The following is a 208126-nucleotide window of genomic DNA, read 5'->3' as shown; positions in this document are numbered from 1 at the left end:
TGGGGGAGCGGAGGCTGGGAGGTTTGAGGGTGGGAGCATCCCAGAGGTGTGAGGAAGATGGTCCCGTTGCTGTGTATAGAATCACAGAATTGCCTAGGTTGGAAGGGACCTTTCAGATCATCTAGTCCAACCATCAAACTAACACTGACAAAAACCATCCCTATCTCTAAGCACAGCGGAGGCCAGCACCGGTGCCTGCGGGCTCTTGACAGTTGCTCGATGGGGAAGAGTTCAACCAGGAGCACGGGGAACCACCGCGGGTGGAGGCAACCTGCCTTGCCACACAATACTGACGTCTGCACCATCTGCTCAGCAGAGGACAAGGGAAGAAGAGGTGATTTGATTATGGCGTGTAAGCACCTAGGCAGGAGGATTTGTCATAGCGGAGTGCTTTTTAATCTACCAAAGACATAAGAAGAACCAAAGGGCTGAAGCAGAAGCTAGACAAATTCAGTCTGGGGACAGCAAAACGCCTTTTGTGTTACCATAAAGGTAGTGAAACACTGAAACGGTTTATGTAAAGCACTACTGGATCTTGGATCTCTTGAAATTTTAGCTCTATAATGGATGACTTCTTCATATAAACTGCATATAAATAATCTCTAAATCTGTTTGGTTGGGGTTATGAAGAAAATTCTGTGGCCTTTGTTACTGTGGAAATCAGTTTAGATGATCACAGAGCAGGTGATCAGAACAGTAACTCCAGGTTTTCAAACCTGTGAATATTAATTACTTAGTTTCTAGTGCACTCCAAATTGTGAATATCCCTTCAGCCTTATTCTCCCCTTCTTGTGCATCCACCCTGGGCGCTGAACCAGGCAAGACTCTTGAAACAAAAGTAGTATGTACTAAATGTAATTCAAAGATGATTGTAATGCACCCATTAACTTGTATGAGGAAAGGTTGCAAACAAAAATGTGCTCTGTGTTTTTCTGACTCGGAATGATTTATAATAATGACTTTCTCTAATGAACCATTTCATTTTATAGATAACATTCAAATTAGTGAAACTTAGAAACAAAGAGAAGTCACAGCACAGGGAATCTTTCGAGTTCACCAGGAAGTATTTGGGGACTGTGGATAGGTTGGAAGTAAGTAGTGCCACAAAGATGCAACTTAAATATTTGATACACATTAAAAGGTTGTACCTGCAAGTAACTATTCACTCACTGTACCCTTTTGAAATAAGGTGGGCACTGTAAATTGTATTTCATTTTTTCTCGGAAGAATTAATTGGAAATCCTCATTGACAGAATTTTAACTCAGTTTGTGGTTTGCTGTAGTCTCCAACCCCTTCTGTCTGCCTGTTCTTGACAATATCAGACTTGTGAGAAAAGTGTGTTCAGTTATTGGTGATGAATCAGAATACAGAGATTCTGTAAACATACAGGAGTTGATGTAGATAGTTAAAATAGATTTATTTTTTTAGTGGCTAATACTGCTATGTAGATATTTTTTTTGCTGATTCTACATATGGCTTTATATCCCAAATCCTCAAGCTTGTTGTTTTCATTAATGTCACTATTTTACTCTCTATAAATTCTTTCTATACCTCCTGTGTTTCTCAGCTCATGTCAATTAGAGCTCCAAAATGTGTGTCCTTCACTTGCTAACTTGGTCTCATACTCTATGCTGCTATCTACGCTGTTTACAGCTCTGCTCCATCAGTGGAGCAGAGGTGGAAGGTTTCACTTCTAGCAGGTTTAATGCTGCTGTCTTATTTTTTGTAGTTAGTGATCCCCTTTTCATATTTGTTCCTAAAATTCGTTATTTCTCTCTAGCATTCCTTAACATCTTTACTTGCTAATTCTATACTTGTATTTATTTCCATAATACATTTGATCGCAAAAAGATTAAAAAATCTGAAGTAGCTGCACTCTAACAATTCTGCTATAATTCGAAGTGCTTGTTCCCAAAAACATATGAATTGTCTTACTAGATTAAAAATTGATCTGACATATTCATTATTTTTTTCCCTGCGAGAATTTAAACTTTCCATGAAACAAAAATTCTGAAAAGTCTGGTTTACAATTTCTAAAAGGACATATCAAAATGTTTGAAATAAAACATATACTTTAGGAATTTTGTTTCAGTATTTCTTTGCTTTATTCTGTTGTTTGACTTTCCTTTTCTTACATTGTGTTCTAGTGTAATTCAGTAATCAACAGAATAACATATGTGTTTTGATTATATTCTGTCAACAAATTTCTACAAAAACAATATTTTTCCTTGAAACTTTTAGATTTTTTTGTAATCGGCATTTTCTAGCAGAAAGCTACCCATCAGAAAGTTTTAGATCATTCCAAGGAATGAAAATTTAGCCCACTATTTTCACCATGCTAAGTATGAAAGCAAAGCTTTTCAGGATAAGGTATTTGGTCGCACATAGTGGACAAGTGAGGCATAAGCTGTTGGAAAGGAGAAATTAATTCCTAATCCTATTAGTTAATAGACGGCTTATTCCCAGCTGTATCATCATATGTTCTTTTTACCGTATCCAATTGATTTAATACAAGTCTGTTTTTTCACGTTCTTAGATTTGTGGCTTGTAGTCCTCACTGGGATGTATACAAATCAGCAAACCTCAGCATGTCAGAAAAGCCAGGATAGTGAGCTTGGAATAGAAGACGACCAGTGTAAGAGGTGTGATTATGGGTAAAGAATTTGAGAAGGAGCTACTGCCTTTTGAAGTCAGAGCTTTGCCTGCAGAGGAAATCCTTGGGAAAGGATTGGAATAAGCTCTGTGGAGTGAAGAGTTACAGTCCGTATAAACATAGTCTTCATCAAAATGCACTTTGAGTATTGTCAGAAGAGTTCACTGACTCTAAAATGGATCAGGTGATTACGATGAAGTGTCAGGAGAATATAGGAGCTCTCAGATGTCTTGAGCATATCATGTTCTAATACATAAAAGCATCCAGTTCCACCTAGAGAATCAAGCGTTCATAATTTAACACAATCTGTAGGCAGAACTCCAGAGAAGAGGCAAAAGAAGACTCTGGTGACACAACTGAGTTGCATTTGGTAGCCTGAAACAATCTGCATTTGTGAGGCTGGTGCTCTATAGCATCCATTGCCATTATGAGCCCCAGATTGTGTGAGACTTAGTTTTGATAATTTTGAAACATACAGATTTTTTTTTCCAATGTAGAAAGCAGGTCTGAGAACAGAAAGGCACTATGAACTACTAACATCAGCGAGGTTCTCACTGCAGCCTCAGAAAGAGCACTTACAATTGCAATAACATCATAAATGCACAGCATTTGTACTGCTGGTATAATCTAGTTGATATATCTAGTATATCTAGGAGATATATAACCTAAGAAAAGCAGCAAAATTTAAATGTCAGTTTTTTTAATCTCTTCATCAGTTGGTCTCTATCGTGGACAATACTTACACATACTTAATCAAAACCAATACTTACATGTGTTTTATAATTCGCTTTCCTTAACTAAGTGATAATATATTTCAAAGTTAAAAATTAAATTATATAAATATGTGCCTTCCTAAAATTCCCATCAGCTGTCCATGTGTATTAGTTAAGAATATATGGAACAATTTTTCCTATACTGTTTCAGTACAAACTATGGTGGTTTGAAGTTCGTTCATCTGCCATTAGTTGATTGTCAGGTGTCATTTTTGCCTTCCAAGCCAACCTGAATCAGTATGAAAAAGATACTGGAGCACTTAGCCATACCATTAATTTTCATGGAAAAAGGCACTTTGCAGGAAAAAAAAAAGGTGCAGCTTCAAGGTAACAGCAAGACATCAATTTTCCGCTTTTGAAATTAACATAATGTTTTACATAATGATCCTCTCCACTGATCATTAAAATAACATAGTTACCTCGGCAACTGGAACAGTCTGCAAATGTTATCTAGTGATACATAACACATTCTAAAAATACATACAACAAATAAGGTATGAAACATTATCATTTGGGGAAAAATATTTTTTTCAATAAAAATACCTTCTGGTCTAAGCAGATTTTTGTGAGAAAATTTCAGTTTAATGCAACTTTGGTTTTAATCAAAACTGATTTTATACACTCAGAACCTGAAGACCTGATGTTGTTTTATTTCCCGACAATGGAAAACAGTAGCTGCTTTTCAATTACAACTTGCACTCTTCTTTAAACATTTCAGTGGCAAATGTGCAGGAAATAAAATTTGTTTCTAAAGCAAGGGGTTCACGCTTAAAAGGCTGCTGGAAGATATGACACACCAAATAATTGATGAATTGGATCTAGGGAGTTTATGGCTTTAGATCTGAATCACGGAATCATAGAATGGTTCAGGTTAGAAGGAACCTTAAAGATCATCTAGTTCCAACCCCCTGTCCTGGGCAGGGGCACCTCCCACCAGACCAGGCTGCTCAAAGCCCCATCCAGCCTGGCCTTGAACACTTCCAGGGATGGGACATCCGCAGCTTCTCTGGGCAACCTGTTCCAATGCCTTGCCACCCTCACCCTAAAGAATTTCTTCCTAATATCTAATCTAAATCTCCCCTCTTTCAGTTTAAAACCATTACCCCTCATCCTGTCAATGACAGTATCCACTGTCATTGCAGCCCTCTCATTCTCTTCTTGTTGGTACCCTGGTGAGTCCAGCCTGAACAACTGAGACCTAATGAGACTGAAATGAACGGGCATTGACACTCTTCGCCTTTTTTCTTTTTTCAAGCAAAACTCAATTAACTGTGTTGACAGATGGTTTTGGCTGTCTTAAAATGAATTTTTTTGTATAAACGATGTACTGAAAAATTTTGCCAGGACCCAGTTACCAGTGCATCTCCCATTAGAACAGAAAATCGCTCCCAGCTAGGTAAGCTGGTTCATATCCTGTAAATTCTCTTTCATTCTTGAAACGTAGCTACAGTCTTGAAATACCCTCTTCCCTCCACCCTTGCCACTCACTGCCTGCCCTTCTCTCTCCTGGGAGTGTACAAAGAAATACTCCCCACTTTTGCAGGATACCCTAAAATTTTCCAGTGAAGTAGGGTTAAAACAATTCCTTAGAATTCAGATTAATTTTAAATACCAAATTCAAATAAATGTAAATATGATTTGCTTTTGAATTTGCTCATGCCATTTGGCTAATATCTACAATTTTTTTCAGTTAATGCCATATGAAATATCAAACACATTGATCTTTTTTGTCCTTTTTAAAGGTACTTTTCTGTACACCCCCATCAATGTTTATGAAGTGAATCAAAGCACTTTTTCAGTGTATTTTGAAAGCCACTGATGTAGATGCAATTTCAGTGCAAATGTGTCTGAAGACAGCTAGGAAATTTGTAATTCTTAATGTATTTGAGCATTTTGCCATCGCCCTTGTTTTATTTAAGCACTTATTTTGCTGCTGAAAATCTGGTGACAAGATCACTCTGAGAGAGGGTCTTGGTACATGTGAGTGGTCCTTTTATAGATATTGCTCCAACAGAGATAACGGGATCTTTGCTGTTGGAAGCAGGAGCAGACCCTTTGTTTACAAATCACTTTACAAATCCATAGCAAATAATCTCACATTAGGATTTATTTTCATTGGAAAATACAGAACAGTAATGGCCAGGCTGTGACTATCTTTGATTTAGGACAATGACAGCAGGAGACTGAAAGTACCTTTGCATATTTCTTACAGGCTTCAGTTTCAATCACCATCCCTATATTTGATTGCAAGTGTTTTCTAGGGGTAAGCAACCTTAAAAGATTGGTTGTCCATAGTTGCTGTTGTAGTGTCGCTCCCCACATTCCCAGCCCAACTCAATGCCGTGCTACAACTGCATGTCAGGATGACATCCAAGCACACATCTTTCCCTTCTTTTACCCTCCTTTGCAGAGTAAGCCTGAGTGTATGAACTGGGAGACCACTGCAAGGTATTCGTTTGGTCCCCTGAACTGGAGAATGGATGGAGCAGGATATAAGTCCATCACGGACCATGCCTGCCCTACGACACAGGCATAGTTATCCTAGTGTGTCTGAAGTGGGATTCACCACTCTAAAAGGATTCATATCATTCTCCCTGAGCAAGGGAGAGGCTGGAACATGGGCCTGCACCTTAAAATCGTGGCTTCATACTAAAAGGTTTAAAGCCAATAATAAAAGGTATTAATTACTTCATCAAATTTTATAACTATTCCTAAGACCTTTATCCTCTCTGACATCTAATAAGAGAGTGCATGCTGTCTGGGGCTGTGATTAGCTCACAAAAAGGAGAGATTAGGGTATTAGCCATTACCGAGCAGATGGATCATTACACAGGATCTTAAGCCAAGAAATAAATATTCTCAGTAAGTCACATTTGGAAGATACAAAATATTTAAATAAAGCTTTAAATACCTGTGGAGATTAACAAGGATCTAACTTTATGCTGTGACAACATACATGTCCGATGAGGGAATGAAGAATGTGTAAAACTTTCACACCTTTTCTCCGTTTTACAAAGCTCACTCGGTCACGATGGGTATTTCTAGCCAAGAGTCTGTGGGCCGTAGGAATCTTCTGCATGAATATTCAACGTAGGAGACTGCAGTCAGGTGATTCATCTACCCATTGCTGGTGATCTAGTATTATTCATACTGTGTTTTGTGTATTTATTGGTGCAGCAGTGGTTGGTATTTTTAGGAATACAGAAATAATGAGTATTGTCGGGTTTTGTTTTGCTTGCTTTTTTAAGTGGATACAAAAGAGCTGGAAATGTTTACAGAGCGGGAAAAATGACAGGCTTAGTTTGAATAACTAACTCTTTACTTCACTGGGAAATTATAAGTATTTAAATCTATATTTTTATGAAAATGCCAACTAAAAATCATTACACTGTCTGTGTATCAAACTATTCCATATGGTTGGCTTTACATGTTTGAGTTAGTTCATTGGTCCCAGAACAACTTTATGAATTGGTTTACACTTTGACGTTTCATTGAAGGCAGTGCTATTAGCCCAGGAACCATGCTTAGTCTCCAGCAAACATGCATTTCACTCATGTTCTTTGTTACACGTAATACACTTCACCATTTGGAACAACAATGAATGCAGAGTCATTTAGAGAGAGGGCTGACTTGAGGACAACTATAATCTCTCTCAGTAGGTGGTGGGAAATGATGAAAAAGGAGTTTCTTGCCTCTGAAAAAGAAAAGCTTAAAATGACTCTATGGTATTATTAAAGTATGGCATTTGTGTACTGTTCCATTGATTTCTCTACTGAACATTTCCAACTTTTAACCTTCTTCCCTGCAAACTCTGCCTGGAAGTGGATAAAGTCTCCATCTGCTTGTAATGTTTTCTAGACTGTCTACAACCCCCCAGACACCTGCGCAAACTCGTGACTACTAGACTGTATCACAAGGGGTTAAATAACTTAATGGCAAGCCCACACCAACTAGATTAGACAATATTCCTATGCCTGGTTGAGTCAGAGAGCAAAGAATTCTGAAAATCCTGGGAGAGGAGCTGCAGGCATAACATCACAGGTTGTGGTGGAACTATGGATGTTGGGACCATCTTTCCTAGAGTCATACATACAGCAGCAGAAAAACAGATTGCAGCATACTAATGGCAGAGATTGTGGCATACAAATGGCATACAGGTGTCATGTCGTGAGACTCCAGTGCTGCAAGTTCAGTCCGCAGATTTTTTGTTCTTTCACTGATCTTGTCCATTTCTGTCTTCTCATTTCTTGCTTTCATTGTGCCTTTTTTTCAAACACGTGTCCCTGTTGCTGTTTTTCTCTGTTTTCCTTCTGCTCTCTGTAGCGGTCTTTTCTTGTCTTTGGCAAGTCTGTTGTGAAACATACACCGCACCCTTCTTTTCCTCCAACAGCTCTTCTTTCCCACCTGTGTCTTCACTGTTATCAATTAGTCACGTGCAAATTGCTCAAGTGGGTCACTTTATTATTGTTCCAGAAACAGACAGGTTTGTCATATTCAAAAGTACTGGTTTGGTGTATCAGGTAGAAATCACACAGTATTAGGTATTAGCTCTGAAAGCTTCTAACCATACATATATAGCCCACACATATATAGCTCATATTGCTTACATGATAAATATTTATTTGTGTAACATGAACTTTGTCTGCACTTTAAAGATTTTGTGCAATATTTATCATTACAGCTCAACATAAAAGCGATGGAAAAATAATAACAAATAATGTTGAAATTGTCTCACTATTCCAAATCAGAAGCTAATGCAAAAAGCTAATGATTCTTTAATAGCTGGACTAAGGCTTTTAATCCTCAATAGAGTTCTTGCTGTGATGATTTTTCTAGCACTGGCCTAGTTGTGCATGCGTGGGAGAAATACGGGGACTAAAGCACTCTTCATATTGTTCTGAAGGTATCTCTTGCTGGTGATTTAAGATTTTAAATAGAAAACAAAAATCGAAAACGTCAAGACTAGACAACAGAGCTACTATAAGCTGCAGCGGGGCTGACATGAGTAGAGGAAAATCCTGTCAGGTTAAAAATAGAAACTTGTTCCACCCGTGGATTAACTTTATATCTAATCCACTCATGTTCTGCCACATGGCACACTACCTACACACACTAACTGCGTGAGGATGAGGACAGAGGTATGAATTTACATTAGATGGTACTTCCTTCCCATACATTTTTATAGTTCAGAACTGAAACAAATCTGGAAAAAATGTGCAAATGGTTTTCAAACTCATAATACCAGTCATTTATCTGTATGCTAATGTTTATGGAGATACAAATCCGTCAAACTAAAGATGATCCATGGTTCAGACCAGTGATTGGTGCAGGACTGTTAATTCACCTCTGGAGTTATCTCTGCTGACTTCAGTACCCAGCATATTATGCTGAACAACTTGTAAAGTCTATGTCTATTCAATGCTATGGATTTACATACCTGGTTTGTCTCTAAAATGACTTATGTATCTGTCATTCCTGAGAGACAAGCTCATTTTTTTGGGAGTCTTCTGAAACGTGCTTCTCACCGTATAGGTACTTTCAGTATTGAAACTTAATTAAAAATTGTAAAACTTGCAATAAGTTTTAAGATGTTTGATTAGATCAACAGAGGGCAGATTCTTCAGACGCAGATTCTTCATCTGTTGAGTAGGATTAAGGCAAATGCAATATTTAGCATTCCTGTGCAAACAGCAAACCAGTCTTGCTCTTCTAAGCAAACTGCAGTTGAAATCCGATCACTAGCATCTTATTTAAGATGAAGTTGCCTTCTAGCAATTTTGCTGTCACAACTTTAATATGGTTAAAGAGATAAAGAGTTACTTGAAGCTACTGCTGTGGTCTGTTTGCTGTTTTTTAATTACCACTACCCATAGACTCGCACTTCGGCATTGGCCATGTGAAGCTGAGGGAGGGAGAAAGGGATATGTAAAAAAAATGGCTGGCTGTAGCATTTGCCTTTCCTCTTCCAGCACAGCCAGACCGCAAGTGGATCATTAGCGAAAGAGAGAACAGCCTGAAGCTATTTGTGGAAAGCATTTGTCTGTAGCATCCCTGGAAGCAAGGGGGTCAACCAAACACTGGGGATTGTACGTCTTCCTCCTGTTGCCTTGGGCGGCTTCTAGGTGAAAGTTTTAAGATGGGAAGAGATGCAGAGCTATGTGCTGCTCACAGATCCTTCTTTGCCAGGCATTTGCCAGGAAGGACTTCTTTAAACCTTCAGGGGTTGATGCCAGATAGAGTGACTTTAAAGTTTTGCAACGCTTGTGAGAGGTGAGCCCAAATTAGAGTCAGCATTTCAGAAAATGCAACAGAGAACAAGCACTCCGAAAAACATTAAATTCAAATCTGTTTTTTCCTTTTCCTTGCAGGATTTTGTAAGAATGTTGCATCATTGCTCTTATCCTTCTTATGGTTTATTTCTTTTTTAAAAAGAGACAGTAGGTCTAATTATTTGCTTACTGGAAAATGTACATACGAAACCTAAAAGTTATTACATACAACAGCTAAAAGTGATGACATTGACATTGCAAATGTAAGATACAAGAGGTCTGGCAAGCTAAATATTAGCCTTAGAATTAGACAATTGCAAGCTTCATTTTAATTACATTGTTAATGAAACAATGGAATTCATATAAATATAAAGGCAAGTTCTAATTTTCCTTTTCAAAAATCATCCAGAATCGGGTAAATGAAGTTGTCTTTGAACAAGCAGTATGCCAAAATCTGTCCTCCACAAATCATTGAAATTACTCCAGATCCTGAAAGAAAATATATGGCTGTTTTACATTAATTTTTATAGTGGAATACAAATGTTATGATAAAATTTTAACCAGACATTGCTTTTATCTTCAATTTTTTAAAAGTAGTCTGCCCACTTAAACATTTTGCCCAAGGCTTTAACTACCTACAAGGATATCAGGTCCAGCAGCTGCTGATGCAAAACCAGTTGCAGGACAGGGAATTTATTTGCCCATCCCCATCGTTTAGGAATTTACTGCAGCTGTCGATCCTTGTTATCACACAAGAAAGAACAGAAGCCAGTCACTTTCTATTAACTATTTTTCAAGATAATATGATCGAGTACAAAGCTATGCTTTTAATTTTACAGAAAATTAAACATTCAGAAGTGTAAGTTTGCCGTTCACTCTAAGGAAATGCGATGACTGGGATTTATCTCATCTATCATAAGTGCCTATGCATGGTGTTTATAAAAATTGCCTCTGAAGGTGCCTGTTTCTTTCCATTGATTATAAAGGATACCAAGGAAGACTAGTGTGGACAACTGTCTTTGTGACACCTGAATTAAGTGAGATAGTTTGATTAGTCAGGACTTAATCATGGTTTATTTCAAGAACATGAGTGTATCTGCTGTTAGAAAGATTAACATAAGCTGAGTACATTCTGGTCTTAAAAAAGATTTTTTTAAGGCAAGGCAAATGTTAGCCCAGTGTTACTTGTCTGTGTCATTAAAGAAGTATAAATGAAAAGCAGATATTTCTTCTTCAAATGTTGACATTTCTCAAATTAGTAAAATAACAGATATTTAATAGAAACAATTCATGCTGTAAATACCAATTTTCTACAGAGAGTATAACAATTTAAACTTTAAAGAATGTAAGTATACCTAATGCCAGCCACCAGTGTAACATCAGGGGGAATTCAGACATAACTGCAAGGAATAGAAAAGGAGAAATGTAAATTTTTAAACAATAAGGATGGGGATAGTTATGTTTCATACATTATGTATTTTACATTTATTGAAATTGAAAATGCATATTTAGGTCCTGTCATTCAGACACTTAGCCATACCATTAACCTTAGCCTGCTGAGTGATCCCACTGGAAGGCAACTCTTAAACCTAGTAAGTGTGTGCTAAATGGAGTTCTTAGACTCTCTGCGGAAGAACTGCCTTTTTTATTACTTACCTGTACGTGGTTTAGCACAACAGAGACACTGATCCCCTGGTAGAGTGCCTACATACTGCTGCAATCCAAATAAATCAAGCTGCCTGACATTTTCAGTTTAATGGGTGGTACAGCACACGACAGACGGGCTGGGGCCACAGGCTGCAAGTTTGCACTGATGCACAGCACCCTCTCTCCTGCTTCAGGTACTCGCCCTTGCCCTCATGCAAGCCAACCCACATCCCCACTGTAGGATCAACTGCAGGGCAATTATATGACCCAATATGGCCCCCCACCCCAAAAAAAAATAACAAACCAAAAAGGCTGACAGGACTGTAGAGGTAGTAAAGTGAGCTGTGAGGCACACTGAATATGCTGGTAGCTCAGAGCCTGCCAGCAGAGCTTTGGTTGGCCATCTGAAGGAAACAATAACAAATCTGGGGTTGTTTGGACATCAAAATGCATCATCTCAGCACAAGGACACAGACCTGTTGGAACAGGTCCAGCGGAGGGCCACGAAGATGATCAGAGGCTGGAGCACCTCTCCTATGAAGACAGGCTGAGAGAGTTGGGGTTCTTCAGCCTGGAGAACAGAAGGTTGTGGGGAGACCTTATAGTGGCCTTCCAGTACCTAAAGGGGGCCTACAAGAAGGATGGGGAGGAACTCTTTATTAGGGAGTGTAATGATAGGACGAGGGGTAGTGGTTTCAAACTGAAGGAGAGTAGATTTAGATTGGATATTAGGAAGAAATTCATTACTGTGAGGGTGGCGAGGCACTGGAACAGGTTGCCCAGAGAAGCTGTGGATGCCCCATCCCTGGAGGTGTTCAAGGCCAGGCTGGATGGGGCTTTGAGCAGCCTGGTCTGGTGGGAGGTGTCCCTGCCCAGGGCAGGGGACTTGGAACTAGATGATCTTTAAGGTCCCTGCGAACCTGAATCATTCTATGATTCTATGATATAAATTATATACGAAGTAAGTTTTGTTGTAGCTTTTGTAAATTCCTTGATTTAAATGCAAACATCATTCATAAGGAATAACAGTAGTTTAAATCCCAGGAAATCAAATTCAGTAGATGAGAAATTATGCTTAATTTTTTAAGATGAAGTCTCTATTGGTCTCTGGCTTAACTTTTTGTGGGAACTGGGGAATCCCCGTCTATATACAGTGCTAAAAGACAAATGGACAAAGCATTGGAAAATGGAAGGTGAATTATTATATACTAGGGAGGGAGTCCTAATTTTTCAGTTCTATTTTTCCTATTTCTAAATTCTAAAATTAAAAAAAAACCCTAAGTTCATTGTTATAGGAGAAAAGAATCCCCAAATGGGCTCTGGCAAGGGTGAGGTTAAAACATATTTCCTAATCAGCCGTAGCAGCATTCTGCTAAACAGCATGAGAAGAGGGAGCAGGTTACCAGGTGCTGGCAAAAAGTGATGATGAGTCTCATTTACAACAGCCAGTTCTTTTCCTTTTCTTTCCTTTGAGGGGAAGAGTTTCAGGGAAAAAAGGAGGCTTCGATGGCAAAAATGCTTTATTTTCCTCAAGGAGATTTAGTTCAAATGATCTAATCTAAAAACTTTGAATTGGCTTTGCTGAAGCAAGCCTTATTTTTACTCTGAACTAGGGTTGAAGTGTTAATGAGTAGATCTTAAAGTGTCAGGACATGGACAACTATTAATTTCTTGTTTTAGAGAAAAACACACCTCCCAGATGCTGAAATTGTATCTAGGCTGGATCTGTTTGATATGAACTGTAAAACTCTGATTTTTTTATAAGAAAATACAATTTTAAAATTCTGCAACAAAAACAGAATTGAATTTTCAATAGCAGGATTTAAATACGTGCATGAATCAAATGGATGGAAATTAGAGATACGTATTTATTTAGCTTTAAATTGGTTAAATGATAAAGTTGATCCAGTGATACAGTTCATGAATCACAGTTGATTGGTCCTTCAATTTGTGATACTATGTATATACTTAGCAGTAAACCTACTTACCGACTGAAGTTATGGCAATATGAATAATAGTAACTGTTACAGCATAATCCCAAACCCACTCTTCCACAACCAGGGCAAACAGCAGACCACAAATGAAGAAAGTAATTTCCAATGATATCACAAGAACTGTAAATGGAAATAGGATACTTACAGCAAACACAGTTTCAAAAGGCATTTTTCTTACATTCAAAATAATAGCAATTGGAAATTAAAAAGCCTGAGATAGTTATTAAAACTATGTTTTACAAGATTAAATATTATACTAATGTTTTGTTATAAAGTTAAATTCTAATTTTGCCACAGACATCTGCATGGGTTGTCCTGATTTACCTATAGACTTTAAAATGTTGTGTATTTTATGGAAAAACATGAGGATTAGCCAGATTTTGGCCAGTTCATATAGCCTGGAGGGGAATGTGAAAATTTTACTTACGGACCACCTGCATTTTTTGCATATAGTGCCAAATAGATTTGGTTGGTACTGACACTGATCAAGTTTTTCCCATCCAAAATAGAATTGGGTGGTTAAGGGGTTATGTTTAGTGAGAAACTTCATAGCTTTCTCCCTCTGCACTTCATTGCATTAAATGAAAAATATATATGAAAATACATATATGTTTATATATCTGTTAGTGTGTGTGTGTATATATACATATCAGAACAGTTTAAAGACAAGACTTGCAAGGTGAGATAGAGCAGGGACCCTACCAGGTGAGCAGAGGCCATCCATCTGTATGGATCTCACGATCCGTACAACCAGGAGCCTGGCTTTTCTCAGCGCTGATAGCAAGGCTGACACAGCTACCGTGCTGTCACTCCGCCTGACGCTCAGCAGCTAGCTTTGTGCTGCGTTAAACCAGGAATGGGGATTACTGGCAAAGTGATAATAACTAAACTATGCTGCCAAAAGAGGCTATGAAAGTTGTCTGATCAAGAAAATTCCTTCTCTCAGTGATGAAATGGTGCATTTCTGTTCCCTGGTGCTTTCTCTGGAGCGTGCCGAGCCGTGCTGTGCCACCAGCCTGTGCTGGCCACCTCCCCTGACAGGGGGGTCTGCAAAAGCAATGGCAGGGGCAAGCCATGACCCCCTTGTGGGCCGGAAAGTCGCTTGGGAGGCACAGGTCAGCTACCCTGGGAAGAAGCGTGAGGAAACTCATCGCGACATTTGATGTGATATATTCTTCAACACAGCAATGGGGTGGTGCTTAGCTGTCTGCTTCTTTACTTGCTATTAGGGGTAACGGGATCAAAAATAGTCGCTTTTAGGTCAAAGTTTGACTTTATGCTTGGTGGATACCTGGGATAGCAGGGGGCTGAACGGAAAATGCATGACGTGTTTTCTAGCTGTAGTCCTGAGTTCCCAAACAACAGGAATTGTATTTCTGCACACAAATGAATGTACAGAAAATGAATGTACAGGAATACACAACAGTGCATTTGTAATTCATATATTTTTCCCTCTAAATGCATTTTGCTCTTCTTTTTAAGTACATGGGCATATAAAAGTCACATTTTTAATGGAATTATTTATTTTTTTACTGTTGCAGTAATGTAATATCTGTAGCTGAGAGTAGAGAGACCGTCACTATTTTTTCCACTGTATTTAATAAATACATTTGGTAGCATTTTGTGCCTTTCAATTTTATTCTTTTCTTTATAGGGTCAATCATTTCCTACTGTGATATGGATCTTTCACCCAACAGCTTAAAAAAATGTAAAAAATAAGAAAAATGTAACTGGAAAACCACATGTAGTTAGACAAGGGGTAAATAACACTTCAAAAAATTTAATGTTTGATAATGCATTTTAGTATTTTTAGTTTATTATATTTCATGATGATAGCATCCCTTTAAATTATGCCAATCATTTTATAATTTAGAAAGCATGCTTAATGTAGACAGATGCTCTGTAAATTTTTTTACAAAACTGGGCCAGTAATGATACTTCAGTTCTGAGCTGACTTCCATTTTTATTTTGAGGTTATCTTTTAAAGACATAATTCTGTTTTTAACAGGCACGAGTGTGACTCCCAAGTAAACTAATTCTCATTTGCAACGTCATTCAGAGACCTTTGTTCTGCCTCAGTGCCCACAGACTTTAAAAAGATCCTGTTACGTTTTGCTCTGCCATGTTATTTCATTGGGTGGACAGAAAAGAGGGTGGACCACTAACCAGTTGCATGATAGGGTTCTGTCTTTGGCATATAAACATGTTGCATCAAACTAGCTGATATAATTTTTTGGGAGAAAAAATCATATTGAGATACAGGGACCAGAAAAGTAATTCTAATGGAATATGATTTAATTTTCTTTTCCATTGCTGCAACTGAAATGCTCTTTTTTTCATCTGAAATCAGTATTGACACTGTACAAGTATCCAGGCATTTTTATTACTCTTTTTAACCTGATGAACTAACCAGTTTACTTTTGAGCTTTACTTACTTTAGTGACAGATTATGTGGTTTGCTTTTGCAAAAGAGATTATAAATCCAGTAAAATTCCATCTATTCATGTAGGAATGACAGTTTAGGAAAAAGAAGACATTTTGAGACATTCAGACAAAAATGCAGGAGTTTGTATTAGAATTGAGCTACAATCAAACCCTGAAATTTTAATGCACACTGTCTTCGGGCATTACTAAAGCAAGATTTCCATTAGTCAAATGTGACTTATTATTCAGATCTGGATCCAATATGGTTCATGAGAAATTTGATGCAGTACGAAAATTCAACAACTTTGTGGAGGAACTTTGCAGAGAATAGGTAATTGTTCTGCAGTGAAAATGAAGCACCCTACCAAAGCAGCACGTTCGCTTCAGATGTTGCAAGATCAGAAGAACAACTCAAGGAAAAGCCTAACAATTACTTGAATGATAAGTAGCAATACATAAATGAGAAGTGCAGGGAAGATGAATAAGCATTTAAATGCAGGCTGGTTAAAATACAGAAATCTTTGATATTACTAAAACACTTTTTAAAATACTGTCCATAAGGAAGACAAGATTTACAAGCAGATTTCTTGGCTGGGAAAAAAGGAGAGAAACAAACTTCGGTTACCTAAATAATATGGGTTAATCCATGAGGGATTTGTCTTAAAATCAAAAGGTGCCAAACCATCCAACATTTTAATCCTGTGGAAATAGAAGGAATACATTTAACCAGAGCTTTTCAATAAAGCCTTAGTGATTATATGACACATTACTGCTGTTTTTAAATACAATTTCAAATGGAATGCTCAGCTTTTACAAACTCTCTGCCTTCCATTGTGTGTTGTGATCTTGCACTTGCACACAGTGTCCATGATCTCCACTTTTATTTGAGACATATCTGGCACTATACATGCTAATCACCTTCCTAAGGGAATATAATTTGGCTTTTTTATCAACTCTAAAATCTTTCTATTCCTTTTTTAATGTCATCTTTGCTCTTATGTTCACTTATTTGCATGGTGCAAGTGCAAGGAAGCAGATTAGAACCAACATTTTATATTAGTTTTGGTCTCCGTTTGCCAATTTGTGCACTTGAACGAAGGTTCAGTCACAACAATTCAACTGAATTTTAAAAATGTGTTCACAGGATAACTGGGTAACTGGGACTGGATGCCAGTCTGGATGCCTCCTCTACAGGGTCATGGCTCTACCCATTGTATCCCGTTGTAGTATGATGTCATATTAGACTAAAGGCAAGGAAAACTTACTTGAATGCTGCGAAACACACAGACAGGACCACATAGTACACAGTGTAGAAAACCACCATGCATATCAACAGGTTCACCAGAACAACCTGCAATAGGGAAGAAGACAGTAAAACCTAATGCCAATTAGGTACATAATTGTCAGAAAATAATTCCAGCTTTCTATCAGTCACAAAGTGAAAAAAATAACAATTTAGAAAACAAAGCATTTAGACATAATTCTTGCTGTTGCCAATTACGTAAGAGTTGCTAAAGGCTCTTTGGTATATTTCAGCTCCTAATGTGTGGTTATAATGCATGGTTCTTTAGTTTTATCATACACTTTTTATTGAATTTATAAGTGTTCAGCAAATGAGAAGCACATTTCTTGACAGTTATTACACAGGAGACCTTGAGAGTTTAAGATCATCCAGATGCTTAACTAGTTTTTAACCTACTTTTAGCCTAGTTTTTAACTTAAAAGAAATTCCATCCTTGTAAGTATGTTCAAACTGTATACAAATAAAATGTAAAAAATTGCAAAGCAGCAACTGTTAAGTTTCCCAGTCTCTAGAAAACATCACTCTAGTGCTTACTTCCAAAGGTAAGGATGTAGACAACCTAAATGTGTAATGAGGCATACCCGTTAAATATTTTTCAAAGTTCAAGTGGTTATGAATTAATTCTAAATAAAATCCAACTCCAAATTGAAAAAATACCCCTAAACATATGAGTTTCATAAAACAACCACTATTTTATGATCAAATACTGTGTCTTTAAGCAAAGAGAAACACTACAGAATTATACAAGGAATGTATATTTCCTAAGATACTTCGGTTTCATTATTTCTTTCATTCCATTTCAGTGTCTTCATTTCTAAACTGAAGCTTCAGAAGCACTGCAACAAGAGAAAAACCTGTGAGCTTTCACCTAATAAAGTTCATAAAATGCCTTGAAATCCTTTCAAGGGAACATATCTCTGATCACTTATCTCCAGTCTTCTAAACTGGTTTCCTGAATTATGCAGACCCTAGGACTTGTATTCATTCCTACAGGTATAATGCAAAATTATGTTTTGAAGGTGAATATGTTTTCATAATCATAATAGTCTTGCTAATGCAGAATACTTTACTTTCTGTTTTTCTATGACGATATAATGGCATTCCAGGTGTTTATCTGGGCTTTTATTTTTTTAAAGGGAAACATGGGACATCAGGACTAGTCATCTCTACGCATCGAAGTTGAGCAACTGCTTTGGCAGTATTGTGTGCTTGCTTAAGAACATGAAACTGGAGATGTTTACTACAGTCAGTAGATTGGCCAGTAAAATCAGTTTTTTCTTTTCCATAGATTCCAGATTGTCTTGTATTTTCTCCCTGTAGCTAGTGCTTTATCATGTCATATTTCTCCTTTCCTCCTTAACTTCTTTGTATCTTTCCCCTTTCAATGGCCATTTTTTTTAATCCAGACTCTTTCTTAATTGTTTTGTTTTCTTCTCTGCCTATCCTCTCCATCCTGCATCTTCTACTCTTTACTTTCCTCTGAAAAAATATAGCTGGAAAGCAGTCATGAGAAAAACAGGGACTGTAGAGAGAATTGCTACTGGTTCCGTATCGTCCATCTTTACTATTGTGCTACATGATGCTTTACAACGGAAGGATCTGTGGCTACATTTTGCTTTTTGCTGTTGAAGCATTCTAGTTTCTGTTTTAGTAGACTATTGCATGAATTCTTAGTCCAAGTGCAGCACAAGTAATGAGTTAAAATTTTCTTGCCCTTTCTTCAGCTTGGCTATCAAGTATTTGAAACTAGAAATGTGTGTTTACCTGACTCCTCTGGTCAGGTAACCTCTGTAGATCTCCAAGCTATGATCCATCATGCAATAATGATCTAAGGGGAACATAATTACTATAGTGATTCTATTATTACGCAAATACACTTGGACATGTAGATATGGGACCTAAGCCTGCACATTTTTGTGTGCCCTACAAGATCCCATGCTGAATTTCCCCTGAGACCAATGGAATTGAGCTGACAGCAAGTGAGTTTTGAAGTTTTGATGTTTTACAGGACTTCTTGTCTATGTTGATCAAAAATAAATTTAAAATGGAAAAATGAAGACTAAGATGATTAAATATTCCATATACAGGCATTCATTCAGAAGTAAATCCATGAAAAGTGGCCCTGTAAAAATGGAGTAGTAAAATATAGGGGACTGGATGCAATTTTTCAGTGTATCAGAATGGCAAGCAGAGAGTATGGACTGCATATAGTGAAGCATTACAGCAATGCAAAAGAAGCCAATGTTTATCTCTTTGAATGGTGACACCATATTTACTGTGGGAATGAATTTTAGAAGAAATAGGTAATGACTAATAGAGGAAGAGGACTCAATTCTGAAGAAAGGTAAAAGGAATCGTGTGTGTGTAGGCTGGTTACAGAGACTGAGGCAGGGGAAATAATAACTGCATATTCATAACTAAAAAGGAAGTGGAATTATTTGGAGAACAACTAAGATTAAAGGAATGAAAGAAAACCCCAAATGTATAAAATACTGCCAATTTCAAAAAAACATTTCCATTTTGCAAAGTTTGAAAGAAACTTGCTCTCTTTATTTATTTGCTTTTATTCAAGAATTTTTATCAAAACTGGTTATTGAGTGCCCTTATAATTGCTGTGGATTTTAAGGATAAAGTTGGATAATGTTCTTGGCAAGTGATTCAAAATTAATAAAGAAAAAAATAAAATAAAAGTATATAATATTTTTTTAAGTCCTCATTTTTAAAGTAAACTCATTTGGCAGGTGAGATTGCAGTGAAAAATGTCAAACATAACCCAGCACTAAAGTACAATTTCCATTTTGATTTAGTTTGCTACATACTGGCAAAAGGAGCCATTATTCAAGGAGGCAGTGATTCTGAGAAGGGCTGTAGATGAGCATTAGCTCTTTTTTATGAGCTTCTCTTGCAATATTGTGACACAAAACAAGCCCTTAAAGCTTTGAATTTTAAGGTGGGAGAACATGAATAGAAATAAGAAAGAAGTATCACCTCAAAACACAGCACTGGGAAGACAAAGTGGCATCCAATTTGCTGCCAGCAATTTTGAAAGTAAATTAAGAAATTAAGAAGGTGCAGAGAAGAGCCACAAAAGGGAGCTAATGGCTAGAAATGGCGTTTGGTTTTTTTTATTCATTAGGACTACAGCCCTAAAGAGGTCAATCTGTTTAGCTCTGAGGGATGATTTGATTATGATGGATAAGTACCTTCGCAGGCAGAAAATACCGGGTACTTAAGGGCTCTTTAATCTATCAGAAAAGCCACAAGATGTAAACAGCTGCAAGTTACAGCTAGACAAATTCGAAAGATGTGTGAAGGGCATTTTTAACTTTAAAGGCAATTAGCCAATGGAACAAACCGCCTTTGGAAATAATAGATCCTTCAAAGCAAAACTAGGTACCTCTCTGGATGAAGCTTCACTCAAACGTTCAAACATTCACTTCTGGCCTTAGTTCTTTGAATGGTTGTGTGGTAGATAACATATTTATGGAACCATCTGACACTGACAGAAGTATGGATACTTTGAATTTAGCAAACTACTTATTTTTATATTGCTAAGTATTGTAAAGTGCTAAATATTGAAGAGTGCATCTATCTCCCACAAGGAGAGAGATCAAGGAGCTTTAGTTTCTAATGTAACAGGAGAGAAATCCATCATGCCTGTACAAACTGATATTTGTCAACAAGTAAATGTCCAGGACAGTCTTACTCTTTTCTTCTTTCCCTACATCAAAAAAAAGCCAAGCAAAAACTGAGAATAATTAATCTCTTCAGCCAGGTTGGTCTGAGAGATAAATACAACCTTCTCATTTCCACTGCCTTTAATCTTATTCTAAATGAAAATTGGCCAAATAACCCGTTTGATCTATTCTTTTCCACAGCGTACACCATGGCCATTGTACTGTTAATTGACTACAATGTCACATGCATTTTTGGCAGCTGTGCTACCTCCATCCCTCCTCAAAGTATCTCTAAACATTGGAATTTTAATCTTTGGCACATTCTGGGGGGGAATCATTTTCATTCCATTGCTCTGAGCAGATGCACATTTCCTGTAATTCTCCTTAATCTGCTGCCCCTCCTCTACCAACTGCCTCCTTGATGCCTTATCTGCTCTAGATGTAGATTTGTACTGTAATAAAAGTGGTGAGACAGGACTGAAGTGAAAACCACAGAGCTGAAGGACGGCTGTGAGCTGATGACCCATTGACCTCTAATTACAGTAGGTGAATTCCTGGCCTCTCAGTGACAAACCTTCATTGGCACCAAAGGTCCAGGACTTTTCTCTTTGTACCCAGAATATTCTTAGCCCCTGTGTTAGGGATGTAGTGATATAGTAGGTATAGCATGCTTTGCTCAGTCGAGTAAGCTAAGGAAATGCTTGTAACGTGAAAATGAAAACCCTTTCAAAATTTTCCAGTTGTATCACATTTTGCTTCATTTTTTTTATTTGACCTTTCCACTGAAATATAAATGTGTATTTTTTAAATCTCAGAATACTTCTTGGTTTTGGAACTATTTTTTCCCTTTCTAAATCCTCAGGTATTCATAAGCAAAAAACACTAGTTAAAAACTACAGGGTCATTTATTATATGTTAAAGCGACTTAGAGAAAGAATCTTAGGAAATCACTGGTGTTACCAAATGTAGGATTTTATTAGAACCTTCCAAGAATTATAGCTCATAAATGGAACTATATCACATATTTTGAAATCCTTTTTATAAGATGTACTTTGCAGTACTTCCTACCAGCACTATAGTATAAAGCGTCCCTTTAATTTTGTTTTTTAGGAAGCGAACATTGAAGAACAATCTGTAAGAATGAAAGCAACAGCTCTTTCAAGCCCCACAGTAGCTGTCTAATTCTCTAAATACTATCCAGTGACATACAACACTAAACAAACTCAATTCCCTTTACCTTGGTTTCAGCAGTTTTGACCTTGAGAGCCATGGACACATGATGAGTGGAAGGAAGTGCTGTTGCTATATTCCGTATGCCAACATCAGCAGGAAGAAGCAGCTGTTTTTCACCCAAAAAAACATTCTTATAGGTGAGTATAGGACAGAGTGAGGTGAGTTGATTGGATTAAACTGAATTGAGACAGAAGCCATCTGCGAGCTAACTGTAAGCTGCTGAAGAGCAAAGAGAAAATCCTACTAGCTCATTTAATGTTCGTACTTTCGTAGCTACAGTCAGCCAAATCATATCTATGATATGACTTGGTTATTAAAAGACAATATTATTAATATTATTGTCTGCCTTCTATTTGCTTTTTTCAGCACTCATTTGATCACAGTTCCTTGGGGTTATTATACCTTCCTACTTTTAATTAGTTTTACAATTTCTAACATTAATTCTATTGACTATAGATGTGGAGTCACTACGTTCTTTGCTAACATTTCTCTTTTGACTATCACTTTATTACTTCAAGTATAATTGACATTAAATTAGGTACAATTAGGTTAAGAAATGCTAGACTGATGTTATGACTTTTCTCTTTTTTCCTATACTGTATTTTGTTCCTTCAGCAGAATGAAATTTAGTGTGCTTTAGAGAAGATCCAACTTCTACCAAGCAGTTCCTTAATGAATTCAGATTTGACTTTTTACAGACACATTATGATTCAGTATGCTGTGTTATTTGGAGAAAGCAGATCATACAAAGGAACACTTCTGAAATTGAACAGAGAATGAACTTGTTTTCTTTTTTGCTATCACAAACATACTATGTGCAAGTTTCATTAGGTTTTTTATGCTGTTTTAATTGTACAAAATAAATGATATCTGCTTTAAAACCTAGTCTACACTCAGCAAACAAGAGCTTTCGCTCAAGGATTTGATAGCTCCAGATTGTGAGTACTGTCAGGGAAATTACTGGTAGCGTTGTGTGAAATTCCTTCCTGTGCAAAATGCTAGCACAGAAATCTGTACATCAGTTAAGTTCTATTTTGAGGGCTGAAGTGATGTCAAAGAGCAGACTGAAGCAACATAAAAAACCTAAAATAATTTGCTTAAAGGTTTGCAATAGTCACAAGTACCAAATTAATACAGAAATATTGGCTTTAGTAATTAAAAAGTATTTGAAAAGGAACAAAAGGTTTAATTCAAAGAGCATCCTATCTACTCCGAAGTATCAGCTGAAACAGCTATGCCCTAAAATTAATTTGCATAAACTTTTGCAGTAACTCTAAGTAGCAAGATAATTGAAAGAGTAGTGGATTGCATTAATCTAAGACCATTCTTAAACGTAACAAGAGTTTACATTCACTGACTGACTTCTTCACAGAGTCACTTTAAGCAGACAAAGACTGAAGATAGAACCAAAGTCACCGAGTTTGACTGAAATGTAATGGAAGCTGCAGGCATGGATTTGTTGAGGAGACCAAGAGGTTCCTCCCATTCCTGTTGCACAGTTGGAAACTTTAAATACTCTAAGAGAAAGGATAATATTTTTGTTGCATCCTTGTGTCAAGTTTGGAAGCGCGAGAAATTTGGTAGCCCAGTGAACAGGAGCAAACCAAAATTGGGAGCGTCAGAAACTGTGTGTCACCTAAAATACTGATGAAATCACTCAATACTGAATATTAACATAAGAGATGTGTTGCTGTTAGCAAAGTGCATATATGGAATAATCACTTTTTGTGATTATTATTCCATATATGGAATAATCACTTTTTGTATTTCTTACGTTCTTCAAATTCTTTTTTTACTGGGTCAGTTACAGGAAATATGACAAGTCCTATTCAGCAGAGGGAGACAGAAGACAAGTCGTAATAGAGGTTAAAATAAATGATCTATTTTTGTTTCAACAAGCCCAACTTCTAAATACAGACTATTTTCTGAAGCATTATGCTACAGATTTTTATTAAGGCTATGAGGAAAAATAGTACTCCCTTACTTTTGAACCCCTGGAGTTTGTTCTGGTTTGCCTTACGGAAACACCCAGGAAACAGCTACTTTGGTAGGATATCAATACCTTACCCTCATGTGTTTGAGAATAGTTAATAAATATTGTTATTTGGCATTTGGCTGTACCCATGTACTTTCTTTGTAGTAATATGTAGCTAACAAGATGTGACAGTGGCAAAAGCGTAAGGGCAGACAATTGCAGAATGGAGAATAATTAAAGACGTCTTTTGAAAATGAAATTAAGGATACTTCTATGGGGCAGTATATCTTTTAAGAAACTGATAATGACACTTAATACTACCTAGACAATACCTAGTTCCTATTTGCTACCTGGGCCAAAAGAAAAAGTCAATTTATAATAATGAACTGTGAAAAAATTTTATAAAAGCTTCCTGCTAAGTTTGCTGTCTAAGCTTGTTACTTATGGGGTCATTTTAGAATGTTCCCATTTAAGCCCACAATTTATGATGCTGTTAAATAGCATTGCAAAAATAGTTAACAACAATTTGAAATAACTATATCATAGAGCAACTTACATGAATCTCTCTCATGGAAGTTAACAGGTGATATGTGTTGCTGTTATACCGATTGTTTGCTCTGCAGCACGCTGTGCCGTAAGAAGTAGAATTAGAGCCAGAATCACATTTCTTAGGTAATTACAAAACCTGAAAAAAGTCTTAAAATCGGGGAAATGACTAAACCCCAAGGTATGTTGATTCCTTATCCTGGTATCTTTAAGAAAATACAAAGATCAACCAAATGGATGCTGTCTAGGTTGAGTGGTGAGAAATTCCTAATTAACTGAGGGATGATGACATCAAAACCTGTGTACTCTGTCTCCATCTGCTGATAGGGAGGAACTATACTTACATTGTGTATGAGGATAGAAGAGCTTGGAAAAATAAACAGCAGCCACTATTTTTATTCTTTTACTGCAGTGACTGGAAGACTGTCAATGCAGTTGAAGGGACCCTGATGAAAGTGCATCTTTAAAAGCAAAAAGCACTAAAATTTATTGACTTACAATGTGTTACAACTTTAGCAAATGTAGCTCAATTGTATCCTATGAAAGACAGCCCATACAGTTTGGTGTTCATTGTATATGCATTATGCAGCCTTAATATGACCCCTTGGCTCACGTATGGAAGGAGCTAGAATTGTGTGAGGTCTAGGCCCTACCTCCATGAGGACTAAAGCAATTGGGTTCTTTCCTTCTTTAACCTCGGTTGCAGATGGATAAATTTTGAGGGATGGGAAATCTGAGAATTAAGTGGAAGCAGAAATATGCTTTCAATGTATCGGTCTATTGTTAGTTCCAGAGTTTGTTGGACTGCTTTTAACAAAGCCCTCATTCCTGATAACATCATCTAAAAGAGCTTTCAATATAATTGATTAAATAGGAGGTGAATTTCAGGGACGTCTAGCTCCTGACAAGTTGTCTCCTTGAATTTCAGTGTAAAAGCTCATGAACTCTAAAACATTCATAGTACTAATAAAATTCAATTAAAAAAATTGGTATAATTCTTTCTCATTTGCAAACTGCAAATGAACTGGATTCTTTTAGAGATAATTAACCCCAATGAGCTACTTGTATCTAAGGAGCTGGGTTAATTAACAGTAAAAATAGTAAACAACATCTTTTGTTTTGTTAACTGACACTGTTGGCTTTGTGAACAAGTTCAATATAAAGCTTGAAAGTATTGGCAAAGGAACCAATTTAGTTGTCTTTATTTATTCAAACTAGAAATTAATTTTATTGTTTGTGAGTGGTGTGGGATTGATAGAGCTGAAAATGAAGTCTTCTGTTTATCCAGAGAGAAGCTATAACAGAATTGCAGCAATGTAAACTTTCCACCCTGGCTCCACTGTATGTCTAAGCACCAAGTTTAATTGTCTGTATTTAAAAAAAATCAATATTTGGCATTTCTGCTGGGAAGCTTAATGTGATGATTACCACAAGCCTACATTTTGAAGATATTCTGGCTTCTCCGCTACTGTTAGTGGGAATTTTTCAGGAATACACTGAAGCACGGAAAAATCTCTGTAGGACTAGGCCCAGAAAAACTGAGGAGTGGGCTGCAAAATTGCCGCTACTGTTCAAGGAAAATATCTCATGCTGGGTCAAACAGTCCGAGAGAGGCAAGGCTGCTGCAGCTCCATGCCCCCAGCTCCAAACAGTGCCAAGGCTGAAATGTATTCCCAGTAAGCACACACACACAGAGCACACATACACATCACATATACGCGTATATATACATATATACATGTGTGCCACACAGAGCACAGACAGGCACACGGAGTACTCACAAGAACACAGACAATATCAATGCTCTCATCCTGTTCCTACAATAGTGGGTTAGAGGCCCGCTAGTGAGAAGATATATTTATACACATCTGAAAAGTAGATCCCACCAGGAGCTGGGTCAAATGCTTAGTCTGCCCAGTGGCTGGCCTCTGGATCCCAGTCTCCCCAGTTGTGGAGGACATGGCCAGACTCTGGTCACACCCTCACAGACAGGGTGGCTGCCTGGCAGCCGTGACCCAGGCCTCTGCCAGCCTCCCCACTTGTGCTAGCCGGCGTGGGCAAGAACCTTTCCCATTGCCCTTTAATTTAATGTGCCATCCCATTTCTGTGCCCAAGAACATTCACAATCGCTGTTTAAATTTACTGGGGTAGACGTAACTGCAAAGTCTCTATGAAATGACCCAACGCTCTTGTTTTCGTTTGTTGCAGGCAGGTGCCCCCAGCGCAGTAATACATGGCACTAATTAACCATCCCTTTCTGGTGCTCTGAGGAGAGACACCAGGATTGACTGGGCATGGAAACTAAACTCCTTTTGCATTTGCAGAAGGGTACTTTGTGATTGAAGGGCTGATGCGAGCGCTGGCAAGGTAGTAGAAAGAAATTTGCAGTGCCAATAGCTATCATAAATGTGTTAATATACAGCTGGGGGATTGCTAGGGAAGGACTATTGGGGCACTTCCATGTTCACACGTTTCACTTTGCTCTCTGAAGAGAGAGTTTAAATAAACGTGCCTCAGTGCTTTTACACCAGATTCTTAGGATTATAGTAAATTATTGTGCATGCATTTTGTCCTGCTCATGGAGTATGCTTTTGCTGTTTATCGGTATTTGAGGGAAGTGATTGTTTTAAAAGCAGCAAGCTTGTGAGCAAGAGATGTCTGTATAGAGTAGTCAGGATAAATTATGTCTTTTATTATTAGATTGAAAAGTGCTACAAAGTAAGGATTTTTGTTATCTGGTATCTTTCGTTTGAACACATCGCTTTAGTATGAGAAAACACAGAAATTCTAAAACTGATCTGATGTAGAATAAATCACATCCAGGATGAATCTCCATCTACAAAATTTTCTCATTTATCTTTATTTTTCTGCAGTCATAGATACACCGCATTTGCCTAGAACTTAAAAATGTGTGCTGTGGAAACAATCGTGTTATTCACGTTCTTGAGTTCAGCATGTTTGAAAATGAGAGCAAAGAGAGCTGGGACATTGTCTTTTTCCAGACCTGTGATTTCTAGAGAAAAATTTCTTCCATTGACAAGTAAAAAGGTATTTTTCCTAAGTTTTCTCTCCAAAAGCAATTTTGAGTCTTCAAGTCAAGCATTCTAATACAGCAGACAGCTTCTGCTCTCAGTTACACCTGTTGAACTCCATTATCTTCCATTCTGCCCTAATTACATATAGACAAACTCATTCACTTGACCTTGTTGACCCTGCCATTAGAACTTTAATTAACTCTTGTGACCATGATTCATGGCCCAGAACAGAACACAAGTCACTTTATCGCAGCTAGGTTGGCAATTGGGGCTAAAGTATATTTTTAATGAATTGAGCATTTGTCTGTGATCACTGAAGAGGAGGTTGAATACAGATGCATTCAGTAACGCAATGAAACGTCTATGTATAATTATATTTTTGACTACTACAGTGTTAGCAGACGTATTATTAAGCTCATAAGAAACCTGATAAATTCTCTCATCTAAAGAATCTGTACTCAATTTTACTGCTCCTCTGACATTAGATCCAGATGATATTTGTCAGAAAACAAACCAAAAAATTGTGTTATGACATCTCCAAAATGTATTTCAACAGCTTTTTAGTACAGCTAGCTCCAGTTTAATAGAATTCATTATTAAATGGTTTTCTGCGGGATAATAGCTAATGACATCCTAATACGAATTTCAGCAGCCTAAATCTTCTTTAAATCAAATTTTTCACATCATATTGCTCAAGTTTTCAGTGTCTGGGGGATTCCTCTGTCAATTCAGGATACTCTAAAATTGGAGGACCTGTGTTCGTCTTTGACCTTTTGTGACCCTTTGGGTTCTGTCATTCACTGAGGTTAGCTACTGCTAGGTATTTCATGTCTTCTACAATGACTGTCGTCAGTTGGCTCTCAAGTATTTCATCTCCATGATTATGGAATTGGCTTCTAGTAGGATTTAGACATGCAGGACTCGTATCTTTTTACTATTTTAAAATCAGGCCTAGGGACACTGTATTCTGACACTGTTTGTAATGGTTTTTAAGCTTCTTATGAAATTTATGGAATTACTTATGCAGAAAGAAGGGCAGAAGTCTTTACCATTTGGAGTCTGAAGCAACACAACATTTATCTGTATAATAAGGTAAGAGCATTTCCCTATGTCAGATGCATTTCCTGTGTCACGATGCATATGGTAATAACAGTACAGCAATGAATGGTATAGTAACAAAGATCATTTAAGCCCTACAAGCAGATAAATGTCCAGTTACTCTTAAGAATAGCCAAATTAGCATTAAAAGCAGGGAAAATAAACCCACTTATGTAAGTGCCTAAGTGTTACCAGGCCATCCACCACCAAAAAGTACATCTTTTTTGCATTTCCCGAGCAGATTCTGGTAGCTGCTTTGGGTTAGGAGGTATGGCATGTGGTCGCTAGCTGTGACTAGTCTTTCTATTAGTAACTCATAACTTTAATACAAACAATCTGACCAGGCCACGTCTTTGCTTTTCCCACATGAGCAGCTGCCATTCCAGCCATTGAGACTGCTCAGGTAGGGCCACAGTTTGGCTATGTAAAAATTTTCAGTAATAGCGTTTGTTACGAGCCCGGGGAGACCTAGCAGGAAGAGGAGATATCCGAATGAGAAGGTGTCTAATCGCCAATATTTTGTTCCACCTTCTTTCATGGAAAATGCTACAGGTGATATATATATCCAGACACATTGCACAGAAAGTATTAGCACAATCGGAAATATTTTTGTGTTGGATGGTCAGCTTGAGACAGGAAATTTTTCCTGTCTGTACAATGCTGGGTATACATGCAGTTGCCCTTTGAGACTTCATAATAATTTTTACCTGATAAAGTGTGTTTTCATACACCTCAGATGATTTAATACACCCCGGTATTTAAAAGAACATCCACTGTTTTAAATTAGTGTCTGTGTTCAAAATAGTTGCCACTAGATGGCAAACTGATTGTATGCAGACTTCCACACAAAGGGAACGTCTCTGCTGTGTGCTAAGTGACCAGGTGAACGTATTGCATCAAATTTATCCTGCCCTGATTCCGTTGAAACCACTGGAATTATACCAGAGAAAACAGATGGCTCTTTAATCTTAGGTACTGAAAGCGCCTACAGTAAGTAAATATCATATTTGTTTCTGTTTGCTTGTCTAAATCAAGTCTGTTGTTCTAAGCCTTTTAACTTCACATCACACAGCAAAAATGCAAGAGTTCAGGCCCTTCGTTCAATTTTAGGTACCAGCTATGTTCCATGGTACTTAAGAGCTAGAGAGTGGCACACACTGACAGAGACAAAAGGGACTTGAAAATCAAAATCCCCATTTATGTGTGCCCGCTTGTACAGGACCCATGTAAATGCTCACATTTTACAGCGCCCAATCCTTCAAGTGCTACAAATCTCTGATTTAGAGAGTTTTGCATCCATCAGTTCACACAGAGCCTCAGCTAGAGTCAGGACCTCTTACGATGTTATCCTTTCCTTTTTCCTCATAATATTGCAGTAATGGATGGCTTTTCTAAGTAGATGCTGCACATTTCCATTCACAAGTGCTATTTGCGGTCACTTATAAAAACACATTAACCTACTCAAGATCTTGTTTTTATCAGTTTCACACCAGTGCTGCTTTACTGTTGCTCTCATAAAGCAAGAAAATATTTTATGATCCTATGTTAAAAACAATTGGCGTAGGCCTTACGTCTGATAGTATGGTTTTCTATTGTGCATTGATCTGACACCACCAGTCAGAAACAGAGATCCTTTTTAAAAGCAGGAGTTAGACAAAAACTATCTTGCTTGCTGTATTTTACTCTCTTATATAAGCAGATGTGTATATATATATATGTAAAAAAATATAAATGTTATGTCTTTGCTGTGCCATTAACTGATGTTGATATCCATCTTTGATTAGTTTCTATTTGAAATCTGTGTTTTCATCCATGTTATTTTGTGAACTAGCTTGTTTGAGATTTAACAGTTCTTAAAGGCAAAGCATCAGCAGTTGTACTGTCATTTTCTTATGGAAATAGGCTGGCAATTCTGACTTGGGATTTATTTTTCACTCTAGTTTAGCTTACTGGCGCTATGCTATCAAAAATAAAATTGGGGTTCCGGTGCTGATTTAATTTCTATTGGTGCTGCAAATTGACAGTATTTAAAAATATGCAGAGGGTTTTGGACATATGTCCGAATCTCAAGCAAGATTCACTCTAAATAGATTTCCTTTAATCCATTTCCTGAAAAAAAATGTAGTAGGTCCACTGGAGTGACTGAATAGGTGTGCAGTTCCCTCTGGTTTTACTGAGCCTGTGTCCAGTGAAGTGATGTTTATCTCCATCCCTCACAGGCCTCAGGGATATCGTAGGCAGTGCCCTTGGCAAGCTTGTTAAATTACAGCTGTGCAGTAAAACAGTCATTACATGCATAGGGCCATTAGTTATTCACCAGCAAGGATCAGTACAGCATTTTTCTGCCTCATGAACAATTAGCAACACATAAGCAAGTTATCCCGAGTCTTTTGATATTCCTCTTAACTATCAGAGATCAGACACACCTGGACATGGGACCTCACACAGAATGAATTCATGCTTTAAGGCTGTGCTGAGGATCTTTGCTTTTAGAGTCCTGCTTAATGTGTCCTCCTCATATATTCAGATTTTCACTCATTACCCAGATTTGGAGGTGGAAAGGAACAACCTCCACATCAGATTTGCCAAGTACTCGAGAGGACTTTTCCTTCCTCCTTAGTGTGAAGTGTGGTTCACCTTCTGAGATCACATCACCTATCAGGCCTTCGGCTCTTGCCGCGACCTTGGGCACGAGCGTCACCTTATGTGTCCTGTTTTCTGATTGCGGCTAAAAAATCTCTTACTCTTCTGTTGGTTGAAACCTTATTCATTTAACTTAATAGCTTAATGTTGAATGTCATACAGTAACAGATCTGGCTGAAACACGATAGTTTGTATTATATAGGAGGTAAGACTACAGGGTCTAACGGCTCCTTCTGGCTGTAGGCGGTGAAAACAAAAGATCATACCTGATGGAACTTGTAAGGTCACCTTATTGCAATGACGAAAACAACATTTTCAGATTTTTTTTTTGCCAAAACGCTGGACCATTGACCTGAATATACAGTTATGACTTCTTCCTTGCAAAATGAACTACTCTTGAAAATTCAGCCCTTTCATAGGTTTTTCTTTCATGTAGAAAGTAAGGGAATCCAGTTCTTACATTAAATCATCTCTTTCATGGTTTCAAGGGGCTCTTTTAAATAAAATTAAATTAGTGTTTTAAAAGTATTAGATCAGTCTCAGATTATAATCTCATGAACTTGTTTTCAATACAAGCCATTGTCTCTCTCAAAGGAAAATTGCTTAGAGAAAACTCCTGCAATATTTTAGATCTGTAATCCAAATGCAATTACACTCTTACAGCCTAGAAGGCTGAAGTCATTTTTCTGTAACAGATTGTTAATGCTGCCAGTGAAAAAAGACATTTTTTTGAGAAAGTGTCCTTGTATTTGTTTAAAATAGCAAAAAACATTCCTTATTTTTGAGAGACATTTTTAGAAGGAAAGGATTGTCTCTGTTGTGTTAAAGGTTGTGTTAAGAAACAGAACAGGGTCTCAGGAGTTTGCTTGTTTCTCCCATAGACTTCATCTGTGGAATTTAGGAGGCCTGAGCCTTCCTGTGCATCTGCCGGCTGTCCACAGTTATGTGGGAGAACAATATTTCCTCTACTATAAAGTTATTTGGATGTTTGGTTCACAGGGAGGTGGTATTAGACCTGCTAATGCAAGGTGCCACAGTACACATGTCCAAAAGAGAAAAAAGAAAAAAAAATTAAAAACATTAGCACATACTTAGCAAATTATAGGTTCTAGTTTAAGTTTTCACCATTTAATACTCTGAGGAAAAAACACATTTAAATTTTTCTGTGCTATCTCCAGTTCTGATATTAATGAATTTGGAGGTTTTTTTCTGATTACAAGATCACGAGCTGTAAACATTACTCCAGGATGACGAGTGTGCCGAGTTTGAGTTCAGCTGAACCAAGCATACTTATGTTTTCCCTTGTGCAACCCTTTGCTTTCAGTCCTCTAGCCTGAGAAGTTATACAGCAAGCTGTTCTGCTGTTAGGCGCTCAGATGAGTATGTAATACCTGAGTCACTAAAAGATATAAAACACTTTTCTGAGCTTCATCCTCCCACACTACTACAAAAAATGTTCCTTTTCTACCCTAGTTTTTTGCCTCTGTATCTTCCTACATTAGCTGTCATTTAATAAACTCTTCTTGGGTATGAAAGAATCACAGTCTGGGTTTCCTGAGTTTGAAAATAAAATGAATGCAACACTTCAGACTATTGTTCCACTGAAATTAATTTGTCTACACGGTATTTTACTGTAACTCCAAACTGTTCTCTGGTTTCTATCCAAAAGTGGAGGTTCTATTTTAGTTACAAAGCTTAACCACATAGGTTTTTATTCAGTAGATGCAAGCTACAATGGTTTTCTCCTTCCAGAACTGTTTTTTTTTCTCCTTATGTAGTTAATTCAAGGACCTAGTTGAGTATGAGATGAATTACAAGCTAACCCAAAAAGTGCCAAAAGCCCTGTAAGATTGAACTAAATGTTCAAGTTGAAACAAACAAACCCATGTAGTTTTGCATAAATAAGAGAGTTGTTTACTGAGGTGTTCGACTTGAAATGAACTGTGGAATAACCAAATAAAATTACGTTCCTCTATTTGGAGGGACATTTGGACCCAAGGAACAGTTTGCAGTGAGAAGCATTAACTGTCATAGAATGGGAAAGCGAGAATGGGAAAGCGAGAAAGTCAAACTGTTTTGTAATATTCAGTGTCCAAGGTGCCGAGGACCTGACTTTTCAATCCTTACGGCTGAAGTGTCGTTTCAGCAGAATTCAGCTATGACTAGCCAACTCTATTTCAAGCTAGATCTCAGATCGCCGGGTGGCTCCCTGAAAATGTGTAACTAGTGACCATCTGGGAAAGTTAGACTACAATTACTTCTTTAGTATCATATCAGAACTGTCAGAGGCAAAGAAGGAACCTAATTTTCAGCATCTCCATTCAGGTGGCTTTCCTTCTAGCAATCCACTGCCTAATGCCTTTCACACCTTCTGACTGCCAGAGCCAATGAAGCAGGAGTTTTGTAATCTTCAATTTATAACCTTATGGAAACCCAGAGGAGATTTCTAATAATGGGGTTCCTGAGTAAGGCTGGATTTCTGTAGAATAAATAGTCTATCATCATGCCATAATAGTGTATCATCATGCTTGTGCCCAAGGGTTCAAATTAAAATTTCAAAAGCAGTATCAATGTTGTAATTTCCTATGTGTTAAAAGCTTGCATTTAGCCTTGCATTGCACCTTCAAAATGTTGTTTTAATATTTTGTTTGACTCTCATTCACAGTCTTCTTTATGCCTTTTACATTCCTGTCTTCTTACCTACCCAAATAATTTAGTTTAACCACTGACCAGCTCCCAAACTACCGGTTAGCCCTCTTGCACTATCTGATCCCTGTTTTAGCTGGCGTTCAGTTTTGACCCCATTCCCTGAAATCCTCATCTAATTCTCTTCACGTGTTTGTCCTGGTCCCTTTGCTCAGCTAACTTCAGTTTCCTCCTTCGTCCACCTTGGTTGCTTGTCATCCTCTAAACCTCATCTTCCAGACAAACTCCCAGTCCCCATCTTCTGCGTATACACATGGCAATTTATGGTCCCACTCTCTCACTCATCATACTCCTTACATTTCTTTCTCCCTGTATATAATCACTAAGTCCTAAATTCCACTTTTGTCTACACTGCATTCAAATTAATTTGTTTTCTCCTCTGCACTCTGTCAACGGAAAGGTCCCTGAGAGGCACACATTTTGTGGTGTTTGACTGTAATTATAGGAGGAATTATGTCTGTGCAGCCCTGAGTATTTTCACAGCAGAAAGACTCTTCAGAGTTTCCAGATAAAACTCTAGCAAGTCTTTCCTGAACACCTGCAAAATGGAATTTTTCAAATGTGGATAGATTTTCAAAAGAAAAGAAAAGCCCCTCCATTCATGTCAAATTTCATATCTTTATGCCCAAAACAGGATGGATGGAGTAAAAGTTTTAAGATAAAAACCCACAAAAACCCACAACATTTTCAACATGGGCAACATAACACACTTTTTGCCTAGCCTTGTTCTCGGAAAAACTTACATTCTTTTATCTGAGAAACAAGCAAGAAAATAATCGAGCTAAAGAAAAGCATCTGGTAATACATTTTTCAGTCCAAAACCCATTTGGCAAAGTTATAAGTAACTAAAAGAGGTGTCTTGAAGTGAGAAATATTGGGACACCTTCACTACAGATTGTGCTATCAGATGCAATCATAATATATAGTGTTACAAACACTGTGTATTAATTGTCTCCAGTGGAATAACTTCCAAGGTGCCAAACCTCGAAGCAACTTCAAGGTTTGTTTATAAAGACGAAGAACATTCAAACAAAAATTTATACATAAAAAATTTTCTTCCAAATGCATATTACTATCTTAACAGAATTACTTAAGCCTAAGGCCCGCCTTTCCAACAGTCTGCAAAATTACGTTGTGTATGGTATAAAGGAAAACTATGTTATATAATCTTACATACGTAGTACTTATATACATAATAATTATAAGGTTGTACTCCTATCTGTTTTAATTAAAACTGCTCCTCACTCACCTAGCTACAGGTTCCTTAGTAGCTACTCAATTCCAGACAGGTCAAACCTGAGGGGTTTTTTCAGTTCAGCTTCTGTACATAGGAATGAAAAATTATCATTTACCATATTGAAAAAGTGAAATATTTTCTCACCTTGAAGATCAGAACTGCCAACTTTTAAGCTACATGGTAACACTCAGTAGGACTATTATTTTTTAACTCAAGATACCTGAACAATATAATCCAAATTTTCAAAGAAGCTAATGACTCCCAGGTCCAGTGGACATTATTGCAAAATGTCCTCCATGACTCCTTTGATGCCTTTTCCTATGGTAGCAGTGGAGAGCTGGCTGGAGGCTCACCAGGAACAGCTCGCTGCTCAGGCTCTGCTGAGTCCAAAAGCACCAAGACTCTACTTTGGATCTGTGGACATTAAGACTTCATTCTTTTTTCTTTCTGATAGAAGACCACGTGATTCCTATCCTCACAGCCAACGCAGCACGAGTTTGGATTGCCAGAGGGACAAGGGAGATGCTGAGTTTTGTCAGGAAGCAGTGATTCTTGTCAACCGGTTTATCAAAAACTACTTTCTTCTCTGTGATGCTGCTTGGTGAGGTTAGTTACTCAGCAGATGAACCGCAGTCAAAAGCTAGATTCAGAAGTCAAAAAGGGAAATCTTTGAACAAGTTCCTTATTTCCCCATCCCCAATGAGCTACTTGTGGCCCACAGAGGCTTTTATGATGACAGAGACAGATGACAGTCTTAAATTTGCCATCTAAGTCTATGGGATCTCTTCAATTATGTTGGAATCGGAGTGACTGGGGTGGATGAGTGGGGACAGGAACTGTTGCTGGAGCTGGGGAAATCTCCCAGCTGTGCATTCCAGACCCGGGTGAACCTCAGCTGCTCGGAAATGCTGCACAGTTGTGCAAAGTCACCACAAGTTCAGTTCCCTGGGCTGGCAAAACGCTGTATCACACGGGGTGTGCTTTTAGGGATGACAAGCAAAGGAACATTTGAGCTGATGTGGAGCCCCAGAACATTTGGAAGCTGAGAAAAGATATGGCCAAGGAAATTAATTTTTTGTTATGTGACCTGCACCTCAATACCCCTGCTGTTAAATGGCCATCTTTACAAAAAAAAAACCCCAAACTTTGCAAACATCTATTTGAGACTTTGATTAAGGTTTGAACAATTGAATTCCTCTCCTGCAACTTGAAAGCTATACTTTAAAACAAAATTTCCTATGTTTTCCACTGGCCAGGTATGGGATTAATTGCAGGTAAATTTTGAATCAGCGCAGTGAACGGTATACCCTCGTAAGATGAATGTGTCAATAGAATTCTTACTTTGCTTACAGGTCAGTTTTTGAAATGTTTCCTTTTAGAAAGTTGTAAGTTAAGACTTCTGAAAGCCATTGAGTCCAACAGGAAAGATGTATATAAGATCAGATGAATCTGTACTGTTCGCTGCCATCCATAGAGAGGGCTACACTCAACATTGTGATATAATTACTGCTATCAGTTTAGTTGCTTTAATTTATATAGCTTACTTTTGGTCACGTAGATCAGTCTTTCTTGATGTCAAGCATATGTAAAACACAATGATTTAATTTTTTTCTTAACATTCGTAATGTTAGAAGTATTTTCACATCCTGAAGTTCCAATGTATAAACGCAAGATCCACTAAACCCGTGAGGTTTTGGCTCCAGAAATATGAGATTGTGTTTAGACACAGGCAAAATTTTCAAAATTCTCTAACGGTTTTTGAGCCCAGTTCCCACTGGTAATTAATGTCCTATTGATTTCTGTGGGCTTTTGGCTGATCAGTCACTGAGTGGATTTAGAAGTACATTTTATCTTTTCATTTTTTATTTTGCCGCATTTGAAAAACATAGATAACGACCATGCTGTTGCAATCTCACATGGATGCATAGAGAGTAAGGCAGTTACATTGTTTGAGGGATCAGTGCCCACTTGTCTATTTCCCTTCTTTCTTCTCTTATGTCTTCCCTTATTTCAAAACATCAGCATTGCTATCTGACACACTAAGCACCTGAAATCTTGGCATAATTTCCTGGGATATAGGGACTATCTGATCATATGTGCTAGTTGGAGAAATCATCAGTTATTATGCAGATTTGATCTTTCCGATCTACTGAAAATTTCTGCTGTAGGTTTCTTTTTGAATTCGGTCCATGTTGGAATAGAAGCAAGAAAAAAAAAAGATTTTGATGGTTCTTCAATAACCAGTGCAAGATGATCTTGTAGTCTTGATTAGTTTTCAGAGAACTGGGCTCTGTATCATCGAGAATGCTTAGTTTTTGCTCTTATTGACAGGGTCAGCTGAGATACATTTGAGTCAATGTGTGCTGAAATGGAGCTATCTTTCAGTTAAGCTCAAGTGGCAACTGGAGCCTAAGTTTGCCTCAGGTGGCTACTTTTACATCGTGTTAAGGCAGAGTCACTAACCAGTTTCTGCCCTTTCTATGCTGCACTTGCTCGGTTAGGTTTATATCTTGTTGGTTAAGCAACCAGATCTATGCTTCAGAAACCATCCCCTCCATCTATTATAAAATCTACATCAGAGCTAAAAGGAGGCAAATGCAGCAAGGTTAGTAAATCAGTTTCATTCTAATACCCTATTTTCAGTCATTCGTTACTTAAAGAAGTATTTTAGGCTGAAATTTTCCATGCTTAGCTTCTACCACCATTTATTTCTCACCCATTAGAATACTAGGGAGAAAAACAGTCTCTGTTATGAAAGAATTCTTGCCGCATTAAAAAATAAAATAAAAAAAGCTATAGATGATAAAATTAAGGATTTAAAATAGAAATTGGCATGGAAATGTTCATTACTTTGGAGTACATCATGCTATTACTGTGAGGAAAATTAATTCTGAGTTAACTAAGCTTTAAGGACTCGTAAGCTGGCTTTGAGCACCAGCAATGGTAGCTATAGTTAAAGAAAGGTGTTCTTATTGCACGTATTCTATTGCTTTAAGAACACATTTTGCTTGGTAAGACTAGTCCGTGACTATTGCGAAGTATTAAATATTCACAATTACTATGTTATACTTCCGCCTTTTAGCTTTGAAGAGAACTACAACTTAAATTATTTGGAATATGCCGTGGCAGCTTGTGAATTTGCAAGCTGTGCAAGAGAGGGGTGGCGACAGTAGTTGTAAATACACATTGGTTTGAATTCCAGCTGAGCACCTACCTTGTCTGCGATGCGCATATGCACGTCTGTTTCCGTAAGCGTGTCTTGACATATTAGCTATTACAGCAGGAGAAGCAGCATGTGCAATAAGTTTATATAATGTTTCCTATCCTATTCAAATCTGCAGCTGCAGATTCCCTGATGTGTGCAGAATTGTGCTCACTAAAGCCCTATTCTGATCCGTTGTAATAACATAAACAAAACCGTATAGTACTGTGGCCTATTCCAGGAAATTTTTAAAAAACATAATTTTACCTAATATTTTTGTATGCTGCTACTTCTTCACAGACCATGTCATCTTACATCAGTCTTCTGATACAAATGCAGATCGGGATACTCAGAACTGGATATCCATCTTCCCTGCACAATGGCATTGCACCAGGAAGCCAAACTGTTCATGTTTTGGTTCACATGCATGTAAACCATCATATCGTAGAGCCCCATGGATGCCTAATATAGACCAAATACTACAAGGCTTTCCTTGTATAAGTCCATTTACATAGGTGCTTTCTGACTTCAGGAAATTATACAACAAATACCATTTTATTATAATGTGATCCTGTTGTTATAGATGTGGGTCAGTCTATTTTTATGTGTGCTTATATAACTCAATTATTTGTTCCCAGCTGAAACTTGGCTTACATTCCATTGAGAAGAGCAACCCTGCTACTTGCAAAAAGATTAAGTATTTTAATGTAAATAAATATATAAATATATATATATAGTGTGTGTATATATATATAATTATACCACTATAATTTTAGGTTCTTCTTTCTTGTTCAGATATATTTAGGTAATATCTCTTTTTCACTGGATGGATGATCAGAGCTACCTCATCTAAGACAGATGAAGTCAGGAATATTATGAATGGAAAGACATCATCATCATCATCATCATCATCATGTAGGACAGGTTTTGCCAAAAGTTTCTGGACTGAGAACTGCAATTCAGATATTCATGCAGTCTATAATGTTAGGTGTGTATCTGAATTCGCTGTATAGTTAATTAGAAGCAATAAACTCTTAATGTGTATGTTTGAATCCCATTCTAAGGAGCATTCTCCGCTCCATTAACTTTATAGAAAGCCTTAGCTCCAAACTCAGCACGTAAGAGAGATGCCAGAAGTTAGCGGTTAAGAGCAGCCCCTAGGTGAGGTCTGTGCACTAACAGTACCCTTGAACACCACCATCGCTGTGATTACTTCTGTGACTAAAGTGAAGAATATGCATGGTGCTTTCAGGGTGATCAAATATTTATGAAATTACTAGTTACATCCATGCTTGCCCAGATGAGTGATGAGAGGGAAAGACACTTTCTCTTTGGAGCCAGGAAAGTCCATCGTTGTTTTTTAGCCAACTATCTCAAAGTTTACAAATTTAAAATGTTCCCTGGGAACTTGCCAACGCCCTCGAATGCAGTATTTGTGCACTGCAAATCAAAAAGTCCTTCAGTTTTAACTTCATTTTTCCAGATTAAATATTTGGAGGTTAGGTAAAATAGGGTAGATATGCTTCCCAGTACAGTGCTATAATGATTATAATGATTATACGGTTTGTGTTCCCATGCCACATCATCTTCTTTCTAAAATTTAAGCCACAGAGGATTTTCGTTTTGCAAAGAATTCCCTGGAGGGAAGGAAGCTAAGAGGACTCAATGTAAAGTGTTATATGAAGCTTGCCTTAGAACATGTGAAAATGAACTAGTTTCAGCAAAAGTATCTTTTCGGAAGTTCAGTTCCTCTTGAATGCTTAAGTGCATGCATCGGTTCTGTTATCAGTGGATACTGAAATCAAATCATGTTGTGGCAAACTGTAAATATAAACCAACATGAGTAGATTCTTCCACAAGCAGGCATCAGCCTGCACAGACTACTAACGCGTACAGTTCTGTACTCAAAGCAAAAAGAATATCCTGCCTGCTTTGTTGTGGTAGCCAGGAGACCGAGTTCTCCATTAAAATGTGTTTGTCGAACCTTGAAATCTATAGCAAGCAGGTGCTCTCACCTCTTACTATTGTGTGTAATTTTTTTCCTAAGAATGCTAGTTCACACTTGTCATTATTTTCTAGATAATAAATGAGATTTTGACAAACTGATTTCCTAGCATGAGGGGTTAGCACATAAATTAAGAGTCCAGAATGAAAACTCCCTTCTACTTAGTGAAGCCACTGTTTACATTTACGTATATCAATCCATGACAGCAGGTATACAGCCATAGAGCCCACTATTGCAGCCCAGGAGCTGTACGAGTTGCCTCCACAAAGCCTGATGACTCAGGATCGGCAGCAATGGAATATGAATTTCTCTGATTCTGAAGAATCCATTTGTTGTCAGTCTCAGAAACAGGCCCCATTAATATTATGTCTTGCTTGTCAAAGAGGGGAATGCTATTGCAGCGTGTCCACATGACATGATGTCATTGGAAAAACGTTATAAAGGACACACTTCTTGTTGTTCTACGGGGACATTGGGCCTAACAGCAAACAGGAGATGCTTTGTCTATTGCTTTAATTGCAGTCATGTTCGGTAGGCCTAGCGGATACCTGTTCTGCTGCAATCCAAATTCTGAATTCTCAGGTAAGGAAAATCTCTTATCAGTGTCCAAAAAAGCTTTCCTCAATTTTTGCTACAGCCTAGCTGCATTTCTGCTTTCCTTCTATTGCCTTTAGCCATTGGTGTCAGGCTCTTGCAACAGCCACTCCAAAGAGAAATCTGTTTGCTCAGAGTAAAGCTCTGCATTATCCCACAAACATCAAGCATTTCTTGCCTGTTAAGTGCAATCTGTCTTACATCATCAATACCTTTTTAAAACAAAGTATTAGAACACACCATTAAGTAAAAAAGGACTGAAATGAAAGAAAGAAGAGTCTTCATGCATGCTTTGAGTCATCACATCTTATGTCTAGTAGAAGCAATATTTGGGATTCTTTCCTCTTCATCTGCTCATGGACCAATTTATATTTCACTAGGAATGTCCACATGTGGTTGTGAGTCACCAAGTCTGACACATGTTGCTCTAAAAACTGTTCTCTTGCTCTCCAGGGAGAGCAAGTTCTCGCCCTGCCATTGTGTCTTAAGGGACTCGGATGGCACTTCCTCCTCCTTTCTCCATGCTGCCACGATTTGCCGTCCAACCAGACTCACAGGATGAGCTATTTATTCACTTACAGATATTTTTCAGCAACAGTTATAGATCTAGAAATTCTATCAACAATTATTAAAATAAACCCTTCATTTGTTGCCTTATTTCAACAGACTGGTTTGCCACATAAGGAGCGCAGGCTGCAACCCTTTCTCATTCAGCTTCTGTTCCCAAGAGTGATGTTTGTTCCTGTGCTGCCTCATCAACTTGCCTTCTTTGTGCATATTTAAGAATACAGCCTTGGCTCTCAGAGTGACTACTAGCTTTTGGATGACAGGCCTGGAGCATCCAGCTCGAACAGGCTTTCCAATGTAATGCTCTGCTGCAAGGTTGTTGCCATCTTACATGTGGTAGGAGCCAAAGCCTTTTGCTAAGGGAAATGATAGCAGCCCTTATACACAGCGGGTGCCCACACACCTTAGAGAAGAGGGAAGGAATAGAGCTCTTTGTCAAAAAGAGCCCTGTGGTGGTTGCCCTCTTCCTCACCTGTAAGTAAGACATTGCTCACTACTACCCCTTCAAACTTCTTCTAGTAAACTCCATTTTTAAAGACCCAAATCTCCTGCTGTTCTAGCTTTGCCTGACACAGGTTCCCTCCCTTCTTCCCCCATTCTTTCCTTGCCCCCTCACACTCTGTTTCCAGGGATGGCACATCTATCACCTCTCTATTTGCCCCTTTCCACACCACTTTTCCACCTCTGCAGTAAGTCTCTCTTTTACTACTCCCCCCTCTTTCCCCTCCCAGAACACCTTTATTCTTACCAATTTCTTTTGGCCCATCATCCATTCCAGGTCGCACAGTCTCTGCTATGCCTTTGTACCCCTTCTCCCTTCCACTCAAGGTGGTGCCCTCTCCTGCTTCCTTCTACCGATTCAAGCTTTTGCCAGTGCTCCAAGCTCTTCCCTAACACCCAACCCACATGTCCAAGCTTCTAACTTCAGTCTGCTCCTGTCTCAAGAGTCCTCATCAATATTCCCAATATTGGAATTCCTAATTTGCATTTGAACCACTCTTACAAATGCCTTTTCTGCTCTTACACCTCATTGTTCTGGTCCAATGCTCCCCAAACTTTTCGTAGGTAATATTGTTCTGGATTCACTTCTGCACCGACAATCCCATAACTTCCATATCTGCCTTTGAATTTCTTCAGGATGAAGAGCACCTCTGGAAATTTTTGTAGTCTTGCAACTTTGATGAAATCTTTGAAATACCTACTTTAGAATGTCTCAAAACTCCTAGTCTCTAGAAACAAGCTCTCCAAGGATGCACCTAGAGCAGATCCCTGTGCATATTGGGCTGAAACCCAGCTGGAGAATGCTGCAGTTTCTTTCAAGTACTCATGCTCAAGTTTCCCTCCCAGGAAATAAAGACTGGGCACATGCTCAGATTTGGAAGCTAGGAATTATGTCAGGTTCTCCAGTTTAACGTGACATTTGAATCAACTTTGATAATTATTCTGAGAATAGTGGCAAAAAAACAGCCACAGGGAACTTCCACAGGGAAGATTCTATTGATAGTGAGTCAGTCATCATTTCTTCACATCTGTGGGGACATGAAGCTCCCGGGAGAGAGAGAGACCACTGTTGAGGGGAACTGGAATCACCATGGACTGCAGTTTGCATGTCTTTCTTGCCAGACAGGCACAAGCACCATCTCTCCTCATCTCCAACTTCTTACAACTTTCACACTTCCATTTTCCTGGCTTAGAGTTTTACGTAGTTTCATATACAACATTCTTTTGCCAGTGATTGCCCTCGAGCACTCTTTCCTGTCCTCCTGGTTTGGCTTGGGGAAGAATCACGTGGCAGAGTGGTGACTGTCGCTGGTGGGAAAGGTCACACAATGAGCTGCACAGGTTGCTATAAGAAGGGTGGTAAAATGTCACACGCAGGCTATTTTCTAGAAATAAGGCCATCTTTAAGGCATCTTAGCCTGTATTTCAAGAATCAAGTCCCCAGAAGTGCTAAGCGATTTGGTAAAATGTAAATAGTGGTTCTCTTTTTCTCAGTTTATTTTTAGATATCTGCTGAGGAGCCATGAGATCACATGATGGTATAAACCCAATATGCAAACAGAATCAATAATGTACGTTTCTTTCCTCTCACCACCTTAAATGGTATTCAAGATTTGGGATTTGGAAGCCATGTATATGGATGTTCATGCGCATGCTCTTAGAAAAATAATAAGTATTTGGCTACAGCACAAACACCTATTCAACGAGTCACAAGAATACTCAGAGAAAGACCAAATTTAGCTACTCCAAAATCTGTCATTAAACATACTGCCAAAATCATATTAAACGCCATACTTACATATAGAAAACAAGTGTTCAAAATTCTCTGTCTTCAGAATACAGATGGAAGACTAGTGTTAAATAAAATGGCAACAGAACTAATGTTTAAAGGGAATATTTGAATAATGTTTAATCTATTTTTACTCAATAAATTTTTATCGACAAATTAATGGGTTTATTATACACCATGAGCTGCCACAATACAGTTAGGGCAAGGATCAAAGAAGAGACAGAACAGAAGGTACCTTTATTAATGTCCCAGGTCCTTTTACTTTAATCAGAGCTATCTATCTGAAACTACTGATTCAATAAAACAGCTATGCTCTGGTTCAAATACTTGGTTTCACTTCTGGCTTCCAATATATATCCTTCAAGGAGCTTTTCCACCTGTGTAGTCATTTTCTGTAAGGGGCTACACTCCTATGACTTCTGCAAGAAGATTAGATGGATTAGAATATAACAGGGTTTTACAAGTTCTGTGTTTCCCTTTAAAGATTTTCAAAGGAAAAAGGACAAAGTCTTTCAAGCATAAATGAAATAACTGCAGATAACTTGTCATTTGTATTCTTAGAAATGCATCTTCATAACAGGGTATGGTACATCCTCCCCCAGAACCTTGATGTCATCTGGAAAAATAATCAGTACAGGTCCAGTGTCCTAAAGAGTTTGAAATAGTAGCAAATTGTATTATTTTTTAAGCGTCTTCTGCAGAGCCCAGCTAATTTAATGCTACAATAGAATAATCTAGTTATTTGGCAACTATCTGCATAAAAACATTTCAATAACATTGGGAAATAATTTTCAGAAAAGCACTGAATTACTTCACTTACAGTTTATTCTTTGTTTCTAACCCATAAATTTCTTCAACTAGGAGTTCACTGGTGGAAAGTAGGAATTTTCTCATCCTTTACTACTTTTTGCATCTGTGTTTTAGAAGAGTTTAAATATATGTTATCACTAATTATTACAATTAGGTTAATACTGTTTTCTGTAATTAGTTTCTAATGAACATATGTTCATTGATGAAAACTGCAGTCTATATGCAATGCCATTTGAGCTGAAGGGGCGTGAGAAATGCTCATCATAAAATAGCTACCATGTATTGCGCTTGGGCACCAATCCTGCAAACACTTCGGCGTGAGCCCCATTTTGCTGCTGTGAGAAGAATTAATTTAAATAAATAGAAGCTCTCAAGGTATTATAGTAAAATCTAACTAAACTCACATCTAAATTGATTGAGCAGGGGCATAGTTTAAAGGAGAAGAGTTGTCAAGTTTGATTCTTTCTTATTTAAATACACATTGTTAATCAAATACTCTGCTGAACAGAAGCTCAGACTGAGGAGTCCTGTCAGAGAAGGGCCACGTCTATCCTATGTCCGGTGCAATGCTGTCCCTGTCACGGGGGTACGAGTAATACAGTATATATCCACAACAGCAAAAAGGTTGTATTTGGTCTTGTATAAACCACTTTATTAGTTACTCTGATTTTGTAGGTGAGCATTTTTGCCATGTGTTTATTTCTATTGATATTTAATGCTGATATTTATCAGTATTTATTAGTATTTCCATTCCAGTAATCTGGGCTAAAGTTGTCAGTGTAATTGTAGAAGGGAGCATGTATAAAATCAAGAGAGTTTGGACACAGATCGTTACTGGGATTAACAAAAGATATATCTAGATTTGAGAGTTATTTTAAGAGCTATATAATAATATGCCAAACTATTAAAAATTCAAAATTCACTTTGCCAGTTTTTGCCTCAAGGACAGAGTCATCTTAGGGAGATACGCTGTGGTCTGAAAAAATATTTAGGGTTAGTATAATCGAGATTATGGTTCGTGTTGTTTTATACTCTGCCTGAAACTATATATATATATATATATATATATTCACACACACACTTTTTGAAGTATCATATATACAACTGCTTGCAATCCTCCATCCTCCCTTTTCCCCAGCCTAGTTAGGCCTCGTGTAGGTCTATTTTGCTTAATGTTCTTTTGCATAACACATCTCCTTGTAGGCAAAGGAAGCCTGCCCTGGCCAATCCCATAAAATAATGAGGGCCTTCGGTTTTTTAGAGTTTTCTGAACAACAAGAATAAGTGACAGAAAATAAATGCTGAAGACAGGATTTTTCTTTGTGAATACAAGGTGACGATGGAGAGGATTCAGGCAGGTGGCACACGTGAAACTACTTTTGATTTGTAAGCTGGCTAGGTTTTAAATGAGTTGAGGCCCATTATATGGAACATTTCCACACTGAAGAAACCTCACATTTCTGGGGTGCAGGAGGCTCCGGGCTGACCCTGACCTTCCCACTGGGTGCCCCCTCCCTGGAAGAGATGCCCAATATTGGCGCCTGCCTAGAGCACCTGGAGGGCTGCCCCTCTCCCGCAGCCTACGGGACCCCCACTTCCATTCCTGATGCCCAACTGTCCTACCCCTGCCTGGGGGCTCTTTTACCCGGGGGCCGGGGGGGGTGACCAAGCGCCGCAACAGAGGTTCTCCCCGGCCTCCCGGCGCCCACCACCCAGCCCCCCCAGCACCTGGTGAGGTGAGGCTAGGGAGGAGAGGAAAGGAGAGGAGAGGACCAGACACCCCCATCCTCCCCGAAAAGTGCACGGCATCATTTTTGAAAGCGCCCAAAATAGCGCGCGCGGCCGCCGCCGCACGAGTCTCCTTATTATTCCTCCGGCGTCGGCAGCCGATGCGGGGCGAGGACGCGCCGCCGCCGCCGGGCCGTGGCCGGCGCCCGTGTCTTTGGGCGAGGGCGGCGATGATCGCCGCCGGCTGCCGGTCGCCGGTCGGCCGGAGCGCAGCGGCAGCGCAGGCGAGGAGGAAGAGGAGCGGCGGCAGCGGCGGCGGCGGCGGCAGTTTCCCCTTTCCCCAGCCCCGGCTCGGCGGGCGCATGCTCACTGGTGCCCGCAGCCCTGGACCATATTTGTCAGGACTACTCGAGAGACGGAGAAAAGAGAGAGAGAATTTTGGGGGGGTAAGGAGCGGCGGGTTCCGATCTAATCCGCAAGCCGTGTAGGGCGCTGCGATGGCAGAGGCTGGCGATGGGTTTTAATTTTCCCCCGAGGTGAGGATGAAAGTTAGGGAGAGAGAGCGCGAGAGATAAAGGAGGGAGAGACGCACCTCCTCTCCCTCCCTTACGAAACGTATCTGGGGAAGGGGAGGGGGGTGGGGGGGGGGCTTCTCCCCCACCACCTCGAGCAGAAAAGGATGGAAGTTAATGCCGGGGAAAGTGGGCAAGTGACTCGCAAGTGGCTGGGGAGCGGCTGGGGCACCGGGAACCTCACTAAATCATAAGTGTACGAGTGTGAAAGAGGAACAAAAGAAAGAGAGAGGTGCCTGGTATTTCTTTTTCTCTTCCCAAACACATGAAGGGAGTACATGTGTGTATATATATATGCGCGCTATATATTTATATACATACACAGGCACGCACGGACGTACGTGTATGTACATATATATATATATACGGGGGAGGGAGCTGTGGAAATGTGCTGGGGGGCCTTTTTTTGGGGGGGGTGGGGGGGGGAGAGGTGGTTCCGAAGGGAGGGGGAAGGGAAGGGGAGAGACATTTTGCAGACTTGCCCCACCAATGAGCTTGTCAGTTGGCTCCATTTAATGACACTTACGGGGCACCGCCGCGCCGTTGGGAACAATGTGATGCGGGTGCAGCAGCGGGGGGGGGTGGGGGGGTTGTGCGTGGTATGTGTGTATGTGTGGGGGGTGTGTTTGTGGGGTTGTGTGTGTGTGTTACACGGGTGTGCGTGTGAGCGCCGAGGGGAGGGAGGGGGCTCGCTGCCACCCCAGGCCCCCCCCCCCCCCATCCCCGTCTCTTTGTTCACAGAGGCTGAAGGACGGGGAGCAGTGCGGGTTGCTGGGGGGGGGGGGGCGTGGGGGAGGGTGGGCAATGCGCAGCCGGAGAGGGGTGAGAAAAAGCCCCCGGGTTTGGTTTTTTTTTTTGGTGGGAAGCGGCGAGAGGCGGCGGCCGCCGGGATATACCGGTTGAATGTGCCGTGGGTCCCCGTGTGCGAAGGCCTCTTCAGCGCGCAGCGGAGAGAGTTTGTATTTTCCGTCGCTCCTGCACTTTGTGTGGTTTGTGCGCGAGAGATATTTAAAATATAATCATCTCCCAATTTCCGCCATTTTGGGGAAAGTTTGCACACACATACACATACCCAAAAAAAAAAAAAAAGGCAAGCTTCTAGCAAAATTTTTATTTTTTATTTTTTTTTCTTAAAGCGGCGGAAAAAAAAAAAAAAGTCTTGAGTGCTCAGTTCCTGCCTGTGTGCGGTGCGTGCGCCGCGCTCGCTGCGGCAGACATGTGAGGCGGCGGGGGGGAACGGCCCCTACCCGCTCCGGGCGGACGGAGGAACGGGGGGGGGACCGGCGCCCGGCAGCGCGGCCGGCCCCGCGGGATGCCCGGGGGGTGTGTGGGGGTGATCCCGGAGGCTGGTCCGGAGGTGCCGGCGGTGTGTGTGCACATACACGCGAGTGGGGATTTGATGGGGGGGGGGGGGGGGCGCGCAGGGAAGAGGCCACGGGTTTGCTGCGAAGTTGCGCGCTCCCGCCTGAAGTGCGGCCGGGGGGGGGTGGACGGGGACGGCCCCGCCGCGCACACGCCCGTCCTTTCCTCTGCTCTCCCTCCCCGTCCCCGCAGCCGGTGCATATAACAACAGGATATAGGCACACTTGTTCTCGCTAACGTGCTGCGAGGCGCTGTTTTTTCAGCGGGGGGGGGGGGGAAGGGAAAAAAGCGATGTTTTTAAAAAATTTTGGGGGCGGGAGAGGGGCGGCGGACTACGGGAAGGCGCTCCCGCGGAGCCCGGCCGAGGCGAGGCGGCTGGGGCGGGGGTCGCGGCGTCGGGGCCCGCTTCCCCACCCCCTCCGTGTTTTTCCGACCCCCCTCCCCTCCTTTTCCTCGTCGGAGCGGGCGCACGGCGGAGCGTGAGAGAAAAAGTTGTATCGCGGCTCCGGGCGGCGGCGGCCCCGGGCGGGGGCGGCCCTGCGGGGCGGTGGCGGCGGCCGCCGGCCCCTCCCGCGGGAAGGGGCGACTTCCCCGCCGAGGGATGCCCGCGGATCGGCCGCGGAGGAAACCCTCGCAGCCCCTCAGGGGAAAAAAAAAAGAAAAACGAGATATCGCCCCCCTCCTCCTCTTCCCCCTCCGCGCTGGGGGAAGGGAGGAGAAGGTAAATTAATTTTTTTTATATTTTTTTTTTTTCTTTCCACTCGGAGGCAGTCTCCTTTTCCCGGATCCCGGCCCCGGTGGGGGTGGAGTGGGGGGTGGAAGGAAAAAAAAAAAAGGCAAGAGGACCCGGTAAACAAGCAGAGTCCCTCTCTCGTTGTGCAACTTCCTCAGGAACACTTAACACCCAGTTCCTCTCCCACCCCCGCCCGCACCGCGCTCGCCCCCGCCGCCCCCACGCCGGGGCAAAGCGGGGGGTGTCACTCTTCCCCGCTCCATTTAATTGCCCGGGGCGGGAGGAAAGACACACACACACCAAAAAAAAAAAAAAAAAAAAAAAAAAAAAGGCAAATTCAGGAGAGAAACGGAGCAACTCGAGAACCGCTTTCCCCGAGCGCTGCCCCGCGGAGGGGCCGGGCCGGGCGCTTTTGTGTGGGTGGTTCTGCCCCGAGGCTGGGGAAGACGCGGACCTGAGCCCCGGGTTTTCTCCAGAAAGTTTCAAGTGCAGCAAAAAAAAAAAAAAAAAAAAAAAGAAAAAAGACACGCCGCAAAAACTGGCCAAGGAGGGACCTCTGGCGGTAGGCCGCCGGCTGACGGCGGTGGGGAGCGGCGGCCGCGGCCGCGCCCGCCGGGCCTCGCCGCCGCATTCCGGCCGCCGCTCCGCCGCGCCGGGCGGGAGGGAGGGAAGAAGGAGGGCGGTAGGGCTGGCTCCGGGGCAGCCGCTGCCGGGGCCCGCCGGTTCCCAGCCGCCCCGCCGCCGGGGGGTGGGGGGCAGGCCCACGGCCTGCGTGGGGAGCGGGCGGGGGCGCGGCCCGCCCACCGCGTCACTTGTCCCACTCGGGAGCGCGGTGTGAGCCCCGGTGCGCCGGGGAAAGGAGGGCCCCGGAGATGCGGCAGCCTCCGCGGGTGGTGAGCGGCACAGCCTCTTCCCTTTCTTTTAATTACCTGTGCTGAATAGCATGGCGTGCGAGGCTTTCGAGTGAGGGGTAGCACGAGTTGCATTTTCAGTCTTGTTCTATTTTCTTTTTAATTTCCCTTGTATAGCGGAGTGGCGTTGGACTGGCCGCCTTTGCTGTTTGTTTCTGCTTCTGAATGGATGCTCAGTCGTGGGTGCTAACAGTTAGGCGGTGCGCATAATTAAAATTCAAGATACACAAACTTCAGCTTGTGTCATTTTTTTGAAATCATCTATGTTCAGGACCGTAACACAGTTTTCCTAATGCAAATTTGAAAGCTGGTTAGGAAACCAGTGGTTTTTACCAAGGAAGTTATCACGTTCCCAGAAGTTTATATGATGAACATCTGTAAGAGAGAAACTCCCTGAAACTAGCGGCTGAAGGCAGTAAAGCACTCTGCGTAAATCCGGGTGGTGCCGGGTCCTCATTTTTTCCTGGTGTGCCTTCAGCGGCTTTGACTGTGGTCCAGTTGGTCCTGTGAACTGGTGCTATAATGAAGGTGGCTGAAGCAATCATCTTGGATGGTTTTTGTTGTCAGTTGGGCAATTGCAGTGAACTTTGTTGTGGTGGTGTATGTTTCACCTTCAATTTAATGAGTTTTTCTAGACTGTTGCTTTTAAAAGTTCTAATAACTTAAGAAAATGGTTACGTGATGAGTCTTTCCTCTGACTTGTTCAGTTTTATTGGGCATCACCTATTCTGTGAAGAGAGGTGGTTGACTTTTTGTGGGCCATTCCATTTTTACTCTTTGGGTTTTTTAATACTGCTGGTAAGTAGAATGGTGGGTGTGAGGGACCAGTGATCACCTGGCATGGGGCTGACTGGAGAAGGTGGTAGTGTGTGAGTAGTTGTAGCTTATTAGTGCTGCAGTAGTAGGACCACTGGTCACAATGGGAGATACGAGCTCTTTATGAATTGGAAAGAAGGGAAAGTCTATAAATGCAGTAGCCTGCTGAGTGTATTTAGGAGCTAGAAAGCGGTGAATTAATTGTGTAAGGACAGCAGAGCCCATGGAAACTGCTAAGAACCAGCAGAAGAGGAAGAGGAGGGCACGAGTCAGAGAAAAGGAGCATTCAGGCATCTACTGAATTAACTTGGGGTAAGAAATAACAATTTGAAGTAGGTCAGGTGATATTCAATGTGTAGATTTGGTGCATCAGTTCTTCTCAAGGAGGTGTCTGCACAGGGGGTAGAAGGAGGCACAAATAAAGGCAGAAGTTTTGTGAAACTTTCTGGGCCTGGTTCAAGGAATTAAGAGAAATTAAGAAATAGGATTTCAGAGTGGTACTGAAGTCTTCTATCTGAGTAGGTACAAGCGTGGGGTGCAGGTTCTTCATAAACAAGACGAAAGTTGTCAGCTGTAAGTTTCATTAGATGATGGGATTGCTTTGGTATTGGGTAACTGTTGTTCTTACAGTGTTCTGTGGATATTTGAAAATGAGCTGGTAGGTGGAGGCTGTGTGTAACTGCGTTACCCAGTTTCTAGCAGTGGTACGGCAATCCTGTGTTAGCTCCCTGACAGCAACCCGACTCAGGTGAGGACAGCATGAACCTCCTGTAGCGCTGGTTGCAGACTCAGGCTTCACAGCATTTTGTAATGTGTCTGTGGCCAGATTCTTTCTGTGAGGAAAAAGGTTTTAAGCCGATGTATTGGGAAGCAGGAACAGACACACACAGTATGCTTGGAGAATCTAGCAGGCAGAAGAGTAGCAACAGATAAAAATGTGAGGAAATAATGCTAAAGGGACATCATCAATATGAAATCTGGTCCGTTTTCTATTACAAATTTTAAGAATGGCAAAGAATTTTAAGCTATGGTCCCTTTGTGAATACATATATAACCTATATAGCTCATCTCTGAAGTTACTTACTTGTAATAAACTTCATGAGCAACAGGCAAAATAGCGAAATTTACTGAAGCAGCTCTTCAACACACAGAAGAGAAACATGGCAGAACTAGTCAAGTGGTTCCTAAACAAAGAAAAAATGAGATTTTGAAGGAAATGTGTAATCTGTAATTTTTAATGAAATATTAAAATAATTTAACCATTAACAGGTACAAAACAAAGTACGTGTTGCAATGTGGTGGATAGCCTCAAAGCATTTTACCATTTCCTGCACTGTTCCTGTTGTGGTTGTTTTTCTTGAAGTGAAGAATCAGATGCAAAAAGATGAAGGGTGAGAAAGAGAGAGGTGCGGGGTGTACCCAGCTCAAAGAGAAGACTGCGGGGAGAAAAGCAGGGCTTGCCCCGGTGGGTTTACAGTCAGTTGGCTTTGCTTTTGCTGACATGATGAAGCTAGTTTAATACAAAGTCTGTCTGAAATCGAGGGAGCTTACCTTGCGAGGGGTAATTCTGCTTCATGTGGTGTAACAAGTAATCCCTGGTAGTGTTCATGTTCTTACACGTTAAATAAAGCCAAAGCTGAGTATCCACTTGTCCCCTGGTGTCTAGAAGTTAGTATATTTGCAGCTCTGGTACGCTGAGTTGTCCCCTTCTGATCCACTTCATTTTCCTGATTTATTATGTAGGGAAAATGTGTCCCTTTAGCCCATGGGTGCTATGCCAAGCAGCCTCCTTCTTGGAGATGCCCAAAATAACCATCTACGACATTAGGACAAAAATCTCACCTGTTGCCTTTGTGTCTGAACATCTGTCAGTGCTGGTATCACCCAGCCCAGTTGGGAAGAGGGACCATGGCTCGGCTCCGTAAGGACATCGCCTCCCTTGGGACCTCTTCTTGTCCCTTGGACCTCACCCTTGGTGCCGCTTGCTGGGACCTCCTCTGGCTCCACATGCCCACTTTTGCCTCTCCTCGCAGGAGCTATCAGCTGAGGAGAAGACCAGCACAGGGCAAATCTGCCAGGCTATCCTGTCACAGTGACTACAGAAATCCTCGAAAGTAAAAATAAAAATGTACAAGAATGCATAAAAAGAAAAGACTCTGTTGCAGACAGGCTGTGCCAAGGTGGCAGTGCTGACTGGGGGCTTTACTGCTGAAATCTCCTCTCTCTGCTGCCCAGTGACCCCATATTGAGTTGGCCCACTGGTTGGAAATCATATGGACACTTCACAGGCGACGTCTTAGATTTTTCAAAATTTGGGTAGGTGTCAGGTAGTTTTTTAAAGTGCTGACTGAAAGAACAAACCCTTCTACTAGTACTTTTTGATGCGTTCAGTGCAGAACCCTGTAATTATTTCGAAAACTACTCGTATGCTTAATTGGCATATTCTCTCCTGTTTCTTTGCTATACGTCTTTAGAGAGTCTTTCACCAGATGAAACTACCTGATTTCTAGTGCTGTTATTCTCATTAAATATCTTCTCTGTGAGGTACTCATTTATTGTTGAACCAGTTGGTAAAAGTGAAGGTTTTTCTAAAGGATGTGTCTAATCTTATTTTATATGCTTGCTTATTTTAGTGAATTTTTTACATATGTTTAAACCAAAGTTAATGTTGAAATATTAACATGCAGCACACTCCTCTATAAATGTTAATAGCTTATGGCTGTGAAGACTGAGATACAGTTACATCCCTAATAGTGGATTTTGGGGATGCTTTCAGAAGATGACTTTTCCATAATCTTATGATTATGTCCTTTTCTTCACATCAGATGGTCTTCAGTGACAGACATAGGGACAGTATTGTAGTTACCTTGCCCCTTATTTATCTAGTATTTTTACTACTTTTTGGTAAGTGTAGCAACAGAAATGATAGCAAATGAAATCATTATGGAAGGAGTTATACTAGAACAACATCAGAGCGTTAAAAACAAAACCAAGTAGATAAGACATTCTGTAGTTTTCTTTTTTGCTGTGATTTAGATGTATATATTGTGATGATTTCATCCTTTTTTAGTACATCATTGCTGTAACAATTTAATTGGTCTCTATTTCCCTCCTTATTATCATTAGTAGTGGGATATAGCCCTATCTTTCATCTGTTCAAACTCATCAAAGCTGGAAACAGATATTTTGTTAAATGTAATTCCTTTTGGTAAATTCATTTCTATCTACATTGCCCTATGACCTTTTCATCCTCACTAAGAACGTTTTTGACGGTTGCAGAATGTAAAAGTACAGATTGTGCTTTTGATGTTGAGTTAATTTTAAAAGGAAAACAATAATGAATACCTTATCAAACAATAGAATATATCATTAGTGCTGATTTGTTACCTGAGGAAACCTTGTTAGGTGTAATTAAATGAAAATTTGTATGTTTTATTGAGAGAAATATGCCTTGAACATTTCTGTTACTTTTTTTTTTTTTCTACTTTCACAGTTTACATCCTGTCTAAGTATGCTAGGCTCTAAGGTTTTTTTCCCCATGTCTGTTACAAAGCCTGTCTATAATGAGAGTAGCACTATCGCAGACGCCCGCATCTGATGGAGCGGCTGTCGGCTGCTCCTTGCTCCCTGGGACAGCGGCCGCTGCGAGAAAGCGTTTTCCCACAGTCTCCCAACTCTCTTCCCGTCCTCTGTCGTGCCTTCTGCAGAAACCACTGGAACATGTTTTCTGTAATAAATAAACCACGGGACGGTTGAGTGAAGTGTCCTCTAAATAGGGTGGTAATTTAAGGTTACTTAGAAACTTTGGTTAATACAGAACGCAGCTTTGTGTTTGCTTAGCCAGGCTAATCACAGGGAACGCGTTACACCGATGTGCTTAAGCCACCCTGTTTCACGTCCTTAAAATTTCATGGATTTCTGGAGAGATGCAATTTTCCAGCTACTCCTTTAGCAGCTTGGGTCTTGTGTTGTTGAGGGAAGGCCTGTGCCTCTGCCGTCGTGGTGCGGTTCAGTTTGGTGGAAGGCGGCCTGAGTTGGTCTGCTGCTGTGTGGGGGGATTGAGCTCTGCGATGTGCCGTGCTCTCGGGTCAGAGATCGTCCAAGTTGTGCTGCAGAAGCTGCCCTGAGGCAGGGTGGATTTTGCCTGGGAGTGATTTTAAAAAAGAAGGTCTGTGGCTTTGGGGAAATTTATCAGTTTGCGCTCAATTAGTTTAGATTTATCGACGTATTTTAAAATTAATTTTTTGTGCATTGACGGCATGGTTTTCAGTACTTTCTCACAGAGGATTACTGAAATTAGGGATGGAGAAGACACACTGAATCATGTGGCTCTTTTTACCTCACACTCATCATGTGAAATATGTGAAGTTTTCTCAAAGAGCCTTCTGTGAACTCTGCCCATCGTATGAAATGAAGGGGAATGCAGAAGCTTTCACCCTAAGCAGTGGTTGCCGACTGAGGTCCAGCTCCTGTTATCCTGTTGATACTGTGTACTGGCTGTAATGTAACGGAAGTACTTGTGGAGTAAGGTGTTGTTCAGGGTTTTAAAGAGTTCTGCTAGAAGTGAGGAGGAAACCCAGGAGAAATATAAGGGAGTCTGCCTTGCGCACCCAAAACCAGAGTAGTATCTGTCTGTAGTGGTGTGTTACAGTGATTTTTCTGATGAAAAAAATTTCTTATATTTTTCACGCAACAGAGTTAACTAGCTAAGCATTTTTCTCCTCAAACTTTCAGTAAAAAGGTTCTAGATGACCTGAGTTTACTTCTGCTTGGTTTGCATCTTTTTGTCTTATCTGTGAGCAAACAAATATCACTCAGTCTTTTTTGTAGAAATTCCAGATTTCCAAAGAGTATTAATAGATATATGCAGATTTTGGGAGTGGGACCTAAGTTATAAATTAGGTTTTGGAAAACCAGGTTAAGCACTGGGGAAGGTGCTACCTATTTGAACTTCAAATACTGATACTCGCAGCAAAAGTTTGCAGTCTGCAGACAGCGTATGAGGCTTAGAAAGTGATGGTTAAAAAGTTCATAAAGTGTAAATTTGAAAAGGGTGAGCTTTTGATAATAGTTCACAAACCAAAGACAGAGCTAATTTTTCCGCAGATTGTTTCAGCTGCTAAGCATAGGGCAGAAATTCCTCAGAAATAAAACGAATGAGTCAGATTTCACATTGAACAAATAGTAAATCAGGTGCCAGGCCACAGATTTAAAGATTGCTGGGTTTGTGAGAAGTGGAAAGGAAGAATTTGGTGGGAGTCATAACTGGCTGCTAGAAACATCTGCAGTTCAGAGCAACTGATGCCGTCTTTGTGGCAGTGACAAGCGCGGGGCCAGAGCCCAGGAGGGGTCAGTGGCAAGTGTTACATGCTTCTGTTGCTTGTGCAACAGTTTATTTGGGATAAACTCTTACCACAGAAGAGGATGTCCAAATCCACTATTTCTGAAGATAAATATTCTCTCCTTTCGCTGTTCTGAAACAGAGGGATGCAGTAAAATAAAGTCCTGCAAAGGAGTAGTTTTCTCTGGTGTGTGTGTGCTTCTCTGCAGTAAGTTTCAAAAATGCAAATCGAAATTTAGTGAAACTGTATGGAAACAGACAGGGAATATTTGGGCATCCTGAGTCAGACGGTGAAAATGAAAGACCGTTTCAAATTCATTTTGAAATTTTAATTTGAACTTGGGTAAAGCAGTCACATCAGCGTGTTACCTGATATTAAGGAAAAGCAGTTCTATTAATCAGTGCTTAATGTATTTATTATAGGCATGCACTCATGTCTTGCCTTCCCCAGAACAAATGTTTTTCTTAGGTGTACTCGAGGTATCTTTATGCCATGTCAGTTTATTTGCAGTTTGAAATTTTTCATTTCTCTCCAATACAGCCTCATTAACAGCCTCCTAGTGTGTAAAACAGGTATTATTTTTAAAGATTTTCAAAAGATTTCCCCTTGTTTTTATTACATTAGTGTATATTACCATCATTGTCATCAGTTATCCACATTGCCAGCGTGCTGAGGGAAGCATTTGATACTAATCTATGAAGTGCATTTGAAGAAATGTCCAGTGATATAAGCGTTAAACCACTTAAAGTATTTTCACATTAAATACTTGTATTTTTTAATTATTTTTTTTTTAGTACATGCATCATGAATGAGTCTGCCTCTAGTGGAAATGGTCAAGAGTTTGATGTATTTAGTGCTATGGACTGGAAGGATGGCATAGGTACTTTGCCAGGAAGCGACCTAAAGGTAAGATGTGTAATTTTTTTAATAAGCGAAATAAAAGTGTTAAATGCCAGACGAATGCATTTCACAAGCTGGTGTGTTGGTGTCTGCTTTTATGAATAAAACATGAATCTGCAGCTCTGAGTTAAGAGACTGTAGCCCGTTAGCTTTTAGCTCTGGAGTTTCTTGATTCATTTGCTGGTGCTGGCATAGACAGCCGTCATCCCCGTAGGAAGGCATAAATTAGCACTGCCTAACTATATAGACAGAAGTAATCAAGTGCACAAGATCCAAAAGAAATCCCAAAAGTTAAGGGTGAAAATTCAGTCCGCTTAGAGTGTTATATTATTGTCTCACTAAGGATATCTGTCCTGTCACTGACTCTCACAGTCTCGTATTCTTAGTTCTTTTTATTTCTAAAAATAGTTTATATTTGCTTTGCTTTTGTCATGTGAGTGCCTAGAAAAATTAATAAAGTGAGTGCTTCTGACCTTGGTATAGTTTAGAAATTTGAATGGTGTTGGAATTGTACTTTTAATTACATTTTTCCCACTGGTTGTAGTTACTGAAGTAAATTATAACAATTTTATTTTGTTCTCAAAATATTTTATGTATTTTATTTATCTGATACTTTCTACTATGTCCTCAGAAGATGTCCTCTGCTGCGTTAGCTAAAAATACAGTTTCTGTATTAGAGACTTTATTGCACCTATTTCCTGTTGATTATAGTCAATATTTTCATATAATTCCATTTAGGCTAACATCGATGAAGTTTTCTCAGAGTTTATTTTTGGAATGCAATCTCACAAATTAATTAGAAAACGCATGTTTTTTAAAAGAACTTTTTATCCCATGGTGCCTGGTACAATTTCTCTTGTTGAAGTAAGGAGTCAAAAATGTTTAAAATTCAGGAGACGTGTTGTGAGTGTGGTTTTGTGTGTTTTGTTGTTTCTTCTTGTTTTTAGTCACAGAGTCATAGAATAGACTCAGAGAATAACTTGCTTTGGAAAGGACCTCAGGAGACCACCTCTGACCAGCCCAGACCTCTGGCTGACTTGGATCAGGTTGCTCAGGGCCTTGTCCGATACAGGTTTGGTTATCTCCAGGGCTGGAGATACCACAGTCTCTTCGGGCAGCCTGTTCCAGCATTGGCCACCCTCACAGCGATTTTGTCCTTTTACTGATACTCAGTAGGAATGTCCACTTTTGCAGCTTGTGCTTGTTGCCTCTTGTACAAAACCTGGCTCCATCCCTTCTATATCCTCCCATTAACTGCTGGAAGACAGCGGTAAAATCTCTCCTTCACTTCTCAAGACTGAGCAAACAAGTTCTCTCAGCTTCTCCTTGCATCTTGCAGTCGTCTGCTACAGCCCCTACTTGTTCTGATGGACATCCGCTGGACTTGCTGCACTGGGTTATTGTCTTTCTTGTGATGGACCCAGTAGTCTCTGGATGGTCTCATCAGTATTGAATGGAGGGGAATAGTCAGTTCCCCTGAGCTGCTGGTTACCCTTTTGCTAAAGTAGCCCTGGGTGCCTGTGGCCGCCTTTGCTGCCAGGGCGCATTGCTGACTTGTGTTCCGCTCGTAGGTCTTCTGCAAAGCTGCTTTCAGATAGTCAGTCCCCAGGCTGTACCGGTGCAGGCAGCTGTTCAGTCCCAGGTGCAGGGCCTTGCGTGGGCTTTTGTAGAGCTTCATGAGATCTTGTTAGCCTATTTCTTCAGTGTGTCGGGGGTCTTTCTGATTAGCTAACCTGCCCTTCAGTTTATCAGCCACTCTGTCTAATTTGGTAATTTGCTTCTGCAGCCTGTACATATATAGAAGCGTTTCTTGTTGCCTTTGCTGGTTCTTCCCCAGCTGAGCTTTGAGTTTCCTAATTGTACACTGCAGCAATATCACTATATACAGTCTCTGTGTAATGTTTCCCCAGTTTCACTTCTGCGTACCTCCATTTCCAAGTCAGGAGTCCCTAGTTCATTCCATTCATGTTGGCCTTCATCCACATTTGCTCAACTTCTAGCACATCGGCATGCATCATTCTCCTGGTGTGAGGTCCCTGGAGAGACATCCAAGTCTCCTGGGCCCGTTAACTTTTTAAAGCAGTCTCCTGTGTGATCCTGCCAAGCAGGTTTCTGAACAAGCCAAAATCTGCCTCTCGTGAAGTCCAGTGCTGCTACTTCAGTATTTGTTTTGCTCACTCCTTTCAGGATTTCAGACATCACCATCTCGTGGTTGCTACCACCAAGGCTATCAGCAGCCTCCACATCCCTGACCAGCTCTGTATTTTTTAAAATAGTCCAGGGTTTTACAATACCTTTCTATTTTAATAAGCAGCATTGTATGAAAGGCAAACATAATACTGAAGTGTTTGAGGAATACAAAAGGGAACAGTGCAGGAAGATATAATAATCTCATATAAATCACTGGTACATGCTTTGTTCAGTTCTGGTTACCCTATGTCAAAAGAAACAAAACCAAAGCAAAGGTTTGGTTAATTAGTAAAGGAATTAAGTAGTAGAGGAATGGGAAAGCTTCTCTACAAAGCGAGGGAAGGGACCGGGAAGGGTAGCTGAGGGTAAATTCAGGAAATAGTTTAAGAAGATTCTTGACTATGCCCTGTTCAGGGTAGCATGAGCTTCATTTGTTGTTTGTTTTTTTTGTTTGTTTTTTTGTTTTGTTTTGTTTTGTTTTAATTTTATTTGGAAACAAACAGGTATTTGATTTTTGGACAGAGATTCTTTCTTTGGTCCAGGCGTAAAGGAAGACACAGTCAGAGGTGCGATGGTAGTGTACCCAGAATGATGAAAGATACGGAGAGAATTGGCCAGGCAGCTCATTCTGGTCTGTCTTTTTTTTTTTTAATACAAAAGCAAGGGGTTACTGGATGAAATTGAAATGGAGCCATTCGAACACTGACTGAAGGAAGAATATTTTCTAACAATGCAGAATTAGCCTGAGGAGCTCACTGGACCAGGGAGCATTGAGACTCAGTGAAAGACTAGGCATTTATGCAGACACCAAAACAATTTGAGCTGTTGCAATAGTACGGATTTTTTAAGCTTTTGAGATAATTGTAACAACCCATTTTTCAGGGTTGCTTCTAAATACTGATGGTCAAAAGGGTGACTAATCCCTTGAAACCGTAAATGTGATCGTGGAAGATATGTTATGCTCTTTGTGTAATTCTCAAATAGGGTTAATGCAGATGGTTTACCTGAACTGTCCTGATAACAGAGTATTTTAATACTGTGTCCTGAACGTAAAGAAGATGCCCTTACATAGCAGTTACTTCTTGTAAGCTTGCTCGTGTCATTCAAAAATTATAATAGAATTGTTCCACTGAACATATCAAACTATTGCCATGTATTTACGTTGAAATGAAATTGAAAGATCCAGTGAAAACAGTGCAGTAGCAAGATGCACACATCCAAAGATTCTATTTTTACAGAAACAGAGTGCCTTTTTTTTTTTTTAATAATAATAAATAGTAAGCAATAGCTGAACTGTTCATTGAAGACAATGCATTGCGTGCATTCTCACATTCAGTCTTTTGTCTCCATAAAATGTTGGGGAAAATTGTCTTTGAACGCTCAATTTGGTAAACTATATTGTATGAGCATGCTTTAAGTTAAATGTATACCAAAATGTTGAAATACTGCTTTTTTAATATAGAAGTTTTGGGGAGTTACCTACTTAAAGTCCTTATTTTTAGTCATGTAAGTCATATGGCATTTGCTTGTCTTTTACTGCTTGCATGATGAAGTTCCATGCTTATTTTTACATAATGCATTTTTTAAGAAATCTCTTTTTTTTGTGTGCTATATTAATATCTAGCCTCCTCAGATTATCAGGCAAGCATATCTGAGCAACCATCTTTTTTAAGAACCACTTCATTTTTGTGAATGTAAGTTCCTCTATGAATAAAAGCTGGTAAAAACCCATTGTAAGTAGCGGAAAATGCTTGAAACATTTACAAATAACTTTTCTCAATATTTTATTATCATTGCTTAAATTTAACTTTTCTTATGATATAGAAGTAAATTAGAAATAGGAAATTGCATTATTTCTTTTTGTTATGAAGTCCTATGGGCAGTTTCATGCCTCCCAGACTTCACTGAGATGGGCTGCACCAGGGGGCACTCGATCCCCAGTCTCATCAAAACAAGGGAGCCCACTCAACTACCAAACCTCTGTTCTCATGGTCTACATCTGTTTCCACGTCGGTAAAATGCTGAAATGTTCTTTTCCTATGATTTTGTGCATTGCTAATTGTCGGATTTTTGTTGCGTGGCAGAAGGCTGTGGAAATACATTCTCATACAGATTTTGTTAAAACTCTTTGGCAGAAACAGTCATAAAATAGTTAATAGTTCTTGAACGCTGCTTTGAGCATGCTGTGTGACAGATAAATAGTTGTGGAAAATGCTAGAATTTCAAATTATACAGGGGATAGGGAGAATTAAAAATTGTACGCTATGATGCACTGAAGACTGAGAACAAAAATTTTAGCATTGTATATTAGTTCTTTCAAGATGTTTAAATAAAACAGAAAACTTGAATTCCAGTAGAGTTTAAAATATTTTACAAATTACAGAATGCCTTCATGTGGCAGGCTAAGTAATGTATGCTCATCTGAAAAACATCATTGCTTACCAGTTACTCTGCATGGTATGAATATAAATGTGAAATACTCTTCTTTTTTCCTCTCTTTTTTCTTTTTTTTTTTTTTTCTAAAAATCTCTGTGCTGAGTGCAGGCAGTAACACCATCACTTCAAGATTTAAATGTACTCATTAAATTGGAAAAGCTGTAATAATTTACAGTCACTTCCTACTGCAGTGACAGAAGTTTATGAAGTACTTCGTAATGAGTTTTCTAGTACTTGTGTTTGGAAAGTGAGCTGTTATATACTGCATGGACAGAATTTTGGTCATTATTTCCAGCTTGCAAATTGTGCTTGAATGGAAAAAAAATACAAATAAATTTGATGATGAAGAAATTAACCTGTAAATAAAGCTGGGCAGCTAATATGGTAGGAAACCAGCTATAATAGTGGGACATGAATGGTGGAATAATGGTCAGTGGTGCTCGGTATTTCCAGCCGCGCTGTAAAGAAGGTAACGGTGATTCACAGTGCTGTGTTTCTGGATGCATAGGTGCAGCAACTCAAGGCAGTAAAGTGCATCCTTCCACCTGCCCGTTCTGAAATTGCATTCAAGCTTACTTGAGATAATTAACATTTAGAGAACAACTTTTTTTTTTTTTTTTACATCATTATATATCAGAAATACTGGTAGTGTCTCAGGCGGTAACTAACTACAGTGATTTTTTTAGTGCAAAGCTATTTCTGTCCTCATGCAGTGGCATGTGCTGCACTGAACCTGGGCAGGCATTTCTCTCTCGGGGAAGTGGCCCCGAGAGTGTCCGCGGGAAACATCAACTACCGGGAACCAGTTAAATCACTGCCTCCACCGGGAAGGTGTTTTTGCAGAGGGAAGATAGATTCCCTTCAGGTAAGTGGTAGCGCAGGGAGGAGAAAACAAGGCAGAATAGACTTCTCTGAGTACGTGTGAGCCCCAGCAGATGTACTTAGTGGCCTGGTCTTTTCCACATGGAAGTAACTTTCTTCTGTTGCAATCTAATGTAATTGATTAGCTCATGCTGTGCTTCATCGCCATTCATTTCTGGTTTAAAACTGTGCATTGTCATTAAATGATTCTACCTTTTTGGAAAAAAAACCCCAAAAACTACCAAAAAGGAAATTGCTGAAACTCCAAAGCCAAGAAATGCCGGAATTAGGTTTGCATTTGGATCTTTAAGTGGGCTTCCTCGTATGTAGTCATGGTGTAGTTTTCACTTAAGTGATCACATGGTATTTTACCGCAAAATCTACTGCGTCATTTGCTGTAGATGCTGTTAGACTTGTAAATAATTGGGCAGAGGATTTCAGGAAGGAAAAGGAATAGTTTTGTGATTAATGCAGGTAAGTCCCACATGGGAAAGCTTAGCGCTGCACTTGTTTCTACCACAGCCTTCCCCTGCGGTGCCGAACAAGTCACTGGAACCAAACTTTGGCAGGTAGCCATTCATTTTTTTTAACTTGTCACTGGCTTGGCTTCCCCATGAGATATTAGCGTTTGGTATTTAGAAATATTCTGGCCGAAATAATTCAGAGCCAGGGTTGCTTTGTAGGTCAACTTCTGGATCAATAAGCATAGTCTTGGCAGGCCTTGACTTCTGGCTCTGTCACTGATTTATGTGTCACCTTAAGAAAGTCTGTTTAGCTGCAATTTCCTACTCAAGTGGAGATAATAAGGCAGACTGAGTTTGCAGTGAAGAGAGATCATTGAGAAGCTGTCTGGTACTAAGATAATTCTCAAGCACTCGGGGTGGAGGGCGGGATTGGAAGAGCCTGAGGAGTGTCTAAGAATAACGTAGATAAATATTACTGCAGACGAGACTGAGGTATCGGCGTTTTGCTGGGGAAATGTCAGTCTCTCTTGCTAAAGGTATATGTTTTCTGATGGTGCCTAAGCTTTCAGTTCAGAAGTGATGAGAGAATGTTCCTATCCTTTTTGTCCTTTCCTGCTTGTGCCTGCCCAGATGATAGGAAAAACCTTTCCTTTTGGATGCAAATTGTTCTCTCTTCTTCGTTACTTCAGGATTAGCCTATTGCAGTATTACTGATGCATCTTAAAATCAATCAAAGATCGCTTGAAGTGTCCCACTTTCTTGCTGACAGCATCATTCCAGTGAGAGAGCGTCTGGCCCTGCCCCTTGGTCGTGGTGTGGAATTTAATGTCTGCTGATTATGAATTAGGGAGCCTTAAATAGCCTGGGATGCAGCTTAAATTGTTTGTCTTTTGCTGGACTTGGGAGAGCAGGAGCATGCAGGCAGGATCCCTTCTCATCGTTAAAGAAAGGGAACAGCCAGGTGCAGGGACGCGTTCCCCTGCCCTTCTACATCCCTGAAAGAGTCAAAATTCTGTGACCAGGCAAGCATCAGGGGTCACATGCTTACTGAGTGCTTTGAAATAAGCTGGGAGCAGAGTACTCAGAAGGATGAAGAGGTAGGAAGAGATATTTTTATTGTCTTTTGTAAGTGGCTGAGAACAGAGGTTTTGTTTCAGGATTTACTTTGCACTGCATTGTAGCAGTAATTGCTAGAGTGCCCAAAGCTTTTTTAGATACATGCTCTTTGTTATTTCAGTGTTGGGGTTTTTTTAAAGAAAATAAACAGTCATTCTACTTTCAAACTGTGTAGAGTAAATAAGACTGGCTTTACTGCTTGAAGAAAGAGTATAAAAATACACAACAGCTGCCTCATTTTCTGAATGCTGTCCAGCCCCTGCCTGGGGCAGGGGTTCTGTGGAAAAAATTGTATGTGATCATGCATGTAAAGCCTGTATTACACACACACAGAAGAGGAGAATGGTTGAATGGGCAAGTTCTGGCATTTACTAACTTATTCAACTTAAATAATATGTAAAAAATAATTTAGCATGTAGCAGGATGTGGTTGGACGATACGGTGTCGATAGGTGATTCCTTTGCTTTAAAGGGAGGAGGAGCTGTAAGATGCCAGAAAGGCTCTGATTTGTCTGAAATCACTGATTAAACCATGATTCAAATGAAGAATGGTGGTAACTGTTCGCTAACCGGAGATCTGAGTGTAGTTCTTTGGCTGTTATCCCTGGAGTTCCAAGGCATGGACTCTTGACAGACTGCTGTGTAACTCCGTTACTTAAGTTTAGTTACTTCATAGGCATGAAGAACATTTGTTCAATTTACTTTTGGTTTGGATAATATAAATTTTCCAGGTTTATTCTGAGCTAGTCCACGATCAGTGTTCTGTGGTCAAGATGAGTTTTACTCCTGACATTACTGTCAGAATGCAGCAACAATTGTATTTATTGCGAAGAACGCTTTGTCCTTATCTTGCCCAGTAGATGGTAGTGTTGGCTGTTTTTTCTTAATTCATTTTAAAGTTGTGCATGAAGATGTGTAGGGCTTTTTTCTTCTTTTTTTGTCCTTTGCACTTTGGTTGTTGCTCCCTTTTCTTCCTTTTTATTTCTGTGTGTTCTCCCAAATAGTATTTTTACCTTGTAGAAAACGATAGTGGCCTTTATTCTGATTTGATTTCTATGAGTACTAATGAGATCTTGTACATTCCTATAAGGGCACAAGTAACAGCAAACTGAGATAGTCTGATGTTTGTTGCACTGAATTTGACACATGCAACAGCAGGGACTTAATTTGAAATTAGATCCTGTGTATTTCTTCCCAATAGGTTTGAGTTTCTAAGAATTAATCTGCAATATGGTAGGCATTTTGCATTGTTTGCAAACTTATTTTTATCCCACTTAGTCACAAATACACTGAGTATTTGTATGAAATGTGGAGAAAGAGAACTGAAAGCCTTTTTAATATATAATTCCCCTGACATAAAACTACAGAGTGCCTTCCAGCTCGCATGGTAAGGCAAAGAACTTCCATTAGAAATGGAGAGGTCCTGAAACCACTGAAGGAGGGACAGCAGAAGTCCACTACAGTGTTATGCTTAGTCAGGTTCACTGAGAAAAAGTGAATTTCCATAGTTAAGCCTAGCACATGGTCGGCAAAGAATGACAGGCTGATCGAGAAGATTGAGTACCATTTTCATAAGAGGACCAGAAGTGGCTTGTGCTTAGCCTAATAAAATTAAGTTTGGGGGTACATAATTCCTTGCTTCAAATGCGTGCCCAGAGAGTAAATGCTAGGGTACTAGAGCTATGTAATCCATAGGCTAATGTTGGGTTAAGAACAAATGGGTATAAACTGACTATGAATACATGTAAATGAAGAGTTAGAAGAAAGTTTTTTTGAGAAAGAAATTCAGGAATGGGCTTTCAGTAGAGGCACTGGTTACGGAGAATCTCTCTGCTTCTCCATTGCAGCTGAAACATTTATGAAATACTTTGTGTGACACTATCGCCTGCAATTAAAAAAGTCTTTGTCTCGGTGACTTACGGTGCGTGTTCCAGTCCTGTGTAAATTTTAATGCAATTTTAATTAAAAAAAATATTTATTGATAGTAATTTTGATCCCTGTTGAAGAACTTAGCATGTGGACAGGCAGAAATGGTTCAGAAAGTATTTATAATGCTTGATCATTATTTATTTAAGCCTTGGTTTCCCTCAGTGTATTCTTTATTTCTTGAATGAATATGAAAGTGTTTCTGGGGATTAAATTAACAGTCATATAAGATGAAGTTCTGGTATATCAGGGCTTCGTTTCCCAAGAACGTGAAGAAGTATCTCAGCCCTGAGGGGAAGGAATCTCCAGTGATGTTTAGATGGAAGCTGCTGTTTAGTTCCCCTTTGACCGTTGTGGAAACTGCTAAACAAGGCAGCTAAATTCTGTGTTGTATACTTACCCACTAATAATTGGACTTATCCTCCCAACTCAGTTTATGATATATTTGCGTTAAAAGAACTGTAGTATCTTGAAAACATGTATTTTTGCCGTTGTTGCTCACCTGTACATGAAAATTGGAAAGTTAAATTTTCTATCTAAATGTTATATTCATTTCTGTTTATCTTACTGTGAATTTGCTTATGAAAGCTGCTGAGGTTTCTTCCTCATCTTCTTCTTTGCCTCCTGATCTTTTAAGACTGTTGGCTCCATTCAGTGGGATAGAGGGTTGTCTTCTTAACAGGTTCCTTCAAAGTTGCAAAGAGGCACTTGTCAAAAGTCAAGTGGATTAAATTCACACCCAACAAGCTATTATTTTAAACTTCTCAGAAAGCTATTGGTCTGTCCTCAGAAGTTGGCTCAATGGCACCGTTTCCTTCTCTGTATCACCAAACTGTTGGGACACCAGGGGAAATGCATGGGAGGACTGCTCTTACTATATTAAAAGCTTGCATCCCCAAAACCGGAGGGAATATTACGACTGAACCTTTACCTTTATTTTTTTGTTGTCGCCTGCTTTCTAGGTATAAAAGACTTACGAAAGTATTGAATTTTTTCATGGACACATAAACCACCATTAGTCTGGATCCATTTTTGTCACGCTTCCAGCAGTAGAGACTAGTTGGCACATTGCTCTGCCAGCTTTTATCCTGTGATGGCTTTGTGCAGTATGCTGCTCTGTACATCTGTTTCTCCTGTTTTTAAGCGGTTAACCTCAGTCATAAGTTTTTTTGTTGCTTTTCCTCCTCATCTAAAACCAGAGTATGACTCCCCAGGTCCGAGGCATTTTTCTGGTGAGCTAGGGAGAGCTCAGCGTGCACAGCAATGCTGAAGTACCTGTAGTTGGGGAAGCAGCAGGTGAAAGCAGATGTACTGCTACAAGATTGCCTCTGAAGAGGAGCCGGAGGCGTCTGATGCTGATAGAGGCCAGGCTGAGGGCAACACCAGGAGATACAGAGGTCCCATGGTGCAGCAGGCCTGGTAGTGTTGTTGCTAAGGCACTAGCAAGTGGTTGCTCTCCATCCCTGATTCCAGCTCAGCGTGGTGGCCTGACTGCTGGAGGGCTGCTTCCTTAAGGGTTCGTCTCTTGCTGCCGTGAGCAGCCTCAGTGAAAGGGTAGCTGGGGCAGCCTTCCCTGCAGGCATCTGTCTTTCCTTTTTTGACACCTGTCAGTCAGCCTGCTGAAGGCAGAAGGGCTGGTGGGTCACTCCACTAGCAAGGGTGACGTCCTTGCGTACCACAGGAGGCCCCAGTGGAGGAGGAACCTATGTATAGTGTTGGGGCTGAACGTCGGTTGGATGATGCAGGAATATCCCAGGTATTAATTGGGATATACCTTCAGAAATAACCTTCGGTGTACGGATGTTCTGGCTGGCATTGTATGAGGGTGCAGAGAGTGTTTCCAGAAGCTGGTGAGTAACCTCCCTGTGACCTGTGGGTTGGTGGGCCACTGTGTTGTGGCCTCACAGCCCCCTTGCTGAGCCAGCTGCTGCAGAGTTAGAGCTCTTGGAAGCAAGAAAAGGCTTTCCCTCTGGCATCCACCTACTGCAGAGACAGCAAAGCACCAACAGCAAAAATGAGCTTAGCCAAAATAGGAGCCAGGCTGGGTAAGACACAAGGATCCTCTTCTGAATGGTAACTCCACTGCTTTTCTTTGGGGGGAACAGTGTGAATATATGCCCACAAACTGGAGTATGAGCATGTGGTGTTACTGCATCTGGGCGCCTTTCAAAACTGAACTCCTGGTCTTTCAGTCCAAATGGACTTATTGACAGTTTTTTCACACTTGGGTTATCTGTTGTGAGCGTAGCTGATGGCAAGTAAAAATCTTGGCTCCAGAAGTCATGGGACTGTGAGGTCCTCCTCTTCTTCCTCTCCTTCCCCCTGAGATGCCTGCGTTCCTTAGGACCTTCTGGCTCTTTGCAGCTGCTGGGGCTGGAAGGACTGTATTAGCGAAAGCACACTGTTCTGGTATGTATGTCATGAGGCTCACCTTTGCTTTCAGTCAGAATGGCTTATTTTCAGTACTGTACCATGGCAGGGTCCAAAGTGAGTGGGAGTGATTCATCCTGCAGCCTCCAGAGGCACAGAGAAGATCAGTTGCAATTGTTCCCCTTCCCATTTTCCCAAGGTAGAGTTGCCTGACCAGAGAAACAGAAATAGGCTTCATGCTGCTGCCCTGAAGGAGTATTCTCGCAGGTGGGTGCTGGGGAGCTTTGAAAGACTCTCTCAGGCGTAATTTTTCCTGTTGATCTCCGTTGGTGAGAGCACCTTGCTGCTAGAGACCTGCCCTCTGTGGCAAAGCTCAGAGAGTTACGCCCCTTTGCTGTTTCAGACGGACAAAACGCTGCCTTCAGTTCAACCCGTGTAACCAGCCAGGCCTGCAAACCAAGTAGACTGGGAAGCTGAAGTTTATTTTCATCTGGTAGCGCTGTAATCGTTACGGCATTTGGAAGATGCTTTTCTGCTGGCAGCAGGGTGGATATAACTCCCGGTGCTCCTGTGTAAGCACAGCATGTGGGGTATTGTTGAGCCTTGCTTCTGGCTGACAGTAATACCACGTTCAGCGTGTAATTAAACAGCTCATAAACTGCCTTGAGATGTTTGTTTATGTGCACTTTACAGCGGAGAAGTACTATGTTTTCAGAGGATGCTGAAATTTCTGTACTCTGTGAAGCATTTGTATTTGACATTTAGTTCCCTTTTCGTTGACAAAAATACTCAGTGACTGGAGTGCATTATTTTGCTGGCAATGAAAAGCGTATGGTTAGGAGATTTTCCCATGAATTTCTGTTACTGTTTTTTTTTGATTCTTGTGTGTAACTTAGATATAGATCTGCGTGTGGAGGCATCTTTATCAATATCTATTGGAAATTAATATTTTTTAATAACAAAATGAGGTTTCATTTTGCTTGAAAGAAACAAGAAAGGTTTGTTTCCAATTCCTTGGAGATAAGCAGAAACTCATAGAAATTAAATAATATGGTAAGGACACCATGTAAAAACTATCTTGGTCAACAGAAGAAGACTTGATAAGAGAATAATTTTTTTTACTATATTCTACGCCATTTGTTTTGTCTTACAGTTTAGAGTGAATGAATTTGGGGCCCTGGAAGTGATTACGGATGAAACTGAGATGGAAAGTGTTAAAAAGGCAACTGCTACCACAACCTGGATGGTTCCAACTGCTCAAGAAGGTCAGTTAAGAGGCAGTAAACGTTTTCTGTGGTAGACTGTATTTTGTTTAATATATCAGTTTTTCTAAAAGGTTGGCCCCCAAAATTAAAAAAAAACCCCAAACTTATTTGCTTTAATGCACAGAGTATCTCTGATGATGCTACCTATTTCTTGGTATGTGCGTAAGTATGAAACTAAAGGCATTTTAAGTTAAAAAGAAATAATTCCACTGTTAAACACATGAAGTTCAATTACAGCCACATTTTTTTCTTACAGTAGTTTTTTCTAAGTTTAGAATCAGTATTTTCCCTCTATTTAATTTGCAAAATAGTCAAATTCTCACTTTAAATTCTTGAGAGTTTTTTAGATGTTATTTTTGTTGAGCTGGTTCTCCAGACTGCCCACAAACTTCACCAACTGCCTAGAGTTCGCTTGTGACCAAAGTACCACGCACTGTAAACTGCCTTCACATGGTCCTGCCTGCTGCTCAGCTGCTACCGCCGATGTCAGTGTACGTCTGCACTGCTGCCTTGCTCCTGCTGACGGTGCTTTTTTACAGTATTGAAATTAGTGTGTAGCAGCCATTTATGTTTATCTGGAATGATAAAATTCTAATAGTTCTGGTATCTGTCTACCAAATAAGGTTTTTCCTGTATTTAAAATACTGATGGAAGGAAACACCTTTTTTGTTCAAGGGAAGTCGGTTTACGTGGTCATAAATCCTGAAAATTCTGATACGCTGGCTCCAGCAATGACAGACTAGTGTGAAAGAGAATATCATAACTGGATTTGCGATTACTTACAATTACCTAGTGTTTTTTTCCTTGTTGGTGTTATCTTTTATCAATTTTCTTTTAAAAATGCATTGCGTAACTCCTTTGAAAAGCAGAGTTTAATTTTTTGGTTTAATAATCATCAATATAAGTCCAATAAGGAAAGTCAATGAAATTTTTCCTTTGCTACTCTCCCACCATTAAGTCTTGATTGTCATGTGACTTTTATGAATAGGTGAAACATCTACACCAGTGGGAGAGCAGTTTGGGCCTCAGCTGTGAGGTCTGAAGCTTCAGACCACAGCTACTCTGTTCCGTAGGTCTGTCTCCAAGGCAATGATAGTTATTCAAGACTGAAATTGTGATGAGAACAGTGTGATAGCGTAGTAGCACAGCAGGTTCTCTCCTTAGACTGAGAGATGACAGTTATCTACAGTAAAGCGTACAACTTATCCCCTATGGTCTGGTAAACCTAAAAAAAAAATGTTGCTACTGAATTAAAGTGTGTTTGTGGACACATAAACGTACTAAGTAAGCATACTATTACTACCTTATACTGTCCTTGATTAATTTAGTGCTCCCTAAAGATAAAAATATTGCTAACATTTTCCATTGTAAGAGGAAATAGTTGTTTTGAACCACTAATGATGCTGGAGTGTAAATATAGCACATAAATTATATATTCTTCTAGTGGAGATAGTCTGCACACAAGAGCTCATTTGACTCTGCTTTCAAAGACAGTACAGTGCTCAAGCAAAAGAACTTTGTGACTTGAAATTTGCCTTTTGGAGGGGTGCAAAGTCAATGACCTGCTGTAGAAGCTGGAGGACTTGATAGTGTTTCATACCTGCCTGTGAGTGAAAGAAATGGCATCCTCTCCTAGACTACATGCCTCTTGAGGGGAAATTGTAGCTTAGGATGAGCGAGTAACTTAGTATTTGAAAATTTCTTTATTACAAATTAGTGATTTTTTACTTCTGGTAGACCTCAGGCGGGTTGAGCAATAGCTACTGCTGGGAGAGACTGTAAAATGTAGTCGGTGATTTACTTCCAGAAAGAAGTTCACCTATTAAAGATAAGTCCCCCCCAAACCTTCTTCCCAAATGACCCTACGTATGGGTGAAAAATGAGGCACATCAGCAGGGGATGAGGTGAGGGACTCCATGCAGTGATGACTCTGTGGGCAGTCAACGTGGTGCCTGTTAGAAAACTCACTCCTTCCACGAGTAGCCACATCGAGCAGTGTTGATGCGCCACTGATGACAGAAGCATGAAATTGGTGGATTCTTCTCTCTAGTGTTGCAATATGAAAACCCAGCTTGCTTGTCAGGAGTGTGGGCCCCCTACAGACACTAACTCCCAGTTCTTCATTCTAACAAGAGTGGTGTGACTTCCGTGTTTCTGTTTGCTTGACAAAGCCTTCTAAGGATGGTTGGAAATGTATCGCCTATACCTAACTGAAGTTACTTTTTTCATTGTTCAGCCTTTTCAGAAAAGACAGGGATCTCCACAAGGTTGAAGGAAACTGCAAAAATGGATGGACTTGTTTTCTGTGAAAACTGTTATCGCTATGGTACCATAGAAGAATTTGTTCCTGAAGGGAAATTTTGCAGCCAGAAATGTGCCCAGCAAGTAAAAAACAAGTAGGTGCTGTTATAAAGCATAGAAACAAAGAATTTGGCATAAATGCAGCATGAGATAAAAGTGGTGGGATAAAACGCTAATGGTGGGACAAAGGGAGATATTAAGCAGTCATGTTTTGGTGAGTGTCCATCAGTTCTTCACTGTTCTTTCACCATTTTTCATGTAAATGCACTAACAACATTTGCGTTTGTCTAATGCTGTTGCTGAAAGCGATCTTTTTTGCTCAGAGCACGCTGTGTTCTGCTGTCAGTTGCAAGCGGTAAAACAGTCTATGGGATGCATGAATTGGTGTCAGACTCCCACCCTGTTTCATAATCATTGGAATTGAGATAATGGGTAATGAGATGGTTGGTGTGGTAAGCTAATTATAATCAAGTGCAAGAGCTGTGTTATGGCTGACAGTGAGTGAAAACATGAGCATACTGCAGTTTCTCAGTTCCTTTTCTTTCAGCTAGTGCAGTTCATCTCATCATAAAAGAAGGTTTGTGTTGGTATGTCCATTCTGTATTGCCTATTACTGCATTACGGCAGTTTTTAACATCTGTGATTTTGTGCGTTTTTCCTTAATTTTTAGCTAAAATTTGTCTGTTCTGATTGCTTGTTTAGTAATTTGTACAGTCACATACCAGCTTTCTCCAATTGGATTTGTCAGTCTTAACATTGCCTTCCTTTCTGTAAACTGCCCTGTGGTCCTAAACGTTTCACAGTTTGCTTCTCCGTGACACTTGATGGTGCACGGGAAAAGACACGCTGTTTAAGACATGCAGAACTTGTTCAGCATTAGCTGGCAGCTTTCCTTTTACAGTTGCTATTGTGTGTATTTCTGATTAATTCTTTTGGCAGATGTAATTTGCAGTAGTAGTTCTAAGATTATATTTAGTATAATGCCCTAGGACCTACAAACACTTGACCTTCAGGTTTACTCACTTTTTACTTGTTTTATGAGTATGAGAAGTGAAAGAATTTTGGCTTTGTGTCATTGTGTTACTCCTGCAATAGAGAACCAAAGGAAGAAAAGCCCAGCATGGAATGCAATGGGGAAGATGATTCCAAAGGCATTCGGAAAAGAAAAGCAAAGTTATCTCTCAAAGAAGAGTCCAGGGACAATGGGGAGAAGAAAGAGAATACCGATGAAACTGTTAGTATGCATCATAAACGCATTCCTGCAAGTATCTCGGTGGGAGTTTTGCCTTATATTACAATGCCAGTAACTTCATCAGTCTACAAAGAGAAGTGACAGCATCACTCTGTCAGAGCCACGATAAGTAGTTGGTTCACTTGCCAATTTAATTATGCCAATAATATGTAACTATTGCCAATGAACTGGTAGGGGCTGTTTTTTATCTCTTTTCCCTCCTTTTTTGAGAACGGAACAAAACGAATTTAAAGGAAATACGATACTAACCTAGACTTGCTGTGCCTTCAGCCTAGAAAAATAGGAGGACATATTTCCCAACACCTGTTACTTTGTCACTCTGCACATGAATAAATGACTATAGACCAATAATTTATTTACAAAGAAAGCTACATTACAGTTAAGAGAATACGTTTGATTTTTTCCATGTAATTTGCCTTACAAAATCATAGCTAAAGATTTGGTTTTGTTTTGTGTGGTAGTGTAATACGCTTTGGAGCACCTTTTGTTTTTTTTTTTCCTTTTGGATTTATTCTTCATTTTAGAATAAACTTATGCCAGTACCTTCCCATCATGTTCATTTACCTGTAACTTTTATTTTGCTCTCAGTATCTGTGGCACTGCTGGGAGGAGCACAGTTTTGAGGGAGAACGGGAGAGCACTGCCAACTGCCTAATTGTCAAAAGGCTGAAGACGCTAGAGCTGTCAGAAGGGAATTTGTAGCTCTCTGTACAGCAGTATCTTAGGCAGAAGTCAGGGGACACCTTCTTTGCCTCCATGCATCTGCCCTCCCAAATGAGTACTTTGTTCATCTGTTCACGTGCTAGCAAAACTGTTAACACACAAACAATGAAATAAATAGAAAGGATCAGTGCCCTTTTGTATTTAGTAAAGCAATTGTACACTTGTAAAAAGCAGACTAAAGCTGTGAGAGGTTTTCCTTTAAATTGTTTTGGAAGCATGAATGTATCAAAAGATACTGCTGTTTATCCCTGGCTCAGCCAGGCCTGCTGAAGGCTTTGTGATCTGGTTTAGACAAGGCTGGCTGGCTGAGCGCTGGCTGTTGAGAGTCCTTCTGTCTGTCATTTTCACTCTGCTGTGATTTGTCACTGATGGCTAGCTTTGTTTTCATTAGACATCCGCAGGTTTGTTTGAGATAGTGGAGAGTTAGGTCAGTAGCCATTTAAATGAAGTCACTGTTAAACCTTGGGTGTCTCCTGTTTTTACTGTATTAGACTTATGAACTAATGAGATTATTGTACTCTTTAATTTAGGAGGACAAACCTGAAGGAAGGATCTTGAGAGTCTCACAGAGAACCAGGAGAAAAAGAAAAGGGGAAATAACGGTTTTGAAACAAAGTAAGTTAGTTTATGGAACAAAAATCTCAACTATCAATTCTTTAGGTGATACCCATCTCTTAGTGTGAATTGCCAGCATTGTTTCACTGAATTTGTATTCCCTATCGAATACGTTTTTGTCAGTTCTGTAAAAAGAGAGTGCCGGTGTTATTTATAGTAATTAAGTTTTAAGGCTTGAAGAACTGAGAGAGCCAAGTGAAAACTGGGAAGAAAACCCATCAGTATGAGATGGATTACCTTCTACAGTTTATATACCTCTGTCAGTGTGGAGGAGGATATAGTGAGTGTAAATGTAATTGGTGCGCGTTTTAGCTGTTTTTTTCATCTCTCTAAAGAGTGCCGGTATTGAAGGGAATCAGGCCCATTGAGTTCCCACATGTTGAAAGACACACATTAAGCAGAAGTGAAAGTTTACTTTTGTTTCCTTGGGGATCTGTTCTGTATCTACGGTACGTGCTGGAAATAAACACATTTGTGGAACTGTTTAGGAATAATTGCTGTGATCAGTCCAAAGGGACAGACACAGCATCGAGCAGCATAATAAAACATATTTTAAATGAGTACTGTTTTTTCAAGCTATTTGTATGGTAGATACTTTTAGGAAGAATCGGAGAATCAGCAGCTATTATACCTCAGTGGTACACCAAGCACAAACCCGCATCTCACCCTCCAAGGTGTTTCTGGTAGAATGGGAGCCATTAGCGGAAGTTGCTAGGCCACTAATCAGCACAGAGCTCCAAGTAGCTCTGCTGCACACGAAGCAGATGAAATACTGATTAAAGATGCAACACATAAAAGTTATGGAAGATCCCCCTCCTGAGATAGAATTGCTCCTGAAATATAAATATTATTTCAACAGTTGTTTCCAAAGCTGAGGTGATAAGAAGCGTGTGAGATACAAGCACAAAGCTGATGCTCTATGGAAATCACTGCTGTCCATTGACGGAAAGATCTGTACCGATTTCTTCTGTTTTTTTTTTTGTTTTGTTTGGGGAAAATGTCAGTTCAGCACAAGAGACTTAATGTAAAAGACCAATTTATATTCAGAACCAAGCATATGGTACTGAGCGACACATCTCTTAAATGGAATAGATAAAAACTGGATAAATCACAAATAAAATGAATGTGCTTTAATAGTTTTGAGCGATTGCTGTGATTCTGAAATGTGTTATCTTTTGGTTACATTATCAGCTTTCTTCAGGAGAGTTTGGCATCATTATTGTTATGGTTCATGTTTTAATCATAGCAATGCTTAGCCAGACTGTTACTTAAGGGACTTCTGTCTCTTGCGAGTAGCCCACAGTCAGGGTCAGGCCAGAATCATGCTGTAGAGGGTGAGGAATCCTTCTGGCAGCACAAGCTTATGGTCTGAAACGCTAAGCTGCTTGTGCAGAGGAGGCATTTTAGGTGAAGATCAGTAGAGCACAGTGGAGGTGTATGAAAGTAGATACATATGTGGCCAGCCCCACAAGCCATCTGTTTTTGAAGTTCCTGGCTTTTTCTAGTGCAGTTAGTGCCTCATTTTCAAGGCCTAAAAACTGTTACTCACTGATGTGACTGTAGCCAATATTAAGATGGACTGTAGCCAATATTACAATTACTATGCAAGCGTATGCATGTATTCGTACTATATGAGCAAACCTGAAACTGGAGGGTTCTGTCATATTCTAATGACATGAAAAAAGCACTGGTGACAGTTCTGATGGCTTGGAGAAATTACTGTTAAATCACTGCATCTCCACCCAAAACCATCAAACTACAAACTGATGGAGTAGGTTAGAAACATTTTGAATACTGTCAAAGAATGAAGTATTTCAGCACTCATGACTTTTTTTTTTTAAAATCACAGTTATCCAGTTGAAAAGGCTTTCCAGGAACAGAAATTCTTGGGGAAAAAAATATTTAAGATTTTGAGGTACTTCGTGATTTGAACTGATCATTTTTACGCATCTGCAAATGTATATCTTAATGCTTCTTACGAGCAATAAGGGAAAAGGGAGAGGGTGCAAGACTTCGTAAGTCGTTCTTGTCACCTGAAAGAGCTTTTTCTTGTTACTAATCAAGATACGAACTGCTGGAAACCTTTCTATACAAACCAGGAACCTTCATGCTCCTGGAGCTGTTAAACCTACAGAACTACTTCTTTTCCTGAAATAAGCCTTGAGAAACACCATGAATGCATTTAATAAAAAGTAGATTTGAGATAGGTATATTGTAAACTTCAAAGTGTTGGGTTTTATATTTCTTGAGAAGTTAACAGTTACAGAATTCTTTTGCTATTGTGTGCTTCTTTACAGCTGTACCATCTAAAGGAAGGCAAGTGTGGTGTTGGGCATCCTATCTCGAGGAAGAAAAGGCTGTTGCAGTGCCTACAAAGCTTTTTAAAGAGGTATGACCTTCTGAACTTGAAATCAGGCAACCACCTAAGATCATGAGATTTTTAGGAAATCAATTAAAAAAAAAAAGTAACTTGAAGATTTTACACCTCTCTAGTGGAAAATCTACCTGATTAAAATAATGCTATCCATCAGTAATCGTCAAGATAGTCAGAACATGTGAAATTAGTTATCTTTCTCTGCTTTTTCAAAGAATTATGTAATTGTAGATGAATTCTGTCAACTGAGACTACAGAAAACAGATGCTTTTCTAGAATTTGCAAGTTCTAGCCTTTCCTTCTAATCTCTGAAGCTAAAAATCTGATACGTACCCTCATTTTTTCATGCCATATCATTCTCTTTAAATATCTTTAGATAGGTGGTACAAAGGTCATCTTTTGGCTTGTTGCTTTGATTACATTACCTGTCTTTTTGCAGCTCCTGCTGACATATTGTTTTACTACATCAGATACTAGTTTGGCTTGTACCCATTTTGCTTGTCATCTGATTGGATGTCACATCATCATCTCTTGCTTGTCCTTTGCCTGCTATGGCAGTCTTTGTCATTTGCCTGTCGTCTGATCAGATGTCGCATCATCATCTCCTGCTTGTCCTTTGCCTGCTATGGTAGTCTTTGTCATTTGTCATTTCAGTGCTTTCTCTAGTGCTGTCTCTCTTGCTTGGAAGAGAGCTCTGTATGCAAATCCACAAAGCTTCCACATTGTTCTCTTCTCTTGCAAAACCTGGCAAAACATGTGAACATGTCTCAGCTGCTGTACTTCTGCTATGTATAGCCGATATTATTTTTTATAATTTTTTTCTTGTAGTCTGTTTCTTGCATCCATTTCTTTCTCTTTGCTTTATACTTCAACTATTAAATCTCTTGTGCAGGGATTAGCTTTTCAGTTTACGTGTGCGGGTGATGCTGACCTTTAAGTGGTGCTTTTAGACATTACTGAGGTGTAAAAGTAAAGAATCATAGAATCATAGAATTTTTAGGGTTGGAAGGGACCTTAAAGATCATCTAGTTCCAACCCTCCTGCCATGGGCAGGGACATCTCCCACTAGATCAGGTTGCTCGGAGCCCCCTCCACCAGCCTGGCCTTAAAAACTTCCAGGGATGGGGCTTCCACCACCTCTCTGGGCAACCTGTTCCAGTGTCTCACCACCCTCATGGTGAAGAACTTCTTCCTAACGTCCAGTCTGAATCGTCCCATCTCTAGTTTTAACCCATTCCCTCTGGAAAAAAGAACTAGGATTGCAATGTAGAGAATCCATAGATCTGTAGGTGCAAGAACAACAGTTACCTGACTGTCCTTGGTTACATTCCCCTGTGCTGTACACTTATTGAAAAATCGACAAGAAAAAAATCTGGTTAAGTATTACTTCTATCTGGAAGGTAGATTTACAGAGCATTGCTCTGCCTGTCTCAGGTTCCATTATAAATGCTCTTGCAGCACACAGGCTTATACCAGCCTTTCTGGGCACTGCACGTGGTGGTAGTCTGGAGTTACAGGATGATACTGTTTCCTTTATTTCTCTTCACAGTGTACGTTTCTCATTCAGTGCATCTTATTTAATATTTTCTTTTTAAAGTCTTTAGCCCCTGGGTAACTGTAGGGTTTTATTTAGTGTGCAACATTTAAAGCCTGTAGTGGAGGCAGAATTCTTAATAGCACTCAGAAGTGGCCAGGTAGTATTTCTTCATTTTACAGATGGACAAGCAAGCCACAGGAACAGTAAGGTTAAAAAAAAACCACAAAATGTCACCAGTGATTTTGAATCCTTAATTTCCATTTGGATTGTGAGAATTACTCTTTTTTCTCTTACTTTTCCGGTTCAGAAGCAGTATTTTTCATGGTGTTTTTTTGTACCCTTAGTTAGGAATGGTCAGGATAATGGAGAGTCCTTGGCACTGCTTAAATCTTCGAGGTATTCCTAGGCTGTGATGGACAAGCTGTTATTGCTCCAGTAAAACAAAATTATTGACCCTTGAATGCTGTATTTTTCAATATCCAGCTCCCCTGATGTAATCGTTGAGGTTTTGTGTATGTTCTTGCACCATACATAAACATTTCTAATTCTCACTCTGCCATCTGCTCGTTTGCTGGCTCCTTTTACCTTCCCTCATATTTTGTTCCTGTATCTCTCCTTAAGAAATTATCTTTAAATGTTTGTTGTAAAAATAATACGTGATTACTAAGTTTTTCATATCTTTACCTTAGGTGATGTATTAGGAATAATGCACGAAATTGAAATCTGTTAAGTAGTATTAAAGTTATTAGTCTTGTAAAAGTTGCCTGTTATTTTGCTGTAACAGAAACCAAACTAAAGATTGTGTTGCCTTAGAAGTTTTAGATTTGACAATGGAAAGAATAGTGAATAATTCAGGTCTTCAATTTCAGGAAATACCTGTGTGATAAGAGCCTAATTTTTAGTGTATTGCTTATAGAATTTTGTACTGTTTGTATGGTAATATTTATTGTAATAATGAAAGAATATACAGATCTGTGAGTTTTTAATTGTTTCCTTTCTTTGTAATTTTACTTGTGCTTGGTTTTGCAAAATCTCAGCTATATTTTTGGCCACCGTGTCAATGTCGCCAGTGTGTCAGTATTTCTAGCATTTCAGTTTTCCACTGAAGTTTTCTATCTGTAAGGTATTTATGATATAGATGGCATTAACCGCAAGTCTTTAAAATTTACAGTTTATTGATTTTAAAAAAAAAAAGCTCTGCTTTTACATTCCTCTTGAGGAAGTATCCAGAATTATGCATAGTGTAACTTCATTAAACTTTCATTGATAACAAAAATGTTAAGTGTGGTGACGTTAGGATTAAATAACTTTTCAAATGCGTGTACTGCAGTGAGATACTCTAATCCCTTAACTGAGGTCTACAAAATGATCTAACCTATTTTTAGATAGGGACTTAGAGCCATGGTTAGACATCTGTTAGCTGGCCGCTTTAGGCTGATTCAGACTTCCCTTCTTCTTGACTGCATATTCCTACTCTTGTGCCATGTACTGCATTTTTTTTCTCCTGGGTTTATTATTCAGTTATATCAGTTGCAGCCAAAGCCACCAAAGAGATGTTTCGCTTCCTTCCAAGTAGGTGAGACCTCTCTGAGTGTCTTCCTGGATGACCTTCTCTTTCCACTGACTGCAGAGGTGCTGGGAGCATGTGTAGCTTTTAGACTGAAACAAAAGGAAGAGGGAGGATATAGGATGCTTCTCCTGTGTTTTGTCTGTAACCATTTGGGACATAAAAACTGTCTCGCTGTGAATTTGGTAACTTATGAAAATGCTTTTCAGTTTTATTTAATTTTTGTTCTGATATTCCCTCCGATTTAACCTTAGTGTCTGCTGAATTCCTTCCTTCCTTAACAGAAGACGAGGAGCATGATACATGGGACGCTGATGTCTTCTGATTGAAAACATCCTTTCTGCTAAACCTTGTTTTCACTTTCTTTTTTTTGAAAGATATTCTTCTGGGTTCATTGTAATGTGATACAAGGGTAGTCATGTTCCTGTGATGCAAAAATATTCCTGGAAAATGAGCTAGTTGAGACCCAACACAGAAAGGAGAAGATGGCATCAAAGAGGCCATCCCTATATGTAAACGATGTTTTGTATTTCTGCCTTGCAGTTCATCTTAGATTGCCTGAGATGTGGAAATTAAAAGGCAAAACAGAACATCATTGTTGTGATTGTTATAGGAATGATGACCACCAGGTCACAGTGTCACTCTACAGGATGAAAAATAAAAAATAATTACATTGTTAAAATGTTTTATTGACAATTAGTGAAAAAAGTTGAGGGCAAATTATGCCATCTCCTTTCCCTTGGATAAGTTTTTTGCTAATTCTTTATAAATTTTTTAAGTACTCTCAATTTTAAGTCATTATAGTATCAACGTGTTTTTCGAACAACCATCCATTTCTCCTTTTCTACAGTATGTTTTTAAAAATGCAAAACTTATTTTAAAGCAATTTATTAGTTGTTTCAGAAGCATGAGTAATAAATAATCATTGTTCTTTTCCTTATAAAGATATTCCGTCTCTCTCTGGTATACTTTCAGAAGAACTGAAACTGTTCTTTTCCATTGCAGTATCAATCTTTCCCATACAACAAAAACGGATTCAAAGTAGGGATGAAGCTGGAGGGCGTGGATCCCGAGCACCAGTCGATATACTGTGTTCTCACGGTGGCTGAGGTAAGTAGAGGTTGCGTGCGGTATTATGGGAGAGACTGACCTGGAACAGCAGCAGCTGAAAGTGCTTGCTCTTCCTTGGCAGGCAGACAGAAGCTGTATGTAGGAAGATAGCTTTTAAATTAATGACGCTGTGTTAAATCTGCGTGACAAACACGTGATGACTATCTACATTTATCCACATATGACTGTCCATGGCCCAGTACCATGCAGCAGTGACTGCTTATATACATTTAATGTATGCAGCTAGAGAAAATGTATTATGATAGTTGGATGATGTGTGGTTTTTTTCTGTAATCCCGTAGTTTGTATTTTAAAGAAAAAATAACTAGAAAAAGCATTAGCATGACAACTAATTAATAGTGGTTTTATAGAGGTTTGATAGTATTTACAGTTGCTCATTCCACTGATAGAAATAGCTAACAGTGTGTTGCAATTGTGCTACAACTTTTTCAGGCTCGTGGCCTCAGAAATTGCCTGTATTGGCAACTTCTACAAATTAGTGTAACATAGAAACTCAGTTTGTCTTTTTGCTGCAGTTTATAAAATAATTTTTTTGATTAGTAGTTTCTTTGCTTTTAATAACACAAATGAGAACCTATTTCTCATTGACATTTTTTTGTCTTTCAAACATATCTTACATTAGTTTTTATGTAGTTTTAACAAGGATCCTTTTTTGGTTTTGTTTTGTGAATTAAAATGGGTAAACAGGAATAGGGTAGGTACTATGCTCTGCATCACTGTTATTCTAAGCAACTGTAATTTTGCAGTTTATATTTTTATAGCCTAGGCTTTTATTTTCCCATGTCTGGATCTCTTAATTTCTGTGGATATCTCTTCCATTTTCTTGTGAATGGTGTGTCTGTGGTTGAGTATTTCCTGTGTACCTTGTGCTCATCACTAAGCGATGGGTCATGTTTCACTCCAGGATGACTTGCCACAGAATTCTGAGATGGCAAACTGAAAGTTCTGTCAGTATAAATTAAATATAAAATAGGGTGACCTTGATGTCAAGAGACTTTTACTGATGACTGCAGGAAAGTTATGGCATTAGTCACTCGGGAAGATGTGGAGAACTTTTGTACAAAGAGAGATTGTTTGTCTTGTTTTTCTCTTCCTCTTGGTGGTTAACTTATTACTTTATGGAATAATGAAGTTCTGGAGGATGCCTTCACTGACTTTTCATTTTTAACAACAGTTCTCAGTATCTCTCTGGAGAGCCTGTTGAACGTAGTTATTCTTGAGTGCTCTCTTGCATATTGATTAATCAGGGTAGCTTGACAGCATCATTATCTGCTCCTTCTCCATGATTGTATCAGATGTATTCATGCTCTTCTGTATGGTTTCTGTTTTATTCTGACATTGGGTTGAACAGTTTTCAAGTTTTTGAACACTAATGGCAATATCCAGCTTTTAGTTAATTCTTTTCACCAGAAGAGGAGGCACTCACACTGAGAATAGCTTTGCTTTTTTATTCTTTCCTTTTTATCAAATGAATTTATTCATCGAGTGCAGGCTTGGGCAGAAGTAAAAGGCTGACTGAAAGCACACTATTAATATATGTAATGCTGAATAGAAGCTGTTATGCATAGGGCAAACATCTTAAAACATAGTGTTGTATGTTATACATTCTTGCTTTTAGGTTTGTGGCTACAGAATACGACTCCATTTTGATGGATACCCAGATTGTTACGATTTCTGGGTGAACGCTGATTCTTCAGACATTCATCCTGTGGGATGGTGTGAGAAAACAGGTCACAAGCTTCATCCTCCTAAAGGTATTGCTTGATTTGAAATGTGTGTGTTTTCCATAGCTCTGAGATCAAGACTAACTGTGTAACACTGCAATTATTTTTTTGGGCAGAAACTTTTTTATTCATTTAGTCAGAGTGTTTGAACATGGCAAATTAAACTCTACTTTAAGTCTTGCTAAAATCTTGAGGTTGAAATCCTACCTTTTATATTCATTGGCAATCCAGAGAAAACAAGAAATCAAAATCAGCTGTAAGATTAATTCATAAGGCATTAGGAAAGAAAGTTAAGCAACAAACCTAAACCCCAAATGAACGCTTACGGCAAGTAAAATGTCAACGTGCTGGTGACATGGATGCTTAAACTGAGGTCTCACAGGCAGCTGAGAATCCTTTAGTGGAAGGTTTTAGGACATTTTCATTACTAGATATTGATCACCATTATTGTACATGTGTTGGCACAGGCTAATAAAGGTTGTGCTCTTGCCACAAAGAATAAGCTTGAAATAGAGACAAAAAGAGGAATGAACAGATAAGGAGGGAGAAAAAATCGTAAGATTACAAGCCTGAAAGCATAATTTATACATAGCGTATGTAAATGGCATACACGTGTTGAAATATGTGTAATTTGCTTGCTTAATTATTCTATTTCAGTTTATGTAACTCATATTTTGGCAGATAGAGTGCCTCTGCACTGAACTGTACCATGAAAAAGGGATAAATGGGCTCCCTTTTGGGGTGGGGAGGGAATATGTGGGGACGAAGGGAGCAAGTCGTGAAGACAGATGCGTGAAAAATAAATGAATGTGGTGTTTTGACATACACAGTGAGGGTAGGATAACGTGGTTTCTCAAGGCTGCAAAATGATGAGTGTACAGAGTCAAGAGGATGCATTACGGAGAATTACAAAATTGTGGATGTAACTGTTGGGGTGTGGAAGGTGAGAGTAAAGCCACTGAAAGTGTACAGGCAGAGGGCCTGCCGGTGTGGGAGAGGATGGTATTTCTGCAACGAAGCCTTGGAGGAGTGTGAAGGATCATGTGCCGCTCTTCCGGGTGCTACGCGAGCTCCACTCTGGCTGCAGGGTAGGAGTGCTCTGTGCTGCTGCTCCAGTATGGGAGTTTTCATTGGGCATAGTTCCTCATAACGGGCTGTGCAGAAATAGCAATTTCTTGAACATAAATCAGAATTTCTCAGAAGGCTGGCCTCCGCTGAAGTAGTAAGTTACATGTAGCAAATGAGTAGTCCCCAGTTGCAGAATTATTGATGTTATTACAGCATGCTTCTTGGTAAGTTTTGTATCTGTGATGAAAGTTTCTCATCTTTTCCATCTTAAATCCCTGGTTTAGAAAGCTTAAGTTTTTGGTAACAATGAAATATCGCTGTTGGAGGAAAGTTACTGTCTGTCTCTGGGTCACTTTCATGAAAAGTTTCTGCAGTTTCTCTTCTAGTTTTAAGTTGGTGGGAAGATTGTTCTTTTGTGTTTGCTTTTTTCGCCATACTGCAGCAGTGGATAGTTCTTTTTACTTAGGAAAGTCATGGAGCCTATCAGCGGTGTTGAGGGAAACAAGTTAAGGGGATATGTGAAGGTAATTTCTTACCATGAACGTCACATTCAATACAAATTGGAAAGTTTGCTGCGAAGCTGACTCTCTCCCTTGATGGCGGCCATCCTGAGAACTCCAAGCCCCAGTGCCAGACTCCTGAGCCCTTCCCTTCCTCCCGAAGCCGTGGCGCTCACAGTGTCTGACATTTGCTGTCCACTGCTGGGAGTGCACAGCTTCTGCTGATAGCATTGGCTGAGTAGAGTCCTTGTATGTTTTATATTGGTATCAGTATTAATGCTGGTTCTTTAGTACTATTAATGTTAATTATTTAGTCTTATTCTATTAAATCTGTTTCTACTTTAACCCTCGGGTTTCCTTGTTTCTTCACAGTTCCCCTTCCCGGGTGAGGAGGGGTCATATGTTGATAGAATAATTGTCTAAACAACAATAAATTGTTGTGGGTTTCTCAAACCATAACACATTGTTTGGGCTTGGAGGTTAATTTATGTTGTCTAGTATTTAAAATGAAAAATGAGAAAGCAGTATGGGGAGAAGGTGAAGTTGAAGGATTGTTTACTTGTGGTTCCTTGGAAAATATGAGATTCTCAGAAGGTTATGCAGAGGTATTGTCTGTGGCATATTTGAGTAGCACTTCAAATAGTCAAGAGGTGACCCATTTCAGTAAAGGCAATCACTCACTGAAATTTGTGGTAGTTTTGGTCTTGTTATACTGGATTGTAGCATATGAACTAAAATCGATGTTTCTATAACTATTATTTAACAGGAGAATGAAGGAAGGAGACTATTTGCTTCTTTTCACATTGTTTTACAGATTAGAAGTACAAATGATCTCTTGTGAATTATTTTATGCAATTTAATATATTATAAATTGTATTTTTTCACAAAAAAGCTAGAAGAGGCAAACAATCAACACAACTTTAGATTTCTTTCCAAATGTTGTATGCATAGAATTAAAAATGCAGAAAGTCCGTGCAGGGGACGCTTTACACTGTAAATGCATAAGGGGTCCTGGGGCACTGATGGTGTAAGCAACTGTTTTTGATAAAACCTAGGGAGTTTGTTTTACACCCACGCTGTATTAGTGATAGCCTGAGGACGTAGTAGGGGGAGGGAGTTTTTTTAGTTAGGCTGACTGGCATAGTGGGAAGAGCTCTGGGGCCTGTAGGCCCTTTGCTGTTTCTGAAGTAGAAGCCACAGACTGAAAAACAGCTGTAGAGCACTTGCCCCCAGCTTGTTGGTTGTGTGTCAGTCAGTCTGACCACCAGATGGAAGTTAGTTGGTACCTGTGAGGCAGAGAGGTGGCAACGTGTGGTTTTCTTGGGGAGAGACAGAGAGCCTGTGCTGCTTAGAGAGATTTGTTCGAAGGGAGGGAGATTGTAGTATAAAACCGATATCTTACTGAGACTGATATTTTGCCATCTGGTAGAACTGCGGATTTTAGTTTCTAGGCTGCCCCTACATGTTCTGCTCCTTGAGGACCTTCAGGTCTCTTGACTGCAAAGTTGGATATCAGGATCAGAGCAGTGATTTTGTAAGAAATGCTCTCCAGCTTGTTTTGAAGGTGAAGTTGAAACGGAGATGAAATCTCCTGAGTTCTTGCCCATTTATATGACTATTCGTTCTCCCAGGTGAAGATTAGGAATAGTTCAAATGTCAGTCCTAGTCAACTATAAGAAACTAATAATGTGCAGCTCAAGAAAGCAGAGTATTTTCCTCAGTTATTGTAAAGAAAATTTGACATTTTGGTAAGGAAGCTCAGCCAGCCCTAAATAAAGAACATGATTCCTCTTCGTAATACCAGATGCCCAAATAAAAATAGAAAAGCTTTATCAACTTTCTTTGGAACTCTATAAGCTCCTTTAAGGTGTGTCCTGCTAAAATTTCTAATAATCCAAACCAGTGTTCCCTCAGAGACTCATTGAGTTCATATTGGGGTAGAATTAATATATAGTTTTAAAGTAAATTTTCCCAGTGTAGTTTATATTAAATTGGAATAAATAGTTAACAGTGCATAATCTTTTCGGTTTTGAAATTGTAAGAAACAGTTCAGAACTGGATGGAACAAATAATTAATCAATTATGATCAAATCACCTGCATGCACCTCATGTCTCATGCCTGTCGTTTCTTGCCCTTCTTTTATGACCCTCATTTAGGATATAAGGAAGAAGAATTCAGCTGGCCCTCATACCTAAAGGCATGCAAGGCTCAAGCTGCTCCTAAATCACTGTTTGAAAACCAGAATGCAGTAAGTACTTGGTTGTTGCTAATGGTATGGAATGTTGCTAGTATGCTCACGTGTGTGGTAGAGACTCACTGCATATTTCAGTGCTTGTAGACTTGAGACCTGAAATTTAACATGAAAACATCTACAACATATTCAGTAACAATCTCCCGTTCACCTCGGCAATTCTGATCCATTAATTTTTTTACTAATCTGTTTAAACATCTGATTTGGCACATTCAGAAATGGTATATTAAATAAAATTTAAGACTTGTTATTAGTACTGTGTCTCACACCATAATGTTGTGGAACAAACACAGGCTTTCAGAGAGAGTGTCTAAGACAGAGTTAAAACCAACACATTTAATTTTAGCAGCATGTTTAGGGCTTTTTTATTTCATAAACCATGAGTCTCTGTATTTGAGCATCTCTCGTGTCAACTAATTAGGCTGCTGCCACTCTGTTGGGGCAGCTGATTGGGAAACTTAGAAATGACATGAATATATTGATTGTGGACACTGGGGAGATTTGTGGATTTATGGTATTTATCTTCAATTAAATGTCTTCCTCTATGTAGACAGTGATCCCATCGGGATTTCGAGTGGGGATGAAGCTGGAAGCCGTAGACAAGAAGAACCCGACTTTCATTTGTGTTGCTACGGTAACCGACATGGTGGACAATCGTTTTCTGGTTCATTTTGACAACTGGGATGAGAGCTATGACTACTGGTATGATGTTTTTGTTTTGTATCCTAGTGAGACGTATCATAAATGTGTTAGCTTTAAGTACTGTTTTCTATGATACTTTCCAGACTGTCAATACAGTTACCATACCAACTTTGGCTAGACTTGTAATCACGGCCACCAAAGTATGTCTCAGTGGCATACTGGAGGAATCCAGTTTCCCATGTCAGGTTGCACATTAGAAATTTCCAGAGGTTGTGCTAGATGAGTGTTCATGTGCACTGCTGTGTCTGGGGTTGTGGGTTGATTTCTCATTTCAATTACATGCTATCTCTAAGGTTGGTATCTTTAGTGAAGAATAAGCACCATGATAATGTGACTGATTGTACTTGCAATTAGGTTTACGTATAGTTGTAAATTAAAAGAAAGGCTGCCTTTTTTTCAAAAGGTTCTTGATCCACTTACGTTGTTCAGACCAAACCTTAGCCATCTCCTGTAAGGCATCAGGATAGTGGTACTAAGTAGTTTACTATAGTAGTTACTAAAACTGTTTTAGTCTTTTGTATTCTGCATTCCTCTGAATATTGGGATCTTGCTATCCTAACCTGTGTTAGGGATGACCTTTCTGCATGGTGTATGGTGGAGGGGCTTTGTGTATCTACATAGAAAAAGTCAGTGGGTGGAGCAGGACATACTGCGAGCATAAAGATACTGAAGGACATTCAGGCTTTGGCTGTCACAGTGCAGGTTTGTATTTGCATTTGCATCTTCTTTCGGCATGTAGAGCAAAGTAATATACCTTACATTCTTTGAAGGCTAAGTTACGTCAGAACAGGTAGAGCATTGTAAGCCTACGTCTTGGGTTCAGCAGTGGCAGCTTAATTGTATAGCTGAAGCTGCAAAAATAAATGAAGAAAGTTTTCTTCATCTGTATTTGATGACTGCTTAGGCACTATGTCAATGAGAATGATGTGAAACTATTATGTAACTTCAAAACTTTGCGAGTCCATTTCTTGAAATAATAATTGTATGGGCTACATGATAAATAAGCTGTAGGAGAACTAAATTATTGAAGCAGCGGTCAAAAGGCATTTCAGTGAAGTCAAGAACTGAGTATCGAGGTAATAAGCCATACAAGTCAAAGACCAGAAAGATTAGTGATTATTTCCATTAAGAAGTAACATAGAACACGCATTGCCTCTACGAAACAGCAGGAAACTGGGGACTGGGAAAAGGTATTCTGAATTTCCTGATACTTGAATGTTCGCTAATAACAGTTATGCCATTAATTAGTAATGAGAACGACAGTTAGGCAAGGCTTTTAGGGCAAACACAATGCAATATATCATGTAGTTTGTTCAGAGGTAGCATAGGTATCTCTCTAAAACATTTCACTGTGTATAGTAGACAGACATTGAATTTTGGGCTTGTTAATATTCCCATGTCAACAGGAATTTTGTCCACCGATCTTTTCAGAAGAGGGCAAAGCAGTTTTTGTGTACAAAACCAGGCTTTACATTTTTGCAGTCATAATATTCTGAAGTGAGTTTTCTGAATTTCATATATAGAATACATGAAATAATACCTTCTGAAATAATGAGGGAAGATTGAAGTGGAAAATGTATAGGTGTTTGAGAAATCACTGGAGCTGTATTTATACTGAAGCCAAGCTGAAGATTTGTTATTTTGGTGAAATTGTAAAGTACCTTTCTGGAAGGAGCAAGATGCTGCTGCCTGAAAAAAGTACTGCGCATGGAAATTAGATTCTGAGTGGCGTGGCCTACCTCTCTGTGTTGCTGTGGCTGAAAATGGAAGTGAATAGAGAAGGAAGGGAAGAAAATGGGAGAAAAGAACATCAAATGTAAATAGCAGTGGAATGTCTGACCAAAAGAGAGCCTGAAAATGCATCCTGAATGCACCCCACTTACATTTTTAATTTTAGATACCAGGTTTGTTGGGCCCTTAAAATATCTTAGGTGCATAAGTTTCCATCTAACAACTGGTGTCTAACTAAAAATGAAAAGTTTTGTTGGGATTACCCAGAGCAAAGCCTCAGTTTCCCTGCACCTGCATGTAAGTTTCAAGAATTATATTGAAGGAGAAATGATGTATTTAGTGTATGTACTTGATTATTTTCAAACAAGTATGTTTTTTTCTGTGTACTTTCTGTGGTTTCGTTAGTTTGAGTAGATAGCACTTTTTCGTTGAGCTTAAAAACTCTTTACTCTTCTTGAGTAACTGTAAGACAGTTGACTGATTTTACTGGACTTCAGGCAACAGAAATCTATTACCACGGTGTAAGCTTTTTTAGGCTTCAGGCTTTCAGCCTGAAGATACTCTTCCAGAATTTTCTCTGAGCATTAGAAAATACGTTAATGGTTGAAAATAAGTACCTGGCGTCATTACTACAACTCTTTAATGCATGGTGGTGGTACTTTCAGCGTATTACAAATCCCATTAAATTGTCCTTTGGCAGTGGCTTTTAGAGGGAAGTGAAGAAAATTGACAAATTTAAGACTTTCCTTCAGGAAGGAGAGTTTTGACCTATACACAAGCCGTCAGGTCCTTTCCATCTGTCCCATCTTTTTTGATGAAACAAATAATACTTGTTTGAGACCCGAAGACTTTCCGTCTGAGTGGAATTTCCAAATGTTCTTAAGGTTGACTGGATCTGGAAGTACCATTTGGGTATCTTTGGGCATGTCTGAGCTGTGAATTAACTGCAGGTCCACTCTGGTTTTCAGTTCTCACAGAAGCACAGAATGGTAGTGTTGGAAGGGACCTCTGGAGATCATCTAGTCCAACCCCCCTGCCAGAGCAGGGTCACCTAGAGCAGGTTGCACAGGAACGCGTCCAGGTGGGTTTTGAATACAGACTCCACCACCTCTCTGGGCAGCCTGTTCCAGTGCTCTGCCACCCTCAAAGTAAAGAAGTTCCTCATCATGTTTAGGTGGAACTTCCTATGCTCAAGCTTGTGCCCGTTACCTCTTGTCCTGTCGCTGGGCACCACTGAAAAGAGCCTGGCCCCATCCTCCTGACACCCACCCTTTAAGTATTTATAAGCACTGATAAGATCCCCCCTCAGTCGTCTTTTTTCCAGACTCCCTTGTCTTGGCATCTGTTCTGCTTACACACAGATTTACATCGCCTCAGCTTCCTAATTTTTTTGTGACAAAACCCAGACAGGGCCAGAGCTTGCACAGGGGGTGAAGCTGTGCTGGTTGTTGCTGCTTGCCCACAGGAGCTATGGAGCAGCGGCAGCGCTGGACATGCTGTAGCGCAAACTCGCTGGGTCAGAGGGCTCCGCCTGCCCGCATCCACAGCTTGGCCTGAACTTCCCCTCCAGAGGATGTGCTACAGTCAGCTTTTGGGATCAGCTTACCATGAGTGTGAGAAAATACGGTGTTTCATGTTTTAACATCTGCCCGTCGCGCATAGAAACGTCGATTGTAAAGTACCTCATGAAGATAAATAAGTTTTTGATTTTCTGAACCATTTTCTGATCTGTATGAGTTTTGGAACAGACTGGCTTTTGGTGTGAGAGTAAATAAGAGGCCAGTTCTGCTTTCTACCAGCATTGGCTACTTTGGCAACAGCCAAGTCCTTAAAAGTTGTGCTTTACTTCTTTCATTTTTGAGATAGTTAATTTTGCTCCACTCTCTCTTTGATAGAAACAAATTTTTGAAGGGGTTATATTGTCCCAAAAAGAACTTAAAACAATCTTCAAGAACCCAGAGTCACAGTGCATGCTCTCAAATATTTAAATGGACAGTAGGCAAGTATCTGACCCTAAAGCTCTAAAAATTTCCTGCAAATCGCCATGCAGCCGTCTTATCAGATTTTAAATAGAAAATATGGTCATGTGGTTTGCTATACCATCTCTGCATGCATATCATAACCTCATGGGCCGTGTTTTGGGAAGTCTGGACCTAAAATAATACCAGCTTTATACTTGTTAATGATGAAGTATTCTCACTTACGCACTAGATGGGGCTGCAGGATGGTTTCTGTGTTTTTCTTTCTTCTTTTTTTGTGCACGGTTAGATGACTGACATCTCACAATCAAGAAGTTGTATAAGTAGCATTCTTGAGGGCATATTATTATTTATGGGTAGAACACATGTGTGGATGAGTGGGTTTTTTATAGATAACATTTTCATTACATATTGTATCTACATTTAATAAATTGAAAATCAAAATATCAAAAGGTTTGTTTTCCCAAAAGGGAAAATCAGAAGTTTTTTCAGAACAGAAAATGAGTATAAACAAATACAGCTTATTTTAAAGAAAATGCCGATGACTAAATAAAGACTCTGCCCAGATCTTCAGGTGAAGACCCAATGGGAAAATATTTTTCTAAAAGGACTGAATATTCATTTTTTTACCAGCAAGCATTATCATCCATCTCTCTTCATCCGAATTTAATGAGCTGTATATATGAAGCAGATTTTTGGGAAAAATTAACAGGACAGCTGAAAGTCACCAATAGAAAAATACTAAGTCTTCTTCCATATCTGAGTCTCCTGTTGGGACATGCTTTCCTGCCATGAGTTAAGGCTTGTTGAGCTGCACTCATGTTCCTTTCACACAGAATGATGCACACTCCGGAGGCTCATGTTTTCAGCTGCCCTCAGCTTTCCTTATTGCAGAACTTCTTGCTTTTACATCACATAGCTCTTCCCTGCTTTGATGTCTTTTCCAAGATGTAGTTAAGCTGTCCATAACTCAGTGGAGCTGCCGCTTGTTCAGTTCCTCTGTGTGGCTCTCTTACTGGTGCGCTCGGCTTCAGCTTCCTGGGTTAGCTTCAGTTTCCAGTGTGGATAGTAGATGTTTTTTTTCTCTCTGCGTGTTCTTACACGGCAGAATGGATCACAAGTGGCATCAATTGTGTGGGCATCATGATCTTGCTTTATTAGTTGAGCGTGCGTGTGTCACCACCCCGCTACTTGGTGGGACGTGGTGTTGCTCCACTGCAGCCCAGGGGTAGGCAGGTTTGGAGGTGCAAAACTCTTCAGCTCCTGCTAGTGGCAGTAACCTTTTTTGGCCTAGCAGGCCTCCTCACAATTCATGGATCATCGTGTTTTATGAAGCGTGTGAGCTGGGTGATCTGCCTTCTGTTTTGGAACAAAGGAGATAAAAAGCTGTGGGATGTGGCAAATTGATTGTGAAAAGTCAGAGTAGCCTTTAGCATTCCAACTGACAAGTCTTGGGCTTGGCCTGGTAGACTATTGTTTTTCCTCCAAACTAGATAATATGTCCATGAAATAACACACATTAAGGCATAATAGTTTGATTTTAAATTGTGTGTGACTTTTACTGATATCTACTTTTTATTGTTAAATGGGCTGTTAGACGCTAAAAGGTTGTGTGAAATCAGTAGGTAAAGATGGACTCTATGACCTGGTTTTGCTGGAACAGGGATGTTTTTTTTCCTGAGGCCACTGTGGTAATGACTGGGTTTTTCTTCTAAAGCAAATCAAAATATTGTGGATGATTTATATTTTGCAGTGCTGTGGTGTGTAGCGCTTGTTGCTACATGTCTCATGTTCACTCCCGTTGCTGTAATGTCAGAGCATCTTCCAAGAGTGCATCTTTCATTGTGACATGCCTCGGTCACTTACTGCTTCGTGAATCTTCAAGGCAAGAAGTCTGTGCAGTGGCATTTACTTTTCAGAATTTTATAAAAATGGTCAGACCATACTTGAAAAAGCGAAACAGAACAAATGCATTTAAAAAGTTTGGCCTGATACATGCCGACCTCGTTATTTTAAGTATAATACTGATAATACCATAGTGACTCATGAGCATGAGTCTTGTTCCCAAATTTAACTTGGGAGACTTCTGAAAATAATCTGTGGACTTTACTCCAGAACACCTCATGAAGAGGATATGTCCTTCCAGTGTGGAAGGATACCCCATCCATGTAAAATTCTTCCATGGCAAACTCTCACTTGAGAGGGATAAAAGAGAGACGTGCTGCCCCCCTTGCTCGTTAGCTTCTCTTCAGAGTTACTGTAAAGAGAAAGGAAGAGGACAGAGGGAGCATGAAACATTCACCTTTTCTCCAATTTGTTTGGGGCAAAGCGTTTCTAGGAGTCAGATGCTGAGTTCTAGCAGTGCAAAATTTTCACAAAAGTCCTTTTGCTTCCTTTTATTAGTGGCAACTTCAGTGATTTAGAGATTACATGGTGTGATACTATAAATACTAAAAACATACAGTGTAGCATTATTTATTGTAGTAGAACAAAAGGTTGGTATTCTTGAAGTGAGTTGAATCTTTGGCTATTGTCAGAGCCATTACCGAGTCTATCAAAGGTGGGTTTTATCTGCTAGAAATTGATCTGTTTGACATCATTACAAAGAAATACTAGCAGAGTTGTTTCATACATACAGCCACAAGATAATTGTGGTACGTTTGCCACTATTTTTCATCATTAGTGTTTGACTCTCTTTAAGTAGAAGGCTAGAGGAATAGTTGTTTGAGACAGTGCTTCTTGGACACCAAACCTCCATTTCTCTTGTTGAAGTACATACATACTGAATTTTAGTTGTCATGTTAAATTACTTTTCAGATTTAAAAAAAATAATTAGTGTTATTCTGTGTATTCTAAATATGATATGCTCCTTTTCTTTTATGCAGCACAGGTTCAAAACTGCAATGTGATAGTAGCCCAGAGTTTAGTCTGCTCTGTGCTGTGTTTCCTTTTGCCATCCTTAAAACGCGTTTGTGTTCAAGATGTGCAGACCTAGCATTTTGGTCTGGGCCTTAAGACATTAGGGTGCCTACTAATTTACCTTCAACTTCTTTTTCTGGCATGCACAGTTCATTACACCCTCTTAGTTATTACAGATTATCAACGTCATGTTTTTTAAAAAAATATAAATTAGTACTAATTAAGGGAATTTAATATGAACTTCTAGCATGCTAATACTTTCTGAGTAGATACAGTTAATGATTATTTTATAACAATTATGGAGAGCAGACCCACTGTTAGGGTATTTCACCTTAGAAACTCTTGGGTTGAGGGGACAGGGAAGGAATTCTCTCCAGCCTAATGGTTGAGACATGGACTTCAGAGAGGGATTAAAGAGAAACTGGATCACAATGAGTGTTTCAGTATTTTACGCAATGATTATTGTATATGAAGTACATGTCTTCATGCACGGATGCTCTTTGCTTGTCTTCTCATTAAATATTTGAGGAGCGTTTGGAAAGCAGCATTCCTTCAGCAGGAGGGAGAGAGTGTGTTTCTATCTAGACTACCGCTTGGCTACTTAAGCTTGGTTTCTTGATTGCTCCCTGGGGAAAGGGAAATGAAGGCCTTAGCTACTTCAGCTTACTCAGGCTGCAGGTTTTTGGCTTTGGTGGGTCCTTGGAGTGAGTAAGGCACTGGGCTCGTGGCCACAGAGATGGAAACGCTGATGGGATTCCCCAGAAGACAGAGGGCTTGCAGCTGGGAATATTTAATGTCAGCTACTGAAGCAACTTTAAGGTTAGGAAACAGTGGAAGAGAGCGCTAGTGCACTCTAATATTAATTTTATCTAACTAAAGAAGAAATTATGTGGGACAGCCTCCTAAGAGAAGTGAGGACCCTGAGCACAGTTTTACGTGGGAATTACATGGTTATATGAGTTTCCAGCTAAATAGAGGCAAACAGTATGTTTGCACGGCACAGTGCAGTGCCATGCAGAGTAGTGCTAGCTTTTTGTGTCAGCATGATGTTCCTTAGTCACCCTGACTATGTAAGTACTGTCTCTTTAAAAAGCACTGTTAATTGTTCAGCCAACTCAAAAACAATCATTAAGTATCAATGCAGACATAGGGATGGTGCATGTTTCACAGCAGAGTCTGATGGCTTTTTACTTTTCCTACAGATCAGTCTTACTTTTTGCCTTTCCTAATAATATTAAGTAATAATGTAATTATAGTGTGTATGTTATATACGATATACCATATATGTTATATTGTATGTAATGTATTGTTATGAAATAATATAGCAATATGTAACAAAATCATATAGTTCTGTATGTAATAATTTAATAATACTGAATGTTAAAACAGTTTTTCTCTCATCTGCTTTTATATCAGTTACATTTTTGCAGTGAGTGTGCTTTTATTTTCTTCTTAATTACTAGCAGAACTTCATAGCCAGCACCCACTGCCGCTTTCTTCTAAGCACAATGTAACAGTGAACAGTGAGAGCGATCTCCCCTTGCTTCAGACAGATGCCAGCATACGTCAAGTGTAGCTCACCCTGCCTCTGTTAGTCTTCTGTGGTTCTTGTGGCACGCCGCAGGCAACAGCACTCATGCAAAATGTGATGCACATGACACAAAATATGGGAAGTTGTTAGTCCTTTGAGTAAGAGAGTTTGATCAGCTTTTTTTTAGAGCAATTTGCAGTGTTGGATCACTGATCAGTTGTGGATTCTTTCAGGCAGTTTGGGGCCTAAAACGCTATTTTATTCTTTTTTGCTGCCAGTGTTTCTCAGACGTAGTTTTCTTATGTGCTGCTGGGATATAATAACGTGTTTATAGCTCTATTCAAACCACTCAGAATCTGGTTTTGAATTTTTACTTGTTGTTGGCAGTGCATTGCAGTACTGCCTGATTTTCTAATGTGCCTCCAGGTGCAATGTGGATCATTAATCAGGGTCTTTAAGCTTTTGGTTTAAAGTTTGCAAAACCCCATCTGTCTTTGATTGGATTACTGTGTTCTTGAAACCAGCATGTTTCTACCTACGTGTGAATTTTTCAGATCCTGCATTATAGCGTCTCACTGGAGATCTACCACTGACTTAATGGACTAGATTTTTTTGATCTTCCAGTGAAATTGTAAATAAAGCGTTATGCTTCTTTGGGTGGTAACAAGTCTGTTAAATGTGTTCGTATCTTTGGGTTATGTTTGCGGTTTAAGTGTAAGTTGACAGTGTCATAGGTTATTTGGAATTTATTAAATCTTTTTTCTATGTCGTTTTCTGAACATAATAGGATCTCCGAAGAACTGCATTATCAACCCCCTTTTTTTCTCCCCCTCCTCCAGGTGCGAGGCAGCTAGCCCACATATTCATCCAGTAGGATGGTGTAAGGAACATAAAAGAACTCTCATCACCCCACCAGGTTTGTATCTTGTTACACATCTGAAAGATTTAAGGAGGTTATAGTTAGTTAGCAGCATTAAAGCTTACAATAAGGTTATTGTTACCTCTCCTGAATTTTTCTTTCTGTACTTAAGAATTGATACTTGGGGATTTCTAATTTTTTTTACAGGATATAATATATTGAAAGTAGAAATACAGTAGACATTAGGTGCATGCACATGTATGCTGCTTTAGTGAAGAGACATCTATCTATGAAAGATACCCCTTGGAATCTGAACAAGTTTGTATTTTTGGTTGAATGTATTCACTTAGAAGACTCACTTTGTGAAAATGCTGATAAAACAAATTTCAGGTGTGTGAGATTGTGGCATAAGAAAAGCATCTTCATGTGAATTAAATATGCAAGATAATGGGTTGATGAAAGGATTGCCTTATGTGATCGAGGAACCAAACTTCTGAGGGCCCTTTGGAAGGGAGGAAAACACAATGAGAGAGATGATTCAGAAGAATGAAAGTGCATTTGTTAGTATGAAATATAAGACCTCCACTGCTTTTTTCAGGACAACTGTGTATAGCTGAATGATCTAAATGCCCTGTTGCAGAAACTGCCATCTGTGGTCTGAGAACATGGAAAATTTTAATTGGTTAAAACCAACTTTGACAAATTCTAATAGCCAGCAATATTGAAAAGTCGTAAGCGATTTGTCTGTCAGGAGGTTAATTACAGCCTATTATTCAGTGCAATCCCTTTTAAAACAAATCGGAATTGGTTTTATTCTGTTCTAGATTATGAATCATGTTTAAACTTGAAGTTAAACTTCTAGTGCAGATTAAAGGCAAAGGAGAGGCACTGCCTTTTCTTTAAGAGCAAAGCTGTCTTTGTGTTTCTTGCATAAAGTGTTTGTAAACAGGACACTTTCTGAGAAAGGCAACATCTTTTTCGATGATGCCTGTAAGTTATTCTTAACAGTCAATATCCCAGTTATTTTTTAGAAGTTTAGTTAAAACAAATTCACTAAAAGAATAGCAAGTAGTCAGGTATACTCTGTTGTGGTACAAAGCTATCACTGCTTGGGTTGTGTTAGCCAGTAAATTACTGTTTATAAAATACAGGATTAGTCTTATAATAAGTGAATTAATTTCTTGAATTAAGTGGACAGATTTTTGCAGTCCACATTATTTATATTCTCATACCCAAACCAATTGTGACGACTTCTGCTAGCAATCGGTAATGTGTATGAGAAGATTGTTGGGTTTTTTAACCTACATGGTGAACGTGTCAAAGATAATTTAGAATAACCTTTCTTGTAATTACTTTATAAATCAGAACAGTATTGTAAAAGTGTTAGGCATTCTGTAAATTAGACATCAGTTTTATTTTTTGCACTGCGAAGTTTAATTTTGCTCATGTTTCTTCTGTGCCAGATTATCCTCACGCTAAGCATTTTTCTTGGGAGAAGTATTTGGAAGAAACCAGTTCATTACCTGCACCTGCAAGGGCTTTTAAAGTGGTGAGAAAATACCTGTATTTTTTCATGCTTTTGAGTGCATATAATTAATTAGTTTAGGAAGAGAATACATATATGGTGTTCCTGTGTTTCCAAATGGATCCAGTTAACTAGTTGCATAATAGGTGGTTTATTTTTATGCAAGCTTGGAGTTCTCTGTTAGAAATCAGATAATTGTTATTATAAATCACTATTACTTTATTATTGTAATCATTATATGGGATTAAATGCTACAAAATATTACTAATGAATGTAATTTGCTATGAGAAATTACTGCCTAGTTACCAGAAATAATGAGATAGCTACTGAGTCATCATAACATGTTTTCAACATATGTATTTCTATCTGTACATTTTAAATTTTAATTTACAGTGAGAATGTAAACATGATTGTAGGAGGTCGGTCTGGTTGCCCATCAAGTTCATAGTTTCTAGAGAGAGTTTGTATTTAATATGCTTCAGTAGACTTTTTCTTCTGCGAGCTTGTGACTAGGGCACGTGGGCAGCACCCTCAGGCAGCTCCCCAGCTTAACTGTGGTGTTTGTGGGCAGTGTCCTTTTCTTTTAGCTGCGTACTTGCTGTTTGCTTTCAGTGACACCCATCTTTCTTGAGCTCCTAGGATTTTGTGAGGAGAGTGGACTGGTCAGTAATGCAGACAGCATCCCTGTCAGGAGCCGGCATCAGATGGCTGGTGGCTCCCAGCCCCTTTCATACAGCACGCCGAAGCTGGTTTGCCTCGGCTTTTCAGATTAGGGACACTAATTCTGAACAACACTTTGCTAAGAGCTGGATTAACGAAAGCAGAAATGTGGTGCTTATAGCAGTTTCTGGGGTCAGTATATCACCAGAGTTTATTACCGACCTGTAGTTTATCATGCCAAAATGCGTCTTACTTAATAACATGTCTCAATTTTACGTCCTCAGCAAGAATACTTGGAGCAAGGATTAGGAACGTATTTGGTTATATCTGAGAGGTATAGTCCTTGGCAAAACAGTGGAGGGCTATGACCTTGACTACATCAAACTAAAAAGCATCCATGATTTAATTTCTTCCCCTGGGATTCAGGGAGGAGCCACCCCGCAGGGTTCATCAGTGGGAATGCCCCACCAGTGGCCCGCAGGGTCCATCTGGCTGTGTCTATACCAGGAACCCAAACAGGACCCGCCACAAGTGTGCAGGCATTGACAGCACTAAACAGGGAGTGCGCTAGCTGGCATGGCCCAACACTGTTCCAGAAACCATACTAGCAGAGGGCAGCTGGGGCATGGTGTAGGTCCCAAAAGGTAGCTCAGAGAAGGCCGTCTGGCTTTGAGGATGGAGGGGAAGGAGAGCTTGACTGCATGGGGGACAGATGTGCTCTGCCTTTTCAATTTTACAGCCAGAGAAAATCACCTGCCTGCTTTCTGTACTAATGTAATGGTAACCACATTAATGCTAATTGTGATAAACAATAAGAAAGCAGATTTAATGAGAATAAAATGCTGATTGTATTGGAGTTTGGATGAAGTCTTCCTGAGACAGTCACAGTATTTTATATTGTATTATGGGAGAAAATAGAGTTCTTAAGCAGCTGAGGAAGAAGCACCGATGTTCTGGAAAGTCTTACAGGCACAGATATGTTATTTTCCTAGAAATCTAAAATAAAAAACATAACATGTCTTATGCATATGGTCCTTTAAAATGGAAATAAAATTTTTGCTTTAGATTTCATAGCTGTAGATGGCAAAGATAAAATCTGGTATTCCTAACAAAGACACCTTTTTTTCCCAAAACAGTATTACAAAACAGGTATTTGGTCCTGGTTGTCCTGAGTGAGTATTTACTGTTATACCATGGATTAGTTATGTTTTCAGTAGGAGACTGAAAAAGAGTGTTTGATCCAGAAAGCAAAAACACATACTAAAAACCACTCATGTGTTTCCTGTAGACAATTTCGTAGACATTTCAGGCTGCTGGTATGTGATGCTTACTTCAATACCACATTGAAACTGTTGGCCATAACCTCTGGAAAAACTTTTCTAGAGAATTTAGGAAAAAAACCCAACTGATTTAAAATAAAGGTCCCTACTTACTTACTCGTAAGACTTGAATGGAGAACCTGGAATCCCACAGTAGTTACTTTTTTTCCTCCAGTTTAAGAACACAGGTTTGAATGATCTTTTAATGCTTAATTCGTCAGAGGGGGAGGACAGATTTGAGAAAATGAAGTCAGAAATTTTTCTATGGATTTTATACACTTTACAATTGTGTGAGATTTTTGAGGTTCTCTTCCGTTTCACATAATATCGTTCTTCCTTTCTAGAAACCTTCTCATGGCTTTCAGAAAAACATGAAACTTGAAGTAGTTGACAAGAGAAATCCAGTGTTTATCAGAGTAGCAACTATTGTAGATACTGATGACTATAGAATAAAAGTAAGTTTTTTTTCTCTTACTGTACTATCCTGCTTGAGTGAGTGAGGAGTGTTTTGTAAAACCAAAAGCCTATAGTTGCAAAATTAAGCACTGGAAGAAATGAGTCACATTGCTGTGTCCTGCTAAGCTTTTACTCATCCTTTTCACTGATTAATATGTGTATAATTCCTTTGGAATGGGTTGTTCTATTATCCTCTTAGTTACATTTGCTGATGTAGGTAATTAGAGAGCAGAGTGGAATATGTTAAAAAATTGCTTTGGGAGTAGTTGATGTAAAACAGTTGTCTATTCTATGAAGAAATGTGGTGATTTAGTACCAAGTGTTGAAGGGCTGCTGTGATATTTGTATTAGGGCCCATAAAATATTTGGCCTAGGTTAATTGAATCTGTCTCCATAAACTTCCAGGGAGAAGAGAGAGACAGAGATAAGGGAGATACAAAAAAAAGGACCCTCATCTCTGGTGCCTTGTCAGTGACTTCTGCAATTCTGAAGTTTATCTTAATTATGGACTTGAGATTGTATTAATCTCAGATAACATATTTTTAAGACATTACAGTTTTACAGAAGTTGTATACTTGAATTATTTTTCTTTTATTGTACAAAACCAGTTTAGTCTCTGAAGCCCTTAACTGTTAGAAGGGCTAGCATGTTCCAGATAGCCAGTTAGATGGATATGAAGGATATTTATGTTTGCAGTTTGTACAGATTTATTAGGCATAGATGGTATTTCAAGCAGGAAATGCAGCTGACGTTTCATTTTGAATCTGAATTAACTGATGGTAGGGAGTCATCAGAACTAATACCTTCATGCCTACACATTTTCTATCTAAACTTTAGGTTGGTCATGCAAAAAACCAAACCAAGCCAAAACAAAAAAAACTCCCTTTCCAGTCTTAATTTATTGAAATGACAGGATTTGTAGCTTCTAGGGTGATAATTTGACTCTGTAGTGTTTGTTGAAGGAGCTCTGTTTGTGTGTGTCTGTGTGTACATGCATCCACACATACGTGCGTGAGAGATCTGAGCTATTTACTAGTACAGAGGTCAAGTAAGATTTGAAGATATCTGTCTTTCGCCTGAAAAAATGCATGTATCGCCCATAATGGTGTTTTTTTGGGAAGTCACATACTTCATTTTCTCTGCAGTTTCAAGTCCTTATCCTGTATAGTCTGGTTTTACTAATTTTACTAATTTACTAAAATTTTTACTTGTATGTATGTTGGGGGTTTTTGTTTTTTATGGATAAATGCCATTTTTTTTAGGCCTTTGCTTACTGCTTTGCTATTATTAAATCCTGTTCAAACAGGAGATTAAAAAATGTTTGGGATGGGGGGGGGGGAGTTGAGAGAGAAAATTGGCTTAATTTAAGTATTAACATGAGAACTAAACTTGCCTCCTTTATTCTTGGGATTTGAGCCTGATGATGCAAGACACAGTAAAGAACCAAATGACACCCCTCTCTCTACTTCAGTGAGAATATGTCTGGGTCTAGAAGCTAACATACCTATATTTTTTTTGTGTGTAACATCAATAGTTCTCTTAAAGTGACTTCTCTAATGGATATGTCATTTTTTAGAGATTACTTAGGGAAACATAGAGAATTTTTCTGATCTAAAACGTGTTGTTCTCCTTTTTTATTTTAGGTCCATTTTGATGGCTGGGATAGTATTTATGATTATTGGACTGATGTAGATAGCCCTGATATCCATCCTGCAGGCTGGTGTACAAAAACCGGACACCCCCTTCAGCCCCCACTTAGTAAGAGAAATCACATTATAATGTAATGATGTTAAAAGGCACGTGTACTGAGCTATCTTTTTCCCTGCCAGTGCCAACCAAGGAAGAGTAGCAACTACAATATGCAAAATAATGTAAATGTGACATTTAGTGCAAAATCAGCAGTCAGTAATTAATCACTTTTTAGTAGATAGCTTTATTGACCCTTACTGTAGTGGAAACACAATGCTTCTCTATGCATAAGAACCACAGTCAAAATTTGAGGTAATGATGAAGATCTGTTGCATAAAATCCTGTCCCTCTTGAAGCCAGTGATGAAACTGCTCTGTCCCTCAGCAGGGGTACAGTATTGCTCTTAAAACCTTCTGTCCATGTCCTCTTGAAGGTTAGTGTGCTTTTTAGCTCAAAGGAGTCCAGACGGCACTGAGGAGACACTCCTTTCAAATGCTGTGGCAAATCCTCAGAAACAGCTAAGTTCCTTTTCTTCTTCAGCTGAGCCAAGAGGGGTTAATGGTGCCCATACTGAAGATAAATCGGACAGAAGCATGGCACCAATAATAATACTGCACTTACTGGTTTGCTCTCTCTGGGGATTTTGATTTACTTGTTGAAGAAGTGGGAGGTCTGGCACGAATAAGACTGAAGGTTGCAGAGAGAAGAGACTGTTGTGGTAAAGATAGACCTGCCTATGCCATTATGTTTCTGGGTAATGGTAGTGAAAACAGTTTAGCCAAACTTTGAAGACAGAATTTTTAGTTGAGTGCTCTTCTCTGGGATTGTTTTACATTTTACTCTGAGCTGTGGTTTGCACAAGCGCTGAGTGTTCACAGCTGTAACTGAGATCAGAAAGAGCTGTGCTTGGAAAATAAGAAATGCTGAGCAATGCCACGTACGCTGAAACAATTAAATGTAAAATAACTGGGATAAGGCACGCACAGATTTTGTGAACGTGTTACCTGAAAATCTCTGTACCTCAGTTCAGTGTCTCTAAAATGCCAAGAAGAAATGTTTCCTATCAGCAGTGTGATCAGAGTACATGCATTAGTTTTCTGAGCACTCCAGTAGTACAGTGATGACTGCCTGTTAGGAAGTTAATCATTCTGCCTTCAAAGCAGGGTCTGAATAGAGTGCCATAAGTTCCAAAGCACAAAGTGAATAATGAGGAGAAGATAGTGTGCTGCATATCTGCTTCTTAAACTGAGATGTGCATCCTTTGTGCTGAACGAAGTAACAGTCCAGTGGGAGAAAGTAGCCTGTGGCCACATAAGTAAAAACTGTATCATATGGCAAAAGAGCTGAATTAGCTTGTTGCATCTCTATTACTAAGATTGGAAAAAAAAATTACTTCCACCTAGGTTAAGATTTAAAATACATACATACATTCATTTCGTTGGAGACATTAAATGAAACAAAATACAGACACCCATTACATACAACATGTCATCTCCTCTAGGTGCTGGGATAGGAGACACTGTTCATATCTTTTAGCGTGTGACCAGTGGAAGTGATTTTCTGATACGAGTTAAGCTACAAAGTGAAGACAGACAACGTGAGAGGAGGGAAAGTGACTGACTGTTAAATAAAAAAATAATAATTAACTGCACAAATACTATTAAAATAGGATGAACGACTTGACTTTGTATTATTACCATAGAACATGGTATAGAATATAGAATACTATAGAATACTATCAAAACATTAATATTGTTTCCAAGTAAGTTAAAGTTCACTTCAGGTTCTGTGAAAGGGTTTCAGAAGGAGTGAAGAAAATATTTTTGCAAGACGCAGTATTTTTTTCCTTGGTCAGTAAGATAGTCTTTTTAATGATGCGGTCCAGATCCCTGTCTTTAACACCAGAAGCTTGTGTGAACGCTGCATGATAGCAATATTAGTCTAGAGCAGTTGTCATAATGGTCATACACTCCCAGAATTTATTACAGTATTTTCCCTTAAGATGTAGTGAAGTCGACATGATGGATTATGACCTTCTTATTAGCAGCTAGGGAATTAAGAGCCATATATTGGTGTTGATTTTAACATTGTGTCACAGTGACACAAGCAGCAGCTTCTTGCATGAATATGAACAGCCAGTTGCAGCTCTTTTAAATTACAATTTTAGAGAGTTTGAATTTTTTAAGTGGAGAGAGAACATTTGTAGGGAGCTACTTTTTGCAAAACCAGACCATCAGTGAGGCAGGACTGCCCCGTACAAAAGCATCTCTATTAAGTTAACTCCTCTGAGTCCACTAACTTGTTACATTATAGGCATCAATTTTCATAAAGGCGGACACGATAAACATCTCTGTTCTCTCAGCCATTGCACCATTTTAAAGCCTATAGAATTCTTTGGGCTTCAGTGTAGTCATAGTGTTGTAATTTTAGCATAGGTGGAACATTTGTTAGAAAGTGCTGTCCTAATTATACATAATAATTCTCTGTCTGTCGCTATGTATCTGTGAGCAAGAATCTGTCTTTCATCTGGAAAAATTTATTTAAATAGACCTTTTTATGTCAGTATCATTATCTGTAGGGGGAGATACAAGTTCATGTCCTTTTCAAGTAAAACCAGTACTAGAGAGACAGTGTATGTTTGCAGATGTGCAGGAGGTATTCTCAGTTTCATATACTGGAGTAGGTCTGTCTCTCACTTGCCGTGAAACTATGGCTTATATACTATGTTTGTTTGAGTGTCAGAGCTAGTTTTGACAGCGACATGCTTTAATGTCTCTGCAGATGTTATTGTTACAGGTTGCTGAAAATCAGATAGACACACAAATTCAGATAAGTAAAAATGCCAAAAATCTCCTGATGGCTTGTTCTTTTTAGAAGTGTTTTCAGCTTTTGTTTTCACCTCTTATTCACTGGAAAACTTGAGCTAAAAATGAAGAAGGTCAGTACCCATTACGAACAGATCCCTGTCTTCAGGAACAGCAGGGTAACTTACTTTGTCTGTGCTCTTGCAAAACAACCGGGTTCCAACTACATGTAGTTAACAGGAGAGAAATTTGAAGTCATACACTTCCTCCAAGATTTGCATTCTTTATGTAGATGTAGGTCTCATGTAGAGGTTTACTCATACAGAATAAAGTTATTTCTCCAGTGGATTAGATTGTTTGAATCTCCGTCATGTTTTTGTAGAATGCATTTTTAAAGTACGTTAAAATTAGGTTTTGTTTACTTATTTCTTCTTCATGTTTACTATGATACTCTGGTATTCCTGCATATTTATGTTATTTTTAAAGATTAGATGCTTTTTTATAATCTCAAATGTAATTTCCCCTGACATACAGGTCCCTTGGAATTGGTGGAAGCTTTAGAGCATGGAGGGTGTCCCACAGCAGGATGTAAGGGAGTTGGGCACATTAAAAGAGCGAGACATATCGGCCATCATAGGTATGTGCTATGAAGCTGTAATTTTATTCTTTCAGTTGAGTGATGTATGTACATGGGGTTTTTTAATTGTTGTTCACAACAAAACAGGTCTAAGATTGGAAAAAAATATGAAATCTTGTAAACCTAAATATGCAATTATTTCAGTTGCCATGGTGAGCATGCTGAAATAAACATTAGCAATCTGTAACTTCATTTCACCAGGGTGTGCCGACATAAGATTTGTTGAACATCATTTTTTGTCAGAATTGATAGATTCAGCTACTCTGTATTTTGTTCCTAAGAGGATTCCTCAGCTTGCTGTTCAGATTGCAAAATGTAACAGACAGTTATGTATAAAGCAATAACTTTTGAGCCTTTTGAAATATGACGCCGCTAATTTTATTATCGCTTGGATGTTTTTGTTCTGCTTGATTGGTAGGGATGAGGATTTGCTTGTTGGCTTGGAAAAATGCTAAAAAGGAAATTCCGGTTAATGTATTCCCAAATGACAGCCCGAACAACTTGCTGTTAGTTTGTACCTAGTATTTCTAAAGATGCTTTTGTTGAATATCTTCTGAAATATAATACAGAAATGTGGACATCCCAGGCTCTCCTGGAGCAGAGTTGACATAGGGAGAACAGTAGCATGGGAGAATGGAATGAGGGGGCAGAGAGACAATGACAGAGTAAATGGGAAACATTTACTAAGTCAAAATTCTATTATCTTAAAAATAGTTACAATATGAGGTGAATCCTGAATATTTCTGTAAGGGTTATACAGTTCATGTGACATGTTAAGCTGAGAATTAAGTATTATAAGTATCATCCTATTACCTTTTTTCAAATCAGAGCTTCCAGAAGTTTTCTTGGCATTTTGCCATTACACAATCATAAAATTCTCAAATGTCATATCACTTTGTGCTTTCTGCTCTCCATATGGTTAGAGGATTGCTCTTTGGTATTTGTCTATTAATGTTTTTTAAGTATATTATTAAACTATTGTGGTCCAAGAGTTAGCTCTGCAATCTTTTCATGATTTTGGTAAGAGAATTATGTCCTGTTGACTAGAATTATGCTACAAGGTTTTGATGGCATATCGACAGGTTGAAGTCCTGACTGATCCCTAACAAAAATACCTGCCAGCAAAACTCACTGTGTTGTTACATGTTTAGTGTGCAAAAGTCATCTTTTGCTGCAAGATCTGCATCTTTTGCTTCTTTCCTATCTACAGCAGAGGCATTGTGTTTGCATTATTAGGAGCCAGAAGAACTCCTGATGCTAGTGCAAGCTTTATCTCCAGGAAGGGATGTGGCTAGGTTAGCTCCAGTGACAAAAGCTGTTGCAGTATGAACTGTGGTGGTGGTGTCATGCCACAGTATGCCGCGTTGCTGTCTGTCAGATTATTCTCACCCTTTTCCTTCTGTCTTTTTCTGTCCATGTTCTTTTTCTTTGGTTAGCCTTTTTCAGTTTTTCTGCCTTCCCTTTTGAGAACCTTTGTTGCACTCAATCAGCAGGATAACCCCTTAGACAGTCAAATTAGTACTTATGAGGTTACCATCCTTCAGTTAGCATATGGTAACCTACTGCACTCTTCACACTGCAAATGTGAAGTAAACTAGACTTGCCTAAAAAGCTTCCTGTCTGCTTAGCTGAAATCCATTTCATTTCGTATTCTAGTAGACTGAGTCTTATATGGTTTATTAATGTACCTGATCTGTAAGGCAATAAGTTCCAATTCCGAATATTATCTTCCTTTACTATGTGCTGTCTCAATTACTTAGATCCAGGTGAACATACCCATTCTTAGCCCAAGGCAGAATCTTTTAAAAAAAAAAAAAAAAAAAAAAAAAAAGAAAAGAAACCAGAAGTGAACGTGTCAGAAAAGCTTTTAATTTATGATCCCTCTAAATAAACATTGGCACTAAAACTTCTAATGTTTCACCGGGAAGGGATGAGTGAGAGCTATATGTCTTGTTAGTTCATGTAGCCTTTGCTTTTATAACTAGATTTTTCCATGGTATTTAAAGTTGTTATACTTACTCATCCTGAACATTAAGAAAAGAAATAAACTCATGGCAATCTCTTGTGTTTTATTTTTACTACAGTCTTAGCAATCCTATTATTTGCACATTAACTGATAGTTCTGTGGGGTAAAAATACAACCAGAGAGATTTTGTTGATCATAAGACAGGTATTTGCTGTCTCGTAGCAAATAAATTAACATCGTTAAGTATCTTATTCACTCACTATATTGGTTTGCCCTCTGTGCCGATACTGTGGGTTTTTTTTCTTGAGCATTTCTGAGGAAAGTAATGAGATCTTTTGTTTATCTGGAGTCTACAGACTTGAGGATCCAGGTCACCCCAAAAATTCTGACATTGTACCATCACATTTTTCCTGAATTAACAAAGACATTTTGAAATTGGTATAATTATCCACGTCAGGTAGCAGTCCCTTGGCTCTTTTATCTTGGCAACCTTGAAATGTATTTAACCGTGCTTATCTTTTTTTTTCATGATGAGGTGCAATGTCTATCTACAGCATAAATGCCTGTGTGCAGAAAAGATGATAATTTAAAATGCTAAGTAGTTTTGAAATAATTTTGAGAGCTTGTTCCTTAGGAACCAGATGAAAGCTTCAGTGATTAATTATGTAGTGGGGTTAAATCATTTACTTTTTGGAAAAGGTGATGTTAATAAGGACTTGGTTCCTATCACCAGTTGATCTGGGGTTTTGTGCTGCGCAGTTGAAACTGAGACTGATGTGCAGGTTGGTAGCATATTGCAGATCACCTGCATATTTATGATTGTGAATTGTATGCTCTCTGATGTTGAATGCGTGCAATAATTTTCAAATCTGTCGTGGTTTGGGCTGGGCTGGCCGCTAAAGTGAACGACAATCAGCAACGCGGAGCGGTCAGTTGTAAGCAGGTCGTTAGCGTTTTGGGTCAACTCTCCATGAATAAAGATTTTGACCAGAAATTTTACGTGCATTATGTGTAAGCTGAAGGGAACTGGATGTGCTGTGGTGGAGACTGTGTTGTAAGAGAACCACAGCGCAGAAACGCGGGAAAACCTCACCTCAGCAGGATGTCACACCTATTTACTCAGTGTCTGCTGAAGTAATTCTGGTCTGATTTTGATGCCAGTTTCAAGTTTTGTTTTATCTTTTATGTAAGGCCATTGGCCCCCACCAAATCCGTTATAAGCTACGTGAGTCAGGTTCAGACTGTTGAAGCAGCTTTCTCCTAAGAAAGAATGCTTTGATGATAAACATGCGTTGTAAATTGGGAAAGAGAACATTCGTATCGCTTGTTCCCAAACTGGTTAAAAATGTTTTTATAAAGTCAGCTGAAGTAAAGACATCACTTAACAGAAGTCCAGCAGAAAATAACATCCCTTGCATGTTGTCAGGACCTTTTTGCTGGATGTTTCTTACTAGTCATGTATCACTACCAGCAGATGGACGTGGGCTGCTCTAGATGAAGTCTAAGCCATCAGCTAGTCCAGTCTGTTTGTTTAACCCATTAAGGAAGATAGTTCAGGTAAATCTGGGTGAATTTTTCTGGAGCTGCCATACAGCCTCATCCCCCGGCAGTGCTTGGCAGTAAACTGCACCTGAAAGGCAATGAGGAGCCGGGGTTGGGAACATTTCCAACCAGTACAGCTAAACCAGGAGAGTTGTCTGTGGTTTCACGCAGGTTTGCAAAAGCAGTCTTAAAGACTAATAATCTATATTTAAAAAATACTGCAATATTAACTTTCTTTTACCAAACAGAGTACCACCTCAGTCTCCTTCTTCAGGTTAATAGAGAATCCTGGTTTATGTTCCTTTCGGATGTTAGGTGTAACTGATGCTGAGTAATCCGTTTGGACCCTGTGTTTCAGAAACTTTGCGTACTACTACAAGATGGGAGCATCTCCAGATGTCTGGAGAAGACTTAAGGTCCATGCCCACACATCAGTAGCCCAGTTTATCCTACCTTCCTTTAACTTTAGAGAAAAACGACACGTGTGTAATCCTACCTAGAGGTAGATTGTGGGAGTGATAGAAGAGCAGTTGCAAAATGACCACAAATGAGATATGCTGCCTTGATACTTTTGCTCCATCGGACACTTCTGGAAAGGGCTGATTATGTACAACCTGTGCTGATTTGAAAATTCCAGGCCTGTGATCCCTGGAATTCTTCAGAATGGTATACAAGAAGTAGTAACCGTTGCATTGGGTTTTTCCTTTATTGATCTTTCCTGATTTGATAAAAACCAGAAGTTTATTTTAGTGCTCAGTTTTTATGCAGCCTGTGCAGGACTCTGGGAACACTGACTCCCTTTTCTCAGAAAACTGCGTTATGGACATATGTATTGTCAGCCATTCTGCTGCCATTTCAGTAGGATGCAAACTGTACAGCAGATAGCTGATTGCTGTGCATCTTGATCCTTCAGCATTTAGAGGTGGCTGATTACTCTCTTATGCGGTGGCGGAGGGGGGGTCAGGTGATGTTAATGTGAATATTTGTTTGCTGAAACATGGGTTGAGCCTACTGAAGCAGCTCAGATGATAATTGAGTATCTTTGTGTAGGACTGGTTTCAAAGCTGAAGCAGCGCTGGAGGGTATACAGCCCTGTCAGATGTATAGTAGAAGTTTCAAATTGGGTACCTGCTGCTGCTTCCACTTGCTATGCTCACTGTGCCCCTGGCAGACCTTGGTACCCCCAAGTCAAGGACATCTAGCCATTTTGGAAACTAGCTTCCAAACCTCTGCTGCGTGCTGAGGCAAACTGCAAGCTGGAGCAGAAATCCATGTTTAAGTTGACAGAAGAGTTAAAAATCCTAATTTAATACTAAATAACATAAACATCAAGACTTCTGAGCCCTTGAGATGAGTTGTCTCTAAAACTAACAGTCCTGCATAAACCAAATACTTCTATTATGTAGGAATAACAAGATTAATTTTTTCTTCTTTGTAGTAGACAAGTTAAACTGAACTGAAAGCTGGAGGCACTGATACCTAGGAGGATTTACTGATTGATCCGAAGCCATGTAACTCATACACACGTTCATTCATGCTGTGTTTTGTTGAAACAAAGCCAACAGTAGAAACCATGAGGGTTCTTTTTGTTGCCCCAAGTAACAGTAACATCAAAGGACTATCGAGGAGTTTTTAAAAAATGATACAGCAACTTGAATGATTAATTAAAAAGAAAACCTCATCTGAATCAAGTGTTCTAAAGCATCGTTAATATTACAACTATTGTTGACAGAAATTGTCATTCAACTTCTCTTTTTCCAGAAAATACTAAAGGAAAAGGCAGTATATAAACAGGCAAGTTCTAATGAAGGACTGAATTTTGAGGCTTTTTCTTGATTTTTTAATTTGAAACATATTAATGGTGTTGGTAAACGGACGACCTGCTGAAGATGAAGTTGTATTGTCAGATTTCATTGTAGGGTAAGGCTTGTTTAATAGTACACAACTGAAGGTAGATACCACATTGGTGGTGTTTAGTGTTTCCTTGAGACAACTCTCTTAACTGCTTAAAAACACTAAGCCTCAAAACACCGCTGTGACCATAGGAAGCCAAAAGAAGATTACATTCTTTGCCTTACAGCGATGGCAGAACTGAGATTAACCAATATATTCCTAAGTTTCTGATAACTGTATTTCATCACAGTGGTATGAGTTTGTCACAGCAAGAACTTAAATCCCACTAGCATTGGCTCCTTAAAACCTTTTTCTGAATAGAAGCCTGTATCTTTCATCTTCTAGTTCATTTGAAAGGGGAAAAAAAGACATCATTGTGATAGATGCAGCAATATAAAGACTTGAGAATATAAAACAACTTCTCCTCTTTCCTAGCATTCCTCTTTTCTTCCCCATCTTTCAGTTCATGTTTTTTTGTTCTTTTAAGACATCTGGCAGAGACTAGTCGTAAGACAGACAAAACCAGTAGGTTGAAAAATAAATGTAAGTAGAGGTATATAAATATATCTAAAATAAAATGCCAAATGCTGCTTAAGAGAAATTAGAAATAAAACTTAAATGCTCCAAGTTAAATTTTTCTGTGTGTATTCTGTCCTGTATCTTTAAAACACTTTCATTAACAAAAAAATACCCTATTTCAAGTGTAGTGCTTTAGAGTCCAGCCACCCATTTGGCTATATCTTGTTCTGCAATGTAAACTTCTGGTATGAGGGTTCTCATGGCAAAAAACTTCAGTGCCTGGGACTACCACCCAGTTCCTCAGAGGGCAGCAAAGATAACTGTTCTGTGTAGACCCTGTGGGGAAGGATGGCTGTCTGTCCCTTGAAAACACTGTACAGGCTGTTGTGGAACACCATCTGTTTGGAATGGCCTTAAGCAGGGGTCTCATCTTGATTAGAAAAGCAGAAATCGCATTTTTCCTCCATAATTCAAGTTCAGCACAGCTATACAAGGATTAAAAAAAGAGAAAATGTTGATACTGGCTTGTTTTCAAATGGACCAACTGATAAAGTCAGGCATGCCCTTGGACTTCTGTGTCGATAACCCCAGCAAGGAGTGACTGACTTGGCCTGTGTGGCCTTAAGGGATTTTCTCCTTTTATGCTACTGCTGAGAGAAATGTAAATTTCCACCAACTTTTTGTTTATGTTGGTCAGACCAAAATTAGATTACTAATAGTAGTCCAATCTCGTGATAGAAGTTGATTCATACACACTGTGAATCCAAAGCTTCATCGGTAAAGGCAAAGGAGAATGTATGGCACATTTTGAATAAAAGTCTTTTTTTTTATTCTGTACTTTGTAAAACGAACATGATAATCAAATCTGTTGTTTTTCTGTTTGGTTTTTGGAATTTGGAGGTGGCAGGGCGTACTGCTGGCAAGGTAGACTTGTTTATATTAGACAGTTCTGTTTGGAAATCATGCATGTAACAATCAGTGAAACAAATACAACATTGCAGTGGTTTATGGAAAGGCAGATAGTTACATTCTTGAAAAGAATAAACGAAGTCCCAGGACATGGGGTTTTTACATTTTACCATTGTAGAGGTCCTTGTAATAATGCAGGTAAGTAGGAAGATGTAGTTTTAGATCATAGTTAGTATCATGGCTTATGAACCACAAATAGAGCATTACGTTTAGTACAGCCTCTCCTGTATCTTACATAGAGATTTGAAGACTGAGCATGTTGTTATTCACTGTTGTGGCATATATATACACCTTTCATAATTTGGGATATTATCTGTGAAGTGTGAGTATGTAGCCTGACCAATCAGTTGAACTTTGCATTGCATTCTTCTAAAGACAAAATCCTAGTTCAGCCCGGTGTGTTTTCTGTTGCTGTTCTTCCCTTTCCTACCTTTTGTGGGAGGTATGACTTTCACGTTTGTTAGAGTCATATTTACAAGTCATTGTCAAAGCACGGTGTCAAATTCTGTCTCTAGCTGGAGTGAGGTGAAATAGGGAGCACTGAATGATAGGAAAAGTACATCACAAGCCTGTATCACAAAATGGCATTTGCTGCAGTCGGAGGATGTGCGCCATTCCTCATACTGTGCCCTTGCAATGCAGCATCTGTGTGGATATTACATAGTAGGAATAACCATGGGAATATGATTTTGTTTGGAGAGAGGTGAGTATGGTCAGAGGCATCCTGTATATTATGTATAAAATACTATTAAAGGCATGAGAAAGCAGGCTAAACATTCGTCAAGCAATTTTCAAGAATGTATGCTTTAATATAAAGTAATACAATTTGTGTTACGTAAGTTGCTGCCAAAAGGAAATGGGAAAAACATTCAGGTTGAGGTTTTTAATCAGTGGACTTACTAACATTTTAAAGTACGACTACTTACTGCATTTTTTTTTTCTAATCTTGATATTAATTGATTGCATCTGCTTCTAGAAAACTGGTCTCTGATGTCTTTTCATTTGAACTGAATGAAGTCAGTAAGTGTCTGAGAATAAGGAGGCATTTCTCTTCTTCAACTTCTAGCGCGGTCAGCTGCCCGTACTCAGAGATGAACTTGAACAAAGAAAGCCTCTTACCTGACCGGTTGAGTGGGGAGATGCCTGCGGCCAGTCCTGTCCCCAGAAACCGAAAAGTAGAATCAAGTGAAAGATCCACCTCTCCTGTAATCAAGTAATTACAATTGAAGCAACGTCCGTGACTAACAGCAGTACTTTATTTCAGTGTTCTGCAACATGATTTGTAGCTGTGTAATGGCCGGATGGTTTCAGAAAGGCTTGCCTGTTAATCTACGTTTTCATTTACAGCGAAGAAATGGTTTCATCAGTGCTTATCGAAAAGGTCACTGGGCTGTCAAAGACTGATACTGATTTTACTATGTGTGATTTAACAGGAGTTCGGTTTCATCTTCAGTGTAACTATCTAGACTACTAAGTGGTTAATTGGAATTTAAAATTGCCAGTTGGTTTCACTTAAGAAAGTTATTTATTTGTGTTTCTTTTGTTTGCTGGGGTGGCCTTATTGACGTGACTGTAAATTAGTGTTGCTCTTTCAAGAATAGCCACTATCAATTCTGTTGTTATTGTGGGAGTGGGGAATCAAATTACTGGGGGTGAGTTTTGCAAGAACGATTCTGAAATCTGTAGCTGAAACTTCTAGCAGGAGCCATTGGGAAAAAAAGAAAAGGGATGTGGTACCAGGATGATGATTATCTATCAGAAATTGTGGACACTGACTCCTGTGCATATTTTGGACTGTGGGGGTGCATAGAGATTTTAAGAAGGAAAGGAAAAGAAGAGAGGCTTCCCATTCTTTTCAAGGGCTACATTAATGTAAATGTGAAAGTGTGAATGTTCGTAGAGAAGATTTCCATTTCCTGCTGTAATGACCACGTATTTTCAATAGATGGTATTTTAAATGACATTCTCAGGGACAGTTTCAGCTTCATACTTTAAAAACCAAAGTATTCAGCTGTCAAAGAGCGCTGCCTGGTTCAACTGTTCTTATAAGCGTAGGGTTCTAGAAATCTGAAGTGACTTAGTTACCCTCTGACAGGTACCTGGGTAGCGTCCCAGTGAAGCTGGTAACAGTTTGAACAGTGTTTTTTGTGGCAGGGACAGTGTCAAGTGCTACTTTTTTCATTGTCCCAATTAAGAGACCGCATAACATTTTGAATGGGTCCTGATTGTTTAGCGGTATATCATGGAAGGGAGAGAAGGGGTAGGAGGAAAATTATACCTCATAGTTTTCTGGTGTTACAGATATTTGAAGTGGGTAGCTTATTATCAAAAATAACAGTAGGCAAATTCTATTCCTGTTAAATTGCCAAAACGTTTTACCTTTGATTTCACGAGAAGGAGACTTCTGAAAATCCTAGGTATACAATTTTGTTGGTGGCAAGTAACTTCTTAAAACACAAAAAAAAACTTGTATTTCTTCAATTACACTGATGATTCTTTACCCATAGAGAAAATAAGTTAAGCAACAACTCAGGTGCTCTTGGTTTTAAACATTTTGTTAATTTGTTTTAAACAGTGACAGAAAATGCCCCAGCCCTGGTCATGTAGGTATGAAATCTTCATCTCACAATCGATCATCTGGGAAAACTGTACCAGAAGCAGCTAAAGAGGAAGATGCAGAAAGTAAATCTCCTTGCAAGAAGCCCCTGTTATGTGATACGAAAGAAAAGAAGGCACCTGGGTAACTATCAGTTCCTTTCAATGTATGACTTGTTTGGAGATGATCAGTTTAAAATGCAGTTTACCGGCAGTGCAGTACAGTGATTTGTCCATGGAACTCTTGGAAGCAGTGGAGAAGGATGTGGAAGTTCTTCAGCTGTCTTTATATTAGAAATAGGGGGGAAGGGAGTGTCACAATGTATTTTAGAAATAAGAAATGCGTGTCAGAGAGGAGAGGAAAAATACTACAAGACAGAGAAATTATTGGAAGTTGAGATCCTTCTTCCCTGCCTCTGTGTACAAATATTTTACTGTATATGTATGAATATTATCTTTATGAAGACCTAAAATAACAGATACATGTGCTATCTGTTCACTGTATTGAGTCGTTTCCATTCAGACCATAACAGCCTTGTGCCAGCTTTGAACTAGCCAGAGGCTTTTCAGTTTGTATTTGAACTGTGTGAATACACTGATCACTGTCTGCATTTTATCATCTATCTTTCCACATTCTTTATGTATCCAGCATAGTCAGAGAGGGCTTTAGTTGAATAAACTTCCTTTGAAAAAGGCATGAAAAATAGTGTTCGCAACATTAGGTACATGTGAACTGCTAGACTTATAAAATATTGAGCGTCTGGTTATTGCAATACCCAGTGGATCTTTTCAGATGTGTATTCAAAGTACACATGCATAATTGAAGACATAGATATGTATACTTGTGTGCTCTTTAGCTGCTGAGCTCATAGTGTGGATTTAATTGTGTTTGAGTTCAGTACAGTTTTGTATACCTTCATATTGCAGGTAATCTTCTGTTTCATAGAAGTACTTGATTGAGGAACCAAGCAAATATGAAGCCAAACATGAGATTTATTTTGTTGTGTTAAATCTAAGTGGTGCTTAGCTAATTTCCAGTTCCATGTACTCCTTTTCTTTTTGTTTTTTTTTTATTTTTTTAGCCAGCAAGAGGTATCTGTGAATACAAACAAGTATACTAGAAAAATTTGGTTTGCAAAAATATGTGTGTAAAAACTGCAGTCTGTCCCTCTGGAATGTTCCTGAGGTGCCTGCAGCATCTTTACACTATCTTCAGAGTAGCAAAAAAAATTCACTGTAAGAGGATTTCCATTCTGGAAATATTTACAATTAAGGAAGGTGAATAGTCTGAATAGTCATGCTCGGGAGTCAAATGGTACTACCTCTTTAAAGAAAAGTCAATTTATCTTGCAACCCCTTCCACAAAACCTTCAATTCATTATACTAACTTGTATTTAACTAGTGAGATAATATTTATGGCTGTATGTTGCTATGAAAATTGTCCTCAAGAAAACAGGAAGATCCATGTTTCCTCACAGGTTTTGGTGATCTCCTTTGTGCTGAATTACAGTATTCATTTACTTTGGCTTTGGAATTAATTGCACTACTTTTGTAGCATCTTACTTTAGAAGTTTTCTGTGTTTGTGGATGTTAGGAAAATAATTTTTAAGTAAATAAAGGCAGGTGGTATTTCTGAGGAAGATACTGTGGAGAAGTCCTTTGTGGCACAAGAAGGCATGCCTGCTGAATGCATTCCACTGGCACTGCTTGTCATACCATTATTATTTGTGTCCTCCCATACTACAAAAGCTGGATTTTCTGATTTGTTCTGTTCATTTTGTACCATTAATAGTGTGTTAAATATATTTCTCTTGATGTCAGTGAACCTGCAGCTCCTAGCTGATTTATTCCCAAATGCTTACATGTATTAAATATTATTAAATATATAAATCATATTTAATAGTACAAATGTAAACAATTGAATTAAACAGGTCTGTTTCTCTTTGTATTTGTGTTTTGAGGTTAGCAAATATTGATGCCTAACAAGGTGGTGGCTCTAGGTTGGCTTTTTATCTGTGTTTGGGACGTTTGTAAAGGGGTTCTTGTTGCCTGCTTCTCTGGTAGATAGTAAAGCATGAGTTCATGTAGTGGGCTTTTTTGTAGTCTTGACTTTTAAATCATTCTGTCTGGTGCCTAATTTTACAAAATGTTCATTATGTACTTAGTATCTCTGAGAGCTCTGCATCTGTGATGGTTTAGCAAGAACTGGCCAAAGTATTCTCATGTTCTTTAAAGCAGAAGGAAATAAATATAGACATAATGTCAGCAAGTTCATACAGGCTTCATTTCTGGAAGAAACCAGGCTGGAAGTACCTTCTGAAGGCAGAGTTTAAAAAGCAACTTCCCAGGGGCTGACTTTAAGATGCAAATGCACCCACCCCCCTTTGAGAAGTTCTGTTGCTCCACCTCTCTTGCCCCATTTTTCTCAAGAGGGGGAAGGCATCCCCTCTTTGCAAATGTTTGCACTGGCAAAGCTGAGGGAGCAGCCGCGGTCAGCAGGCAAAGAGTGGCTCTTTTTGCTGGATAAGAAGTAAAGCAAAAACAGTAACAAAAGAATACAGATATTTTCAGTGGGATCATTAATGGCTGCACAGGTATAGTACAGGATTTGGGGTGGGGTGGAGATGAAGGTTGGGAAGAGAAAAAGGAGTAGGTGATGTTTCAGACAGCTCCTGAAAATAACCTGGGTAACCAGTGAGGCTTTGTAGAAGATGCAGCTATATATGTATTCTTCGCTTTTCCCATCTTCTGCCCTGGATTTGTATATTTTTCCGGTTTCAGTTATGAAGTTGAGTGTGTTGGTGTGATTTACGTAATCTTAGTGTAGACTACTCTTGAGCCTTCATTGCAAAATTCATGTCAATACTCATGCCATCTGTGTAAGTCAGAAATTAGATCCTCTCTTTTTTTATTTTATGATGATACAACATCATTTGTGTGGGAATCCTGGTGTGTTAATAGCATTGTTAGCAAGAGATGTCATCATGCTTAGTGATTTTTATGATGTATTAATAAAAAATGAACATCTTATTTTCCTCAGTGGAGTACTACAAACAAAGGACTCCATAAAGAACAAAGAGTGTGAAGAAGAGGAGACAGAAAATAAGCTGCTCATTTCAAATGAAATTAAAGGTAAATTGGCAGTACTTCATTTGTTTCGTATTAAAATCTGCAGAACTAAAGGAATGTGATATTCCTTGAAACTCTTCATGAAACTGCTTTGCAACTTATTTTCCACATTCACTATTGGTGTCCAAAAATTTCTTGACAGCAACACTTTTAACACTGTATTTCTTTATCTTGTAATCATCAAAGGCTTTGCCAAGAACTTTATCGCAGTTGTAAAGATGAGTGCAAAATGAATACTGGTATAAAAAGTTTAATTTCAAGAACATTTTTCCACTGACTTTTAAAAATAGGTAATTAAACCAGTTGAGTTGTGAAGGTATAACGTTCGATTATTGCTTCAAAAGTGTATTGAAAGAAAGTTAAAGCATTTACACGTTACAGGCATAATGCAAAGTTTATGTGACTTACTCAACCCAACCTCAATCTGTTGTGCAGTCTGATAGTTTCCAGCAGCCCATATGCAGAACGGGCGCCTTCTTTTTCGTGAGTGTTACAGAGGGATTGCTAAAATTTTCACTTCACTTAAAAACTGGAGACAGTCCAGTGGAGGGCCACCAAGATGAAGGACTTGACATACGAAGAAAGGTTGAAGGAATTTGGGAAGGGAAGGTTTGGAAGAATCTAGTCACAGTCCTCAAGTAACAAAAAGGTAGTTATAGAGAAGATGGAGGTACCCCTCTCCTCCAGGATGCACAGTGGTGGGGAAAAAAAAGGAATGGACACAAGTCGCTTCAAGGGAAATTCTGTCTGAATGTGAGGAAGAAACTTCTCACCATGAGAACAGTAGGAATAGGCCTCCCAGAAAAGAGGTGGAATCGCTCTTGCTGGAAATATTTGGGACTTGGCTTGACAGTGCCCTAGATAACTTAGTCTAATGCCCTGCTCTTAACAGAAGGTTGCATCATATGGTCTCCAAAGGTCCCTTCCAACATGGGCTTTTCTTTGGTTCAGTGATTCTGTGTGGTTGTGTGTACTGCTGTGTCAAAACTCTTGACTGTTCACTGATGTAGTTGGACAGATTGAGGTAGCTGTTCATTTCTATCCTCAGTGTTTAGACAGAAGACAGCACAAATCCAGAATGTCACAGTCTTGTATTTGATGATTATTTTGCGTGTGTGAAACTTAGTGTGTTGGGCTAGTTACTGGACTGAGTCAGTCAGTGCATTGTTTCAGTACAGCTTTTGCTGCAACAAATTTTTTAACTCGTGCAAGTTCAGTGAGAAGCTAAATGTCTTAATTTCATAATTTAGTTTCTTAAATGTTTTTTTCCTTCAGCAGTTTGTTGTGCAACACAAATTTGTAAGGCTTTTGTCAAAAATCTTGAGACTTGGGTAAATATGGTTCTTTAAGGTCTACCTTTGTTACCTTTTAAGTGAGCTCATCCTTGTAAAACCCAGGAAATTCTTTGAGATGAGTAGAGCATTGTGTAAAGATAAGGTAGTGTTTAATTTTTAATTATTAACCTCTGATATATTTCTTTTATCTTAAAACATCATTTGTCTGTAGCGCTTTTCAGATAGATCTAAGAGGCACTCTGAAGAGCATGCGAAGTATGAAAGATTCCCTCTATTATGAGAGCTGTGCAAAAGATGTAAAAAATCCAGATTGTTATGGTGTTTTGAAACATGATGTAGTTTAGAATTCTGGAGAAAATGAAGCATTAAAAGAAGAATCTCTCCATAGCAGATGAAAGAAAGAGAGGTTTTGGTCATTTGAAGTATTTTGTTTCATCAGAATGGAAACATACAGTTTCGATGTTGACTTTAAATTATATGACACAATATGAAAAATTTAAAATCAAATAGTTTGAAGCGTTTTAAATTGCCTGCCGTTCTTTTTTTATTCTAAGAATACTGACCTGATTTTGTGAAGCATTTTGAGTTTGGCAGAATTGACTATCTCAATAAAGTTCCACTAACAAGCTCTGCATACAGGATGCATTTCTGTGTAGGGTCGTGCATAATTAGACTTATAAAACTAGAACACTGTCTTACGTTATTGTTTAACAAAGTTATCCTTTTTACCTCCTTTTTATACAGGTAATTTTGTGCCATTGTTGCTTAAATGTGCCATAATACTTAATCTTTAGGATGAAAAGGGATCAATGAGTTCTTGCTATCCTAGTCAAGGAAAGCTCAAGCTAAAATAATTGCAGTTGTGCAGACTTTAGTGAATTGTGACTGCAGGTACCTGTGCTTATTGCTCTATTTAGCATTATGCAGTGTCACGTTAGTGAACTTATTTCCTGGTAACTGCATTCATAACCATCTCACCTGTGTTTGCTTGAAGTTTTACAAAAAAACACAGCATGGACCCATGCCCAGCACAGATTTTTTTTCATCTGGAACTGTTAGGATTTGACACACCTGTAAACTATTGAAAATGGAGACATATGGGATAGATAGGTAGCCTTAGCTGTCATTGCTGCTACTCTCTATGCATGTACCTATATGGTCTTACGTATACATATGTTTAAACACATGCAAAAATTGAGTGCAATTTGCTTGAAATTTTCTGCACACAGTATTGTCGTATGCTGTTTATTTTATAGTATCAATGTATTACATGTTTTGTGAATGGAAAACAAAAAAATAGCTAAATCCTTAGATTTTCAACTCTTAGAAGACCTTTTTTAGAAAGAAAAAATCAGGAGATAAGGCTGGGGAAGGGATTCCAAGGAACAATGAGAAATATATTATTCAGTAAAATAGGCTTTACATTCAGCATGCTTGCTGTCTTACGAGACTCTTTTCTTTCTCACTGAGATTTTTAGTAGTAGTAGAAGCTCTAAGGAACATTTGAAGAACAACAGTGAAGTGTAAACAGACATTCAGGGAACTCACTTCCAAAAGAAAGAGTATGATATTAGGAAAAAAATTAAGGACTCTATTTAAAAATTCAATCACTGGGCTGACAACACTGACTAAATGGCTTAAGAGTGAACTTCTGAATAATGGACGTTGATACAAAATGAGGATAAGTCTTGAAAGTAACAAAAATTTAAGCTGGAGGAGCAAAGCAACACAAGCAAATGTAATCATATCCTATACTGGCCACATTATATATTCTAGACCATCCCACTGTGCTGGCAAGAAAAATCTATAATAGGAATTTGTGCCCTAGTTGTTGGGCACAAATGTATGAAAACTAGAACAGTAAGGGTAGGAAGAACTGTGAATAATAGCAACTTCCCAAAAATGGAAATAGAATGGAGCTGTAATAGAAGTGAGCGATCTAAACAAAAATAGCACAAGGATTTGTCAGTGATTGCATGAAGCCATGTTAGTGAGGAATGTTAGGCATAGGTTCTTTGTTGGCTCTTTCATTCAGAATTGAATTCCAGAAGTTTTTCTACAGTTTTACTTGGCAATTGTGAAGCATTCAGGCCTGGGTTCATAACAGGCGTGTTGCTTTTGCATTTGCAATGGATCTAAATGAACGTGAATGTCTTATGCAGTTTGACATCATTCACGGCATGCCTCTTCGCTCTTCCCTCCTACACACATCTGCAACTGCTGCTGCTCTGCAGACAGCAGCAGCCACAGCAGCATGTGGCTGAAGCCACCCTCCCACCGGTACATTACCTTTGAGGCTGGTGGGATGGGAGCTCATTCCTTCCATTATGGATAAGGGAGATAAAAAGGCAAATGACCTTGTAAAAAAACCCATAGCAGCACGGAGGAGTTAAATGTTATTTTCCAAACAAAACATTCAATTAAAGTAAGACCAGGGAATTTGCAGACATTTGTGGTTTTTCCTCAGAAGAACTGAAAAACATTTTGTCATGGATGAGGCATAAATGTTGTGTGGGCTGGAACTGTACAACTGATTCACTTGGAATTCTGTAGCAGTGCAGTGCTGCTTTTGATGAAGTTAAAACAGCTCAGCCCTGGAGTTAAATTAGTTCTTGTACTACTGTAAAACTATTAAATGTGGGCGGGATTTATTGTATCAAAATATTTAAAATTATTTGACCTATAGTGTGGTGTGCCAGCAGTTATGTTGGCATAGAATTGTGTTGTGTTGGAAGAGACTTTTTCCGTGTAAGAGTAGTTACATTTATATAGAGCCAGTGTAATCACAGTCATACTCGTGGAAGAACAGTCATGATACTCCTTTAATTCTGGTGTTAAGAAAAACTGTACAGCTTGTGTATGGAGGCCCATATACATCAATAGAAATGAGCGTGCTTTTACTGTGACTGATGCTTATCACTGACTGAGGGATTTAACGCATGTTTGTTGCTTCTTGTTGTTGAAGATGTTGAAGAACCCAACACGCAGAGGCTTCTTTCTCAACCAGTTATTGTGTCTTCCAAGTTACAAATCCCTGGCCTACCCTTGCGCTGGGAACAGCAGAGCAAGCTCCTTCCAAGTGTAGCTGGGATCCCAGCCAGTAAAGTTTCTAAGTGGAGTACAGATGAGGTAGGTTTCCCATGTATCTTCTGTCTCACTGCCACTGCCTGTGAAGTCTTGGTTGATTCAGAGCTTTAACTTAAGCCCATGAATTAATAGTAATGCATTAGTACTCAGAGGATTAGAGTCAGCCAGACGTAATGTTACAGATCCCCAAAACGCCCGTTCAGCTGCCATCCCGCTCTAGAAGCAGTAAGTATTTATTCCTATCTGTATAGATAGGTATAGATACAGACAAATATATATGTATGCATATATATTCACTGGGGTTAAAAAGGGAAAGAAAAGTGCTAAATGCATGGCAGCTCATGCGCTCAACGTCTACACTAATAACATCTAGCACTCACACAAATGTTTTGGAGGAATGGTTTAGGGGTCAGCACAGACCTGATGCATTGTTTGGATGTGTCACACTGTTTTGGAGGGTGAGAATATAGTGCAGAGGGGAACGGTGTGGATACGGTCAGGCCATGACACCTGATTTCAAGATTATAGCCCCATCACTGTTCAAGTATGTAATAATGCTTGGACAGACAGGGTCTAGTCCCTGCTTTACTTTCAGAAGTACCTATGACTAAGGCAGTTTTCTGCAGCTGAGATGGTCACATCTCCTCTAATCAGAGAAAAAAGAAGCATGAACCTGGAAAAAGGATTTGCTAATCTCTGTGTAAAGAATAAAGAAGAAGGCAGCAACCAGTTTGGTTTGTGAGAAGTGATTAATCAAGAGAAGATTCATGGTTCTGGATCTGCATGGATAGAATAACCTGAGTAATTTTGAGGGAGTAGCCATATCCCACTCTTAGATGTCCCGTGGACAAGAGTGGCACGTGCTCTTTTAGTTCACGGATTTATTTTGTGAATCTTAGCACCCAGCTGCATGACTCCATGCACTTCTAGAAGAAGGTGGAACATCTAATATGAGGCTGTAAAAACAATAGCTAAAAAACTTGACTTTAATGATTGTCAACCTTTAAGACTGTCTTGAGAAAACAGCAGTCTTACTAAATCTTCTGTTGTATACTTTGGTGACAGGTCTCTGAATTTATACGGAGTTTACCAGGATGTGAAGAACATGGCAAGGTGTTTAAAGATGAGGTGGGTGAATTTTATTCAAAAGGACTCAGAGTATAAAGCTTGGTGGAAAGATTAATTTTGTCATCATTAAATATACAGATAAAGCAATAAGATGAAGTGTATTTTTAAAATCAGATGCAAATGTGTGGAAGATTAGTTTGGTTTGCAGGTCATGGAGTGGGAAGGAGGTAAAGAAAATAGAACTAGTTAGGTGTCAGCCAGATCTCTCGTGCTTCTCTAGCTTTGTTACTGCAACTGAAATTACTGAAAACTAATGGTAGAAGAGGAGGAACTTCATGATTTACTACTGCTCTCTCTTAATCTGCTTTGAGGAAATTTGTAAGTATGTGTAAGTTCCGCAGGATATTAATAACTAAAATAAAGCAGAGCAGTGGTTCAAGATAAGCACCTCTTAAAACTCTTTGCATCTTGTCTGATTGCACGTAGCTCTTGATGCTTTTCCTCTTGATACAGCCAGTTTACGAAAGTGATTTGAGTGAGCAGAAAATTAAAAGATCTGAAGGCTTCTGATGGGGTTCAAAGGAGCATGTGTACTCACTTTGTGAGCCCGCCAGGCATGCATTTCAGGTATCTGGGAAGATTGTTTGTGCCAAAGTTGTCATTAGGAAGTGATAGAGCTTTTAGGTGCAATAGGCCTTTGTAAGCTGGGCTGGCTTTTTCTTTTCCGCTCAGAGGTTTGTTACTCTGGTTAATGCTTAGTTTCAAGAAGGCTGTTTGATCACAAATTACCAGAGTGAATAGTTCAGGTGCTTATCCCAGCCAGACCACCTGAATGGGCAGAGCCTGATACTGCAATATCCCAAGTCAGGCAGCCTTTCAAGTGAAGAATAATTACAAAAGTTTTCAGGCTGTGCTGTAGATTGTAATGTGTGGTTGCATATCAAAGGACTGACAGGCTGCATCTTTGGGCATTTTGCACTTGCTTAGGTGTTAGGCATTTTACAGTTGCAGCAGGTATGCAGGCCTAGATCATCCTGTATGTCACTTACGGCGTCTCAGCAATGAATTTAAGATCAATAAAAGCTAGTGTATTGCTGATCAAGTCAGCAGGTGGGAAGTGTCACAGAGATGGATGAATCTTAAACATGTTCATTCTCAGAGGTGTAAGAAAATACTTCCCCTCTTTAGGATTCAGCCTCTCGGGCTTTGTCTGTGAGGAGTAGATTAAACCTCTCCCAGTGAGGCCAACTGGCGTGGACTGGCTGGCATCAGTATGTCTTTCAGAATGTGCTAGTAGAATGTGCTAGTTCAAACTTCTGCTGTGGAAATGAACCCTCATCCTGCTTATATTAAGATGCTGAAAAAAGTTGGGCACCCCATGTTGGTACACTTCTGAGTCCACCCCGTCTGGCTTTGTGCACGAAATGAGTAGAAAGTAATTGTGGTAGCTGCATGATGCTGGTCTCACCGCAGTGTTCCTTGACTTACAGTGCTGGGGTGTACCTTGCAGGCTTCCTTTGCAGCCTGTCTGATTCAGAAAACTTCTCTTCTAGTCCTGTGGAAACTCAGTTACGCTGTTTTTATCTGAAATTGGTGTCTTTAAGCCTAAGCAGTGTTCCCAGTTTAACCACAGATGGCTCTTAGGCCTAGCCATCCTGCTTGTGTTACACTGAAAACTTAATACAGATACCCAAGTGACCTGAAGTTTACACCAGAAGTGTTGGCCCCATTGAAGCCCTTGGAAGTGAGGGCCTCGTGGCTCTTCCTGCCGTCAGAGCGATCAATCTGCTTACAGGAGAATATTCACTTGTAACATTTATTAAAATAGCAACACTACAAAGCTGGCAAAAAAAATATTCAATGTTTTGAAAAGTTGCGTTTGTGTCAAAGAGGCAGTTTTATGTAGCCTGGCCCCTGGGTTTTTTTTGTTTTAATTTGCTATTTAATAAACAGAAAGGGGTGGCCTTAAGGGGGTTCCAGTTCCGTAGTTGGGAGTGAAATCCAGAAGCTTTCTTACGGAGGCGTGCATAAAAGGAATAGCTAAGATGTTAAAAGGTATTAGTGTGCTGCACTACAGTTGAGTTCTACTTCATTTACCCATCTTGCTTTTCCATAGCTCTTACTTTATACTGTCAGTATGAAAATAAGAACTGGTTAGCTAAAAATTAGCCAGGGTTGTTTTCAAGCAGAAAGAAGATCATCCTCCTGTTCTTTTGGAGTAGCTGATTTGTCTAAAAGGTTGAAATCAAAGCTATCCTGAAAGCATTTGGAAGTGTTTGTATTCAGCCATTCCCTCACACTGTCTGAAATTGCTGGAAATTTTCTTTTCATGTTTGCAGAAACATCTATACTGCTGCACTGTCAGACCTATTAATAACTTTGTGTGTTTATTTCTTTTACAGCAAATTGATGGAGAAGCATTTCTACTAATGACCCAATCAGACATAGTCAAAATAATGAGCATTAAACTGGGACCAGCCCTAAAAATCTTTAATTCCATCCTGATGTTCAAAGCTGCAGAGAAAAACTCACACAACGAACTTTGAAGATAATGGAAAATGTGTACGAGCCAGCTTTCTCCACTGGAGCTCATGTTTTATTCAAAGCACAAAGACTTGGTAGAACTGTTGAGTAAGGACTCTCAGAAAGGAAGAAACTTACGTTCAGCACTGGTGGACTATTTATATTCTGCTAGAGCCAGTACACATTCGGAATCCTTCTGGGAAGTGTTCAAGCTTTTGAGAAGGTACTGTGTAACAACCAAGTCAGCTAGTCTTACTTACCAAACTAATGGCGCTAATTCTCCATGGATGGTTAGGATCCCTAACTTTCTCTGGACATCAAGAAAACCTTCATTAATTATTTATGCTGTATTATATAAGGGAATGTTAATATTTTCTAAGAATTCTCGAATTCTACTTCATGTACCCATTTTACTTTTCAGAAGCTTTTACTTCATACTATCAAAATAAAAACTGATTAGCCGAAAATTAGGCTACAGGTAGCCAGATGAGACTGTTACGGCTAATACGTATTTGTGCCATAGTTCAAAAATGAAACACTTAATGTTACATACGTGACACTTTATGCTATAGCATATAACTTTACAGATTATAAAACTGTCTGTTTGCTTGTAACAAAACAAAACAAACCTTGTTGGGGTTGAAATTATAATGCTTTTTTGATAACTGAATGTTTTTACTTTTGCACGGTTACAAAAATGTTATGTGAGTTTTTCCACCAGCATCTTTAATGTATTTTACCAAAAGACCAGTATAGAGAAGGCTGCAACTGAAAAATAAAGTTTGACTTCATGGAAGACTTTTCATTTATGCTGCACAACAGAGTCCCAGGCTTTTACATGGGAGCCTGCTACATTCCTTCAGCACATGAAGGAAAACACATGTATTTCGAGGTAAGGATATTAGCAAAAAAGAAAATATATTCATTCATGTCTGCACATGGCAGTCTCCAGTATGAGAAAAACAATGTGCTAAAGCTAGGACTGCTACTCTGGCTTCATATTCAACTGAAGTTTGTTTTCCCAACGGTGGGAGAATTATTTCACCCACTACTTCCTAGTTGGAAAGTCTGATTTATAAATGAATAGGCATAGGGGGAAAGGTAAAGCACGGGGGAGAAGGATACTGAAACGCATCTGGTGCATCGGCACATCTTAGGTCTAAGATGCATGCATTTCACTGGGTCATTAGCAGGCTGCAGATGCCACCAGCAGGTGCTTAGGTGAGGCAGTAGTCTTCCTTGGAGGATTTTTATAACAATTTTGTCAGGGAAAGTGGTTGCACTTGGTATATATATGTAAGATGTAAACCAGATGCACTTTAAATGGGAGAAAGCCTAGTTACCTGTATACCGAGGACTATTCCAGAATGTTACTTTTTCAGGAAGAGACAGGAGAGTTGGATCAAGGTTTTTGGCAGCCCTCATCTTAGTGCTGCAGTGGGCAGTTGCTCAGCCTTTAGAGCTGAGAACAAACAGTGTTTCCATTGCACAGAGCTGGGAGAATTTTACATCTTCCCACAGATTTTGCTAGGCTGTTCTTTGGCTGGAGTTCCTTAAGGTTTCAAGTTCCTTAAGGTTTCAAGTTTCGAGTTTTTCTGTGCCCCATCATGTAAGTGACTGGTACCTGCCATAATACGAGGTGAAACAGGGTCAGTATGAAGTAAGTTGCATTGCTCTGTTAATTTCGTTCCATAGCATTGCATAAATAATATTTTTACAATTTGTTCAATATTTGTACATTCAAATTGCACTCTTACTGTACTACAATACAAATAAAACCTGAACTGGAGCTGTCTGTTACATTTGTGTGTGCCCAGGATTCTCAGACGAACCCGTCTGTTCCCAAGGGTGGTGTGAAGTTAATTCCTCACCGTAGCTCAATGTGGCCATGAGTTTAAAAGAGCAACTTGGCTACAGCTGTCTGCCCTCTCCCGAAACACTTACTTCTAAGGCTGTCACAATCAGAATCCCATTTACGGACCCCGATTTTGTCACTGGTAGCAGCTGAAGTTGCCCATGCAGATCAGTAAAATGCCATATTCTTATGTTTTCTTTCCTTCTGTCCTTCCATGTAGTTTTATTTTCCCTCACCCTGTGTCTCTCCCGTGCGCCAGGTCTGTAGCCTACAGTGAGAACCAATGAAGAGATTTGCTGCTCAGCAGAGATTACTTGGGGATGTTAGCAGCTCCCTGAATTTTTATATACCTATTTATACAAGTACTGTGTGGTTTAAGAAGTGGGTTTGAATTAATACTGTTTAATAGATGTAGAATAAACCTCACTTAAATGATACAAACCCCAACTTTTTATTCATACAGCTATCACTTAGAACAGTGAGAATGCCCATAATCCTTCCTTTTGTATCTCATGTGATAAGGGTGTAGCCACCTCTGTTACAAAAACTACACCCAACAAATTCACTCAGCAACTGAAAACACTCAGGAGAGCTACTGAATCTTTAAAATGGCAGTTGGTATTGTTTTGTATGTTGTGTTGTAGGTAGCCCAGCTGTCACACAGGTAAAGGTTGTCCCCTGATTGCCATGGGAGTCACATGAAAAATCCTAAGACTGTAGTGGGAGAGTCTGGCCATTAAATGCAGCAATTTCCCCTCCTCCTGCAGAGTCTCCCGCTGTAACCTCTGCATTGGAGTTACCCCTGCGCAGTCAGGCTTTAACAAAAATTCTGTGGTCTTCAAAGCTGTGTGTTTGAGTGTTGAAAGAATCGTCGTGACCACAAACGCTGCTTTGCCTACACCGACGTTTTTAGAACTGGTGGGAGACCGAGCTCTTTAGTAGAATGCAGTGTTTTAATAACAAGCCATTTTAATTTCTAATTAATGCAATGGGTCATGTTTGCTGGCTGCTGCTACTGTCCCTCACTAGGTGCTCGTCCAAAGCTGTGCACTGTGAGGCAGTAACTCCAGGGATTTCCAGACATGCAGGAGTTAAGAGGAGCGTGTTAGGGAGAGGAGGAGGCTGTGGAAGAAGAGAAGAGAGGCCTCTGCTGTGTGTGGACAGATAGGAGAGTCACCACGTGGAGAAGGACGATTTGCTCTGGGGAAAAAATTCAGAAAGAAAATGAGGCATTCTCCCCCCGACGCCAAAGCTGTGGTAACAAACGCACATGGCAGCATCCCAGGTAAGTCATTCTTGCTACTTGGAGAGCTCATCTCAGAAGCCCAATTTAGCAAGTTCAGGATTAATGTTAAAAAAAAAAAAGAAAAAAGAATGTTTCATGCATTATATTCATCATATAATGAGATGATGGTAACAAGTAAATCTTTAATTTGTGCCACTTCAAAACATTAAATGTATTAGCATCTGAAGCAGCGAAGTGCTCATTTTAACACACGAGTATGTTTTTTAAATTCTGACAGTGAAAAGACTTGGAATTTTTTAAATGCTCCATATGGACAAATAATATACGACACATGCAGTAATCTAGAAAATTTTATTATCTCTAATGCCTCTAAACTGCTCTAGAATTTCCGTTTAAAATAGTGAAAATGCTTATGTTTCAAATTTTAAAAAAAGTAGCCAGTACAATAAAAAAATGGGCATTACTAAATGTAAAGGAGTTATAAATATACATACACTTCCACCAGAAAGAATGGCACTGATTTATCTTCACAACAAAGGGATTTATTTTGACAAAATGTCAAATGCTCCCGAGAGGAGTGCTGTGTACGCCATCAGATACTGGGATACTCAGGTGCCTCCAGCCCTTTCTTTGTCTGGGCAGGGAGGGATGCTGGACTCCTCACCTCAAAGACCAGGGATTCCAGGAAGCTGAGCGTCCTGTGGATTCTCTTTGGGCACGGGATATCGAACACATGAAATGCAGCCACCAGCGCGGCCAGGGCCATGGTGCAGTCGTCGAGCTGGGCTAGCTCCTCTCTTTCCACATACAGCGCAAACTCGCATGAATTCACATTAAAGGGATTTTTTACTTCCAACACTGGTGTCACCACCTTCACCTAAATCAAAAAAAAAAAAAAGGATATTTCAAATGATGTCACAGCATCGCTTTGGTGAACAGGTCAGAGAAGTAAGGAAGCGTAATAACACTGCTTTGAATTCAGGTAGTATTTCTATGAATGTTTGCCTTCTACATAAAAGGCAGGCTAATGTCATCCTTTCCCAGGAACTAAGCTGAGCCACCAGGTGATGTGCCCAGGCAGCTCATAGGAGGAAGAGAGACCAAGGCTGCTGGTGCTCTGTCTCCTACCTCCTCATTCACTGCAGCGAATAGACTGGAGTCATCTCCAAAGACATCTGGCAGGAGTAAACATGCAGCAGTCACTTTCATATCTGTCAAAGGCAAGGATTTCTACTAAATTACAAATGAAGGCATTCCAGCACTGCAGTATCATCCTGGAAAAGCAGGTTGCAGCCTATGAAGTAGTTAACAGCTCAGTAGTGGAACTGTTGTGCAGTCCATTTTGTACTACAGTGAAGGTTTAGGTGCCTTAGCTGGCAATGGGCAGTGGTATTCCAATCATTCATGACACTCTGCTACTCAATATTATGATTACATTTCTCTCACAATAAATAAATAAGTAAGTAGGCCTTTGGGTTGCTTCTAGCGGAGTTTGGGAGCTATGTAACTCATCTGCCCCCAAACTCCTCCCTCCCCTGGAAATCAGATGTCTCTGGGGAGTCTTGTTGCCAGAGGACTCCACTTTGAAGGCTGTGGTACAAGCTGGTGCTGCAGGACCTTCTGGGATGTGGTACCCACCACCCCTCTGGTTCAGCTAATGATGACTGTAGCATCTTTTTTGCAGGTCAGGCTTCTGGTGTCGTGTGTTTTACGGAACCTATGTTGGCCAACGTTTGTTATCAAGGTGCCAGGACAAGTTGTTTGTAAGAAAAAGCAGGAAAGTAAAGGCCTTGGAACTTTACTAAGGTATGAGGTAAAATCTTTGTGGGCGTATTGTATAAGAAAAGACAAAATTACTTGCAACATATATAGCTTTCTAAGGCCAAAGGTATGAGTAGAAAGTCTGTAAAAGCTTTCTGAATTAGGCCGTTTGTTGACACTTTTTAATCTATCATGAGCTACTGAGTACTTGCTTTTTTAAGCTTAAAGGAAGAAAACCCCAATATTGTAACCTACTCTGCTTATTTAAGAAATGACCCGGTTAGAAAAGGAGTGAAACTGCTACAGGAAACACACGTGTTCATACTGTGTCGCCTTTGATTTGACATCCTGGCATTATGCCTGTTTGATAGAAAATGACAGTCAAAGAAGCACTTCTCACAGAGCTAAGCTCAGGCATAGGCATCGACAGCTGCAGTTTGGGAAGAATAAAGATTATGAGTGACTCCCTCAATGTTTTGTCCCTGCAGAGCAGCACTCCCAGACTTTTCAGACTAAAAGAAGTCGAGTTGCGGCAGATGCTTGCTTCCTCACAGCCAGGGAGCCAAACACATCCAGGTACCTGGACCTCTGTGCGTGGCCGTGGTACCTGCTCACCAGAGGTACCAGTTTGGGCACTTATTCCTGTAATGTGTCTCTGCAGAGATGAGGTACCTGAAACACAGGCAGCAGTAACTAATTCTTCCGTTATTTCACTGGGATGAAGACTTCAACCATAGAAACAGTACCTCCCTTTCTAAAGGAAATAGTCTCTTTTGATGGGACTCTTTCAAAACCATAAAATTTGTTTTCTGCGTGTATTTTTAGAAAATAATAAGCACTCTTTTACATATCTAGAAATATGTAATTCTGCTCATCTTATTTTAAGGCAGTTACTAACTTCATCAAACCTGCAATTTTTTATTCAATAGAAAAAAAAAAGTTTCAATACCTGACTGAATTTCCTAGTAATTTATTAGCTTTTATTCTTAATGCTTCCCCATCACTATATATTTTTCAAGCAGCTGTGACAGTGTAAAATGTTTTTGCAGTAAAATTAGAGCTAGTTTAGTTACATACGTAAGAACAATAAGCTACAACAAAACTCTGATATTCAGAGCACAGAAGATTTGTACTGACATTTCAGAATGTCTTCCTCTGTGTGACGCTTCAGATTTTCTTGCAGCATAATGTTAATTGGATTATTCCTCACCACATACAAAGATAATATGTTTTCTGAGTAAACCTCCAAAATCTCAACTGTTTTCTTATAAATGTCCATGTGTGTGAGAAGCTGGAACTCCCTAAAAAGCTAAAAGAAAAAGAAAAATCTGGTATTATTGCAATCCTCAAAACCAAAATGGAAAACAACACGTCAGGTGCACATTTTGAAGGCAGGATAAGACTAGCTCAGTAAAATAAGACTATAAACTGGAGGGGGTGGTTTAGTTTCTTTTCAAAGCAGGGAAGAAATACATCAAGTCCCACCAAAATACTTCAGAAAACCCACTGGTGGTGTGTGTGTGGCATGTTTAACACAGGACTGGTGAATCTTTTAAAGTGGGGTTAGCAGCCAAAGTATGAGTTAAATTAAAGAGAACAGTATTGATGGATACTTCATCGGAAACATCCACTAAAATACATGCCTATGGTTTTATCACATCTATAACATAGGGTTCAATGTCATTATTAAAAATAGCTCTATTACCTGATAAGGGCATCTTAAGAAAGGAAATAGTCTAAGAATCTCTTTTAAAGGTGCCTTATTGCCGATCATCTTCCTCCGTACTTCTATTGTCACATTCATTCTGTTATCCACTTCTTTCCAGTTCCTCTGAGTTTTCATATATTCTTGCTTAAGCCACTTAATGTGTACATCCATTGCACCACCTTCAAGATGAACGGGTTCTTCCTATCAAGAAAGGAAGGACAGAAATGTAATAGATCAGCTATCCTTTTTATCTGATGTGGTTTGTCTGATTTTAGCGTAGCCAAAGTGGGCCAAGCTCAGCAGAAAGTACCTGTAGTGTGGTTTCACTACCAGCTCTGTGAACTCACCCTCATATTCTAACAGTTATATTAACATCTGTTTTCATACACTACTATAGCTATCAGCCAAGTCTCCCAAGCTCAAATTACATAGTTGAGGATGTTCATGAAATTCCTATGTCTGTGCCTCGTTTGCCTAATTGTGGTTTACTGGAAATCAGTAGGCAGTTCTAATGATGACTCGGTGTTTAGCAACATTTGCTCTGTATTACCAAGAGAAATAGTATTTGCTTCTTGCTGATATAGGTCCTAAAAAACTGGACAACTAACTTTTCACATTCATGCAACTGAAGTATTTACCTCCACGGAGACCAACTGAACTAAGAAAACTCTTAATGGAAAGCATTATTTGAGCAGTTTGACCGTTAAGTGTTTTCAAAAAGTTATATAGTTCGCAATCTTCCCCAAAATGATTATTGTCTCTGCTGTAATTCCAAACCCAGTAATTACTAAGAAGAGGAGCAGCTATCCAAACCAGTCCATCAGTGGCGAGAGCCTGGGGCTGTTTGGTTTCTATCAGAGGACGCAGCGAGTTTGCTCATTGAAACAAGCTGAGATGCCGTACAGATGCACAGTCAGTAGAATTATCACTCTCAGGCTGCATTTACACTGGCTTTTCCCCCGTGTATTGTCACTGATGCAGCTGCTGGCTGTGTCTGTGGTGGCCTGTGGGTCAACACCAGAGCAAAGTTGAGACACTTCATCCTGTTGCCCAGAACATTTAAGGCACGGAGCTGCGAAACATACAACATCCAAAACTGCTTCGCAGTGCTCTGTATGTGCAATTAAACTTTCCAGTTTAATTAACTGCCTTTTTTAAATTGTGCACGTGGTGTTCCAAGAAGGGTTACACAAGGTACACAATTAAAAAACTGTCTCCCTCCTACTATTATATCCCTGGATTTCAATAGCTATTGGTGTCACAGAAGAAAATGAGCCCTGCCTGCAGGACACTTACCTGCTGTGACCCCCGCAGGTACTCCCCTGGCCCGTGCTAGGATGCTGCGTTAGCGCAGTCTGCACTCTTTCTAGTAGAGGATTTTAGTCTTAATTGTATTACAAGAGTAATATTTGTTTGTGGCCAGCTTGAGCAGGGATTCCTGTCCTCTTCCTCACTGCACAGGAGCAGAGGTGATGGGTCAGATGATTTAGTCCCATACCTTCCTCCCCCTGGCTGAGAAGGGCTGGGAAAACAGTATAAAATAAGGAGGAGTGTGTAGTGGTACTTCCCCTGAGTTCTCTCAAGACTCCACTGAACTGGGGTTTGTGGAGTCCCAAGGGTTTTGTCTTTATATTAATAGCCTTCAGAAGATTTTTTTTCCTTCCATTATTTCTCCCAGTCACTTTTCCAATTCTCATGAAATCCTACCTTCCATAACATCCTGTGTTAAGTTTCACAGTTTAACTGTGCCCTGTCAGAAGAAATGCATTCTTTTGTTTGTTTTTTCCTGCTGCTTCTGCCTGCTAATTATCGTACTGGATTCAAAACCTACTCACCGTCTCCTTCCCACTGTAGTTTTATAGATACGTCATATTCTGTCCTCAGCCACCTCTTTTCCACATATAAAAGCTGGTCCATACTTTCAATTATCCTTGTTATTGTCTTTGTGTATTTTCTAATTTCCCTACAGCCTTTATGAAATGGGGACAGTAAAACTTTAAATACCAGTTGAGATACTGTGACACCACAGGTGCATACAGTGGAATAATAAGCTCCCTTATGTTTCTTTCTTAAATAATTCTGAGCATTCAATATACTTTTTTGGAGTGCTGCTTAGCATTGTGCCAAATTTTCTTTGGCATGATATAAAAATACCATTTGAGAATGGTAATAATAAGCTCAGAGTCCATCACTGTAAATGTTCTTAGGACTGGGTTTTCTCCTGGTGAATTATTTTATACCTATCACTATTGAATTTTATCTGCTGGTTTTTTGCCCTGTCACTCATTAGCACAGGGTCCTTCTGCGGTTCTTCAGTCAGTCTTTGTCTTTAGTACCCTTAGTAGCATCACTAAATGTGGTCAGCCAGTGATTCTCCTTTTCCCACATCTTTTAGAAATATATTGTACTGCGTAAACTCATCATTAATAATCTTTTCCACTGTAATTTTGCCTAGTCTTCTTTGTTCTGTCTTTTAACTGTTTATCTATGCAAGGACCTTCCTGCTTATCCCCTCAGATTATATCCCCTAAAAGCCTTTGAAAGGCATGTGGTGAAATCTCTTCTGAAGTTAAACTGTATCAGCTGGATTTCCCATGTCCTTAGGGTTGTCGAATACTTCAAAGAACTAATGAATTTATGAAGAATTACTTCTGTTTACAGAAACATTGTTGATTTGTTCCCAGTGTGTTCATCTCTTGGGTCTGCATTACAGTTCTTGCCAGTTTGGCTTGTAAAGACGGCAGGTACCTTGGTCAATATGTTCCCTAGCTCTCTCCTGAAACTCTAGAAACTGGCATCAAATTAGCTACCTCCAATTTTCTAGTATCGTGTTTCATGAGAGAAATTGCACATCATAATTAGAAAATTACCTGTTTCATCCTTAGACACATCTGAAGATTTTGCACAAATATCACCTGGTCCTGGGAATGCGTTACTGCTCACTTTAGTGTATTATTCTGTAACCTCTTTACAGACACACCGACCTGAGACAGATGCCCTGACATTGCCAATGAAGAATGGTCCCAGTAACGTGATTGCCTGAACTCCTCTTCTGAGAATCCTTGCAAAATCTGTCTAGTTTTTCTGGTATGGCTTTATATTCTGCAAGCCCTCCTGCACCTAGAGAGCACACCCTGAGCGCTCCTGTCCCTTAGCAGCACCAGGCTTCCAGCTTCTCATCTGGTTGCAAAAGCCTTTATAACCAGTACAGAAAAGGCAGAAAATCACAAAAACAATTCTGTGTAAATCTCTAGCGGATTCCTCACAGTCATCAGAGTTCTGGTTTACTGCTTGGTATTTTCTGGTATCTGGTGGGCTCGTGCAAACCTCATGAAGTTCAACCAGGCCAAGTGCAAGGTCCTGCGCCTGGGTCATGGCAATCCCAGGCACAAATACAGGTTGGGCAGAGAATGGCTTGAGAGCAGCCCTGAGGAGAAGGACTTGGGGTTGTTGATGAACAAGAAGCTCAACATGAGCAGGCAATGTGCATTTGCAGCCCAGAAGGCCAACCGCATCCTGGGCTGCATCAAAAGAAGCATGACCAGCAGGTGGAGGGAGGTGATTCTGCCCCTTTACTCCACTCTGGTGAGACCCCACCTGAGTACTGTGTGCAGCTCTGGAGTCCCCAACACAAGAAGGACATGGACCTGTTGGAATGGGTCCAGCGGAGGGCCACGAAGATGATCAGAGCACTGGAACACCTCTCCTATGAGGACAGGCTGAGAGAGTTGGGGTTCTTCAGCCTGGAGAAGAGAAGGCTATGGGGAGACCTTATAGCAGCCTTCCTGTACCTAAAGGGGGCCTACAGGAAAGATGGGGAGGGACTCTTAATCAGGGAGTGTAATGACAGAGGAGTAATGGTTTCAAACTGAAAGATTTAGATTAGATATCAGGAAGAAATTCATTACTGTGAGGGTGGTGAGGCACTGGAACAGGTTGCCCAGGGAAGTTGTGGATGTTCCATCCCTGGAAGCATTCAAGGCCAGGCGGAATGGGGATTTGAGCAACCTGGTCTAGTGGGAGGTGTCCCTGCCCATGGCAGGGGGGTTGGAACTAGATGATCTTTAAGGTCCCTTCCAACCTGAACTATTCTGTGATTCTATATTAGTTCCTGACTGTGATACCATTCTAGTATTTACACATCCCTAAGTGGGCCATTCAGCTGTTCCTTAATCTGCCAAACTTGCACTAAGTTGGATGGACTGTCTCTTGCTTCATCGTGACCACTGCAGAACACCAAGGGTTGGTCCATTCTTGTCAGCCTTAAGATGCTCATGCCTTCTCACACGTGCACACACACAGATTTGGTCAGTTGTTTGGGGTTTTTTAATTACAGTTATGTTTTTTCACTCTGGACAAGAGCTAGTTTGAAGTCTGTTACTACTGCCCGTAAAGCAGGAGCTTCTTCAGCCACCTGATGTGGAGCACAGCAGCTCATTTCCAGAGGGGCTGTCACCTTTGGTGCCTTACTTGCAGAGGCAGGAAAGCAAAACAAAGTCCACCTGGTGTGCTGTAACCAGACAAACTGACTGGGTTGCTTAGAGACAAACACTGAGGAGAACAAGTTGTGACCTTTACTCCAGCTTACCTCCATCCCCCTCGTCAAGGCAAACACCGCTGGAGTTGGTGGACTTTCTATGTAGTCAGCTCTGTCCTTGAGAGCTAGTTTAGCTAATGACATTATTTATTAGCTAAATGAGAGCATATGACATTCTTGTAAGCATCAATGGCAAGCTACCAATAGAAATACGGCAGTAGTATAAGGAAGAATTGCTGTCATAATCTCTATTAGAAAAAAAAATGTGATGGAAGGCCAAACTTCTTTGTGTAAATCATCACATATGAGTAACAGAAGTAAAAGTCACTGTTTTCTTGCAGCGTTCAGCCTGCGTAGAGCACTCACTATTTGTGAGCTTTTCACTTTTAAAGCTGCACTTCCGTACTGAAGAAAGGTAGTGGTAGTTCTGAACTTTAAGCTCTTTAACATGGCTTGTTTAAACTGGTAGCCTATGCAATGGATATACATACCCAGCCATAAAACACATCTTACAACTTCAGTCAAATAATAGAGCTCCAGAAATGCACCAAGTCTATGGCAGCACCATTAGGATACCAATTAATGACAGTTTTCTACTGGTCTTAGCAGCCACTGCTGTTTCAGAGATTACTTCTCATTTATTAAAGTACAATGGAAACAAAACAAATAAAGTGTCTTGAGGATGGATGGTAAGTATGAAGTAAAACACCTGGGCTATTGTAAAACCATGCTGTTTCCAATGAAAGAGCAAACGAATATTGAGTTCTAGTGTTGGCATTAGCAACCAAAGTTCCTATGACTTGGAGACTCCTTGTCTATGTACAGTGGCTTTAACACAGTGGCAGATCTGTGCCTTTTATATCTAATCACTTCATTTCATTTTGTCTCTGGACAGTTTCATTCCTACTAGGGAATACAAGCAATATACAATAGTAAACAGTGCTATGTAAATACAGATTAGCTGATAATTGAAGGATGGATTTACTGCACCATTGCATATTTCCAGTTCCAACTGATTTAATGCAAGTGGTGCACGTTTGTCGGTCAAGAACAGAAGAGACCAATGGGACCTCACTGGTACATTAGAGATATCGTTAGGTTATACAGAGAGAAAATTAGGAAGGCAAAAGCCCAGCTGGAGCTCAACTTGGCCACTAACATTAAGGACAACAAAAAAAGCTTTTATAAATACATCAACAAAAAGAAAGCCAGGGAGAATCTCCATCCCTTACTGGATGCGTGGGGGAAAGTTGCAAACAATGACGAGGAGAAGGCTGAGATACTGAGTGCCTTCTTTGCCTCCATCTTCAATAGTCAGACCAGCTATCCCCAGGGTGTTCAGCCTCCTGAGCTGGAAGATAAGGATGGAGAGCAGAACAACCCACCCATAATCCAGGAGGAAGTAGTCAATGATCTGCTTCTGCACCTAGACGCACATAAGCCTACGGGGCCGGATGGGATTCACCCAAGAGTACTCAGGGAGCTGGCAGGAGAGCTCACCAAGCCTCTCTCCATCATTTATCAACAATCCTGGTCAACAAGGCAGGTGCCAGATGACTGGAGGGTGGCTAATGTGACGCCCATCTACAAGAAGGGTCGGAAGGAGGATCTGGGGAAATAGAGGCCTGTCAGCCTGACCTCGTACCAGGAAAGATCACGGAGAGGATCATCTTGAGTGAGCTCTCACGGCAAGTGCAGGGCAGCCAAGGGATCAGGGCCAGCCAGCATGGGTTTAGGAAAGGGAGGTCCTGCTTAACCAACCTGATCTCCTTCTATGACCATGTGACCCGCCTTCTGAATGCGGGGAAGGCTGTGGACATTGTCTATCTGGACTTTGGTAAGGCCTTTGACAGCGTCCCCCACAGCATTCTCCTGGAGAAGCTGGTGAATCATGACATAGACAAGTGTACTCTTCGCTGGGTTAAAAACTGGCTGGATGGCCGTGCCCAGCGAGTTGTGATTAATGGGGTGAAATCCTCTTGGCGGCCGGTCACCAGTGGTGTCCCTCAGGGCTCAGTTTTGGGGCCGGTTTTGTTTAATATCTTTATCAATGATCTGGATGAGGGGATTGAGAGCACCCTCAGTAAGTTTGCAGATGACACCAAGCTAGGTGGGAGTGTTGATCTGCTTGAGGGTAGGAAGGCTCTACAGAGGGACCTGGACAGGCTGGATCAGTGGGCCAAGGCCAATGGGATGAGGTTTAATAAGGCCAAGTGCCGGGTCCTGCATTTTGGTCACAATAACCCCAAGCAACGCTACAGGCTTGGGGAAGAGTGGCTGGAAAGCTGCGCGGCAGAAAAGGACCTGGGGGTGCTGGTGGACGGCCAGCTTAACATGAGCCAGCAGTGTGCCCAGGTGGCCAAGAAGGCCAACAGCATTCTGGCTTGTATCAGGAATAGCGTGGCCAGCAGGAGCAGGGAAGCGATCGTGCCTCTGTACTCGGCACTGGTGAGGCCTCAACTTGAGTGCTGTGTTCAGTTCTGGTCTCTGCTGTACAGGAGGGACATTGAAGTGCTGGAGCGTGTCCAGAGGAGAGCTACCAGGCTGGTGAGGGGTCTGGAGACCAGGTCATATGAGGAGAGGCTGAGGGAGCTGGGCATGTTTAGCTTGGAGAAGAGGAGGCTGAAGGGAGACCTCATTGCCCTCTACAACTACCTGAAAGGAGGTTGGAGAGAGGTGGGTGTTGGCCTCTTCTCCCAGGTGAATAATGACAGGACCAGAGGAAATGGTCTCAAGTTTGGATTAGATATTAGGAGGAATTACTTTACTGAAAGAGTGGTCAGGCACTGGAACAGCCTGCCCAGGGAGGTGGTTGAGTCGCCGTCCCTAGAGGTGTTTAAGAAATGTGTAGATTTGGCACTTCAGGGCATGCTCTAGTGGCAGAGATTGTAGGTTGTTTGGTTGGACTCGATGATCTTAAGGGTCCTTTCCAACCATGAAGATTCTGTGATTCTGTGATTAAGTCGAAGGGCAGTGACTGTCTTTAGCAGAACCAGTGTGGAATTAGAGAATAGTGAATTTAGATGTTTGTGGATGACTTGCTGTTTTCAGTCAACCTAGCTGAAAATGTAAAGGGCAAAAGCATTCTGATTTATGTTGTTCATTATTTCTAAGCACAGTTTCTTTCAAATAAAATCTGAAGGTTTTTGATAGAGCAAGAAAGTTTGGCAACACTTTAATTTTATGCAAATTATTTCCGACCTCAGGATTTATTAGATTCTAACATGAAAAGAAGTTTTTGCTTTTATTTAAAAAATGCCATGCTTGTAGGAGAACGTGTTCTGTGTTTAACTTGCTTTGTAACTCAATTTCCATTATCTTCAGCCCTTCTTCCTATTTCACAAATTTGCCTTTTTTCTAGTAAAGTGCAATAAATGAGTATTAATTCAGTTACACTAAATGCAGGATTGATTTAGAATGTTTTAATTTTCTCCTTTTAGTTTTCAGTTTGTGAACAGGTTGATTTTTAAGGTAAGTAGAAAGGTAACTGAGAGGTGGCTTTCTTTTGGAGGAAAGAAGTTACCTCAGTGGGACACCATTTTGCAATGTATTTTAAATTTTATTAGAGAATGAGTTCAAGTGTGATTTAAAATCTTTTATGGTTAACTTTAACATTGCTGGTGTGAACGGGAAGAATCTGGGTTTGGAAAGCTGGTTACTCAACTGGTCTATCAGCCTATTGCATGCTAATTTAGGGAGGACTCTAGATCCTCTCCACTTTAACCATCAAAGCAAGAAAGCTAGTGACAGCACAGCAATATTCCAGTAAAATTGTGACAATAAGGTTAAACTTCAGTTAATTCAATATACTGCAAAAAAGCAACCCTATCTAGACTGAGGCCAGGATTTCCTGTCTCAGTGTCTGAAGAAAAGAAGCCAAAGGTAACAGGTCAGCACGTGTGCAGGAGAAAACTAAAAAACAGCCTTTTTAAATGAGGAATCCTTCATTCTTGAGGCCACCCAAACTCCTCTGGCCAGATTTTCAGTTGTGTCACCAGCAACATCTGTTTCCCTTGCAATGATAAGGAGAATGTTAATTGGTGACCTTTAATTATTTTTTTACCTAGAATTTTGTCTTATTTGGCAATGTATATACTTAATTTATAAATAATTTATTTTTAAATGAATATTTTGATTTAAAACAAAAATAGTCTTGCTGTAAGAAACAAGAATTTACCTTCAATGCCTTTAAAAAATGAGCTGCCTTTTTGTCACAAGCTCCTGAGAAATAGTGCAGAAGAGAGAAAAAAGGTCAAAAGGATGCAGAAAGGAAGTGAATGAGGTAAGCAGAGGATATCCAGCACTTGTACGTCAGCGTAACCAAGACTTTGCCTGAGGGATGGTCCTGCCAAGGCTCTCAGCCCTTCTGTTGGACTCAGACGCAAAGGGTGACAGCAGTGCCCATGCCTGCAACCACCCTTAGCTTCTTGGCGTCTCAGATATCTGTCATTAAAGCCACTAGATCTATGAGCCACACAGGTTGTAGAGCTCTCTGCTCACACTCTGGATGTCTTTGGACAGTGACCTCCAGTTAATATTCACAGTTCTACTTGGAACCATCCACAAGTAGATTGTATTAAGATGCTCACGTAAAAGCAAGAAAACCTACATACATAAAACAACTAGACTCCAAATCCTTGATGTCTCCCATTTCCTGAAGCAAGAGGATAGTTAGTCATTTGGTTGGAGACAGACATTTAAATAAAGGTCAAATTCCTTAATGTCCTTTAGGTGGATCTGGATTTTCCCAAGATACAGCTAGAGTTTATATTACCATATTCTTGTAAAAAGCCTCAGCTAGTGGGGCACTTTTATTAGTCAGTGCCACAGCCAAGGAAGTGAAGCTGCTACGTCTCTTTGTGGGGAAGGAGGGAGCAATTCTTATGCATGATGTGTATCACCAAGGACTAAGCTTTCAGTTACTGTTGAAAGCCAGCATCATAAATCCTAAAAGTCATTAATGTCAACACCAAAGTAACATGACTGCCTAATCACGGAGTGATGAAAGCTCCTCTGGTGAGGCCAGCAGGCACCTCTTGCTCTTTACAAGGGTTTACGCCAGCTCCTGAATGGTAAATGCAGCCTAGCTGTTGCTAATGACAAAGACCAAGATCTCTTTTTTGAAGAATGGCAACAGGACCTACTGACTCCTCAGTTTGAGAGAGTGAATTCAAATAGACCAGTGGAGTTAAAGGGACGGATATGGGGACACTGTTGGCCTATTCACTGCCAACCACCACCCAGGGCCCATCTTCTTGCCACAGAGGGTGGGAGAGAACTGAGAAGGCATCACAATTTTGCCACTTCTCATGTCAAAACACTAAACACGATGACAGGCGAGGCAGCATGGGCAGACTGCTTTCATGTAAAATGAGCATGTAACCTACTGCAGGATCCACGCTGACTTGTACTCAAATGGGATGTTTAATCAAAGCAGGCTCTGCTTAACACATAATTACTCTTTGGAGCCAGGCAGACACTTTCAGAGCTAGACTTACATGCCAATGCTAACTGCAAACTTTCAAAGCCATATAAGTTAGTTTATTTCTGATCACAGCTGCCTCTGATTTGTACGCTGACAAACACACAGCATAAGAAAAACGGGTGAAATCTGTTTACCCCTACCAAAGGACAGCCCATATTTTCAAACTTTATGTTAACTTACACTTTTATGTTAACTTTATGTTAACTTAATGGAGATACTGAATGACATAAATAAGAAGGTGAAGCATAAGATGCACACCAGGAATCTGAGTTTAAAGCTTTTGCTTTGACTCTAAAAGCATTTTAAAACATTAGCTAAGCAACACCACACACTATGTATGCACATCAAAGCTTTAGTGGAAAAATGCCATTACAACAGTACAGCCATTGAATGATCATGCGTATGTGCACACTCATGTTCTGGCTGTGCAGACATTCAAGCGCTTGATTTGGAGACTTTTAATCTTAGAGGAACAGAGGCTGTCATCACCCCTGCTTCATCTGTGTACAGCCTTCACAGTATAGATGGTACCTAATGCTGTACCTGCCAATAGTGCCCCTCAACCACAGGACTGAGCCAAGAGAGTTTCTGCATCTCATGCACAAGCTGTTCATCCTTTGACAGTTTTACAGACTCATTTCATCAGATTCATTTTCCTTTTTCGGTTGCTGATGCTTTTTTTTTTTTTCACCACATTCCTCCCTTTTTCTCCAGCCATTGCCTCCCAAATCCTATTCTCTCCGGGCTCCTTGAAAACTTGTTTCAAGTTTCTAACTCCTGCAGTGGCATAATCTCATTGACAAACGTGATGTTAGTTATCACCTCAAAGAAAAGCATATCCCTAGGAAATGTCTCACTTGCCTAATTTACCTAAATGGAGGTAAAAGAAGACATCACTCAATCCTGACTCCTTCTTTCACCAGAAAAGACAATTTCTAGATCATGATAAGCATAAATCCAATGGGGTAAACTCCTGTGAAGCACCCCAAAGCAGCAACTTTTCCATCACCATTTTTCTCCTCACAATTAGCCCTAAGACCACCCCTAGAGGCCCAAGCAGTGTCCCAGCTTCAGTATCAGTATAACATGACAGAAGGTTGTGCAGTCTGAGGAAGGGTAAAGACAAAAGACAGCATGGATCATCTGCTTCATCCCATTAAATGGCTGGCTTCCTTCAACAATCAGCTCCCTTGTGCTGGCTGGTTCTGGGACTGTCTTCTGCCCTGAACCAGGTACTTTGTGCAGGTTAAGCCATCCAGGCCTCGCCATGAAATCTGCCTTTGGGCACCCGAGGTGATCTTAATATGGATTTTCGCCAAATTCAGGAGCCCATCACACAGCTTTTAAACAACCCTCCTCCTGTTTAAAGCTAGGAGGCCCATCCATTCTCTCTGAGACAAGCTCTCTCTCTGAGCCGCCGAGAAGCCTCTCAGCCTTACAGCAACAATGTTCTCAGCAGCTTCACTGCTCTTGTACTGCATGATACCACCGAAGCAAGCACATATGCTGCCCAGCTTCTACCTGGATGCCTCCTGGGCCAGAGGTCGTCTTCACAGAATCATAGAATCTTAGTGGTTGGAAGGGACCTTTGAGATCATCGAGTCCAACCACATAAAAAAAAAAAACAACAAAAAAACCAAAACACCACACAAAAAAAAAAGCACCCACCAACTAAACTCCACACCCACAACCCCACACACAACACCCCACCACAAATCAACAATCTTGGGCACTAGAGCATGCCCTGAAGAGCCGTGTCTACACATTTCTTAAACACCTCCAGGGATGGTGACTCCACCACCTCCCTGGGCAGGTTGTTCCAGTGCCTGACCACTCTTTCAATAAAGTAATTCTTCCTAATATCTAATCTAAATCTCCCTTGCCACAGCTTCATACCATTTCCTCTGGTCCTGTCATTATTCACCTGGGAGAAGAGGCCAACCCCTGCCTCTCTACAGTTTCCTTTCAGGTAGTTGTAGAGGGCAATGAGGTCTCCCCTCAGCCTCCTCTTCTCCAAACTAAACATGCCCGGTTCCCTCAGCCTCTCCACATATGACCTGGTCTCCAGACCCCTCACCAGCCTGGTAGCTCTCCTCTGGACACGCTCCAGCACTTCAATGTCCCTCTTGTACAGCAGAGCCCAGAACTGAACACAGCACTCGAGGTGAGGCCTCACCAGTGCCGAGTACAGAGGCACGATCACTTCCCTGCTCCTGCTGGCCACGCTATTCCTGATACAAGCCAGAATGCTGTTGGCCTGCTTGGCCACCTGGGCACACTGCTGGCTCATGTTAAGCCGGCCATCCACCAGCATCCCCAGGTCCTTTTCTGCCGCGCAGCTTTCCAGCCACTCTTCCCCAAGCCTGTAGCGTTGCTTGGGGTTATTGTGACCAAAATGCAGGACCCGGCACTTGGCCTTATTAAACATCATACTGTTGGCCTTGGCCCATTGATCCGACCTGTCTAGATCCCTCTGTAAAGCCTTCCTACCCTCAAGCAGATCAACACTCCCACCTAGTTTGGTGTCATCTGCAAACTTACTGAGGGTGCATTCAATCCCCTTGTCTAGATCATCAATAAAGATATTGAACAAGACTGGCTCCAAAACTGAGCCCTGAGGGACACCACTGGTGACCGGCCGCCAACCAGATTTTGCTCCATTAATCACAACTCGCTGGGCACGGCCATCCAGCCAGTTTTTATCCAGCGGAGGGTACACTCGTCTATGCCATGATTCTCCAGTTTCTCCAGGAGAATGCTGTGGGGGACGGTGTTGAAGGCCTTACCAAAGTCCAGGTAGACAACATCCACAGCCTTCCTCTCATCGAGAAAGCGGGTCACATGGTCATAGAAAGAGATCAAGTTGGTCAGGCAGGACCTCCCTTTCATAAACCCATGCTGGCTGGCCCTGATCCCTTGACTGCCCTTCCCTTGCCTTGAGAGCTCACTCAGGATGATCCTCTCCATGATCTTTCCCGGTACTGAGGTCAGGCTGACAGGCCTGTAGTTTCCGGGATCCTCCTTCCGGCCCTTCTTGTAGACGGGCGTCACATTGGCCACCCTCCAGTCATCCGGCACCTCTCCTGTTGACCAGGATTGTTGATAGATAATGGAGAGAGGCTTGGTGAGCTCTCCTGCCAGCTCCCTGAGAACCTTTGGGTGAATCCCATCCGGCCCCATAGATTTATGCGTGTCCAGGTGCATAAGTAAATCATTAACTACTTCCTCCTGGATTACAGGGGAGTTGTTCTGTTCTCCATTCTTATCTTCCAGCCCAAGAAGCTGAACACTCTGGGGATAGCTGGTCTGACTATTAAAGATGGAAGCAAAGAAGGCATTAAGTATCTCAGCCTTCTCCTCGTCCTTGGTTGCAAGGTTTCCCCCTGCATCCAGTAAGGGATGGACATTCTCTGTAACTCTCTTTTTGTTGATGTATTTATAGAAACTTTTTTTGTTGTCCCTTATATTAATTGCCAGGTTGAGTTCCAGCTGGGCTTTTGCCTTCCTGATTTTTTCTCTGTATGACCTAACACGATCTCTGTACTCCTCCTGAGTTGCCTGTCCCCTCTTCCAAAGGTGGTAAACCTTCCTTTTTCCCTTAAGTCCCGTCAAGAGCTCTTTGTTCATCCAGGCCGGCCATTTTCCCCGCCCTTTAATTGTGTGCCTCATGGGGACAGCCTGCTCCTGGGCCTTTAGGATTTCCCTCTTGAAGAGCGTCCAGCCTTCCCGGGCTCCTTTGTCTCTCAGGACTACCTCCCACGGGATTCTCCCAACCAGGGTTCTGAACAGGCTAAAGTCTGCCCACCGGAAGTCCAAGATGGAGGTTTTGCAAATCCTCTTGGCAGAGGATTTGCACATTCACCACTTTCAACATTGCTGCTTATCTTCCCTGTACAGGAACAGTATCAGCAGATGTCCAGTTTCATGAGTGTAAGTTTCTCCTCTTCTCCCAGTCACCAAGACACTTCTTATTTCTATCCCATAGACACAGAAAGGAGACGGCCTGATGGTGTCCCCTTTATAAATTGTTTTCATTATGTTATTTCCAGCTCTGCTGGGTGTGGCAAATATGCCCAGTTATCTGCAAACATCTACTGCTATCTTAACAGACATCTTGTCAGAGCCTAGTTCTCCTTTTCACACCTAACTCCAAATTTATGTGTGACAGCTTCAAAGAAGCCCTGATGACCTCACAAACAGGCTGTCACAGGATGTAAGAAATTGGAGGCATCAGACTGTACTCTCTCTCCACTTCTGTTTAGGATCATGAACTATTAACCATCTTCTAGCCTGTTGTATTCCCTTAAAATTCAGGTAACTTAAGATATCCTTGGATGGATCCTTTGCTGACAGGTTCTCATACAACAGTGTCATGGTTTAACCCCAGACGGCAGCTAGGACCACGTAGCTGCTTGCGCAGTTCTCCCCTTCCCCCCAGAAGGACAGGGAGAAGAGGGAGGGGAGAGGGAAAGGAAAAAGCCTCATGGGTTGAGGTAAATACAATTTAGTAGAACAATTAATAATAATAGACACAAGTCACTCTCACCACCCAGTGAACTGGTACCTTCCCAAGCAGTGATTGTGGATTCTTCCCCCGGCCAACCCCCATTTATATACTGAGCATGACGTCTATAGTACAGAATATTCCATTGGTCATTCTGTTGTTCTGCCTATGCTCCTTCTCAGCTTCTATGGGAAGCTGAAAATAGTCCTTGAAAAGCATAAACCTCACCTAGCAACAGCTAAAACAGTATGCATTATTGACATTCCTCTCACAGCAATCATTAGGAAGAAAGTTAATTCTTTCCCAGCTGAAACCAGGACAAATGGCTGGGATGGACTGAAGGAGCTTGATTCAGTTACACAGGTATAGCTATTCTGTGGCATTTGAGATGTCATAAGGGTATCCCAGAAATCTCTGGAAGTAGTGGAATATGACACAGGACCTATGGGAGACTCATGCCCTACTAGATTGGCCGGTGGAGCCATGCAGGATATCTGTGGGCATTTTTATATTGGTCTTCAGCTAACTGAATTGATTGTGAAGTCACACTTTCCATGGACAGCACCGTTCAAGACTGACAAGATTTCAGAACTTGGAAGTTCTGAAAGGGACAATTTGCTCTTTGGTCACCATCCCTGTGATGACTAAGCTAGTGTTTGAACCATATGTTTTCATCATATGGATGCCAATCACCAGTTCTAAGCACACTTCCCTCTCCGTCACTTTTTGCCTTTTGATAATCTTCTGGCCAAAGACGCACACTAGCAGTGTCCTATCTTCCTATTCCTCAGGGCTGCTCTCAGGCCATTCTAGGGCCCATCCTGTTACAACTGGCAGGAGGTGGTTTCTCTCATAGGCTGAAGGACCAAAGGACCATAAATCCAATAATTCCTTAGGGCAGAGGAAAAGTTTTATGATGCCCTTTTGATGCTAAAAAAAAGAATAAGGAAATCAGTCGGAACAATCAGTAATCCCACCCTGGATGCAGAGGGGAGACTGGCTTGCCTTTCTTATTTATTTTCACCCCTCTCATGGAAAGTACCTTCCATTTGCGGCAGATGAAGGTCATTATCATTACAAAGCATTCTCCACTGGATTACTGCAGCTCCAGGATATTTGCCTGACTATGGAAAAAGACTGAGGATTCTCACTCCATAGCCAGAAAATTTGTTAATTAATGAGGTTTTCCTTATCCCTCAGACATGGAGGCTCATATTAATGTCTATGTCAGGCACAGTCCAAGCTTCTTTCCAATGGCAGCTCAACCTGATGAATATTTGTAGGGAGCAGCATTTTCAGCAAAACCTCCTTCAGTGCCAGACACCTCCAGGCTGGATTTATGTGCTTACTTACCATCATTTTACAGCCCTGGACACTGCACTTGCTCAAGACCTTTACTGTGATGCTAGCCACTCTAAAATGAGTATACCCTTCAGTCTTGCCTGACTATAATGCTCTGTAATGAGGAACACATCAGCAGATGTTTTAAAGAAACTGGAGGAGAAAGCCAGCTGCTGCATCTGTAAGCAAGGGCCTGCAATGGGAGGCCAAGCAACACTCGTGGTGTGTTTGGAGGAGGAATGCCTGCTGGCAGGTAACGGGGCTTGGCCAGACCAAAGGGCAGACATCATCTGTGGCTCTGAGCGCATCCCAAAACAGCACAGGAAGCTTGTCCTGGCAAGCAACTGGTTTTTCACATGATGAAATAGAAAGAGTGGTTAAGGATTTTATTAGTAGCAATAGCTTTGTTATTCTTTTTATATAAAAACAAATGCCAGGTATACCAGTGAGGCATTTCCTATTGGTAAATAATCTTTTTATCAGTTTCATACCATTAACAATCCAAGATTTTACTGACACAAAGCACATTTGACAGAGTTACATCTTCCAACTATTCAGAAACTAAAGCTCAATATAGAAGTCAGCTGTGTGGCTGGTAAGTAGGTCATCTTTTGGGAACAGATGTGCTCTTCCGTCTGCACTGCTTGCCAGTTGGCTTTGACCTATAATGCCCTAAATGTCCTACTCTGTCTATCTAAGACAGAATTAGATGACACAAAGGGGCTAGGAATCCTTCACTAGTTATTCTCCAAAAGTCTCCTTAACCTGGAATTCATTCCCCATCCTTTTATCTTAAATAATCCTGATGTGTTGGCTTCTAGTCCACACAAGGCTGATCTGTGCTTTCAGACTTGGAAAAGGGATGAAGGCAAGAGGACCTGGCTAATGATAATTTGAATATAATTTGGTTTGCCTGTGGTATTGGCTTCTTGACCGAATATTTATTTTTTGAGGCTAAGACTCTTTGTTTAAGAGTTTAAATTTATCACAAAGTAGTCAGTGACAAGGACTGGCAGAAAGGGGCCTTTATGCATATTCTTAAATATACAAAATGAAAAACCCCATACTGCATTTGTTTAAACAAATATCTTTTTCAGCTGTGCACGTTTGTAGTGACATGATTTAGGATGTCAGAGCTAGCCATACCTGCTTGCAATATAGAAACATTTAAAACTAAGAAAGTTACAATTCCCTCAATTGTTTGGGACTCATTCTTAAGCCTTAATAGGCTCCACAAGTGTTAATTCTTGCATTTATATTTATATTTTATTTATATATATATGTTCAGAATACGGGAGAAATGAGAGAAAGAAAAGAAAAGTTGTTCAGGGATACTCAGCATCCTCTCACCTCCTTCCAGCTTAATCCTTATTTGCTCACAACATTAGGGCTAGCAGAAAATGCCCAGGACTTTAGAAGAGATGGAACATACTTTCTTCTTCAATTTCTAAAGCGAACAAGGGATGACCAGTGAAGGCCTTGGGCAACGCAGTTAAAAAGAGTGGTGCTTCCTAGTTTACAGACACACAGAGCAGTGCAGTTACATCTTCTCTGTAGGAAAAAATAAGTTGAGCAGGTTGAGCAGGCATTCCCTACAGGATCACTTCTCAACTAGTTGACGTGACAAAAAAGGCCTACATTTGCCCTTTCCAAGCATTAGCAGATAAACGATGACTAACTCTTAATGCATATGCAAAACTAGAAGCCTGTCATTTCTCCTTTAGCTCATGCAAGACTGTTTATTGTTTTGAACCCAAATTAAAGGTTTCTTACTTCACACATTCTGCATCTTTCAACTAAAGCAGGCAAAAAGAGGGAGCTATTCATTCCTGCAGACAATAACCAAAAGGCAATAAACAGAAATTACTGAAGTGTCAAAAAAAAAACCAAACCCAACCCAAAAACAACAAACCAAAATCACATATCTGCTTTTTGGGTAGAAAACCACAGCTACCTTCAAACACAAGAACAATGTATGCAGAAATGCATCTAGTAAACCACTCTTTCTCCCCTAAAGACACGTGTCTGGTAAACAGCAGGACAGACATATGCAAACTAAAGTAAAATATCTGCTTACGTATCTTCTTTGTCACATTCTTACAATCGTTTAAATTTTACCACATTTTAATTGCAGCACTGAAGGAAGTGTGAGGAGCGTTGGCAAAGCATAACTGGAACCTTAATGTATTTATGAAAGTGAATAAATTAATTAGTGTGCTTCAAACACGTACTGGACAGTGCTGGCTCTCTGAATTCTCTAACTAAAGGGAAGTACAGCAACTGCATGCATACATTTATAAGCGTCCCTATGTATATCACACAGCAACACAAACAGCTTTTATATATCAAAGTGCAATGTGACAGGAGGATATGACCATTTGCTACCAGCTCAAATATCTCTTTGCATTCTTACCTGGACAGAGGTTTCAGGGCCTAGACATAAGCCTCTACTGTTTTTCACTCTAGCTGGAGGTGTATAACCTAAAGCAGAATGGGAATATTGTAGCTAAAAGAAAAAAACAGACAGAATTTTATGTCCAATTGGCAACAACTCCAAATGACAACAAATGAATAAGGCATCCAGCATCAGGTTTAGCTCCTCTATTGATACTTAGCTCTCCAGGAACGGAAAAAAAAGTCAAGGGTGTGGCTATAGGACAAAGTCTATACAAAATTAGTTTAAATAGGATGAGATCACTTCATTCTCCTCTTTACTGGCTGGTGGCCTGACCGTCAGCAGAGGACCTGAAAGACTCAGTTGAACACCAAACATCTTACCTCTGCCTGCACCTGGACATCATCAGGTTTGTTTTCAGCAAATGAAGATTTCCTGGTCTGTCCTCGCCTGTGGCCAAACTTGCATTTGTTCCTCAGGACTTGCTCATCATCTTCAATGGGTCTCCGCACATATTTGAAGCGATCTTTAAGGGCCCGTTTCCATAGCAACTGCATGTGGGAGAAACCAATAATCTGTCATTACCAGTATCTTTCAAGAATTTGCCCCATTCCTAAAGCAGGTCACTTCATTTTATCTAACTCTATTTTATAAAAAAGTTTTTGCCACTAAGCAGAAAAAGACTCATAGGGTGGCATCAGCATATTGGTGGCTTCAGGACGAAAGGAAACACACACACCTGGGGTATATGACTCTACGGCAACCAAACATCAGGGCCACTGGCACTGGTGTGGTTCATTAAGGATGACAGTAATCGAACCTAAGGGTTAGATTTATCCAATATAACCAGGGCTGTCAGTGAAACTGAGTTTGCGTTCCTTTTCTCAGCTCTTGCTTTGGGATACTCCATTCACGATATCCGGTCATGAAACTACACAGTGAATCAGATCAGCTCACTGATGCCACAGAAAACTAATGGGGAGTTCTTTTGAGTGGATTACTCTTCCTCTACTTCTGACAGCATCTGACTGGTTGTGCAGTTGTATGATTATTATATCTAACACAAGGGAGCGGGAAAGACACAGTGGGATGCTGCCTTTTTCAAGGAGCCTACAGTTACACTTGATCGAGTGTATTATTAAGCTGAATTCAAAATTGCTGAATTAGGAGAATCATTTAAGTAGATCCTAGCATTTGCGAGACTAAATACAGGTTTCTAAATTAGGTTTCTAAATACATTTACAATTCTGGCCCTATGCATTTACATTTTGATGTAAATACCCTGTATTTACATCATGTGTAAATGTAGACATGTATAAATACCCTGTCTAGCAAAACTTACTTGGAACGCAGTTATTTTAAGGCTGCTAAGAAACAAGCAAACAAAAAACCTTAGCTTAACACTTCTCTGAAGTGTTCAACAGATGTTAAAATACATTAAAACATGATCATCCCAGAATATATTAGCAGCTGGCAATTTAAATATCCCCTTAGTTGAGTTTTGCACAGTTTCTTTCTTTTGAAAACCTTTGTTTGGCTAGAAGACATTTTCGCTTATTCTTCCACATGAAAGAATATGCTGACACCTATACAGAGCTTTAAATATCCCTCAAAGTTCAAAACATTCAGCTTTCTCATCCTCCTGTCCTCAGATAAATTTAGAGTTTTAACTAAATCTATTTCTGTAATAGGATTCTCATAAGCTTAGCCAAGTCCCTTCTCACATACCTATTTCATGAATGAGACTGTGAGCACATAAATTTATGTGGTTTCCCTAGCGGGTAATGCAGCTTCTGAAAAGGATGCTTTTGTTACCATTTATGAGATGACAACTTTATTTTCTATTAATTCCCCTGCCCCCTCTCCCCCTCAAAATGAAGCCCAAACCAACCCAGGAAGGTTTACAATGCTTGTAAGGGAGCAGAAGGATTAGTCTGTGTCTTTCTGACATAGGAGGGAAAGGATTACACGCAGATTAAAAGCAGGAATTTACTAGTGAATAATCATTTTGTGCGCAGCAGTTACATAAATCAGGCATGTCAGCACTGGCATCGCGGGTTTCGCCGGCATCACGGCACCACTCGGCAGCCCCCAGCTCGAGGGAACTGCTTACGCAAAGCCCACTGGCAACTTGTGCGGATGAGAGAGCCCTCTCTTTTCCTTCCCCGTGCAAGGTTTTCTTGAAACCATACAATATTCAACATGTTGGCTGAAGTGAAATGAAATAAGGGCAGCGACTCGTTCCAAATGGCTGGTTGTAACCCTCGTAAAAGGAATAAATACAAATAGAGTAGTATCTTGTAAGTGGTAAAGAAACAGTGTCATGCCAATTTTCTTTTGAGGGCTCTGACTATGACCTGGGCTTTTCTGTATAAACTATTTGTCTGCTACTACTTACAAATGTTACATTGGTTACATTATACATCAGAAATCTAATAATCTATTTCATGATTAAATTAAGATTTATTTTTTTAAAATGTTGTATATGTTAGGTTAGAATAATGTTGTTCTTTAAGTAGAAGGAAACATCGTGGGGAAAATTCCTTAAGTAATCACTTTAAGCACTTTTTTTCCAAAAGCTAATCTTGGAATGGGGTGAGGAAATTAATTGCATTCCAAGTGCTCCATAGACCTCTTAAATGAGTTCTGCCTTTAGCATAAAATGGTTTTTTTTCTTATTTAGAATTTCAGAGATTTCTTTCTTAATTACTGCTTCTAGAATGACCTAGTAATAACCTTCTTTTAAAATTCATAATACATAAGCGGCTTGTTCGTAACCTTATTTGTAAACTTACTCATTTAGGATCATTATAATCATCTTGACTACATTGCATTGGATATCTTTTGCAAAAGGAATGATGGCACAGAAGCGTATTTTCCCCTACTACAAAATTAAATGGGAAACCCTTTAACCAAGAAAATAGAATTATGGCTAATCTACTAATAAATCTTGAAAAACTGAACCTTTAATGACCTCTCATTGCAACAGTATGAGATGGAAAATATTAGAATAAGTTTCTACATAATGCACACATTGTTTAAATTACTTGTTTAAAATAGTTTGGAGTTGTAAATAAAAGCTGTCCAGTATTTTGAGAAAAAAAACCAAACACACACACACACACATAAAAACAACAAAACCCCAAACAACTAAAAAATGGCATTTTCAAAGTTTCGCAAGTAAATTTTTTCCTGCCATGAAAATACTGGTGTGAATTTAGGCACTCTTAGGTTTGTTTTTTTGTTGTTGTTCCTCTATGTTTTCTAGCAGATCTTTCCAATTTTCCAAGCCATTTCATTTCCATGAAAATGTTGCAACAGAAGTGCTGACATTTCCAATTCAAAGTTTCTCCAAGTTTTTCGTTACATCCAGTTCTTTATGTTCTGATTTTCTGTTTTTGGTCAGAAGAAAAAGCTAACTCTGGAATGTCAAGATCTCTCAGGGGGTGAACATTCCCTTCTCTCAGCCAGAAAGCTCGACCACCTGCTCCTGCCCACCCAGGCCACCCACAGGCATGCATACTTGCCGTGGAACAGATTCACTTGCCAGAACAGTTTCCACTGCATCCTTCCAGCAGCCAATACACATCCATTTCTGGTGAAGGGCTCCAAATCCATAAGACTCGTGAGTTAAAAATAAAATCCCACCACTGACAGACCTTCTCACGGCATCCCATTAAGAACTATTGCAGCCAACTGGAGACCCCAGCAGACGCGCTGGTTGCTCCTCCACCCCAAAGGGTAAGCAATTGCTTTCCTTTTAAGCATGAATTTAGAGTTTAACTGAATCTAGGAACCGAGACATAGCACAGCAATAAATAAAGAGGAATAAATTAACATCATTAACAATACAGTGAGATAGAGCATTTTGCACAGCCAAAAGGAAAACACTTGATGGTAGAAGTGAGCTCCAGCACTCCAGAGGGAACGCAAGACTTAGTGCTCCAAAGTATGCCCAGCCCTTTTGTTTTATGAAATGGATGCGACTATTTCTTTTTCCTGTGACTTTGACAAGAAATAAAAAGTCTGAGTGCTTGAAAACATGTTTGTTGGTATTCTAAATAAAGTCAAATAACTTTAACCAGTTCTGGAAACCATTATTCTCTGAGGCCTGCCCAGTTGAATTGCCACGTTCAGTGTGGCCATTTCTCCAGCCTTATAACACACCAAAAAGAGGGGGTCTCTTAGACACCAACACCTGCGCACAGGTGGTCACCCGAGGGTCCCTTTGGAGTCCACAGAAAGAAACAAGAACTTCCATAGCGCTATTCCTCTCTTCCCAATGTAGGCACCAAAAACATATTATATGACCTGCAGCTCCAGAAGTTTATATATATATTATTTAATAACTAATGTAACTAGTATTTTTACTTCAAGTACTACTCATGTTACAGTTTTCCTTCTCTAAATTTAGCTATCAGTCCCCAAATAAACAGTTTTTTGCTTTACTTCTGAATTATTTATTTATGATAGTTTTCCTGAATACTTTCAATGTACTAGTCAAAAATTGTAATAACTGTCTAATTATTACAGATAAACAAGTTTAAGGGATTCAAAACCTCTCAGTAAGTAATATTTTACAACTTACAAGACCTATGATTCAATACTGTTAACAGGAACAACAAGCAGTAATTCTTATTGTCCCGTGTTAGCCTGAGGCAATTTTAAAAGAAAAGCCTACAAAAACTTCTCTTTTTTTGAGCTGCCAAAGACACTTTTTCTGAGAAAATATGAAAGAATGGTGGTTAGCCAATTTTTTTGTTGTTGTTCATTTGTTTCTTAAAGCTACATGAATTCGGTTTTTACTGCAAGCCTCATGTTAAGTAGCCGTGCATATGTTGTAGGGTTTGTTTTCAGCTTTTGCTGTCGTAACACACAACCATCTCAGATGAAGAAAAAAGAAGTATTTATAGACTTTATGATCGTGAAGGAAGAACAGAATGTCTAACAGTAGGGCCAATAAAAATAGTAATTCTTCCTCATCTCCTCCTCCAAACTCAAGTATACAGACATACACCTTAGTGCCTTTTTTCCTCCCTCAAGCAATGGGGAGGGGCTGGCTCAGGAGCAAACTGCTAATTCCAGCTTCCTCACGGTGGTTTCTTCCAGATATGCTTTCTAGTAAGCATGAGAGAAATAACAAAAGATAAGCAACAACTCTGAAGTCTCTGCCCCATCACATAACTTCTGCCAGCACCAATTCCGGGACTGATCTGGGAAGCAATGAGCCATTTCCCAAAGAATGGAGTTAGGAATAGTTTCGCTCAGTCTATGGTCCTCCTGCAATGAAAGCCCCTTGAAAACCTAGCTTAAGAACCTCTGTTTAAAAACAGTTTTAAGAAGGTAAAGGCTGTAAAAAGGTCTTCGGACCCACCCGGAACGTCATTCCAGCTCCCCTTCACAAAGGGAGCCAGATGAAGCCATAGCGTTACCCAGGACCCTGGCCGGGGACCCCACTGGGGTATTCAGAGAGGAATCCTGATTGAAAATAAGGGTGGACTGTTGCGCTCTGATCCTTCTGCTCCCTCTTTCCTCTCTGAGATGTGTTTGTTTTCTTTAGTCCCTTCCCTCCTACAAAACCCTGGCTCAGGGGAGAACTAGAATAGCCATTCCTTAATCCTCTTTTTTTTTTTTTATTCTCAAAATTATTTTGCTTTCTGCAGTAACTGCACATGAGATATATATTTATATATGTTTAAAGTTAACAATCCCCACTGAGTCTCACAAGCTTTTACAAGATGCTATAAAAGTATCACATGGCAAAGCAATGATGTGAAGTCAAAAGGTGAACACTGTCCTCTGGGAGTACAGATATGCATTCTGGGTCACAAGAGTGAAAAAATGTAGTTCAAATTTAAGTCATCGCCTTCCACTGCTTTCTGTTATATCCCCACTGGGATCCCAACCAGGGCTTTTAATTTTATTTTTTTTTTTAATTAGGCCTAGATTTCTGACATACCTAACCCAGTAGTATTACTGCATGCTGTAGCTAGATACCTAACACACAAGCGATCCTAGTGCATTGCAAGAGCATCAGGCATATGTCACTCCTCATACAAACAATTTTCTAAAGGCTTGGCTTCTTTGTTTTCCAAAATAAAAATAAGTCGCCTTTGCTTAAAATTATCTTTTGGGAAAAATCAATCCAGAAAGAAACTGTACCCAACAAGCAACCAGGGTCTTCATGTACAGGTCTGCGTGATCTCACAGTGGCTTTGAGGAATGGCTGTAACTGGATTGATCTTCAATTAATATAATGAAATAAGAATATGGTTTGCCAAAGATGTCAAAGTGAAGCTTACAGCTCTGAATAGAGCCCGTATATAAGAAATTGATATTGATTTCCTCTGCACTAGGTTATTTTCTTGTGATTGATTCTGTGAAAAAAGACCCCACCCATTTTTCCCAAGACGAAGGACTCTCTACAATACTTACAAAGCCATTCCCATCTTCATCAAGGAAGGGGTATGCCTGCAGCAGAGCATTGACAACAATGTTATATTGCTGGCTGTTCGGGTACCTGTGCACACAAGATGGAGATGTAAAAGAAATACTTGGTATTCTAGACAGCATTAGACACTGTCTGGAGTCTATACATTAAACTGATTATTTCCAAGACTATCGATTCCCCTCCAAATAACAAAGGGAGCAGCTTCAAGGTTTGCATTAAGTCTTCCTGTTGGCTTCCACAGCCGTCAACTTCCTCTATTTAAGCAAGCATATTAAAGAGAATGGCTTTATACTAATTTGAAAGTTTACTTCTGCAGCCAGTTGGTGATGCCCTCAAATAAATCTAAGAGTGTTTACTCACAGTGATCCTTCTAAGTATTTTGTCATGTCCGCTTGTAAAAATTCAATAATCCTTATTCTCATACTGTGATCGGGGCATTTTTTCTCCGCCAGTAGGCACTTGACATCATAAGGGAAGTCTGGCAAAGCATAAGAACTTGTCCACTGCAACGTCTTGTATCTTGCAAAAAATGATTTCAGATTTTTTCTGTAAAAGAAAAGATTATGTTATCATGATCACGTTGTTCTATGTGAATGCAGGCAAGAAGGAAAGAAAAATACAAGCAAAACTTCAACACAAAGGAAAATTATTGCTACAGAAATTCAAGGCTTGCTCTCTTGGTTCCGACATAAAGAATACCCACGAAAGCTGCAATCAAAACATATGCGGTTGAAACCAGATGTCAATTGTGAAATGTTTTAATCAGCGGATGCTAGAAGGTGGTCACTAACTGAAAGCAGAAGGCAGAGGGGACGAAGTCACTGGGGACTTGCTACTGTTGCAAAATAACTTTGTCATCATTTATAATGTGTTTCCTACCAGTTCTGCTAACTTACTTGTGAAAGCAAGCTGAACAGCTTAATTTAATAAAATACTATACACTACATTAGCTAAGGCTGTCCTCCCAAAGGCAAAGCGGCGAAGGGATGAAGGCAGTTATCATCAGCACATGGCTCGAAACACCGTAAGAACCCACAGCTCCGGTCCCAAGAAGACCATTTACGGATGTCACACCCCAGCTGGGGTGAGCCTGAGACAGTGTATCACTGCTGGCTACCCAAGTGCGTCTCGCCTCCAGAGAGCCTGCCAAAGCCTAATTCTGAAGGAACATAAGGAAACGTAAATATAAATTGAGCTGGAGCTCAATCAAGAGCCATCTAAAAGGAGAAGCGGCTCTGGCAGCCCTAGACAGCTTCCCAGTCATAGTAGTCCAGACCAACCAAGCAATTTCAAATGAGAGGTGCCAAAGACATCTAAATAGTCCTGTTATGTATGTGGTATTGCTTGCTTTAATTTAAATTGCTCTCTGCAATTTGGAAACAGCTAGCAGACTTTTAGAAGAATTTTTTAAATAAAATGCTATCATTTTAGGTGACAAATGCAGATGCTTATATGGTATAAAAATAGAGATATCTCTATCTGATTTAATTATCTGCACTCCCTTTATATTCACTGAGGAGACATAAGCACCACTGAAGGATGACAGAACAACTAGAAGACATCTAAATCAGACCAGATGTTCTCTCTCATTTATTCCTCTCCACTAATTATGAAGGAAATTAAGATAGCTGCCACAGTTGTTGAAATCTATACTGTATATATCTCAAGTTAGGAACCCCCCAATTGGTAGGTGAAAGCTCCCACACAGAGACAAGCGGCTGGACTAGGCATGCTCCGGTGTCCCTTCCAAGCTGCACTAGCTTTTGAGTCTTGAGAGTTACAGAGGGAAATACTGCTAGACTTTAGTCCAGCCAACATACACAAGTCTCCACTCCCAAAGGTCTCTACAGTCTCCTATAAACAAGAGCTAGGCATATAAATGAGAGTTGTGAAGCATTTTAGCAAGGTCTTTGTTGAGAGGTTTTGCTATCCAGCCTCTTTCAAATAAGGATGTAAAAAAAAGAACCCACAGTAACCAATATCTTTAGGTTAGCAAAATCAACTGCAATACCAATGGATGAGCATTTGCAATAGGTTAATTAATACCACTTTGAAAGATTACTATATATCTAGGAGGCAGATTATTTTGGGCCCCTATAGCATTAGTTGTAGCCACAATGCCTTCTTATGTAGATTAGCTTATAACTCTTATAACCTTGTTGACCTGGTTATGCTGCCACACCATCTTGGTGTCTTTTAATGTAGATTGGTAGCTTTCAGACTGGTAAAAGCTCTACAGCCATGATATAACTTTACGAACCCCAGCACTACTGCAAATTGCGATGCAATGCTGAAAAAAGGAAAAAGATATTTTTAAAAAATTGGCTACTGTCATCTGATCCTCGTAGGTATATTAACAGTAGTAGCAGTACTCATAGCACTACCATTTTCCCATGCAAAACAGGTACAAAATGGCCAGCACTGCTACCTCTCCAAGCTCACCGGATTTCATGGGACACAGATGGTTAACAGTAGATGCAAACGGTAGTGAGTTCCTATTAGTACTTTGCAGTCGCAAAAGGAGGAAAAGCTGTGTGAGAAGTGACAAACATATCCACACAGACACATTCATGTCCTTTTTTGGTGATAAATTAATACACAAATGGGAAAATAAAACCCAACCCAGACTCTGAAATCACTTGGAAATCCCTCCTATGCAAATAAAGTGCAGATGTTCAATGTTGCATCAACAAGGAGCCTGTAAGTTTGAATCCTGTACTTTCACAAACTTCACTGAAGAATGTGATGTAGCAGGCAGGCAGCAAGTTACTACATACTATTTTCCCCGTGCTATTATTTAAACTGGCTCAAAAAACATACATAAGTTTAAAACGCGCAGTAATTTGTAGCTGAGCAGCACTGATATTCCTGTTGTTGCTAATACCAGTGATGCTGAATTTCCATTTTGAAAATTGGAATGGTTTAGCAGATTCAGTTCAGGCAAACTGAACCGTACTCATTTCCTTGAGGAAAATAAAATTTTCTTGGAGTTGGGATAGCTAATAGCCATGGAGAAATGGTAACTCTCCCCTCCACCAGTCCCTTCACATTTGCCAGTACAACAAAAACACTCCAAATTCCATTTCTCTTCAGCCTTACTCAAAACAGAAAATACTTGCTGTCCAAGCAAGATCCAAAATTTCCTTTAGTCTCCGCAGTGCAATAGATTAAATATTTTACTAGCTTTTCTTGAAATCATTGCTGTTTGGCAGTCGTGTTAAATATGAGCAGTAATATTTTACAATGAAATACAGGTTTGCTTGAAAAGAGACAATTTCACACTAGACTTTTTATCCCCTGAAAGGCTCATGTGCAAACTTGTTTAACTAAAAGAACAGTTGAGATAAACTGTATGTGCACTGGGATTTATGCATATAGCCAGGACCTTCCTTGATTGTGGAAAACAGCATGACAGTTAAGAGATTTAGGCACAAACAAATATAGCCTGTTTCTAGCCATCCCTCTCTGGTCTTCTAGCTAATCTGAGACACGGATCCCAAAATACAAATTTCTACATATTTTCTTTTGTCTCAATTCTTAAGACAGTTGATGCTGCGGCTAAATCAATCCGATGGCTAGCTGCTGCCAAATGTCAGCCCCCTCTTCCTCCCCACTGTCACATGTCTCTACTCCTTTCTTACTTGTACTGGGAAGCCTCTAAGCCTGCAGCAAGTTTCTTCTAGGAGCTACAGGGATGAAATTCTTCATTTGTCTTCTTGGTTTAGTTTTCTCACTGTTCAGGTCCTCAAAGCAGCTTGCCATGAGGTGAAACAAATACCAGTAAAGACGAAGCAAGCTGGTCTCTATGTTAGCTGCAATACGGAACTGCACCCTGAGAAGCATATCATCAGCAAGGACACAACTAATCACACAGCTTTTGACCACTCAGCTTTCATAGGTGACCACTTGACTTACTGTACTGTCACGGCGCTGTTTCACACAGCTATTTTGTTCTTTGGCTCCGTTACAGCCTCACGCTGCTCACGCACAGCATGTTTAGTGAGACACGAAACTATAAAGTAACATTATTTTGGGAGGAGCTGTTTTTCTCCTTCATCTGGCAAAACACCTGGAAAACCCCCAAAATAAAACAAAACAAACCCTGCCCAAACCCCACCTGTTCAAATTATATAACCCCTGGGATCCCTATCTTGTTTTACTGACAAAAAGACAAAGATTTTACACACTTGCAGCATTGCCCAGTTCACTCGATGAAGGTTTTAGGCTGCGCTGGGGTGAAGAGTGGTGAGTGAACGCAGCATCATGGTCTCCAAGCTCAGTGTCCCATGCAACCTCACGCAGAATGACAGAGCTGACTGAATTAGCCGTAACAAGTCAGTAAAAATAACCTTCTCATCAATATAGACAGCTCAATCAAGATAGCTGTGCAAAATGCAGTAGATTCCTAGAAACAGGTTCAAATTCTAGAGCACATGATTTTGTCAGTTTTAAAATTCTGAGCATACTGGTAAGAAGGATCAGTTTCCTGCATTTATTTAGTTCACTTAAGGAAAAAAGCATCTTGAAGGCCAACTGAGCACATGCATAAACAGGCTGTGTGCCATATGCTTTTCTTATTGTCTACTTTACTAAAGTCTGTGAGCCTACGGTACTCATTGCTACATCTGGTGTCAGCCCAGGTCCCAGTAACTCCGAGGACATCACAACTGAGCAGAACCTTGATGACATCAATGAGTTTCCACATTCAGCACTTCCAGATACAACTCAGCACATGGGTGAAGGCTCAATAGATTCCCTTTTTTCACAAGTGAAGGTCTTGCCTCTCACATGTCTACACCAAACATCATCAAGAGACTCCTGTCGGTAGATTTGTAGGCTGGAAGAAAAAGTCCACACCTACAAAGCCAAGGAAGAAACAGAAGAGAAAAGAAAACCTGAAACTTGTGGATGTGACGGAAGGAAAAGTCTGCAGCTGTAGAAAATGCTCATTTTCCCATAACTCACGTATAATATGCTTTCAACTGTATGACAATATTTAAGGTTGTAAAGGTTGTTTCCATCAAAAGGGAGAAATGATGTCAGATGATGAAGTGTCAAAAGAAACTCTTTTCCCCCTCTGAATAGTAGGCTAAAATAGGGCTCTCTCTTCTATTCACAGGTCCAAGATCTGTGCCTGAAAGATCCTCATGCTATTCTCTTCATGTGCTTCACTGCCATTTCCTGCTTTCCAGCACAAATGCACAGTTTCCCAGTTATTCCCTAGAGATGGGGATTTGCAGCCTACCTAGTGCTTGATAACATCTTTTAGCTTTTCAGTTCCCGCTAAACGTAAGGGCAGGTGTCCTTCAGATTGAACAAGAAGTTACCTGCAGCAGCGTTAGCTTCAGCAAGGCTGGGAGGTGGGAGCTGACAGACACGCCAGAGCTGCCCATTTCCCGGAGCAACTGCAGTTTCAGCTTTCCCTGCGGTATCCTTTCTATAGAAATCACCAGGTTCGGCAGGAGCACAAAGTTACAGCCAAAATTAATCAGCTTTAAAGAAAGTTTGTGAGATGCAAACGCAACCCTCTTCTAGAGGGAGCGGAGGATCTTTTGGCTGTTTCCATTCTGAGGAGCTGCATCACACAAGCGAAGGCTCTGCACTTCCATCTCACGCGAGGGCAGCAGCTGTAGGTTACAGATGGGGGAGAGAAAGTGCTCCTTGGGGAATCTGACTGACAGAGCTGCCAGATAAATCAGGCCATTTTAAAGAAACGGGGTTTATTTGCATTCACCCATGTAAGATGTGTTATACTGTATCCAAAGAATTTTATGTGTTTGGGTTTTTTTTGTTGGTGGTGTTTTTTTTATGACTTTGCTAGACCTTAACAAGGCAATGCAGTTAGTATCTCCTGCAAGTTATTTGTAAGACTTCGCTTATTTCTGGTGTGGAAAAATGGAGATTTAATTTTTTTTTCCCTGCAAACTTTTGTGGATGACTCACAGCTCTGTATCAGTAAATTCAGCTCTGCTGACCTTAAGCAGTCCAAAACCATGAGTCCAGTTGCTTTGACTTCCAAAATATTGAGGCAACAAGCACAGAGAAGTGATTATCTTCATGTAATTCACAGTATTGTGAGTATTTTAGTTTAGTTTAAGTTAGCATTCCAGAATTTTAGGATGTCGGGTAATGGTAGGACCAGAGGGAATGGAATAAAACTAGAGATGGGTCGATTCAGACTGGACATTAGGAAGAAGTTCTTCACCATGAGGGTGGTGAGACACTGGAACAGGTTGCCCAGAGAGGTGGTGGAAGCCCCATCCCTGGAAGTGTTCAAGGCCAGGCTGGATGGGGCTCTGAGCAACCTGATCTAGTGGGAGGTGTCCCTGCCCATGGCAGGGGGGTTGAAGCTAGATGATCTTTAAGGTCCCTTCCAACCCTAACAATTCTATGATTCTATGATTGCAGCTTCCTGCTGCAATGACAGAGACATGAAATGCTGTCAAAAGAAAAAAGCGGCAGAAATTCTTGCAACCATATAAATTGAAAACCTAAATTTAAAGAATCTCCCCCAAACCCTACACAAACCAAACCCCACAGATACAACAGTTTTTGTGAAGATGGAGTAATAATTGAAGTGAAATTATAAGGAATCATTGAAGTAAAAAAATGAGAAATTATTTTTCTGTTACGATACAACATTGAACAGGGGAATCTACTGCTGAAACAATAAATAGCTTCAGAAGCAATGAGACAAATTAATGGAAGAAAGATGCAATCAATCACTGTTAAAAATAATGGGCTAGATGCTATTTGTGGTTTTAGAATCCCTAAACATTAATTCTCGTGAAGGTATAATCAAAGGAAGCATCTGACATCTATACTTCTGAACAAAACAGACAGGCTGTACTTCTTTTCTTCTACTACTGACCATTGTCAAAGACTCAACATGGTTTTTTTAATGCCTGCTTTTCATGTCCATATGAACTAACTGAAAAAGAGATCATCACATCTACTGGAAATAATTCTGATGATATCAACAATAAGGTTTCTGCATGGAAACTAAGTTATATGAAGGGGCACAGTCCAGCTGAGGTTGTCTTTGTAGGACTGTAGTTGCATATGTGTATATATGTATACATATAAAACTAATATTTCATCTCTTGTGTAAAGGGAGCAAAATAATTGACTAAGAAACAGTTTTTCAGGCTAGCTACTCTGTATTTTTTCTTTTCGTTTTAAAGCACAAGCATAAGTGTTTTTCTGATAAAACACATTAAACACAGACCAACGGTATCGATGTGTGGGTAATGGGGAAGCAAAGGAAGGAGCTCAATAAAGATCATTAGCAGAAATATATGTCAAAAATAAAACGCAACTCAGGTGCAGCTACTCAGTAGCCAGTGCAATTGCCCGCAGTCCGACCGAACTAGACTGTCCTAGCTGAGGAGATGTACAGCATCGTTAATGTGGCTCCGTGCTCTGCTCACCTCCAGCCCCTATCGGCGGGGCGTTATTAGTTCAAACGTTGCACGAGTGCCCACTGGCAAGTGCCCAACCTCACGAGGGCTTGCAGCAGGCAAGCTGGCTTCACTGAGCCAGCGGACGAATGGTGGTTTGCAACCACGCGGGCCGGCGCGGCCACCTTGGAGATGGGAGACAAAATAAATATTCCAACTCATTGTCCTTGGTATCATTTCTATATACTGTCCAATATACTGCCAATGCTGACAATGGCCGTATTGGTATAGGAACAATTAGCAGGCTCAGGTTTAGTTAAGCACTGACCACACCTTCCAAATTCACAGCAAATAGAGAAGTTCAAGGCTGTCAAGGCTGCCCAGATCTGTCATCCCGCTTGCAGGCACGTAGACCTGCTCTGAGCAAATTACTTCAAGGTGTTCAGACAATAAATCTGTTACACAACACTTAAGAGCTACAGAACACATTTTTACAGAAAGAATAAATGTACAAATAAACCTCCACCAGGACATCACTCCTGAAGGAAAACAGCTGGACCGTCATATTGGAAAGAGCGAGAAAGGGATATGTTAGGGATGTCATTTGATAAACAAACACCTTGAGGAAAGGCAGACAGGACATATAAACCAACCAATAAAAGGCTGGTTTTTCACAGCAGAGTCAGGTATTTACAAGTAATGACAGCCTCTGTCTTAGCAACAAGATAAACACCAGGCTGCTAGGAGCCATCAAACTCTGCTGGTACTCCGACACAAAAAAGCAGGTAAAGGGGAAACGTATTTATTGACTCGTGCTCTGCAGCTATCTTACTGTTTTCACAGAAAAGCACTGCTCTAAGATTAATTTTCTTGGGAGATTAACAAAAAGACTGTCTGTTTTCACTTCTGTAGTTGCTAGCAAAGAGTTATTCCATTGAGGTAACCTGCAAACCTCATCTGGCTATACGTACGCACAATTTCAACACATGAAAAATACAACTATACAATTGCTGCATCCACTTACTCTTTATTTTTGTGTTTAAAAAATCTGCTTTGATATTTTTGTAGTATTTAGTAATACAGAAAAGTATATTTAACACAGCTGTTAGGACTATCTACATAGGAAAGATGCAGAGAAACTTTGAGGCAATTCACCAGCGCTAATAATCCATTCAAAGCAAAACCATGCCAGATATTGAAGCTGTAGTTACGTGGGTCTTTTTGTCTTTTTGGGGTGGGGGGGGGAGGAGGAGGGGAGGAGTGAAGGTGGAGCTGCACAAAAAGTTCTTTTTCAGATGGGATAAATGAGGATACAAGAGGCTATGAGTGTAGCCCTGGCCAAACATCAACCATCGGAACTGTACATTTAAATTAACCCCACTGAATTAAACTAACCCTGGCAGAAATGACTGTATAAGTGCTTATACAAACTGCTTTGTCACCAAATAAATGGGTGAGGTGGGAACCTCCACTAAAGAAAAGTGGAAGTTGTCATTGTTCTTAGCTGCTTTTCCAAATCTGGCCTGGCTGATGGGAAATGGGTACCTACTCTCCTTCTTATTCAGAATAAGACAGTCCAGAGGTGTTTTATTTGCAGAACCCCTCCCTATATTGCTACCGTTTCCCTTTCCCCATTAGTTAAGATGAGAGACTGGGGGGGAGAAACACATGCACAGACTTTAAAAATTCCAAATTTAAAGCAATGGAGAAAACTCACTTCTTGCTATAATAGAAATATCAGATTAACATTATGCAGAAATACAAAAAATAGCCACCATTAATCTGACATGAAAACCCACTTTTCACCATGGCACATAAATCCATAGGCTGGAAATTAAGTGAAAAAACAACCAACCAACCCACCCACCCACCCAGCTTTCAAAGTAACTATATTAGTAGAATAGACAGGGGGGTTACTTATATACTCTAGGCTAAGAATCTATCATTGTATTATAGTCAAAGTAACTTTTTCTGTCTCAATAATCAAATTTCTAAAACAAACACCTTGTTCAGCCCTTCACAACCTTCTTATAGCTGGCATAATCCCCTCAAGCATATAAAACATTAAAATTTTCCATCAGTTGCTGAAAATGCAGTGAGTGAGTGCTGTAGGGAAAGGAAGGCAGGAAGAAAACAGAAAAAAAAAAAAAAAATACCGAACCTAAACTCCGTAATATCACATTTATCAGTATGGGTCAAGTCATAGACATACCTAAGTAGCAACAAATACATATAGCTAAGGATGAACCTAGTGCAGCACTTCATGGATGCAAGGGCTGCTCAGTTCCATCCTCTTAGTCAGTTAAAAGAGCTGTTTTGGAGAAAGACATTTGCCAGCTTCTCATCTGACCTTTAAAGAGAATCCCTCATAAAATTTACTCAGAACTTCAAGACTACACATCATCACAGCTCCACTGACTTTTAGGGCATCTACTACTTCACCGAGAAGGGGCACTTCCATTTACAGTGGCAGACTTCCCTCCTCTTCTGCTTCTTCGCCCCAGGGTAAATTGTCACTGCTCTTTTGCAGTCCCTTTCCCTTAACAGGCCATTAGGGGCCTTTGATAGTTCCTACTGACAACATTTGCTGAGAACATTTCCTAAAACCAATCTATTCTGGGTTACGCTGATTCACACAACCCATTTAAAACTCTTTATACAGCAAAAGGCAAATTACTCATCATTAATTTGAAATAAGCATCCTTTGGTAATAAAAGCTAAAAACCATCATTGCAAGAAAATTTTAATGGTTTATTGTGAGGGTTATTAAGTGATTTGGGTTTGTTTCATTGGCAACAATGCTGACAGGATCTTTGGCATTGGTTTTTTTTTTTTTTTTTTTTGTAGCTGCATTTTAAAAGTGTTAACTACGTGATTTAATAAGCCCTCTCCTCTGTTTCCCAGACAGCCTTATCCCTAACTCCTTGTTACTTTTTTGAAGTGATAAAATAGACATTTTTACAGAAAGACCTCACCTTAAGCCATCAGTCACATCTATGGGGGAGAAATTATAGCAGGCAGGAACGAAGGGGGGTAATGAGCAGCAGAGAAAGCTTCGCAAACTAGAAAACTGTTTCCTCGAAGAGGAATGAGACTCTTTCAACACTAAATGCCCATCTCAAAGGGGAAAAGCATATGTGGGAAAAAAAAATGAAAGAGAAAAAAACCCCAACACACCAAAACCTCCTCCCCTTGCCTCCAGCTTAAGTCGACACATTTTGATGCTCAAGGAAAATGAGTGTGCAAAAGGAACCAGCATGCCTACCTTCCCAAGTGCTATATTTAAGGCACCTCAAGCACATGATATTTTTGTATAGCCATAGTGCACTCTGTAATGATTAATTTGCCAGATTGCTATGGAAAACACATCTTTAAAAAAGGATTTTTAAAAACTAGACAAATAAAGACAGACTTGTGTCTCACCCTCTGCATGAGACATGAGACCGTGAGCAACGACTAAGGATATAGAGCAGAAAAAATACCATTTGGCTATTGCTTTCAGGCAAATCCTAATAAATTTCTGCTCCTGCTGTTTTCTAAATACACTTGAACCCAGCCTCCAATAATTAAGATCAATTTTTATAAAGTATGTGTTTACTTTTAATAAAGCAAAAAGAAACGTGTATGTCATTTTCAAAAGGTAAGGAAAATTTAGTAAATGCATTATAAACTCACTTTTGCTTTAGCACTCTGTGATCAATTAGTCCTTCTTCATTTTCAGTTGTGCACAGATATTTTTTCTGCTCCACAGGACGAGAAGAATTTAACATTTGTCTGTCAATAGCCCTGAAAGAAGAAGGAAAAAAAAAAAAAAGAGAGAGAAAAGGAAGGGGGAGGGAGGAAGAAGATTTTCACCATCAAGTTTTGTGCAGCATATAGAAAAGAGGTATTTTAGGGTTCTAAAACATCAGTGACAGAAATAGAAAAGGAAAAAAAATTAACTTGTTGAATAGTCATGATTTTACATGATGCTGATGTCTCTTAATCAATCTCTCAGTTCAATTATCAAACTCTGACAAGTTAAAAGGATAACTGTAAATAATACTGCCTAGTGATATCCTAATTACTACACGGTTACAAAACCCCACAAAAATAAATCTTCTCGGCACTGCAGGATAACTGCCATCTTCATGGCCTGGCATCCCCTAAACTCTGGGAATAACTAACCATTACAATATGCGAGGGCAGGGGAAGATTTAGAGTATGGTAAGGTGGTTTCTATTCGACTAGAATCTTGAACATGCTTTTGTTTTTGAGGGTTAAGCCCTTCTTGAACTTTTGGGTCAGCTTTACACTTCTCTCGAAAATCCCTGAATGCCACCTGGTCTCACATCCCTCTGTTCCTGGCTGTCTGCTCCAACTCTAGCCTGTCACTAGTACCAAAAACTCCAGTTACCCACTTTGCTATCTATATGCCAGTTTGAAACGCTGGCATTTAACCTGTGCATCTACCTCTCTCCCTCCTTATTTTCCAGTCATTTCTTCTTCACCCTTTGCTTGTAGAAGCCAACATCAATGGTTTCACCCTGCACAGGGGCAGGGCAGAGCTAAGATAGGGGCTGCCATTAAGCTGTCAAGAATTCATGGCAGTCATCAACCATTTTTTGGCTTGCAGACAATGAGAGAGGTTGGTAACAAAGCTAGTAACTTTGCTAGCCAAATCCTAGAGGCTCTTCCCTGGGTTTGTAATTTTTGCCATAATCAATTAGGCTAAACATCTCCTGAGGAACGGGGAAGAGGGAACACGATTACAGGCATTGTTCAATGTTAGCATATTGCGTACAAACAGATGTCAGTCAACATCAAACACAGATTCACTTCACTCTACCAACAGGCTCTCCAGCTTCTCACTGAATCAATTAGGAAACAGCATAAAAATGTTCTTATTGAGGCCACTAAGGTGACACTATCAGAAGTTTCGCTAGTGCAAGTGCTGGTGCTGAAGCCCTACTGAGACTTGCTAGAACCAGGCTTAGGGAAATGTAAACATGCACTGAAAAAACTAAAGTTATGACACCTGGAAGTCTTTTTTTTGGATGGCACAGTTTCCTTTCTGTAACTCATCTCTTCAGAGACTCTGAACTCCAAAGATGCCTTGTAAATTGTCCCAGCCTCAGCTGCACTGACACATAAAAGGCTATTATTGGAAGTGACACTAAGTTTGCCAAGTTTGTAAGGGGAGTTTCCTCTTTTCATGAATCAGTACATCGCTTTTTCAGCTATCCAGTTAAAACCAGAAAAATGCAGTATGTTGTCTATATGGCTCCTACAAACAATTGATCTTGGAATTGGAAAGCATCTTGATATCTACCTGGTAACATCTGCGTGAGCTCCTCATACACACATAAACACAGTTTCTGCTGCATGACCCAGAATGCTTCCACCTTACCTGTAACAGACACAAGATGCTATTTCCGTGTCCTAATCCATGATGCTGGAGATGTAAGTCACATTCAGTGTTCCTTCACAAATCCACACAGACCATGTTCACCTACCATACTCAAAACTCCGTGTCCAACAAACGACTTTATTTCTGTTCCTAGCAGAGAGGTGAGCTAAGTACAACTCACACGCAGTTAGAAGGCTTGCTAAGGACACCAGGATAAAGAGGCGGCCAGCCAGGAGTGCACCAATGAGCACTGCAGATAGCATTCATGTCAGAAATACAATAGGGAAATACACTGGCAGCTCTTGGAAGCTCCACAGTGATTTCAGCTGACCCAGAAGACGACTGCTGTGGTGCTGTTTTCTCCCCCGCCTCTTTGGCTGACCAATGCCTTTTCCACTTTGGCACTGGTACTGCCAGGGTGAGCTAGTTCTGAGAACTGGCCTTGCTGAGGAATAATTCTGCAAAACAGAAAAGGCGGTTGGTTTTCACCTGGGCTCAAGCACCGCAGGAGAAGGACTAGTATCACTCAGACTCAGTTTTCACAGCTGTCCCCTGCCACTGTGGGACCACACTCAGCTACGGATGCTACTGTGAACTTTGGTGCCATGACTTTGCTCATGAGACCGAGACTGCAATTCAGCCTAACGTCACAGAGCAAAAGGCAAAACGTGAGTTCACTTCACATACATGATCTATGAATTTTTGTTTTTTCCACATATTCTGTTCCTCTGTGTCAAAGCAGTTTACAAAAAAACTATAATTTTGTATTTCAAAATAGTGTATTGTACACTTTATTCTAGTCATGAGTCCTTGAATTATGTCAAAAGAAATTAACTCTTACAAGATTTTGTTCAAGACGTACCGAACAGACAACATAATTTCAAACTACATCACTAAGACAAGCACTCCAGAGTTAAGAAATGAGAGTCACAGCTACCTGCATAGGAGGATACAGCTTTTAGTTTTATAACAAATATAATTTTTATTGTAGGAGCTTTTTCATCATTCTATACCCCAAACTGCATAGAGCAACTTTATTTTTTACTCATCCTAAAATACATGACTGAATGCATTTCTTAAACCTGCTTGATCTTTAGTCTGTGGTTCTTAACTCTGAGAGAGAAAATGTTTCAGAAACAGCAGTTTAGTTACCTAACTTCCCTGTAAATAGAGGAATACCAGCATCTTCTTTTCCAGGCAAGAAGGCTAGGTAGGGAAAGATTTTAAGGTAAATTATATTCACTAATATTTGAGATTTCCAGCATTTGATTTTTTTTGGAGTTTGCGGAACTTCACAGAAAAGCTGTGCCCTCTGCATGCTCTTTGTGAGACAGTAAGGCCTAACTTGCAGGGCTTGGGAAGCACATAGGGAACAGTCACACCAGAGACACAGTCTAGCCAAACATCCCTGACAAAGTCAAGGGTGAAACCTAAATATCTGAAGCAGCATTCAAACTGCTGAATCCCCCTGCTTAAATCACTATGTATCTACCACACTTTGGATGAAGCACAGGGCCCAGATACAGTAGCTTTCTTCACAGCAGACACCAGCTCTACCTCCAAAGATGAAGCTTCCTATGAATCAAGTGAGGCAGGACCCTGGTACAGAGAACTGAAACTGGCTGTGATTGCATACTTCAGGTCTATGATAAATCATACATGCGGTCACATTGTCTTCTTCCTGCACCCCCCTCTTCCCTCCAACGATGCAGGACTATTTACCCAGGGGTTGCAGGGGTTTCATAAATAATTCCACAAGCACTAGAGGATGTATCTACGTGAGCAGTTTAGTTCTACTAATGAATGCAATTTGGTTGGAAATAACCCAGTCACCGTTTACCATGCTTTGGTTTGTGCTGTGAAGTCACCTCAGAGTATGTGACCTGGACTCCTTTTGGATGAAGGCAAACGCTACAGAGAATGCTCTACAGATCTGCTCCGACCGTGCTACTGCTGTGTACTAATGCAGGTTTAGTGCCAGTCCTTTCCTTCGAAAAAGTGCATTTTGCATCCATGGCAAGGCATTCTCTCCTGTCAGGATTCTTGGGCTTAGAAGAGACGCTCTGAGAGCTCAGGATGTCTCTCCTCAGGCAAGACTTCCAGAAAAAAAATAATCCTGCGAGACTTACAGTAGATCAGAATGGAGGGGAGGGGAATGGAGGGAATGGAGGATAGAGGGGAACCACACCAACCAACCAACCCAAAAACCACAACCAATCTACACCAAAACACTCAACCAAAAAAAAAAAAAAACCAAACCACAAACAAACAACCTCTGCCCCGCCCCCCCACAAAGAAACCCCAAACTAACAGACAAAAAAGAAAGAAACCTGCTCAACCAAGAGGCAGAACATGATCAGTCAAGACAATCTCTGTGGGATTTGTTTTCTAAAAATCTATCTAGTTCCACGCGGTGGGATTATTAAATGCTTACACCGAGATCAATTTCAGAGCTTCCTTTGAGAGACTGAATTTAAATATATCCGTGACACAAACACTATCTCTGGCTAAACCATGATTTCACTTGCAAACATTTAAAAGTAAGTGCTCCAAAAGCTTAATATTGCAAATACAGAAAATTTTAGCCATAGTGGAAGTTTGACAATGCTTCATCCAAATGAAAACTAGGTCCTAAAACTGGAAATTAAGAGCAGCTTAAATTAATTAATGGTTTTGTTCAGGAATGTTGATGTCCTGTTTAAAACCACAAGGTAATAACCTTCATTTGCTTTTCACATGTTGTTAGAGATGATCAAAGTATAAAAACAGTTACAACTTAGAGCCGAAGAGCTAGCAAATGCCAATTTTAAAATGCTATGGAAAGAACACAGCTATACCCAGACTGGTATTTTCTGTGCCGTGTACAAACTTACCCACTGATAACTTCTGGAAATCTTGGAGAAGCTGTTTCACAAGAGCGCGTAAGGGATTCTAGCCCACTCTTTTGTTGCTGGTATTTATGAATCAGGTCCATCAGCACTGCCTGGTGCCCAATCTTCTTCACCAGCTGCTGTACCATACGATCATTAAGAGCCAGGAGAGCTGCTCCGCTTACTTCTTCTTCTGCAGATTGAAGGGGATTAAAGAATTACTGTGAAATAACTTTATAGTTACAGTAACATTCTCTATGCCTAAAAACATGATGATGGAGGACAGGTCAAAGGCAATGATGCTTTCTACTGCTGATGGTCTTCTTCAACTGCTAAAAAGATGATCCTTAGGAAAGGATACTGTCCTTTCCCAAACAGTGCCAGGAGTCCTGGTCCCTCACCAGATACCTTCCCCTGAGAAAAAGCCAAGTCTGAAGCATACAGAAGCAGTGAGCCGACTATTTTAATGCTTTAAATCAGGCCTTGCTTAGACCCCAGCAGATTGTTACTTCATTAATGAAGGACAGCAAGCTTTTTAAGAGAGCACACAACAAATAGCCTGTTCGCATAACAGTTTCTCATGCACTCTTCTGTAGACTGTTTATATACTCAGACATAAAACATTTACACACTACAGCTGCATTATTTCAAAAGGTTTATACAATATAAAATAGGCCCTGTCAAGCCTTTTAAACTGCCAGCTCTGATTTGAGGTGTATCTATTTATATGCAGGCTTAATCTCATCCCCCAGCGTTTCTCAGAGACTTCATAATAAATCGGCACACTTATTTTGATTTATCAGATCTATGTCAGTTCTCACTCTAATAAATTTCTGTAAAAGTCTAAAGTTAGCATATATATACATGCCCCAAACCAAGGTAGGCAGTGCCAATTAAAGGCATAGAAATAAACACTAAACAAAACCCACACAAACAACAAAAATGCTTACCACGAAACTTAGGAACTAGTTCTGCTAAATTTCTCTGTCTCAACCAGTTGCAGACTTGATCAACCGACCAATTTTCCATCTTCAGGTGTTGCAATGCTAAATGTCACTGTGAAATGAAAAGAGAGGATTTTTTTTTTTTTTATGCTGAACTCGAAACTGAACTCCAACATTTGATAGGGAAAAAATGCACTCAGGAAATAATGCTACATTTACATGCTCTGAAGAAAAGTAGTGCGAAATAATCCAGCTAATGCCTGTTGCAAGTGGCAGTTGCCTTGGATCCCTTTCTTCACCTCCTCTCCCTTCCCTGCTTTCCCTCTGCTCTAAGAGACAGCCTCATTCCTTATAAAACACGACCTGCTCCAGTACCATTAACACCCAGGTTTCCACACAGAGAAGAAAAAAGGTGTGAAATTCACCACCACCACGCTCATCAGGAAATGGCTGATGTCTTACAGAAAGAAAGAAAAAAACCCCACCCCACCATCAGAGAAGAGTCTGTCACATATATGTCTATGGTAAATCAAGCACCTTAACCCTCTCTGCACCACCGAGGAGCCGGTACTCAATCGAATACTTAACCCTCGATTACCAACAATTCGGGGCAATAAAGCTGCTGGAAAATGGAGGGGAGGGGACTACTCCTCCTGTTATTTGCTAGTCCTATCCTTAAGGCTCCAGGGCTCCCTGGGAAGATGCTGCTGGTGCCCTGGGAAGGAGGAGCGCTGGGAGCTGGTACCCAGGAGCCGACGGGGCCGGAGGACGGACACCGACACCGACCCCGACCCCCGGGTGGATCAGTCCAGCACGTACCGTGTACCCCTTCCACCGAGGACTGGCTTGAATCGCATGCCAAAATCAACAGCAACGTCCTCAAGAGAAAGAAGATGATTACTTATAAAGACAAAGCTTGTTCTACTCTGCCAACTCCTTGACAGCAGAAAACTCTCTCCGAGGATGCTTTTCTTGTCGACGTGTTTTAACTCTACTACAGAAAGGAGCACCAAGTGCTCCATGACTATGCTTGCAATCCACAGCAAACAACATTAGAGGAAATTATTCAAGCAAGTTTTTCAGATGAGAACGCAAGTGCCTGGCATTGTTGGCCAAACATTTCCTTTCTGAAAATACATCCATACACATACCCCAAGTCTGCAGCGAACTCCAGGCTAGCATGAGGATTCACCCACTCAAACCTCATCAGGATCTTGTCCACCACACTACAAAAAAAGCTGCACACCATCCTTGAGTAAAAACATTTCCGTTTCCATCCTTCAACAGCAGAGACCCCCAAAAGAGATGCACTTCAGCTTATGCTTTTGTGCCAGTAGACTTCAGCAACTTAAAAGGGTTAAGAGGAATGTCTTTCTGAATTACAGGAGTGGATTTAATTTGATATGACAACAGTAGCCATACAACTCCTCCCCCAGGCTAAGCAGCAATAACAGGGTGTGAAAAGTCATTATTTGTTGAGAACTCTGGTGTAAATTAAAAATCACACCTTCCTGTCACACTTCTTACTTCCTTGCAAAGAGTAGGGCAAAAAAAGAGACTCAAAAAACTTGAAAGATAAAACCAAATGCAAAGCAGAAAGATACTTGCCTTATCAACCAAGCACTGTAAAAGTAGAGACACATTAAAATGGTGGAAAGGTCACTGCTTCATCCTCTAAGAAGACTGGCAGCCTAGAACAGTCCTGCTAAAGCAGACAAACAGGTACCAATGTCTCAGAAAGTGTCAAGCAAACTACAGCCATGCACAACAATATGCACATTCAGCCCTGTGTGGCTGACTCTACAGCAAAATGTCTGCTTTCACATGGAAATGCACACTTTAGGGGGGCAGGGAAGGAAGTGGTGACAGTTTAGAAGCTGTTAAAAAAAAAAATAATCAGATTATCTGTATTAAGGGTCACTACACACAAATACTTTGCAATGCTTCTCAAAAATGATTTCACTTACTTGCCATATACCATAGATAATGGAGCTAGGAAAACAGCACACCAGTCTTCTAGCAGCATCATGGAGGCAACGAGAAAAACTGAGAATGGATGCTGGTATTTGCCTTCATTAGTGATTCTGTTTATTACAGTAGCATCAAAAGACTCTGCTCAATGTGGTGAAACACGGGAATATCTATATTCTTCAATCAGCTCCTAAAAGTCGGAACAACAAAAAAAACCAACAGTGGCAACATTTTAAAGACAGCAATTTAGCAATTTAGAGCATGACTTCAAGTCAAATTCAGAACAGTTCTAACTGTGAGTGATCCCTATCTGTTAATAAATAAAGCCAATCACTGGAAACCGTTTCTTCAAATACCTGGGGTGAATGTTTATCATTAGGATCTAACCAGCCCTGGTTAATGAAATTAAGTAATGAAATTAATGAAAATTAATTTTCCCTAGGATGAGTCAGGACAACACTTGCTTTTACTGTAAAATCCTTCAGGACTGAAGGATCAAAATATTGTTTTTCAATCAGATCAGGCTAAAGACCTATCTACAGTATAGGTTTCTGCTGATGTAGTTGTTTACGCAGTAGCAAGAGATGAGGTTCCTGACCAGCACGCCTGTGCTGGCAGATCCATACTGCACATGCACTAATTTACCATGCAGCTTGTTTTACGAGAAGATATAACGAGCTACCATCAGCTTGAAGTGACACTTCTAAATGAATAAATCTGTATGTCAAAACATTTTAGAAACGAAAAGTGAGTTATTACATCTCCTTTACATGTTGACTTGTGAGAGAGTCTATGGCATCACAGACTACAAATACAACAGCCTTTAACAGGCCTCTACGTGGATGTCACTGAGGTTGGAATTAACATTAATTTTAGTACAAGAGTGAGGAATATGATGCATGCACATCTACACACCACAGCCATATGGTGCATTTTTACAGGGCCACGTCTCAAAGTTGCAGGCGTGACGAATAGGAATTGGTGCATACCGAAGATATAAGCAAAGTATCCCATGTGCATTTTTTTGACACTCTCCTAATTTGGTTTTATCTTTGTATGCATTACAGAGACTTTATTATTTTCTTTCCACTTACTACCAACCTATTTTAAAAATAGTTAAAAATACATTCAAGCAACTTTATAGAAGGCAGAATATGCGATCTTGGATAGAGTTCTGCCTTGTCATGAAAAGAACATCAGTTGTCCACAAGCCTTTTCAATAACATAAAGGCAAATACTCCAAGAGAGCACTTCTATCACCCTCCCGACTCCCTGAAGAAAATGCCAACAACTTACTGCTGACATTTATCAGGCACACACTAGCACGAAGCTTTGCACTGAATGCTCACAGACATGGTCAAAAGAAACAATGCAAGGGGAGGGAAAGAAAATTCAAATACCAATATGGGAGCAAATCTTAAAGTGAACCATTCCATTCTCATTTCTATGCTCTTGTAGAGTAAGACTTATGCAGTGGCAAGGTCAGGAGACATACAAATGTATGGCAGATGCAAGAGAAAACTTGTATCACCTAACAGTGAAGAAGAAGATGATCTAGGAAGAAAACATGTTGTTACGTCCCGGTCTGACTATACTGGGCCTGGGAGAGGTCTGCAATGGTTCCAAGCATGAGATTAAGACACAAACAAGGTGAGATGCTGCTCACTGCAGGTTTATTGTTATTCCCCAGCAATAGTCACTGAGACAAGTGATAGAGTAAAGGTGGAAGTAGAGGAAAGGCAGAAAGGAGAAGCAGTATTATGGAGCACAGCAAGAGTATAGTGGCCACCACAGTCCCGACAACATCTCGTCAGTCCTCTGGAATTTCAGCAGCATCCTGTTGATCTGTGGATAGCAGTGGGGGTTCCAGTTCTCAAATTCTGGTGGGTCAATCATGCTGTTATAGTCCAGGTCGGTCTGTAGCTTGACCAATCAGCATGATAGTGGCCTTTGTCCAGCTAGTTGTCGTTTGACACGGTCACCCTATGAGCTCTTCCTGCAGCACTTGGCTCAGCGCAGCCATCATGCCTCAACAAGTTTGGGGTTAACAGGGTCTAGCCACTCTGATAGACAAAGGCCTATACCCTTTTCAGCTGTGGGCAACACACCTTTTTCAGCTGGGGGCAATCTTGGGTGGTGACTGATAAGCAAAAGAATAGTCTGCAGAAAGTGCTAAATAGACATAAGCAAGCTTCTTATCACCTGCAAGCCTGCCATCGATTTGCAGAAGCTTAAGCAAGCTTTGAGACAATTATTTTAAGGTTCCAGCCTCTCACACATGTACAACCATTGCTCAGCTGTAGATAAAGGGGAACAAGCCAGACAGCCCTTCTAAACCTTGATCAGAGTTAAGGGGAGTATCAAGGGTTCTGAACATGCCTGAATATTGAGCTTATCAAGTGGACAAACCACTCTGCTGCAGGAATTAATTCTGAAATTCTGAAGAATTTTATAAAAAATCAACTCTTTCTTTAATACGTGTGCTTCTGATTACTTGTGCCATTTCTAGTATCCAATTTTTTATTATATGAACTTTAAAAATATTTTAATCTGTACTACCTACAGTGCTACTGGAAAAATGAGCTGTTCCACTTTGACAAGAAGATTCAACCCAAATATCAAGTTCTTCTGTCTGTTACAGTTGTACAAGTTATTTGGTAATTTAAAAGGAAGAAAAGAAAGTTCACTTGACTTTGTTTTAAGGTGATTTAATAGTGATGCAGTTGAGACTCTGTCCTTGCTATCACTGGCAACAGTGCACAAGCCGTGAAATATTACATTTAGCTGTAGAAGAAAACACCTTTATTTTTTTTTTTAAGAACACAACTTCTGGAAATTAAGCCCCTGTAAAATCAAATCCTTTTATATTCAACTTTAAGAAAATTGCATCAAATTAAAAATACAAAGTTACTTGATATTGAGAACAGGGAAAAAAAAAAAAAAAGTAAAGGTTAAAAATTCATGAATCACAAAAATGAAATCTCCACAATATACCACAAAGAAAGCAATCAGACTGAAGGTCTTCAGTACAGCACCGGGACTGTTCAGAAAACTAAAGAAAAAAATAACTTCTTCTTGTAAGTGATATCACACTGACTTTTCTTTTCTCCCAGAAGTATGAATTTCTCACCAGGACCATCAGTGCTATTGATCAGGTCACTCTTCGCTGGCTTAGCAAAGGACTCCAGCTCCCGTCACTGAGCAGTGCAGAGACCTCTGACACTTAAACTCGGCAGTGTGATTCCGCAGTACCCTAAATCACAGCAGCCATAATCCACCCCTCTTCTTTGCAGCTATTCCTGTGATCATGCAATCAGCAGCAGTGCCGGCTAAGCTGAAAATATACTTTTTTTGGTATGGTAGGTTTTGGATGGATCAGTGCCTTTAACCAACTCCCTGGCCAATTGGGTGAAAATAGAAAGTGGAACCATATCCCTAGATTCATCAAGGCATAGGCTTATCATTGTTACAATGCATTATAGCAATGAAAGTTTCTATCTTAATGGAGCATTGACTGCAACAAACAATTGCACATCTCTATCAAACAAATCAAGATTTTGTCAGTGACTCAATTGTTCCCGAAGTCAGGATCTCCCTGAGAGGGGTCTTCACTGGTGCCTGTGAAGTGTACTGTCATTGGGCACAGCCACACATCTGAGATAGCCCAACGTCAAAAATAGCTACTAGCTACATCCAGAAATATTTACCAGGCAGCAAAGAAACATGAACCTCAACAAAGTTTTTGAATTCTCCTGGCATTTGATCAGTTGGATGAATCAGCGGAGTAGAGGAGTGAGAGTTACTGGGAAGACGTATAAGGAAACCCTAAAACTGAACAAACCGCCCTCGTCAGTAAAGACAGGCGACTGCACACATTCAGTTTTGGCCAGCCAGTGAGAGCCTGTCCAGAGGTCCCTTTTCAGGTGGTCACTGCATAACTGGGAAAACTAGAGCTTGCTACACCTTATCAATAGTTAGTAGGATGCTCGCAGCACATCAGCACTTTCAAAGAGTAAAGCAAGTGAATGTGTTCGAAGCACAGGAACCAGGTCTGATTAGCTCAGGCCAAGACACCTCTGGCTTCTGTGTGGCTTGTGCTGAAGACAGACAGCCGTGGGGTGGCTGGGGGCACGGCCTGTCTCTCCTGCACCAGCGCTTCCTCCCTGCCCCAGCGAGCTGGGCAGGACCAAGGAGTCATGCACACCCCCCCACAAGAGATATCGATTTCTTTTAGGAATAACTGAGTCAAAGAGTGGAGCACTGCTGCTAAGCACTGCGCGCTGCCACCTAGCACTTCTGGATTGCTGTCTTAGCATGATTGAGGATTGCTGAATTATATGGTTACTAACTGCTGACAGCACTCCTCCTCCAGTTTATCCATCACATGAATATGGAGATGATGATGAATAATTAAGGTATAACACATTTCACGATGCACATTTTTTGTTTTGTACTATTAATTCATAATGATGGATCCAGTCAGTCATGGATTTTTGTGTTAAGGAATTGTGTTGGCATATGAAGCCAGGTGAGCTGGGTATGATTGAGCTAGATGGTAAAAACAGAACAGGCTGTCTCATAGGAGTATTTTATACACTAGAAGCTGCAGTTTAACTAATTTGGCATCCATTGGTGCAACTCTTTAGGTATAAGGTGTTCTAAAGGATGAACGAAGTAATGCAGTATGGATCCAAAATAGATATCCCCACAGTGTGATTGTATTTATTTAGTTCATTGATGTTTAGGGGATACACAGCCCATTTCTTAGAATATTACCACACCAAACTGGTCATTACTATGCACTGCCTGTGTGTTGCTGTCTCTTTGTCATATCCAGATGAAGTCATGTAAACACTCCACATCTGATACCAGAACATTAGTTGAAACCACCAATGGAAAGATAATCAATAATCTCTATCTGCATGATGGAGATAGGGAACTGGAAATTTTAGACATCCATAAACTTCTATTTATTGTGATAGTGTAATCATGACATAAATAAAAGAATTTACAAGCCCACTTCAGAGGACTGTTTCATCCTGCTTTTTGTCTCTTTTTCAGCTATGCCAATTGATGGTGCCTTGAAGAAAGCCCTACCCCAAACACATCAGGGCCTAAATAAGTATAACCATTTGTTCTAGTGACAAGGGAGTAAATTTCCCAGTCTAAGGAACTACTGAGATTGTATCCTCAGACAGACTATCAATTAACAAGCCCACAGTTAATTGCTGTAATCTACACTTTTCAGGACTTCTGAATTATTTATGTAAAGAGGAACCCCTCAGTTTGAGAGATTCACTGGGGGTTGCCCCAGAGCCTCTTGGGTAGCACATAGGATACATGAAAACTGCTCTTAAATCCTTGCTTCAGATTAGTCTGAGCAGGGATTTGGGAATATGTTTTACACCTTCAACCTGTCAACCGTTACAGAATGGGGTGGGAGAGTTGTTTGGAGCGAAGGGGATGTCAGAAAAGGCCTGACCCCAGCTTACAAGTCTTCTCCAGGAGAGGGGCCAGGTGAGAATCTCAAGAGAAAGCAAACAGCTTACTCCAGGCTGAAGATAGGTAGATATAGTGCATTCAAAACAAGCATATAATGTTCATGTTATGCTTGTGTGCTGAATTAATGAAGTTAAGCTTGTTTTCCAAAATAGCTGAAAGGAACCAGCTTTGTGATTCAGTCTCAGGCAGTTACAACATATATGGGAAAATGTAAGGGTTCACTGATGTAGCTTTGTTTCACTCATTCTGTGGCTCCTAAACCTACGCATTTTATAAATAAATCTTTTCTGACTGTAGGTCTTGTTTGCATTGCAGACAGTCAGACTGAAGCAATACATCACCAAAAGAGGTGTGAAATTCTTCTGCATGTGTCTTAAGTAGAGTGCTAATGCCAAAACACCATTTCACCGTTAAAATGCTAATAATTTCAAGCAAATGCATATCCCAAACAGCTACACGCATTGCAATTTGTTTGTATTTAGTTATACACACTGTCCAAATGCAATAAAACATAAATTTGGTATACATTGTTCATCAGTCAAGGACAAGCAGTATACCAAGACCTTTTTTCCTCCCAAAAGTCACATTGGCTGGCTTTAACAAAACCAGGAATGAAGGCAGCAAATGGCACAGGGCTGCTTCTGTGACAGACTGTCGGTGTCGCCATATTCTGCATTTCATCTTTCTCTGACAAATACCAGGAAAATTCCATTGTGAGGTAATTTTTCTTTCCATAAATACATAAGAATATTGTTGTATTGATATTCCCAGTCATCGTTTTCTCATATGCATTATCCTTGGGATCATACCAAAAGAGAGCACAGTTTACTCACACACAGCCAGTATATACACGCTCACACACGTATATTAGTAAGCTTTTATGAATGCAGTAGTATGAAGATAGGCGCGTGCACTCAAGTATTTATGGACACCATACAATCATCGCATTTGTGAACAGAATGCAAGAAAACCTATTAAAATTACTTTCTTTTCCTTTTTGAACGAAAGAGCAGAATAACCATTTCTGTGAACACCCAAATCTAATTAAACATACTATATTAACTTTATGTAAGTAAATAAAGTCCTTGGGATTTGTTACTCCTATGTTTCACTGTATCTGTTATTAGGTATATTACTATCTTGGGATATATTGTGAGATGTTACTAATGTAGCTGTCAAAGACAGCCTCGGTGGATACTTAAAACTAGGCATTTATGAGAAACACTGTGATGTGGAAACCATGCTTAGTATAGAATTAAAAAACTTTCAGAGATGAACATGTTTTTTGGTCCAAAACTTTATGCTAATTCATGTTATTAAATATATATATATCTGTGTGTATATATATATCTTCCCTTTTCTCATTGTTTGATTAAAGAGAAAGTACTATGCAGACCCTTTGCCTGGCAGCTCCCTTCTGGATGCTCTGTTGCTCAGCTGACGTAGGCCCTGGGGGTGCTGCTGAGAGACAGGCCACTGACACCAAAAGGAGCTGTCTCTGTCCCCTTTTCTGCCTCCTCCTTCTCCTGCCCACACTGCCCCCACCCCTCCTACCGGCACAAATGCTCTGTGGCCCCACGAGCCAGACCGGGGGTCCAACACCACTGAAAACTGAGAAGGTGGTGCATTTTCTGTCACATCTGGTCCCCCGTCAGGTTCATTGTACAGTCGTATACACAGTCATGTACACGTATTTGTGCTGATGAAAGGGAGGTGGTGGCACAAAGATGGCAATGAGCTACCAGGGGTTTATGGGGGAAGACTTCTTTATTTTGGTAGCAGTGTTGGCTTAAAATATCTATTGAACTAGTGCCTGATTTAAATAAGGATGTAGACAAACAGTCATTTTGGAAAGAGCTGCCCTGATGTGAAGCGTTACCTCCAGCTGCTTATTGTTTCTTGGCTTGAAAGCTGTTAAAACCAAGCTGTTTGGGTACTCCTGCATGCCAGTTTAGCTATGCAGTAGGTAATCACTGGCACAGTAGGCACGATACCTTAAGTCTCCACAGCTGTTTCTCACTATGACTCCGACCAAAACCCTGGACCTCTTGGAGTGGGTCCAGAGGAGGGCCACAAAAATGATCAGAGGACTGGAACACCTCTCCTATGAGGAGAGGCTGAGACAGTTGGGGTTATTGAGCCTGCAGAAGAGAGGGCTCCAGGGAGACCTTATTGCAGGCTTTCAGTACTGAAAGGGGGTTTATGAGAAAGATGGGGACAAACTTTTTAGCAGGCCCTGTTGTGATGGGATAAGGGATAATGGTTCTAAACTAAAAGAGGGAAGATTTAGACTAGGCATAAGGAAGAAATTTTTTACAATGAGGGTGGTGAAACACTGGACCAGGTTGCCGAGAGAGGTGGTAGATGCCCCATCCCTGGAAACATTCAAGGTCAGGTTGGATGGGGCTCTGAGCAACCTGATCTAGTTGAAGGTGTACCTGCTCACTGCAGGGGGGGTTGGACTAGAGGACCTTTAAAGATCCCTTCCTTCCAACCCAAATGATCCTATGATTCTATGATTTAGATGCCAAGTGAGTGAGTCTTTATCATCTGTAGAGTCACATTGGTCTCCATATTTGCAGCAGTTCTTACAAATCATACTGGCAGGAATGTCTGGTAAGGGGTGAATGAGGGGAAGTAGGACTTCCTGCAGGTTAGGGGCTGACTTGCCTCTGCGATCCTCCAGATATTTCACTTCATCCACGTCTTATTGCTCCCAGAGTCCTGGGCAATGGCCAGTACTGTGCTTTCTCCATTTTCCTGAGGGTGGTATCACTGCTTCTGTTTGCTCAGGCTCAGTCTTCTGAAAACTGAGTGTTCATCAGATCCAAGTTCAGTGCAGAACAGATTCAGTCTTTAGGCTTGATGTGAGTCTATGGGGCTCCATTTACATGTTTGCAGCAGAAATGGCCGGGGCAGTCAAGTCAGTGCATTGGCCGTGTCTTACTGCTGCCTAGCAGCTCATTACTCCCCAGTCTCAAACAGCCAATGGAAGAGAATGCATTCATGTCCACTTTAATATAAAGTCAGGGCTCAAATCCTCTTTGTTAATTTGACCTAAGTTGTTGGACTCCTTACTAATATACTAAAGGTGGGCACATAGGTTCCATTACCATTTTGGTGTGGATGAGATAATCTTTAGCCATAAGTGAGGGGAGGAGGGGAAAACCAGCATTACTAGGCAACTTGAACTATTTAAGACTGCTGGTATTTGGAATTTCTCACATTACACTTGCAAATCTGGTATTCCTTATAAGTGCAGACAGATGTTTCTTTTTTCATATCTTCTTGCCTAAGTACAGTTGGGAGATTAGGATCTTTAATAACATCCTCAAAATCTGGAGTCCTCCTCTTGCCACAGCGTGAGGCATGGGGTGCTGTAGTGCTGGAGCTCAGATGTCCTGTCACAGCTCATGCCAGTCCAGCACCGTGCAGGGCTGTGTCTAGAGCATGGCATAGCACAGGACAGGTTCTGCGTGGCTCTAAAAAGCGTGTAAGCATCTCTGCAGAATGTGGAGATGGGTTGCTTTTCATTCAGTATGACCCATGGACACCATGGTTCTCCCCCACTCTGTGGTCCTGGGTGAACCTTGGGAGAGCTCAGCAACGTTTTTGTCCTGCTGCCTGGTGCAGAGCGGGGAGGTGGTGGGGAAACACAGCTGCATAAGCAGCCTTGAAACGGGTCCTGACAATTATTTCTGTCCTCTTTTTTTTTTCTTTGAAAAAGCTGACAACCTCAGGATTGCTTTGCCCTTTACGTTGCCTTGTCCTGTGTCAACTAAGGGTTGTCCGTGTTCTTAATTGCCAGTGATGTACAGATGTTAAGATTAGATGGCTGAATGTATCTTTACAGCCTTAAAGTTTATGAAGTATGTAAAACTCAGCTATATCTTAAAGGGCTAAAAATAATCAATGCTGACAGTTATTACTTACATCATTAAAAATGTAATTAAGGCAATCAAAGGGTAGCACAGTGACTGCTAAATGAAGTTTCAGATGCTACCGCACAGCAATACATCTATCACACTTATTCTATGATTTTTATAAGTGCTTGTAAAGATACAAGGTATATTATCAATTACGTTTTGCAAAGCTGTCTGCCAATCCAGTTTTACTGAGAGGAAATAATTAGCTACATTCCCAGTTTTGACTCCTAGGATCTCTTGACATTAAAGAACTACACCAAACTGCTCCAAAGAGATTAACAGCTTTTCATCAGTATTTCTAAAATGCATGGCCCTGCTAGGGCAGTGAATTATGAAAGCAAGCCACAGCTAATTCTGCATTACTTTAAAATATTGAGCTATAAACTGGGTTAGTTTAAGAACTGTTTCACAACCACCTCAACCGTCTTTGCTGTACGGACAGCAAATTTCAGGAAAGAGACTCCTGAAAGTCCCTCTAGCTGCCTCTGTTTCTGTGTGTGTAAGTAATATTGTTAGAAAAACTCATTTACAATAGGAGTTCTGAGAAATAATGGGTCATGGTTCCCTATTTGGAAAGATAAAATAAAAGAATTGAAGTCAAAGGAAGTTTTGGATGAGTGAGAACATGAAATTTGACCCTAGTACATGGGCTGAAATAGCACGAGTGAAATGCTTGTGGCTGGGAAAAACAGGAATGAAAGGAACAACTCCAAATGTTCAAAAACTACAAGAGCAATACAGAACAAAACTGTTTTTAAAAGTTGCTTTATAGCCAAGAGTGTTAACGTGCTCGTTTGTGTCTTACAGGTATTGTTGGTTTTGACCAAACAGTGATCAAATTTTATAGAATTTTGGTATAATAAAAAGTATCATAGAAGACTGTTGGAGCTAACAGCTTTATTCAACATAAACAGGTCGTAAAAAAACAGGGGTTTTGTTGCACTTTTTATTGACAGTGAATTCTTGCTTGCTATTTTCCTCCTATTTTCTGATACTGTATTGTTGAAGGGCACCCTTATGTCTTTTAAAAGCAAAAGCAACAATAAACTGCTGGGTTCCATGTCCTTCCAAGAAAGAAAATAAACTGCCTTCTTGTACCTGCCTGCTGGATGCGCTCCTGGCAGAAAACCAGCCCTTATTTTATAAATATTTTTAAAAATACAATGTGTAATTGCTCTGGTGAAATGTCCCATGTTACTGCCACCGTCAATTAGCAAAAATGTTTCCCATTCAGCTCTTGTTGAAGCAGGCGATGAAGCCGTGCTCTGCTATGCTGGTTTCACACAGAGCTGTATTAGAGAAGGAAGAAAAGGACTGGAAGCACCATGCTAGCCCCTGTACCGTGTGGAGCCTACAGTTCTTACTTAATAAAATACTACTATTGTGGGCTATTTTTGATTATAGCTGAGACTTTAGACTCTAGTGTGGTAACACTGAAGTAAAACCATGTAGTCTCCATGGCACAGATAAGACTATGTCTGTATTGCTGTGTTAAGTCCCTGGGACTGTCCCTATGACCATGCCTTGTGCACCGCGTGGGACAGCTTGTATTCCCATCGCTACGGTTTGGGTCCTCACTGTTCTTGGACTGTGGGCTCCCCCAGCCTGACTGCAGGCTCAGTCTGCTCAGAAAGGACCAGGCTGGTTTCTGCTGCTTGGCCTGAGCCGGTAGAGATTGCACATTGTAGTTGATGAGGAATAAAATGGCATCAGTCTTGTTGTGCATGCAACCTTGGTGTCAAGGCATCTTGTCTGTGGATCTGCTGCTGGTAGTTGCTATGCAAAATTGATGGTTTCTGTGTTGCAAGCACTTACCTAGGACCTCAAGACACCTCTAGAGAAGTACATTTAGATGCCATTGATCTGGAGGAAGAGAAAGGAAGACTCTGCCACAAGACAGACTGGGGCAGTTCCCAAGTCCAGGAACAGACGAACTGCTTGAAGGGACGTTCTTGTCAAGCTAGCCCAGTTTGGCCAGGAGCAGTATAAAGCTGCTGGTTTTAATTTGCTGACAGAAGTCTATGCAGATCCCCTCATTTGATAACCAACATGGTATGTTCACTGTATAGGGAACCTCGAAGTCTCTCTCAGAACTAGAGATTTTATGACACAATAATTTGTCTAGGGGTTAAACGTGTAACACCCTGAAGTGGTGATGAAGTGGTTCACCTCTATGTGAAATCATGGCAGTTGATAACAGCATTTCCTTGGGGATAGATCTTCTCCCTTACTTTTGTTTGAAAAGGTCAACCCACACTGAAATAATCTGCATCAGAGCAAAGTTAATCTTTCAGTGGCATAAACTGTATCTGGTGCCCTGAAAATTAGAGTACTGGCTAAGTAGAGAGAGAGAGATCTAACTTTTAAAATAGGGGTGCTTTAAACATTTACTTTCTTTTAAATTATGCTCCTCCAATAAAAGGAATATAAGCTGTCGCTTGAAAGAATGGAGATTAGTTCCATAGCTGTATCAGTAGCTATAGTTAAAGCTGTATGTGAAGCAATAGTTTTAGTTACATTTATTCTTAACATACAAGGGGGTCATGGGAACTGGTGCAGTAGACTGGCAAAAGGAAATGTTAACAAAGCCATCTGTCAAGTTGCTCTAAAGCTTTGAGGCAGGACACTTGCCAGTTATTCTTTCTATGACTAACATTTTCCTAATTCCATGCAAAATTATGCATTAAGTGTTTTTGCTATAATCTCAGTGGGCTGCTATTATTCATTTATTTATTTATATGCATACTAAGACATCAACTGCCGTCAAAACAATTCGTTACTAGTTTAGACTTCCTAATACACCTGGGTTTTTACAGCTTTGAGTTACTAGTTTATCAGAAATTGCGATTCACTTTCAGCCCAAGGATAGCATATTTAATTAACATTTCACAAACCTTTTCCCATAATTCTACAGCTGGAAAAAAAATGAACACATATAATGCCTACCCCCAAATATTCCTTATGCTAAAATCAGATGAGGGATTAAATTTATTTCAAGTAAAAAAAATAAAAACAAAACAAAAAAAACCCGAAACAACTTTGTAAAACCCTGATGACTACTTCAGAAAATAAACTTGAATCATAGAATCACAGAATGTCCTGAGGTAGAATGGACCCACAAGGATCATCAAATCCAACTCTTGACTCCACACAGGGCAACCTAAAAGTTAAACCATGTATCTAACAGTGTTGACCAAACACCTGTTGGACACGAAAAGCTCAGGGCCACAACCACTTCCCAGGGGAGCTTGTTTCAGTGCTTGCAAAAAAGTAGGCATTAAAAGAATATGATCTGAAATTTGGCAGGATGGTACTCTTGGTATTTAAAATGTGTCTTTTCCATCTCAATAACAAAATGCCTGCATTGGCAAAGTTATAAATTGCCTACAAATCTCTGTTTTTTTTTGTTTTTCTTTTTGCCTTCTTTTTCCTGCTGGTAGTGTACTTAATGTTGGTGCTAGTCCTTTCAACACAGGCGTATGAAGGACTTTAAATTTAAAGCAAAAATAGTCAGACGATAAGTTGTTTTAAAGCTTGATGTTTCAGCTTGCGTATAGCATCCTGTTTCAAGCCAAACCCAGCCAGTATGGGGGTTAGATATTAGAAGGATACCTGCTTGAACCAAAAGCACCTACCTTCTTTGTCTTTGTAAACCACTTTATTTTGCTGGTGACAACTGTAGCTATGCCACTTTTACAGACATTTTATTACAAAGAGGTTTCTAAATTTACCGTTTGGTTTCATAGACAATTTATCATTCTTCTAAGCTTTATTATCAGGTTTTGCTCTCTGCATTTATTACCAAACTCCTGTTCAAACCCTCAAAAATGGTTACAAAATATTAACCAGTGAAAGATATCCTCTAGTCTCACATCTTGGAAGCAATTTCTGCTATTTAACATATCAGCTATGACATCTTTTCTTTAGCAAAATAAATGAGGAAAGATCATTAGAATCTAAGGCTTTGATTATTTTTTCTTTCAAAATCAGTTTTCATGGTTTAAATCTGCTTTAATCCATGAAGTTAAATTCTTCTGGGCAGAGCAGAAGTTAGTGCTGTAGACTTTTGATCTCATAGAGTATGATTAACTTTACAATCGGATATGACAGGAGGAGCAGTGAAAATTGCAATGCATACCAAGAAGAAAATCTTTTTGTTTAAAAACAAACCCCAAGCTACTGAATCCAGTGCTTTTAAGTTTTCTAATCAGGACGCCCTTAAAAATCTTCATGATAATTTGAACCCTTTAATTCTGTGGCACTGTTAACTTTAAATGTTTTTTAAAATGTGGTGATGATGTTTAAGGACACGTCTTCCAACTTGAACTTGACCAATTTATGAGGACTAACAGCAGTGATCATAATCCTGTCTTAAGTACAATTTACCATTATTGGGTAATAGCTGCAAGCAACTTTCACGAAATAAAACTGGCTAAATTAATACATGATGGAGAAAAAAATTCAATAAATGGAACCCCCAACTTTCTTTGCAGGACACATTCACATGAGACTGTTCAAGCTATGGGATCTATGGTAGCCTAAACTGATCATTGCGTGGATGTTTTTCTTCCCATTGCACCTGCAGGTAGCACTGATGCAGGGAAGGGAGGACCACAGTAGTCTGGGATTAGATAAATTTAACCAGATGTGGAACAGTCTCCTTGCTTTCACTGAGCACTGGTTCTGCTCACTGCTCATATGACCCATTTCTGAGCATCTGGTAAGGATGTACAGACCTTTGTGACCTTTGTCTGAAGGAATACAAACTTCACAGCACATTAAGTTCATACGCACTTAGGTTCATTTGCAGGGCCTGCTGTTTTGGCAACCTGGCATCCTCACATGACTGGCTGGCTAGTTTATCCATGTGGCCTCAACCGTCCTGGGGCTGACTAGAATATACCACTTCCTGCTGGAGAGCTTTCTCTGCAGTTGAAATCACTCCAAATTTGAGGGTACATCACCCTCAAAATGTTTCTTATATATAGCAGTACACCACTGGTCTCCTTGTCCTTTGGGAAGAGGTGACAATTTGTTCTTTTCAACAAGCTTCATAGCAATGGTCTTTACAAAGCTGTCACTACAGAGTTTGCTCAGCAAATTTGTGTCTACCCTGCAATGTGGGACCACAGGAAAACATACAACACAGACTCCTAAAAATCAAAAGAAAAAAAGTGGCCCTCCAGCATTAGTTGCTCTTTGTTTATTATTATGTGGGACCGGACTAGGCTTTATTTGCCAGACTCTTCCGCCTGTCCGTGGTTTGCAAAAGGGTACTGAGATACTGCAGTATGGAGATGATGCCAGGATCAACATGGAGTCTGATAACAGTCACTTAAAACCCAGAGCCTCCTTGTTATGCAAAGCTCTCTGAGAAGATTACAGATAGGACTCCTTGGTCTGCCAGGTTTCTGGATGGGACTCCTTCTTTTTGGGATGGGAATCTGATTGGATTTGGTTTTCATTATAAATATTTTGTGTAACTTTCTATGACAAACATTGAGTCTTTTTTACTCATAAATAGAATATTGCTTATGTCAGGGAGGGATCATTCTTGCCTGTGCATTTAAAGATTTTCTGTACCTAACCAGGTCACCAAACAGAAATAATTTCTTTCTTGTTCTACACTTATTCTTGCTTATGGGGAGCTGGGTGTGCAGTTGTTCTGTACTCACAACAGTGACCTCTTCTTCCTGCCTGCCCCACGTACAGTGCAGACTTTGAATTATGATAATTATTGTATTTATCTCAAAACTTGGTCAATGCTCTTTTAAGACTGCATAGAAATTTATAGAGTACATTGCAAAGCTCTGTGGAATAGTATGGTGAGGGGCCTTTCAGGTTTTGTCACACAAAAGCCTGGTGTTTCAGCAGGACAACTGGAGGGCTTTGTGTGTATGTGGGCGGTGGGGGTGTCCCGCAAAACACTCAGCAATTCTGGCGGTTTGCTTATTGAATGCCTAAGTGTGCACAAATAATAAGGCATCGGTAAGGTGACAGGCTCAGGTCACCGAGCCCTCTAAGAATTTCAAAAGTTGTTGTAACTCCATTCACGTCACTGCAAACTTTGTGCATGTCTGCAGGGGGTACGAAATGCAACTTCTGTGCATAGAAGTGCTCTGTTGCGGCTCCAGCATCAGAAGGAGAGTCTCTATGTTTTCATTTCAGAACAGGTAGCTCTGGCCTTTCAAACCTGAAGAATGTCAGGTGGGGCCATGCTGGTGAATGATGTCAGCGCGTACCTAACTGTGCTCCCTTTTGAAATAGGCATTTGATATGATTCTTCATCCGTGACATCTCTTCTGACATAAGGACTGCCTGCAGAGGTATAAAAATGTGCCTGATGAATGTTTCTCCCTCCCACCTCCCTGCCCCTCCTTTGTGATGGGAACATGACCCTTATCAGGCATCCAGCACCTGGCAAATGATAGGAGCAGAGTGTAAAAAGAGGAATATTTCACAAACTACTAAAAGATTGGATTAGCAGAGAAGTGGATGAGGATTCTTAAGGCTGAGGGAGGGGAGAGCAGAGGGGCATCATGACCATGTCACTGGCAGCATGCAATGTCCAATGAGACTGGACAGAAAAGTTCACAGTTAGGGAAAGAAGAAATGTGACTTCTGGGAAGTGTGAATACTCTGAGAACCCTCTGGAAAACAAGTAGTGCTCCCCCTTTTTTTCCTCTGAATCTGCTCCCCTGCTTTATGTGGCTCCATCTGATGTGGCGCTGAACATCTCTTACTCATGTAAGTTTTGCTAACCGCAGATCCTCCTACCCAAAAATTTCACTTAGATAATGGCACATCTGAGCTGCCATATCAAGGCTGATTTCTGCCATGTCTTTCCATCTCTCAAGTGTAATCAGGACAAAACTTGCAATGACATCTCCTAGAGCTGTATGGCCCAAAGACCTTCTCCCTCTTCTTTCTCATGGAACAGTGGCATTGGACCTACATTACCAGGCAACGCTGGCAAAAGTTACTTTTAGGGACCCTGGCAGGACTATTTAGAAGTATTAATGTGGCTTGGATTCAGATGACATGCTTTCACCAGAGCAGGAGTAGCCTTCTTTCTGACCCGGTATACCTGCCCATCAGCCTGCTCTGGGCATTTTCAGTGTAGAAAGGATTCTGTGGGGTCTGACTGGTTCTGTGATCTCATGATTGACCGTTCTCCCTTTTCATTCCTTTAGAGGAATCTGCAGAAATATCACCTAAATTACATTGTTAGGTCATTATATGACTGCCACCTTAGGGTGACAAGAATATCACTGTCCTGTACTAGAATCTCCATTCAGTCCTCACTGAAACTTCACCCTCGCCAGTCCAAACATCTCGCCCAGACAAGACTCATCTTCCTCCAGGACTTTATAGTTGCAGTGTTGGGCTGCAAAATGTTGCCCAAATGTTGTTGTTGATTCTGGAGGCGCCCTCATTTTTAAGTTATGTTTTGATCATATTTTTGGAAGATTAAAAAAGACACCAGCTTTATGCAGCAATGTGGCTTGATACTGTTAGAGCAAGATCATTATATATATCACTATATATACGTGTCAAGGAAACAGTGATAGCGTGGTCAAGCGCGCACTATCCTTAGGAGTTATGCACCTGCAGAACTGCATCTCATGGAAAATATCTGTGTAAGACATTACTGTTCATAAAATACCATTACTGTGGATACATTCTGAAGTAGCTCGTAGTCAGCTGAGGTAACAGTGAATATGGCATAGCTTAGGCTTTCTGCGTGGCAATTGCTGCTAATTAATAGCTCTCTGAAGTACAAAAGTAGTTCTAAAGTTTCTTGAAAGTGGGAAATAAATGTCATACTGTATGGGAATATTATAAACCATGTGTTTGGTTCACAGGATGTCATATAATCCTACATTTAGGATACATACCTCATTCTGCTACTGATTTACCAGAAATAAAAGCAGGTAATTGCCTATTGGAAATAGGTCTAGAAAAGCTTACATTATGTACTGAAAGTTCCCAAATGTTTGACAAACTACGTAAGAATTGCTCATTCTCCTATTCCTGTTTTTAGCTACTTTGAATAGAAAAGAGCAGCCTTTGTTCACAAGAACCTTTCTTCAATATTTCTTAATACCACAGATACTTTTAACAGAGATAAGATGAAAAATAACTCTAACAGTTGATACTTTTGCTAGGATAAATTCTAGGATACAATGACTAGTAACGACTTTACAAAGAACGAACTACAAAGTACTTTAAAGACAGTAAGTGCTGAAGATCTCCATTTTACATCTGATCCGGAAAATCAAACGCTCTTCAGGCTCAGTGAGATAGAAGTGCATTGGCCGACCATGCCCTGCGCCTCATCAGCGCAGCCTGAACTGGCTTCTCATTCAGCTCCATTTCTAATTATTTTCATCTGTGTGTTTGTGTGCATATGGGAGTCTAAGTGCCAGCAGCTGGAGTGGGACCATGGGTCACAGGGCCACGTGTCTTTGTGCCAGCAGGGCAAGTGGCTTGGGAGCCAGAGATGGGTGTGTGGGTGTGGGTGTGGGTGTGCGTGTGTTGGTGTGTGTAAGGGGCTCCCATGCCCAGGTGCCAGCAGCTAGGGAGACTGAGGATCCAAACTGGGTGGGCTGCACCTGAGCCCAGCTACCAGAGGTATCCACGCTGCATGTATATGTATATGTATATTTCCCACTAACAGACTAACATCTGGATCAGCCAGAGAGGGGAATGGGATGAGGCTGTTGGTACTTGTGCGAGTGCTAGGTTTTCTGTGTTGATCTGTGTGGCTGGCAGTGTATTTATGTATATACATGTTGTATATGTGTGTGTGTGCACTTACTGGGGACAGGTATACGCCTGTGCCTACTGGGGACACGTACTACAGGTCAGCCCTAGGGACATGGAGCTGCAGCAGCCTTGCTGCTGTTGGGCTACTGGATTTGGCAACCCTGAACATGTGCGTTTGCAGCTGGTGACATTTAACGCTGAGCTGCATGACTTCCATGATCAACCCAAAGAAAGGCTGACCATTTAGTCTAACTCCTGCCAGCCAAATATTCCAGAAGCTTCAGCACCCAAAATAGTCTGCTTCCCTAAAGATCTGTCCGTAATGGAAAGTTTTAAGCACTCAGAGTTGGGTTCAGTAGGGCTACCTGTGCATAACACAGCCCTAAGACTAAACAAAAATCTCTGGTTATATAGAAGCACTTAGATTAGTACGGTGATAATTTATTTAGGAAATAAAACACAGGGGTTGAAAAGTATTGGATCAACTTCTCTCAATCTAAATTTCACATGAACTCCCATCTTATGCAGGCTTTGGACTGTTAAATCTCAGGCTGGATTACACTCCCCTGTTCCTGAGTGCTAACTTACTGTAGACGTGCTTAAAATCAGCCGTACAATATTTAGAGATTCTATGTGTATCTCCAATACAAAATGCTTTTGTTGTGAGCCACAGATGTGTCTATGCTGATGTACGCTTTGATGAAACTTGGCACACCTGAACTCTACTAGGATCATGAGATGGATTGATGACATCCAAATTTGGAGTAACGTTCCAGCATTTTAGACCTGCTCAGCCTATTTCTTGTTCATTCTGATTGTCCTTTATTAAATGAAAAGCACAGATAGACAGCGTGCAATGACTCATCTAGAAAACAGACAACTTGGATTGAGACCATCTGCAAGGGTGGTGGGACTACCAGACTGTGGAACAGCCTGGTGTGAGACTCTTCCAGGACACACTATCCCCAGCTTCAGCAGCCAGAGCAGGCTCCCCTTGGCAAAAGTGGAACACAATTTTATGGAAACAAAGAGCAAACAAGAGGCAACCCTAACTGCAGGCTGGAAACAAGAAAATTGGTCCTGAGACAAATGTATTTTATACGGTCCTATGATCAACCCATGGTCTTTATTTTTCTAGACTTATTTTGTTATGATATAGGGAGAATAAGTGTATGGGATGTGGAGTTTCAGGACATATTTCTAGGATTTGAATAGGGCATTAAGATTGCACGGGCGCTATGTAATTATTCACTTATATTGGAAAGACTCTAAATGTTAGATGACAAGGGGTTATGCCATGAATTTCCTTATGGAATGCTAATTACTGATTTCACTGTGGATCAGCTGCTGTTGTTTTCTGGTGATAATCATTTTACTTAGCATTTTCCTGCAATAAGATGCACAGCAGACGGAAAAAAATAAAAATAAATTCAAGCCTGCTGAATGTGTGATTTTCTTAGATGAAATCCAAGCAGCCTTTCTTCCTTAAAAAAGTGTTTGCAAACAGGGACTGATATGCTTGTTGGGCAGATGATTTCTATTAAAAACAGTTTGGCAAACATATGGATTACGTCTTGCAGCTACAGAAGAACCCAGTTCAATTAAAGTAAATGGCACGTGCATTGATTTAGTTGTGTAGGGACAAACCCAGGACAGTCAGTAAAAGGGTGACATTTTAACTATTAGAGAGAATACCAAGATTGAAAACAGACGCTTACATGTACAGGGGCCTTAGGCTTTAGGATTATGATTTTTTTTTTAATTCTGTAGGGTGATCCTACAAGAAAAGGGTATTTAATGATTAATAACAGTGCCAAAGCTCAAAGCACTAGCATTTTACAGTAGTTGTATCTGGCTATTTTTTAAACCAAATTTTAAAGAAAATTGTAATGCATTTTATCTATTTCTAGCCTCTTATTTTATTGAAACAGTTCTTAAACCAAAGCTTTTTCTGACCTCAAAAAAAGGAGTTAAATCCCTTTATGAACAAAAGTATTATCAGAGACAGTACAGATTCACTAGGTGGCAGCATAGTTAGTAATATTCTGAAAAAGATACCTCATATTCCATGTATGTTTTAGGTACTTTTTAGCCAAGCTGGATATGAAAACAGATAGAAAAAATAGCCTCTTAGAAAGCTAATATTAATAAAATAAAATAATTATTATATGTCATTCTTTCAGAACATGTATTAATTTAAGGCTATGCTCTGTATCTGAGATAAATGACATAGATGTATTATGGTGTGATAAAGATACAGAACAAAACAGAAAAAATGGAATTCCTAAAAAAGGGTTCCACCATAGTTTTTAATCAAGTCTGTAGCAGATGAAATCTGAGTTGCAGCTTCAAAATGGTAAAGAAAAAAGAAAAAAAAAAGGAAAAAAGAAAAAAAAAGGAAAAAGGAAAAAAAGGCAATATTCAGCTGTTAAAAGGCATTATGAATTCTCTGAGTTGGCCCTAACCAAGGGAAAAATTTAGTCACAGTTGCACCTCAGGAGGTACAATCACTGCCTGTGCTCTCCAGAACCGGGTATAGGGCAAAAAGCTTGGTGCCAAATGGAAGAGCAAAGTGATCAGAGAAGGAAGCTTACCTCCGTGGCTGGCCATTTTCCAAGCTATGCTGATGGTGTGAACTTGTAGCTGAAGTCAGCCGGTTGGGTATGAGGCTGAATATGGATCTTATCTGGTTGCAAGATCCTCTCTGATTTCATGGTTTTACTGTAATTGACAGCGTTTTTTCTTCTCTTTAGAGGAAAAACTAGGTTAAAACCTTCTCAGCAGGGAAAATGGATATGAAAATACATTGGTAAATGGACTGAAATAATTCAGTCTTCTCAACTTCAAAGATTCAGATGAATTGATTGGACCTTTTTGCCTTCATGCACACCTTACAACTGACAATCATAAATTCAGAATGGATAATGATGATTTACTAAAATGTTCTGTAAGCAAGCTCTTTCCTGGTACAAATCAACCTAATTATCCTGTAATCTCTCTTCTGCAGTGCTGCTCTCAGCCAGTTCTGCTTAATGCATGTTTGCAGCGCCGCTGCTGCTAACTCATGGGGAACACAGCCAAGCAGTACTTAGTCAGGCAACCTTTTCTTTGTCTGTCTAATTTCCCCTCATTAATGGCTGCGAGATTGGTTACTTTATATTCCAAACTTTAGGACTAATCCCTGCCCTCTTAAGTCGAGCATATTTTTCTTACCGTTTTTTCTGAGGTAACTTTGCAGTTTAGTTCAGGGTTGTTTCTTGTGCCTTTGGCAACTTTCTTTCCCCTAGGAAAGGAACACGAGTGGTGGATGACAGAAAGCGACGCAGTCCTGAGTTAAATTCTAGTCCTGTTATTTAATCACAGGGATTGGCTCCCATTCACAAACTGCCTGAGCTGCACACTTGCTGTTGAGGGTCTCAGCATCATCCCCTGATGAAATTACAGTTGTGTCCAATCAGGATTGACGCATGCTTTTAGACTTTTGGCAAGCAGAAGAGCAATGGCTCAGAAATTACATGTAATGTGTTGTAGATGTTGCTGCTTATAATGAAATGGAACAGATTTTGTATTTTTATAGGGCTTGTATGTATTTCAGGGGATAGGAATAACAGAAAATACTGTATTCAGAGAAACTCTAGTAACTTTAATTCAAATTAAGTGTAACACAGCCGAGTAACCAGAATCATAATTTCTGAAGACCAGGAGAGCAAAGATAAAATATGACACCTAAATATGTGTATTTATTTTTATAAACTGTACATGTTAGTGTGTGATATATAAACATCTTATTCATTTGTTCAATTCAGTTTTCTTGGGGGGAACTGATACTATCTTCAACCTTTTTTCCTGAACCAGAGGATCAGCCGTCAAAATTTCAAGCCTTGATGATACTCTCACTGAAACACATGAAAGTCTTGCTACTGCTACTGCACTGGCATGAAGTTTCTCTAGCTTCTTTGAGTCTCCTCTGAGCCATCAGGACTTAGACACCACCTTGCCTTCTGCATCTCACAAGTTGATATTCTGAGATGTGGGCATTTTAGCCTTGGAAATGATGCTTCCCTTCCAGCAAGGGTAATAGGGATCAGGACAGGGCTGGTGGTTCGCTCAGCCCATTCCTATCACACTAGAAACCAAACCTAAGTGTGCTTCAAGGCAGCAGAACCAAGAGTGCGCTGCTAGACAGGAACCGTACTGAGGTCTTCTGACATGGAGAAGGGAGAAGCAAGGAAACATAACTCCTCTATCAGCTGTTGCAAGCAGAAAAATTGCACGCCATCCGCCTTGCAAAAGGCTTGCCAAAAGGTACAGCTCTAAAACTGTATAAACAGTTTGGATTAAGAAACATTAAACACATTCACACCTGCTTTCAAGCTCTGAATCTGCAGCTCTGCAAAATGTCACCTATTTGAAGAAAAGCAGATATTTTTCTTTCAGTAAACATCTGTTTGGGAACAATAAACTTATTTTTCTGTGTCGTGGTTTAACCCCAGCCAGCAATTAAGCACCACGCAGCCGCTCGCTTACTCCTCTCCGTGGGGTGAAGGAGAGAATCAGAAGAGTAGAAGTGAGAAAACTCATGGGTTGACATAAAAACAAAGCAAAACAAGGAATTCATTCACTACTTCCCATCGGCAGGCAGGTGTTCAGCCAACCCCAGGAAATCAGGGCTCCATCACACGTAACGATTACTTGGGAAGACAAATGCCATAACTCTGAACATCTTCCCCTTCCTTCTTCTTCCCCCAGCTTTTATTGCTGAGCATGACACCATATGGTATGAAATATCCCTTTGCTCAGCTGGGGTCAGCTGTCCCAGCCGTGTCCCCTCCCAATGCCTTGTGCACCCCCAGCCTCCTCGCTGGTGGGGTGGTGTGAGAAGCAGAAGGGTGTTGACTCTGTGTAAGCACTGCTTAGCAATAACAAAAACATCTCTGTATTATCAACACTGTTTTCAGCACAAATCCAAAACATAGCCCTGTACTAGCTGCTATGAAGAAAATTAACTCTATCCCAGTCAAAACCAGCACATTCTGCTATAAACTTCCCTGTCTCCTTTACCCATGTATCTTCCTATTGGTTGAAATACACATCACCGATTAACACTGCACAACAGCCATATACAATGGTATTAAGTAAGTTATTCCTTTCTTTGCCTTCTCTCCTTGGCTGTAAGCTGAAGGTTTTTCAAGTAATTCTACATACAATTGCTGAACTTTAAAATATGAACAAACTGAAAACGGATCATGTGTTAGGTTCTGGATGGTTATATGCAAAGCCATGGGGATTGGGAGATGTACTTAAACCTTTGTAAAGTAAATTTAATGGAATGTTAGAATTTTCTTGGTGAAGTTGCTGCAAAATCATCAGTGGTGTGGAAAGTGCTGGATAGTATTTCATAACCATTGTTACATACGCACATCTGCAATAAGCCCAGCTACCACACAGTGAAAGTGGTATACAGGTTTTGAAGGAATCTGAGAAAACAAGAAGGGCAGAGATAACAGAAGATAAGATATTTAATATTTTATTATGATTAATGTGATATTTAAATTTACAAACCAATGGCAAGTTAAATGGGTCTACCAGTAAGGTGGCTGCAGCTGCAGTGTTACAAACACATTATGTACTGATAAAGTTCACTTAGGGAACTTGGTGCACCCCTTCTAAGTTAAATTGATAAAAAATGTGTGTAAACTAGCCTGTAGGAAAACAAAACAAGATGAAGGGCCACGAAGATCATCAGAGGGCTGGAGCACCTCTCCTGTGAGGACAGACTGAGAGAGTTGGGGTTGTTCAGTCTGGAGAAAAGAAGGCTCTGAGGAGACCTTATAGTGGCCTACCAGTATCTTAAGGGGGCCTACAAGAAAGCTGGTGAGGGACTTTTTAGGATGTCGGGTAATGGTAGGACCAGAGGGAATGGATTAAAACTAGAGATGGGTCGATTCAGACTGGACGTTAGGAAGAAGTTCTTCACCATGAGGGTGGTGAGGCACTGGAACAGGTTGCCCAGAGAGGTGGTGGATGCCCCATCCCTGGAAGTTTTTAAGGCCAGGCTGGATGGGGCTCTGAGCAACCTGATCTAGTGGGAGATGTCCCTGCCCATGGCAGGGGGGTTGGAACTAGATGATCTTTAAGGTCCTTTCCAACCCTAACAATTCTATGATTAAGTTCAATTAACCTTCAATGTTTTTCCCTAGCTTTTGCAAGGGATAAAATCTGGCCTGCTACCTCCAGATGAAAAGTGTTAGCAAATATCCAAGTTAAGGAAAGCACTAGCCTTATTCTGTAATGTGAACAAAATTTAGTTCTACACTTCCCCCATCTGATAAATCCTCCCGCAATGAGTAAACCAAAATTTACTAAAAGTCATAGCTATAGAATCACAGAACGGCTGGGGTTGGAAGTGATCTCCAGAGGTCATCTGGTCCAACCCCCCTACTCAAGCAGGGTCACCTAAAGCTGATTGCCCAAGACAATGGTTTTTGAGTATCTCTGAGGATGGAGACACCACAACCTCCTTGGGCAACCTGTGCCGGTGCTCCATGACCCTTACAGTAAAAAAGTCGGTTTTGATGTTCAGTGGGACCCTCCTGTATTTCAGTTTGTGCCCATTCCCTCTGGTCCTGTCACTGGGCACCACTGATAAGGGACACTTGTAATCAATACATATTTTCAGTAGCTTTACATATTGACACACTACAGTGAAGTCAGGATGTCCTTCCTTTAGAAGAGGTTTAAGCTGAATGCTATAGAGGTCCTAAATCCAAATAAATTTATCTACGTAGAGACTGTCTGCAAAACAGCAAATGAAGTTTAAATTCATGCCCTACCGTGTTTCACAACAAGGCTTTTCCATTCACATTTGCCCTGAGACTGGTTCTTGGTGAGTTATTTTCATTTTACGGAGATAAGACTTCATGTTTCTCCACAGGTGAACAAACCAGATCTATTTAAAGGAGTGCAGTGTTTTAAACATCTTCCAGAATGTCTTTCACCAAAAGGCTTTCCTATTTCTAGAATTCACAGATCTCTAGAGTTCATATGCATCATTACAGGACTAAAGGTAGGTAGTTTGCCAGTATTTCTAACATCCCCTCTCAGCACATCATAAGCCTGAAAAAGACATCTGTAAAGAATAGTTTTGTTATTTTTTCTAAAATTTTTAGCAGAAACACTGGTTGCAAGAGCAGGTTCAAATCAGGATGGCAGTATTTTGCATAGATGCTGGAGAATCAATAAGGCTGAGGGTCATGGCACATCAAGACCCTTTTGTCTGTGGCACTGTGCTATAGAGGCTGCTGAGCAACTCTCCTGTGGAACTTGTGCTCCCTTTTTGTGAATCCCTTTTCTGCACTACGCAGCCATTTCTTATCTAAAATTTGCACTGAGAATGCCATGGGAGGCTCATTGCCCTCAAATGAATGAGTTCCTATATTTACATAGTAATTTTTACTCTGATGCACTTTCAGAGCACTTCATAAAACTGGGATATTTCCTGTACCTGCAAACTTCTAACAGCCCTCATTGTTCCCTATTGTGCAACAAATGGCTGCTCTGAACAACTGAGGACAAAGACCGTTCTGCTGCATCTGATGCCATTGCTACTGTAATAATTTTATGTTTAGTACCTGCATTTTTGAGCATTGTCTTTTCATTGTCTTTTATGCTAGAATGCTCATTTTCAACTCAAACTGTTCTAATTAATAGCACGTGTGAGCAACTTAACGCTTGGACTAACAAACTCCTACATTTTGATAATGAAAGTTCATTTACTCCACGTGGTCCTGAGGAATACCGATATGGGAGATTACTCCCTGAACTGGTAGTAAACAACTCTACTAAAACCCACATGAATACATCAGGCAAAGCTGCCTGTCACAGGTAAAATTAGTGCTTGCTACTGGTAACTATATTACACCCATGAGCTCATGCCATGGAGCAAGCTCCTCTGTGCTGCTGGTGTCCTACAAACCCCTAACAAAAAGGTCATCCTTGTCATCGGTGCTGGTGTCCCAGAGGTGCTGTCTGTAGTGTGACCACTTCTCAACTCAGTTTGGAGTCACTCCCTCTGCTAGCCAGCCATGACTTGTCTCTAGAGCAAGGTCAGCCTTGGGGCTGTTTGTCCCTGGAACCCCCCGTGTCACCCTGTGTCCCCCCAAAGCCGGTCACTGCCTTTGGATGAGGCCTCACTCGCAGCTGGAAACCAAGTTCATCAGGGGAAGAAATGGGACACCAGCTCCACAGGAGTCATGTGAATGTATCTGGACACTGCAGGTACAAGGTCTGCTTCTTGGAGCCTACATGCTTAGTCTCAGCCTCTCCTGTGGTCAGCTCAGTCTCAGGCCATGGAGTCACTCCTGTGCTGTCTTTCAGACATGTGGTCTTCTCCAATTCCTCCAGCCCCCTCTCCTGCTCTCCTCCTGATACAGCCTGAAGTCTAGATGTCCCAGAGCAGGAATCCCCAATGTCTCCTGCCTCAACAATCCATCTTCTTAGTAGTTCCTTGTTAAAAACATGGTGATATCCTTCCTGTCTGGGTGAGACAGCATGCTTGAACCCTTCCTCTGTCATGAGACTGCATGTCCTAAGGTAGGGAGACTGAAGCTGTGACAATGCACATGCAAGCATACTCATGAAATCATACTCTGCCGTGTTCTTCCATCCATGACAGTCCATGACCCTGGAGAATCACAGTCTAGCCTTACAGGGAAAGACACCAAATTAGGAAACAATATGAATCGTGCCTGCTCAGCATGTCTGGCACCGATCTCAGCGTTGTCAAGTTTCTTTAAACACATCACATACAGCTAAGAGGATTTTAGTTGAATTAAACTGGTGACCAGCAAAGTTAGTGGCAGAATAGACTGTAAAATTTATTGCAAATCAGAAGCATTTTTTTCCTACTAAAGATATGGATTTAAGCTTCCCTTGATGGCAGAAACTCTATGGGAACAGTAAGATGGTTCAGATCCCATGATAAATAAACTGTAGAGCTGAAATACACATGACGACTAAATGAAAAATAGAGGCTCTTATGTTTCAGTGAGTAGCCATACTATTTGACAGCTATTGGTGAGGACAGGGGGGCTGTGACAATTGGAAACTACAGAGGGAATTTAAATTTAAAAAAAAAAGTAAATATTCATGCTGGAATGTAACTTGGGAGACCAAGCGCAACATCAGCAGTTTTCTTGGGATGGAAAAAATACCAGAAAGGGAATGCCATTTACATGATGGCTTTCATTGATAGCTAAAATGAAAGTAACTACTAGGCAGTACCTCCCTCTGCCATCCGGTGCACTGAATTCACACTAAAGTCAATGAGAATTTGAGTGCAGATGGGTACATAATAGACTGACTGGTTACGTATAAATAACTGTAACAGAACTGCTCTCCTGAGGAAGATGTTATCCAGCCTTGGTCAAGCTGTGAAGAAAAAAGACATTTTCAGAAGAGACAGTAAAATAAACAAACAGATACTGACAAAGTTCCTTGTGCTTCATTTCAACACAAAGAATGAATTGATATTTCGGCAAACTTCATCAACAGAGGCTCCAGCCAGCCTGCTGTGTGCTCGTCGGCAGATGTGCTGGAGCAATTAGAAATATGCTAAGGTAGTCAACCTCATTCTGCAGAGCATTTTGTTCCAGAGTATCTCCTTTAACTTAAATACGTTCGGAAAATTGCTTAAAAATATCTTTAAAATAACAGTTCTTACGAAGCATTTTTCTCCTAGCATCAGGTTAATATGTTTTGACATGATCCCTTTCCATCTTTAGCACTTCAGTGAAGGTATCAATACTTCTCTGAAAATAATGCCCCTGTATTTAGGATTTTGATATAATAAATCCTGGGAGACCAATGGAAATAATGAATAACAGACTCCTCTTTATCAAGCTTCTATCCTAATTACCATTTAAGCAAATCTAATATTCATAAATAACTGTTCAGTTATAACCCATTCATAAATGAGATTTGAGACAATACTGTGATAAAATACACTGACTGGTAGATTTATATGATTGTTATATAGTTATTAATAATGGAAATTTTAAACATTAATGAATAGCTCCACTGTTATTTTTCTGCATTGCCCTCCTAAGAATTTTATGTCAATAATTCACTGGAAACAGGCAACAGATTACATGTTTGTATCTAGATCATCCCTAAAGGCATTTGCAATTCTTTCAGCAGAATTGGGACCATTAAAAACATATATAAAATCTTTCAACGGTATCTTTGTATAGAGGTTTACCCTATCCCTCAATTTTTCCCTGTACATTTTAGCATAGTAGCCACTTCCACAGTCCCTTCTGAGACAATTTCCTCATAAAACCTATGCTGAGAATCTGCTGTGCTCTGGGTTACTGGTTTAGATTGTTTACGGGCTTCTCTTTCATGACTACAAAAAAGATAGGCAGTAGAACGTACTTTTAAAATGGGCTAAAAACTTCAAGGGTTTCTTTCCATTTAGTTTTTTTAGCTAGGACATACATTTCAGTTTGATTTGCTTTAGTATACAGCCCTCTAAAAGTAATGTATCTCCCAGTATGTCTTAGTTCTCATGGAAAAACTTAAATCCCTAAGCATCGCAAAATTTCTGCGGAAGGCGGGAAACCCAAATGTAATGCATTTTTTTCCAAGCAGTAATTATCATTTTTTTTTTTTAAAGATGTATGTATGTATGTTTGTATTAAAAATCCACTATTTATAAGTACAAGATGGAGTGCTGCAATGGATGGCTGTAAACTATGCAGAAGGGATAGGCAAGGAAGGAGAGGCGGTGGGGTAGCCCTGTATATTAGGGAGTGTTTTGATTGCCTAGAGCTTAATGATGGTGACAATAGGATTGAGTGTTTATGGGTAAGAATCAGAGGGAAGGCCAATAAGGCAGGTATCATGGAGAGAGTCTGTTATAGACCACCCAACCGGGGTGAAGAGACAGACGAAATATTCTGTAAGCAGCAATATTCTTCTGGGATAAGTCTCACAATTTCTAATCCTTGTTCTCGTGGGTGACTTCAGTTTAGCAGAGGTCTGCTGCAAATACAGTACAGCAGAGAGGAAATAGTCTAGGAGATTCCTGGATTGTGTGGAAAATAACTTCCTGACACAGCTGGTGAGCAACCCAACCCAGGTTGGAGGCTGTCTTGGACATAGCGATCACAAAATGAGAGTTTTAGATTCTTGGAGAAGTAAGGAGGGGGGTCAGCAGAACTACTACCTTGGACTTCTGGAGTGGCCTTAGGAGACTGGTTGACAGAGTCGCAACCTGGCTTGTATCAGAAACAGTGTGGCCCGCAGGACTAGGGAAGTGATCGTCCCATTGTACTCGGCACTGGTGAGGCCCCACCTTGAATACTGTGTTCATTTCTGGACCTCTCACTACAAGAAAGACATTGAGGTGTTGGAGCGTGTCCAGAGAAGAGGAACGAAGCTGGTGAAGAGTCTAGAGCACAAGTCTTATGGGGAGCAGCTGAGGGAGCTGGGGTTGTTTAGCCTGGAGAAAAGGAGGCTGAGGGGAGACCTTATCGCTTTCTACAACTACCTCCTGGAAGGAGGTGCAAGGTGGGGGTCGCTCTCTTCTCCCAACTAACAAGCGATAGAACAAGAGGAAATGGCCTCAAATTGTATTGAGGCGGGTTACATTGGATATTAGGAAAAAATTCTTCACTGAAAGGGTTGTCAAGCATTGGAACAGGCTGCCCAGGGAAGCAGTTGAATCACCATCCCTGGCGGTATTTAAAAGATGTGTAGTTGTGGTGCTTTGCAACATGGCTTAGTGGTGAACTTGGCAGTGCTAGGTTAACAGTTGGACTTGATGTTCTTAGCAGTCTTTTCCAACCTAAATGATTCTATGATTCTAAGATCCCTATCAGAAAAAAACAATAAAACATTTTCTAAGAACCTGGGAAAAAAGTAAGTTATTGCAACATATTACCATACATGTGTGGTTGGGGCATGCTAGTACAGAAATCTCTCTCATGCAGATCCAAATGAAAAAGGCATAAAGTTAAGTCTCTTCTTCAGGGCTTAGGAAATTTTGCCACTGGTTCAGAGCACCTCCTGAGGAGGACAGGCAGAATACCTGAAGACATCACTGCTGAGCTAAACTGAACTCTGAAAATTACAAAATAATGATTTTTATCCAATACACATATTTTAGTACAACTCCAATATGAATTAAGACTCCAATTTTATTATTTTTACAGCACCAAGACCTCATAATCATCATTGAGTCAGTTTAGCGGGACACAGAATCCTGTCCAACAACAGTATATGGGGTTTGCAGTTGCAGTATTCATGTTTGAAGTTAAATATGTCTTGACATTTTTTTAACTTTCTAGTGGCAGAATACTCTGCATCTTGAGGAAGCTCAAACCACACTTCAGTAAGATAAATATTTGGGGTACTGATTTTAAGGGGAGTATTGCTGTTGATTGCAACAGAAAAAGGATCATTCCCTTAATTCTACTGTGTTTACTCTTAGTTTGACCCTGTTCCCTCAGTTTTAATCAAAGAACATTGCTCTCTGACTCCATACTCTAGCTTCTACCACCAGTGAAATGCAAAAACCAAAACCAGAGCAATCCCTCCTCTCCAAAAATCTACCTCAGGATTTAAGCAGTAAACTGTCAGTAGTTTATTAAATCTTCACTGGAATTAAAAAAAAAAAAAAAAAAAGTGAGAGCATGGTGGCTAGAACTGGATGACAAGAGGACTGCTGAGACAAAATCTACAAGGACTAATCTTTGATACAAGGTTAACTTCCTGAAATACCAGGTAACATAGACCATAGATCTGTGTTGTTTTGGAACCAAAATGCTGGATTAGGCATAAATACCATTTCCATAATTATTCTCATAGTAAATGCTTATTTCCTGATGTCATCAATTAGTCTGCTTTAATTGCCTCATCCGGTAGTCTTTGTTACAGAACTATTCAGCATTTGCCTTTCAGAAACAGACATAAGAAGTAACAGAACAACAAATCACAATCTATTCTCATATAGAATAGAGCTCAAAAATAGAGCTCACACATCATAAAGCTCAGAAACAATGACTGACATTTTACAGTACATTTTCATGAAGACCTGATGCTCAAGGTTTTGTGCACTTTAAACTATTTGAATAAAAACTAACTTCTGCCTAGATTCTCAGATGGATTCAGTTATTTGGGGGACTTGCATAATCACATCACACAGGCAGGCACTCGTGACATCAGAGCAGACTTGATGCAAACACATTTTTTCCCTCTAGAATATGTTCCAGCACTCCACTATTAAGTGGAGTCCTAAAAACCCATCCTGACAATCTTTAAGCGTAATGCAAATCTATAAAGATGATTTTGTGCCAGTTTTCTCTGCTTAAGATGTTTTAGCAAATTTTCCTGGAACATCAATATTTTTCTAAAGTATTTCCTATAATTTAAGCATTAAGACCTAGCTCTTTCACCAGGGAGAGGCAGTAATGACACGTGATTATGGTGGATAAAATGCTAATGACTATGGGAGAGGTGCACTTTCTTTGAGGCACCTGTCACTGTAAAATTCATGCTTTGGCAAAACATGCATATTTGGTCACATCACAGGAGGCTTTTAACACCCTCATGCTTTCCTAATGAAGCAAGCTATTGTTCAGGTCTAGTTTCTTTTTTGTGTAGAAACAATAATATTGGTAGCACTTGTAGATAATTAATTACATGTTTTACATAATAAAATTGTAATTATTACATAGACATGGCTTTATTTTCCTATGTAAGTAGGCAACAGAGGGAATAATTGATATTTCCCTTAATGATGCATTTTGATAGGGGTGTAAGTATTCAAATAAGAGTAATCTATTCACTTTTCCTAGTGCTTCATAGTTTGTTTTTTTTTTCCCACAGTGGTAGTGAGAAAAATTTGAGATAGCATGTAATGGCATGAAGTCTGAACTCAGAATCACCACAGCTAA

General features: G+C 40.1%; 3 protein-coding genes across 10 annotated transcripts; 1 reads left to right on the top strand and 2 right to left on the bottom strand.

The window, feature by feature from the left end:
- Window positions 1-10090: 10090 nt before the first annotated feature.
- Window positions 10091-22011, bottom strand: TMEM244 (transmembrane protein 244). Its single transcript, XM_074578453.1, has 6 exons — window positions 21979-22011; window positions 17027-17112; window positions 16387-16460; window positions 13332-13457; window positions 11052-11096; window positions 10091-10185 (listed from the first exon to the last, which is right to left on the bottom strand). Exons 1-6 carry the CDS (start codon window positions 22009-22011, stop codon window positions 10091-10093), a joined length of 459 nt encoding a protein of 152 aa, XP_074434554.1.
- Window positions 22012-46557: 24546 nt separating this feature from the next.
- L3MBTL3 (L3MBTL histone methyl-lysine binding protein 3) lies at window positions 46558-127914 on the top strand. Of its 4 annotated transcripts, none has more exons than XM_074580738.1 (22): window positions 46558-46856; window positions 56941-57052; window positions 69562-69673; window positions 71910-72069; window positions 73070-73208; window positions 74480-74564; window positions 76862-76953; window positions 81048-81152; window positions 82792-82927; window positions 86623-86714; window positions 87268-87419; window positions 96419-96495; window positions 97902-97987; window positions 100287-100397; window positions 102042-102156; window positions 105426-105528; window positions 113484-113630; window positions 114993-115157; window positions 118053-118144; window positions 122402-122565; window positions 123589-123651; window positions 125994-127914. In XM_074580738.1, exons 2-22 carry the CDS (start codon window positions 56951-56953, stop codon window positions 126135-126137), a joined length of 2442 nt encoding a protein of 813 aa, XP_074436839.1. In that variant the 5' UTR covers window positions 46558-46856; window positions 56941-56950; the 3' UTR covers window positions 126138-127914. The 4 variants fall into 4 exon arrangements, with proteins under 4 accessions (XP_074436839.1, XP_074436838.1, XP_074436840.1 ...); XM_074580737.1 differs by having other exon boundaries at window positions 46782-46946; XM_074580739.1 differs by lacking the exon at window positions 46558-46856 and adding an exon at window positions 46969-47214.
- On the bottom strand, window positions 127777-174441 carry SAMD3 (sterile alpha motif domain containing 3). 5 transcript variants are annotated; one of them, XM_074580742.1, is made up of 13 exons: window positions 174220-174441; window positions 174007-174112; window positions 173060-173249; window positions 168473-168583; window positions 157758-157943; window positions 157382-157466; window positions 151330-151497; window positions 150965-151057; window positions 132682-132885; window positions 132114-132285; window positions 130344-130426; window positions 129880-130092; window positions 128399-129169 (listed from the first exon to the last, which is right to left on the bottom strand). In XM_074580742.1, exons 2-13 carry the CDS (start codon window positions 174083-174085, stop codon window positions 129143-129145), a joined length of 1611 nt encoding a protein of 536 aa, XP_074436843.1. In that variant the 5' UTR covers window positions 174086-174112; window positions 174220-174441; the 3' UTR covers window positions 128399-129142. The 5 variants fall into 5 exon arrangements, 4 of the variants coding, with proteins under 4 accessions (XP_074436843.1, XP_074436842.1, XP_074436844.1 ...); XR_012586228.1 differs by lacking the exon at window positions 130344-130426 and having other exon boundaries at window positions 127777-129169; XM_074580741.1 differs by lacking the exon at window positions 128399-129169 and having other exon boundaries at window positions 129342-130092.
- Between the last annotated feature and the right edge of the window lie 33685 nt (window positions 174442-208126).

This window comes from Larus michahellis, chromosome 3 (assembly GCF_964199755.1).
Source record: "Larus michahellis chromosome 3, bLarMic1.1, whole genome shotgun sequence".
NCBI classification, from domain to species: domain Eukaryota; kingdom Metazoa; phylum Chordata; class Aves; order Charadriiformes; family Laridae; genus Larus; species Larus michahellis.
This window is presented reverse-complemented; position numbering and strand designations above follow the sequence as displayed.

Bases quoted from the DNA above. Each gene is read 5' to 3' on its own strand.
- TMEM244 (XM_074578453.1), bottom strand. From the start codon at position 22,011: ATGGCTCTCAAGGTCAAAACTGCTGAAACCAAG. The intron at 11,097-13,331 runs GTAAGTAGGTTT...TATTCCTTGCAG, and splicing joins TATTGCCATAACTTCAGTCG to TTATGTCTGAATTCCCCCTG. The intron at 10,186-11,051 runs GTATACTTACAT...ATTTTCTTTCAG, and splicing joins ACACTGGTGGCTGGCATTAG to GATCTGGAGTAATTTCAATG.
- L3MBTL3 (XM_074580737.1), top strand. From the start codon at position 46,924: ATGGGTTTTAATTTTCCCCCGAG. The intron at 73,209-74,479 runs GTTAGTATGCAT...TCTTTAATTTAG, and splicing joins AAGAGAATACCGATGAAACT to GAGGACAAACCTGAAGGAAG. The intron at 86,715-87,267 runs GTAAGTACTTGG...TCCTCTATGTAG, and splicing joins TGTTTGAAAACCAGAATGCA to ACAGTGATCCCATCGGGATT.
- SAMD3 (XM_074580741.1), bottom strand. From the start codon at position 174,085: ATGGAAAATTGGTCGGTTGATCAAGTCTGCAACTGGTTGAGACAGAGA. The intron at 157,944-168,472 runs GTGAGTTTATAA...TTTCTTTTACAG, and splicing joins CACAGAGTGCTAAAGCAAAA to AAAAAATCTGAAATCATTTT. The intron at 151,498-157,381 runs GTAAGTATTGTA...TCCCACATGCAG, and splicing joins ATGAAGATGGGAATGGCTTT to TTGCTATGGAAACGGGCCCT.